Consider the following 260,613-nt stretch of genomic DNA (forward strand, 5'->3'; position numbering starts at 1 on the left):
TATTTCAACGCCACCATCGAAGAACTGATAGAGGCCCACTCAACGCCGCGGAAAGTGATACTCGGAGCAAGCCCTTCGGGCAGGGAAACGCTAAGGAAGCTTGAGTACACGGAAAGCGCAGTGGACATCCACCCGACATAAAGCCTTTAATTTGTGTCCAACCAATACCCCCAATATGTCTTTTCAACATCACGAGAAAAGACGCACAGCAAGGACTATTGCATGACAATAAAAATTAAGGAAGCTTACACTGACGCGTAAGACTCGAAGGTATATGTGCGTAACCTTCACGACCATCACGACGGCTCAAGTCCGCGATTGCAGGCGATTTGCTTCGTCTTCGCTGCGGCCGCAACGACCTTTTCTCTACCATTGTTGCTATAAGTGCGAGGTTCTTTCATTTTTTCGGAAGTGACAATCATTGGACATCACCTCGGAGGGGCGTACGCTGTGGCGTGTCTTTCTTGTTTCGGATCAAGTGTTGCCGCGATTACGGCGAACGCTGGAGGTGTTCTCTTTTTGGCCAATCATGGTCAATCTCCTTACGTAGGCATGCTTGGCTTGACAAGTGTGCCCCAGGGACGCTGGGCGGTCACCGCGAGGCCCGCGCTCACGCGCGCACGCTCGGCAGTTTCTGGGTATTTTTAACTGCGGGTTACGACTTGCTAAACAGCTTTGCTGTTAAAACACTACGGAGGCCTATACAGGCCCGGCGGAATATGCTAAGTATGAGGTAAGATCGGCAGTCGTTACCTCGGGACCCGACCGTACTGCCAGCCTGACGCTTCAGTCATCTAACACTCAGTAGGCTGGAGAGACGGCTGTCGCCCTCGCCCTTTCCCAGATAAAGGCTGAAGTAATCAAGCCGCATGCGGAGCACACCAAACAGGTAGAATTTCAAGGCAAGCGCTTCGTGTTCTACTCCAACGACCCCCACACAACCAAGACAAAATCGTACAGATTTCGGCTCAGTCTGCTCTTCGCGGCAACTAGACGGCACACGCCCTGGCCCAAAAAGTTGCCCGCCGCAAGAAGTGTCTATTTATTCATTTATTTATTTATTTATCACATACCGCGGACCAAGTATGGTCCATGCAGGATAGGGCGATCCAGTTCTAAATTCTTCTGCATAGATGCAGTATGCATACACTGCACTACCAAATTCATATTACACTTGAAACTGGTAAAAAACGAGCGACCATAATGCAGGCAATGAAGTAGACTTAGCGACAAGTAAACGTTATGCAATTTCACCTCGGTATGACGAGCATGTGGGGAATCATGGGGCAGAGCATTCCAATCACAAACTGTTCTCGGGCCCTTTTTCGTGCCATTTATCCGACAGACTATCCAGCCACCTGCCACTACTGCCCAGCGCCCGGTACCCTATACCATCAGGTGTGGGAGTGCCAAAAGACACCGGACCTGCACCCAATCCCCAACCCCTCTATACAACAGTGGACGGCGCGGTTGACCAGCAAGGACCCTACGTTCCAGCTTGACCTGGTGCAAAGGGCCCGCGCAGCCAGCCGCAGCCAGGGGATCCCGGACTAGGGATCCCCTCCACCGGGCGGGTGCCCTAACAACAGCACCTGTTGTTTTTAATAAAGATTTGTTTCATTCATTCATTCTCGGGAAAAACGAACATACTTGTAAATGTTAGTACGTGCAAATATAGAACAAGCCCTGGTTGTTCTATTGGTTATGAATGTTGTTATGCGTCCTTTGTTATGTCGAAGCGGATCTGGCAACCACTCTTCGCATACGCCGACAATGCTCAACACTACTGACTAGCGAGACAACTGCACCCACCAGTCACCGATCAGGCACGAAAGCACAGGAAGTCATCCTGAGACGACTACAAATCAGCACATAACCGAACCCAACACGACCACACACCCTACGATCATCTCTGTATTAATCCCTGCCAAAAGCACTGTACCGTATTATCTCGGAGCTCCAACTAAACCCACATCTTCCGCGATCCCCAACCCTTATGCGAGCAGTGGGAGAGCACGCTGGCCAGCTCTTTGTCCTGAAACGCAGCCCTTGTTGACTTGTTAACAGAAAGGGTGCAGACTGCCGGCTGCCGGCCGCACCACTGGTGTCTCGGACAGGAGACCCTGACCACAAACATGCTCGCTGGTCAACTCTTAATACAGTCTCTCTCTCTCTCTCTCTCTCTCTCTCTCTCTCTCTCTCTCTCTCTCTCTCTCTCTCTCTCGTCCCTTTTCGTACCAACACGCCACAGTTTCTCCTGACGGCCAGAGGCATTTAACAAATGAATTGTAGCGGCATCATCATCATCATCACAGCAGCGCCCCCATCAACATTGCCTACGCCCCATCATCATCACCCTAATCATCTACCGCGGGTGCTTGCGTGAGCGGTCCGACCCGCACGCAGAGAATAAAAAGTCAGGTTCCGGTTGCGGCAAGATGTCCGGTGCAGTCTGTCTCGCCTGATCGGCGCTCTACAGAATAACGGCCGTCCACCGTCAAGGCAGAATGCGATTTGTACCTCCACAGTTTCGACCGCGGCACGGCACATGTTTTGTTGGCGCGCGCCGAAAGGTGTCAGATGAAGTAAATAGGCAAATTCGAGCACAGGTGAATCAAGCAGGTCTATCACGCGGTTTAATGCTCGTCGAAACCTGGACAACTGGAACCATGCGCATCGTACTCGCCGTTCGCGTTGAAAGACATGTGCAGTCTTCCAAAATTTTGTAGGCCATGGCGAAACTGCGTATGCCGCAAAAAATTCTAAGTACAAGGTTACCTCTCGAGCGAGGCTAAGAGGTTTTATACCGGAAAGCCAGACCTTTCTTTCTCACTGCTACAAAACATTTGGTCACAGTTAAACGTTCGGCTTAATATTTGAATTCTCTGTGGCACAGAAACCCTAAGATGGCGTACAAAATTTTGACATAGACGGCTGGTTCCTCTGCTGCCGGCTACATTACGAAGGTCGTTTTGCCCCGCCCACCACCACGTGAGCCCCGCGGCTTCTGTTTTTTAAGACAGGGCGATATGCAGATACAGAGCAGCTTATCTGGCACTACCGCGGGCTTAAAACCGTACTAATAAGCACATCAGCGCCTACAAGTCCAGTCCACGGCACCACGCCCTACCCACTAGTTGCCAGTCCAATTGTTCACTACCCATGACTCCTGCGATTAGAAGCGACTGCAGCCCCATTTGTGAGTAAAATTGGGAAACTCTATACGGCCCAGCATTTCAGTGCATGATCACAGTTACATTCACCAGGATTGAACCGAGTTGTTTTTGTGTAGCCAATGGCAAATAAGCGCGAATTCCATTTTCGGGACCGACTCCCAGAGGAGCGCAGTAAATTAACCTAAGCCTTGACCTGGCCAAAACTTCCTCTTCCTCTGGGGCATAATCACCATCACAATTCCAGTATCAGTCGCGCGCTCGCTGCACTCAGGAAGAAAGAACAAGGATGTGGCCCGTAGTCGCCGTTCTCTTCGTTTTGTCGTCGATTGCAGGCAAGTTGACAAGATTTTTCTTTCGAGCGAACCTGAGGCGCGGAACAAAACGCGCTCGCACGGCGTATCGGCGCATGAACGAAACAGATGTCACGTCTTTGTGGAGCAGAGGTGTCCCCTCGCACGCGACACGCTTTTGACGCGCTTTTGACTTCCTTTGGGTAGCTCAGACCCCGTCACCCAACTCGCTCTGGTAACGCGGGCTGCGAAGGTCGCGGGAAAACTCCGGACCTCCAACCCTGTTTCTTGGCTAGCTTTACGCTCTTGTGCACCATAAAGCGTTTCCCTTCTTTTTCCCACTCTAAAAGCGTCCGCAAAACAATGCGCTCTACCCCGTGCTTCGTCGCCGAGACAGAAAAAATGAGCAGTGGGTAAGCTCGGCTGTGCCAGGATATACGTAGCCTGAGCTAATGTTCAGCTGGTTATTCTTAGCCTCCCTGGTTATCTAGGATTAGCTGATTATCATGCTTACTGCTGCTAAAACGATGTCCAATCGAATCCAATCCAGTCCAGTCCAGTACAATCCAGTTCAGTCCGGTCCAGTCCAGTCCGCTGCTTGCGCAGCGTGGACCCTGAAGGGCCGTGCTGCAGATTGGATTGGATTGGATTAAATTGGATTGTGTTGCAATCCAATCCAATTGGAGTACGGCTGTGTAGAGAATTGGGGCTGCACATTCGCCGGTCTGCGCATTCCAGAGGAGTGACGTCATAGCCGCGGCAGACGCACTGGCGCCGGTGCGTGGCCAGCTGTGCGCCTCCTTTGCGCAGTAGTCAAGTCTGAGGCTGCGCCAGAGCCGCTTGATAGCCGTTTCGCGTGGCTCCTGGAGAGGCGTGGCTCCTGGAGAGGCGTGCGGCGCATGCGCGAGGAGCAGTGACTGCACTAGACTGGACTGGACTGGACTGGACTGGACTGGATTGAATTGGATTGGATTGCTGAACCTTAGCTCACGCTACGTATATCCTGGCATAGCCGAGCTAAGCCACTGCTAATTTTGTTTTGCCAAACTGAATACAACTACAGGAATACAACAGGTTACAGAATCTGCGTAATTTATACCTTTCTATTGATGCAATATATACAATATAAGGGTATATACGTCAAAAGACTCCCCTCTATTGCTGGCTTCAGCAAGAGCAGCTGTCTTGTCACACCAAAGATTGGTGTGTAATAATACTCACGTATAACGTGCGATGTGCGAGAAAAAGAGTGCTGAAATGGAATCCATGAAACCGCCTTGATTTTGTTTCGGCTGAATCAAGCTATTGGTAGCGCAGTCAAGGGGCTGCAAAGGACCCCGAAGCACGATTGCTTCGTCGAACCGACGCAGAATCTGCATTTCCCCATTTAAATCTGCGTTAGAGGAACACGCATTGTGCGTCAGAAGTTCAGTAATTGCTCTCGCAGAAATAACTCTTTGGAATTTGTATTACTTTCCAAAGCTGTTTTTGAATTACAGGCAGGAGTGTAACTCATTCATCACTTAAAAATCATTTTCTGTCGGCTATTACGAAGACAGCTGTGACTTTTTCTTGCAAGCGAGGAGAAGATACACTTGATTCTATGTACAAAATGAACATGTCCGTAACCTATGGAATTGACACATTGCGGACATGTTTCGCCAGCCTTATTTGTGCGTCTTTCATGTCACGGTAGCTGCAATTTTTCATTGTTTTGAGAGCTGTGTGACAAACCCGCGCTTCGGCGTCTATTGGCGCCCGAGAAAGGAGACGCAAGCCCAGATATCCATTTCAGCGAGCCTCGTGTTCTCTTATACTGACAAAGCAAAACATTCTGCAGAAATTCAGAAAATTATCCACTAATGCGTAGCATCCTTTTGCCGCTTGTCGCGAGTGGAGTTTCTTGCAGCCACATTTCTTGGTTTTTTCTAAATCCGGTCTCTATTATCTCCATTTACGCCATTAGAACGATTAAACGTGGAACTTTCACGAAATCTGCAGTATTGTGGAAATGCATGGCGTTACACCGTTCGCCGTTTTCCGTAATCTTTTTATAATTATCTTTTTTTGTTGTTGTTTTTCAAGACATCGATCGTCAAACCAATTGTTTTCATGTACGCTTTTACAAGGATAACAAGTGAATATCATTCCCGAAATCGGCATTATTGTGGAAATGCAGGGCGGTATACTGTTTCGCACTTCCATAATTTTTCTTATTTTCTAGTTTTTCAAAATTTCTTTCAACCAATTACCTTGGTTTAACCAATTATCTTCGTTTTAACGATCACATTTGGAACGTTCACGAAATCTGTATTATTGTGGAAATGCAGGCGTTACACGGTTCCTCTTTTTAGTAATTATTTCATATTTTTCTTATTTTCTTTGTTTTTCGAAATTTTGTTCCACCAATTACTGCCGTTTACGCTATTATAATGATTACCGGTGAAACTTTCGCGAAATCTGAATTATTGTGGAAATGCAGGGCGTTACACGTTTCGCCATTTTTCGTATTTTTAATATGTTTTTATTTGTCTTGCAAAATTTCGTGCAGTCAGTTATTTCCATTTACGTTATTATAGCGATCACAGGTGGTACTTCAGCGATATCTGCATTTTAGTGGAAATGCGGGGCGTTACACAGTCCTGGCTGCCGGGGTACTCGGCAAAGAATGCTACAAATTAAAAGGCACAGCACGCCTTGCGTGCTGCGCGTACATACCTCCACGCGACAGTTCCGGAGCGCTTCAAATACAATGTACAACCAAACAAGCTGTATTAACCTTAGAGCTTGAGAAGGCACATGATATACGCATTAGATAAAAAATGCATGGCATATTGTCGGGACACTGGCATATTATTTTCCGCGTCTCAGTTCCCGAGTTACTTGCTAAGAGAATTTCCTTCTCTACTGCACTCTCATTATGATTAATTATTTCGTCAGTGCTTATGAGCTCCCAACTGTGTGTTTTCGAGAATAGTGCTATGTGCAGCACGTGGTCCTATACTGCGTATGTGACTCCACATTATCTGTGGCTTGTGTGAGCCCTACCACTCCTGTCACAGCCGTCGTCAGTAGATCGTAGCTTGAAACCGCTGCCCCCGGTCGGGGTAAGTTCCTGCAAGCGTTCGTGTTGTCTCGTTCTGTGTGCTAGAAAACGTACTAATAACGAGTGCAAATCGTCTACCTAGCACTTTGCTGTAACAATGTCGGTAACATGTTACCGAAGAGGACCTGCAAGTGGTAATGTTTGTAATCGTTGAAGTATCTGTTGGTCGCAATCTTTTGACGTAAAGTGTACATACATCCCCCCCCTCCCATATATACTGCAAAGAATACAACCCCATTTATAAGCCCTTGGTATTACTATGAGTAAGTCAAATTGCTGCTACATCCCTTTACGGCCCAGCCCACACAAACGTGTGGGTCAACAAATTCATTTACTTGGTGGCGCCTGTTTCGGTTTCGGTTTCACAGCCCTGTGTATCCGCTGCGAACGCTTCCGAGACTTTATTGGTTTCGGTAGTTAACTCATTTCTCCACCAGGGAGCGAGAAATCGCACATTAAAACGGCGGTCAGCAGGCGTGACCACGCTAGCCACCTTCAAGATAAAAACTGATATTAAGTGCGAAGCACTTCTTAGTCGGACCTACTCCTTCCACCGCCGTCCGTCGCCCGCAGGTGTTATCGCGCCCTCCTCTCCTTAGCAACGGCGCGGTAGCGGAGGGAAGGCGTCCATAGCAACGGCGCAGTGACGTCACTACACCATGTGATGGCGCGCGCTCTCGCCGTGACGTCACGCGCTCGCGCCTCCTCTCCCCTCGCTCGGCTGCCGCTGCGCCGTTGCGCGCGTTCGCTGCCCTCTCCCCTTCGCTCGCCGCGCTCGCCCCGCGCCTACTCTCTCTCAGTCGCCTGGCTCGGCGCGGCACACTCCCCTAAATTGGCCGCGAGGTCCACCACTGGAGAGGCTGGCGCTGCGATCGTTTTGACGTCACTTGTAGGATCACCGTTCCTACCTTGCTGCACAGTTGGCTTGCAGCGCGTGACACTTCGCTTAAAGGGACACTGAAGTGATATGTAAACATTGCGGGATTACTAGCGCAAATTGTAGTCCGGAGTCCCCAGGCCATGTTTCGACCACTCTAGACGCGTTTACGCGATTTTATTTAGTAGAAAAACTAATTCGAAAATGCTGTCCTCCTCTCTTTACGCTCGCCCATTTTCTGTGGCGTTTTCGTGTGACGTCAGGAGGGGATGAGCTGGCAATTGGCTGCGGCGCTACTGCACGGTTCCCCGGCTCCCCGGCCAACAGAGTCAGTCGGCCCAGCGTTTCGTCCGCCGGCCGCCGGCGGGTCGTCGCAGTCCAGGAGGTTAAAAAAATTGCTTGGTCGCAATTCGTTCGCTTAGTTGAAACGAAACCAGGACACGTTTGTGAATGGAAGAATGTGCCTTTCTTTACTTGGTTTGTTTGTACACTGTATCTAGCTCCAAGTCAAGGTCGCTTCACACAAGCGCTGCACAAGCGCACATGCGACGCTTCGCTGACTGGTACGCCAGTAGGAAAATATAAGGCCTCTTGAAGGCGGGAGAAGAGTCAGCGAAGTCAATATAGGTACTAAGGAAATAAAATCAACTGATATTTTTACCGTACAGCGTAAAACTAGGGCGCGGGAAGCACTTGTTTGCGCTGGGCGAACAAGCACAGCGGTCAGCAGCACGACTACGCATTTGCGAACGCTTTTCCGCCTACGAAATGCAATTGGTAGACGTGAGCTACTGTGGAAACTCGGGCGACGCTTACTGCACGAGCGCAGTACAACAAATAGTCACCTAAGCTGCTTGAAATGCCAAAACTAAATAAAAGTGTACACCGGTTCTACAATATATACCCTATATTAGCCATGCCTTCGCATCCCGCTCCGTGGCTCAGTTGTCTGAGGCGGTAGGTATGTCACCGCACGTGTTTTGCAAGTCACGAGTTCAAATCCCCGCGGGTACGTGCTTTTTTTTTTGTAAGTTAACTTTTATGTTTTCCGCCGATGTTTTCTATATTGAGTTCACTTTTTTTTGGGCCGCAACGTTCATGGCTACAATAACTAGTTCACAAAACGCGCGCAGGCTGGCACTGGCGCGCTAGCGAGTTCTCGTTGGCGTGCTGTTGCCATAAGTACCGACTGCTTGCAGGCAGTGGGCACATGCCAGAATGAACAGACCCTTGGCCTGGTGCGAACACGCTTTTTACGATACAGGCATGAGGGAGGCAAGCTCCAAATATGGGGGAAAAGCGCACGACATTTGGGCGTCTGCGGGTACGCGGAGGGCGTTCATGCACTGCGTAGGTCTCGGCTAGTGAATGCTACGACCAGTGTTGTACGGAACGGCGTTACAAGGAACGGCGTTCCTGGAACTAGTTCCTTTTTGGAGGAACGGAGGAACGCCACCGTTCCATTAAGGGTCGGTGGAACTGTAACGGTAACTCGTTACGTTTTTGAAGGAACGGCAGGAACGGCGTTCCTGCCGTTACATCGCTAGGATTTGGCTGTTTTTGATGCCAAGGCTCGAGTACAAAAATCCACAAAGCGCTACTGCGTTTCTCTTCCCATAAGATGGTCAGTTTGCCCGCCCTTCAGCCGTACGTGCTTCCTCGAAGGTGAAAGGCAGAAGAATAACCACGCAGCAGGCCGCAGCTTGTGCTTGCTTTCATGGTGGTTGCTTACGCGGCGTTCGACGGGTGAATAGCGCAGCCGCGAGAATGCTTTTCATCCTTCATCGTTTGTCTGGGGAGGCCAGAATGCGGGTCTGGCCGATAGAATTGTTCCCTGGCGGGGAAAGAACAGAGAGTTTTAGCAGTCCGTCCGTACTGTCGTATGCGTTGTTACTGGGTTGACCGGGACCCGGCTGGGCACTTGGGCATTCGTCGCGGTAGGGGAATTAGTTCCGCGGGCCTGCCTTCGCCTTGTCCGTGCCTCCGCACCCTTCCTACTCGCCCTTCCGCGCGCTCAGGAGCAGACCGGTCCCAGCCAACTCGGTAACAACGCAGCCAACGAAACGGACGGACTGCTAAACGGGATCCGGACATTTCGGTGTCGGACATTTCGGTCCCGCACGTTTCGGTGTGGACATTTCTGTGCACGGACATTTTGGTGCACGACGTCTTGACCCAGACATTTTGAGTGAGAGGATGTCCCAGGCATTCTTTGAACATTTTAGCTTTAATATTGTAATTTCGTGACTTGATATGATTTTACGTTCGAGACTTGTGCTTGCGCCGCCGTTTAAACCCTGGAGGAGCATTGCCACGTGAAACCCAATTTCTGTAGCAGATGGTAAAAATTAACGTTGTTATTTTGGATCCGTTCAACCATTTTTCTGTTATTTTAACATTCATGTGAACAACCCTAATACTTTAAGTGTTACCAAAGCGCTTTCCTTTCACATCACCCAACGGTGCATGACGCTGCTGCTTTTAGTCTATTCCTCCCCTCTCCACCCCCCCCCCCCCGAAAAAAACTTCCGCAAAAAAACAACAGAAAAACGAGTTCGATTAGGCGCGTGTGCATTTCGGTTTAATTAATCTCTCAATCAATACCCCCTTCGTTGCATTCGGTGTCAGTTCTACTTAAAACTAACAAACCAACCATCGCACTTGCGGTGGCGTTACTAAGGGGAGGGGAAAGCTGAGCCCCGCCGGCAATCATCCCCCTAAGTAGAGAGAGAGGGGTGTCCCTTGTGCTTCACCATTGCGTCGACTGGACTTCGAAAACTTGAAGGCGAGTGTTGCCGCTCTCGTCACACTAGCCTATTCATTTTTTTGTCTGCTCCTTATAGTGGGAGGAAGCGATGTATGCCTGGGGTGTCCATGATATGCGCGACTTGATGAGTTAATTCATAAGGGGGCGACTGAAGGCGCAGAAAGAGCGATTCCTGGAGTGGGTGCGCCGTCGATATGACCGCGACGCGCGGAAGGGCGTAGCCAGCAAACGAAAGTGTCCATTGTGTTTTTAGCGGTTTTTTGGGTGGCTTTTTGTGTCACATTATTTATTTATTTTATTTATTTCACTTACTCTCAATCGCCGAAGCATTGTAGAGAGGAGTGGTTTACAGAGTACACACAAAAAAAGACAGATGCGGCCAATTACACAAAATCTCTTAAATTGGCCAACTATACGTGGTCGTGACATAAATACCATAATCAAGAACAATTAGTTCACATCAATATATCACATCACAACATATATTCACAACAAAAAGGCATAAATCAAAATATATGCACATCGCAAAGGAAGAAAAAGAAAATAGGAACGGAAGGTGGCAATGTTTCATGTCAAAGACACAAGCATTAACACCGAGTGGTATATGCTGAACAAAGCATACAAAATAAAAGATAATTGCAGATACAAGGGCAACTGTGCGCCAGCACTATAAGAAACAAATTATGATTGGTCATCTGGAACCAAATAGGCATATAACGAGCTTCGAAAAAGTGTGTGATCTGTTATGGATGCTATATCTGCAGGAAGGCGGTTCCAATCATTTGATGTGCAGGGTAGGAATGAGTGAAAAAATGTGTTGGTTTGACAATGAGTGATTCCAACTTTGTGCATGTGATCAATACGGGACGAACGATAGAATGGTGGCGGTATAAGCAAGCTGCGCAGCAAGTTATGATTGTATACTTTGTGGAACAGGCAAAGACGAAAATATCTTCTGCGCAGGGTCAGGAGAGGCAAAGATAAACTGGACTTCATTGATGTAACACTGGCTGCTCGTTGATAGTTCGACAATATAAAACGCACTGCGTTGTTTTGCACTAGCTCTAGAGACTGAATTAAGTTAGCTTGGCTCGGATCCCAAATAGATGCAGCGTATTCTAATTTCGAGCGTATTAAAGTTCGGTAAAGTGTTAACTTTAGGGAGACAGGAGCTTGGCTGAAATTTCGTCGTAAATAGCCCAGCATGCGATTAGCGTTTGATGTGATGGAGTCAATGTGCAATTTCCAGGTTAGGTCTGATGATAAGGTGACGCCGAGATAACGATAGGATGATACGTTTTCTAGTGGCACATCAGTAAGTGTGTAAAAAGGTGAACATACGTCACGCCGAGAAATACGCATAACCTTGCATTTTAGGGGGTTAAGCACCATTTTCCATGTTTCGCACCATGTCACAATTTTGTTCAAGTCAGACTGCAGTTCGTAATTGTCGTCGTCACACCTGATTTGACGATAAATGACGCAATCGTCTGCGTATAGATGCATTGAAGAAGACACATGGTTAGATAGATCATTAATATATATTAAAAATAGTAAGGGACCTAGAACTGAACCTTGAGGCACACCAGATGTTACCTCATTAAGTTGGGAGTCGAAACCATTTAGCGTGACATATTGAGAACGGTTGTTAAGAAAATGTTCTAACCATAGCAGTAACTGGGGATCGAGGTTGAGGGCGGCAAGTTTAGTCATTAGTAAAACGTGGTTCACCTTATCAAAGGCCTTGGCAAAATCCAGGAAAATACAGTCAACCAAAGAATTGCTATCAAGATAGGTATGGAGCGAGTGAGTAAAGTGAAGTAACTGTGTTTCGCATGAGAAAGAACGCCTAAATCCATGTTGTGCGGAATTGAAAAAACAATTAAACTCAAGAAAATTACAAATGTGCGAATATAGGACGTGCTCCATAATTTTGCAGGGAATGCTTGTCAATGAAATTGGCCTGTAGTTTAGAGGTGAATGTCTGTTTCCTGATTTATGCAGCGGGACGACCTTGCCAATCTTCCAGTCTCGTGGTAAAATTCCGCTATTTAGGGACTGCTGGAAAATCTTTGCCAGAAAAATGGATGAGTAGTTTTTAGTTTGCTTCAGAAACTTTGCGTTAATTCCGTCTATTCCGCATGAAGATGTCAATTTCAATGAATCAATGATCTTTACAATTCCAACAGACTCAAACACAACAGGAGACATGGCACAAAAGCTACTCGGAACAAGATCTGGTATAGAGCTTAGAACGGCTGAACAAAAAAGATGAACAAAAACGTTGTTTAACACGGAAACACACTTCGCGGGAGGTACAGGCTCGCCTGTATCATCGAAAAGTACAATATCATGGTTTTCTTTAGTATTAACGATGCTCCAAAACTTTTTCGGGTTCGTACGAAGAATATCCGGCAAGGTGTTGTTCAAAAAGTGCCGTTTGGCGTGTTGTACTGAGCTAGTGTATTCTGTTTGAGCAGAAAAATATGACGCCCAGCGATCACTAGTGTTGTGAAATTTCGCTTTGCGGAATAGCCGCTTCTTTTTGTTTAACAAACGAGTAAGTGTCCTATTGTACCACGGGGATCTTCCATCAGAGCGAATACGCCTCAGGGGAACATGCGCATTGGTAAGCTCGGTTATTTTTCCAAGGAATAAGTTCCAGTTTTCTTGCACGCTACGGTCATCAAACCGTTCTAGATACGTGTCCAGATAGGAGCCGAGATTCAGATTAATGACGTCGAAGTCAGCCTTACTATAATCACGAATCAGTTTAAGCTTTTGTTGAAGGCGTTTGAAGGAGAATTGAAGATTGAAATGCAATACTGAGTGATCACTAATACCTGGAAGATAACTAATGCTCGATACGAAGTCAGGATGAGTCGACAAGATTAAATCAAGAGTGTTTGCGGTATTGCCACTAAGTCTAGTCGGCTCTTTAACAAGTTGAGTAAAATTAAAGCAGGCACAGAGGTCTAAGAAACTCTGAGATTGGGAAGAAAATGGTTTAAGGGTAGGGAAAGAATTTGACCAGTCAATGTTCGGAAAGTTAAAATCTCCTAGCAAAATTATAGGTAACGAAGGGTATCGGCAAACGATAGCATTTAGTACGTCGTGCAATTCCTCCACGAAAGTAGAGGGAGCGGAGGGGGGTCGATAGCAGGCTATCACAACTATTCTTGTATTGCCGAACGTGGTGCATACGCAGACAATCTCGAGATCGGTAACAAGGGGTATGGGAAAAGAAGGAATATTTTGCGATACTGCTATCAAGGTTCCACCTCCATGCCGGCCATCTCGGTCGCAGCGGTAAAGATTGTATCGTTTATCCACTTGAAAAATTTCTGCATTTCTTATCTTTGCGTTAAGCCATGTCTCGGTTAGTATAATTAAATCAGCATCACTAGAGGATATTAGGGCATTCAGCTGATCCCGTTTATTCATGACGCTTCTTACGTTACAAAAAATCACTGGAAGGTAATTGGAAGTTTCACGTTGACCACATCCTCTCGCTAATTGTTATGTGTTTGGTGGATGGGTGTTTTCAGGCAATGCCAGCTCATTTGCGCCTGCACGTGAGGTAGAGGTTTGGACATCGGAAGTACTGGTATTTCGGTTGTTCGATGAACCACTTTGCCGAGAAGGACTGCTACGTGCAATATGCTGCACTTCGTCAGTTAGGGCATCGTAAATGTAAGTGGCATTATTCACGTGCAGCTTATCATATCGTAGTTTGAAAGCGGGGGAGTGCGGTAGGGACTTCGCGAATTCAGTTAACTTTTTTCGAGCGTGTCTTGTCGTTAAGCAAAAATCTTCAGCGATTGAGATGCCGGTGCCTTTTAGTTTCGCGCGTTGCACCAGTATCGCTTGTTTCGTCTTAAAGCTTCTAAATTGAGCGATTACAGGTCTACAACGACCATCCTGATAAGTACCTGACAAGCGATGAGCGCGCTCAATTTCATCGGTTGTTAAGCTAGGATCAATGTACTGCGCAACAGCAGCCATAACTTTGGCTTCTGTCTCGTTCCATTTTTCATTGCTATCAGTTAAGCCATGAAATACCAGATTATTACGGCGACTCCTATCTTCCATGTCGTCCAGACGTGACCGCAGCGTTTCGTTAGCAGTAGTAATGCCACTGATCGATTCTCGCGTAGCTTGTAAAGCATGTTCAATTGTGCCAATAGATTCCGTTCTGGCCTCAAGTGCGGTGAGTCTTTCAGTGATTGCTACCAGTTTTGATTCCACAGACTCTTGGGCAGCTTTGACTTCGTTTACGGCTTTCAGCAAGTCAGCTTGCCCACCAGTAAGAACGCCTGACTGGAGTTTTAAATCGCGTAAATGCTGCAAGATTTCCTTTTGCCATTCGGAATCGCTGGCGAGAGGGATCGTGGGTTCTTTAGAGGGTGCTTCAACGGTTTCGTCAGTGCGTTCTTTAGACTTCTTAAGAGGGCCGGGGTTACGCTCCACATCCCCGCAACACAAAAGCAACATGCCAAAAACATCAATGCAATCATCAAACAAGTTGCAAACAACGTGTGGGCATGGAAACAGCAATAAGTTGCGGTTACTTGTACGCTTAGCGTACAGCGAGTAACTATTACACACCTGAACAAATTGCAGGAACGGAGCGTTAGCCATCGGATGCGCAGCGCCGCTTCCATGCCCACTGAAGTAGCGCCGGTCGTCGATGCTTCTTATATTCGGCACGGCTCGTGATGCTGCCGGCGATGTGACTGTGCGCCAGTTGAAACAGAGTCCAACGGTATCGCTGCAATCTTCGTAGGGGGAGCGCATCCGAAGCCGAAGTGAATCCTTTGGTAAGGGCACGGGACAGCATGGTTCCGCGCCGTGATGGTCGTAGATGCAGAGCACAGCAGCAACCTGAACAAATTGCAGGAACGGAGCGTTAGCCATCGGATGCGCAGCGCCGCTTCCATGCCCACTCCATAGAGGTTCCATAGAGGTTCCATAGAGCTTCCATAGAGGTTCCGTGCGCCCATGGTGAATGTAAAGCTTTTTCTATGTTCTAAACGCGAAGTGTGCTATGTAATTGTTCTGAATGTATCACCCAATTCCTGCAAAAGCCTCCACTAAGAGGCTAGCAGTATGTTCTAAATAAAAAATAAAAAATCACTGCGGTGACGCTTCGGAGACAAAGAACTCCACCACGCATGTAGGATTTTCAGGGGAAACCGAAAATAATATGGCTGAAAAAGAAATCTGGTCGAGATTCGAGCGTACAGGCGGAAGGTGGGGGGGGGGGGGGGGCGCTAGAACAAAGAATTAAAATGTGGTAAATGTAGGTTTGTAAACATTAAACGAAGGTTGGTTGTCCCGAGCACAATGGCTGGATTTTGTATGCACAACCGGTACGCGCTTAATGAGCAGTTAGGACATTAGAACCTGCGGCTGTTTTCCAAAAAGCCCGTTTTTCCTCCCAGACAATATCCTAGACCAGTGTTCGCGAATTCATTTTAGCAAGGCAGCCCAGCCTACGTAATACTCTTCATAATGTTTTCTTCATTCTGATGGGCTAGCTAATGTTTGTTACTTTTTGGATATTGAGAGTGTGCATGTAATTTTTGTAATTTGAGGGTGTGATTTAAAAAAATACAAAAGAGGCGGTAGACCATGGTAAACACGGGTAATTGCCTTAGCTAAAAAGAGCGAATATAAATTAACAACCTCTCATAAATGAAAAAAAAAACGTGTGCTAAAGAATTCAATCGGCTGCATAACAGGTGTTCCAGGAAGAGGTATTAAACAAAAATATAGAAATGTAGAATTTCTAAAAATACCTGGCAAAGATCGAACATGGCATCAATAAAAAAAATAAATTCACTGCTCCAGATTGTTGTCCATAACCCACGTTAAGCGGAAATAAAAATATAACGGCTGTCGCAAACAGGCAAGCACCGGAAAATTTGGTCGCCGAAATTTGGACACCGAAATTTCCGCACCGAAATATCCTGCACCGAAATGTCCCCAAGCCGCTGGAGTTTCTCCAGTGCTCCCTGAAAAAATTCGCCTAGGAGCGTTTCTTTTGATTATCTTTATCTCCACATAATCTGCTGCCGGTGGTGTGAATATTCTTAAAATATACGTAGCTCGATGTGAGTTTTAAATGTCTCACTTAATTTCTACCCAGGATTATCGAACACTATATTTTAATTTAAAAACCTAATTGTAACGTTAATGTAACGACACGTTCCAACTTACGAAGTGGAACTGGAACGCGTTCCTTTCGCAATAAAGGAACTTGTAACGGGAACTCCTTTCAAAATTGGCAAGGAACGAGGAACGAGCTTTCGTTCCTATTTTGGAGGAACGTGTACAACACTGGCTACGACTACAAGCCGTCCTGGTAGGCTTATCTTGTGCAATTTACAGCCGACAACATGGCAGAAGCGCGGTACGATGATTACTGAGATATTGAGAATGCCCATCCAACAACGCCATTGGTTGTGTTTTACAGAACCGAAACCGAAACCGAAACTTGTTTGATTGCTAACCTTGGGCATTGTCCAATCACGGTGCGGCTCCTCCTAACGTCACAGCTTTAGTTGGTGCGGCCGCCGCAAACCGCGCATGGTAGTTTTTCTTCTTTCGCGCTTTGTAAAATAATTACCGATTTGTCAACCGGATAAACGATGAAAAGTGTGCTAATTTGAGCCAGTCTACGCAGTGCAAGCAAAAACGGGAGCTTGACAAATTCACTTCAGTGTCCCTTTAAGACGCGCATTCTAAAAGTATTTTCGTGTTAATTTCCGTCGTTTGAAGTTAACTCTCATTGCGTCAAGCGCAGTTTGACGTCATGGGGATTTTATAACCGTATCAACTGTAGTACGTTCTCTGCAAACAACTTGATCGTGGTGGCGTACGTATGCGACCGAAGCGTAAGCTGCGGCTCGTTTCCCCGATCAACAATGTAGACTACGATGATTGCCAAGCTAAGTTTCTATATTTCCCTTGTTTGCAACAAATGTATAAGGCAAGAAATCATGAAGCGTTTACTGCTCGCAGAAACGCTCCGCGCACACACCGCCGTGCCTGCCCGCACGGCCGACGGAGCAGCTCGAACCGACGCAGGTCGCGGCAGCAACAACTCCTCGCCGCTTTTTAAAATCACGCTAGTTGTGGAAACGTAATTCGACAGCGGTGAATGTGGATGTTAGAGTGGTGAAAAATTGTGCTAGGTAGTGTCATCAGCTGTGGTTTCCAAAGCGACGCTCAAATATCTGCCGCCATTTACGCCGACCGGCCGCGGAGGTCGGTCCCGGCACCGCCGGCCCGTTCAAGCGGCATTCACACGACGGAGAAACCCTCTCACGGAGGCGGACGGATATGTGACGTCAACAGCACGTGACCGGATTATCCGGCCTGGCGGCGCATCCACACGTGCGGAGCTACGCGGAGTGACTAGCGACGACAGCGCCGAGGAACAGGTTCCATTCCCCACCGAGGGCCACCGCCGTTGAGCGAAAACATGCGGAGGCATTTCCTTTCGCGGAGCGACCGCGGGCTATCCCCACCGAAGGGCGGAGCCTAAAAGCGGTCACGTGAGCGGGTCCCGCAGGCCAAAAAGAGAGGGTTTCTCCGTCGTGTGAATCCCGCTTTCACGCGCGGTGCGGCGAGGGGCCGAAGGAATATGTGCCTGTGCGCAAGCATCGGCCGAGGCCGTGGCAGGTATCTTGATCATCGATCGCTTAAACAGACGCGGATACAAAGTTACACATACACGAAAGAGGGTGACAGTGAAGTGAAAAGTTGTATTGGGGACTCTCATTCACAACTGTAACGATAGCGGCGAAGAAATATCTGCCGCGACGTTAAGCCTAAAGTTCCCAGCATTCGAATACGTGCATCCGAAGCCGGCGGCGAGCGGCTCAAGAAGACCCTTTCGTCGCGCGCGCGTGTGTTGCGTTTGGGTTCCCCTATCACTTTGAGGGGCCCCCAACGCTCGGTTCTCCTATTTTAAAACTCCCAATTACCCTAATTCATTAACGACGTGTTTCGCCTCGTACACAGCCTCGCCTTCTGTGAGCAATCGTGAGTTTCATTGATGCTAGAGGAAGGCAGGCTCACTGTAAACAGAAAAGAGCCCACGTTACAATTATACAGTCCCACGCCGAAGTCATAATGAAAACTAAATATAGCCATGTCCACACCCGCTCGAAGGCGTTGAAAATTCGCGTTCATGCCATTCATACATTGCGGACGAGTTGTCGCGAAAAGTAAACATATCAGTCGTGCAGAGTACAGGCTACGGCAGTGATCGTTAATCAAATCCGGGAATAACTATGAAAAACATTTTAGGGGTAATAGGCACTGCTTAAGCCAAACTGCGCATCATAACAGCACTTCTCATCATGCTCGGCGAAGCAATCCGATCACCGTTCTGACGTAGTCATTCATTTACCAGGCAAGGCGAGCAGTACGCGCGGTGAGATCACAAGTGAGCGACGCGCTTCCGTCGCTGTTACAAGGTGTTTCCTTGCACACACAGTCTCGTACATGTCACGTCACAAGTATTTCATAATGAATTTAAAGTGTACTTTTCTCGGCATCAGTTGCATTGTCCTTGGCGTTAGCTGACTGCGTACGAGCTGTGGGGCGCGGCGGGGTCGCCGGGAAAAAGCGAGTCGCTGATTGCTCGCCCGGATTATTCGGGTTGCAGACAACTTTTTTGGGTAATTTGCATCAAATCCACAAGGAGCGCGGGGGGGGGGGGTGGCCACAGACAGACAGACAGACAGACAGACAGACACACACACACGCACACACATACACACACACAAAAACACGCGGCCGCACACGCAAAAGAAATTGGTTGTAGCAGACGACAACCCGACCCGGCGTCCTACAAGTGACGTCATTCGTAGGTGGCGCCACGGTATGTCCTCGGGGCCAATATGCAGCAATAAACGGCCAGACCTCCGTGGGTCGGCGCGCGCGTGCTCTCTCGCTCGGCTCCTGTAGTCGCGCGCGCGTCTTCGTCGTGCGTGTGTGTGTGCGTGATTACATTCCCTCTCGAACATCTCTCGAACATACACGTTAATTCACCAAGATTTCCGCAGAGGGACAAACGAGGCATGTTAAGCCGAACGTGATCACGAGGGGGTGTTAATGTAACTAACGGGCAAAATGCCACCAAACTTCAACAAACTCCCCCTCATAGCATCACCCCGTGCTTCGCACTTCCTCATACTCCCCTTCGGGGAAATGCGGGGGAATTTTTTTCTTCTTGCTATTCTGGTATTTTCTGAATAACAAGCGTAAGACACAAATTGCAGGACTTGGAAAAACACGATCGGCTAAAGAATACACCCGTTCCCTTCGTGTGCGTTCCGTCATCACGCTTGAAAAATGCAGCCACACATATGTGTGGGCTGGGCTTTTGTCGTTACGAAAATTTTGCTGGGCGGGCTCGTGCACTGCAGCGCTAGCGATAAATAATTTTTTCTTGCTTTCTTGGTGTCTCATTTATTCGCGGTTTTGTGCTGGCTCGTTGGTAATGTTTTCTTGCGCCTTAACCTTGAACTAGTTCCGTAATTACTTGTGATAATAATATTAATTATATTTATTAAGTACTATATTAATAAAACTTCATTATTTATTTTCACAAAATCCTATTTATAATATAAATACTCCTGGAAAAAATATAAAAGTTTAAAATAATACGTAAAATGCAGTTTTATGCGCCTGATGCCGTTTTTATGGTATTCTTACTATTCGCAGATCATACGAATAGAAGCCCAGCTCACACATATGTGTGGGTTTGTTTTTTGTGTGAAATACTCTGAGCTTTACATTTTCACTTGTCGAAGCATCATTAGGAAAAGGTAAATACACAACATTTAATTACTTGTGGCCATTTTTTTCTGAAATATTTTTGTTTGGAAGGAAAGGGATATAACAAAGGGGAGCGCTCCTGGTCATGCGCGCCAGGCGTGGGCTTCATTCACTCCGCTCACTCTTTGCGTATTTGTATTCTTCTTTTGAGCGAAGCTTATGGGGCTAGGTCTCCGTGTATTTTTACTGCCTGCGGAAGAAAAAAAATCATTTCTTTCATTGATGCTACTCAGCTGTGAGTGCGAGACAGACGTAGGAGGCTTCCGTTCATTCTTGCTCTGCGTGTGCGAAAAGCGCCTTGCGGCGAAGCCAACTGTATCGCGAAGACTCAGCTGAAAAGGGCTCTAACTGTACCTGCCGCCCTAGGAATGACCGCCATCAACGCTATAAAAAAAAAAAAAACCTAAAATATGCGTTGCCCCTAAAAGCTTGCCTCATCGTCCCCCTTCACCGAATGAACAGCTCGTGCTTTTTGTTTCTTTGTTTCACGACGCGCAAACGACATCTAAATACCGGCGTTGTACTATAATTTCAACCGCATTTAACAAGAACCTGAGCTTTCGTATTGCACTGTCTTTCAGGCTCCTCCGCACGACTGCAGACTCCTACGCAAGAAATACCTGCCTACGACGAAGAGTGGATCCGCAGTTTTATTTTTGGAGTGAGCTCGATTCCCACCAATGCTATCAGGGTAAGGATGCTTGGTTTTCAGAAGCTAGCGGCAGAGAAAACCGATCACTGATGACTTTCGCCTACGTAGCGAAGAATCGCAAGGGGTTTCCGAAAGCATTCCCGGGGGGTCTGAACAGCCAGAAGGGAGCGAGTACCACTCGCCCTATTTTTAATTACTAAGCATTCCTTTCTTCGTCGAGTACTGAGCCGTGCAAACCGTGTAACGCCATGCATTTTAAGTGCAGAGCACTTTATAGCGGCTCGCCTTGTCGTCTTAGCTCGCTCGATGGGCCCAGACCTACCACGTTCCGTCGTAGCGGCTGTCGTCGCGGCTGCCGTGGCGGCTGTCGTGGCGGCGTCCCGCAGAGGCCTCGAGAAGCAAGCGGTTTATATAGTCATAAGCGTTACAAACTCGTGAACCGGACCCGCCGCGGTGGCTCAGTGGCTAAGGCGTTGCGCTGCTGAGCACGAGGTCCGGGTTCGATTCCCGGCCGCGGCGGCCGCTTTTCTGATGGAGGCGATAAGCAAAAACGCCCGTGTGCACGAGATTTCGGCGCACGATAAAGATCCCAAGGTGGTCAAAATTAATCCGGAGCCCTCCACTACGGCGCGCCTCATCGCCTGCGTTGCGTCGGCGCGTTAAACCCAACAATCAATCAATCTCGTGAACCGGTGGCGCTTGTCTTTTAACTCTTTTGTTTAGCGCAAAAAAAAATTACACGTACATTTGTGGCAAAATATATGCTATTAACCGGCAGCACCCGCGTTCATTTAGTTAGGAACGCTCGTTGGGTTGGTGTTTACGACAGTAGGCGAAAAAAAGAGTCAGTGCAACGCCGGCACGTGCGGGAGGAAAAGCAAGCACAAAAAAATTAGCACTGGCTTAGCTGGTCTATGCCAGGATATATAGCGTGAGCTGATTCAGCTCGTTATTCTTGGGTTTCCTGGTTGTATAGGATTAGCTGATTATCATGCTTACTGCTGCTAAAACGATTTCCAATTCAATCCAATCCAATCCAACCCAGTTAAGTCCAGTCCAATCCAGTCCAATCCAATCTAGTCCAGTCCAGTCCAGTCGCAGCGGCGGCGGCTCCGGCGCGCCAGCTGTGCGCCGTGAGACGTTACTGCTCCTCGCGCATGCGCAGCACGGCTCTCCGGGAACCACGTGAAACTGCTCAACCTCGGCCAGTGTAGCTCACACAACAAAACAACAGAACTCCCGTTGGCGCAGTTTCAGGCAGGGGGTGCGCGAGCACTGCGAGGGCGGGAAATTTGAAATGCGTGGGACAAAGTTGAATTCATCAGTTGAATTCATCAGGCGAGGCATGAGACAGGGTGGCGAAGAGCGTGATTGGTGGTAAGAGAGGGCGGATAACGGCGCCAGAGCCCATTATGGCGAATCACTGCTCTGCACTTCAGACAACTTTCACATTGAGTAGAACGGCTTAATTTTTCACAAGAACCCATAATTGGCGAAATATAATGCGAATTGGGATAATTGCTCGGATGAAATTAAAAACGAAAGAATACAGAAACTAAAAATAAAAGTAAAAACAAACAGACCATATCTGAAATTTTTGTTGTATACACCACCCTCACACGACAACGATAAAATAATCAAGCCACGAAAAAGGAGCAAACCGAAGCGCAAATAATAAAGAAAGAAGCCCAACCGTGCAACGTGCAGATTGCACAATTGACGAAGTTAAAATGTTTATTAGTTATAGAGTGTGAATATACACTGTTTGTCGGACGCAAAAACATCTAAAATGAAGAAGGGCGGCGTAGGAATGCTGGTGCATCAATCGACAGCTCTCTGAATTTGTGGACATTTTGTTGTCAAACTTGGCGGGCGTCGTAGAAAAAAATGTCGTCCCTGCACGCTATTGCCTTAGCTATTTGGCACGGCATATTCCTGAGTTTGCTCTATTCCTTAGATAGATTGTAGGGCTTAACGCGCCGACGCAACGCAGGCGATGAGGCGTGCCGTAGTGGATGGCTCCGTATCATTTTTGACCACCTGGGGATCTTTAACGTGCGCCGAAATCTTGCACACACGGGCGTTTTTGCTTTCCGCCTCCATCAGAAAAGCGGCCGCCGTGGCCGGGAATCGAACCCGCGACCTCGTGCTCAGCAGCACAACCCCTTAGCCACTGAGCCACCGCGCCGGGTCGCTCTATCCCTTACACTAAAGGTCTAGGCGAACGCTAGCAACATAGGTCGCCTTACGGGCGACCGTACTAATAACGCCGGAATTATTCAAGCGTCGGCATGCCTTCCCCAGGCGGCCGTCGCCCCTTTTACACGCCTACAACGAGCGCTTTTGTCCTTCAAACAAACGCATCCCTGCACAACACGAGAGGCCTTGCGAAGAGGGTGCCGGGCCATTTAAGGGGTCATGTCGAACAATCAGCGCCAACGAGACGGGACAGAAGCAGGATGAACGACGACACAGCGCTTAACTCTCAACAGAATTTTATTAGAAAAACACACACATACATACTCCCCCCCTGAAGAGCCAGGTGTTTTCATATCTTGTCATTCACGATTACGTAGGGCCACTATGAACCCGCTAGCCCAACTTGCCATAATGTTCGATATTCCAACTGGCAATACCTGACATTGCCCAACTGGCCATAGCCCACCTTGCCATACCATACTCGGTTACAAATTAAGAACGGCAACGGAAGTTGCCCTTACGCCTCATCACCGCAACCGGCTGTTGTTCCTCCGCTTGGCGCAAAGAGTGCGTTATTGGAAATATTTTTGGAAGCACAAAATAAAAGAACCCCCAAAACTAAAACAAGCAAACCTAATGTTCTTGCGATTTTAAAATTTTAATGTGAGATACATTAGCACAACTAGCGTGTATCAAAACGCAAAAATATCATACAAAATCGCCATTCACAGTCAAAAGCTGGTGCAAAAATGACAAAACAGAACCTTAATAAGAAAAATTAACAAACTTCAGTTTACTTTTTATGGCTTACGTGTTGTATTTACACACGTATGAATTATTCACTAGCTTTAAAATTACGAAGTATTAGCGTGTAGTGGCCTTTTTGCTTCACGCATTGTATTTTTGTCCTCACATTTTCCCCCATCTCATTCTCCAACATGGACGTCTCGTACGAGGTCGATTTTTTGGCGGAGCGTGACTACGCAGTTCTACCTGCAGCCGCATTTGTCACTGTTTCTTCGACTCCAGATTCTTCATCGCGTTTGCGGTCCGGGGCGAGTTCATCTCAGAGAGCCAATCAACGCCCAAGCATCTGTACAGGAAGAACTGCAGCGGCATTGTTCTTTGTCGCCACGTTTAGCGTACAGTTTTGAACGTCTACATGAAGCTGCGAGAGATGCACCCGCACGTTGGCGCGACAGAAACTTGCCGCACGACAAGTGCACCGGTACACCGATTTTGGACATCGAATCCCAAGCGAAGGCGTCGGGCGGGAAGCTGACACCTCAGCGGAAAAGACCCGGAAGCGAGACCGCAGATGCCGCACTGCGGTTTATGACGGCTTCACTTTGTGCGCCCTGAGAAACATTGTGCGCGACCTCTTCCGGCGCAACGAGCCTCCTACTGCACAGAAGATTGCGGAAGAATTTCTGAGGAGTGAGCCTCTCCCCAACCTTCGAACGTGGACCATCCGCCGCCTCCTGAGCGACATCGGCTTCGTCTTCGAGAAACGCGAACGAAACTCGATGATGATCGAGGGCCAGGACCTGCTGATTTGGCGGCAGAGGTACCTTCGTCAGATCACTGAGTACAGGCAGCAGCACCGCAAGGTGTTCTACACAGACGAAACTTGGGTAAACGCTGGCCACACCGTGACGAAGGCTTGGAGGGACGAGACAGTGAAAACGCCCGAGGACGCTTTCCAGCGTGGTTTGACGACTGGGCTCAAACAGCCATCCGGAAGAGGAGCGCGGCTGATAGTCACCCACATCGGCAACGAGGACGGCTTTGTTGACGGCTGTTTGTCCGTCTTCAAAGGAACGAAGTCGCGAGAGTATCGCGAGGAAATGGACGGCGAGCATTTCGGGGCTTGGTTTGACTCTGTTCTTACTAAGCTGTCTCGGGATAGTGTTGTCGTCATGGACAACGCGTCCTACCACTCCAGGCGCCTGGAGACTGTCCCGACCATGTCCTCACGCAAGCCTGACATACTAGCCTGGCTGACATCAGAAGGTATCCCGGGTGATGCAACGATGACAAATAAGCAGCTTCTTGAACTGGTGGTACCGGTGAAAGACCAGTTCGTGAAGTTCAGAATTGATGTCGCGGCAGAAAAGGCTGGGTGCGTCGTTCTGAGGTTGCCACCATACCACTGCGAGTTTAACCCCATCGAGCTGATCTGGGCGCAGATGGAAGGTGAAGTTGCAAGGCTGAACACTGACTTCAAGATTGACAGTGTGCGGAAGCTCCTCATCGTCGTCATCATCATGGTTTGGTGAATCCCATTCTGTAAACTTGGCTTTCCTGCAGTGCGCTTTACTCTGACGAGTTTGGCATAGAAAGCTTCGCTTGTAAAAGAGCTGCAGAAACTCAGAGAATTGTCTAAAAATGCGTAGCATTCTTATGCCGCTTGTCTAGAGTACAGCCAAGTATGGCTACGAGTAGCGAAAGACGTAGGATTTTTATTCTTTCTAAGTTTTCTTTTGTTTCTTCTCGCCAATTATGTAAATTTATACCATATTATAGTGATGGAGTGACTTTACTTTGCTTACTATATTTTTTTTTTCGAAGATGCAACGCGTACTGCAGAGTCGATCTGTTTACGCTATTTTCATGCGTATTTTCAACGTTCTTTCGCGAACTTCTTTTGTTGAGTCTTCGGTTTCTTGGGAGATGTATGAGATGCTTTTTTGCTACTTTGTTAGATGATTTTTGTGAATTTCTTTTTCTATTTTTTAATTTTTTAGTTTTTGGAAATTCTGTCCACAGATCATCTCCATTTACGGTATTATAACACTTGAAGGAGTTACTGCCGCCAAATCTGCATTTTTGCGGAAATGCGTGGCGTTACACGGTCCTGGCTTCGGGGGCACCCGGCAAGGAATGAATGGTACGCATTCAAACAAATCACGGCACTGAGTAAGAGGAACGGGAGACGACGCTCCCATTTTGTCTTGTTTGCACGCACGCAGAAAGACGACGACAGCCCACAAAGATGGTAATTTCATTCTGGCAATTGGTGGTTGGCTTCCTGCAGGTCTTGCGGAGGCGTGCGTGTTTGAAATGTATCCGTTTTTTACGACTCTTTTGCTGCAGATCGGTACGTCCCAGAACGGCGGAGACACTTTGATGTGCCTCGTGGCCCTGGAGATGGCCAGGGACGACAGCAGGCACACGAAACACATCACCCACATGCCAGGATGGCTGGATCCATCCGGTGACCAGCTATGCAACGCAGTCTACTTGGGTCCCACGACCCAGGGCATGGATAACATGCAAGACGTCACAAGCGGTGCCTTTCGCGTAAGAGAGCTGCGTCCCACGTACCACCGCAATTTTCTGTTGCTGTTGCCACATTCCGGACATGAACACATGCTGCTCGCAGGCCTTATGAGACGCGTACACCGCATTACCAGCCTACCTAGAGTTCAGGAACACTAATTAACGGCAGAGCTGTTTAAGCCGAGCGTTGTGCCTCCATCGCACCGAAAAACCTCGCGTAGCGATGACGTCACATCGTGTTGACTAGCGACCCCTGGCGCACCTGGGCATAGCCTCGCACTCGTTTCGCTAGCCTAGGCACCGCTCCGCTGAGCCTCAGCGGCGCCCGTCAAGCCGTGACGTCACCGCGCAACACCGGGTGTAAAGGCTCGTGCACAGCGACGTCATCCAGAGAGGATCCGCGAGCTCTGCTGTTTCTCCAGATTTGAACCACTCGTGCAAGCTGCGCCATTTTCTTAGCAACAACTAATGCGGCGGTGAAGAGCGAGGAGCGTGCGAATGTTAACTTAACCTGTCTAAGCTCAAGCCAAACAGACTATGCGCAGGCGGGTCAATGCAGGAAAGAGAGAGAGAAGCGCAGGTCATCTTATGTAATACAGAAGCGCTCAAAAAACAAGTACGAAGGAAGAAGTAGACAGCCCGGCGCTTTGCTGAAGCGCCGTGCTGTCTACTTCTTCCTTCGTACTTGTTTTTTGAGCGCTTCTGTATTCCACCAAAATGAACACATACCAACTAGCCCAACTTTCCGTTCTTCTGCATCTTATGTAAGAGAGATTGGCCGCTTATCTTCTCGCTTCGCTGCAAATGCCGTCGACAGACGATCGTCTGCTGCCGCCCCTGCCACGTAACTCTCTCTTACTCTTTCCTCTCACCCTCGCCCCTTCCCGCTTCGCTCCTCCCACGATATATAGGATCGTGGAGGTGGGCTCAAGTCAAATCAATTTTGCCGCGCTCCACTACTCGCACCATCTACTAAGAACTTCGGTTACTTTTGAACTCGGAACACCGCGCCGAGGAGGACCCCGAGCGGTTTTTGTATTTTGAGGTCAAAACATTTTTTTTTTCAGAGCGTATGTCTATAATTTAAATCGCAAAAATCAAGCAGTCGCATTTTTACTTAAGAAAGAATCCAACTATTACTTTGTTTTCTTTGTGCTCATCATGTTGACAAGTATAAGCATACCTGCCACCAGGTTCAGTAGTCGAGAAACGTTTTGCCTATGTAAACTTCTCGTTCGACAATTCTTTCAACTTTTGGCCGGACGGTTGAATCGAGGGACAGACAGACAAACATACAGGCCGAAATTTTCGCGTTTAGGTACCTCAAGAAAAAATATCGTAATTAAAAAGAAAGATACGGGGTTTCAGGCGGAAGAAACAAACGTCTTTTGCGCAGAACGTGTCGTTTAGTGTTTTCGCATTGAAGTTATAGTGATCTTTCATCCTTTGGTGAAGTTGTAGTGATCTTTCATCCTTTCATCCTTTGCCGGTGTTGTTCAGCTCACGTACGGCTCGCGCTCCCGTGCGCCCACGGCCAGTGGTGTGCACGCTTTCGGCAGCTGCCTGTGCACGTGTCCAGGGCGTGTACCATATGCTCGTGCGTGTTTCCCCGGAAGAAGGGGGGGGAGGGGCGTAGCTGCACCTTGTGCTTTGGTTATGACGCGTGACCGCTTTGGCCATGAGCAGCTTCACCACTCCCGTGTATCTACTCGGATTATTATTATTATTTATTCGGAAGGGTGGACTCAAGGCCTAGTCAGGGAAGGCAGTAAAAGAGGTGAGGGCGTCTACATCCTCTTGTCTATCCCCGTGGTACTTGCGCAAGTCCACAGGGACATAACAGTTTCTTTTGGGTGAGTCCGGCCCAGAGGAGGCGATGCCCACTCCTGGTGGGTCTTGATGTACGGCGGAAGATGGGCTCTTCTCTCCGCCGCGAGCACCGAGCACTCCCACAGCATGTGCCGCATTGTGGGCCTTGTTGGCGCGTGACACGGGGAGCAGGTCACGATGGTCGTCTCCCTTGAGTTCTCGAGGGGTTCTCTCCGGTGTCTTGAGCGTCGGGGAACGTATGCCCGTCACTTTTCGAGCACGTCCTCTGTAAGAGCAGCCCCTGCTCTTATTTTGTGTACCAGGACGTGGGCCCCCCTGGGAAGTCTTCCTGGCAGTGGCCGTGGGTCATGGGGTGTAGCGGCACAGAGCTTCGCCCTGCTCTCTTGCTTGGCAGCGGCTGTGTCGCCTGCAGGGTCTGGGTCGTGCCTTGCTGGGGGAACAGGATGTAATGGGTCGGAGCGGATACTTGCTTCGTGCTCGCCCACGCGTGGGCGGGCTAGTAACCGACGCCACCCGCGTGTCCCGGCACCCAGTCCACCCGCACGGTAATGGATTTCGTTGTGCGAAGACTCTTCGCAACCGTCTTGTTGAGGTGGTTTGTGGATCCGACGACTGGGGTGCCGCCGAGCCTTGCCACCGCCTCTCTACTATCGGTATATATGGTACTCGGATCCGCACTCCTCCTCCAGGTTCTTCGGCCCTTCGCTTCCCTCCTCAGCTCGGATGCACTAACATGTCACGCCAGGCTGCATGTTTTTATTGAGTCGAAGAAAGATGGCGGTGTGCTTGACAAGGTCAAATACGCCTTTTAGGTTCAGTGCCAAAATGGCAGTACTGCCAAATGGAAGCAATGTTACTGAACATTGCTCCTAGAAGATGTTAAGATACACTCTAATCCTTGTAACCGATAATGTAACTTCTAAACGGAAGTAACTATAAAATAAAGGTTACAATGGATTCATTTTGATGTTTTCTTTATCCCAGTCCGTTCCCAGTCCCAGTCCCAGCGTGAGGTTAAAAGCGATTTATAGGTTACGATAATGATTTATAGGTTACATCAACAAAATCTGACATGTAACCTCTACGTTGTAACCTACAAAACGCCCTGTAACCTCTAAGAGATGCTCGTCGCGCCTTCTCTCCCGGCGGCCGTTGATTTCTCCGTTGCATGACGGGATATAGAGAAATGGCGGCGCCGGCAGGCCCGGTGGCCGCGTTTTCGCGCCACTCGAGCCTTTTAACCGCTGTGATACCCCATACGATGAAGAGAGGATTGCTGTCACAAGACTCATTTGTCGGCGTGAGTCGCGGAGGCTGCGGCGAGCCCATTTGTGACTGGCAGCGCTTCACGGCCCGCTCTTCTACGACCAGCATCAAGTTCGCATGTTGGACCAATGCCCCGGCGCCAGTGAAAGCGAACTCAGTGAGTATATTCCCTTAACGGTTTCCGTGCTTTCATTGGATGTATACCTTTTCGCAGGGGACTTTTCAATTTGAAATTGCAGCATTCGAGAGGGATTTTCGTTACCTGACTGGTTGCTTCGCTGGACGTTTTCTGTTGTCCGCGACGGCAATTTAATGAACTCACGGGCTTGCGTTCGTTGCGTCAGACTAGAGCGGACGATCGGGAAAGCACAGATAACGGCGCCCGTGACCTGCTTTCTGCTCTGTTTGCGCGCCTTCGTCATGTGTTGAGCGTTTTGTTTACGCTGTCCGCTGCATCGGGCGCACTTGACGAGTTATTGGCCCATGTAATTGTCAGGTAGCTCTGTTTGAATAATTGAATTTTTTCCCATTAAAGTCTTATATTATCGCGCTATTCTCTGGGTATTATCATTTAGTTTCAGCCGTCGGGAAATGTTCATTTTTCTCGCTGCATATATTCGGAATGGTGTCTAGTTTATTGGACTTGTAGTAATATATCCGGATAAACACAAGGTGTGTGCTACAGAAAAGTAGTCCACTTAATGCTGCCCGAAATTTCTAAACTCACTTTTGTCCAGCACAAGCCTCTTTTTTGTGAAAGTTTGCCTTAGGGCACAATAAAACGTTTTCGTATGTACAACACTCCTCATTTTTTTCATTCTTTTCCTTGAGTGGGTAAATTTGGTGTTAGACATTTTGAGACAGCGGGCCATTTTCACCATGTTAAGTGGTTTATTATTCTCATTCGCACAAATCAGTCGTTTATTTATTCGCGTGGTATTGCAGGGCAAATGATTGTCTCGCGTGATCCTAGTGTAGTGCAGTAAAGCGACTTTACAGAATGGTGGTATGTATGAGCCAGCATGCAGGCTGCTTGATTGTTTTTTGATGATACAGAAATTGTGACGAATTACACAGAGACAGGTGCAGGTGTGAAAATGGGTTCTGCACCCCCATCGGATCCTGGCTGTTCAAAAAGTGTGGTTGCATCTGGCTACCTATGCTATGACTTATCAGCACTACTGTTTTTTCTTGCAGGCAGTGTTCCTTGAGCTGCCAACAGGACTCCCCTGCGTATGACACAAGTTGAAATGAAGTCTGATTTAAGCGGAAACAACGGTATGAAAATGCAATAACTAAAACACATTCATTCAAATATTCTTTGTAAAGATGCACCCCGGCCTGCAAAGACAAAAGTATGATTCACTTGTAAAAATGCGAGGCCTTTCTTCAAGTGTTATGATGTTTTATTTCGTATCTTATTTTGCCTCATGTTTAGTGACTCTTTCTATCAGTTCGTTACTACATGAACGTTATGAATTCACATAACAATTTCCTCAGCATGGAGCTTTGTAGTTTTTCAGCAACTCTAGCTATTCTATAAGATGCGTGGTTTTGCAGAGCCAACAAGAAGAACTCTTTTTCTAAAATAGCTCTGTAAGAAATCTCCAGTTGTTCTGAGTGCTTGTGTTGTGTTCTTTTTTTTCGTCTTGTCAAGTTTGAAGTGTTCTTTCATTATGAATGTATACCAACTGCCCAGCTCTAAAGCCTATTACATTTTAACCCAAATAACCCTTCGAGTCATTACAGGTACAGACCTCCTGGGAATGCCACTTGAAGATCGGTGCAAGTTCTAGATGTATCCTCTCCCACAACACATCTGGACGAAGAAAAATGTAAGTTGGCGATTCCTTTTTACTGATAGCCGAGGAAGAAACCACCGATAAGAACACTTTACTTAAATGAAAAACGTTTCGGCTTCCACGCGGGATCCTTGTTCAAAATGAAACTGCCGTCCAAGGGGGGGGGGGGGGGGGGATGTTTAAGTACAGCCAAAAATGTGACGCAGGTGGCGTCAGCATCGTGAAAGCACGTTTCCTTGGTTTAGTGCGACGTTCGCTCTGTTGCGTGCACTAGTGATTCCACATGAAGGCGCGGAAACGTTTTTGTTTTCTCTTTTGCAAATGTATGTCAGTTTATCTCGTAGCCCAAAGTTTCTGCCTGTTCTGGGTGAGCATGCAGAAACATTTCGGGAGATAAACTGGAACACGGCACGATTAAAATTCGGGAAGGTTGGCCGGTATGACTATAGTGGCTTCGCGTTGTTCTGAACAATGCGGCCAAATTGCTCTGTGTAACGATTACTGAAATGATGTGAAATTATTAGGAAAGGCCGTAAATCACTCCTCTGGTGTGGCCTTTCATTTCATTCTCTGGTCTCCGTCTTCATTTTCGTGCAATATATTTTTCGTACTTCACATGCCTGTGGTTTGGTGTGAGGGGCTTATGGTTGCACTGGATTTTGTTCTTTTTCTGAAATTTTCTGTAGATGGCTCTTCAAGGTGGGGAAATCCAAGTGACGGCCCCTCACATATATACCCCCATCTGCGGCAGCAGGGAACAAGATGACCGCGGGAAATCTTCAGCGTGCCCTGATTTTGTGCCTGCTTGTGTACTATGTAAATTGCGAAGCTTATCTCTGAATTTTTCCAAGCGCCTTGTTTTCATACAGGAAATTATACATACCATTTAAAGTTTGTCCAAAAGACAGATTGCAATCGGCCTAGAAACTTGCTAGTGCTGCATAAAAAACGATAACTTGGCGTGGGAATCACAACTCGGGTGGAACTGTAAAGAGGAACCTAAGAGGGAAGTGTAAAGATGGATTCGTAAAGGCGAGTGAATTCCAAGTGTAATATTAGACTGAGTGAAACGGAGAATGTAGGGAACATAGCCATAAACACTGCTTTGTATGAAAAAGTGAATTTGTAATAAATGTTCTTTCTACTTTCCCACATTCTGCGTTTTTTCTGTGGGGAACCATGACAACAACACTGTACTGGGAAAGTGCACCTCTGAGAACCATCTTATAAATGTAGCTCAAACTCGAATTCATCTGAAATTGTTCAATGGCAGTATCCAAACAATTTGGAATGCTTTGCATACATCCGTGCAAATATTGAGGTAAAGAATTTGTATATTTGGCCATGTTTGTGAAGCTGTTCACGCAACATTAATAAATAGGTTTAATAAGGATATATGAATAAACCGAATTTTACCTGGAAGTCTAAAGCAATATAGGAAACACCAATTCGCCCAGGAATCTGCACTCGTCCAATACTCATTAAGGAACGATAATAACGTTGGGGTGGTTCGCAGCTTTGCTTTTTAATAAATAGCCCACATGTGTTTCATAATATTAATGTGAATGTTCAAAACTACCGATGCGAAACTCCTGGAAATGTGCTCCTGTTAAATGCGCAAATATGTGTCCATGTACTCCAATTCTATTTTGATAATCATGGCCTAGGATCTCAGACAAGAATTTTTGGCTTAAGGCTATGTTATCATAACTTTGGCGTCCTTTTGAAGTATGCTATCAAGTGCATCTTTCCACTCAAGCTTGGTTTCACTAAAGCCTAATGTTGTTTAACTAAAGCTCAATTTAGCAAAAGACCTATCATGCATGTTTGATACCGGTTTCTTAAACGGCACAAAGCTGATGCAAACATCAAATTTAGTTATGCCTGTTTATAGCACTTAAGCGGTGCCAATACTCACGAAGATTTTTGTGTGACAACCTGGGTAACGATTATCGAACAGGTAATGCAATGCATATATATTAAGAGAACATTTTCAAGCTTTTTGGCACTACTGTTTTAGGAATTATAAAAGTAATTTCTCTTTTAGCCCCAGCCGTGTGGCCGGCAGTTTATTCAAGGGACGAAGAAAAGACACCCGACGCAAAAGTTTAGACGGCGCAATGGACAGCATGGTCGCACATATCTTCCACTAACGCAATGTTTGTTTACCACGCGGGAAAGGCGCCTTGGGGGTGTCGCCACAGCGGCGCGGGCGAAAGCGCGCCTGGCGCGCAACATCACACCTTCCAATTTGTGTGGCCTTGGACGGCGGTAGATGTAACTTATATAAAGGTATACATGCTGAAAGCTGCAAAGTAACCCATAACTGCGTAACCCTTACGTGTATACGTATATAAAGGTTACGAAGATATAGGTTACATTTGTACCTTATAAATTATAGGTTACAAAAATTCGAAAATGTATACCTCTATTAAGGGTTACCCAGCTTAGAGTGTAGGACCAATACGTCACAGGTTACACGAATACAAGCCGCGTGCTGCACCGTGCCACCAGTGTTCCGGCTTATTTGTTCTCGAGGACAACGTTGCGAATGCTGTGGTAGAGCGCAAGACTGCGAGGACATGCCACAAAAATCTGCGCTGCCATAATTGCAGGATGGCTCGCTATACCAAACATCTCCGCTGCTTTGACGAATTGAACGTGTCGCTGCACAGCCCCGAATGCGCTGCGCGCCCATGCAGGCGAAACGCTCCCCCCGCTCCCGCGCCAAGCACGCCGCCCACACCCCCTTGGAATTGTTCCTGGAAGAGATGACAGTGAATTGCCAATCACCACACACGTGAATAAAGATAGACTCGCATGACGTCATAAAAGTTAGAAACCAAAACAGAGGAAGGGACAAACTACCAACGGCAACCATACCTAAATATGGCATGTGTGTGCCATCGCATTGTGTGAATCAGGGGATATTATTCAGGCAAAGCGGTACCGTGTCGAAGATTCAGGTTACAAGTGTTCAGGCTGAATGTCACAAAAATACGTTTGACTTAGAATGTGTGGTATTGGTTTTTTACAACTTTTATTTGCATGGTACGCCACGGAGTAAGTGAATAGTACCCGTGCCGCGCGTACATGAAAATGAATGCCTTAAGTTCTAATGCCATTAATTCGCTGCTACACGCAAAAATGTAATGCCATTCACTCTAATGTCATTTTTGGTTTAGTAGGTTCCGCACAACTCATTCACCTTCACGGATACTTTAAATCTGCGTACTCCCGAACACGATAAGCGCCAAATGAAACCAATGAAACTCTCACCACCAGAGAGTTGACGCAGAAACGTTGCTGAGCTTCAAAATAAAACGATTTTTCGTGCACTCTTGGTGGCGAAGCCCTGAAGAAGACGAAGTTCACTAAAAGATCGGCAAAAGGCAAAAAAACATCGTGTTACTCGTCGTTTTGAATTTTTCGGATTTGATTTGATTGATTGATTGTAGGGTTTAACGCGCCGACGCAACGCAGGCGATGAGGCGCGCCGTAGTGGAGCGCTCCGGATTAATTTTGACCACCTGGGCGAAATCTCGCACACACGGGCGTTTTTGCTTTTCGCCTCCATCACAAAAGCGGCCGCCGCGGCCGGGAATCGGATTTGGCTGCCGCTGGCAGGCGACGGCAGCTGCTGACGCCACTTCCAGAAACGGTTAACGCCATTTAAAAAAAAAAACTATTTCTCATAAAGTTTTCTTCTAGAAAAAATATTTTGAACCCTTGTTGACGTTAAACGTTTAAATTTTCAACGTTAAAAATTTCTAAAATGTGAGTGCGTTTCTTCTTTTGGTAATTACCACCATCATGCCTATAACACGTGCCTTTGCGTTTTCGTGGGTACCACGGCCCGCCCAAATAATGTCATTCGGCATCCTATATAAGGCCTAAAACGCCATTGTCGTTTTTCGTTCTCCCTCTGTCTGCAAGTTTGTGAACGCGCCCCCCGTAATCATTATTATCATTACACACTCCGAAGAGTGCGACGTTTAGAATGACGCTTAGGCTACCACTTCTTAGAATATTGCAGGAACCAGTGCAAAAAGTAAGCAGCAGATCTTCCCTACCTCAAGGTAGGAGTGATGTGCCGCGGTATGGCGAATGTTGACGCGTATACGTGCCGTAACTTCAGTTGCTGGGCAGAACGTATACAGACCCTTTTTCCCCGCAGCTCCTGCTCAACACCGCTACCCACGAGGTGGAGTTCGTGCCACACGCCCAGCTGGGCCAAAAACAACCGTACACCTTCGCCGTCTACGAAGGCCAGAACCCCCAGCTGGTGCAAGCCGCCCGCTTCCAGTACCAAGGCGTAGACGTGCTGGGCGTCAGAATGCCCAATTCACCACCTAACACGTTTTACACGGTCTTCAACAGACAAGTGCTCACCGAGACGCCGCAAGACTATGACTACGTGGTGAAGAAGTGATGAGTGGCTCTGTACGCCTTCTTGCTATTTTTGTGCGTGGCTTTGACCACGTGCTTCGTCGCACCGCCACAGCATCGCAGCACGGCGTTTAAGTGCACGGACACATTTATTCTTTGTTGCCTGCAGAAAGAATAAAAGAAGGTTCCACTAAATGCAAGTCGCGCAGCAATTTCTCTGTCCATTACGCAGCTTAGTCGTTAGTAATGCGCAAGCATTGTGTGCCTCGAGAGGCGAAAAACCCTGTGGTACCCGCCACGGCCGTGGCTCGACCGCTAAGACATTGTGCTGCTGAGCCCATGGGCGCGGGTTCGATTCCCGGCCGCTGTGGCTGCTTTTCAGATGGAGGCGAAAACGCCCGTGTGTCGGTGCAAGTCAAAGATCCGTCCACAGCAGGTGCTGAAGATTCACCCGGACGCCTAATTGTAGCCCAGGTGTACCTTCGGCGCGTCAAATCCCACAATCAATCAATCAATCAAAGACCACGTGTTGTGAGCAGCGGATGGCGGCAAAATTCCCCGTGACGTGTGCGGTAACACGGCAAGAAAGGACAACCGAGAGATAGAAGTCATTCCACTCTGTGAAGGTGGAGCGCATTTATTTTTCTAATCAGTGCTGATGTTACTGACTGTGGCTTTGTGAGACTGCCTGGTAGCAAACATAGAGCGGTCGGTGTCCCTCCCATATCAGCCTATGCCGTAGTGGAGGGCTCCGGATTAATTTTGACCACCCGGGGATCTTTATCGTGCGCCGAAATCTCGTACACACGGGCGTTTTTGCTTTTCGCCTCCATCGGAAAAGCGGCCGCCGCGGCCGGGAATCGAACTCGCGACCTCGTGCTCAGCAGCGCAACGCCTTAGCCACTGAGCCACCGCGGCGGGTAGCCTGATTTTGAAAACGTTGTAACTGTGCTAGATGACAATCATAAGGGTTACCCCATGCAGCAATATCATATGTGATACGACCACGTACGAAAGCAAAACAGAGAGAGAGAGAAGGGCTTGGCGTGAAAAGAATTGGCGGTATTTTATGAGTGCTCTAATGCCAAAAGCCATCTTATTTCTAAGCGGATCAATGCGTTTATGAAATTTCAGATGTGAGTCGATGAACACTCCAAGAAAAAGTACACTGTCAAATGGGCTTATGGCGTTCGAACAAAGTGAAACGGTGGGAACGGTGGGATACGCCCTTCTGGGGTGGTCTGCAAATCATGAATTTAGTTCTTGACAGATTGATGAGGCACCGTTTAGTTACTTTAGTCAAAACACTATTTAGGTTAAACGTAAGAATGACCCGCCGCGGTGGCTGAGTGGGTAGGGCGCTGCGCTGCTGAGCACGAGGTCGCGGGTTCGATTCCCGGCCGCGGCGGCCGCTTTTCTGATGGAGGCGAGAAGCAAAAACGCCCGTGTGTACGAGATTTCAGCGCACGTTAAAGATCCCCAGGTGGTCAAAATTAATCCGGAGCCCTCCACTACGGCGCGGCTCATCGCCTGCGTTGCGTTGGCGCGTTAACCCTTCAATAAATCAATCAATCAAACGTAAGAATGGACAAAGATTTATCAGTTGATGATACTGCGGTGTCGTCAGCATATAGAACCTACTGTGAGGCTTAATAGAGTCAGAGAGGCCATTATTATAGACTAATAAACTGTGAAGAACCTAAAATGGAACCTTGCGGCTTGCCACTTCCTTCCGTGTTTATAAGAAAATTACTTAGGAAAGTTAAAGCTGGTATTGTTAAACCATAGGATTCCAGTTTATGGAACATAATATCGTAATTAGTAGGGTCAAAAGCTTTAGAAAAATCTAAAAAAACGAATCCCGCAAACATACCTAAGTAGTTAGGTAAATCAGTTAAAGGCAAAAGTACAAGATTAGTGGAACTACCAGAACTAAAACCAAATCGACAGGACTTAAAGATGTTTAATTTAGTTAGATAGGTATTTAGTCGATCAGAAAATAATTTTCGATTACTTTACTAAGAGATGAAAGGATAGAAATAGGCCTTAGCTAGGTATTAAGTACTTGTCTGCTTTCTTAAAAAGAGGAATAATTTTAGCACGCTTAAGAAAGCTGGGGAAAATGCCAAGTGCGAAACTCTTATTGATAATGTTGGAAAGCGGAACAGAAATAACAACCTTTTCATGTGCAGAGACGTTATCTAAACCAGCGGAAATATTCTTAAAGCGGTACTGACCCAAAACTTTGGAGGCAGATAACTTCGCAGACAGATTGGTGTGAATTAACACACATACATCACCTGCAACATATCAGCGGCAAATACAGCGTACACTTTAAATCAATTTCAAAGTTTGCGAAACGCAACCGAGCAGCCAGCGGAGGACCTCGCGCAATCGACGTGCCGTGGATGTGGCTGGTGTAAATAAACATCCAAAGATGTCCCGAGTCCGTGCTGGCCGCTTCCGCACTGCCGCCGGCCCGCCGCTCCGATCGGACACGGCGGTGCTTTTGCTCTCGAGCAACGAACGATCCGATCGTTGGCGGCAGATGCGCCGCGGTTTCGTTGGCTGATCTGGCAGCTGGCCGCGACCTATGTACAGAGATTCCGGGCACTCTGTTTCTATTGCTTTTAACTCGAAAGTATCCTATTCCGGGGTACAACAAGGCCACACGGACGTCATATGCGTCACGGAAATGACATCGCCAGAAAAAGTTCCATTAACGCGGCGGCGCTGGGTTTCGAGCCCACGATCACTCTGGCCGGAACGGGAGGTGTGAGACGCTCTTCCAACTGGGCTATGACTCATTCTTTTTCCAATGAAAACAGGTTTATTTACATAACAAATCTGCACAGGGAAAGACGCATTACTATGCATGCTGCTTCATTTTGCTACATTGTTGACGACACAATCCAGACTGGCGCGTTACCCGGCCTGCTTAAGGGAAATAACAATCATACAATATGGCGAGCACATTTACGGGAAAAAAGGGGGGTTGTGTTCCGTTGCAACCTGGTCGGTTGCTGGCTTCATAGCCACTTAAAGCGTTAGCTCCTTTGTTTTAAAGGCTACCGTCGCACGGCCGCAGCTCGCAGCCCAGTTCGGTGTCCGAGTCGGGTGTCCCGAGCGCATCTTGTGGACGAAATGCCTTCACGCTGGCTTCGGCGTGGGAGCACACTCCACCGCATCCACTCGCGCACGCCGTAGCGAGTGTAGGCCCAGTGTAATGACGCATTCGCAAAGCCCTGAGCGCTATGTCGGAACGCCCAGGTCAATGTCCCAGTGGACGCCCAAAAAACACTGCCCGTCATCCCAGAAATAACGCGCGGTGTTGCATTTTAGGAACACGTGCTACGCCGTCTCCAGCCTCCCGCACAAGAAGCAGCCCGCACCGCGCGGCAGAAAGAAGCCACGTTGTTCCTGCCGCGATCCACCGGTAGCACCCGAAAGTGGAACCGGAAGAAAAAGTGTTGGGACCCAGTCGGAATCGGCAGGCACATGACCCGCGCACGCCCCGCTTAGCCGCCTCGACTGGTGGTTGTCGGTAGAGGGGTTGGGGGAGGAGCTTCGCGTGAAGGTCGCGGTATAGGCGACGGCGCTTAACCATTAGAAGATAGTCCCACGAGAACTGCTGTTCCAGTAGGGAGAAATGGCACCAGCGATTTCTCTATAGAAAGGGGCGGCTCGCGCACCATGGTGCAGTTGGACAGTTGCGACCAGCCACTTTGCTAAGTGGGCAGAGCCGATGGGCTGGAGTGCTCCACAGAGAAAAGGGCCGGACTGTTCTCGGAAATATATAAAGTGCTGGACTGTGAGCTTAATCTCCACGTGGACCAGACCCGGGCCGCCGGCATCCTAGACACCGAAAAAGATTTGTGCGCCTCATAGGCTCGTACGAGGAGCGCCAGACGAAGACCGCCCACTGTCGCGTATACCGTGCAGCTTGTTCACCGATCTCGTGTCGATGGGGGTGACTCGCGCCGAGTATAGGGTAGCCGGGCACACTACGACGTTGCAGACGTGAGCTCTGGCGACCAAGGCGACGTGACGCGTTCTCCAGCTAGGGTTGCAACTTGGCCTCCGCGGCCGCTAGCCTAGGTCGCCATCTGGTTGCGTTGGCTTCCCCTAGGGCCACGTTCACGCCCAGGTAGCGGTGTATTGCATCCTTCCACCGAGCACGCGGAGTTCTTCATTCCCGAGAACCAGTCCCCTCATCGAGTTGGAAGTGGCGATCATTCGACAGAGCGGTTCCAGATAGAGCGCGAACAAGACAGGAGACACTGGACATCCCTGGCGGACCGGCCTGCTAACCTCTATGGATGGTCCGAGTGCTCCCTCCAACATCACACTTGTGATGTCGGCGTAACAAGTTTTATAGCCATTCCGTCATTGTTCCCCTATCCCGCAGTGCCGAAGTACGGTGAAGAGAAATGTGCGATCGATTTGATAGAAAGCTTTTACAAGGTCTAGTTGGAGTACCGCAGCCTCAGAGGCGGTCCTCATTCGATGTAAATTAGTGCTGACCTTTGAACCCGCAGGTTCGATGATCAACAACCGCCCCTCGGAGGGCCACTTCAAGGCGCCGAGCTAGGATCCTTGCGTCGATAGGAGTGCGATTGTGCGGAAGTGGGTTACTGCCGGCAAAGCTTTGGAACTTGGAGATCAGAACGAGGTGACATTCCCGCATGGAGGGAAGGAGCCGCCCTTCTTGCCTGCATTTTTCAAAAAACGGTCGCCGGAATGGGGCCCAACTCTTTCCGAAACGCCTGATAGAATTCGGCGATGATGGCGCATCCGGGCCCGGGGACTTGTTCTTAGGGAGTTTTTTTTTTTTTTTTTTTTTTTTTTGTATTTCGCGGTCTACCTCCCACGCGGTTACAGGCGAGTTAATTAGGTCTTTTGTGTCGTCGGGCACTGAGGGCACGCAATCTGGCGTCCGTCTAGAACGGAAAAATGCCTTGAAGAAGTCGCGAGAGGCTTCCGCCGCCACTTCCTCCCGCCCCTGCGCGACGCTGCCCCTGTGGCTGACCTTGCTGATGTTTTTGCGGGCGATGCGCTCGCGCTCAAAGGCCTGGAAGATCTTGGACGGCTGCGCCTCGTACTCGACCCTCTGCTCGCGGCTGCAGACTAGGCGCCCCAGTATCACCGCTCCAGCTCACTCGGGAGATCTTCATTGGTTAGGTGGATGTGTTCTCGTAATTCTCCCGGCCGTTTCTCGTCCGCCTCGATGAGGCCACGGAGGGTCTCCATAAGGCCCGCTCGTTAGTTCTCTGTTCGGCCGCCTATCGCCTACCTACCTCCGAGGCCACTTCCGTAACCATGGTTTTGAAACTTTCCCACGCGACCTCGTTGACCCTGTCGTCTTCAAAGGTTCTTCAAGGCTTTCCTTACACTTACACTCTTAAAAAAAGGTCGGCGCACTTACTAACACTAACCAGTTACTTGTCCCAGTATTGACTAGGTACGTAGTTGCTTTTACTTACTAGTCATGCATGACCTAGTAAAAAGATACGCGTAACAATGTGGATCTGCTAAGTGCGCAGCGCGACATAGACACATTCATCACGCACATATCACACGTGGACAATCGACAAATGAATTGAGCAAGAAAGCGAGCGAGTATTACTTAGTTACCTTAGAACTACATCTGTTCTTCTTGCTTTTATTGCCAGCAGTGGAAAGTCCCCTGAGAGAGTCGGTGGGCCTCTCGTCAAAATCAATTATGCATTGTAATGTGATTTTAATGCATTTTAACAAGACAGCATGTGGATTTGCAAAAACTTTTTAATCGTGATTTAGTGTGGAAAAAGAGCTGTAGTTATCATGTTCAATAATTCATAGAATTTGTTACTTCAGTGAATGTTAGTATCAAACCAGCAGCAGTTACTAAGTGCACGGTCTCGGTTCCACACTTAGTGGTAGGACCTACCTACCGTTCTGGGGGGTAGTAAACTCCGTAAGGAGTTAGTAAATACAGCCGTTACTACCCTTTTACGAGCTTTTTTCGTTAAGAGTGTACGGTGAAATGAGGGTGTTGGATGCACTTCGCGCTCATTATCCAGCGACTGCTGATCTTCGTTTGCGAGTGTGCTTGACCCATTAAAATCGAGCAGGACACCAGCCCGTGGCGACCGGCATGATAGCGAACTACCCGCTGTAGCAAGTCGCCGCTAACGTAAAGCGATCCAGCCGAGCCTGGTACGCGCCACGCCACCGCGTGTAGCGGGGCGCGCCCCCGTCGCGATCCTGTGTCACGTCAGCTAGGTCGCTTCCTCCAAGTACAGATTGTGACAGAGTGCGAGCCGATGCGTCGGCGTTGCCACGGCGTTGCCACAGGCACTTTGCACGCAGTTAAAACCTCCCCCCTAAAGGACATTTCCCGCTACGTTTAATAGGACAGGGCGAAGGGAAGAAAAAAAGCCCTGCTGCAGAGCGATTTAGCATCATTGGGGGCATACACGCGCACACAACGGGTGAGCTCAACCTGACGTTCAGGAACGGTGGACGAGCCTTACTGCGCATGCGCCAGCTAGACATCAAAAAACAAACAAAGCGACTTTTTTTTTTGCCGGATGTGACGTCATGCTTAAAGAAAAATGGCAGCTGTTGCGCGGTTATCTCGCTGCGCTCTTCTCGTCGTGATTTTTGCCTGCCGTTGCAGCGGTGCATAGGTGTTTGGATTACGATTGTGATGAAGGCGCTCTTGAACTTCTGGAGAGCACTTACGGTGGTGTGCAGCGTGTGACCTGGACGCTGAGTGTGTTCGCGTAGCGTAGTACGTTGCGACGGTGACCACGGGCGCCCTGCACCAGTTCTGCCGCCTTGATTTACGACAGTGATGAGTGCGTTCCCGACGAACTTCTGCGGTGTGTTTTATTAGAGCGCCGTGTTGAGGCCGCTGGGCGTTTCGCCGCCGCCGTGTTGTGGCGAGAGGCAGCAACGCCGGTCAGACGAGGGCACTGGGACGGCGCATGACCACTCCAGCATCGTAACCAAGCTAGCCACTCCAAACGTAGACCGCAGGGCTGTGTTTTTGTCCCAGTATAACGGAGTTAACCTGTGCGAAGGTATAATGTTCGGAGTCGTGAGGCAGGCAGGTAATGTTCACCATTGCGAAGGTGTAGTAACTACCATGCTGAATTATCTGTCTGCTAATCACTTCGTTGGTCTGAAACCTTAAGCCAGCTGATAATAGGACATGCAGCCCGGTGGGAGGTAGGGCTGCGCACAGGACAAAGGTTTTTTTGTTGTTGTTACCAGTTGTAGGAACCAAGCCTTAATAATACACATCCAGGCCTCAAGTAGTGAATGAGAAAATATTAACTAGCTGCACTTAGCCCTGGTGCCAAGCATTTTTTTTTTTTTCGTGGGCCCTCTCAAGTTGCCGTTTTTAAAATTATCCCTTCTGGGGCACGTTCAAGCTGGTATAATGCCATGCATTCAACACACGCTGAACAGTTCACTACCCAATATGTCCTTGATGTGTGCTGTCACATGCCGAAGAACAATATTGTATTTAAGTTGGTGCTTTTAGGAACAGATCTTATGATGTGCAATGCTTTCAACTTCATTTCTTCTGTGTTTAGCGTGACTGAGCTGTGTCTGCAGCAATCTTACCGCAAATAAGTTCATCATCATCATCATCATCACCAGCCTATCTACGCCCACTGCAGGGCAAAGGCCTCTCCCATTATTCTCCAGTTACCTCGGTCCTGTGCCAACTGTGACCAATTTATCCCCGCAAACTTCTTGATCTCATCTGCCCATCTAACTTTCTGCCGCCCCCTGCAACGCTTGCCTTCTCTAGGGATCCACTCTGTTACCCTTAATGACCAGCGGTTATCTTGCCTTCGCATTACATGCCCTGCCCACGTCCATTTCTTCTTCTTAATTTCTACTAATATGTCTTTAACACCAGTTTGCTCTCTGACCCACGCGCTCTCTTCTCCGCAAATAAGTTATTGCTTGTCAAACAGCACAGAAGTACCACTACAACTTAAAACTGAAATTAGTCAGGGATAAGGTTTTGCTTGTGAGATTTCTCTCTCCAGCAGTGATGACAATGGCAGCAAAGCAGTGGCATTGCTGGGTATAAACTTGCACCCGGGGCCCAGAAAATTTGTCACCCCCTCACATATACAAAACAATTAATAATAAAACTAGTGTTATTGTTATTATTGGTAATATTAATTTCTTCTATTGTGACCATATGAAGGCTGGTTCACACTTGCGACTGTAGCTATCAAAAGCGATTTCTGTCACTCTTGTCACTCGGCATTGCTCTCATCGCGCAACAAGAGCGATTGGTCTCGACAAATTTTGTGTCTTTCATTTGGATACCAATGTAAAAAAAACTTTTTACAGATACTGAATGCGTGGGCTTCGAAACGTCAATGCAAGCATGCATAATATGCGATATGCGATGCGAAATGAAGCCACAGGATAATTGATGTGTAGTTATTTATAAAGAACTGGCAATATATCAGAAAAGTAAGCAGAAAGATAAGAAGCCGTGTGGTATTAGGCAATAATAGCTACACGAGCTTGGGTTAGAGAACCCCAAACGACGACTCTGGTGCAGATGTTGATACACAACACCGACCTTTTCAGTGAATTAGGCATCGATAAAAATCCTAACAGTAAGAAGCATCATGGTGTGTCACTCGTGAGCACGAAAACACCGTTAGCAGCCGAGAAAGGAGTGGCCAAGAGCTACTTGCGGCAGCACAGGGTGCAATGTGCCAAACCAAAGTGGGGTAGGGGAAAAGTGAAAGCTGATACGCGGCAGTGTTAGAGTACCACATCTTACAGTCGATACCAAGCAAATGGATGCCTGCAAGAGCAATAGAGGTGTGAGAGAGTCTCGGGCCTCGTCAGAAAACGACACTATAAGGTGGTCGCCAGAGGCGTTCGGAAAGCTTCACAGCCCACTGTGCCGACTAAATCATGCAGACGTCATGCGGGCCTGGAGGAGGGTGGCCAGCAATGATAGGGCTGTTTAAAGGCAACACATGCAAGGCAAATAGTCGCTTCATTCTCATCAATTTTCCTGTGTCTAGGAACACACCTTGAACAAATTACGCTTGAAGGATCACAGGCGGAGCCTGGTGAAAGACGGTTGGGGGAGAAATAGACGTTGTCGCAGCAAATAAACAACAGCTGGACTTAAAAAAAAGCTATTTCCAAGTATTGTGCAGGAAAAGTATACTGTGTGAAAGAAACGGCCGCCCCATAAATTAGGAAAAACTGCCTGCGCCTGCCCGTTTGTCACTAAAGGCAGCCTCTGTGGCAGCATGCAACGGCTGGAAATTTCTCCAAGTGAGAATTTCAGTACGTTTGAAATAGATACATTGTCGGGTCTCTTTATTTCTATGGTTACGTGATTACTGAGAATGGAAGCAGATAGAAAGGGAACATTTAGCGGGGAAAGAGACGACTGGCCGTACATGAGTCGTCTAAGCGGCCAGTGCACGGCTAGTCGTGTGGATGTTTGTCTGCGACGATGTTGTTTCCTTTCGTACGTTGTAAAAAGATTCCACCACACATTTGCAAATAAGTTAATTGACATTGGTGTCTTGGGAAAATGAACACAGTATAAAGTATAAAATGTGAGGTTCGGGCTTACCAGTGAAGCAGCCAATGGAGGAAATCTGAATCGAAGGAGGTTACGAAGCGATAAAGAAAGAACTCTTGAGTAAAATATCAGATTTGTACAGGCCCGAGTGTATCGACGCCACACACTGGCTCACAACCGTTCGGTCATGCCCATCCCGATATGTTGGTGACAACGATTTCATTGACGTCGTCGTACAGTCGACTAGGTCAAGGCAGATCCTAGATGAAACAACCTTTTCCCAGTAGCTGAGGAAATAATATCGCCCTCTCCAACCAAAAGTAATAACCAAGAACAAGACGTTTGGGACCCATCTCGATTCCCTCTTCCTTCAGGGGTGACTGGGGTCGCGTTGTAGCGCCGGTCACTCACAAAGCGCCTCACTGTGGAGCGCGGTGCCCGCGTGTACACAAGTGGTGAGGATTCGGAGGGAAGGATTTATGTTATTTGCATCTTTTCCTCCAGTAGGTCACGCTCCTGGAGCGTTTCACCGAAGTCTCTTTTGCGTTCTGATGTTTTGCAGTACTGGGCGACGGTTTTGCAGCCGGACGTCGTCGTTGTGCTGCCCGAGTCGTTCCAGTAGATTTTTCCTCTCCCCAATGCATGGCGAGGGGCACTCAGCTCAAAAATCTTGTATACAGCACCGGGCGTTCTGTCCTTTGTCGCACAGTCTTCAACATTTTTTTTTCTAGTAATGTTCACAAAGCACTCAGCAGAACGCTTTCACTAACACAGAAACTGCCCCTCACTCCCACCTCAATTATCGTGGGGTCTCCCGACCATATACCGGGATGGGAGCACTCAGCGGATCGAATGCCTAATGATAGAAAGTGGGCGACGTACCTGGTGTTTATCTTTTTGTTATGCACTTAATTTTGTTGTCCTGTTTTTTTTTTTCACCCTCCACCTCGAAAGATGAACCTACCAAAGCAAAATATTTAGGTCATCAGCTTCAAGTATTTCTTCACTTAGAACTCCTTGGGACAGCCACACGAAAACCATTATAAAATGGAAAGAAGAGGAACACAAGGCTATCCGCTTTATTTATATGCGCAATGCAGGTACTCATTTGTATTGCTCTTAACTTACAGGAGAATAAAATAAAAAAACAGATTTACCTCATTAAAAGTTAGGTAAATAAAAAAAATGCCTACATAACTGTTCTATTTTTTGCATAATTTGTTCGACAAGCTACTCGTCTGTTGTTGTTCTAGTTTAATTACACGGGCCACATGGGATATGCCCCTTCCATATAATGCCATCTTCGTACAATCGCCACGTGCTGGCTGCGTCGCTGGGCACGATGAAGGAAAGTCAACGACATAAAAAATATGAGCTTCAACGCCCGATATCAGATCCTTCGCGATTGCTTGGATTGCAAATTGGTTGGTTAGTGCAAGCACTGAAGGAATCTGGTGCAACCAAGGGGAAATCGCGACAACCCATTTGTCTCGCCTAATGTTGGACACCTGAGCTCCCACCCCTCCTCCCAACACAGGCTTAATTTGTACAGTTAGCTCCTCTGCACCAACCTTTATTGCATGCTTTCATTTCGTTTTAATTCTCAGTCCCCAATTCCTCAAGATTCCCCATATTTTTTTTTTTTCCAGGTCATTTTCACCTTGGTTTCCTTCTGAAAATATGACAACCGGACCGGGGTACGCGGTCTCCGGCGCGTCACCGCGAATACTCCAGAAAATGCTAAGCATTCACCACGAGCCCGTACACAATATCCCATGTGCGTAAAAAAAAGCCACATAGAAGACCGCCGAGGACACATGACCAAAGTCTCGTAGGCTTGGATGCCTCCCCCTTCACTCCCCCCCCCACCTACTGATCTCGTCCGTCACCCCAAAAGTGGTCCTGGACGTGATGAAAGGGCTTTGTTAGCCCCCTGTCATCCCATTGAAAAGCAAGCTCACTCGCTACACCCCTCCGAGCATTGCAGTCGTATACCGACACACCCCCTCTCCAGGAATCATTCCTTGTTTGCCTCCGCTCACCCTGCAGCCAATTAACTCCGCAAGCTGCACCCATCCTCGACTACCGCGACATTCCTGGATGCCAAAATTCTCCTCACTTTCTTCATTGTACCAGGAAACAAATTTGAATAGACTGGTGGGGACGTAAATTGAACAGGCCAAAGCTGTGGTCTCGTTACAGTTGTATTCCAGTTTTCGACTTCAGCATTACACATTGTAGGTGCACAAGTGGCACCCCCCTCTTTACCGAGGGGCTGGTACCCGGGTCCCAGGGACCCCCGGCACCCCCTTAGCGACGCCACTGCAGCTGAGCGTTTTCTGTCGCTACAAACGACAACTTACCTTTTGTATATATATTTAGAGGTGTGTGATTATCAGCTTTGCATCTGTGAATTGAATACAAGAAGTTAACTTGGCTGTGAATTGAATAAAATATTTTTGGATACGAATAGTAAAAGCTGGCTGTGAATTGAATATTTTCAAACCACACTATCTTTGTTTTGGTGTTTCTAGAGTGTATAGAGCATAGCTACACCAAAAAAGGCAGCTTGGGCAGTCAGAACTAGACACATCTCTGTTCAGGTACTTGTGTTTGACATACAAAAAATTTAATGTAACAGAAAATAAAACATAGACATGCAAACCAGTGCAAGAAGAATATTGCATACATTGCCATGGAGAAATATGGGTTCCTCAAAATACTGTGAACACACTAAGCATATTAAGTATATTTAATATGATAGGCAGCAGTCCCCCCCCACCCTCCTCAATGACTGAAAGGAGGCTGGGCATGCTAGTTACCGGTGGGACCTTACCAACAAGCCAGCAATAATGTTTTATTTCTCACTCCTACTATTATATTTATAGGAAACCTATTTTAGATTATAAATTTTGCTCTCATAGTGTTGCACTTGACCTAACATACACCACAGTTAGCAAACACTTGTTGGGTGCAAGGCATCTACATTGGGCTTTTGGCACGGCTTCGGTGTCATGCAGAGAAACCAACCCGCAAGGTCGTACCACGTAGTGAAGCTTGAAAGTTTGCACGTCTTCAGATAGAGCAAACATTCGTTCCTCTACTATTTGTAAATTTCAAATATTTGAAACAGCTGCAAATCGAATATCAAAAAGTACTCACACAGTATTCTAAGTTGCGAATGTTCACACACCTTCAAATATACTGCCTGGTCACTTCAGTATAAGTGTATAACAAGTTTATACAAATAATTCCATGAATGAAAGTTAAAAATGCTGTAAGGTGTTCCGCATGCAAGTTTGACGCATTTATTTGAAATCACTGATAAGCATTTGGTGCAGTTGATTGGATGGTCAACCTCTCTGTCTTCCCTGTACTATCTCCTACATCCCCTCAAACTCAACGGGCACGGCTTCATTTCTCCTACTCCCTTCTTTAGACACTGCTATGCTTTCCTTTCTGTCTCCACCGGATTCGACCTCCCTCAAAGAATATGCCATTGCCCTTGCAATAGAGCACGCTACTCTTAATGTTATTTATATATTTTCTCCGACTGTCAGTCAGCCCTTCGTAATTTCGCTGACCATGAGACCCACCCACACACCACTGATTTCGTCACTCCGATACTTGCATCGAATTCTCGGCCACGCTTCACACTGGTTTGGGTTCCCGGCCACGCTGGCATGTGCGGAAACGCCTTAGCAGACGCGCTCACCCGAGTACCTTTCCAAGGTCCGCCCATGTCCTGGCCAACCTTGTACCACCCACCGACGGTTCGTACTCAACACCGCGCTTCCCGCCATTACCAATTACACGCCCAACGCCTATCACGCACCCTGTACCCACCCCCCAGTTCCCGTCTAACTTGTGAGGCTGCGTGCCTCATTCGACAGGCTCAAACCTCTTCACTCCCCTCCCATCACATTCTTCACCGCATCTATCGGCGCCCTGGCCATCCTTCCTTCCCCAGGTGTTCTTCCTACCCATCCAACGCTCATTCTTATGGGGAATACACCCCACCATCTCTTACCCAATCCCTCGCTTTCATCACCTCCTGGGAGCTCTGGCTGTCTCCCCCGCCGACAGTGAACATCCAGGCTGCCCAGGAAGCTCTCTACAAACACGTGCACAGGATCCGCACAGGCATTCAGGAGTACTACGTGGATCCGGTGAATTGAACTTTCAAATTAGTAGCTGAGAAATAAAAGTGTTCTCTCTCTCCTTCCTTCCTTCCTTTACAGGGTGGGCATTCATAGGGGCATGTGTTGGGTAATATGTTGTGTTGTAGTATGTGTGGGTTTGTAGGCATCTCTACAACGGCTTTGGACTTCGAGGTGGATGAGGGAATCTGGCGGGTCTTTTCTGCTTTCTATGAATCCGTGGCTAGTAAATTTGAGGGCAGCAGTGCGTGCCGCCTCATTCCCTTGTAGTTTAATAAGGCGTGATGTCCTGATGAGGTAGATGATCACTAGCTTTTGTATGCGTCGTAGTGTATTTGAGGTGTGATGCATCCTCCTTGATAAAGGGACATGATACTGGGAAGCACGGTGGAATCTGTCATGGCTGTGCTTGCATCTGTTTTTTGCAAAGTTGTGGAAGTGGTGAGTTTGGCGGGCATCAGGGGTTTCTTATGAGTGATTAATGGCAGACGTCCCAGGGTTTGGTGCTTAAATATGCATCAGAACAGTGAACTGAATGAAGGTGGCTACGCAGGCTAGTTGAGACTTCATGGAAATTTTGGTCAAATGTCAGGTATGACTCAAGGAAAGGATAGAGACAGGAATGAGCTTCATCAACGAAGCTTCATTTCCCTCTGAGAGTGATTACAAAGTAAACAAAACCCTCATGTGACACTGCTTTAACACCACATGTAAAAAGCAATCACAGCTGCTGCACACTTCACACTAATTATTCAGTAATCTATAGTGCATCTGTCTCCCATCTTTATCACATAGGCCTCAAAGATTTCCCATTCCTGTTTTGTGCCATACAACTTCAGCACTCTCGTCGTATCAAATTCTGGCATGCAGCCACCTGGCGTGCATTGTCCTGGAGTAGAGCACAAAATCGGTTCCTGTTCCAGTCGTCAGCAATGCGGCATGCTCCCACCACCACCTGTTAGGGCAGTGCTTTGTCTGCCCTTTGTACCATCAAGATACATTGAAATACGAACAACAAAGCACGTGACTTGCAGTACATGCTGTGCATCATGGTGAAAGGGCTGTGTAGTCACAGTCGGAACAAGTTACAAGAATTGGTGTCCAACGTTTCTGTGTAAATAGCATTTGAGAATGTTAATTTGGCCCACTGCCGCATGTCGTGCGGGGCCCGCTACGGTTATCAAACTTTGTGACTGTGTAGGATCAAGCAGAACACGACGAAGGCTGACAGCAGAAGCACAAACGGGCACCAAATATGGTGGGGGCGAAATAAATATTTTCACAGACCGAACGGTGCCTTCTCGACACCCACGTGCAAGTTGGTCGAACTGGAAGTACATAATACCTTAAACTGCACAAAGCTTACCATCACTCCCAAACCTCCCGCCTCAACCACCTACCAGACGAGACACCCTTGAACTCCTCGTATATCCAGCGCCCTAAGAACAGTTACAAAGTGTGCCCCTCCACATCCGTCAACGCATTTGTACAGCTCCCATACCGCGACATACGCATCAATACGCTCCTCAGGAAAGCAACCCTCTAGAGACCAACGAAACTAACGTGGATAATTACAAACTTTTCATTTCTGCGCGCCAAGAGTCCTCTGCAATGTTTTAGCGAGAATATGCAGCAGCACCATGACCACCTGAATGTAATGTCCCGGAGGTTATGACAGCATGCAGCAATTACAAGACACGGGGTTCGACGAACCAAAGCGACGCGTAGGAATCACCTTTGTAGGTCGCAACAGTCTTGATATTTCTTAGACAATGACCGTGTGGTGAGCGACAAGAGTTTCGTGCGAACGATCGTTCGCGGCTGGCCATGATAGCACCGCCGTTTGAAGTTGAAGGCATACGCGCACTCGCACGTCGGAGACGAGACGCCCAGCGGCCTCAACACGGTGATCTAATGAAATGCAGCGCAGAAGCTTGTCGCGAGCGCACTCATCACTCTCGCAAATCGAGGCGGCAGAACTGATGCAGGGCGCCCGTGGTCACCGTCGCAACGTTCTACGCGAAAATTAGGCAGTCGCACACACTCAGCGTCCCGATCACACGCTGCACACCACCGTGAGTGCTGTCCAGAAGTTCTTAAAGAGTGCCTTCGCACAATTGTAAGCCTGTGCACCGCTGCAACGGCAGACAAAAATCACGGCGAGAAGATCGCAGCGAGGTAACCGTACAACAGCTGCCATTTTTTAAAACCATGACGTCACGTCCGACAAAAAAAAAAAGTCGCTTTCTTTGTTTTTTGATGTCTAGTTGGCGCATGCGCGGTAGAGCTCGTCCACCGTTCCTGAACGTCAGGTGTGAGCTCACCGCACAAGGTGGCCTGACTAACGCCTGTACAGCTTTACCAACGCGCCTGATCCTTCCCTACAAGCAGATAGTGCTGTCGTCTAGGCGAGGTGAAACGAAGTAGTGTGTTGTGACGCTAATGAGCGCAGATAGTTGGCGCTTAATTCTGCTGCGGGCTGCGAACTCAGCTAGCCTCTCACGTTCCACAAGCTGAGCTCTTCGCAAATCAACCGTCCGTCGTACACGCCGCAGAGCACGAACGAAGTGGTCGCACCTTTGCCGAAGCGACCCGCCAGCAGAACTTCCGTCTTCAAGCGCACCCACAATAGAGCTGCCGACCCGCAAATCATGCTGCTTTCGCTGCAGCGCACCCTGACATCACCAAATGATTCGCTGACTAGTTCGCCTGTGGTTTCAGACGGATTTGCGCAATGCTCCGGCGCGTGTAATAGACCCTATGCGAAATCGCTTGGTGATCTAGCAACACTGATGTAAACGAGACCGTCGGCCATATTGGTACGGGCGCCGATCGGGAAGTCTCGTATTGTTTACTTTGGAAGAGTAGGTGACGGTAACGCGGTATGGCTCAAACTGGGCGGTGTTTTCCGGCTCTCGACCGCGGATTGTGGACGAAGGACTTGCCTGCGCTGCCGACTGTGTCTGAAGACTCATACCACTCGGGGTGCCGCGCCAAAGACCCATCCGAGCGGAAGCGGAGCAGGGCATGCCGCCTAGCCACTGAGGCGCATTGCTCGCCTTCATCGGTGCGGTCAAACACGTGCGACTCGCAGTAAGTAAATCCTTCTTTGTTTTTACTTGACGCGAGTTAACCGGTATGAGCATTTGTAGAGCACTTTGTTCATCGTTGTTTACCACGCAAATGCGTAGCGGCGACCCTGTTGCAGTAACCCTGAAAGAGGAGAGCGACAATCGCCAGACCGTACCGCTAGTGGGTGAATTAGGTATTTTCGAATGCTGTACATGGAATTTACGGGATGATTTTTGGCGAAGATGTTTACGGAAAGGTTGCGGCCGTTTTCCGTGACGGTCGTCCGCCCGCGCGTTGGCCGCAAAGCAATCGTGCTTTGCGGCGAAGTCAACTACAAAAGCGCACATACGCCTTGAATTTTCTTTTTTTGTGTGTGTTCATTATTTATTGCGCATGCTCTGCGCAAAAATCTGTTTGTGTGTCTTTGTTCTCCTTTTTTGGTGGTGGGGTGGTTGTGTTTGTTTCTAAAGCGCATGTTTTTGGTGTGCACGAATAGATATTACAGTAAAACCTCGTTAGCTCGAACTCACTGAACTAGAAGATTTCTTTAATTCGATGGGTCATCGGTATAGCCCGAACGTTTACCTGTTTATCTCGAAAGATTCTGGAAGTGAGTTCCAGATAATCATATTATGGCTTGCTTAAGTTATGACGAACACGATTATGCGGGTACTGGTATACATCATTACCCACGCTGAGGTTTTTAAATGTTAAACTTCCTTCTCTTGAAAAATGCATTAACAAAGCATGCAGAGATACTTGCACGCTCGAACTTGACAAACAATTTTGACATCATTGCTGTTTGAGGTGTAGATTATTGCCCTTGCAACAGTGTTAAGCAAGACACAAAATCTGGTCATTTTGAGTCTGTTCCTTGCGGCCACTTCTTTCTGCTCTGTCCCTTTACCATAAACTGTAGCGGACTAGTCCTGTTCTTCCCTGAGTGTTATTTACTGATACTCTCTCTGTTCTTGAAGGTTGGGCCTCATCCATGTGCTCTGCAGCTGCTTTCGCTCCCAGAAGAAAAGTGGCCGGCCCTATGTTGTGTGCCTCACCTTTGAGACGGACAGTGGGGCGATTGGGGAGGCATCGTGCGAGTGCCCGGCGGGTTGCAGTGGAGCATGGAGTCACATCCTGGCTGCTTTGCACCTACTCGCCCTCTTGCAAGCCGAAGGTTTTAAGAGGCGCCACCGGAGCTTGCGTGCACTGAGCTGCCACAACAGTGGGGACGTCCGAGACAGCAGGGCATCAAGCCAGCGAGTGTCCAAAACATTGACTGGAGAAGCCCGCGATAAAATGGCCCCTCCCTTCCCTTGCCAATGCGTCTGTTCGATGCACGTCGAGTACAGGAGCAATGCGAGCAGCAACAAAGTGCCGTGCAGGCGCTTGGGAGAAAACTTGGTAGCCTTGGGAATGAGTTTTTTGCCCCAGTTGTGCTGCCCTCCCGCTCCTCCTCCCCCCCCTCCCCCCAATGACAAAAACAAGGACTGGCATGGCACCTGAAGGGTCACCTATGAGCTACCAGCAAGCATTCATGCCACATTTCGCCGTGGTCATCTCGCAAGCAGGCAGAGGCTGGACAACGTCGTGTTTACTAGACCGCGACATGCAGGGGTGCGCGAATGCTTCTTTTTGTTCCATTTATATCCACATTTATATCCACAAAAACGCAAAAGCACTCAAGCTGGTGCGCGGCGGCCTGATGCAACTGTGGCCGTTTTCTTTTTTCTTTTTGAATAAAACTTGAAAATTGTCTCAGCTACCTACATCAATGGCCACTATCATTACGTCGGAGGCATGCATGCAGCATGTGACAAACTAGAGGAGTGAGTGTATTTTGTCGCAAAATATTCGACAGTAAATACATCGTTGCTGGAATGACAATGGGCACAAAGTTAACTTGACGTAACAACAAATCTTTCAGCCCGGCAAATCGGGAACCAAGTGCAAAAGCTCGAATTTCCCACCGTTAGATCAACAGTGTTCGCCACTTCTGCAACGACACGCGGCTAAATCCAACGTAAAGAAACCAACAACACACTCCCATACCGTGCGCGCCCGCCACAGAGGAAATTTTCAACCGCGCCGTGACGGCGTAGTGCGGCAAGAAAAGTTTGTTTACAGCCCTAGGTAAGATAAAAGCTCGTGTAGGGGCTAAGCGTTACCATTTAACAATGAAAAGAAGCGGGCGCAGAGCCACAGGGACGAGTAAAGAAACAGCCTAATTTTGGCAACGTGTGGTACTGTTTTCCCGGTCGAGCGCCGCTGTCAGTCGCGTGAATAGGCGGCGCACGCTCAGGCTTCATTTAGAATACAAAGGCTGGACAACAGAACTCCAACACAGCTGTATTTTTCATACGGACAGCGACTACGGAACCCCGCGCTTAGCGAACCAACGACACATATTCGCTCCAAGCGCACCGCGCCCAGCGTGTCACAAAGGTTGCTCGCGCCGGCACAGTTCGCGTCACAAAGTTCGTTCAAAAGCGTGGAACTTCACGTACCTTTTCTCCATTTGGACCGGTATTTCCGCATTGCGTGCTCTGCGGCACAAAGCAATGCTCCGGCATTGTAGTCCATCACCAAGAGCGGTCAATGCCCGCCTTCTATGTTTTGCTAATTGGTTTCGGTTTCAAACGACCGTACCAAAATGGCGGGCCTAGTTACCGGAGTCGACGCGAGATGGCGGGGCGCATTTTGCATAGGGTCTATCCAGTGTCCAATGTTGATGCGTCTAACGGTGCCATGCCGATGAAATAGAAATAACGACGTGCAAGTTCACACCAATGCACAACAAACATACTGAACTGCTCCTGTGAAGGCACATTTCACTTTCGTGTTGTACCGATTCCTGTGAAAGAGGGATGAACCACATTTCTATAACACTGGACGCGAAAACGCGCCGGGGACACGAAAAGCGCACTGATCAGCTGCACGGTTGCTGCGCAGGCGGCGGCCACGGCCACAAAGTGGCACAGGCCGGTGCAGGTAGCTCGAGTGATAGCTTGTTATCGCTGCACGAAATGTGACTCAAGTACCAAACAAGGAAGCACACACGAGAGAGGAGTTAATGATGCGATGGCGGATTGCATTAAAAAACGTCATCTGCACTGCTTACGAGAGCGGCAATCGAATATCCACCGCAGTGTCAAGCCCGGCCGGCTGCTCCGAGCACGCGTCTCCCCACCCAGTGCTTCCAGCGTCGCGCGTTGTTCTCTAGCAGCGGCAGCAATTTGCACTCGCAGCGCCGGCGTCACGTCCACGGTTGCTTTGTAATTAAGCGGCTGACGAGATCAGTAAGTAGGGCATTCGCAGAAAGTGCCGGCGACGCGGATTTGACAGGGCAGCTATGCTCTGTGATGTCCGTCCGACGGTCACGTGGTCAGCTTTGTTTATACAAAATCCCACATTTCGCGGCACCCGCTGAAACCTCAACTGCAACTGGCCGCATTAAAATCGTCTCCAATTAAACAACCGTCACAAGCTGAAGGAAATGAGGTTTCCACCCGTGATAAGTGTTGTGGTGCCGCCCGTGACAATGGACACAGGGGGGCGTGCTTGAATAAAGTACTTCTTGTTGTGACGCCGACGGCTGCGGTGGTGTCTGCTCTGGCCCTGACGAAAGCAGCGTCGGGGTCAACATAAAACACAACATGGTGTCAGAAGTGGTCGAATAGACGCCTTCACTTATCCTTACTGTGGCAGAAGAAGAAATTATGGCCGACGAGCAACAGATTCCTGAATGCAAGTGGCTCGGGATTTCGCTTCGGCAACCCGACGCGTTCGACTTCAACAACGCTGCGTCTTGGCCAACGTGGAAAACACGTTACGAGGACTACGCAGCGGTCTCCGGAGTATGCCACGCCTCTGCTGAAGTGCGAGTACGCTCACTTTTGTACTGTATGGGCCCTGAAAGTCGACCCCTGCTCGACACTTTCTCGCTTTCCGCGGACGAGCTGCTCTCCTACGAGACCGTCGTCAAGCGCTTTACCGAACACTTCGTGCACCCGGCTAACGAGCTCTATGAGTCCTCTCGCTTTCATAAGCGCACTCAGGAACCTGGCGAAAGTGTCGACGCTTATTACGCAGAATTGTGCAGACTTGTGAAGCGCTGCAACTACCCGTCTGTTCAAGTCGAAGAGCGCCTCGTGCGGGATAGGTTCGTGGTCGGCCTCAGATGCTCGCCTCTCGGAGCAGTTGTGCCGTAATTCCAAGTTGTCGCTAAAGGAAGCTTGGACTCAGGCGCGGCAGTGGGAAGACGCCGAGAAAGAAAAATTTTCGGGTTTAAGAATTAAAAATTGGCCGCGTATCTGCTCCTTTAGTTGCAAATGACGTCAAAAGACGATAGTCTTTATCGGCTTTTGCGAAGTAAATGCCTCCCTTCGCTATAACTGCTCACCTCTCATGTTGTTCCTCTTGCGTCGCGCTCCTCCCAAGGTAAAGACGCCAAATGTTTGCTTAAATCATTTTAAATTTCCCGCGTTCCACTGCTCCAAACCGGGTGTCTCGATGCGAACGCTGCCGTACGACGAAGACGCGCGTTAATCGAGGCACCCTACTTCAACGTTTATAGAACCGCGTTTCCCTACTCCACGTGCGTTGCAAGCAGAACGTGGAAACTATCTAGTGGAACCTTGCGTAACTGTTGCCGGTTGGTTTCTTAAAATGGCGCCAGAAGCTATAGTGGCGCGGGCGACAGCAGGCGACGGCGGAGTGAATTCTTTTTCTGCAGTTGATGAAGTATTTAATTTCGCAAAAGTCAAGCATGTTTGAATTTTTATAAAGGAACACTGCAAATATCACTTCTGTATTGATTTGTTGTCTCATATTTGCGTAATGTCTTGTTCTTTTTCAACAATGTTGACAAGTATGAACATTACACCAGACCAAGACGGGTAGATTTAGCTGTGACTATATAACACTATTGCGCAGGCATTGTTTTGCTTTGGCCGGGTGGCTGAATCGAGTCACAGACAGACAGACGGACAGACATACAGACAGACCAAAATATCTGGGTTTAAGTAGCCCAAGAAAGACTGTCGTCTTTAAAAACGGCAAAAGGAACCGTTGGAGGATCTTCACCAGTCGAACTAGACGCAGCCAAAGCTCACAAAGCGCCGCGACGTCCGGAGGTCAGGCAGCGGTATGCGCCGCTCAAGACAGAACTCTCCGGCGCCGCTACTTGTTCTTTCTGCGGACGTTTGCCGCATCCTCGCTCAGAATTCCCAGCCCGTGCGTCCCTCTGCAATCATTGCCGAAAGAAAGGACATTTTGCTGAGGTATGTCGTTCCCGCAAAGCAAAAGCGACCAAGCTCGCCACTATCCACTTGCATACGGTCGTCGCACCCGAGCACGCCAAGTACGTGGATGTCACGGTAGACAATTACACGGCCTCTTTCAAGGTGGACTCCGGTGCGGAAGTTTCGGCAGTGCCAGCTGATTTCCCTGCAGTACCCCTTCAGCTCGACAAAGTGGACAACTTGTTGACTGGTCCAGGAGGGCAACCGCTTCATGTACTGGGATCGTACGTCGCCCAGCTCTTGTGGCAAGGGAAAGGATGTGAACAGCGACTCTATGTGGTGCAGTCACTCACAACTCCACTACTGGGTTTCCCCGCGCTGCAGGCACTGGAGGTCGTTAAATTTCTTGGAGACGTAGCGACTCCCCCTTCGAAGCATTATGCGGAACTGTTTAAGGGCCTCGGCACGCTGAAAGAAGAGTACCAAATCAGACTGAAACCTGACGCCGTACCATTTTCACTCAGTGCACCTAGACGTGTCCCCATCCCACTGCAAGGGGTGGTTCGACAAGAACTCGACAGAATGGAGGCCGACGGGGTCATTCGTCGGATAGATAAGCCAACATCTTGGTGTGCGGGACTCGTGGCAGTTCCAAAAGCCTCGGGTGGTTACCGACTTTGTGTTGACCTGACTCGTCTGATATGAGTTCGTGCTTCGAGAACGCCACATATTGCCAACCGTCGAGCAAGTTCTTGGTCTGATAGGAGACGCAAAAGTTTTTTCTAAGCTGGACGCTACAGCAGGGTTTCACCAGGTCAAGCTTGCTCCAGAGTCTCAGAGTTGACAACATTTGTAACGCCTTTTGGTCGATACTGTTTTTGTCGCTTGCCGTTCGGTATCACATCGGCTCCTGAATATTTTCAGAAGCAGGTGGCAAGGATCCTCGAAGGTCAAGAAGGTGTTGCAAATATGATTGACGACATCCTAGTCTTCGGTCGCGACAAGGAAGAGCACGATGCCCGTTTGCAGCAAGTCCTCTGTCGTCTCTCCAAAGCCGGAATAACTCTAAATCGAGACAAGTGCTGCTTTGGTGTGTCCGAAGTGCCTTTCCTAGGTGTGGTTGTCTCAGCCGATGGCATCAGACCCAATCCAGAAAAGTTGGAGGCTATCAAGACCCTTGAAGCGCCCAAGGACATCGCCGAACTTCGCCGACTTCGCGGGATGGTGAACCACCTAGCTAGGTTCCTCCCTAACATCTCCGAGATTACAGCACCCCTGCGTGCGCTTCTGAGCAAGAAAACGGCCTGGTCCTGGCACCACGAACAAGAGTCAGCCTTCAGCAAGATCAAGCAACTGCTGGTATCAGATAGGTGCATGGCTAAATATCACCCCTCCTACGCCACCACGATTTCGGCAGATGCCAGTTCTTTCGGACTTGGAGCAGTCTTACTTCAAACGCAGCCTTCAGGAGAACGTCGACCAGTGGCTTTTGCTTCTCGCTCCATGACGGTCACGGAACAGAGGTATAGTCAGACAGAGAAGGAAGCTCTGGCGGCGACATGGGCAATGCGCAGGTTCAATGAGTTCGTACGGGGCATAAACTTTGCCGTGGAAACGGATCATCAACCACTAGTCACTCTGTTTAGCAAAATGGAACTGGATATGCTCCCTCCTCGGGTTCAAAGACTGCGCCTCAAGCTCATGCACTACCAGTTCACCATGCAGTATGTCCCAAGCAAACTACTAGCAACTGCTGATGCTCTCTCAAGGATCCAGGCAAACTACTAGCAACTGCTGATGCTCTCTCAAGGATACCACCGAAGGTTTCTTCTCCCCTTGACTCGGTGGAGTTGTTCGCAACAGAAGTTGTTAGCAACGCGTCCTCAACTTTGCCATTGAATCCGGATGACGTCAAAAGAGCCCAAAGCACGGATGGCGAGTGCACATCCCTTATTTCTTTTGCCCAACGTGACTGGCCTCATAAGAAGCTGCCATTACATTTGACGAAGTATGCTGCGGTAGCTAATGAGATCACAGTCTGTGATGGGCTTCTGCTCAAAGGTCCCTGCATTGTAGTTCCTACTTCCTTGAGACCAGCAGTCCTGCATCTGTTGCATGAAGGACATCAAGGTATAAACCGGTGCAAAGCGAAAGCCAGAGACTCGGTGTGGTGGCCGGGGATTGCTAAAGACATCGAGTCCATGGTAGCCCGATGCGAACAGTGTGCACGCACTCGGATTAATCCAGCGGAGCCACTTATTTCCACACCCTTAGAGCCGCCCATGGGAGGTTCTGGGCATGGATCTCTTCCACAGCAAAGGACAAACGTTTTTGCTCCTCGTGGATTATTACTCCCGCTACCCTGAGGTTATTACCTTACGGTCGTCCACAGCTTCTGCAGTCGTCGAGGTGCTCAAGAGCATATTTGCTCGACATGGTATCCCAGAAGTTGTGAGATCGGATAACGGGCCACCCTTTTCTTCCCATGAGCTCAAGAGGTTTGCCGACTCCTATGGGTTCACCGTTGTGACCAGCAGCCCGCATTTTCCTCAGTCAAACGGAGAGGCTGAAAGGATGGTCCGCACAGTGAAAGAACTGCTTGTCAAATCGAGTGACCCACATCTAGCTTTACTCAGCTACAGAGATACCCCGGGCGTGAATGGCTTCAGCCCAGCTCAACTCCTAATGGGAAGGCAACTCAGAACTCGCTTACCGAAGATGAAACAGTTGCTGCAACCGTCCTGGCCTGCTAGAGACACAGTGGCCACAAGTGATGCACCTTACATGATCAAACGTGAGTGCAACTTCAACCAGCACCATCAAGCTAGGCCACTGCCTCTGCTGGAGGCGGGAGCACGAGTGTGGGTTCGACCTGAAGGAGTTCGAGCTACGGTGTTAAGTGAGGGCCAACGACCTCGCTGTTATATTGTAGAGACTGATCAAGGTGCAGTCCTGCAGCGTAATCGGCGACACCTGTCGGGGTTCTCACAGCCGAATCAAACAGACTCTGGAATTCCTATGGACACAACGCCGGGTGCTTCTCCTGCAAATCCAACGGTAGAGATACCGAACGCTGCACCGAACGTAGCAACAGACGTCGGCAGTGACCATCGAGACGATGGTGTTGTGAGAACGCGTAGTGGTCGCCGTGTAGTTCCACCAGCCCGTCTGAACTTGTAAAGCTGCACAAGTTCTTGAAGGAAGGAGGTGTTGTGGTGTCACCTGGTTTCAGCCAGCTGTCTAGTGGCGACGCCCGTGACAAGGGACACAGGGGGGCGTGCTTGAATAAAGTACTTCTTGTGACGCCGACGGCTGCGGTGGTGTCTGCTCTGGCCCCGACGAAAGGCGTCGGGGTCAACATAAAACACAACAATAAGCAGGTCATCAGCTACTTATCGCAACAAAAATAACAATGAGCTAAATTTTTGTGTCAGTGCCTCTTTATGGATTTCAAAGTTTTTTTGTTTGTGTCAGAAGAAGTCCAAAAATAGTAAGCACATTCGCTCACGCTAACAAAAGTTATTACCCCGACGAGACAGAACTATTTGTTGGCTCGGCGGCTTGCGATGACGTAGAAGTCCGACCTCGTCCAAGGCGAAGCGAAGCCTTCATTTCATGGTTGGCCGCCGGAATTTTCTTCTGTGTCCGCGATTGTTGACGGCGGCGGTTCTAGCCACGTTTTTTTACAGCGTCCACGTTACCACTGTTAATTCAGCGTGTGGGTCGCACATGAGACGACGACGCCCTCCTTTTTTTTAATCTACCTTTTCAGTCCTTACGGACTTTGAGCAGGAGGTACTGCTGATTGCGGAAGTCGACTTTGCATGTGCGAGAGTTTCCGTGAATGAGTTTCCGTGAACTTACTTTTACCGTCGCTACATAGCGATACAGTGGCTAGAATTTCTAGCGACTGTAGTAGCGAGCTTGCGCTGATCCACGGCCGCTCGATGACCTAGTTCCCATCGAGAGGCCGTGGCCTATCTGGCGTGTGTTCCACTGGCTCCAGATTTTCGCCCAGTAATGTGGTAATTTCGCTTCGTTCTGCCTTGCATCCAAGACTACCGGTCTCATCAACTGAGTTATAAATCAGCGCGGGAAACAGGACTATAGAAAGGGCACACGGACAGGGCTGTGTGCCCTTCTATAGTCGTTTCCCGCGCTGATTTATAACTCAGTTGTACCAACTGGCCCGCCTTCAATCTGTGTTGCGGACTCATAAAGTTCTTGTGATCATCTGGACACCCGCCTTGGCCACGTGGGTTGAATATTTCCTGATTTATCTGTTCACGATTCCCGAGCCATGCCTACCGCCATTCGGTAGGCGCAGCCAAGGAGTTCATCATGCAAGACGCCTCTAGCGCCGCGTTTGTGCCTTCAGACAACACTTCCTCGGAATTAGATGTGGATTTCAATAACACAGGTCGCTCAGTCGGTAATCAAGAACCTCAGCCTTCAACCAACACAGCCTCGGACACTGAGATGGATCCCGGTATTACAAAAGATCACTCAATTGAATGAAATCATCACGAGCATGACTTCATCGAGTTGAGTTACAAACAGCGCAGGAACGAGACGATAGGAAGATCACACAAACTGTGGGCCTACTGGGTCTCGCTAGGGGATAACAAACGACCCCGGCTAGCTTCGTTAGAGACGTTGAGCGAGGATGTCAGCTCGACGCCCGGAAATGACCCATCCAAAATGCCCCAGAGAGGTACGCGGCGTCCACAAGGGAGACGCCGCGACGGGTTCGACTCACCGACACAGGCGACGACAGGCTCCAAAGGGCCAGGACGAACCATGGGGTTTATTGGCCGAGTCGTACAGTGCATAATAACGCCAAGACCGGGTTAAGAACTACACTGTACCGACACGCGTCCTACGGCGTCGCCCAAACAGGCGACCATGGCCGAGGTTGCACGCGGGCCGCTCGCAAGGTGACCAGAGGCCTACCCTGCGCGTCCGATCAGGGCCAAACAGCGCCCGACCGGCCGGCGCGGCGGGGAGGAGACGAGCCAGCCGGGGACAAGGAGCGCCCCGGTATCCGACTCCCATCTCCTCCATTCCCCCATCTCCCCTATCCATCGGGCTAGAGCCGGAGGAAGAGCCAAGAGCAAGAGAGAGCGCGAAGCGCGCGCGTCGAGCTTATAAGGGGCGGGGGAGAGGAGGCAGGTTCCCGGGCGAGGAGCGACAGCGGCGGCAGGGCAGTCGGTGCCCGCCGGCGCGTCGGCCCGCGAGGTGACGTCACGTGCGCGGGAAAGCGCGCTCGTTCGAACATCGCGCTCGCGGGAGGGGGAAAGGGGATCAAGCGGATCCCCACATCCCCCCCTCCTCAAAACCGAGCCCGGTCTGAAGGACCGGCTCGACAACTGCAGGCACAGCACATACCCTACGAGATTACAACGGGTCCCCAGCCCAAGAAGTCCGCGAATGTCCGCACGTTGGAGTACACGCCGACACACACGCCCACACTTCGAAGACACGCCGTTCCAAAGTTCGACACGACGCCAGAGTGGTCGGCACGAGCAGGGGCCGTCTAGATGACTCGCCAGGGCACCAGGGAGCCAGGCCCAAGACCGCCAGGCCGCGGGGCAGGTTCACGCCGGACGCTCGAGCAACAGGCTCGAGGGTTGAAGCTGCCAGGCGTAGCTCGACCAGCTGCAGCAGGAGAGGGCCACCGGAGGTGGAAGGTAGCCGCAGCTGCAGGGTGCCGTACCGGCAGAAGGTCCCGAAGAAGCACCCAGGGCGCGCTCGTCGAAGGCGCCAAGGAGAGGAAGCCGCGGCGAGCGACGCCGCATGAGGCATCGTGAGGGAGTGCCCCGAGAAAGCGCCGGAGCGCCCGAGCTGCAGAGGTGAGCCATGGCCACAGCGAGTGGCGACGTTGAAGCCGCCGGCCGATGCAGGATGGCGTGTGGCAAGGGCCGTGTGTGGTGCGGCAACTGAAGACTGAAGAAAACCGGGCTGGGGACCGCGCCGAGGAACAGTGCTGCAAAAGGGAGACGAAAGGCGAAACCCAAAACTACCTGCCGGGAACAGCGATAGGGGCGCGCAAAGGCTCGGGCCGAAAAAGTGGCCGTAACGCCGGTGCCGCGAGAAACTGGGGAGAGCTAACGGCTGCGTAGTGCGTAACAGCGGTCGCACGGAAGGTAGCCGGCATTCCCCGTTCCGCTTCGTCGGCGGCCATCCTCCCCCCCTTCCAAAGCGTCGCTATCGGCGACGAAGGCATAGAGGGAATAATACTGGAACGAAGGGCGTGAGGCCCGCGTCGTTCCCTAGGCCGCCGATTGAGTGGCGTGCCCTTCTCCCGCGGTGTCTCTCCTTACATCCGCCAAGAGAGAGGGTCTACCTGGCGTGTCACGTGGGCTCATTGGGCCAATTCGTGGGCCCGTCGCCTGACGTGACGCGCTTCCGCCCGCCACGGAGAAGAGGGGGCAAACTCGCTGCCCAGCCGGGCGTCGTGAAGAAACTAGAGATGGGCAAAACGGCTCACTTCAGTGAGCGGCTCAGAACGGCTCAGTTCACTGAAGTGAACCGGTTCATTTGAACGGTTCAGCGGTTCATTTAGGTTTTTAACCTCTGTTAAGCATCCATAATCTAAATTATTACTCAATTGTTATTGAGTCATTTATTTTGTAACAACATCCGCTGTATTTGTGCTGAAAAGAATTGGCCTCACCATCATTACAAAAGTTTTTATGTGTCAGTGGTATTTCAGAATCACTCTCGGTCGATATATAAAGAAGAAAATGCAACTTTTTGTCAACTTTATAATCTCACAAATATGATCTCTACTAGTGAGCTGTGACGCCAGAAAAAATGCTTCTGGAAAACATAATACAAGAAACTAATTTTAATATTGTGGTGGTGAACAACACTTTGTTCAGTTTATTCGAAGCGAAGTCGACGGGTCCGCTTTTTGGCAGCGATAATAGATGACGCGAAAGTTGCACACAAGACCCAGCTGGGTTGGCCGATACGCCTCTAATAAGTCTACAGGAACGTGCCGACACGACTCCTCGAGAGCCATGCTCAGCACGATTCTCTAATCGAGCGAGCAGCCGCTGAACATCGGTTCTTAGGAGAGCCGTTCTGCCAAAGAACCGCCGGGAGCCGATAATCGCCGCGGAACTGAGCGGTTGAGAAGATGCGGCTCGTTCCTGACTCGGACAACAGCTACACGCACAAATGTAACTGTAGTGATTCTAGTGAATTCTATGGTCACAGGAGTTTATTTTCATATTACTTTGAAAATACAGACGCAGTTCGTTCACTGCTGCCATTGCGGCCTCCCGATCTGTCATTCACCGCCGCTGCCATCGCGGTTCCCAAATGGCGCCTCAGAAGATCCGCTTCGCGAAGAGCGGCTCTCGAAAAGAGCGAGAGCCGTTCTTCGGTTCTTCGGTTCAGTAACTGAGCGGAAAGAGCCGGAAGAGCCGAAGAACGGGTCAAAATTGCATCCGGTTCTTCTGACTCGAATTGTCTGCTCCCACGACAGGGGGCGCGCTGGAGGAATTTGAAAAATTAGCCCCCAGCTGGCCTGGCAGTACAGTTGCTTTCCCGCGCCGATAATAGATGGCGCAGAGAGACGGCTCATTTGACCCGGGTCTTCGGTTCTTTCGCTCAGTAACTGAGCGGATTCCGCTCATCGGAAGAGCCGATGAACGGGTCAAAACTGCATCCGGTTCTCCTGGCTCGAATTATCTGCTCCCACGACAGGGGGCGCTGGAGAAATTTGGAAAATTAGACCCAGCTGGCCCGGCAGTGGAGTTGCTTTCTCGCGCCGGCAATAGCTGGCGCAGAGAGCGTTGACCCGGCTTTTAGGCTCCGTTGGCTCTTTCTCCATAGTTTGCAGTGCTGTGGCTCGCCCCGTTCAACACGGATCACTGAGGGGGCGAGAAGGGTCTCCCTCTCTCCAAAAGAACCACCACTCATTTTTACTGAGCCACGGCCCACTCGTTCTTCAAAAAGAGCGGCTCAAAAGAACCGGATCACTCCTGAGCGACGCATCTCTAGAAGAAACCTCTCCGTGGCTGCGGCGTTGGTGCTCGCTGGCGCTCGGTAGGGTTGGTCATGGGGCGGAAACGTCGCCCCGCGCCAACGCTCCGCTCGGACGTGAGGACGCATGATCAGACCCGCGGAAAAAGCCAAACGGGTGAATATCGCTGTCCTTCGTCCTCATCGCGCATGCCTAGTGCTTCCGCAGGGCGAAAATGTCGCCCATCAGCGAAGCCAACAGCGGCAGCCCGACAGGAACCGACGACTACGGCCACCGGGATGGAGTCCCAACGTGTACGCCGTATTTTGCCGTGGTTTGCGCCTCTCAATGGCTGCATGAAGTCGGATAGATTGAGGGATCCGCACTTCGCGCTGTGGCACGCGCTGCACGAGCGAGAAGCAAAAAGGCTCCTCGCTGTGCGCTCGGCCCGATGTTAAAAGCAGAGTGACACAACTTAATAAAAGTCTTACGGTCGCTCGCTTATCCGGCCCTTCGCGAGTCGGGGAAGCTCAACGCGGCTTCCCTAGACTGCGGTAAATCGCCACCCTTGCTGAGCCTCGTGGGGCCTTATCGGGTGAGATTTTATCGGCAGAACTCCCATCCGCTCCTCGCAGGCACGGGTCCGTGGCAAAAATAAAAACGCGCTTGCAGCAGCCTGGCTGCATAGCGCACGAGACCCACCGCAGTACCAGCGGTTATAGGCCTCCAACGAAAGCGTCGCCCGCTCCATCTCGGAGCGCGACTCACACAGAGCCAAAACGACCTACTATTTACATATTTACAAATCGGACCTTCGTGCTGCGTTCGGAGGAGGTTTGTTCTGCATAAGGCGATGCCGGCGGACAACATATGGTCCCCGGGTGCGCCTCTCGTCTAGGGATTGCCAAATTCGTGGCAGTGCTCCTTTCGACGATCGCACCGACGAACACGTGCGAGCACGTGGGGATAGGTTCGGTCAGGTGCGGCGCGCGTCAGGGTTAGCGACTGGGGCTGATATTTGCCGCCACGTTCGCGTTTCCCTTCCTTCAGCGCAACGGCAAGAGCGAGGATAGTGGAGATCAGCTCGCTACATGCCTGGCCAGGTAGCGGAGCGGCACAACTTCGGGAAGTCTTGCGGCCACTCGCCCAGCCGCCCGCGAGTCACGGAAGTGTCGTATACCTTCCTCAAACTGCGGGTGCTCACCACCGTGAAACTCTCAAGGGGAATTTCCTTCGGTGGGGTAACTTCAGCGAGAGACATTGAGCGTGTAGCATATACGAATCCGAGAAATAAAAAAAAAAACGCGCCTGCAGCAGTACGAGCTGCAAAGCGCTCGAGGCTGACCACAATACCAGCGGTTAGTAGCCTCCGGCGACCGCGTCGCCCGCTCACACAGAGCACGACTCACACAGAGCCAGTTAAAATCATATTTACAACACGGATCGTTCTGATCACCGGGCACCTGCTCGTCTCTGCTGGATGCAATACCGGCTGACAATGGGTCTGCTCGGTATGCGATATCGCCCGGGAATTGCAACGTTTGCACGCTTAATGCATTCCCTTCGGGGCTCGCACCAACTGGCCGACGTTCAGCACGTGGCTACGGGGCCAGTCGGGTGCTAGGCGCGTTAGGAACATTCAAGCGGCCACGGGGGCTCACGTAATGTGTCCGCCACCACGTGGTGCTACCGCTCCCATTGCGCGCGGTGACGTTTTCACGGGCGCAGCTTATATGGCCAGCACGCGTGGTTCGCGTATCCGCTTAAGCCAGCTGAATGCCACGTGGTCCGTCTCCACTACGAACGAACTTTGATCGACGGAACGGTCGAACTCGTTCAGTACGTGTGGCCCGACCTCTAAGTCGTCCGTAGCACTACGCGGCGAGCGGGCCGCCGTGCTTTGGAAACACGAGATCGTAAGGCGAGCTATGCCTGGGAAACAGAGTGCTCCCCAGTGGGCCTAGCTGCGGACTCAGCGCACTGCATCTCACGCGCGCCGGGCAAGATCGACAACAAAGGGTCGTACAATGCCCGCGCCGGGATGTGCTACGCTGTCCCGGCCGTGTCGTGGGAGCGAAAGGTGCTCTTTTGCGACAGGGCCCTGGCGTCCACGCGTGCTATGCGCGATAGGCGCTCGCACGTGGTAGGACGAATGCGCATTATCGTCATCAGAGCGGGAGGCTCCTTCTCGACGAGGCGCAGGGGGCTCCTTAGCGAGACGCAAACTGGGCCACCAGGGCCGTTTGGCGTCTGCACGTGGAGATACGTTGGACGCAGGCTGACGCCGTCCGAGCAAAAGATGTTCTCGTTTCCGACGTAGCGAGCGTATGGCTCTGCTCCAGGTTCAAATCGTACGTCAATTTCGCAGGCTCGGGATCGCCGCTACGTTGAGTAGTACAGAACACAGGAGATGCTGGCGCGGGTCGGGCGATAAGTGCCTCGGTTCGCGGGCAGCGGTGAGCGGCGGGAGCGCGTTACGCCGAAGCGTCGTGCTCCCAAAAGCCGATTGCTGGCGCGGGTTGGGCGATAAGTGCCTCGGTCCGCGGGCAGCGGCGGATGGCCCGAGCACGTTGCTAAAAACAGCGTGGTGCTCAAAAGCCTAACCGCTCACCTCACAGTAAATCGCACAGGGACTAAGGCCAGGGGCCTGTTCCGTCGCGCAGTGTCGATACCGTGTTGGGCGCCAATGTGGGCATACTGGGTCTCGCTGCGGGGTAGCAAACGACCCCGGCTAGCTTCGTTAGAGACGTCGAGCGCCAAAGTGGGCTCGTTGGTCCCTTGCGGGCTAAGTGGGGTTCAGGGTGTTCCCCCTTCGCCCGGAAATGACCCATCCAAAATGCCCCAGAGAGGTACGCGGCGTCCACAAGGGAGACGCCGCGACGGGTTCGACTCACCGACACAGGCGACGACAGGCTCCAAGGGGCCGGGACGAACCATGGGGTTTATTGGCCGAGTCGTACAGTGCATAATAACGCCAAGACCGGGTTAAGAACTACACTGTACCGACACGCGTCCTACGGCGTCGCCCAAACAGGCGACCATGGCCGAGGTTGCACGCGGGCCGCTCGCAAGGTGACCAGAGGCCTACCCTGCGCGTCCGATCAGGGCCAAACAGCGCCCGACCGGCCGGCGCGGCGGGGAGGAGACGAGCCAGCCGGGGACAAGGAGCGCCCCGGTATCCGACTCCCATCTCCTCCATTCCCCCATCTCCCCTATCCATCGGGCTAGAGCCGGAGGAAGAGCCAAGAGCAAGAGAGAGCGCGAAGCGCGCGCGTCGAGCTTATAAGGGGCGGGGGAGAGGAGGCAGGTTCCCGGGCGAGGAGCGACAGCGGCGGCAGGGCAGTCGGTGCCCGCCGGCGCGTCGGCCCGCGAGGTGACGTCACGTGCGCGGGAAAGCGCGCTCGTTCGAACATCGCGCTCGCGGGAGGGGGAAAGGGGATCAAGCGGATCCCCACAAAACACAGCGCTGACTAACAACTGAAGTTTATTGTCGCGTACAGGCAATAAATAGGAAAAGACAGAAAACACGTGATATACAAATCTAGGAATGACAAATACAAAAAACAAAAAAAAAAGATACAAAAATATACAGGCTCCTAGCTTCCAAGAAATTCGTTTTCTTTCCCAGTAAGGGCGACGGAGGGTGTGCTGATGCAATCCTGCTTACGGTTGTATATTTTCCATGCTTCTCTGATCTCCCACCGAAGCCTGTCCTGATACCCGGCCACCACGTGGCACTGCTCAAACGAAGGCGACCAACCTGAGCCGTTTACAATGTGCGCAGCGAGCGTGCTCCCTGTTGCATCTTTTGCTTTTTTTACATCGCACGCGTGCTCTCGAAGCCGATCATTTAGGCAGCGCCCCGTTTGTCCCACGTACGACCTTTTACCTGACAATGGTATCTCATAGATAACTTCTTGCCGGCACTGAACGAAGAGCTTTGCATGTTTCTTCGTGCACCTGTTCACCGCTGGGCAATCGCTATTTACTTTGCGACAAAGGCTGCTCAATTTGTCGGGAGCAGAGATCTACACCCGACCGCCCTACTATTTTCTTGAGCTTGTGGCTCACACCATGGATAGCAGTAGTACGGATCACTGCACCATAGCAGATATTGTAGTCTAGTATATTTTTTGTATCTTTAGTTTTTTTTTTGTTTTTTGTATTTGTCATTCCTAGATTTGTATATCAGTGTTTTCTGTCTTTTCCTATTTATTGCCTGTACGCGACAATAAACTTCAGTTGTTAGTCAGCGCCGTGTTTGGGTGATCTTCTTATCGTCTCGTTCCTGTGCTGTTTGTGACTCAATTATGTACCAACTGGCCCGCCTACAATCTGTGTTGCAGTCACAGTCAATTTCATCGAGATGGTCTCCCGAGCTCAACGTCGCCAGCAGTGCAGTGTCGCCGCAGGAAACCCTGCCGCAGCCATGTCACCACCACAGATCAAGCAAGCCTCGGCATCCACAAGTAAGCCTTTCATCAGGTCTAAACCATTGCCCAGAAACGATTTCAAACTAGTATTGCGTCCCCAGGGCGGACTCCCGCTTGGCAAGAATCAATACGCTGAGCTCTCCCTGACACTATTGAACGTCATCAAGGTCACGTGGCGTCAAGCAAATCTGCGCCTCTGAGTGGACGTAACTCAAAACACTGCCACGATCAGTACTCCGTCCTCTGACGTGGCACGAGCTCTCAGTCGAGTCAAACATCTAACCCTGGATAACAAGCAGTACCCCGTCCAACTTTACGGCCTGGCCCCCGACGACTCCGTCAAAGGCGTCATCAGTGGGTCCGACTCACTGAAGCAGACATTCTCGACAAGATTGATCAGTCCTTGGATGAAGTCTACACAGTTCGAAGACTTGGCACCTCATCTACAGTGGTTCTGACCTTCGCAGGGCCCAGGCTCCCTTACACATTCAGGCTGTACGGCACCGAATACCCATGCTCCATCTACAGGAAAACTATCCCAGTCTGCTCTACATGTCATACCGTCGGCCACAGAGCCACGGCTTGTCCTCGCCCAACCACTCCCGTCTGCCATCAATGCGGGATCAGGGACCCTCAACCAAACCACCCATGCTCGCCTACCTGCGCCCTTTGTGCTGGCGCCCACCTGTCCGGGGCACCTGGCTGCCCTAAGCGTTATGCCGAACCATTTGTTCTTCGGCAATGACGACTCAGACAAGCCCATGCCAGCACATCTGGTACTTCTCGAGCCTCCTCCCCATTTCGTGGCCGCCATCGAGACCGTTCGACAACTCCTTCACCACAGAGACGCAGCCGTTCTCGAAGCAAACAAGTCGCCCAGTCCCGGGATTCAAAGCCTTCACATGAGACCGAGTCCAACCAGCCAAAACAAGTAAGCTGGGCCCAACGGGTCTCTCCCACACCTTAACCCCAGTACCTATCCACACCCTCTCAACAACAATCCGAGAACCCTGGGATTGTTCAACCCGAGGAGCCTGGGTTGAATGTAAGCGCCTTACTCAAATTTTGGAACAGAAAAACACTTTAATAGCCTCGCTCCAAGCTCGCCTAGATGCCCTCGAGAAAGCTGAATCCACTGCTAGCGTAAAGCGCAAGAAACCTGATCCTCCTACTCCAATGCCAGAACCGTGTATCTCACACCCCACAAAACAGACCCAACAGCCACAGCCACCACTGCAAATCCAAGACATGTTCGCTACACTCGCTGGCCACCATAAACCAAGACCTTCAGAATATTCGGGAAGAAAATCAAAAATTACAGCAAGAAATTGCATCACTTCGCACGGAATATAATACATTCAGGAAAGACGTCACCTCAATCAGCACTCCATCCAGTTCACTCGAGCACAACTGTGAGCTCAGCCCCATCTGGCAGGACAGGACTACAAAAGGTTCTTTAAAGGAGCCATGAAGACAAAATACAAGTTGGGTTTATTAGACAGACTGCGTAGTCCCGATAACAATGATACCAATATCATCGCAATCTTCGAACAAATAACGGAGATGAAGGAAAACGTGTGAAGCAGTCGCGACCACCTAGCCAATTTCCTGCAAGTTTTCTATGACGTCACGGAACCTTGTTTGTGTGATTGGCGGCCGCCTAACTGACCTGTCGCGACGACACATGACTGGACGTCTGTAACGGGGCCTCTGGTTCCATTTGACCGCATCACTTTCATGCTAACGGGCAGTTAGCGCACTGAAAATTATGTTTTATTGTTGGCCCGTATGACGTCATTCTTGCTCATAACACGTCACTGTGGCGCAAAATTTGAAAGTTTTAAAATACTTCTTGCTTTTCTTTCGTTAAAAAACATCTTTTGTGGCTGTAATGGAGCTGAGTGAGATACTGAATCCTAGTTCTTTCAAATTAAACGAAGTTGTATTTTCTCTTTATGGCTCCTTTAAGGACCCACACCCGTGCCGTCCCATACACCCCAAACGCCGACAATGCCATCCGAGCCTCCTTATGGGGCGGAGACAGCATAACCCACCTTCAACGACACTCCTACAATGGAATTGTAGAGGCTTCAAACAAAAAGCTGCGGCCCTTACTCAATAAATCACCACCCTTAATTCTAAACCAGCGGTCATGTCCTCCAGGAGGCGAATTCTCACATCAAGCTCTCTGGGTATATCCCCTACTGCCCGCCAAATAATTGATCCACCCTCACACTTATTCGTAACACCATATCTGCAGTTGCACACGTCACCCTACAACGGGGATGTAATCGTGTTCACTGAGCTCCTACCTCCATTGACCAAACGCAAATCAAGCCTCTACGTTCTGAACATTTATTGCCGCCCAACTCAAAATGCCCCCGATATTTCATCCACAATACGCGATGCCATCTCTATCACTTAAACCGTACCCTCCTTATTTTCGGCGATTTCAATGCTGCCCATCCCCAATGGGGCTACACGTACAAAACAAAAAGGGGCGTCCTCCTGGCGCAAGCAGTTGATGATTTTCAACTCCTGCTGCTTAATCAGCCCAACTTACCAACAAGAACAGGAACCAGCACAGCGAGAGACACTTCTCCAGACCTCTCTTTCCTCAAGGGCACCTTCGATGTACTATGGTCATGAACTCCCGAGAACCTTGGGTCTGACCATGACATTATCCAACTCAACATTCGCAATAATAATTACAACGTCAAGACGGGGGTCATCCGCCTTACCAACTTGGATGCTTTTCGCAAGGCCAATTCGTTGCGCCCCATAGACCCGGACCAACCTTTGGCCGAATGGATTGATCAAACAGTCCGAATGAACACAAAAACCATAGCCACTTCTTTCCAGACCCCTAGCGTGGATGCTAAACTTCTACATCTCTGGGAGGCCCGTCAAAGCTTAACAAAACGATGCGATGAAAACGGCAAAGACATAACCGCAAACTCCACCTCAGAAGTGCAGCACTTAAAGGAGCCATGAAGACAAAATGCAAGTTTGTGTTATTCGAAAGATTTCGTGTTTTATAGTGCCCCCAGCGCTTGTCCGAATGCAAACGATGCTTTATTCACTGAGAAATTAATCAATTTAGGTAAACATTTTTATTTTCCCGCTCAATCGTGCGTTTTCGTGGTCCCAAATGACATCACAGGAACCGACCGCTCTGCAGCCTAGGGTCCCTTGATTCACGCATCCGCCGTACAGGGTGGCGACACGTATGCGCTGGCGCCGCCATTTTGGTCCACTCGCTCGCTGCCGAAACAAGTCATTGTATCAAAACCGCGCTAAAATTATCGCCGCAACGGGGTTAACTGGCAAAGTTTGAATCACCTTATCTGTTTAGCGTTGCTGGGTCTCGTGGGAAACGAGAACAACGCGTTGTGCACGTTGACCCAACTGCAGCGGCACGGGACCGTTCAAAGGGTGTCTCCACTCTGTACGTTGGCGCTGGCACTGGCACTGAGGTATTCGCGCGTTTGTTTACGTTATTGAACCTAGATGGCGCCACCATACCGTGGCGTGTCGTTTTCTGCCTTTTCTTCGTTCTGTGAGAAAATGGTTTCGTGAAACATAGTGCTCGCTCGACAAATATGTTCACGTAAGACACCGTCGCGTCAATCAATCGGCCAGTGTCGTCTGAGACAACCCCAAAGCCCCGCAGTTCTGTGCGGCTAAACAAGCATAGTGCGCGCAGTACCAACAACAGCAGTACGAAGCGGTACTTCTATGTTTACATGTGCTTTCGTAACTTACACTTACCACCATTCTTACGGCTTTAAAAAGAATGTGCCCTAAATTTAAGCGCAAATAGCTCGTTCGGCAAGCTTGTAAGCTCTGCCTAATTTGCGTTTACTTTCGCCGGCCTCCGCCAATCGCAGAACTAGCTCGAATGACATCATAGGTTCTGTTGCGGGAAATGAGCTAGTGGGTCGCATGGCCATTCCATTTTTTCGTAATTATGAAGCTTATTTGAGCGAAGTTTACGTTAAAAGTGGTGTCAGCATGATTCTAACGAGGCAATCTTTTGAATGAACCAAACTTGTGTTTTCTCTTCATGGCTCCTTTAACAAAGAAGCCACTGAATACGCCAAACACCTCTCCAAAGAGAACTGGCTCCAGTTATGCGACAGCCTCCAAGGTACCCTCACCACTCACCGAACATTGTATTTGCTAAGGTATCTTATGGACCCGCTTTATAGCAAGAATGAAACGCAACGCCCTATTACCCGCACCCTACGTTCATTCAACGGATCGGCCCACGACCTCATACAAGCGCTCACGGCTAAATACCTCAACACCTACAACCACTTCACCCCACCCCCCTACACGGGGTTGACAAACAATGACCTGGATAAGGACTTCCAACTGCACGAAACAGCTCTTTCCGAGCGCAACAAAAATAGCGCTCCCGGTCCAGACCAATCCACTTACTGGCTTCTTGCCAGTCTGTATGGCGACTCTCTCGATCATCTGCTCCACCACATCAATTTATGCTGGGGCTCAGGCCAACTCCCTCCCCAGTGGAAGACAGCTGAGATCCGGTTCATACCCAAACCTAATAAGCCCCCTCACCTTGTTAACCTTCGGCCCATTTCTCTCACCTCCTGTGTGGGTAAATTGGTTGAACGATTATTACTGAAGCGCCTTCAAACCTTCCTTGAAAACAGGGGTCTCATTCTCAACACCATGTAGGGGTTCAAAAAGCATCTGAGTACCCATAATATTCTCCTTTGAATTAAAGAAGAGGTCCTTGCTTTGGCTACCCGTCACTCCCTGCGAGTCGTTCTTGCCTTAGATTTGAAAGGCGCATTCGACAATGTCTCGCATTCATCCATACTATCCCGTCTAAATCAAACAGGCTGCGGCCACCGCACGTACTCATACATTGCTGACTTCCTAACTCAATGCCACGCTATTACCTAGGTAAGACGTTCAATCCCAGCCTATTGCACTGGGTGATAGGGGCACGCCTCAAGGTTCCGTCCTCTCTCCACTATACTTTTCAATCTGGCCCTCCTGGACTTACCCCATCAACTCGACGCCATCCCGCACGTTCATCACGCGCTTTACATCAATGACATCACAATGTAGACAGACTCTGACTCCACAGGAAAAATACAAGACTCACTTCAGCAGGCCACGGATGTCGTTAACAAATATGCCTCATCAGTCGGGCTTCAGTGCTCACCTCAAAAAACGTCATTTGTATCCACCTCGACGGCCATACCATACGACCCAGCTCCTCACTTCGAATTTTAGGCCTTATCATCCAGGCCAACACGCGTAATGATCAAACTTTATTGAAGCTCTCCAAGGCATTTCACCAAGTCTCCAACATGCTTCGACGCATTTCGAACCGCTGCCGGGGCATGAAGGAGAAAAATCTCATTCGACTGGTTCAAGCTCTCCTGATTTCACGAGTAACCTATGTAACACCTTACCAAAAGTGACACAGAAAGCATTGATCGGTTAATCCGCAAAGCTTTTAATCAAGTAATAAATCTACCTATGAACACTTCAACGGCCCGTCTCCTACAACTTGGCCTCCACAATACGGTATCCGAGCTTATTGAAGGCCACCTATCAAGCCAACGGCTCCCTTTAACACAAACACCCACAGGGCTAGCCCCCCTAAACAGCCTCCATATCACATGCCCGCAATCTACTGTCTGTCAGCCCCTCCCTGACCATTGGAGAAGTAACATCCAGGTTCGCCCTTTACCCAAAAATATGCACCCTGACCGCCATCCCGGCCGCCGACAAGCCCGAAGCCAAGCACATGAGAATATTTATGGAAAAAGAACAGATGTCGCTTATACGGATGCTAGAACACAAAGTAGCCGCAGTCACCACCAAGAGCGCCCTCATTACCTGTGCATCAATCAAGACATCATCAACCTGGGTTGCCAAGGAGCTAGCTATCGCCGTAGCCCTCATACACACAAAGTACCCAATCATTATCACGGATTCCCAAGCTGCCTGCCGAAGCTTCTTAGCCGCCTTCTACTTTAAAGCTACTATTACCACATCAACCGCGGCGGAAAGTTATCATCATCTGGACTCCTGGACATTCCTCCCTGACGGGCAACAACTTTGCTCATCAGCAAGCCTGCGCCCTCTCTCTCCAGGCTTCCGAGGAGACCACATCGTCAATCCCGCTCGTAACATATCAAGACATCACGCAATATTACCGGTCCGACAGACAACACTTTCCTCCCCCTCACCCTGCACTATCCAAGGAAGAAGAATTGCTGCTCTGCAGACTACAAAACAATACCTTTCTTCACCCAGTTCACCTGCATCGTATGTTTCCAACTCAATACTCTGCTGTATGCCAGTTTTGTTCACAACCCGGAACTCTACCTCATATTATAATAGTGCGGTTGAATCCCAAACTGCTACTTCTTCGATCCCCTCTTCCCACCCCTGAGCTGTGGGAGAACCTGGTGACCAGCGACCATCTGGACGTACAGCAGCTCCTGGCATCTAGAGCGAAGACTCTCCTCACCTCATGGGTTCCCGAACTAGGGAACCACTCCCACTTTAGAAAGCTCGAATAAACGTCTCTCTCTCTCTCTTCCTCTATCTCTAGCAAGCTCCCTGCGCCGGCGAAATGTACGCTCGCGTCTTGATTAGATTACCGTAACGTTCCCAGAGAACGCCCTCCACCGAAACATCGCCCACCTCATTTTACGGGTGAAACATTCAATTTACTGAAAGACGTGCCCACCCCATAAAATCGATGGCTTTAGCGCCAATGAGTGAACAAAATAAACCCGAATCATCTCTTCATGTGTAGATGCGGTCACTCATTCGTCCCTTCCGCGCTTGACCCGAAAGTTCACCCGTCTCTAATTTTTTCTTGATATCTTGGGTGGGCGTTCTTTCGGAACTTCATTGTACGGCAAATGCACTGCGCTCGGCGCTTCATACAAATAATCTTAGTTGATGTTGTTTATCACATTCTTGCTAAATGATGATCAGGAGTACGATAAATGACAATTTTTTTTCGAAGAGCGAGCAAAATGTCCGCCCCTACTCCAGCCTCCCACGCTTCCAATGGTTCAGATGCGTTTATGAACTAGCATAGCTCTTTTATGCATTTAAAATCGTGTTGGGCAAGGTAATATAGGTAACTGTGGAACCATTACAATATATCTTACTCATTTCATATCGAAATATTTAGCGAAGGCGTAAATTCCGGTTAATGCTTTACTTCAACCAGGTGAGTAAGTGTTAAGTAAGTTCGTGGTCCCGATCCCTTTTGACTCGGGGCAGGCTCATCAAGCGCCACAGGAAGTTCGAACATATGTTTGCACATATGGAGAAATTGCACTTAATAGATTGTTGCCACCCTTGGTGTGGTGTTTGGGATCCAGTATTTGCACCAGCACCACCAGAACTTTTCCTGGCACCACGGGTGTCAAAGAGTACACAGTACACACAGCATACACGTACACACCGAGCACGCGCGCGTGGAAACCCGGTCCCACCACGGCCGGTCTGGTTGTGGCAGAACAGTGATGCTGTCGGGAAGGTCCGGCGGGTCGGTCCACTTAGCTCCCCACTTGCTCTATGCAGGAAATACGCCGAGTGGGGACCTTTTCTAGACTTAGGGAGTACTGCTCCCAATGACGCAGTCGTCGTTTGGTGTACGAAGCTTGCTGCTCTTTTGATTTTTCTCAGGCGCCCGTGAATGCCATGCTGTCGGCTAATGTCGCCGCTTCCTGATGTTCGTCATTTAGCTTTGGACATTCATGGATCACATGTTGTATCGTCTCGCTCTGCGCTCCGCACAGCCGACACGTTGGGTCCGCACTGAATAGCTCGTGTCGTATTTGCTGCATGAGCGAGGATCCGGTGAGTGCCTGAAACAGCAGGGCGCTGTCTCTGTCGCCAAGGTAATATGGCATCGCCGCTGGCTCTTCCTTATGTTTGTGGTACTCGGCGAGGCTTTGCTTTCTGGAGACCGCTATGCGCCGGGCTCATTCGCTCGCGCTTGCTAGCTCTCTGTTCACGATCTGTTGCCACTTTTGTTAGCTCCATGTTTTGTCGAATATTGGCTTCATTTCGAGGCTGGTGAGCCTTTTTATCCAGTCAGTTTATCTAGCTTCCACCCGTCGCGAACAACGCGACGGGTGGAAGCGAGCCATTCCACGACAGGAGACGGACGCTTTCAGCTTCAAGTCGAAGGCCGTTAGCGTGTGCGAGAAACATTTCGACCCTACGGACATTATTAGAGCCGATGAGTTCAAAATAAGTGGGCAATCTGTGCTTCTGCAGCGCGAGAAGCTCAAGCTCCGAGTCGATGCCATACCCCGGATATTTGAAAACCTCCCGGCATATTTTACGAAGCCCAAGCCACGGTCGCGCTCACAACGAGAAAATCCGTCTGCAAAATGTCGTTGCGTTAAGCGCTGAACAACGATGGGACTGCAGCTACAGTCTAATCCCGCTACAACGAAGTCCGCTTCAACAAAATTTCCGCTTCAGCGAAATATTTCCAATTCCCCGTCAGCTAGCCATAGAAGTCAATGCAACAAAGTCCTCGCCACAACGAACCATTTGTCTGGCTTACTTTCGCTTCAACGAAATTTTCGATGACTTGGGTTGGGTTTGAACAATTATTTTACAATAAAATAAGCATAGCGCCAGCTATCTGTAACTTTTTAAACATTCGGGACGCTTAGTTTCACCGAAAACATGCGCGGTACGCCCACACCGCCACCCAAAACAACAAAAAAACTCATAGGCGGACGCCATTGTTTGATGGTGATAACGATGTGGCTGGCCGTCTTTACATGAGGTACAGGCCCGGTTCGCCAAGCCGGAACAGTATTTCTCTATGCTACAGCCAATCCGTATCCAATTGAAATCGCTCGAATGTGTTCCGCTGCTGGCGTGGCGCCGTCATGTATGCGTTGTGACTCGTGAGCAGCTATCCTTGCCGTTTTCCTTCTACCATTCTTCATAGCCAAGAGCAAAAATCACGTTTGCGTGTTTGGTCTTGAAGCCAAGTCATCCTATCTTAGTCAGTAGCTGCCGCGCCCTGTCAGAGGATAAGATAACGGCACTGCTCCTGCCACAAGCGAGAGGGGGGCTTCCGATGGCCTAGCAGCTATCTGCAAGTAATCAGCTCGGTGGGCACGTCTTGTTGTGCAGCAATACGTTTTGCGCCTGCATTTCTTCACCCCCCTCCGTAACGCGTTCTTTGCGTGCAGTGAACACAGATAACCATTGGTATGTTTGTTTTCCGAATAAACATGACGTTATTGCGCGTCACTCCTTTTTTAAACATTGTTTTTTTGCTGCCAATGATGCGGAAACATACGGGGCTATTTTTCGGGCCTTTCCGTAGTGTGTTGGGGCGGATTTCACCTCAACGAATTTTCGCTTCAACGAAATTTTTCGCGCGTCCCGTCAATTTCGTTGTAGCGGGATTCGACTGTACTGTGATTTTAGTTATCCAATCAGACATTATGCATTTGGAAAGCGGAGCATGGCTATCTTTGCCTGCATATTTTTTTTTTTTGAACTTGACCGCTGCGCTTGCCCAGGGGCTAAGGCGTTGTGCTGATAAGCCCAAGGACACGGGTTCCCAGCCGCTTTTCTGATGGAGGCGAAAAGAGAAAATGCTTGTGTGTTCGAGATTTCGGCGCAAGTTTAAGATACTTGAGTGGTTAAAATTAATCTGGAGTGCTGCACTACGGCGCACGCCCCATTGCCGGTGTAGCATCGGTACGTTAAACCTCATAATCAATCAATCAATGTTTTTTAACTTGCCGTTTGGGCGGGAGGGGTGTGATAGGCACTGAGCGGGCGAGTTTTTATCTGTCGACACCCTATGCCTATGAGGACAGCGGAGAAAGTTGCTCAAGGCTGTGGCATTTACTCCTACCCTGGCCCCGCCGTGCGCCCATTATGCTGCTTCCATTTTGTGAGCGTTTTTTTCCCTGCTGTCCACGCTCACTTTCCGAATCTCGAATATTATTTACATAACATAAAATAAATACATAAACATAAAATAGCACAAACACAGCGCTAACCCCATGTGCTGTATGTTTGCACAGCTATTTGCTCAGCGCAGCATGTCGCCCAGGGCTGAATACACATTTAATTCAGGCGCTAGTTAACTCAAATCATTCAAGCGGGTGCAAAGGCTAGTCAAAATTGAAAACGCCAGATGTCCGCCTTCTCAAAGCGAGAACGTAGCGGTGCCTGCCGCAACGAACGAACACTGCAACATATACGCCTCAGTAACACCCGTGGTCTGGCCTCAATTTCACAGCTGAGCTACGCGACAACTGACTCAAAAACATGCACACTTCGCTCGTGGTTTTACAGGTGGAAATGAAGAGCAGATTAAGTAGGCGCGTTGGAGACTGAGAAACAGCCGGCCCACAAGCGTTGTCAGCCGCCGGCGAAGCCTTCACGTTAACAGGGGCGATCCTAGCGGCAGCTGTTGCCCCTGAATGAAACTTCGGCCAGAGTTTCGTGACCAGAAAAACATTGAAGGACTCTGGCCCCGCTTTCAGTTGTTCTGCTCAGGTTGCGTCGGCAGCCATACCAGGAGCGGCTGCTCAGCTGACCGGCAGCCGACGAAACCCACAGCCTCCCACGCTCGGGGTATGCGACTCATCTTGCGCCGCGTTTGCCGAGAATGAAAGCGAGGCCGGGCCTCCTCCTGCGAGCGTTGCACGGGACCGAATGGCTTGGAGCCATGGTCGGCAATACAGCTACATCAAAGCCTTCGCTGCACCAAGCGAAACCAAGACTCAACCAGACTAGGCCACGCTATCGCTTTGCATATCCAAGGTTAGCCGAGCTAAGCCGCAGCCATTTTCTGCTTTGTCTGGGTAGCAATGTTGCTGCGATGATTTTACGAACATGTACTGCCTACTTTGATTTTAGATGCGACTGCATCTCATTCACTCGCCTTGTCCCTCCATACGGCGTTGTTGTCCGTCCACACCCCTCCCCCTACACTATAAAAAAAAATAATAGTTAGCGGCGCCCGGTTTCGATCCCACGACCCTGTGGGCGGAACACGAGGTACACGGTGCTCTCCCCAGTGCGCCACAAAACCGAGACAGAATCAAATGCTACGAACGCTCCTTATATCCTTGACTCATTCAAACTATGTCAAGGAGCTACTGATACAATGCATGATGGGGCAATGATTAAACCTTGCAATAAAAGAAAAGAAGCTCCCACTTACAGCAACAATGATGGAGTAAAGGTCATTGCCACAGCGAAGCCCCAAGCATACCACTTAGAGAGATTGACCAAGATTGGCCAATAAAACAATAATAATTATACAACATAATAATCATACGCGTTCCCGACACGTTTCACGCGATTTCAGAATCAATCTAACGGAAACACCAAGTGAACCCCACGATGCGTCGCATCTACACAGGGTTCCCCTCGCGGGGAGGTGGGCGCAATTTTGTTAATGCAATTAGCCACTTGCATTTCAGTGCAGCACCTGAGGGTGTGTAAACATAAATAAACACGTAAATAACGCACTTTTATCGCACAAATGTATTTTATTTACTAAGAGCACACTTGACATGTGCATTACTTACGCATGACAGTCAATGCCACTAACAAACACCCTAGTGTGCCCTGATAAAAGATAAAAAAAGTTGGCCCCAAAATGCTGAACCACAAACCGCAGTACCACGGCTGAAAAAGGCAAAACAACTGGTGAATGATGGACAACAGGGCCTGATGAAGAGGTGCTTTAACTGCGCACAAATGGAAATTATTGGGGACTTTTGTAGAAAGATGTGCATCGCTTGAGCACAACAGGCGGAACAATAAATAAACAATCTCGGACAACACCTGTAACAATAAATAAAAAACCAACAATAGAATTCAATGAATCGATAAATAAACAAAGGAAGTGCCTGACTAGTGCATGAAAGGCAGCAGTTACAAACATTAAAGTAAAACATTAGGTATGTTCATTACCTAAACATTCCCGAACTCGCTTTTTGAATGTGTAGCTCTAAAGCTACACATTCAAACAGCAAATTCCCAAAAGGTGCTCTAGTACGCCGAGAACTGTTATTTTAACCCAGTTGCGCACACAGCTTTCCGACCAAATGTGAGTATTGGGATCAATCATGAAAGGCCTCTCCCAAGGTATAAACCAAAAACGCGCACATAACCTCCACACGAGAGGCCATTACCACGAAGTCAATAATTCACACAGTCAGCTGAATGGGAATGTCTACAAAACGAGCCAGCGGTGCCCCTTTTGGGGTCTATCAAAAAGGGGCGTAACTGCAAAGACCGCAAAAACCAAAACTAGATACGAATGGATGCACGCATCTCAAAACGAAGGGGGGAAGAAGGTGCAGACAATCTCAGTTGCGTTCAAAGATGTTGTTGGGGTCCCTCGTGTCCCCATCGAGCTCCTCGTCCTCGATCTCCTCCTGCCTCACTTCATGCGCCACTAGGTCGTAGGGCAGAATCTGCGTTCCCTCCACAAAACCTGGAAGAACACAAGAACAAAACAACAGGCTTGCCGCCTAACCTTGCGGGGACCGAACGCAGCAAATCTGCTTCCAATAACGACTGTCCAGTCATGGCCTCCGAGATCACCCTGCGCGCATTTCGCTCCGGCCATCCAATCGGCCAGAGAGAGTGCAAGTTGAAAAGGGGCGTGGCTGCGTCTTTCGCTGCACCGCGTATTCCGTGGCAGCGTCGCCCAAGCCATGAAACGCGCATTTTCCCAGCTTGCAGTCAAACTAACTTTATTACGGTTAACTTTCAATAATGTGAGGCGCGCTAGTACAAAAATTAAGCAGCAATCACCCGAACGAAGCACAGTCCGTTCTGACACCCTCTGCTGCAGTTTCGCGTCCTTGTTTTTGAGATTTGTCGATACAAGCAGAGCTCCTGAAAAACCCCTCACGTCCTCACCCCACATTATCTACAGCAGTGGCGCCTTGCACAAGCATCTGTTGCATAAATACAATAGTATTAAGATTGTTTCTGATTTGTATGCATGTCATGACAGATTTCTTGCCATGGCCTTTTAAGGCAGGCTTAGAAAATCGTCAGCATGCAAGTCTGACACACACCAACCGTGGCACATTCAGACACCACCATCCATTGCAATGCAGTGCCAATGAGTATTTGAGAGGTTTTAGTAAGCACTTTGTGAACTAATACAGCACATATGCTAATTGTGGTCTGTAACATAATACATCATAGCATATAAAGCTGCATAATTATCGCGTGATGTGCGACATATTTGCCTGTGTTTGCAATTGAGAATGCTTTTTCTTGTATATATGTGCACAATGAAGGCTCAGCTAGGTTAGTGGTGTCATAAAAATTGAAGGATTAAATGTGCTAACTCTGCCATTCTTTTTCATTTCGTAAGTTCACTTTTAAAGTTTGCCATTTTTTATTTTTGTTGTCCTTTCTGTTTTTAAGTGATGTTCAATTAATTCGATCCATTTATGCTATTTCAAAAATATTAAACATCTTATCGTGCCAATTATGCACTTCTATGCAAAAGGGGGGTTTCACAGTTGGTGTTTTCAGAATATTTTTATAAGTGTTTCCGTAATTCTTTTCAGTGCTTGTTTTGTTGGAGGAGGTACATAATAAATGCACTTTTTCTTTTGTAATCTAGCTTTTATAATTTATTTTGTTTTAAGATTCTGTACGACCAATTATCTCCTCCGTACATGCTATTGTAAAAACAATTAAATGTGTTAACTCTGCCAATTATACATTTTCTGCGCACACTTAGGTCAGTTTTCATGATTTTTTTTTATTCAAGTTTCCATCCTTAACTTTTGTTAGGGCTTATTACTCTTTGCTAGAGATTTATAGAACATATTTTTTAATTCGTAAGTTCACTTTTGTCATTTTTTTCTAGGTTTTGCACTTTTTTGTTTTTGAGATTCCGTTAGGTCAATTACCTCTATTTGCGCTATTATAACAATTAAATCTGTTAACTCCAACAATTATGCATTTGTGTGCAAGTGCACGACATTACAAGGTTTGTGTGTTTGTGCAGTTTTTTTTATTCCCATTTTTGTCATTATTATCGCTGCTCCTTTATTTTTGTCGTTATTTTGTAGAAGAGCTGTATAAGATATATTTGATTATGATAATATCATTTCTATATTTCTTATTTTCCTACTTTCTGTATTTTTGTTTTTTCTAAATTACGCAATTATCTCCACTTTGTAGCCATCCATTTTATTAACTCCACCAGCTCGCATTCCGGTGGAAATCCAGGGCTGCACATTTGGTACCCTTTGCGGGGTACTCGGCAGAATGCGATTGGATGTCATGGCATAATGCGTGGCATAATACGTACAGCACAGTTACGTCTCGGCTCCCATTTCGCGGCAGAACGCAAGCTAGCGATGGCGGTGTCCGTATATGCACCGTTGAAGATTTGGAGGTCGAACTGCCAGGGCCGAGGCCTGCGCCTCGAAGGTGCCGAGTTCTCGCCTGTTCCAGTGAAGGACCCAGCCATTGCAGGGGTTCTGCGTCAGCATCTTCGGCAGGAGCTCAGCAGATAGTGGCAAATAAACTCGCAAATACACTCGTGCCAAGATCAGAAAAACTAGAGTTGATATGCCGCCAAATGCCGCATAAACAGCGGCCTAACGTGCTGAACGATGCTTTTGATGCGTAGGTGCGCGCTGCCGCCTGACCAAGCCTGGAGGAACCAACACGTTTACAACATTTGGATGGGACGCACGGTGATCTCGGAAGCCATGGTCTGGTAAAGAGGAAAAAGTCAAGGGAGGCTGCCATGCTCACATGGGCCACTGCGACACCAAGGCGTGATTTTATTCCCCCACCCCCCCTTTTAGTGGCACACAAAAATGATGGTGAAGAACTTGCCACATTCCACTGTGACCTTGTAGGTGCTGGCTTTCACATCTCAAATTCAACCTCACGTAAAAGAAAAGCGTGCTTCATACCCTCATCCCCAACCTCAGCATGTTTTATTTAGCCCAACACACGTTAACTGCAGGTTATGTTCAATATCTCCGCAACTGCTGCCTCCGGAAAAGGACCACCAATGCGACAACTGCTTGTAGCCTTTTTCGACGAACTGTGAAACCCCGTCACCTGAGAGCAAAGTAAAGGAGGACACTTGTTAGGTGTGGACACAGCGGCTCACAAGGCTGTTGCATACCTGCCAACTCTTCCGTATTTTCCGTAAAATGTACGAATTTTGACCAGTCTTACGATCTTACGAATCTCGCCCGAAATTTTACGGAAAATATTTCGACTTTTTAAAAAAAAAGGAATATCCATTAAAACAACACTGTGCCACCTTGCACCGCCACGAAAGGGCAATACGCAATCTTGTTATCATCATCAGCAGAAGCTGCGACTTTGTCACCTTCTCGGGGTGGGCTTCGCATTCATGTCCGGAATTCGCTTCCACCTCGACCAGCCTGTTTAGAGCGCGTCGTTCGGGGGCCGGTTAGGACCTCCGTGTTCGCGTCGCTCTTCGTACGACTGCCGCGACCAATGCACTACGACCTGTAGCATGACCACGGTAGGTGCTTCACAGTGCAATGACGCGAAGCCGCGACAATACTGTACCGAGTGTTTGTAAAATCGTACACGACAGAATTTGCTCCTCCTGCCTTGTTGCTCATTACTGTTCAAGACTTGCGAATTTCACTTATGGTTGCGAAAATGTGAGAACGCTTGGCACAGAACGGTAATCCTTTTAAACTTGTAAAACATTACTGCGCTGCCCCTCCCCTCGGACCGCTGGTTTTACGAATTTCCAAGTCACCAGGTTGGCAGGTATGCTGTTCGATAAGTTGAGGTGCCATGCATGGAGCTTTGACCGAAACGCCGTCTGGTGCCGGCATTTGTGACTCCGCAGCGCCCCACACTGCTTGCACGGCTTTTCCAGACGGCTGAGCCAGCTCGGTGGTTTGCAGGCACCAGTGTGCGAAGCAGTGTTGTGCCGGCTATTTCCCAGATTGATGAGTGAGCTCGCCCGCATTTTTGAAACGGCCGCAAGAGTGCACCAGTCAGCAAAGGTCAGCCCACGCCCGTGCCAAAGCTGCTCTGACCAGCGGGCACCACCGGAGATTTTGACAGCGTCGCTTGGTTCCTGCGGGTTCATGTTGCGACGCACCTGTTTTGCGCAACACCATCGAAGACAAAGAGACCTTTGCCCTTCCAGCTCAAACTGCCTTCTTTCCTTGGGATGCTAGCGCACGTACCAGCCGCAGCGGCTGCTCCAAACAGCTCATCTCACTTGCCTGCAGTGCGACACACACACCTCCCTTAAAGTGTTCCGCCTGTGTGTAAGCAAGAGAGGCTTGTGCATTCAGGCTGGGCTGACCCCTACTAGTGGCACTCGTTGGGGCTCGTGCCAGAGGTAGAAAACCTCTCGTGCCCCCCCCCCCCCCCTACTCCCCACTGCAGCCTGCACATCCCTGTCCTCCAGGAAAAAGGAATCCAATGCTGGTGCCAAAGTCAACTTAAGCAAATCTGTGACAGCTGCAACACGCCTCCTCAGCACCCCGTTATAACCAGCAGCCCCCACCACGGCACGTCCCACAAGAGAGCATCTGAAGAGCCTGATATCCAGCAAGCTGAACACAATGTGCTCTACCAGTGAGAATTCTGGCCGTTTAGTGCCATGCTTCGATAACTCAAACACTACTAGCGGCCTCAAAAACAGTCTCCAAGAAAGTACCGTATTTACACGATTGTGTAGGTCGACCCCTTTTTTCCAAGTTTGACAATCCAATGTTGGGGGGTCGACTCAGAATCGAAATCGAACTTTGCGCCGCTTGCAACGGCAAGAGAAACGAGAAATCAGGGGTGCTACGAGCTGGGGAAAGCGTAAAACTATGGTTACGGTCGAAGCATAGCGTTTGCCATTGCATACATTCTGGCGTCAATAAAGCTGATGCCGACTTTGAAAGTTGGCATTCCCAATCTGTGCACTTAGTCCACTGTACCTAGAGCGGCTAACCTTCCACCAGCGCATTCGAAGTGTGCTGAACATGATAGCATTGTGCATATGTCAGCGCCGTGCATTAATTCGAGGGATTTGGTAATACTCGTTTTGTTTATTAGAGACGAACACCACGCTTCTTGAATGCGAGTAACGTACCCACAATCAAAGGAAATCGTGTGCGGCCGCTAGTGTCCGCCGCCATTGTTGTTTGTTTTGATATCGCGCGGCAGTGGCCGCTGCCGCTAGCTTCGATGGTTGTCATCTCGCAGCAAATGTGTTCTCATGATTGGGAATGAAGTTTCCCGCTCAATCCACAGTGCATGGTTATTCTGCGTGCTTATACAAAAGCTTTTCTTTTTTTAACATCCACTGCGCGCACCACGAGCATACGGCTCTTGAGGGAGCACCGAGCATTGATGGAAGAGCCGCTGTATGGGGGGTTCGTTGACAGAAGAGCTTCTCCTTGCGATACGATTTTCGAGGCGGCCACGTTGCCGCGTGTTTATGTTGCGCTGAATCTCCTCTTCTGTCATGAGTGCCCTGGGCCGTCACCCCCAGAAAACATTTTCGGGGGTTGACGCCAGGGCCCAAAGAAGAACACTCTCGGCACTCGTACACAGCATCGTTCAAACGAGCTGCTTCCTGTGCTCGCTTCTTTTTTTTTAGCGGGGGGGATCGAACTACAGTTAAATCTCGTTATAACGAGACGGGCTATAACGAAATAATGGATATAGTGAACAAATGGTAATTCCCCTTGAAAGTCCCCATAGAAACTAATGTATTTAAAACCTCGTTTTAACGAGGTAAAATTTCCTCGTTACGGGATATAACGAACAAATTTCGTTGAGAAATCAAATTTTGAGCTAATTTTACAACAGGGCGCAACGCGGATTTGAGACGGTGCGCGACGCGGCAGCTGTATGAGCAGTTCAAAACGCCCGCCACGCGCGCGATGCGGACGCTGCGCCCGTGAAGCCCCCACCCTCCTCTCGCTGCGCACGGCATGCAGACAATGGGACAAAATCCTCCCTGTTCTGTGATGGGGCCCTTCGATTTACAGTCTCGGACTCGCCGCGGGCTTCCCGAGAAGCAGTTCGACGTTCGATTTTTCCATGTATCCCTATGTCTTCGGGGAATCCTCGGACTACCCGCGGTCTATCCGCAATGAGTCTGAGAAAAGCCCCAATGCACACGGCGCGCACAGTTGCGTCGCCTTCCTCCCCCCCTCCCTCCTCCCCTGTTCGTATCGCCGACGTCGCTGCGTAGTTGTGTGTACGTGAGTTTTGGCAGTCTTCAGCCTTATCTTTTATCGTACTGCCCGCGTGATTCCAACAACGCGAGTACTAGCGACAGGCGGGAAGCGAAAGCGAAAGACTATCACGCTTGAACAGAAGACGGCTATGATAAAAGCCGTCGCATCGGGCGCGAAGGAAGGAAAGGTGCGCTCTGTGGTAAGGTGGCAAGACTGATGTGTGGACGAGTACGCTGTCCACCATCATGAGCAACTGAGAGTCCATCGTCAGCGCTGTTGCACGTGGCATGAAAGGAAGCGCTAAGGACGGCGTCAGAGGTCCTAGATGCGGTGGACGTGCTGCGCCGCTACTTCGGCGCGCACGAGGGCGGCGAAGATGGCGTGAACATAGTGGCCGCAGTTGAGGGAGCCATCGCTCGCATCAGGAAGGTGCATCAAAGGACTTCTTCGTAGCCAAGTCTGTTTAAAATACGAGTTTTGAACTGCAATAAAGTAGGTTCGTGACTTTTCCTTTTTACCTCCGGAATGTGTTTATTTTACTGACTACCGCCGTGCGGCAAGATTCTATTTCGCCTGCTTTTTGTTTTAGGTAACTGCAATGCATATTATTTGCAGTAAATATCGGCTACGGCTATAACGAAATATTGGCTATAACGAGCAAATCGCGGCGCCCCTTCAATTTCGTTATAACGAGGTTTAACTGTACATTCGAGTCGACTTACAATCGTGTGAATACGGTACCACCCCTCCACTCGGCCCCAAGGAATGTGCAACAATGCCGGGAAGTCTTACAAAAGCTGGACCGCATGCGGAAATGCTTCCAAGAAGTACGAAACTTCAAAGCCCTCGGCCACACACACAGCGTGTTCTCCACTGACCGGGCAAGTCGCGGTCAGTGCTTAAGGTGAGAGCGGCGGTGCTTGGTCCTTGGTCCTCCTCGCTGGAGCCCTCGTCGAGAGTGACGAAGGAGCTGGTCCCCTCCTCCTCATCATCACTGACCACGACGTGGTCCAGATCGTAGCGAATAGAGGAAAGCTGCAACAGAACCCAGCCAACACAGCATTGACATGCCAGCACCGGTTGTTCAAACAATTGGTTATTGCCATCCAATTTAGCTCAACAGTGTAGCTTCTATTCCAACTGATTGAACCAATCTGAAATCACCGGTAACATGGTGGTTTGATTCGATCCCTGCCTCGAGTCCGAGTTTTGTGTCGAATGAGTCTGTAAAATTACAATAATAGATCATACCATGCTTTCCGAGTTAAAACTGTTAATGTAACTTGAACATTCATTATTTTCTTTTGATAAATGTAATTATTTATCAAATATATATTTTGGAATTTAAAGAAGGAATTCAAAATAAATCAATTTTTTCAATTGCACGCTACCAAGCTAAAACAAAGCACTTTCACAAAAGAAATTCCACCATGTCCAATCCAATCCAAAGACCAAGAGCAGCTCAACGTGGTGTTATGCAACCTTTCTTGCGACTTGTAGCTAGCGCTGCTTTTATAGGACTAGTCCTCGAATGTACCGCACTTGAAACGTAACGTTGTATGCAAAAGCATGAGGGGTGGCAACAAAGACGTCATGGACCCATAACCCTGCGCATAAACCTCAAGATTCATCTTTCAATTGCAGCACACGGCTGAGCTTTTCATCATCCCAAGCAGGCCTCGCTGTCACGAGTACCTTGGCTCAGACAGCACTGCCTGGCCCTTCGAAACCCGAAAGCATCAGCAGTATTCACAGGAAGGAATTTTTCTGTCTGCATGCATCTCAGGACTACACACACTGCAACTGAAAAGGGGCCCAGGACGTCACCGCAGAGTGGACCGCCCGACACTTCGTTTCTTTTTTTGCTCCAAGGCGTACAACTATGCTTTGCTGCAAAATTACTGCCACTTTTTGCAACTCTCACTGTGCACGGGCCTCAACCGGGGACAGTGGGCTATTGCACAAGCAATGACCTGTTACAAAGTGCGAAAACGGCAAACTCTCCGCTTTGCACACAAACGGAGCGGTAACAGACTTCCCCTACTTCTGAGACGGTTGACGGGAAGAACCTGTTGCTGCGTCAACCGAGCCAAAGAAAGTTGCGTGGCACACCCACCCCTGCACTCTACTCTCTGGAATTGAAATGGGAGCGAAAACGGGGTACCTTTTTCCGCTGCAGCGTCAAGAATTCCCAGGTGAGGGAGGGGCACTCTTTCTCCAGGGTCAACTTGATGCCTCCAGGTTTTTCCACCAGCTCGGTTTTCTTGGGCTTGACCCGAGCAAAGAGCCGCTCGCACACCACATGCTCCCGGCCTCCCCTCGCCCGGACCCTGCAGGACGCACCACAACACCAGGAGGAGTCATGAAACGACAATGCACATGTCAACAACGGAGGAAACTGAAAGCCGTCAATCACACAGCCAAGACGTGTGTGGCTATTTACACTTGCTTTCTCAGCCAGGTTGTGCGTGGCAGTCCTGTTAGAAGAGGCCATAAAAAAATACAAGTTTGGTTTATTAGAGACACTGCTTTGCCCCAACAACAGTGACACCAGTTTCATCACAAACTTCAAACAAGCGATCTAGATGTTAAAGGAGCACTGACACGAAAGTTTTATGTTACACTTTTATTGCTTTTATCGATGCTTAATGGTCTGGCCAACCTGAAACAGCACTTCAAATACTTCAGCGCACGATCGTTAATTACATTGAATGGCCCGAAAATCGTTTGTTTCAAATTTCCGCACTTTCATCCCGAACGGCGCATATGACAGACTCCCTTCCTGACCTCACCACTTTGTGCGGACGACACCGGCGCCCGCTTGAGAGGGTGTTGCGCCCGCTCGCCGCTCGTGGGGCCGCGAGCGTGAAGTGACGTCAGGAGTTTTTGACGAGCACTGTCATGTCACTTCTTTTTCCTCTCCGGGAGTGATGTCACGCTGATGTCCATTTGCCGAGTGCCGCTCCGCGCACTGCTCCGTCGGCGCGATAAATGAGATCCAATTGAACTATGTTCTTCGCGTCGCAGGCCGCTCATATTTCAGCCAGAGTATTCTGTTGAGTGAAGGAAGTGAACTGTGCAATAATATTAGTGCCGAAAATTGGTGTCAGTGCTTCTTTAAGAAAAACAGCAGAAACAGCGGCTACTCCCCAGCTGCTTTCCTGCATCTTCTGCATGGTGTTACAAAATCGCGTTTGTGCGATTGGCAGTCGCCGACCAAATCCACTGCCGAGAAACATGACTGCGCAATCGTACTGGGGCCTCCAGTTCTGTTTGATCACGTCACCTAATTGAATGCTAATGTGCAGCTAAAACGCTGATAGCAACATTTTTAGAGCTGGCCTGTATTGCATCCCTGTAGCAAAAATGTGGAAGTCGGTCAGTAGTATTTATTACCCATTTTTCTGCACAAAAAAAATGCCTTTCGCAGCTGGAATGGAGCTGAGTGAGCTACCAAAGGCTGGTTCCTTCTCAGTGAACAAAGTCGCTGCATTTCGTCTTCTTGGCCGCTTGAAAACTTGCAAGAAGTGCGTGAATTCACAGCTCCCAGCGACAACGCTCGATTATTAGAGTGCATTCCCGGCCACATTGCCAAATTTGGAAAAGGGTCGCGGTTCAGTGATACAAACACACATCAAGAATAGGCACGCCTTCTAATTTGCACAAAATCCACCAGGCACATCAGCTTCTACTCTGTTTCCTCCCTTTGCTGTCCACGCCACTTTTAAGGCTCGAGTGCCACTGATAATGCCGTGATAATGACTACGTGCAATGACCAAGTTGTGCAGAAAAAGGTCACTTTACATGCACTTGATGGCTTTTACCCAGAATTTAAGCAAACGGGAACATCAACTGCGCCGTAAACAGCACCGGCAACTAATACTGCACTCGCCAGTTGACTTGGCAAAATAGAAGAGCAAGCTTCCCCGTAAACGACTGTCAAATTCACATTACTGAAGCATCGTTTTTTGTTGCTTTCAGTTGCAAACCGGCTCACTGCTGCAACTTCATTTATACACATCAACAGGTGACCCACCGGAGGAAGATGACTGAGGCAGTCACTTTCAGTTTGCAGGAGACCGCGTCCGGAACGAGGACCGTCACGTGCACACGCTTCTTGTCTTGCCACCACAACACAGGCGGTCGGCGGCTGCAGAAAACAAAGGTTAAGCAACAAGGGTTACAGCCCTCACGGCAGAAGCAATCCAATGCGTGCTTGTCTTGCACCATGGGAATCCTCGAATTCTCTGTACCCGTGACTTACCCAGAATCAATGCGCTGGCTTTGGACACTTTAGCTGGCTTCACAGAGCTAGTACACCACCTTACATTTACATGTCCAACGAACATGCAAACAGCTGCCACGTATCAAAAACTCATGCGTTAAAGGGACAGACAACCGATTTTTGTTGAGTATCTATTCTCTATCCCGAATGAAAGAGCATCACTTAAAGCACTTTGACGAGAAGCGGTTTTGCTGATAACGCCCTAGAACTTTTTAAATGGAAATTTTTAGATCTACGAGCCGTATGTGTCCCTCCCAAAAATAATGCTGGGAACCACAACATAGAGTAGCTCGGAAACATACTTCTGTGAGTATGCGAAATGAAAAACGATATTTAAAAACTTGTCCCCAGCTAAAAAAAATTTGAATCACAGGCTTTCCTGTTCCTTTATGTGTTTTTTTAATGCAACGGTCTATTCTGCACGAATGCGCTATCTGTTGGAATAGACAATAGGTAGAGTCTGGCTTCACGTTGTGGTGGTGGGAAGTTCGATTCTCCCCGGGCGCGACGTTGTTTTTCTTTTTTAAGCTGTAGTTGGTGTATTTGGAAACTGAAATCAAATATTTTGGCAGAGCAAACGCCCCTGACTCAGGCAGAATCGTCAAAGCTCCTTCACGGGGTCTGTTTACTGAACGCTGCCGTTGATTCTGGGCATGGAGGCTCAGTTAGCCACACTGAGAGCAACCAAGCGGCGGCGGGTGGCGTGTCTTTAGAATTTTCAAAATAATGTTTAGAAATACATACAGAATTTAACCTTGTATAAATACTTGTGTTGAAAGGTTTTCAATACGTAAATAAACGTTTCAGCAGTTACAGTAGCTGCTAGGTTTGCAGGTCATGTGACAGGGACGCATATTGTAGTGTCAAGAAGTTTCAACACTACGAACCGCCACCCTTTCGATTTCAGGAAGTTTGCTGCCAAATTAAAATGATTTCCCCCAATTTGTTTAGAAATTGCTCGTGATTACCGGGCTAAATAAAACGCCGGCTTTCATATGAGCTAGAGAACGTATACACGACAAAAATCGGCTGTCTGTCTTAAGGAGCCATGAAGAGAAAACAAAAGTTTCTTTTATTCGAAAGATTAGGTGTTTCATAGTACCCCAAGCGCTTTCCCGGAAGCAAATGATGCTTTATTCACTGAGAAATAAGGCAATTTAAGCCAAAATTTTAAATCTCCCGCTAAAATTGCACATTTCGTCACGTGAACAATGGCGTCATACGAGCCGGTCCATGAAATAGATACTTAGTATGTCGACTCCATATAGCACCCACACGCAGGAGTCGACCGAGACGGCGGCCATTTTAAAAATACTAGTAAAACCTAGTGCACCCGCAGCCCTAGTCATGGAATCGCCTGATCCGGAGAACAAAACTCTCGCCAAGGAGCTCGGGCTTGCATTTAACCACCTCACACCACTTGAACGCTCAATGCTTCTAAGTGCACGAGCGGCAGAAGTTGTGGGATACGCGGATGGACCGGAAAGCGACCATTCCGCGATAGCCACAACAGACGAACGCCCAGCCGTCGGCACCGCTGCCTCGTCAGCCCCGTCGCGACGGACGAATACAGACTGGTACGTATGTGCCGTATTTTCAATTTCAGTAGCAGTATCGCTTATGCCAGTTGGCCGGTATCGTGTATGGAAAGCCGTTCGCTCGAGCTCTCTGCTCCGACCAGAAAGATTCGAGCGTCAATGCACGGTGTGTACGGCAATTTTTTTCCCCAAGGTCAGAGCGCTTTTGACGAAGTCGGCGACGAGCGCCAGCATGTCCGGGTCCCTGCCGTAATCACTTCCTCGGAAATGAAGCGAGCACACTCGTACTTCTTTTAGCTCTCTTTCTCCTCTGTTTGCAAAGTTCACAAAACGTAGCCACTTGCTTCACCGAGGTTCGTCGTTGGGCAGCACTTGAAAGGAGATCTCCTCACCGGCGGGGATGTCGCACTCCCTCGACGATTTGCCCGTACTACATGGGCATTTAAAAAACACAGCAACAAAATTTCATTGTAAAGTACTCGAACAAACTGAAGTTTTCAGTGGTTGTAAACTGGAAACGAGCTCGTAACGACAGCAGCAAGCCAACACCATTCGAAACTTACGCGACGACTGGCACTATCTCGTCGCTTCTTGCTGTTCCTTACTCCCCTCGTTTCTATTTTTACCTTTGCTGGTTGGCGATATGACGGCCAACCTCCTGTGAAGGGATTACGATACCAAGCAAGGTCGCGGGCTGTGCGTGCTGGGACGGTTCGTTGGCCCCGAAGAGCCTTGTACCCGAAAATTCGTCTGCGCGACGGTGGCGACGGCGAGATGTCGAGTTCGGCTAGCGGTAGTTTCGTACGCATTGGCATACACGCTTGCGTGTTCGTTCGGAACTTCAACCGTTTACTCCACCGTTCTTCGTCATAAAAAGAATGTGCAGTATGTTTCACGGGCATTTAGCTCGCTATGCAAGCTGTAAGCCCTGCCTAACATGCGTTTGCTTTTGCGGCCTCCGCCAATCGCAGAGCATTCTCAAGTGACATCATAGGTTCTGTTGCGGAAAATGAGCTGGTGGGTCGCATGGTCATTTCCTTTTTTCCTAATTATGTAGCTTATTTGAGCGAAGTTTGCATTATAAGTGGTGTCGTTAAGGTTCTAACGAGGCAATCTTTCGAATGAACCAAACTTGTGTTTTCTCTTCATGGCTCCTTTAAGGCGTGCACTGCAGGTGACGAAACCGCACTGAGATTGCATCACTTGTGGTGGCAGCCACATGCCCCAGATCCTCACTGGGATGGAGCGATTCCAGCGGAAGAACATTACCAAGCAAGCCAAACACGGAAGAGAACCCCACCCCAGGACAGAGCCGGCAGAGGGAAGGAACACTCATGTTGTGAAGGAAGGTGCCACCACTAACACTAACTGCATGCGTGCCTGTTATGCGGTTTATGCGACAATAAAAGGAGTGTGGTCGTTGTTCCATTACCTGGAATGACGAGGGCAAGGGATAGAGGGTGGCGCCATTCGTAATGGAAGCCCACTGAAGGTTGCGCGTCCGTGGGAACTTCAAATCTTTTTTTGTTCGCTGAGATGCAGTGTCTATTGTCGTACACGGGTGCTTGCATACGCAAGCCATTCCGTCAGCCCCTCCGAGCAGGCCCGTGCCGATTGCGTCGGCTCTGTGTGAATGTGCATCCCTACCATTCGAACCGTAGACCAAGTTGCTGGTTGTTGTTTTTCCGTGCCTGTCACCAACACACCTTTGTGTAACTGTAGGAAAAGGAGACAAAGCCAAAGCGACAGTGCCGATAGAGTGCGTGCTTTGAGCCGCCGTGCAAAAGTGGTTGCTGCCCGAAGGAGGAGCGCGTTACCATGTCTGCTGCACCATCCCCTGATACACGGCCTGCAGAATGGGAGCGGGGCATCAAAGGAACATACCGCAAGCTGGCACCAGCTGCAAGGGTTAGCGAAAAGTATTTTGAGAGCAGCTGTATCAAGCACATGCTGTTCATGCATGTTCACCATCACTGGCTGCTAAACGGTGCATGTTACAACAAACATCCCTGCGCAACGTGCCACACCCACAATATTCCAATGTTGTACCGAACACAACATGCCTCCTCAAGTGTCAGCAAGGCGGAAAAAGGGAAACCTTTATGAGCGAGAACCTCCAGCAAAGCGTCGCAGGCGTGCTGCATTTGCCATTAGGAGCGCCAAATCGGCGAGCCCGGAAGGATACCTGGTGCCAACGCAACTTCCGAAGGAGCAAGTGCTGGTGGATCGCAAAGCAGTGCTGCACGACGACTGCCAACAGCCAGTCAGAGTCTCCGCCCATTCTTCAACATCAGTCCGGCCTATTCCAGCAACACGGATATGAAAACACCACCTGTGCCAGTGCATTTATTAGGCTATGCCTCCAGTGAAACTGAAGATGATAACTTTGCCAACCTTTTCGTTGAGGAGATGGCAATATTTGGAAAGCCTTTGCTTGGTGTGAAATCAGCCGTAACCACGGTGTACCTGACTTCGGGAAAAGGCTAATTGTGTTCTCTCGAAACGAGGCTGAATCCTGAATCAAACGATTCCTTCGACAAAGCTCTGTGGTGAATGCGGGAAAGCCTGCTTCAGGAAAGTACACTCTTTACAAAGGCGCCATTTTTCCATGAAGTGCTTCCTCTATGTACGAAGACTGATGGGGAGTAGGCTTCCGATTTTATTCTATTTATTTTATTTTATTTTATTTTTATTTTTTTTGCAAGCACCACACCTTGGCCCTCTACATGCTTGAGTTCACAGGTGGATAAAAGTAAATGACGCAAACCACCCACTTCGCTACAAAAAAAGTTAGCTGAAAAAACCTATCGTACTTACCCGACTCTAACGTGCACTTTTTCCCCGGAAAAATAGGCCGCAAAATCGCATGCACGTTAGAATGGGATACGAAACCGAAACTGCCAAAACAGCTGAAATTTCGTCCCACCCATCGCCATCGCCATCTCAAGATGGCGCCAAAGCTTTTAGCAACAATTTTTCGGACCTAGGCGCCCTAGGCTTTTCTATCGGCGTTCACACAAATCGTCAAATTGTTCCACTTTCGCGCTTGATAACAGCAATGGCAGCAGCGGCAACGAAGGTGTGCCGCTTCCACGGCTTACGAGCGGCTCCTACGCGTTCACAACAAGCGGTTGACTGAAGCGTGTGCCTCTGGAGAAGCTCACGGGATGGGCGTGCGAGGCGTCGGCCACGATCCCATCGACCATGGTTGAACGTTCGTTCAGAAGTGTGGCATCGCGAACGCGCTTGACGGCACCGATGACGAGATGTTGCGGTCAGCGGAAGGTGACAAGGAGCTCTTGGAGAGCGATGAGGAGCGAGATGAGTGAGATTACTTCGGAAAATAGATCGCCCGTTTCTCTCACATTCGTTTTTCTTGCTCACAAAGTTCCATGCGCGTTACACTCGGAGGTGCAAGGTTTTTCATTCTTTTGCCAGGAAAATCGAATGCACATTAGATTCGGGGGCACGTTAGAATCGGGAAAGTGCGCTACACTGCTAAGAACACACCTTCGAGAGCATGCAATATTCGAAATTCAAAGTTTTACTGAACTTCACAGAAGCTTTGGCGCAAGCGACAATCTCTAAACATGCTCCTCTTAGTCGAAGACTCAAAATAAACCCGAAACGCTGCAGTCAGCTGGCTTCAAAACAGATGTGCTGTGCTGAACAAAGGGAAAAATTTCACAATCCGTTTGCCGACGTTGCGAAAGCGGCATGGCACAATTGCTTCTGAAAAAGGAATATAGGTACTCCAGAAAAACTATTAACAAGTGTTTAGCTCTCTCTTAAGGTCTCAATTGGAAGAAAACCACCTCCATAAAAAAAAAAACGTATGTTTCGACACAAACAGCATTTGAAAAAACAAGAAAAGAAATGAACAGAACCTTTTTAGATCATAACTTGTATCAGTGATTTTGTTGCTTAATGAATAAGTCTTGAAATTGTGGCCTCCAAGAGCTTTTAATTAAAAACGTCATCGTTAAAAGTGCACATTAGCCTTTTAAAACTAATGCCCAAAATTTCAAAACTGTCACCTTTTCATCTTTTTTTTTTTCCAACAAAAACCAGTCTCCAGGGAAGTTGAGATATATATAAGGCCGTGAAATTGAATAGAGTCTAAAACCTTTGACAAAAAAAAAAAAAGCTAATTTATTTGCGCAAATGTCTAGATACAAGAGACAAGAGGAAATTTACCCCGAGATCTAGAACCAAAAATACAACATGCAGCTCAAGTATTGATTTTCATGCAGTTGGACGCTGATGATTACAGCAGTCCATGTCCACTACATGGGCATTTTTGCGTGTTGTATCCGATACAAGCAAAAAAAACTGAGTATGCTCCCTTTGACTTCCCGTGCACATCTACACTAAGCAGAGCAAGCTCAGAGAAGCAGCAACTTCACAGCACAACCCCATTTGTGCCCACAAGCTATCATATCGAGAAGTTTTCAAACACGTCATGCAACGAAAATGTTTATCTGGCGTTAACAGCAAACCCAAAGGGCTAGCGGGTGGCTAGGCCTAGTTGATCAGTTAGTGCACCACACTAAGCACTCTCGATGCTGTTCATTACTTGAAGCTGTAATCCACAGAGCTGTCGTTGACACTGGCACCCCCGACTTTATACTTCCTTCCTTGAGCTCTGTGATGACGGTGCCAAGTTGACGGTTTCTGCAGCACTGCCACCCAGATTTCACTGTGTTGTCACGTGTGTAGAACAGCCAATTGCATTCAGTGTTTCATCATTTCAGCTTTACAAGTAACAAATGAACAAAATGACAAAGTTGTGCTGGCAAATTTAAGACCAGGCCCTTTCCCATAAGACGAAACGGCCATAACTGTGACCCTTGAATGAGAGCTACACGTTGCTGGAAAAACAACGTTCCAGCTTCCACACGCTTCAGGTGGTTTTGGTTTCAGAAAGCGTGTAAATCGATAGTACGGCTGTAATGCGCACTCGTTGGTTCCAGAATTGGGTAGACTGGAAGAAGTGCGGCTCAATATTCCCAGAAATGAAAATTCCTGGACACCGATAGTTCAAAAATGTTTTGGCCCCAATGCTGCACGGTCGACCTCCAAGGTCGCGCGGCATCCGCAGCTACATCACGGCAAGGCGCGTGAAAGGGGAGCGCGAGGAGTTTTCCAGAACCAATCTTGGAATAAACCTGTGCTGACGCGGAGCTTCTGGGTGGTCTGCCTCCTGCGTGCGGCGTACGCCTACACCGTCCTTAAAACACCAACGACCCCTGGTCTCTTGAAGAGGAGTGCCCCCAATCATGGCCGCTCGATGGAAACTAGGTCTGGCCTACCCATTCACGTGCCGCCAATGGGCAGGCGCGTGACAGCGGAGTTGTCAGTTGCCGCCGCTACTTTCGGCGGGGGTGCCACACATCGGTGACGGCTCCCGCGGCCCTCGCTTCAGGGCGCCTACGGAATATCCGCGATCATCGCTCCTTTAAACGTCGTTCACTCGCGTTATAACACGCGTATCTGTAAAATAATAACACCACAATTTACGGCAAAGATATGTCTTCAATGTCTAAGAATTTCATCGGTTTGATGGCGGTAATCCTTGTTCACGGTTTAAAAAGACGAGTGCGATGCGGCCGCTCTTGCAACCCAGTTCTCGCGATGTTCGGGAATATGACTGCACAACATGTTACAATGCTAATTCGGTTTAAACACTGCAGCCCGTTTGTGCTGGAAAATAAAACTCCATTACTGCTGCCATTCACCGTTCTAATTGAAGGTCAATTTTAAAACGGCCGTGTTTTAACCTTGCCAAACACAGGCTCAGCAGCCCCAGGGCTGTCTCATGTTTGAATTCAGGCACGGTAATTTTACTCCGAACCAAATGTCCCCAAATGCCAAGAAATTGTAGAAGGTCACATTTATTAGTAAACCGGATATTTACTCGTTAAACAGGGACGTAAAATGCTTAGATGTGCTGCGTACCTGATTCCTTTGCGTGAGAGGCACACCTAGCTGTGTACTATCGGTAATGTGTTTCTGATTTGCTTTCTTCTTTCCGTACCGTATTTACTCGCATACTCCTCGCACTTTTTTTTTCGGAAAAGTAAATGCAAAATTAGGGGTGCGAGAATTATGCGGGGGGAAAAAAATCCCGTGCACAGTGTTGCCAATTGGCCTTATGCCAATCCAGCTAAATGTAGCGGTCGTTTTTTGTATATGTAAGCTCAGTGTTGCCAACAGCAGATATTTCTTTTTATTTTATTATTTACAACACAAAACAGTCTCCCGTCGATCAGCGATCATGAAATTGCCGCCTTTGCTTTCTGGCGCGCGCCCTATCTCGTCGTCGTGCATGCCCTACCTACTCCAGTAACGCCGAAGTGCCTGCCTGCGGCATGGTTGCCGTGTTCGATCGCGTACTCTTTCGCTTTCAATTTGAAAGCGGCAGTGTAACTGGCGTTCTTCCCCATGGCGAAGCGGCACCAAGCACAAAACAAAGAGATCAAAAAGTTCTCAAAATGGCAGCGAGCTATCTACCACTGACGCGAGTGACTCACTGACTGCTGCCGCTCAACGACGGGACCACGACGATGACACGACGACACGACAGCGGGTTGTGCGAACACCGTCTAGTTGCGCGCACGCGAAACATGCGCGAAACCAGCTCAAGGACAGTGTGAGTAGCGTGTTAGGGCGCCTGTTAGGAAGTAGCCATGCAGGTTGTTAGGGCGCCTGGATGGCCTTGGATACACAGCGCTCTCCACCGAACGGAGAGGCGGCGGGGGAGGGCGCGCGTTGGAGAGCGCGTGCACCATGCGGGTTTCGTGAGCACAAACTTTCGCCGCTGCAAAGTTGGGGGTGCGAGGATTATGCGAGGAACCAAAAAATCAAAGTTTTGGTGGCTCACATTAGGGGTGCGAGGATTACGCGAGTGCGAGGATTACGCGAGTAAATACGGTATATCGTTTCAACCGTGGTTTCATTTCGCATGTGCGGTCGAGTTTCCCGTATGTGTGAAATCTGATGTGTGAAGTCTGATAGGCTGCTTGGGTGGATATTCGTAGATTTAATAAAAACTGCTTGGCAGTGAAAACTTTTGTATTTCTGCGTGATTCTATGTTGTAGAGCATTTACGCTGCTTGTTGTTTTCCATTACGAACAGCACAGAATTAGCTCAGCCTTTTAATAATCTGTACATGTTAACTTCAGCAGGGTGGAGTCGGAATTAACGCGGGCAAGCACCACGGTTGGAAGGATTAATGCGGCTTGCAGCATCACGTGTCAGCGACGGGCGATGGCATGGACGCGAAGTTTACGGTTGCCGCTTGTACTCGCGGTGGGGTGCCACGTATCGGCGCACACTCCGGTTTGGGCGCGAAAAGCAGCAGCGGCGGAAATGTTGAAGCTCGCGTGAGCACTGTGAACTTTTCGTTCCGCAGAATTCCTCGCGCTGCGCGTGTAATATAGCGTACTACCGTAAAATCCCGAGCAAGCGCCCCCCCTCCATTCTCGAGTGATTTGAAATTTGCGCCAAATCCCGAGCAAGCGCCCCCTGCCTTTTTTTAAGGCGGCGGGCATTTCTCTTGGTGTTATCGAAAAAGCCTGTCAGATCGAACCAAGTCTGGCATTCCCGAGTCGCAAAATTACGTTGGCCGCATGATTGCATGTCCGTGAGAGCGTACAGGATTGGGTCTGCCTCTGTCGGTGAGTGCGGTTGACCTCTTTCTTCATTACCAGTTAGGCCCAGAATTGAACGTTTATTTGTTTCATTTTAATCGACGCACACGCCTCGGGCAGCGGCCGAACAAGCGCCCTCCTCCTTTTTGGGCTTCCCGGCTGCGTGTACATTGAGTACGACGGAAATCTGGCCGACACGGCTGTTGGCAGCAACAACTTGCGCTTCAATCCCACCGTGTAGTCATCCTCCTTGAAGTGCAGCGAGCAAACGACCAATATGGAGTGTGGCTTCCATTGGCTGCCCTTGTTGATCCCTCGACGGGAGATGGTGCAGCCAGGCGCCTCGGAGTCGCTCTTTGGCAGGGAACTCGTGGTAGCTGACGTCTGGGGTTTTCGAGGAATTCGACTTGCAGCGTGGCACGCAGCAGTTTTGGGCATTTCGTAACCAGGAGCACGCTACCGTAAAATCCCGAGCAAGCGCCCCCCCTGTGGTAACAGATAATTTGAGGAATTTTTGAGGGGGGCCCTTGCTCGGTCATCGACCGAAATTAAAAATGGCGGCGTATTATCCCGAGCTAGCGCCCCCCCCCCCCTCCCTCATTACCTATCCCGCGAAAGTTTTTACGGTAGCGGACCGGAACTCAATATGGACGCAAAACACTCGCTGAGAAAAGAAATAACTTTATTTACATGCGTGCTGTTTTTATTCACCCCTCCCAAATTCAGCAAACGACTGCCGATCAACACTAAGAGACTGGTCGTACAGTTTGCTTGCAGTCTTTTGACCAGTCAAGGGAATTCAAATGACTCATCCGAGTCCGTAAAATCATCTCCATGCACTCGGCCTGGAGGGGTCCGCGATCTTCTGGGTCTACAGCACCAACACTTGAAAGCCGGTCATGTAGGTCGCCGTCACCCGACCCGTCAAGGGCGTTAGAAATACCGCACCCTTTAAAAGACCGGGCAACAGTTTCTTCGGAAACGGCTGCCCATGCCTCCATGTTGGCAATGTTGGCCGGTGTGAAGTCGTGGCGAAGTCGCAGAGCGTTGACAGCTGATCGAAAAGCACTTGCAGCTTCGGCGAGATCATCAGGGGTCTTTTGACTGTCATTTGTCGCTTGGCGCATTGTGACGCCAAACCGCGCTTTCCACCACGATGTATTGCGATGATGCTGCGAAGTTCCCGAGCTTCAGGTTGTCCGCGATTTTTCTGGCCTCTTCAGCCAACAGCCTGTTGCTGACGGCACGACCGGCGCTCCTCTCACTCTCGAAAAATTAAAAAAGAGCGTCGTCTAGTTCTTCACTGAATACAGGCGCACCGTTGCTTAGCTTGCGTTGTGCCTTTCCTTTTCCATAGCTGCGCTGTAGCAGGGTTTCAAAGTTCTTGTCCCATTTGCGCACTTCCTTCCGGTCGATACCGAAATGCCGCGCAGTCGCGTGCACGTTTCTGCCGGTTTGTCGATGCCATTCTACAACCTCAACCTTTTTTTTTTCACTGTGTACGGATGCATCCTTCTCGCTTACGTCCCGCACACGTGGGACGGTCCACACGTTTTTCGATAATGGCAAATGGCGACTGACAGCAGCTATGCTGGCTCCGGCTGGCTCACGTTTCGGCCAGCTTCTGCTTCGGCCGTGTGCTGGCTACGCATGGGGAAGGGATACTGCACGTGACATACGTAAGCCCAAACAGTTTATTTTTCCAAAAAATTGCATCATTCTATGATTTAACATGCAAATATTTAGCAAAAAAAGAAAAGAAAATACTAAACAACTAGGTAAGAGGTTTTGTGAAAATGGATGAAGCGCCGGACAAGGTTAAAATAAAAGCAAACAGACTAAACGAAAAACTACAAAAACTGCAAAAACGTTGCGACGAACTTCGCGAACGAGTGAAGAAGTTCGAGGAGGATCGCGCTGTACAGGCAGTTCGGCACCGCGGACAAATTTGTAAGCTCCTTTCACACACCGTCTTCCCACACCTCGCAGACTGTCCGCTGATGCGGCGCGCCAGCAAGAGGGACCCGTACCACTGTCATGAGCTGCGCGAAATGTTCTTGAAAAAGCTATTGAGGCCGCTTCTTGCCAACTGGGCTGGCAACGTTAATAGCTCTTTGGAGAATCTACTGAAGCTTTCGCAAAAACATTTTTCGCCGAAGGTTTTCCGCTTGTAAAGCTGATTGCCGGTGAACCATATGCAAAGAGGACTTACATATTTGCTGACAAACCCAATAAATCCCTCTTTAAATGTTGTATTAAATTTACATTTTTATGTCCCACCAAATTAATACAGTTTAATTTACCTTCCAACTGTATATTACGTTGTGCAACTAGTGTAAATTAAAGAACGACTGCCGCAGTTTTACAGCATTCCAACTGCATCCTGTACTCATTTCCGTGTTTTGGTTCCCATGTAAATAGTGTTCTTGTTGCAATAAATCAGTTCATAGTTGCGTTCGCTCTGTACACTTCATTCGTGTGTACTCCGTAATTTTGCGTACTCTGTAACCTATCGCGCAGTAGAACAATATTTCCAAAGCAAATGAACCAATGCACCCTAAAAGGTATTAATATTATTCTAGATTTCTTTGAAAACACAGTTAAAGGAAGGTGTGAAAATATCCAGGCACATTTGTCAAACGTGCATTGAGAAATGGGCGTGTACGACACAGCATGAAACGTTTATGCAATGTTTACATACGTGCAAGTTATAAGCTGTTATGTAATAAACAGAAATGCAACCGGGTTGTTCAGACTAGCTTGCCGCGCCAAATATTACTCCTGAAAGCCTTTGGAAAGTCTTCAGAAACAAAACGGCCTATTGCGCTCGAGGTTAGCAATGCGCCACCTGCAAACGTCGCATGCGGCGCGCTAAAGGAAAAGAAATGCAGCGCTGTGCCTACTTCGGAAATACTAGTTAGTCCGTGATACCTACATTGTGAGTTTCCGTCTCACGTATCACCACATATTATTATAAATTATGAAGATGCTGACTTCGGCCGTCGGTGCAGTCATGAACAAGTTACACCGCATTGAAACCGTGACCGCGGCCGGCAGCCGCCGCTCTTCTTTCACCGATGATTAGCGCCACGACTGACGCTGCGGCGGAAAGGGGAGCTAACGCCGTCACCGGCGGAGAGGCGTGTTCGGCAGGCTGGACCTAGTTTCCATCGAGCGGCCGTGCCCCAATGCTCCTTCCGTTGAATCCTGAACTCAAAGGCAGCTCCTTCCGGCAAAAAGGAATGGGGTTCGTGTGCCGGCTGAAATTCCTTGAAAAACTTTTACGAACTGGCCAGCCACAGCCTAACAATTGTCACAGGTAATTTTCTTACCACCTATGAAAAATCGCACCCCCGTAAGCGCAGAAATTCACCTTTTCAAAGCGGGAATGAAGTAAACCCATAGTGCACTCGCAAAGTTTTCAGGTCTTGGTGCCCCCAATAATTCACCACGACCTCCACAATCTCCCCGCAATGTTCCCCACTTACCACAGGCAAACAACTTGCACAATGAACAAGAGCCCCCTGAAAGAAGGCCATAGGTGGGACCTCCAAGGGAAACCCCGATCTGAACGAGCAACGCGATCCCGCACGCAGGCGTACCTGCCTCCAGTGTCGGACACAGGATCCAGTGTTGGCACTTGGTCCCCTGGTGCGACCTGCTGGCTCTCGTGGGCTTCCGATGACCCCTCGCTGGCACAGCCCTTCTCCGGGTCAACCTCAGTGCTGCGCGGCGGCGGCGATGACGGCGTGGCCCCAACCCGCTCCGCTGCTCCGCTCACTTCCTTGGGCAGGCCACACACGCTGGAGAGGACGAATCGGTTGTACTCGCCAAACATGCGGGACATCTGCTCCTCCATCTCCATGCGGCAAGCCAGCTCTTTGGCGTCCTCAGAGTCCGTCTGCCCTTCACTGGCCGCCTCCTCCTCCTGCGTCACGGCAGAGCGACCCAGTCCACAGTCGGCCCCCTGCACAACCTGCCATCTGTTAGCAGAAGCTGGAAGTAGTACTCACGTGCTTCTGGCTGCTGCCGTGAGTCACAAAAGGAAAAAATGGCAGAAACATAAGTAAACATTACCCAATGTAGTGCTTCCTACTTTTAAACACAAGCTCTGTTACATCAATTGTATCACAAAACAAATGTTTAGCAAAGTCCAGTTTTTGTCCCCAGGGTGCACGTGCACAGTACACTTTCCCCTCGGCCACAATGAACCAGGGCTGCTTTCATGGCCCGGTTTCTGAAGCAGAGGTTCGGCACTGGTGTGTACCGAAGAAGGCTGGCATCACGATACGTTTAGTGCCAACCCCAAGCAGAGGGCTCTCGAGGGAAGTTACTGAGGCTCATTTGTTCCATTACAAGAAACATGCCAGAGGGACCACCTAGAAGCACATTCCAAAAGGGGCAATAAGTGCACTGAACCAATGAAACAAGATGCGAGACATGTTTGAGTCGAACACTAGCGCAGTGCATTGTAATCACCATTTCTGCACACTCCTCAGACGTAGCCCTTCTTGGCCAATGAGGCGCTTTTCATTAGGCAAGCCATAGGCGTAAAGTTTTCAACTTCCCGGGGGGGGCAAATACAGATGTATATATATATATATATATATATATATATATATATATATATATATATATAGGGATGGGCGAATATTCGGTATTGTCGAATATTCGATCGAATAGCTCTCTATTCGTTATTCGCTTCGATCCGAATGCAGGTATTCGATATTTTCGAATTATTCGATGCTCCCGAATAGGCAGCTAAAAGCCAAGCTTTTCGGTCAAGCTTTCCGAGAGTTACCCCAGGCTTGGCTCAAGACCCACCAACGCGGACATTTCTATTATCAGTGCCGGCACTGCCGAGTTGCTGCCTTGCCTAGAGGTTCGACGAAGCTCTCGGCCGCCAGCACACTTTAGGTTAAAAAAAAAGGCGGCACTGAAACGACACCGCTCCGAACATAGCGGCACCAAGCCAGCAGACTTGTACAGGCCGCCATTTTGAATAGGCATGCCGCCATTTTGAATAGGCTCGCTCAGTGCGGCAGTACGCCTGCACTAAGCGAGCCTATTCAAAATGGCAGCCAGCCACTTGCGCTTTGCTTGGCTACGGCCGAGGATACTAGTGGCTACAATACTTCTTTTTTTAGCGGAGCTCCTAGGCGGCGCTTTAACTTGTGAATGAGTAGAGTTCCTGTATATAGCTCCCGCAGGGAGCTAAGAGTCGCGCGACCCTTTTCCACGCGCCGCCGTGATTGCGACACTCCGGTTATCCATGCCGCGCAGAGAAGCTCCCACTACGGCTGCGCCGCAGCCGCCGACGTGGGCGGCACCACGCCCCGCCCAGGAACAGCAGCAGCAGAAGCGTGAGGCGCCGCCGACCGAAGCGCCCCCACCGCGCATCGGCCGCCGTCGGAAGCGTGGCGGCGAGGCTCCTTCACCCGCGACGGGCGGCTTTCCCGCAGCAATCCGGATAACAAAGATGGCGGTCGGTCGCGCAACTCTTAGCTCCCTGCGGGAGCTAGGAACTCTATGAATGAGCAGCCGGCGGAAACTGCTGCACCTAGAGCATGTGGCGCAACAGGCATTTCTTCATGAAAACTTGTGAATACAGCAAAGGAAAGCTGTGTGTAAGATTTTGCAATAAATGTTCAACTGGTAATAGTTTTGCACAATGCTGTGCCTACGCGAGTTCTAATTATTAGAAAAAATTGTGTACATTAGTCAGGTCACAAGTTGCTCATTTGTCTTTGTGATTTGCAATGTGTACTATTCGAACTATTCGATTCGAAATTATTCGACCAAATCACTATTCGCTTCGAATTCGCTTCGAACCTCAAAATCTATATTCGCCCATCCCTAATATATATATATATATATATATATATATATATATATATATATATATATATATATATTTATTTATTTTAGTTGTTTTATTTTTAACCTTCTAGCTGTCTACATCCCCATTTCCCGCGGGCTTTGCTGATCGCAGCTACTGCTGAATTGGCGTAGCACACACTGCATAGGCGTACAATTTTCCATTCTGTCGTGAGAGTGTGACGAGGGTGGAAGGCATCGGTGCCCCGCGTGAGCTCAGAAAGTTTTACATGTTCGCTGAAACGGTAGGACAAAAAATTGAGAAAACTGGTACATGGTGTCATCATTTATTTTTTTTGTAAACAAGACATTAGGGGCTATAGTGCAATAAACAAAAATGGGATATCTACAAAAGCATTAAAAATGAAATATCTACAAAAACCACACCTAAGCATACATACCCTCCCCCCCCCCACACGCACAAAGTATATGGAGACATGTATAAGTGCAAGCACAACAAATAAAATCACGAATCAGAGTTTTTATACACGTATACATCAACACACAAAAAAACTAAAGGACATACACATACATGATATTTTACAAATGCTTCCATGGAATGGTGTCCTGTACGCAGGTTACTCATTCAAAGACAGAAATGTATTTTTGCGTACAGCCGATCTGCCGATAAATCCGTCAGCAATGAGATATAAGTTTATCTTTCGGCTAAGCTCTTTGTGCCCATGGAGAAGAGCAACATGATTCAGCTTTGTCTGTCCCATCGTCGACCCCAAATATGTTTTGACTCGGCGGAGGCATGAGAATGATCGCTCTGATGTGCACGACGTGACTGGCACAGTCAGTGCAATTTTGACTAGCATGGCTATTTCAGGAAGCAACCCTCTCAGGTGCTCTCCTTTCTCCCCCCTGAACATCTGAACAACGTCTTCAAGTGTTCTGACCGGCGGTTCATTGCGCTGCGTTGCAATGTCAAGCAGCATGTCTCGGGGCAGCTTTAGGCGCTCAGTTTGGAAATCTGAGCCGTAAAACTGGGAAACGTATGTGGCGTCGGCCTTTCCAGCGAGGAACTGCTCAATATTGATGATGTGCTGCCACGTATCGGCGGGATAACGGTCGTCTAAGGAAGAAAGCACCGTGTCCACTACGTTGTAGTACAACTGGCGGTACAGGTCTTCAGTAGAGTGGAACACATGACCCCCAGTTCCATCGTCGTAGCGGCGTGGAGTTTTTTTTGAAGCTGGGATCGATGGCTCTTCAATCTCGAGTTCACTAGCTTCGGCCAGGCTCTCAGCCCAAAAGCGGGGAAAGCTGTGACGGAGTTCATTAATGCTCTCCCTAGCAGCCTTAATCATCCTTTTAGCTTCGTCAAGCATTTAAGACCGTTTCTGTAGAGCGGAGCTCACCGTTTCTAAGCGTGAGAGTACTAGTTTCATTAACTTGAGCATGAAGTAAGTCTGAAACTTTGAAAGCGCCTTCGCGAGCCCAGAAGCCTTTGCGCTGCTCTCACTGCGTTCCGAGGCTACTTCTTGCAAAAATAAGATAAGCGGCCTGTAGTTTTTCAAAACAGAACGTAGGGAAGATGCTTTAAGAGTCCACCTGGTGGGGCAAAACTTAACCAAACTGACGCTTTCTTCCTCTTCCTGAAATGTTTTGAACCAATGAAGGCGCTTTGGGGAGCCTGTGACAAAACTTATCAGCTGCGTTATCACACTCAGAATGTCACGGCATCTGTCAACTGTTTGCATCACGTCGTTCAAAACAAGGTTTAAAAACATGGGCGAGACAGTGCACGTATATAGCTCTAGGCTCCTCCTCTCGTATGAGAGCTTGCAGCCCACTGTGCTGCCCTCTCATGTTTGCCGCGCCGTCATAGCACTGTCCGAGACACTTTTCAATGGGTATGTTAAACCTATGGATAATGTAAAGGTAAAATGAATGAATTTAAACACGCCTCTGCTTAGAACACAAACGACTACACTAAATAAATTTGTTAAGTGTCCCGACTTGACAAACAATTCTCCACCGACTGCCGGTAGCGAGTAATTCTAGACTATGGTCTGAACGAACAGCTGAATACATAGAACTGATGCCACACATACCTTTGCCTTGTTTCTTTGCATGGGTGTCCAGTCCACTCGATCGCGCAGCCCAGCACAACCACTTTCACACGGCACGCTTCCCGCCAAACAAAACGGTTAGACGGATGGTTCTATACTCTTGCCAATCACGTGTAGCGACTGCTTCTGTCCGGCCCGCTACGTTGTTCGGTCGACCGGCCCTCATCTCCAACTTCAAATTTTTACTTTCCTTGCTCCCAAAACACCAAACACTTCAGTTTTATGGCACAGAAACCACGCCTCCAAATGCGTGTCACAACAGTAACGAAGGCCAACTAACACACACCGGGCCGCTGACTGGCCGGATTGCTTGCACTGGTTTTTTTTTTTTTTTTTTTTTTCGTAAAGGCTCGGACTGAGTGTCAACTAGCCGGCCTAGAGGCGCCAAGGGACGCGACGCGTCACAAATGGAAGTACTTTCTTCGAGTGCATTTGTTGTGTTTCTCCAGGGGCGGCGGACACCGCCTAGTGCTTCGGCGGCAACTGGGAATCGGGGAAGCATGCAAGGGGGGCGGGGGCCATGTGGTTTCGAACCGGGCGCGTTGAGTGTTCAGGCTTCGGCGCGGGAACAATAGCGGCAGCGCAGCGGCCGGGTCATAAATCGCTGGGTGGACTCGTCCCGAACGCGCGAAATGTCAAGGCGGCGGCCGCGGCGTCGACGGCTTTCTTTGAGACTGTAACACGCTCTGGTTCGTTTTGAAGTGAGTAATTCGGGGATGACCGGAAACGGAGCGACAACTGGACATAAATTCTCAGAACCGTTGCCCCCCTCTCCAAAGAGCTCCTCAGCTTCTTATTTCTTGTTTTTTTAAGCTTCGCACTTATGCGAGGTCGAAAACGTGTTGCGACCGTCAGAAATACGGGCACGAGTCATTGCACCGCCTAAGGGGCGCTAAAAACCACTGTGTCGCCAAGTGATTTGTGGGCAAGCGGGTTACACCGCATACGCGCACACGCCGGCATGGTTATCGCCTCCTCCGCAGAAGTAGCGCAAGGAGGGGAGCGGTTCTTTATCCAGGCTGCAACCGTGGCCGCCGAACCCGTGCACTTGTTTCGAAGAAGTCGCTTCCTTTACTAGTTGCCGACGGCTGGGGCATCCGCAGAACAGCCGGCCGGCCCCATTTTCCGCCTTTGCCGATGCCTTGGAGGCTGGAGCGTTGGGTTACTGCGGCTTCCCTGTGTCCCACTGGATTGAAGGCCGCACGCTTCCCCACCGGCCGCCTCCTTTCCAGCTTCCTCACCGTTTCTACGAACCGTGTGTGTGCGTGCGCGCACGGCTCAGGACGCATTCCTAGAACAGTGCGCCGGCAGCTTCCGAGGCATCACGGGTGCGTGTTCTTTTGCCATTTGGGTATCGGAGGGTCCTGTCAGCATGCGGCCTTTCGGGACGCATGCGGCATTTCGGGACGTTCCGCGTGCGTCACGACGAACGGTTTTAGGCCATCGACTGATTTGTAGTGGCGGTGCGACCTTTGACGTGACGTTTATGCGCGGAGCGCAGGCTTGGGAACAAGTCAAAGATCCTCAGAGGTGCAATAAAGCCTCTTCGCCCCTAACTGATTTCGGAAAAGGGGACCGCTACACCTGCATGCTGCGGAGCATCGAATAATAACGACGAGTGCCCTCTTATTTCTTCTTTACTGTTTTTACTGTGTTTTTTTTACTGTTTTTCGGTATCGAAATTCGCACCCCCCCCCCCCAAAAAAAAAGTGAAAAAAAAAAAAAAAGTCTCTGGGACCGCTACTGCACCCAGCCAGGGTTCTGTGGAAGACGTTCAAGCTTTCATTGTTTTTCTGGGAAAACCAAGATGTCGCGAATTTAATTAAGCGCACAACGGGCGGAGAGCCGCACCTTTGCGGTCTTGCCAGCAGAATGGCCGATAATTTGTATGGGAGTATTGAAAGACTCGTTTTTCTGTGCGACTGCGTAGAAGGGGCCTGAGAGACGTCGATGTTTCTCTTGTAACGCCGGCGAAATGTCAGTTGTCACGGGTTGTTACCGCTTTAGAGCGTGCAAAGAGCGGGTGCGTACTGGTCGGTATAGTTACACTAGCTGCGAGGTCATTACAGGTTTCACCAACTATCAATATTATGGCCCCGGCTGGCCAGACGGAGAGAGTTCTACACGAACTTCCCCGGTGGGGGTGACGCCCCCACCGGGGAAACTCGGTGGGGGCCCGCGCCCCGTTGCGCCCACGTAGTTGACGCCTATGAGGCAAGCCGTTTCATTCCATATTGCCTGTTGATGTCCCAACAGTAGGCTTTGAGTTTTTCTCAATGCGTAGTAAAGCGGGGTGATGTACAGTCGAACCCCGCAATAATGAAACCGCCGGGGAAAGCAAGAAAATTCGCTTTTGCAGGAATTTCGTTGTCGCGAGAATGAAACATAAACGACCGGAAAATTGACCACAAACCAAAAATTTATTTCCTAAAGTCGGTTATATTACTTCGTGGGCCTTACCTTGCAGCCAACGTCACAGTTCAGCTATCACTGTACAAGTGGTTCATTGCTAGTCGTCGTGCGCGCCCAAGAACGAGATCGTATCAAACGCATCCAAAACATTCCGTGGGTTCACCTTCTCTGCACGTTTTCCGCCCTGGCCCTCGGCACCAAGTACGTCCGATCATGCAAGTGGAGCCCAGTTTCTTCTGTTTACGAACTTTGCCAGACAGAGTGGCACCTTGTTTCACCAATACTGTTTACAAAGCTTAGTGAGCACCGCTTTCTAGACGTCCAGAAAAGTCACAGCTGTCACTGTTTTGTTTTGCGCACGTGCGCCATTTAAAACTGGTGGGATCCTTGCTTTTCAAAATGGTTGAGCTAGTTGCAGGCGTTTCCAAACTCGTCGGCGCTATTATCCCTTGGGCCACTGACTTGGGCGATGATGGCTGCCTTACCTCGTAACGATAAAAACCTCCACTTTTGGGTTGGCGAAGGCATCTTACTGAGAGCAAAAATGCCAATCGCCACACACAAACAACAAACGCACGCGCTCTGTTCAGCCGCGGTAGTGGGCTAGCGTAGCCCAAGCCAAAGCCGCGACTTGAGTCACCATGTGTCACCCTCTGGTGGTGCCGCTGCGAGGCTGCCTCCACGGCCGCTGGCTGCGCGGTCTTTTGTAAACAAATATGGCGGCGGCCATGCAAACGTGCTGTGGCTGAAGTTTACGCACTTTGAGTCCAAAAAAAATGCACTTGAGCACTTTTTGGATACAGTTACCCTCCAATGGGTAGGTAAAATGCCGACCAAACTTGCACCGAATTTCGTTAACGCGGGATCAGTTTCCAAAAACGTTTCATTGCCGCGAGATATAAAATACATGGGCGTCTATGGACGTTCGCCGGGGATGCGAAAATATTTCGTTGCCGTGGGAATTTCGTACCAGCGGGATTTCGTTATCGCGGGTTTTGACTGTATGACCCAAGTTTCAAGTTGTGCTCCTAAAGTCATTAAGCTTCCACCCCGTATCTATAGGACAGGAGGATTCAATTGCTTGTTTGATGTCATTGGCTGCAAAGACAGCAGCAGGCATGCACTGCCAAGATTCCCTGGTGGCTACCAATCCGAATCAGAGTGCACCCTCTTCTCCAGGGGCCCTCGTGCTTCTGGCCTCTCGAGCACAACTAGAATCCAATGTTGGTGCAGGGAACAGTGCCTGGGAACCAGAAAAGTTCCCCTCGCCAACCGTGTTCCCTCCACGAGCACAGCTCCCTTCAACCGCCAAATGTGCACTCTCTGCTCCTGCTCACATGACACGAACTAAAGGTGGACGCTCGCCTATCACGCGCTACAATTTTCATGCGCAAATTGGCCTCATGAGACATAGTGAAGGCAGGATAATTTAGGCACGTGTACGGGTAATTCGGGACCGTGTTCCTCCCTTTCCAAACCTCATAACCTCTCCCAAAAAAAATTTCTCGCTACAGCCCTGCTAACTGCCACCATAATTATCACCAGGAATCGCGGCGTGGCTGTATACAGTGTGTGAAACCAATAGAGGCCCTCTTCTTCCATGGGTACATGTACTGTCTGCATTTGCACTGTTTGCACACATTAGTGGCTCAGCATTCATTGGATACAACAAACTGGACATACAATGCAGATTCTGCACACAGCCACATTTGCTTGCAATGATCCCCAGTTGGAACATGCACCCATGTCCCCTGCTGCAGGCAATTTCAAAAGAAGGCAAAATAAAACTTTGATTACTCAAAAGGCCTGCCTTTTCCCCAACTACAATGATGCAGATTTCATCACAAATATTGTAGGTGCCATTCGGCAAAACATGTGATGCAGTGTTGCCTCCCCGGCCATCTTCCAGCAATTTCCCTAGGACGTCACAGAATCTTGTTTCTGCCATTGGCAGCCAAGAAACGTCGCTGGGCAACTGTGTTTGTTCATTAATCACACCACTTGAATGCTAACGTACAGCTGATGCACTCACAGCTACGTCGTTAGTGCGGGCCCATACTACGTCACTGTAGCACTGCATTAAGGGGGGACGAGGGTCTTAAAACTAACTTTTTTATTTATGGGTAGAAACTTATGGAAATTTGCACACGGATGTGCTTTTCTCTGTAGATTTCAAATATGCAATTATATTTGAGCTGGTGCTGTTAGTTCAAAAGTTATCATACAAAGTCTAGACCGCAATTACCGTATAATGCGGAATATAGGTCGAGGCGGAATATAGGTCGACCCCCTTACCTTGTAGCCGAAAAATTTAAAAAAAAATAAGTGGGTACCAACCATTGTTTTATTGAGACTATAACTTGTTTCGTCTCAGATTACTCATTTAAAACTCCTGAAGTATCGTCGGACGACTGCTTCTGGTTCGCAGTCGCCCACACAGCAGGTCGTCCTCGGTGCAGTCCAGGGAATTGCTTATGCAGCACTTCTTAAACACTCGCAAAACCATGTCATCGTGAAGCGAGCGCAAAGCATGGGACACTCGTGTGCAGACCGTAGCGACAGCCAGTCTGTGCAGGCGGTCAGCAAACATCTTGGGGTGGGGTATCCATTCGTAGAGACATCGCATGACGCTAGCGGACAAAATTTGCCCCTTTGTACAGCACCACAAGTGCACAGAGCAGCGCTCATGAAGCGAGGTCTTCTGAGTGTTGCATACCGAGAGCTGCCCCTTCAGCTGACGCCGCTAGCAACACTTCTTTTGGTGATACCGAACTGGCGCAAGGCGGACACGTCATTGGCCTTGGAAAACCCCCACCTTTTCTTTTAAATGCTGCTGTGAACTGGCACCAAGTGCCTAAACTCATTTTGAGCAAGAAGAAAATAGCACGCACACATTCGCCGACAGCGAGAGAAGCAACAAAACAAAGATGGCGTCGCGTCCGATTGATGGTGGTGGCGATGGCGATGGTGCCTTTGGGGTTTGCATGGGCTCGATGGGCTGCCTGTTCGCCAGATGACAACTGCCAAATGACTGCAATATAGGTCGAGGGGTGACTTTTCGGCAAATTTTTCTGTAAAAAATCTCGACCTATATTCCGCATTATACGGTAGGTAATTTCTTACGCAGCTTTAATGAACTTTCGCATTGCATTTTGTCGCTTTTAATTACATGAATGGATAGCCAGAAAGTTCCCATACCCGATGACATTCTTCGTTTTTCTCTAAAGTCACGGCATCCTAAAAAAATATGTCAAGTACAAAAAATGGCTGTATTGGATATTTTGGCTCATCAAAGTAACTGCAAGTCATTATTTATGCGTAGCCTAAACAGAAAAACTAAGAATGTCATCAGCTGCCTCAGGCTGTACTGAAAAAAATGGTACCAAGATTGACCTTATGAAGCAAAAAGAAGTTTCCAAAAAGCTGCGTAAGGCCAAGGAAAGTGACCAAAAATATGAAACTGAGAAAACTGCATTTGAAGTTTGGCCATGTGTTATGAGATGAACCGTCAGTAGTGTAGCTTCAAAATTTCCCAGTAACAAAGACATGTTCTTCCCATTTTCAAATCTGTCTTTGGATTCCAAAAATGTCAACTAGAACTGGAGATACAAAAGGCCAAGTAACGGCCCCCATCAGGAATTTAGCAAAATTTATCGACTTCGAATCAGTTGGCATTTTGTTAGCGTTGTGAAATCTGGTGGTGTCTTGCTGGCGTCGTGAAAACTGCAACGGTCCTTTGTGAAGTGCCATCATCTATTACAGTGCACTGTGGTACCCAGAATATCGTGTACGGCAAAAGTGTGAGGGTGAAACTTGCTTTAGGTGCCCCCCTTTTTTTGTTCTTTGGTGAGGCTATTTCATTCGCGGTTTTTATGCTGGAAGTTTGAGAGGATACAGGGGTGGGACACTGCGCAGTGCGTTTTCCGCAAATGCATTATGTTGTTGGCCCTCAAAAGAGTCTTTTGGGGAAAATAAATGTAGCCGAAAGGCAAACTTTCTTGGCCTATGGGGATAAACCCATAGACGCCTTTTTCCTTCAAGCCGTGCATGGTGCGGCTATCTCCATCGGACATCACGGTTGTGTACTGCAGCCCATTCTTGGAGAGCGAGCGCTTGAACATTATCAGGGCTGTCTCTACCGCCATGCGTCCTGCACCACAGTCAATGTTTCGCTGACACTCATGGTCTGCCAGCCAATCTTCGTAGCCCTCATCTGAAGCTTTGGGTCCGATGGCGCAACATAAGCAAAAGTTAGAGAGGACTACATGATCAATCACCAAGCCGGTGTACACTTCAATGATGCAGCCCACTCCAATGTGTGACAACCGACCCCTTGTCATCGACGTGCCATCAAACATCACATCTATGTTGTTTGGCGGCTGACCAAGGTCCGAGTACAAGTCCTTGATGGCACGCACACTATCAGCTTCAGAGGCTGCTGCAGTGTCCTCGCAAACCTGAACCACTTTCCTCAAGTGCGCTTGGAATGTCTTGTGGTGCAGGCCTCTGTGGGACAAGTTCATACCAGCACAAAAATCTGACAGAGCAGTCACCTCCTTCCCGATGCTTTGAATACTTTTCAAAGCCCTCATATTCACTTCAAAAAGAGTGATATTGCCAGATCCTTCGGTCCTTGGCGAGGAAAAACGTTCCACACGGTGTTCACAAACCGAGCACGTCACCTCGAGCTTCACGGCGAGGCCGTACTGCCGGTCAGGCTTCCTCAAATCCGGCGCCGCCAGCCCGCACTTGCCGCACCTGACGTGTGCAAAAAGGTCCTTCAGCATTGCAAAATCCACTAAGACAAAATCTGTGCCGGATTCTTCCTCTGAGTGCGCCAAATCCACTTCAAGGAGGTCGAATTTCTGCTGCGTTGCTGACTTGGTCTCCATTCCGCGCTTGACCTCGTCCGCGTGTTCCGTACGCGTGGCGATCTCCTCCGCCGTGTAATACCTCGTGTCAAGCCGGCAGGACGTGCTTGGACCAGGTATGGATTCTGGAGGTGGTTGGTCAGGCGATGGGGCAGGCGAGGCAATACGAGGCGGCGAACGATTCTCATCCGGCGGAGTCGAGCGGCCCGAAGTCGCACCACGCGACCTTGGGATAGGCGGACGACGCTTTCGCTTCCCGTGCGCATGACGGGTCATATTCTTCAAACGTACGTCTCCTGGCATCATTCACGAAAGTACGCGATGGAAGAATTAGAAGAAACTGTAAAAAAAAACTGCTCTAAGCGAGCGCTGCGCCAGAAGAGCGGACTCCGTCAGACGCGCGTAGCAGACGCCATGATGGCGACCGCCATGACAGCAGTCGCGCCGACCAATGGGAGGGGTCGTATGGCGAACTCAAACCGCGCGCGCCCGCTCTAGCCAATCGGCGGCCGAGAAGGTGCCTTCGGAAAACTGGCAAGGGCGGTCGTTCTACTCAAGCGACGCCATTTTGAGATATCGCAAAATGCGCACAAAGAAACAAGCTTCAAAACAAGACCAAGATGGCGGCGATCGGTCGGCTGCTTCGCCCGCGGGGCGCGCGGGAATTTGAAGCAACTTTTGCCCAATTCGGGGCATTTCGTGGCCCTCGAGGCGTTTCAAAACATGATTTTAGAGTATTTCCCGATGGAATTTCGCGTTGATATTTTGAAGGCAGGTGCTTGAAGGTACAATAATTCCAAAAATTGGATTTTCTCAAAATCGATATTTTGGCCATTTTTTACCATTCTAAGACCCGCGTCCCCCCTTAATACAATTCTAACGTGCAACTTTTTTTGGCTACGAGTAACCTTCAGATCTGTGTGCACATCACAATCGGGCTCACAGCCAAAATCGGCTTCAAAGTGGCCGGCAGCATTTCCACGTACACAAACGCCTCCAAGAATGCAATTCAATCCTATCAAAATAAACTTTTTTTTAATGTAAGTAAACTTTCCTGACCATTAACTGAGCATTAACTATCTAACATTCGTAAGGCCGAAGCTGAAATATGCATCGGCCATCTGGCATCCATCACAATCATACCTAACTGTACAGCTCGAATCCATTCAAAACCGCGCTGCACGCTTTATCACCTCGCAATATTCAAGTCATGTCAGCGTCACTGCCCTTAAACTGTCTCTCTCCTTTCCGACCCTTGAGTCACGTAGCGTTATTGCTCGCCTATGCCTCCTCCATAATTTATTTTATCGACCCGAATCAAGACACACGCTACTAATGCCGCCTCACAGAATATCACCCCGCTTAAATCACACTTGCCCATTAGCTCCAATAGCCGGCGGAACATCAGCATTTGCTTCGTCATTTTTTCCTAACGCTATTACTCTATGGAACGCTTTACCCGCCGACATCGTCACATGCACCAATAACAAGCAATTTAGAGATAAGCTTGAAAAGACGTTCGCATAATGCATTAACAATGTAATTCTACTGTTCTGTCTTGATGGTCCTATTGATGCTTCAACTGCTTTTTTTCTTTTTGAATTCTGTTTGCTGACTTCACTGTTACCTTTGTACATTTTTTGTAATTTTACTTAAGGTATTCTTTGTTTGTATTTTCCTGCCTTCTTGTTCACCTTCTTGTTTTTTTTTTTTTTTGTTCAATTGTACTCCTGCAAACCCTGTTATCCCCCCCCCTTATGTAATGCCTCCGGGCCCTTAAGGGTATAATAAATGAAATGAAATGAAATGAAATTATAGTCGAGAGCATACAAGAACTGTGCGAATACGATAATATTTCTTGCATTTTTCGAGCTAACAAAACGTCTTTTGTGGCTGGATTAAAGCTGAGGGAGACACAAAAGTCCACAGCTCTTTCAAATTAAACAAAGCTGCATTCCACCTCAAATGCCCCTTTAAAATTTATAGCCCAACACTTGCAACGTGAGCAGCCAGCCTACCTTGAGCAAGGAGGCGTGGGGGACCGTCCAGTCGAAGTCGAGCGGCGGCAGCTCCGTCGCAACGGCCATGCCCTTCTGAATGAGCCAGTCGGCCGCACTGGCCCTGCCTGCCTCGCAAGAGTCGAAGAGCAGCACCTCGTAGCTGCTGCCTCCACCCTGGCCGTCCCGCCTCCGCCTGGCAACCTGCGACCAATGGCAAGACGGCATCGTCGAAGATGCATCACGTGTGCGCCAAAGACGAGGACGAAGCGACGAGAGGACACGACATCACACACGTGCATTGCCACATGAGTGAACACATGTTCCTGAATTACCAGTATGACAGCAAAACCTTGATGGAACTCCAGAAGAAGGAATCGCTGATAACAGCGGCCAATACTAACCAACCATCCCCAATTTCATAGCTGCTCAGAACTCGTGGTCACAAAGTAATACGGGCAGGTTTTTCCTTCTCCCTTCAAGGACACAATAAACTCAATAAAACGACTACCTTATACAACAAAGGCAATTATGAAGCCATGAACAGCGGGCTGAGTTAAACACTTCTATACTCGATCCGTGCACGATAACAGCGTAAGCTTTAAGGGGAAACGCTCCTCGAAACAACCTTCATTTTAAGGTTGTTTTACTATTTGCACTACAGGTAAAAAAATTCATACATTCAAAAATCTTGCCATGCAAATTTCAAATATGCCTTTAGTTTTTGTGTGGCAGTAATAGCTCTTGAGTTATGCCGTATGCAAGGCAAAACTGTAATGATTTTCGTGGGACCTTTCTATGCAGTGAGTGTTCATGAAAAGCATCTTGCTGTACTACAATTTAGCCTTTTGAATACTGCAAGTACAAATATATATAGGCAAGAACTGTCTACAAGTGCTGAAAGTCCACAAAAAAAAAAAAAAAACTTAAGTGATTTTTTTCTTTACAATGCTTTAAAGGGACACTGAAGTGATATGTAAACATTGCGGGATTACTAGCGCAAATTGTAGTCCGGAGTTCCCAGGCCATGTTTCGACCACTCTGGGCGCGTTTACGCGATTTTATTTAGTAGAAAAATAAATTCGAAAATGCTGTCCTCCTCTCTTTAAGCTCGCCCATTTTCTGCGGCGTTTTCATGTGACGTCGGGAGGAGCCGAGCTCACAATTGGCTGCGCTACTGCACGGCTCCCCAGCCTTCAGACAGAGTCAGTCGGCCCAGCGTTTCGTCCGCCGGCCGCCGACGGGTCGCCGCAATTCGTTCCCTCAGTTGAAACGAAGCCAGGACACGTTTGTGAATGGAAGACAGTGCCTTTCTTTACTTGGTTAGTTTGTACACTGTATCTAGCTCCAAGTCAAGGTCGCTTCACACAAGCGCACATGCGACGGTTCGCTGACTGGTACGCCAGTGGGAAAATATAAGGCCTCTTGAAGGCGGGAGAAGAGTCAGCGAAGTCAATATAGGTACTAAGGAAATAAAATCAACTGATATTTCTAACGTACAGCGTAAAACTAGGGTGCAGGAAGCACTTTTTGCTAGCACAGCGGCCAGCGGCACGGCTACGCATCTGCGAACGCTTATCCGTCTAAGAAATGAAATTGCTAGACGTGAGATATTGTGGAAACTTGGGGGGTACTTACTGCACGACCGCAAAACAACAAATAGTCACCTAAGCTGCTTGGAATGCTAAAACTAAATAAAAGTGTAAACTGGTTATACCGTATTTACTCGCATAATCCTCGCACTTTTTTTCCGGAAAAGTCAATGCAAAGTTAGGGGTGCGAGAATTATGCGGAAAAAAAAAATCCGGTGCACAGTGTTGCCAATTTGCCTTATGCCAATCCCGCTAAATGTAGCGGTCGTTTTTTGTATAGGTAAGCTCAGTGTTGCCAACAGCAGCTATTTCTTTTTATTTTATTATTTACAACGTAAACATCCTCCCGTCGATCAGCGATCATGAAATTGCCGCCTTCGCTTTCTGGCGCGCGCCTTACCTCGTCGTCGTATGTGCGTGCCCTACTCCAGTAACGCACGTTGAAGTCGGTGACGCCGAAGTGCCTGCCTGCGTCACGTTTGCCGTGTTCGATCGCGTACTCTTTCGCTTTCAATTTGAAAGCGGCAGTGTAGCTGGCGTTCCTCCCCATGGCGAAGCGGCACCAAGCACAAAACAATTAGATCAAAAAGTTCTCAAAACGGCAGCGAGCTATCCACCACTGACGCGAGTGACTCACTGATTGCTGCCGCTCAACGGCGGGACCACGACGGCGACACAACGACACGACAGCGGGCTGCGCGAACACCGACTAGTTGCGCGCACGCGAAACATGCGCGAAACCGGCTAAAGGACAGTGTGAGTAGCGTGTTAGGGCGCCTGTTAGGGAGTAGCCATGCAGGTTGTTAGGGCGCCTGGATGGCCTTGGATACACAGCGCTCTCCGCCGAACGGAGAGGCGGCGGGGGAGGGCGCGCGTTGGAGAGCGCGTGCACCATGCGGGTTTCGCGAGCAGGCAACTTTCGCCGCTGCAAAGTTGGGGTACGAGGATTATGCGAGGAACCAAAAAATTCAAGTTTTGGTGGCTCACATTAGGGGTGCGAGGATTACGCGAGTGCGAGGATTACGCGAGTAAATACGGTACATTATATACCTTATATTTCCTGGGTCGGTCGCGCTCGCCCGTGGCCAAGTGGTTTGGAGCGTTAGGTATGTCAGCGCAAGTGTTTTGCAAGTCACAAGTTCGAATCCCCGCGGGTACGTGCTTCTTTTTTTTTTATAAGTTAAGTTTTTCGTTTTCCGCAGATGTTTTCTATACTGAGTTCACCTTTTTTGGGCTGCAAAGCTAATTTCTCCACAAACTAGTTCACTGAACGCGCGCAGGCTGGCACTGGCGTGCTAGCGAGTTCTCATTGGCGTGCTGTTGCCATAAGCACCGACTGCTTGCGGGCAGTGGGCACAGAACAGAATCAACAGACCCTTGGCCTGGTGCGAACGCGCTTTTTACGATACAGGCATGAGTGAGGCAAGCTCCAATTATATGGGAAAAGCGCATGGCATTTGAGCGTCTGCGGGGACGCGGAGGGCGTTCATGCACTGCATAGGCCTCGGCTAGTGAACGCTACGATTCCAAGCCATCCTGGGAGGCTTACCTTTTGCATTTTACAGCCGACAACATGGCAGAAGCGCGGTACGATGATTACTGAGATTTTGACAATGACCATCCAACAACGCCATTGGTTGTGTTTTACACAACCGAAACCAAAACTTGTTTGATTGCTAACCTTGGGCATCGTCCAATCACGGTGCCCTCTCCTCCCAACGTCACAGCCTTAGTTGGTGCGGCCGCCGCAAACTGCGCATGGTAGTTTTTCTTCTTTCGCGCTTTGTAAAATAATTACCGATTTGTCAACCGGATAAACGATGCAAAGTGTCCTGATTTGAGCCAGTCTACGCAGTGCAAGCAAAAACTGGAGCTTGACAAATTCACTTCAGTGTCCCTTTAAACATAACCTTGTACTTGCATAACCCCTTGTACTAGGCATACAGTGTAGACCGCTTATAAAATCCGCACTATAAGCGATACCGCACTATAACCAAAACACGCGCGAATTCAACCACATCACCACCTATCTCTCAAGTCAACCTATATTTATCATCACTCAAACGCACAGCACTTAAAAACGAAGGTACGGTCTATATTTCGCATTATTTTTAACATTAGCCGCTGCTGCAGGGCAGAAGCGCAGTCTCACAAACGGCGAGCGCGGCTTTAACTTCCGTAGTGTTTGTTTTGAAAGGCCACGGCTGCGTTTTTAGCGTCTATGAACAGATGCTGCAAGACGCAATAAAAACGCCAGCGGGTTTTTTTTTTTTTTTTAACCCCACCTTGTGTTCACGATGCCGAAGGCGGCTGCTTATCAGCGCAACGTACTGGTGGTGGAAATCTTCGGCTTCGCGCGGCTTGAATGTTCGGAAAGGGAAAGAGCGGTGGCTTATCTGCAACAACGTTCTAAAGCGTGAACCGCGTGGTAGGTTTGGTATCGCGAAAACGTCCAGTGCACGCCAGCGCGGATACAACTGGCGTGGTGTGGGCGGCGCCAACGTTACTAGATTATTTTCAGTTGTAAAACTGGGCGGCGCTGCCCGGAACCACCACCGATCCTTCTCTCTGTGGCGCTGCAGTCGCAACCGGCTCGGTAGACGGGGCGCTCACAGGCGGTTTCGCTTATGCCTCTCCCTTCGCGTTCCTAATTCAGCGCTCGGCGCATACTTCTCTCGTGCGTGCGTGGGCGCGTGGGTGGGCGCACACATTTGGTAATTATTTACATTGTCGGAAGCACATAGCTACAATATACAGCAGACACAATGACATTTTTTTCGCCCCTTGTGTGGTTCTTCCAGGTCCTATTTTTGCCGAAGAGCAGTACTCGCAGTAGCCGACGCATTCAGTGCCCCGGTCTCCGGCGTTTCTTGTTCGCGTGGTCATTCTCCGTAGTGTTGAATGCGCGATGCCGTTCGAGTGGCACGTTTAGTGATTTGCCAGCAACTGTATTCCATTGATGTGGGCCTCTGCATGTGAGGCTGAGGCAGACAATGCCGACCTGCTTCGTTCCCGGGTGTACCAGCAGCAACAATTAAGAGCAACACGGACAGGCACTTCTTCTCGGCTCCCAAAGATGCGACGCTTCGCTCGCTATGGCATAAGGCCATCCCGCGTTCGGATAAGGAGCTTTCGACAAAGTCCAAAGTGTGCGACTGCCATTTTCACGTACAGGACATCGACAAATGGTACGTACACAAAATGACGTTCACTCTGAGGAAATCTCTGCGCGCGTCATCAAATCGTATTTGGTGACGCGCATGCATTTCTATTCCAGATTCCTTCAGTGAGAACGTCCCTTGAATGTGCAGGTTAAGTCGGCGCACAACGCGCTAAGCTACTGTAAGCACGCTGGCAAAGTTGGAGTTTGTTGTAAATGAAAAAAAAAAAAACCTTGCATACATGTATCTATTCATTACTTTTTTCTGTTAACATGCTTTGGTATTTTGTAGCCATATTCACCATAAGCAAAAAAGATGTGGAGTTGATTTCTAAATAAAAATGCTTGCATGTTTCTATTCATTACTTACTTTGTTTCTCTTAACGTGCTTTGGTGTATTGTAGCCATGTTCACCTTAAAGGAGCCATGAAGAGAAAATGCAAGTTGGTTTTATTCGAAAGATTTCGTGTTTTATAGTGCCCCCAGCGCTTGTCCGGATACAAACGGTGCTTTATTCACTGAGAAATTAAACAATTTAGGTTAAAATGTTGATTTTCCCGCTCAATCGTGCGTTTTCGTGGTCCCAAGTGGCATCACGGGAACCGACCGCTCTGCAGCCTAGAGTACCTTCATTCACGCATCCGCCGTACAGGGTAGAGACACGTAACGCTGGCGCCGCCATGTTCGGTTGCTCGCTCGCCGCCGAAGCAAGTCATTGTGTCAAAACCGCGCTAAAATTATCGCCGCAACGCGGTTTACTGAAGAAGTTTGAATCATATTGTCTGTTTCGCGTTGCTAGGTCTCGTGGGAAACGAAAAGAATAACGCGTTGAGCCCGTTGGCCCAATTGCGGCGGCACGGGACCGTTCAAAGGTTGTCTCCACCCTGTACAGCGGTGTTGGTTTGTTCCCGCGTTTCTTTACGTTCCGTAACCTAGATGGCGCCACCATACCGTGGCAAGCGTTTGGTTTGTTTTTGCCCGCATTTAAACCTGGCTTGTTTTTGTTCTGGGAGAAAATATTCGTTCCCTGAAACAGTGCTCGCTCGACAAATGGGGTCACGTAAGACACCGTTGCTTGCGTCAATCGGCCAGTGTCGTCTGAGACAACCCCAAGCCCCGTAGTGCTGTGCAGCTAAACCAAAGCATGCTGTGCGCAGTACGAACAGCAGAACGCATCAGTACTTCTATGTTTACATGTGCTTTCGTAACTTCCACTGTTTGTCCCATCATTCTTATTGCTTTGTAAAGAATGTGCCCTAAATTTAAGCGCAAATCGCTCGTTCGTCTAGTTTGTAAGCTCTACCTAATTTGCGTCTGCTTCTGCCAGCCTCCGCCAATCGCAGAGCTTAGCCCATGTGACATCACAGGTTCTGTTGCGGGAAATTAGGTGGTGGGTCGCATGACCATTCCCGTTTTTCCTAATTATGCAGCTTATTTGAGCGAAGTTTACGTTAAAAGTGGTGTCAGTATGATTCTAACGACACAATCTTTTGAATGAACCAAACTTGTGTTTTCTCTTCATGACTCCTTTAAGCAAAAAAGATGTGGAGTTGATTGTAAATAAAAAAAAACGTTGGATATATTTTTCTACTTCGTGTCTGCCGTAAAGTGTGTTCTGTGAAAACCAATGAATTGCCGAAAAGAACTTTATGCTTATTGACATGTAAGCTTTACTTCGTCAGTTAATTGAATTCAGTTAGAGATATTTCGCCTTTTGCAGAAATGTCGCTTCTTAGTGACGTTTGGTAAAGCTAACTGTTGTCAGGGCAAAACATGGAAAAGGTACTATTTTAAAAAGGACGTCGAGAAAATTAGGAAGTTTCGTCTTTGAGCGGCCTGAATTACTAGAGATTTGATTGATGGTAGGGTTTAACGCGCCGACGCAACGCAGGCGATGAGGCGCGCCGTAGTGGAGGGCTCCGGATTAATTTTGACCACCTGGGGATCTTTATCGTGCGCCGAAATCTCGTGCACACGGGCGTTTTTGCTTTTCGCCTCCATCAGAAAAGCGGCCGCCGCGGCCGGGAATCGAACCCGCGACCTCGTGCTCAGCAGCGCAATGCCTTAGCCACTGAGCCACCGCGGCGGGTCGAATTACTAGAGCCACTAAGTGACGTAGCTCCAATGCTGACCTTGCTTCTTTGGCTGGAAATAAAATAAGCGGTTTCATGATTTTTTTTATAAAATTCGGAAGAGTCAATCAAACTAAGCTTTAACGGAGGCTTATTCTATGCTAACAGCTCGCTGCAGACCGTTCACGCTCGTGGTTGACTACCAGCACTACCAGCGAGCAGCCGACGCAAGCGTGCGCAAACTACGATGCGCTTCGGCTGACCTGTTGAAGAAAGCAAAGCAATGAGCTGTAACGAACGGCTTTTACGCCCCACATTAGCGATCCTGAGCAACTACTGGAAAGTACTCTGGCCTAGATGTAGTCTGGACGCGGACAACTTGGCGGGTAGCAGGTAGTCTTTAATATTATCGCGCGCTAACGTCATGAGAACGCCGAAGAGGCGTTGGGAGAGGCGCCGTTGCACGCGACGAGCAGCGGCCGGGTAGAGCAAAATGCGGCGGTCCCGCCCTCTCGCGGCACGCCGGGAAACGGAGACGCCGGCGATGCGCGGCGCATGGGGAGAGTTTTACAACTGAACCTATCTAGTAACGTTGGGCGGCGCGGTAAGAGGTGGCAACATGGCGTCGGCACTGGCCGTGAAGCGGTGCAGGCAGTTCCAGTAAGTTCCAGCGACCGCTTCTAACCGCTCGCTGAAATGCCGCACGGGACGCAAGCGAAGATGCTCATGCAAGAAAAGAGCTAATAATGTGGGCGAAAAGTGGAATATAAACTGCCATCCACGCTGCTTGTGAAAGTGCCCATCAAAAAATACCGCGGTGGTAAGCCTAAACATCGCTGGCGCCTCTGGCGCGGCTAGCCGGCTCGGAGGTCGGAGCGCTTCGAATCTCCCGCCACTAGGTACGCGTCTCCCCATTGGTGCAAGTCGTCAGGCTCCTCCCACTGCCACTCGAAGAAGCCACCGCGAGCGCGGAATCGTCACAACGAGCACAAAAAAAAAAAAAAAAAAAAAAAAAACCTCACGCGCAACACCGATGTGCACGATTCGTGCGCAAAAACGGGCCATGCGGTTCACGATTAATAAAATCAAGTTGCCACGCGCGGATGGGGAGTCTGTCGCTATCTTCCGAGTTGCATCAAGCAAGGTCAGTTGTGGTTGTCAGGTACGCACAAACTAAAGGGTGCCTATTTTTTTTTCTTTGGGTGTCTACGTTGGAGGAGGGCAAGGACCAGTGCACATTTCATCCTTTCTTTTTTATTTTGCTACCCTAAAACAATACCTCAGCTGCGCCGGTCGATCAGCAGACCCGCCGAAAAACCGCACTATAAACGGTATTGTGCTTCGGCCAACTGCATCTTAAGCGGTATGCTTATGCATTGAGTTGTATGGGAGGCAAACCGGGGGTCGCAAAAACCCGCGTTATATCCGGTCCCGCACTATAAGCGGTTACGTTATAAATGGTCTACACTGTACTTCTTCAGAAAAATGTATGTTAAATTTCGTTTTAATCGCTCAATTGTAAGTTTGCGAGAGACTTTCCACAAAACATTGGAGGTTACCAGACAATCGAAAAGGAGAAAATCAATATGGAAAGTTCGAGGCATTTGTATTTGCAGCAATACAACTGTCACGACTTTTCAACTCGCACCTCCCCTTGAGCATGGAATGAATGAACTACTAACTAGAAAATTTATTTCCAAAGTATGATGATGATGATGATAGTTGGATGTTTATGGCGCAAGGCCAACTGGGGCAAAGAGCACCAAAACAATAGTCATATATGAGGGTGAAACCTTAACCACTAAGTAAAGTCAGCAAAAACAAAAGTAAAATCACAAAACGACAATGGGCATGGCTGGTGTATAGGGCCAGATTTCATTATGCATTATAGGAAATGAGGTTTAAAAACTTGACTTCTGACAAATACTCAAACACACGTTTCACTGAAACAAATGACTTCCAAAGTATGATTTCGCACTAAACCACACCACAGAAACCCTGGTCAACTAACAAACCGAAGAGACTGGCAATTACGAAAAAGTATCTTTTCCTTGGAGCAAAAGTGAAACAATCAGCTCACACTTAGGCGAAATGCCACACAGCAGATGAAGAGTGGCCTAAAAAGAGTACCCTACCACAGTGCCCCAGGCAAAATGCGCACTTATGAACCAATTCGCCCATCACACAGCTTTTGTGAGCCAGTTCCTTCTCAAATCGTTACGGCGCTGTGTGCAGTTAAAAACAACAAGAAGCAAAGCAAACGATAGTTCAGATAGTGCGAAGCAAGGTACTGATGAGGAAGCAGACTCCTGACAATGTAGACAATGTGAGAAGAAATGTTTGGAGAAGCCACTATGCGAGCGGCACAGCATCAGCCAGCAGTCACTACGCAGTCCTTTGTGCAACGGGGGTGGTTTGATCAATCCCTTATCACAATCGGGTCGTGTAAAAACAGCGAACATGCCTCAACCATGCTGCTGACGCCATTCTGGAAGCCCGCGAATGAAACAGAATGGTGGCAGTCAGCCAAACAGAGGGGGAAGATCAGAAGTCCAACACTTTTCTTTATCAGGGCACCAGTTGTAAGCATCAGGACATGGGAACGAACATGCCTGCAGCTGAGCACGCTTTCTCGTTTTCAACAGTTCGGTCTTCTCAAGAAAGTTCCCCCCTCCCACAGTTGTGGACAGAAACGAGAGAACGCACCCGCAGACACAGCGGTCGGCTGTTGTCGGCCCCATCGTAGCCAAAGTCCTCCAGTGTGGACCCCGCCGTCGGTGCCCAACCGTCTTCCACCTCCGGCCGCACTCCAGCCAGGGAGCACGGGACCGCCTGGTACGGCAGCAACATCATCCACGGGAGCACCGCGAGCAGCTGGTTCGTAGGAAAGCGGCCTGTGTCTCCATAGTCCGCAAAGAACACCACGGCCTCTTGGCCCTCGTTTAAGACTTCCCGGACTTGCGCACGGTACCACCTGCAGGACGTGGCAGGACGCACAAACATGGGGGGGATTTCCATTTTGGAGGAACCGGCAACGTGATCGTCACCACTAAGTGGGCATGCGTTTTTGTTGTGGCGCTTCTTACCTTCCATTCCAAAGAGGCCATCAAGGCGGAACCACCTTCAAGCAGCCTTGGTTGATGCTAACAATTCCAAATAACCCCAAAAGTGGTTGTGCACCCACTCTGGTGTGCTGATGAGCTTCACTGCTTTGCACTGCTGTCACTGTGCACATCTATTTATGGTTTTTGTGCAGGTTGAAGTGACTGGGTGTTGCATTGCTCGTTATCAAAAGTTGTTCCCCTTTCTGTTTCCCTTGTATAATATGTAGATAAGCCGGCTCTTTTTTGCATACATTTCGTCTCTAAAAATAGCATTAAACACTCTTCTTTGCTAAAAATGTAGGCTGTACACTTCCCCTCTTCAATGTACTTTCGGCCATGAGGGCAATTAAACAGAATGCAACGCTGGGAGAGCTCACTGGAGCACATGCATCTTTTCAATCCGCTACCTCCTCAACAGGGGTGCCGTGGCCTCACACCAGCATCTGCCACTGCACCCCGATATTTGGGGGGGGGGGGGAGGCTAGCATACTGTATAGTGGTGCCCCACCCTGTGCTTCTGGAGAACTTCCCGCATTTTGGTACCTCCACGCGAAGTGGCGCAGGCCGGTGCAGGTAGCTTGAGTGATAGCTTGTTGCCGCTGCACGAAATTGGACCCAGGTCCCAACCATGGCAGCTTAGCGTAATTACCCGATTCTAACGCGCATTTTTTTCCCGGAAAAATAGGCCGAAAAATCGCATGCGCGTTAGAATTGGATACGAAACCGAAACTGCCGAAACAGCGGAAATTTTGTCCCACCCATCGCCATCTCAAGATGGCGCCAAAGCTTCTAGAAACAATTTTTCGGACACAGGAAACACAGGCGCCTAGGCTTTTCTCTCGGCGTTCACACAAATCGTCAAATCGTTCCACTTGCGCGCATGATAACAGCAATGGTAGCAGCGGCTCTCACGCGTTCAAAACGAGCGGTCGGCTGAAGCGTGCGCCTCTGGAGAAGCTCGCGGGATGGGCGTGCGAGGCGTGGGCCACGATCTCATTGACCATGGTTGAACGTTCATTCAAAAGTGTGGCATCACGAACGCGCTTGACGGCACCAAGGACGAGATGTTGTGATCAGCGGAGAGCGACGAGGAGTGAGATGAGCGAGATTACTTCGAGAAATAAATCACCCGTTTCTCTCGCATTCATTTTTATTGCTCAATTTCCGTGCGCGTTACGATCAGAGGGGCAAGTTTTTTCGTTTTTTTTTGGCAGGAAAATTGGGTGCGCGTTAGAATCGGGTAAGTACGGTATATGAGAAAGGAGTTAATGATGTGATGGCGGGTTGCATTAAAAATTGCCATTTGCACCGCTTATGAGAGCAGCAATCGAATATCCGCTGCAGTGCTAAGCCGAACACATCTGTAGGTGGAACTGTAGGCAGACTGGCCGGCTGCTCCAAGCGCGTGTCTTGCTTCGAGCGTCACGCGTCGTTCTTTAGCCGCGGTAGCATTTGCACTCGCAGCGCCTGCGTCACGTCCACGGTCGCTTTTTAATTGAGCAGCTCACGAGATCAGTATGTGGGGGCATTCGGAGAAACTGCCGGCGATGCGGATTCGACAGTGCTATGGCAACTCTGCTCTGTGATATCCCTCCGATGGTCACGTGGTCAGCTTTGTTCACACAAAATACATCGTTTCGCTGCACCCACTGAAACCGAAACTGCGACTGGCCGCATTGAAGATGCCTCTAATTAAACAACCGTCGCAAGCTGAAGCAAATGAGGTTTATACAGGTGATAAAAAAAAAAGATGCAAAATTTTGTGTCAGTGCCCCCTTAATTAACCGAAGAGAAGGGACACTCGCCTGCCGATGCCTTCGAAGCGGGCCAGGCAGGCCCTCCCTTGCCACACCGACTGCAGCAGTGGCCTGGCCTGTCCCGTCTCCACCGCTCGCTGGATGTCGTCCTCCAGGGCCTCCAGGCTGGAAAGGAAGGAGCGGGCCCCTCAAGCACCGCAACGCTATTCCGGGCAAGTCAGAGTGGCGCAACAAACTGGAGGAAACACGACGCTGCTCCAGGGGTGAAGCAGCGTCAACGCACCGACTGCCCTTGACCATGCACTGGCACGTCTCGAGGGCAAGCCACTTGGAGTGATGAGCTTTGGGAGTAGGCCTGTGCGTGCCATCACACACGGAGTGCCACTGCCAGCACCGAGTGCAATGCTTGTGCCTCGATGCCCAATTAGGAAACTGCCGTGATTGCACTATCCAGCGTGTGCCCGTTTGTCAGTGCTCGTAGATGCCCCCTACACAGTGGGTGAATAGCAGGGCCGCACTCTGCTCTGCGCTCCCAGGAAACAAGGACATGTCAGTGAGCACTCCTCGTGGAGAAGGCCCTCCAAGGTAAGCGAGGACAAGCCACAGAAGAGGGACTTTGCTTTCAGCCCTCCCGAGGGGCTACCTGGGGTCTGGTGCAGGCATGTTGGCTAAGAGGGCCGCGAATCAGGGCCAACTTTTCGTGACCAAGTGCTACAACCCTACTCTCGCGAGAAATTCCTGAAGCCTGTTTTGTGAAGCTCTATAAACGGCATCTTTTGTGGCAGCCCCTGTATTTTCCAGTTTATAACAAACTTGCACTGAAGTTGGTGCAACGCAGCAGAGAGAGGACACCCACATGATGCCCTCGAAACAGCGAGGCATTGACCCTCAGGCCATTTATCACGCCCAAAACGCACAAGACTGAGGGCCCTTTCGGGGCATTAGTCCGTGAACATGGGGCTAGGCAGTGCTGTTTAGGAGTGCACGTTGGTGCTCAAGGTCAAAGATCCTTGTCCCGTTCGGAGGCCTGTTGAGGTGTGCGAGTCAGCGCCCATCCTTGCCAGTTTCTACTTCCGTCCTGTTCCTTGCGCAGTTTTATTCGCGGATCCTTGCCAACTCGCCCAGCTTTGCACTCTCACCTGTCCATCTTTCATTACGTCTCTTTTCAATAAACTTCAACTTCATCAATTAAACAAAACGGTGGCGTCCATATATACCACCACAACCACAAGCTGGAGAAGCCAGAAACCTCCAATCAAAATTACTGCCAATGACTCCTAATTGACCTTCAAATTTGGCAGAAAGAAAAAGTTCTTGGACCTTAACATATTGATATGACTCTTTATATTACCCCCAAAAAGATGCCTTCGCTGCAACGCACGTGTATGATGCGGTACAGCCGACATTACAGGGGCTCAATGCAAAGCTTGGTGTCTCCAAGCTGGCTTCCCCACGTAGGCTTGCAGTGAAGCCAACTCGCACTAAGAAGCACAGGTGTGGGTTTGGTGACACGGTACAGTAACTCCACAGCAAAACATTCAGCAGCATACTTTTGCAGCATAACTTGACCACAAGTGATGCTACGCAATATGTCACATTATAGAAAAGAACTTGGGAGCCCCCATAAACGTTTTACTTACTCACATGCACAGTGGCAATGAGAGATGCAGTAGACTCGGAGTAAGAGGAACTTGTTAAGACGAACAAGCCTCCTCCTCTCTTGTGACGGACGTGCACAATGCGACAAACATTCCTGCTAATACGAACAAATTTTCACAGTTCCTCCAAATTTCTTTCAACTCTATGTTTTAAGAACTGCTCTATGTTTTAAGAACTGCAAGACGGAAGTATACAAGACTGGTCACTGCTCGAGAAAGAAGAAAAAAGAAACAAAGTGAGCTGTAGAAAATCAGTGGGCAGTATATGTTTTATCAGGGGAAGCATGACAGCACTGGGCTGCTCTGAAGCCGCACTACCAGGCCTAGCTGCTACAAAGAAACCAGCTCCCTTCATTGCTGTGCCTGTTGCCGCTGCAACTGCGGCAACCGTGGCTGGTCACGAGAGAAGCGGTTTCCCGAAAAATGCCCGTGAACCTTGTGCAAGCAGCGTGCCCCATCTTGCCCGTTTCTGTACGCATCATGGTCTTCTGCTGCAAGCTTTGCCGACAGCTGTGGAGCTCGCACCAGGGGTGCTCAGTGCACTGCGTTTTGGGAGAGGTCGTTTCTGTCCCCTTCCAGGACCACGAGACTTACTCGGGAACACGGAGAATCTGGAGACGGTGCAGTGAGGTCAGGCTGCCACCAGCCAGGATACCACGACCAAAGTTCCAGAACACACAGACAAGGTCCTCGGGCACTCAAGCGTAAAGCCCATGCTTATCAAAGACTTCTTCACTGCTGCCACCACCTGGTGGCGCTAAACAGATGAACTTCAGTACAATGTACAGTTGGGTGAGTTGGCACTGGAACATCAATAAAAAAGGCACGAAAGAAGACAGAGACACAGATGAAGAGCATGTCTTTTCTTCCTGCCCTCTTCGTAATGGATTAACTTCCACGTACACGCACGAGAGGCCGTGACGACAGTGTCAATACAAGGTCGAGCACATGACCTGTAGGGTTGGTGTGCGTACAGCCCTGACAATGGCTGCTGCGTCCTCCTTGCTGCGCACTACGTTCGTGGGACCGGTCACCACAGTCGTGTGTGTGCATCCTTCTTGGCTTTCATTTCTCCGTCTTTTGACATGGATTACTCCGACGGTCAGAATGCAGCCACACTTCACATTGCAGCTTTCCGACGGTGCTTTTTTCTTTTTCTTTTTTTTTAATTCGAAAGTTTGCCCTGTGGCATAGATGAGTGCACTTACAGAAACAAAAACAAGTTAGTTTCGTGCATGAAATTTGGGAGTTCTCGGTACACGGGGTACATTCTCGGCATACGAACCCGATTCATGCCCTCTTTTCCTCTTTGCAGTGCCATTTCCGTTGGCGCCGACAACGGCGATGACAACTATCTGTACAATCCGTTTTCGCATTTCGTGCGACACCTAAGGATTTCTCTTTAAAACAAAAGCGCTCCCCTCTCTTCTCTTACCATGAGTCGAACTTGCGATTCCGTACATAGAAATGGGAGGGGGACTCCACGGTGCAGAGAAACACGTCCGTGTAGCCGGTCGTCTCCAGGAACGCACGGCTGGGCTGGGCAAGGCTGCTCTCCTTGCCTCTCGCCGACACTGAAAATCAGAGGGGCATGTGTCAGCGCCAAAGCCACCACATTTGCGCGAACACAACTCCTGTGCTCATTACGAGTGAAAAATCTGAAGCATAAAGCTCGGGTAATGAGCACCCGACAACAGGTGCCATGCCCGGGCAACCATTCACAACCAGCAATCACCCCAACAGCACAACACGGCTTCAGCAAAAGCACAAACAAAAACTGAACGCAACACTTTCTCGTTAGAAACGCCTACAGTGCCAAACGTGGCATAACCGCCGAGGTATACGCTGACAGATTTTCTGCGTTCTCTCTTCCGCGTAACCGAGCAAACGAAGCAGCCAAGGCAGAAAGAAAGCCGAGAAGAGCATCTGCGAAACTTTGAACGGGAGGGCAGCACGCACAGCTGCGGCGTAACCTCTCTCACTCCTTCCCCCTTGCACTTTCCCCAGGCGCTGCTCCGTTGGCAACTCATCTGAACCACGTGACATTTGCGTGGGACGTTCAAACACGATTCGCCACAATGCGCTGGCTGGTGGCAGCAATGCACCGCGAGATAACAGCAGAGTAGTAGCACATGCCGCCGTGCATTCACTGATCATACAATCACTTCCTGAGACGCAGCAGCTACGTGCCATGACCGAGAAGACTGGAGTGCACACTGCGCACAAATTTCGCATTAGGCAGTCTAGTCATCGTCAGTGTTTTTTTTTTTTTTTTTTTTTTTTTTTGCCACCTTGATCAACGCTTGCTGGTTTACGACTCATGAAACAGCTGACCACAATAAGTCTGCTCGCACAGCGTACGCGAAAAATGGCCCACCCCATTTCCCGCTGCTTTGGGCACTAACAGCACTCCTCGTGGCTTCCATTACATCCCACTACAGTGCTTTGCGGCCCCCAGGAAGGGGCATAACTATAAAAGCCCCTGTTCCAACGCACTCGCAGCAGCCTGCCAGCTGGTTTACATCAAAGCGTACCCTGTCGTAGCAGATATGATTGGTGCAATCCCCAAGGAAAAGTTTGGCAGGGCAGTACAGAAATGTTTGTTTGAGAAAACACACGGAGGTAATGATTCACACAATCATGGCAACAATACACGTACAGACAGCGACGTTTCACACTAAGAATGGAAACGACGAGCACTTCATTATTAGACAGTGTTGCAATCAAGCACTGCCCTAGGAAAAAAGAAATCTTGAAACAGTTTGCCTTTGTTTGGAAAGGGGTTGCTATAGTAGCATACCCAAGAAAAAAAAAACTATAGCCAAAAGATTTACGCTGTAACACCCACTAACTAAGTAAAAAAACTACAGCCCTGACACTCCGTTTCTTGCCGATAATGAGGGCAAATGTGCTCTGGATAAGAGAATACGGAACCATAACTGAAGCTGAAGTGCTACAAAAGCTACTATAAATGAATCGAGGAGCCCTTCTCTGCATGCTTTCAATACGCTGATGACATTTTGATGGTTTCCTCCGGTTCACACGTTCATCGGCCACTGCATCGTTGCAGACTGCAGTAACTCGTGCAATGGACTGGTTTGCTGCTAATTTAATTACGCTTAGTATTGTTAAAACGCAACTTCAGTGCTTCCACAATCCGTTAAAAAATGTAGTGCTTAATTACCCGTTAATTCTGCACACGTCTTCATGTTCTTATTGTACGTGCAAACTGGTAAAGTATGTTTCGTCTGTAAAATATATTGGACTAATTTTTGACAATGACCTGACATGAAATTCTCATTTAGCATACATCTGTAAAAAGCTGTGCGCGCTTTCGTGCATTTTGCACAACTTGCGTTACTTTATGCCTTTATCAGTGCAGAAGATTGTTTTGCATGCGTTGGCCTAGTGTTCTTTGTTACAGCCTTACAGTGTATGGTCACTGCGCAGCTCGATGGCAGCAGAGGCTGAACTCCATTCTAAGCTTTCTGCTAAAAAATGTAGCCTACAATGAAAGCCTCCCCTGAAGTGCAAATATTTTCACACCGTTACAATTGCCCAATTTTACTATGCTGTTAATGAATAAGTGTTAAAGCATTTTTGGACGAGTGACTACACAGAAAAATACATTCCTACGCATAGCCTTAGACCAAGAGATCTGTATCGGGTACCACGGTGTCTTACAAGGTATGGTAAAAGAATGCGGTGCTACTATGTTCCATCATCCTTCAATAAACTGCCACCCAGTGTATCTGAAGTGAACAGTCATTGTAATCTGAAAAATCGCCTCCGTGCATTTTGCTGTGAAGTTGCCTAACTCTGCTTGCCGCTGATGCCCACCTCTGTTGGCTTGTTTTCTCAGATTCCCGTCACTCTGTGGAAGAGTGTAGCCTGTAATGGTTTTACAGTTCACCATGTTTTGTATTCGAACTCGGGGTGATACTGTACCATCTTGAATAGCCGATTCTGTTACTTTTTTATGTTCGGCTATGGGCACGGGTTTCCGCTGCCTGCCAGGCGCTGCCCTTCAAGCCTACTGTGGCTTTGGCAGGCCTGTGACTTTGTAGTTTTCTGTTCCGAGTAATAAAAGTATTATTATTACTACTATTTTATTTCTATTTGGCGTTAATGAATTGTGATTCTCGTTCATTACGTTGTGGGCTTACCGGGTCTAGCTACGGGATAACAAACGACCCCGGCTAGCCTCGTTAGAGACGTTGAGCGACGATGTCAGCTCGACGCCCGGAAATGACCCATCCAAAATGCCCCAGAGAGGTACGCGGCGTCCACAAGGGAGACGCCGCGACGGGTTCGACTCACCGACACAGGCGACGACAGGCTCCAAGGGGCCGGGACGAACCAAGGGGGTTTATTGGCCCAGTGGTACAGTGCATAATAACGCCAAGGCCGGGTTAAGAACTACACTGTACCGACGCGCGTCCGATCGGGGCCAAACAGCGCCCGACCGGCCGGCGCGGCGGGGAGGAGACGAGCCGGCCGGGGGCATGGAGCGCCCCGGTATCCGACTCCCTTCTCCTGGACGTGGGCGGCGAGGGTGCGATACGAGCCGCGACCCCTCGCGTTCCCTATACCCTATCCTCCATCTCCTCTCTGAGTCCCTGGAGCCAGAGAGGCATCCAGAGAGCTCGCGAGAGAGCCCACCGAGACCCGAGAGCAGAGAGAGAGAGCTCCGAAACGGGCGCGTCCGGTTTTAAGGCGCTGAGGAGAGGAGGCAGGTTCCCGGGCGAGGAGGAGCGACAGCGGCGGCGGGACAGTCGGTGCCCGCCGGCGCGTCGGCCCGCGAGGTTGACGTCACGTGCGCGGGAAAGCGCGCTCGTTCGAACATCGCGCTCGCGGGAGGAGGAAAGGGGATCAAGCGGATCCCCACATCCCCCCCTCCTCAAGACCGAGCCCGGTCTGAAGGACCGGCTCGACAACAGCAGGCACCGCACATACCCTACGAGCTTACAACGGGTCCCCAGCCCAAGAAGTCCGCAAATGTCCGCACGTTGGAGTCCACGCCGACACACACACGCCCACACTTCGAAGACACGCCGTTCCAAAGTTCGACACGACGCCAGAGTGGTCGGCACGAGCAGGGGCCGTCTAGATGACTCGTCAGGACACCGGAGAGCCAGGCCCAAGACCGCCAGACCGCGGGGCAGGTTCACGCCGGACGCTCGAGCAACAGGCTCGAGGGTTGAAGCCGCCAGGCGTAGCTCGACCAGCTGCAGCAGGAGAGGGCCACCGGAGGTGGAAGGTAGCCGCAGCTGCAGGGTGGCGTACCGGCTGAAGGTCCCGAAGAAGCACCCAGGCCGCGCTCGTCGAAGGCGCCAAGGAGGGGAGCCGCGGCGAGCGACGCCGCACGAGGCATCGTGAGGGAGTGCCCCGAGAAAGCGCCGGAGCGCCCGAGCTGCAGAGGCGTGCCATGGCCATGGCGAGTGGCGACGTTGAAGCCGCCGGTCGGTGCAGGAGGCGTGTGGCAAGGGCGGTGTGTGGTGCGGCAACTGAAGACTGAAGAACACCGGGCTGGGGACCGAGCCAAGGAACAGTGCTGCAAAAAGGGAGACGGAAGGCGAAACCCAAAACTACCTGCCGGGAACAGCGATAGGGGCGTGCAAAGGCTCGGGCCGAAAAAAGCGGCCGTAACGCCGGTGCCGCGAGAAACTGGGGAGAGCTAACGGCTGCGTAGTGCGTAACAGCGGTCGCACGGAAGGTAGCCGGCATTCCCCGTTTCGCTTCGTCGGCGGCCATCCTCCCCCCCTTCCAAAGCGTCGCTATCGGCGACGAAGGCATGGAGGGAAGAATACTGGAACGAAGGGCGTGAGGCCCGCGTCGTTCCCTAGGCCGCCGATTGAGTGGCGTGCCCTTCTCCCGCGGTGTCTCTCCGACATCCGCCATGAGAGAGGGTTCACCTGCCGTGTCACGTGGGCTATTGGGCCAATTGGTGTGCCCGTCGCCTGACGTGACGCGCTTTCGCCCGCCACGGAGAAGAGGGGGAAAACTCGCTGCCCAGTCGGGCGTCGCGAAGCAACGTCTCCGTGGCTGCGGCGTTGGCGCTCGCTGGCGCTCGGTAGGGTTGGACATGGGGCGGAAACGTCGCCCCGCGCCAACGCTGCGCTCGGACGTGAGGACGCATGATCAGGCCCGCGGAAAAAGCCAAACGGGTGAATATCGCGGTCCTTCGTCCTCATCGCGCATGCCTAGTGCTTCCGCAGGGCGAAAATGTCGCCGATCCGCGAAGCAAACAGCGGCAGCCCGAAAGGAACCGACGACTACGGCTACCGGGGTGGAGTCCCCAAGTGTACGCCGCATTTTGCCGTGGTTGCGCCTCTCGATTGGGTGCATGAAGTGGGATAACTTGCGTGATCCGGACTTCGCGCTGTGGCATGCGCGGCACGAGCGAGAAGAAAAAAGCCTCCTCGCTGTGTGCGCGGCCGGACTATTTCGCAGAGTGACTCAACTTCGTAAAAGTCTTACGGTCGCTCGCTTATCCGGCCTGTCGCGAGTCGGGGAAGCCCAACGCGGCCTCCCTAGACTGCGGCAAATCGTCACCCTAGATGCGCCTCTCGGGGCATTGTCGGGTGAGATTTTATCGGCAGAACTCCCATCCGTTCCTTGCAAGCACGGGTCCGAGACAAAAAATAAAAAACGCGCTTGCAGCAGCCTGGCTGCATAGCGCACGGGACCTACCGCAACACGAGCGGTCATCAGCCTCCGGCGACAGCGTCGCCCGCTCCATCTCGGAGCGCGACTCACACAGAGCCAAACGACGTACTATTTACATATTTACAAACGGACCTTACTGCTGCGTTCGGAGGAGGTTTGTTCTGCCAAAGGCGATGCCGGCGGACCGCATGTGGGGTACCGCGGGTACGCTTTTCGTCTAGGGATTGCCAAATCGTGGCTGTGCTCCTTTCGACGATCGCACCGACGAACACATTCGAGCACGTGGTCGCATGTTCCGTCAGGTGCGGCGCGCGTCAGGAACTCCGGGTTAGCGACGGGGGCTAATATCCGCCGCCACGTTCGCGTTTCCCTTCCTTTCGCGCAACGGCAAGAGCGAGGATAGTGGAGATCAACTCGCTACATGCTTGGCCAGGTCGTGGAGCGGCACAACTTCGTAAAGTCTTGCGGCCACTCGCCCAGCCGCCCGCGAGTCACGGAAGTATCGTATACCTTCCTCAAACTGCGGGTGCTCACCACCGTGAAACTCTCAGGGGGAATTTCCTTCGGTGGGATAAACTTCAGCGAGAGACATTGAGCATGTAGCAGATACGAATCCGAGAAATAAAAAAAAACACGCCTGCAGCAGTACGAGCTGCAAAGCGCTCGAGGCTGACCACAATACCAGCGGTTAGTAGCCTCCGGCGACCGCGTCGCCCGCTCACACAGAGCACGACTCACACAGAGCCAGTTAGAATCATATTTACAACACGGATCGTTCTGATCACCGGGCACCTGCTCGTCTCTGCTGGATGCAATACCGGCTGACAATGGGTCTGCTCGGTATGCGATATCGCCCGGGAATTGCAACGTTTGCACGCTTAATGCATTCCCTTCGGGGCTCGCACCAACTGGCCGGCGTTCAGCACGTGGCTACGGGGCCGGTCGGGTGCTAGGCGCGTTAGGAACATTCAAGCGGCCACGGGGGCTCACGTAATGTGTCCGCCACCACGTGGTGCTACCGCTCCCATTGCGCGCGGTGACGTTTTCACGGGCGCAGCTTATATGGCCAGCACGCGTGGTTCGCGTATCCGCTTAAGCCAGCTGAATGCCACGTGGTCCGTCTCCACTACGAACGAACTTTCGTCGACGAAACGGTCAAACTCGTTCAGAACGTGTGGCCCGATCTCTAAGTAGTCCGTAGCACTACGCGGCGAGCGGGCCGCCGTGCTTTGGAAACACGAGATCGTAAGGCAAGCTATGCCTGGGAAACAGAGTGCTCCCCAGTGGGCCTAGCTGCGGACTCAGCGCACTGCATCTCACGCGCGCCGGGCAAGATCGACAACAAAGCGTCGTACAATGCCTGCGCGGGGATGTGCTATGCGGTCCCGGCCGTGTCGTGGAGGCAAAACGCGCTCTTTTGCGACAGGGCCTTGGCGTCCGCGCGTGCGATGATGCACTCGGTAGGACGAATGCGCGTTATCGTCGTCGGAGCAGGATGCTCCCCGACGAGGCGCAAGGGGCTCCTTGGCGAAACGCAAACTTGGCCACAAAAGCCGTTTGTCGTCTGCACGTGGAGATACATTGGCCGCAGGCTAACGTCGTCCGAGCAAGAGGTGTTCTCGTTTCCGACGTAGCGAGCGTATGGCTCTGCTCCAGGTTCATATCGTACGTCAAGTTAGCAGGCTCGGGATCGCCACTACGTTGAGTCGTACAGAACACAGGAGGTGCTGGCGCGGGTCGGACGATAACTGCCTCGATCCGCGGACAGCGGTGAGCGGCGGGAGCACGTTACGCCGAAGCGTCGTGCTCGGAAGCTGAACCGCTCACCTCACAGTAAATCGCACAGGGACTAAGGCCAAGGGCCTGCTCCGTCGCGCAGTGTCGATACCGTGTTGGGCGCCAATGTGGGCTTACCGGGTCTAGCTACGGGATAACAAACGACCCCGGCTAGCCTCGTTAGAGACGTTGAGCGACGATGTCAGCTCGACGCCCGGAAATGACCCATCCAAAATGCCCCAGAGAGGTACGCGGCGTCCACAAGGGAGACGCCGCGACGGGTTCGACTCACCGACACAGGCGACGACAAGCTCCAAGGGGCCGGGACGAACCAAGGGGGTTTATTGGCCCAGTGGTACAGTGCATAATAACGCCAAGGCCGGGTTAAGAACTACACTGTACCGACACGCGTCCGATCGGGGCCAAACAGCGCCCGACCGGCCGGTGCGGCGGGGAGGAGACGAGCCGGCCGGGGGCATGGAGCGCCCCGGTATCCGACTCCCTTCTCCTGGACGTGGGGCGGCGAGGGTGCGATACGATCCGCGGCCCCTCGCGTTCCCTATCCTCCATCCTCCATCTCCTTCCCGAGTCCCTGGAGTCAGGGAGACATCCAGAGAGCTCGCGAGAGAGCCGACCGAGCCCAGAGAGCAGAGAGTCCTGAGAGAGAGAGCTCCGAAACGGGCGCGTCCGGTTTTAAGGCGCTGAGGAGAGGAGGCAGGTTCCCGGGCGAGAAGGAGCGACAGCGGCGGCGGGACAGTCGGTGCCCGCCGGCGCGTCGGCCCGCGAGGTTGACGTCACGTGCGCGGGAAAGCGCGCTCGTTCGAACATCGCGCTCGCGGGAGGAGGAAAGGGGATCAAGCGGATCCCCACAACGTGCTCCTTTCCCCACACGCAGAGCTCTGTTCTCACCACAAGTACCGTTCATCCATCAGCCCTCTGGCGCAGCTGTGGGTATGCGCCACTGCACTGACGATGGGCATAGAGTTTCCTACTAATATCATCATCACCATCATCATAAGCCCGGTTACGTCCACTGCAGGACGAAAGCCTCTCCCCCAAGCATCTCCAGCCACACCCATTGAGCGCTAGCCGAGTCCACCCTTGTCCACCCAAATCCCCGTGGCTCATCTCTCCATCGAGTTCTCGGCCGACTTATATTGTGCCTGCAGTCTACTGGCAGCCACTCCCTCAAACGGATGGTCTACCTGTTGCCCCTCCTACAGGGAAATCTGCCGCTGGTCTTGCGTGCCGTTGTGGGCGCCACCCAGCGGCGTCCGTCTCCCACTTGGCTCATCTAGCCACGTGGCTTCTTTTTCTTCCTCTGAAGCCACAATTCACAAACAATGGTCACATTTTCCCTCTCTGTTCATCTTGCATGAAGCTTCTGTGCAATTCCCGACAAATAAGTTTTGCTGTGCCCCATTTTTCCAGTCAGTAACCAAATTTAGACATCCGTTCCCATCTGCCGCAATATTGCGGTGTCCCCAATTGCTGCCACAGGCAACTGCTGAGCCTGCTCACAATCTGGGTAAGCACAGACGGAACGTCCATCCACGGTGCACGAAGGCCTGGTCGCTGAAGCAGGGCTCCACACACACTGGTGCCTAAACTTCCCCCGTGTATATACAGTGGAATCTCGGTGATACTAATTCGGTCGATAAGAATTTCATTGTGATACGAATTCTGCAAATTCCCCAACCAAAATGCATTGTCTATAACATCAAAAAAATTCGGATGATCTGTACACATTTACCACTCCAGTGCAGGTGGTACGAACACGCGAGCCTCGAGTCTTGGTGCGGCTTTGGTTGTGTGCGGGCACAAAAGAATTGGTGCTCCCCTGCCGGCGGTATTCCTCCTCGTGGGGTGCTAACAGCAGCAGCAGGAGAGGCACTACTCCAAACTAACACGCATTTCACCCCCAGTACGCCCGTTCTTTCTCCCCGTCTCCTTCATCTCCTGCCACATACTTTTCTCGCCACTGCTTTCATTTCCACCGGGTGTTGCTCAGGTGCCTCTAGCTTCCTTTTTGTACATACTTCTTGAATAAACCACAGCCGGGGCGACAATCGGGCATTCCCTCTCATTTCTGACGGTGAGCACTCTCACCATTTCGCCTCCTCCGCATTCCTCGCTTCCCTCTATGCCCCCCACGCTCTAGCTGCCCCGTCGTCGCCTTGCTGTGTTGTCAGTACCACTTGTGCGTCGATGTAGCCCTTTGCATTTGGATGTAGCTGTTAGAAAAATTTGTAACTGCCTGTGTATGCTTTTGGTAACCAAAATTTTGCTTAAAAACCATAAACAACTCAATCTCATAAGTATCGAATACATTAGGTGGTGTCCAAATCGTAAACACGCTATCGCAGGGGTGAGACAGGTGAATCACATTTGGGAGCAGTTTTTGGAGCAGCGAAATTTCGATTTTAGAGCAGAAGAACCTTGCTTTGGAGCAGAACGACATTTATTAAATAGTCACCTTAGGAGTCCAAAAAAATCAAATTTTTGGCAATGCATGGGGGAAAGTGCACTTTTTAATGGTTTCGACCGTACATAACACTGAAACAGCCTTTCAATGAAGTCTTTTCTACCATAGTATCACAAGGTACGAATGGCACTACCTTTTTACAAACCATTTTTTTTTTATGCATAGCTAATAGATAGCGTGCAGCGCCATTGAGAATATTGAATTGAAAAGCTATGCAATTCTAAGGCATTTTTATTATCATGTGAATGCCGAAATTATTATTTCTGTAAACCCAGACTGGGCTTTACGCACAAGTGTAGAGCCACGGCAAAAGTTGTGCAGAGAAAGGTGACAGTCGTCGCACCCCACCAGCCCTCCCATTTCAATCCCCAAGGTGCACATGCACTACGATCGTAATTTGAGTAACATTGGTATGTTTAGCCACCTCCCTCTTGGCATTAAATTTCACTTCAGATAGATAAACCATTAGTACTAGCATGCAATAATAGCCTGTCCCGCTATCGGACACTGCTTGAACATTTTGCGGCGATGTAGCCTGTGCCACCACTTCGGCAGTGTCGATCGCTCCATTCCCGCGGCTCGCGAGCTCGCTGTCAAAAGCAGGAATAACTCCGCGTTTTATAACACCGGAATAAGCCTGAAATTGCACTTCAATTCAAGCATGCACCGCACATTCAAGTCCGAAACATAGTGAATTTGCGAACATCACGTTGTTTTTGATGAACTCCCGTCTTTCGAGCTGCGCAACTTCCTGCAACAGATCAAATGACTACATGTAAACCCAGCCACCTCCATAACCCGAACCATGGTAGAAATTGGCGAAGAGCACTCTGTCTGAACCACAAGCACCTGCTTCACCCGGAAGCCATGTTTTCCAATCTTCACCACACCAAGATGGCAGTGCCCAGTGACATCATTCCAGAGATACGGCGCTTCAAAACTTTTCGTTCTTTTTCATTAACTTGCACTAGTTTGTCAGATCAATGCACATGAGTATTTTTTCTACAGGACTCTGCAATGGTTTTAGATGGGAAACTTTAAAAACTCGCAGAATATAACATGTGCAACCCGATATTGTGACTTTCGGAAGAACTATCTCGGGGACAATTTTATGCGGGTTTTTTATTGAATCATCTATCAATTAAACCTTTACAAGCAGCATCACCTTAGGGGTGCTGAAAAATTATGCCGTCAGTAAGCATTTTCCCCTACTGAAACTGACGGGAGCATTAATATCCTTGGCTCTCAGGCTGTTTTGGAGCAGTTTGGCGCAATTTTTGCAATTTTCAAGCTTTTGGAGGAGCCTGGTGCAGGAAAACAAATTTGTATCAAAACTGCGCAATATGCGCAGCTGTCTCACCCTTGCTATCGTAAACGTGACTACCGTTCCCTAACCATTGCTACGATAGAAAACGCATACATATTATTGTGCTCTGTAGCCCTTATATATTAAGGTAACAGCTTCAGTTTTGCTTTAATAAACGTTTTTAACTAGACAGAAAGAGTAACACCATGAACACATACTTGACACGCCGGAGAACGCTGAGGCGTTCATCTTGCTCGCTTGTTTTGGCAAAGCATTGGTGGATAGTAAAGCAGCGGCACTCATGAGATGGCAGCCCTGTTCCGTAGAGCGGGAAATGCGAATGCTGGCTGAGCGGTTCGTGTGGGGCTGACAACGATTCTAATTTCCAAAAATGCTCGTAAAAGTCACGCGCACAATTGTACAAGCTGTGTCGCACGGGGGTAAGGTGTACATTCTTGTGCGCGCATCGCGCTGGCCATGGACGTGCATTCTTTTGGCACATGTGGTGACGGTTTGGCCCAGCACTCCGGCAGCAGTTCCGTTCGGTTGAGAACCGGTGCATGGCAACGGTGCCGAGAAATTTCCGTGGTGTCAGTGCAGTGCACACGCGCAGAGCCATGCACCACGGCTGCTGCACCCTCAGCCGCACCCCTGCATGTTTACAATCTAGTGAGGTGCATGCATAGTCGCCCGCTAATCATCCTCGCCTGTCGTCCCATACAACTTGAACTTTACGGCCGTCTCGGTTGCGCCAAACGCATCGTCCCAGGTATTTTAGAGCTTGGCGTGCATTTCCGCGTAGTCGCCACAACTGCCAGTAAAAAGATGACAACACTTACAAAGGATAGAAAACAATCTACAGTCATAGATGCGTACCACCCCACACGGCCAAGCTACGTCCCGCGCATGCGCCCTTGCAAGAAGCTTAGCTCTTTTGCCGTAAGCATGATGGAAGGCACGCTGATAGAGTAATGTGCCTTCCTGTGAATATGGAAGGCCTCACAAAACTCTCGTTTCACTTGGTCACGCCCACTGCCTAAGACACACGTGGCATCAAATGCTGGGACACAACCAGGACACCGCTTGCAACGGTCGGCCAAGTGGCCCCTTCCCCCCCCCCTCGGCAAGCGATGACACTGCATTTCGGTGCTCCCTCAGACGGTCATTTATGCAGCACCCCTTCTGTCTAACATTGCACTTGCCGCAGGACAAGGGAATGCTGTGAGCAACGCCAATTTTACAGGTGGCAAACCTGGTGGCTTGTTCTTTTGTGCAGCCTTGCCTCTTATTCTCATTGATGGCTGGGCACATACGCATCAGCTTCCCAAGAGCAGTTGCCAGTACATCGACACCGCAACTGGCAATTGTCCCGTCTACTTCTTTCCAGGTCCCTGTCCATTTTTCACTGGTAAAATGGTTCTAAGGCGGATATTTGGCGTGGATGACGTTTTATAGTGCAGCTTTTCCCCAAATTATCAGCTCCTCTCCTGCATGAGCTATTTGTTTACTCCTCGAGCTGTGTTCTAATTAAAGGCGAGCAGAAGTGGTCGCAGCAGACACAAGAGGAGCCAACGCCATGTTGCTGCTGCCTGTTGCGTGTGTACCGAGTTTCCAAACAAATAACTCATGTTTTCTAGTTTTAGATTTGGTGATACAAATTTTCGGATGAAGTAAAAACGAGGTCACCGACCGAAAGAAAGTTTTAAAAAAACTTTAAAAACTCCAAAAGCAGCAAGCAAGACATTTCAGCTTCACTACAGAAGCCTCGTTCACCAATTTTGGGGTAACACAAATATTCTTGCCGCCCCTTGAGATTCGTATCACTGAGGTTCCACTGCAATAGCATGAAACCCAGCCCTGCCTGTCCCTCCTGCCGCCACGACAGAGGAGGCCACTTGCCCGGGGAGCGCAGGGGGGGCAGGGGCAGGCCCGCCTGCTGGGCGGCCCGGCGGACGTCCTCCACGTGCTGCGCGTTGTCCAGGGCCAGGCCGTGCTGGAGCAGGGCCAGCCGGACGTGCTGGCCGACCGTCTGCGCCAGGCCCAGGTGGGGCAGCTGCTGGGGCAGCACCAGGGGGTCCAGCCACAGCACGGGCCCCACACGCAGCACCACCTGCACGCCCACACCCTCAGTGAATGTGCCTCCAGAGTTGCTCAGTACACACCCGTTGCGAACCTCCCCATGGGTCCCCCCTCGCACCAGAAACTGATCTGCAGTTGGCCACCCTGTGCTGGGGACAAACAGGGGCAAGCTGAAGAGCCCGCGCCACCTCTTGGCAAAACGTTGAAAGTAGCCCTCAAGGAACTTGCAGTTGCTGCCGTAAGACAGGGAAAAAAAAACGTGCAAACATAAGTAAATGCCACCTAATTTAACATTTCCATGATTTCAAAAGCAAGCTCCATTTTATTGTGTTTTCGTGTTAAAAATAAATGTATCTCGCAAAGTCCAGTTTTTGCCCATTCAAAGATGCATGGGTGTTCCCGCCACCCCAATTCTCTGAAAATGTCCAAGCTGATCTATTTTCCCATTCTCCTCTAAATCTGACTTGACTGCTTGTCAAAAAGAATACTCCGGTGCTGCTCAAAGAACACATTCCAAGCACGCACCAAAGGTACCTGAGCACCATGTGCAGCACCAGTCACAGGGTGCCTTCTTTTGCAAAGGAACCTAGCAACTCTCATTTTCTACAAGAACACTTCTTACCCCAACTCGGGGGTGCATTCCCATTCTTTTCCCGGCAATTCACCCCTTGTGCCAGGACACAGTGTTGTAGCTTGTTTTAGAAGCTGTGGCTGGAGATGCTACAACCAGCACTCCGCTACAAATTCATACTCACACAGAGTGACCGTGTCAGAGCCAAGAACTTGCATTGGAGCCTCGTTCCGCCAAGGTACTAAGTGCTGGGGTTTCTGACAAAAGAAGTTCCCTAGCTTCGGCGACCACGCTATCACCATTGGAAGTTCACATAAGCAACCTGGAGTGCTACTCTCAGAGAGGGGAGATGGCCCTGGGAAAGTACGGTTACCAAGCCTCGTTCAAAGGTGGAAGAAACACCCTGAAAACATGTTGTCATAGAAGATAACGGATGCGGTGTTCTCGCCAAGGGTGTACACACCAATCAACAAGCAGATGCCCAAAAATAACAAGTTTTGGAGCTTTAGAAAAGGTATCGACAACATTTTGTAAGAGCAGGCTCTAAAGAAAATTCTCTCACTGAAAATGGAAGGCATTCCCTATATGAAGGGAAAAAAATCTAAATTCTCATGGCCGACATGCGGGATGTGTTCAAATACAAGTGCATTTCTTATGCGCATAAGCCTGCAAGAAGACTGCTTTTGCTCCCAGACAGCGCTCTTAGTTGGGCAGAATCCAAGTTAGTTCGTTCATAGTAACTCATCTACGTTCAAAAGGACATTGGTGATGTTTCATATTCAACTATGAAACTTGTACTACTTCATATTGAAATAGTACGAGGCGCATGCCAGGCATGAAGGTATTTGAAGAAAAAAAGGCGAGAAAAATGCTTCCACTTCTTTGAGCCTGAATATTACGCGAGGTGCGTTTTGGAGGCACAAATTGTGGGAAAATAATTTGCGTTATATTCGTGCAAGTACAGCATGTAGACTCTCACACATCCAGGTTATTCATTGAAGTCCGCTATTAAATCGCGGTCACTGCTATCGGGACAGAGCAGTGTCTTTAGTCAACTGGTGGCCCTAATGTCACTAGATAAGAGAACAAAGTATCATCACTTTTTCCTCCTATTATTTCCCGCCGCTGCTGTAACAATTGGTCAGTTCGCATCACACGACATTTGCTTCCACTGCAATGGCTCATGGCCACCAGTGTTTTGTTTATGCGTTTTGTGTCGGTCAACTCTGGTAGTGTCAGCTTGTCCTCCCTGTTCTGTGGCTGCGTGCCACTAGCATCACTAAATAAGCTACGCCTTTATTTAGTGTAGCTATGCGCGACTGGAGTCATTCCAAACGCGAATCGAAGATAACGCACTTCGCAGCATTTCAGCTGCAGAGGTGTGTCGGAAGATGCCGTGTTGCTGCGTCTTCGGCAGAGTTGCTTACGAGTGACCTCGTCCGAGTTACCGGTGAGGCCGCAGAAGCAGCAATCTGTCAATACTGATGAACACCAAAATGTCTGCCGTACGTTGCTCGCTTGCGTGCCCCAGTGACGGTGCGCTGCATCTCACCCAGCGACACAGGTGGCCCCCGTTCCTTCCCGGCCCCCCTCCCCCCCCGCTCACCCTGCCGACGAGCTCCTTGCGGGAGAAGAGGCGGTGGGCCGTGGCGCTGGCCTGCGGCGGCCACTCCTGGTCGCCGTCCCAGGGCTGCAGCCGGCAGCAGTACACCTCCACCGCAAAGGGGGCCAGCCCCTGGAGAGGCTCCGGCAGGTACAGCAGGCGCGACGCCGCCACGCACGACTGCCCGCCATAATCCATGTGCGCCACCGTCACCACCGGCTCCGCCCCGGTCCCCTCCACTGAACGAACCTGGCAACAGGGGCCGCCACGCTTCAAGGGACAGCCAGCAGGCCAGTGCTCACGTGGAAGGTGGCATTTTATACACGGGGATAGGTAACCACGGAGAATTTCTAAATGAATTGGTGGCAGCAGCGATTTTAACTTGGCACTAAACTAAACTTTCCAAGTCCAAAAGGTGGCGCCACATGGTGCCTAAACGTGGCACCACCGTTTGTATGCAAACAGCTTCATTCTATTTTCAATGCTGTTTTCAAAACTGGGGACAAATTTTAAAAACCCCTCTTTTAAATTCCCACACGCAGTTAAAAGTGTGGTGCCACAAGGATCCCCCTCATGGTTGTCAGCGTTCATTTTGGTAGTGCTCTTAAGGCTGGTACTCAGAAATTCCACTCTCAAATGTTCCATGCCCTATCAGCAAAACAATTTGGGTTCAAGGTATCTCCAGTGATGCCGTTTTATTTGGGGTAGAATGCATGTACGCCACAAAAATCAGTTGTCTGTCCCTTTAAATGACCGAAATTTGCTCGACTCTATGAAACTAGCACTGTTGACAAGCGCAGGTGTTCTTCCTTTGTTTGGAGAATACACATCAATTACCAAAGACTCAAAACTGCCAATATTTTGACACCAAAACAATGCTTCTCTGCAACTTCCAACACCCATTGTACAAACATGCCAGTTGCTGCCATTTTCTTTTCAACACAATGAGCGCCTTTTTTTGCAGACATTCCTCCTCCTCTTTTGGTCCTGCATGAAACAGGCATAAAAAAAAAATAATGCATGGCCATTTTGTGGCCGGCTGACTAGCTTCACACTGCACATGCTTCTAAAGTGCCACCAACGAAACAATCAGGCTCCCCTCCAATTATTTAACTGACCTGAATCTACATGCAACAACAAAGCAGGACTTGTATTAAAAATGAAGTGTGTACAGCACGAATGTTGCCGCAGAATGTACCTGCGGCTGGTTACGTGCAATCGGGTTCGCATGTGCCCTTGACAAACGCTGCCAATACTATCTCAAGCAAGTTATATTTGTAAGTCTTTGCTTTGCAGCACTTTCTGATGACTCTATCGCGTCTTTCAATCATTGTCTACGGGGCAGCCTGCATACAAAACTTCACCATAACAGTCATAAACATGTCTTAAAATTTTGTCCTCATCTTTTTTTTTCCATTTTCAAAACAACATTTTCTGTACTGGGGCCCCTCTGAATGGGAGATACCTCTGGTATCACACATGCTATTCCCATCTGTGAGGATTGCCCACAAAAGTGAGAAAATGGACCATGCGCTGCCGCATGAAGGCGTGAAGGAAGAGGAAGAAAGGCTGGAGGTTTAGAACACGGTTCCGGTGGCAGCGGAGACTCGGAGCTGACGAGTGGACGAGGACCTGGGGTGGACCCGCAGTTCCTGTGGTCCAGTTTGAGTTCGAGTTCGAGTGGTTCGAGGCGTGCGAGTCGGGGCCCGCCAAAGCGTGCGAGACCCGCAGACAACTGGGGCGTGATCGTGCGACTGGCCGAGGCTCGTGATCACGGCTCAGGGCAGAACCACCGCTGCACTCGCCACGTAGAACGTGCTGCCAGTTCTGCTGTCTCGCTCGGGCAGAGCTGGCAACTGACGGCCAACACTCGACCACGACCGGGTCGTCAACTTTGCAGAACATCGACCGTCGTGGCGACTGTTTTTTTCCCCTCGAACTCCAGTTAAGAGATATTGGGCTCGTGTTTTCTTTTTTTTACCACTTTTCCGCTGTCTCGCTTTCTGGTAGCACTGGTAATATACTTTCTTCCCTCTTGCGCTCTCAAGTCCCGTTCGTACGCGTCGTACACCTACAAGGCCAAACGAGTCCATCACACTATCATTATTTCTTGTTAAAAACATGAACCCTTGGAAATGTAATGTGACTAAGCTAGATTCAAACTACTATTAGTGCGCCATTGCCAAATGACATCGATCGTCTCAGGCATGAAAATGAATTCTGACACACAAACGCTTGACACACACCACGCTCCATGTTAAGATTACACGTCTCCCAGTTACGTGGCAATCTGTCTCCTACAACAGGTCACTGTAGTCCAGGCAAACCGCCAGTAAAAGCAATGCATTAAATGACCCAACTGCACCGCTCAAGAGTACACACACACCACTTCATACAACCACACCGACGCAAAACTAGCAGGGTCCACAGCAGCTGTGCAGCACAGGTGTCCTTCCCTACTACCTATCCGCTTGCTTTCCCTCGGCCTCCCATTCCAGCTTTCTCTTTCGCCATCGCAGCCTTCTGTCCATCCACTGCCCATCCGCCTGCCCTTTGCTTCCCTCCTGCCTCCAGCAACTGGTCTGCCATTAGTGCACGACATTGTCTCCCACCCCCCCCCCTTCCTTCTCCTAGCACTGTCATTCGTTTCCCTTCCGCTGCCAGCCAGTCCACCTTCATTGCCCTCTCCTCCAACTTGCCAAGGCAAAAGCCTCACATGGCCCAATGAGCAAAATAAAGTGCTGAAAAAAAATTATTTTCGTTGGCCTCCCTCACATAAGCTATAACCATATGAAGCACTCACCTTTCCTCCAAAAAATGCACATTAACATTACTAAAACTCCTTGCTGTACCAGGAAACATTTCCATTCAATGCATTTAAGTATCACATCAGTTTGAAATAAATAAGAAGTGTTTAAAAAGGTGAGCTCCACCCCTGTTAAGGGGGACTCGCATGATCACATTCCTGTGGCAGTCACTAATTCGTGACCCATGAACTTAAAAAGCATTGCGTACCAATAGGAAAACTCTTACAATTCCATAGAAATGTTCCCAACCGCTATAGTTTGCTTTTTTAGAAATATCGCACTCCTTTACTGACATAAAAATTAACAACTCTAGGTCTTCGGCAGTAAAGTGCCTCAGATAAGCCTACCAGCACGGCTTGGAATTGTAGCAATCCCTAGTCGAGGCGTACGCAGTGGCTGCATGCCCTCCGCCCTCCCCATCACCAAAGACGCTCAAATGCGATGCGCTTTTCCCCCACCTCTGGGGCTTGCCTGGCTCGTGCCTGTATCGTAAGAGGCGTGTTCACACCAGGCCAAGGGTCGGCCAATTCGGGACTGTTCCCACAAGCAGTCAGTCAGTGCTAATAGCAACACCACACCAACAAGGACCTGCCAGTGCGTCAGTGTCAGCCTGCACGCGTTCTGTGAACTCACTCGTGGAGCAACGAACGTTACAGCGCAAGAATGGTGAATTCCAAATAGAAAACATTAAAAACCAAATAAATCATCTTAAAAAAAAAAACATGCACTATCGGGGATTTGAACTTACGAATTGCAAAACAATATACAGTGGAACCCCGCTGATACGTCCCCCGGATTTACGACGACCCGCTTCTTACGACGGATCAGAGCAGTCCCGGCGAACTCCTCATAGAAACAATGCATTAAAAACCCCGATGATGTGACGCTCGGGTGCACGTCGTCCGCTGCATACGACAGAACCAGGCGTGGAGAAACCGGCGCTTTTCCCATATTTTACACCGCTTCGCCGCCTCATCCTGATCTTCTGTATTCTTAACCCCCGTTTGACGATGCTCCATGTGCAAAGGTCCGCAGGTGGGCCAGGCCAGTTACTGAACAAATGCAAACAAGCAGGCGGGTTCTCGTGAGCGGGAGTCAACCTGCGTCGGCCCCACGCGCCCGCAGTACGTCCACACGCCGACCACGAGAAGTCGAGGTTCAGGTGGCCCGTGAATTTAATTAAAGCTCCCGTCAAGCCGACGACAAACGCGAAAACACATTCGACGCAACCCCACGGCGATGACCGAACAGCTGCTTTCCCCGCACGCTCGATCCAAGCTTCTTCCTCTCACAACGCTCTTTCTCCCTGTATATCTCTGCTCTCTGCTGATCAGTGTCTTTCAAAGCCCCGTTGTCACTTCGCTCTTTTGTTTGCTAGAGTGCCTCAATTCACGCGCGTCCGCCACCAGGGTGGAGCAAAACACAGGAGGCGATGGGTGGAGACACGTACCCGTTGGCCCCGCCATTTTGAGTCATTCGCTGGCCGCCGCAGCAAGTCACTATAGCAAGACTGTGCTATAATTTTCCCCGCAATGCGGTTTACTCACGAAGGTTCAAGTATGTTATCTATTTCGCAGTGCTGCATCTTGTGGGAAAAGCAAACAGCTATGTTCTGAGCACTATGATGCAATAGCGACGACACGGGACCGTCTCCAAAGGGGGTCGCCACAATGTACGTCAATGCCGTTTTTTGTTCACCTCCGCCTTGTACTTATCTTGGCAGCTACACACTCACCTTTTCCCCTCTCAATTTGCTCGACCACGTCGGCCTTATATCGCGTAGCATGTGGCTAGCTGGACGCCATAAAGCGGAGAGGGGCATAACATAGGCGTTCTTTTCTTTAACTTGAGATTTCAGCTAAGGGTCTGCAAATCACAAGCGAACGTGCTAAATATAGCTGTTTAAATAAGTTCCTTGCCCACCTCTCGTGTGAGACCATCTACTAGCCCGGCATTTACACGCACCCCGGTCGTACGACACCCCGATTCTAGGACATTTCCTTGCAGTCCCTTGAATGTCGTATTATTGGGGCTCCACGGAACCTAGTACTCCAGACCACTCGGCCATAAGCCAGCACTGCCGGGGGCAGAAATATGAAGTATTTAATGTATAGCCAGTTTACATTGTTATTTAGTTTTAGCGTTTCAAGCAGCTTAGGTGACTACTTCTTGAATAACGCTTGCACAGTAAGCAGCCCTCAAATATCTCATCTCTATCGACTGCCTTCCTTTTAATTAAGCAAGAAAAGCGATTGCAAATGTGATTGCTGCCGACTGCCGCGCTAGTTCACCCAGCACAAAATGTGCTTCCCGCACCTTGGTTTTACGCTTGACAATAAACGTTTTGGTTGATTCTAAGCCCCTAATTCCTTTGCTGACTGTTCTCCCACCTTCATTTGGCCTTCAATTTTCTACCAACGTACGAGGCAGCGAAGCGTGGCATGTGTGCTTGTGTGAAGCTACTTTGACTTCGTAGACTTTAATAAGCTTCATTCAGTCTACAAACCAGCAAACTAAAGGCACATTCTTCCAGGCACAAATAGTGTCGTGGCTTAGTTTTAACCGAGCAAACGAATTGCGACGACCTGTTGGCGGACTGCCGACTGACTTTGTTGGACGGTCGTCGAGCCTAGCAGCCGCGGAGTCAAACCAAGCCATCTCGATTGAGCGTCATACGAAACGTGATAGGAAATCAGCAAGGAGGACAGCACTTTCGAATTCATTTTTCTGCTACATAAAGTTATGTAAACGCTCCAAGAGTGGCCAAAACATGGCCTAGAGACTGCAGACTACAATTCCCGCAATGTTCACAAATCACTTCAGTGTCCCTGTAAGGGGCCCATAGAAACAAAACCCAACTTGGATCAACGTGAAAGAACTAGCCTTTGGCAATTTACTTGACTTCAATCCAGCCCCAAAAAACAGTTTTTTTCAACTGAAAAAATACTGGAGAACCTTCAAACTTGGTGCTACACTGATGTAATCGGCAGGAGTGATGCAATACAGGCGAGCACTAAAAACGTGGTTACGAGTGTGTCGACTTCACATAAGCGTTAATACAACCAAACAGAACCAGAGGCCCCACTACAGTCGTCAAGTGATGTTTCTTGGCATTGGCTGAGGTCAGTGGCCGCCAAGCACACAAACAAGATTCTGTGGCCTCACAGAGATGTCACCAGAAAGTGGCTCGGGAGTCGGCACTGCCGAATATGTTTTTCTATTATCTTCATTATTTGTTAGAAGTTTGCGATAAAATTGGTACCACTGCTATCGGGTTTTTAACCGAACCAAAACTTTTATTTTATCCTTGTGGCCCATTTCACGTAAGCAATGGTTTGAAGAATTACAGTTGTACGATTTGACCGAGACTTGCTCAAAACGGCCAGGCCCACGAGGAAAAAGAAGAAGGAGCGGAACTCTCTTTCCAGCATGCCCCTCACCAGGACTCTCTGGAAGCGACCAGTGCTGACTTCCAGCCCGTACACCTGGCCAACCTCCGGCCGGGCGCCTTCGGCCAGCATCCGGTAGTTGCCCTTGTTGCCAAAGTACTCGTTCATCAGCTTCAGGGCCTCCTGGAGCTCTTGGTTCTTCCTCACGGCTGTTCGGTCACCTGGGACAGGAAAGAGCACCAAGGAGGCTGCCTCTGTTTCTGAAATGACTAGCCAGGGTGACTTCGGATGACGTTGGCCAAGCATCTTGCGTAGCCTCGACAGAACACAAGTGAAATCATGAACTGAAAAAGCGTACGTGCGGGCCCGTTGGTACATACTGAAGTTAAAAAAACAGCGCCGGAATAGGACAAGAAAGTGACACAAGACTTGCGCGCTGACTAGCAACAGCGACTTTACTTCACCGTGGTGGAATATATACACTCGAACAAAAGATAGAATGGCGACACGCAAAACACAGTCATATCTACACAGAGGGTCATGCCCTAAGATGGCGTTCATCGATAGAGATATTCGCGTTCTTTCCGTAGCAAGTCGTGGCACTAGCCGTCTAGCAATCGAGAGTTTGATTTACTTCTGAACTGAGCAAACCACGCCACTGGGAACATTTTCGTTAAACTAAAACTTTTCGTACTGTAGCAGGATGGTTTTTACGCCTACGGGCCATGAATTGCTATCAGTCCCCAGGGAGAATGATCGGGTAGGTCCCCCTTGAAGATCCACAGAAGAGCTGTTTATTCTGCTCCGCCTGATGGGCAAGGCTTTCAGTGTCACCGACACTCACTGCGGCCAGTCAGGGCGGTCGCCCGCTCCTGCAGGACCCAGGCGAAGAAGTGCGAGGCGTCGATGACCTTGGTGACCAGGATGCGCACCTCGCCCGCCGACGGCAGGTGCGACCAGCTCGGGGGGTGGTCCACTTCGGGCACGATGCGGTGCCGATGCGAGCACTGCCCTGGTCTCTGGCAGCGGCCAAACGCCTTCAGCCGTGGGCACAGAGACCGCTCCCCACTGCCCTGTCGCCGCTGGCCATGGAGACCGATCGACGTGCATCACAGGCAACAGAAACACCGCTGCTCAAACAAGAAGCGCCGCGGGTTACGCTAAGCACCTTGAAAAAGAAGATGACAGGGTGATGTTGCGCTGTCATCTTCTCTTTCTCATGTATTCATCCACTATGCCCGCAAAAAGCAAAAGCCTCCAATGTGGTGTGCCTCAAGGGCCAGGTGTAGCTTCTACGCTGTTCCTGCCCTTCAAGGTGTTGATTCGAGCCACTTCAGTTGCCATGTTATATTCACACACAATGGACTGTAAGAGAAGCTCTTTGCATAAAACTTAGTTCAAAATTAACCCTAGCGTGTTTGAAGAGGCTCATTTATTGCCGCAACACCCAGTGCGTCAACCTCCACTTCCAAAGGTTTCCTTGAGGATGTACCTAGGGCTTCCCTGGCTGCACTGCGTCAGAGAACAGGCACCAGTAATGAACCTGGAGGAGTTAACACTTTCGTGACCACCCCTATTGCCAGCAATGGTATGCTATCGATGAATACAAATTCAAATTTTGGTGCTCTTCGAGCGCTTCTGGAGCACTAACGCCATCCAAGTGGTAAAGGAGAAAGTATTTAATCAGTTTCGCTTTTTTAGAGTTTTGTTTTTCTGCCACGGGGGGGATTTTTAAACGCCCTTCGTCAGCGGAGACACGAGCTCACGTGGTTTCGGTTATGGCGTGGCCACCGCTCGCCGATGCTTCGCGCGAACGGCAAATTTTGCTGAATTTCTGTGTATGTGAGCTTGGATCTTTGCATGATGGTAGCAGCACAGACACGGAAGACAACTTCAATTCATCAGACTTCAGTACGGACAGCGAAAGTGCATCAAGTCACCCCGGACCATCACCAGGTCAGTGAGTTTCGCTTTCTTCTCCGGTCGCTGTATCGCAGGCGAACGTTGTTGTAAACAGATCTGGCCCTGTTCTAAAAGCCATAGCTCTCACCTGCAAGGTGTCGACTTTGTCCAGGCCAGACCATTCGGTGCTGATTGCACAGAGAGTCGAGTTTTCTCCCCAAAGACGGCATGGAGTTGACTTTGACGTAGCACTCCGGAGCAATGCATGGCTGTGGCACTGATGTTTTCATCATTCTTTTTCTTTATGTATTTTTTTTGCTTTGATCATTTTTTAACAAAATTTATAATAAATGTGTAGTTTGAAATTATTCCTGTTAGAAAGCCCTATTCTTTCCCTATCATTTCGTATCTCACACTTCGGCATAAATCATTTTCTGTGGCAAGAAAAAAATATTTCCTAAAACACCCAAAAACAACCGATTTTTCCGCGGTCACGAAAGTGTTAAGGCACAGCGGCCAGAAGAGGACCAGCTACTGCGTGGCACAAACTACGCCGGCCAATGAGGGAGGCCTCTCCTCACCTGCTCCTCCTGTTGGGCCAACTGCCCCCAGCCGTCAGGGACAGGGCTGGCCAGCCTCTCCAGCAGTGCTGCCAGCTCGGGAGCAGAGGAGGCATTGCTGTCCTCGCACAGGAGCAGGTGGACCACCGGTCGCACTGCAGATGCTGCCTCAGCTCCCACCTTTCGAGAAAACACAGGGTGTGGGAGAAAGGCTGATGTACGCCCAGGTCAGGGCAAGGGACAGACCCTTTGCAAGTGCTGTGAACGCACAACCTTCGGGTTGGCCCGACTTTTCACGCTATCGGAAACGAGCAAGGCTTTCGCAAACAAACAGCACAAGGCTAGCCGAGGGGCAAGGAAAGCACCCTGCGGTGCATCCACCCTCCACCGTGCTCTGCCCGAGGCGCTGAGTCGCTCCTCCCCTGGTGCTGACAAGACACTGTTAGCACGGCCGAGGGATGGTGGCTGGGGTGGTGGTGAGGGTTGGAGGTAACCAAGTCAACTCCAGGGGCAGCCCCTGTTTGGCAACAATGTGCTTACAACTTTCAAGCTATGCACCGCTCTGCTCTGCTAGGCCATTTCTTCTTAATTACCTTTGTAGCCCTTCTTGTTGCGATGACTGCGGGTGGTTTGGCAGGCCGGACCTTCTCGGTGGGTGTGTGCAGCACCACTTGAGCGAGTACGTCTTCTTATGGGCACCAGTTCGAAAAGACTGTCTTGCAAGGCAACAACTGTCAGCCCCCTCACGTATAATTAGAAGCCTCAACTGGAAAGCCAGTGCTTCGTGCCCTTGTGACTGAAAGTGACCCGCCGCGGTGGCTCAGTGGCTAAGGCTTTGTGCTGCTGAGCACGAGGTTGCGGATTCGATTCCCGGCCGCGGCGGCCGCTTTTCTAATGGAGGCGGAAAGCAAAAACGCTCGTGTGTGCGAGATTTCGGCGCACGTTAAAGATCCCCAGGTGGTCAAAATTAATCCAGAGCCCTCCGCTAAGGCGCACCTCATCGCCTGCGTTGCGTCGGATCAGCGACTGAAAGTGATGGCTTGTGCACCGATAATATCCACTCCAGGTAAGGCTGCCCCCTTGACATAACCTCCGCTTGTAGCATCGCATATGCTTGCTTCTCTACCCCCTTTCCCCATGGTGTCAGCAGCAGTGTTTGGTGGAAAGTCTCACAAGTGAACATACACTGAAACAAGCAGTGGCCGGCCAATGTCACATCCACGCTGCTTATGGTGCTAAGCAAATGCTGCATGCAGCGAATCCCTGGTAAATCATCTCTTTGCAAAGTTTTTTTAATTGCTTTTCATTTCATATTACAGTTGAAGCTCCATAGGACCCAACTGGTATGACTTGTTCCATTTGCTTTGAGTCATGGCACTGAAACTAAATGGTTACATTTCAATAGGCCCAGCTGGTTCTTCCCAAACGGGCCCACCTTATTTCTTTTACCCAACTACATAGGCCCACCTACGTACTACCGCAGTTGGGAACTGCAACTTGAATTTCCTCAATCGCTTGCAATCACTTTTTCTCACTGGGATATGTCCCCAGCGTACTCCAGTGCCGGACCAAAAGCGACCCGTGCCCGGGAACTTGCCTTCGTGTGGAACACGGGCATGCCTTCCGCAATGCAGGAGTAGCGGAAGCCGAACGCGGGCGACGACACTTCGGGGACGTCATAGTGTATCAGCACTGCCGCATCCCGGATTCCGGACCAGGGAAGGACGCTGTCCTGGACCACAAGGACACCACCGGAGGAGGCCCCCCACCTGGTCGCCAGCTCTGCAAAACATGGTCGGGATTCAAGCTGAGGATGGGCACCCTCGAACCTGCCCGGGTGCTAATTGCATCCTGTTTTCAGTGCTTGTTTCTTGGGGCTTCCCCTCTACGCCTGTGGGCAACACTTTTGGTCGTAACACAAAGGCAGAAAATCTGGAGGCAGTGTTCCCTGTTCGACCAGCTACATTTCATGTTTAGAAGTAATGTACGGAGCGGGAAATTATCTCTGCCATTTGTTCATACATCTCAATTAAAGGGTGCATGATCATAAAGTGTTGGCATGCATAGTCGTAACGTCCTGCACAGGCGACGAAGCCCTCCGGATTAATTTTGACCACCTGGGGACCTTTCGTGCGCGCCGAAATCTCAAACACCGGTGTTCCTGCTTCTGTAGAGAAGTGGCCCCTGCGGCCGAGAAAAGAACTTGCGTCCGTTGGGCTCAGCAGCACAATGCCTTCGCCACTGAGCCACCGCAGCAGGTTCCATTTTAACTTTCTCTTACAACTTCCCAGTGCACTAAAACAAAATCCTCACTCGTATACTTTGACCAGTTGGCATGGCTACGTGCCGTTTCCAAGTCACTACAGGCCGCACACTTCCCGTTACACCCAGCTTCATCTAGCCATTAGCAAATTTGAACCCTGCCACAATCTCCTTGATCAACTGCTAAAACGAGCTGGCTGTTTATTTAGCCCCTGTGGCCTAGCGGGAGGTGTCATGGCTTCTACCGCCTAAATCCTGGGTTCCTGGATCCAGCAACTATACCATATTTTTTCATTTCTGGAATTTCTGGAATGAGGGTGGTTCAGTACCTTTTAGGTCGGTTTAGGTGCAGAGAGGAGCCTATCACCACGTTTAATTTAATTGATGTTGTGCATTGCCTCCACTGACTTGGAATGCCACGTTGGCATGGCTGTTTTTCAGTTAGAGGGACACTGAAGTGATTTGTAAACACCGAGATTTTTTGTCCAGAATGAGGTCTGCACTTCCTATAGGCTATGTTTCAACCACTCTGAGTGTGTTCACATCAATGTATTTAGTAGATTCAGTTTGAAAAGTTCGAAGATCGCTACGAAAGTTCTGTTCCCCTTTTTGCATCCTCCCTGCCGATTCCCCGCATTTTCTGTAATGCGCATAATTATGAACAGGCATGGCTGCGTGTCTCGCTGAACTTCGGAGGGGTCATCACAAGATTTGCGCTCTGAAAAATGTGCAGCCATGTTGTTTGTTCGTGAGCATAGCCCCCTAACGTGGTGGGGTGGCCTGTTTTTGATGAATTTGGATCCACTTAGGTGCAGCAGTAATGCTTTTTGTATCTCTGTAGCCAGAGCAATGGGTATTTTGTTAGTTTTGTGGTGCGTGCAGCATGACCACAATGCGAAGGGCACAGAATGCGGCAGCTTCGCGAGGAGCCGAAAGAACGAGCGGCCGTCAAGCTGCCATCTTCTTTATTGAAACGTAATACGCGCGAGCGCGCGGCGCGCGGGAGTAAGACAATACGCCCGTACAAACGAAAAAAAACAAAAGCCACAAAAGCGCAGGACGGTGCGCGCACTCTGTGGTGAGTCACGGGGTCTCTTGAGCAGGCATGCGCGCTGCAGTACACGTGGCACCATCCGGTGGCCGTTTATTACACAACTAACATATTTTACATGCCACGCTCACTGCAATTAAAGGGGCCATGCAGACAAAACACAAGTTTGGTTCATTCGAAACATTCCCTCTTGAGAATCATACTGACACCACTTTTAAAGCACACGTTGCTCAAATAAGCTATACAATTAGGGAGAAAGGAGATGGTCATGCGACCCACTCGCTCATTTCCCGCAACAGAACCCATGATGTCATGTGTGCCCAGCTCTGCGACTGGCGTATATTCGGCAGGGCTTACAAGGTTGCCGAAGGAGGTATTTGCGCTTAAATGCAATGCATATTCATTTTACAGCAGTAAGAATGGTGAGGTGAACAGTGAAAGTTACAAAGAAGTACCGGTGCGCCCTGCTGTTGGTACTGGGCGCACTATAATGCTTGTTTTAGCTGCACAGCAGTCCGCCGCTTTGGAGTTGTCTTACACGACACTGGCCGATTGGCGTAAGTGACGTTGTCTGACGTGACCCTGTTTGTCGAGGATACCCCATGTTTCACAAAACGATTACTTTCTACTGTAACAGAAACAAGCCAGGTGCAAATACAGTCCAAAACAAAGCAACAGCGGACAGCAGTCCGTGGCTGATTATGCTGGCGCCATCTGGGAGGACTGCCGGCAAGCAAGGCTGCAGAGCCCAATGACACAGTGGAAGTTCGTTTGAATACCCGCTCTTTTGACTTCATGGTAGACGTCATGAAAACGCATGATTTAGTGGGAGAATCAAAATTTCGAGCTAAATTGATTAATTTATCAGTGAATACAGCATCGTTTGCTGCAGGGCAAGCACTGGTGGCACTACGAAACACGCAACCTCTCGAATAAAACAAACCTGTACTTTGTCTGCATGGCCCCTAAGCACCTCTGTTTTGCCTCAAATTTCTTTTCGGTTCAGAAAGAATGCTGGCATGTTACGTCTCCAATGCTAGCAGTAGGACAATCAGAAACACCCACTCTACTGTATGCCCTGCTGGTGGTGGTGAGGCGTTTCCACGACTACTATGCGAGTCCCATTCAGTGAAACGGATGTAGAAGAAGATGTAGAGAGATGTAGAAGAACGGAGCTGCCTACCAGACACTTCCCGCAGTGAGAGGCCCTGGTGCAGCACCAGGGCACGCACGTCGGACAGGAGCAGGAGTTTGTGCACTGCGACGGCACTCTCCTTCTCGGCAGTGCACACCACCGTCTTGCGGCCAGGGTTGCCCTGCACAACTCCTGCGTGCACCGTCCAAAGGCCAGCCATCACTCCCTCGATGAAACCAGATCCTCAGTGCGCAATGGCGTTTTTGTGCAACGAGACTCCAAGTTACAGTTGGGGGTCTGTGAATACCCAAATGTCAAGCTGAACAACAACTGGTGGAGCACTTACATTTCCGGTTCACATAGTAACCAGTACTGCGACCCCCAAATACTTCACAGCTTCCGACATCCAGTTTTTGTTGCGTATGTCTGAAGATGGTGCACTTCTCTGAGCCCTCACCACAAACTCACACGCATAAACTGCCCGGCGGTGACCACCTTATTCGCGAGTGCTGGCAATATCTGAGCAACGCCCAGTCACACGGGTCACGGGTCACTGAGCAGTGGATATTCACCCGCAAGCAAAGGCCCTACCCCGTTTTAAGCCTCGCAGTCACAAACAAAGCCAGGGCCAGCCACAGCCTGCAGTGCCTCCAGTTTGAAGATTCACCACACACAACTTGGCACCCGACCTCTGCATCAAACACCACTCACAACTGCACTTGTGCAGATAGCGAACGATGAGCTAGCTGCCTCGGTGCAGTGGAAAATGCTCTACCTTGATTCGTTAAAAGGAATTTTTTTCCATACATTCTTTTTAGAGTAACAGCAAAGCTGTTTGAGGCTATGATGTGGGATTTCATGGCTCCTGTGCGGAAAAACGCAATCTGTAAACGCCTGCTAACAAAGACTAAGTGTATACCAGGGACGTACTAATCTTTCATGTCTTGATACCAGACGGCTTTTACTTCCCTGAAAAAAATGTCTCCCCAGCAATGCATTTGTGTTTAGAAGCAAAGCAGACTTTGCGGAGATTGGTGTATACCTGGTCTTCGTAAGCTGGCTTCCCCACATGGTGTTTCGCACAGTGAAGCCCAACGGGCCCAAATACAGCGACGCAATTGTCGCTGTAATCATCGACGACATGCTGATACTAAAGCAGAAGCCACGTGCATGCCCGCAGGACCGATTGTAAGTCAGAGGGGCCACAAAGCCCTTTTGGTGCCGAGGCAGCAACTGGCCACATGTCGCTCATATCAACGCTTGGTGTCAGCCATTTCTTGGCTTTGTTGATTCAGGTGACTGGCAGCCTCAGTTTCCAAGAAAACTGACACACATCCACAGGCAACAAAGTGTGGCCCTGGAAAAGTGTTGGGATCTTCCCGACAACATACGTCCATTGGCCGTCATGTACACAAGCACCTGCCAAGCTGTTCCATGCAACACCCCAGCAGCAACCTGTAAGCTTCAACTTACAGTACACTTACCTTGAGGGCATTTACATGGCCACAGAATCACTGGAAAGCTTTTCTGCTGCTGCAACCACGAAAACTGGGCCACATCCACCTCCACGTTTTTCATTATTATTATTTTTAAGCCCATGCCACAATCTATGCAAGCACAGAGCCTCCTTTTGGTTCGCCCTCACTCTGCTTCCTTAACAAGCACCCACCAAAGAGGCTCACTGTTCGACAAAGGTCAGCAGAACACGTTGTTCGGCAAGTTGCTGCATGCCTGTTCTAAAAGTTAGAGTGCGATAAACCTGACGCAGAAGCAAGATGGGACAAGTGCTTCTCCTGCGTGGTGTTTATAGTGCTCCAATTTTTAAAATTCAAGTTCAGCAAAACTTCGCTCCACTTTGTGGGACAGTGCACAAAGTAAACTTGACGGAGAAGCCACGCTATTCTTGATTCAAACAGCTTTTCCTTTGCAATGTTGCACCGAGGAGAAATTAACCACTCGCCAATGTGCCCTTATTAACAAAACTGTTTCCGTGAAAACCGCCGAGATCATGGAAAGGCAGGGAAGCAAATAAAGTGGTAAAAGGTACCACACGGAGTTGAGTACTAGATCTTGTGTTGCTGGTAGACTACCGTAGAATCACCATCGAATGTGCCCGTGCTACGTCCTCTTTTCTGTCGCCCTTCCGACCGCTGGGTCGCTCTCTCCCTTGTCTGAAGGCCTCTCTCGTCCCCAGTAGTTAGAGAATCCCACAGCCACCACAGCCAGGACCTCCTAGCCACTGGCATTGTTACAAAGCGGGAATGTGTTGCACATTAAAGGCCTGCTGGTCTGAATGAAAAGACATATAGGCCTGGACCAATACACCTACAGGAATAGACCAGTAAATAGGGGTGTGCGAATATAGAATTTTTCGAATACGAATCGAATACGAATATCTAGCTTCGAATATCGAATCGAATATCGAATAGTTAAGGGGGGACGTGGCCTTCGGTAACAACTTCTTGATTTCTTTGCGGATTTTTATAAAAATTAGCCCGGCAACTGGAAATGCTTCTGTGATAACACCATAAAAATTCCAAAGTACTATTTTGACACCTTTGCTATTTATAAAATTTTCTTTCTGTTCACCTTGTACGGAGCTTGAGCGGCCTATAAAACATGATATAAAACTTGTTCAAAGTGCTTTGAATTCCCAAATGAATGGACAAGGTCGTGACAGTCTTACATATTTTTATTAGAAGACTTTTTTTTTTAGTTTTCAGTTTTTCAGAGGTGAATGTACAACTGGCATATAGACCATAAACGACTATTTGAATAAAAAATTCAAAAAAGTAAACCTCAAAAGCCAAGAGTGTGACGACCTGAACTGTTCATCAAGGCGTGTAACGCAAAGAACGGAAATAAAAAATAGCGCTAGCGGTGACGAAAAATCACTGGAACAGTAGACGCAGGTGGAAAAGAAAAAAAAACTGTTTTGAGGAAACTGTTTGCGCGTCTTTCTTTTTCTGCCGTTCATGCGTTTGTGAATGCATAAACATAAAAGAGACGGCCAGAAACGAAAAGAGGATCGCTCAGCCGATCCAATGGTACAAAATGGCCACGCTCGGTGGCACCGTTGCTGAGATACAGCGCTTCGAAAAGTGCCGTTTTGTCGCCATTTTAAGCTGACATTTTGTTACCGTAGCTGGAAAAAGTATTTTTTATGCCACTCTGGGACGTTTTTCGGCGGAAAAACTTGCAAACGCTCAGGATAGAAAACATAGAAGCCCAATATGTGGCTTTCAAAAAAACGACGTTTTGGTCATTTTTTCGATGTTGAAAGCCGCGTCCTCCCCTTAACAATCCAAATATTCTGTAATAGCAGATTATTCGAACCCTTTCAGATATTCGAAACGTTTCGAATACATATTTCTCGAAGCGAATACGAATATAACATATTTAAGGGGGGACGTGGCTTTCAAAATCAACTTTTTTATTTCTGAGTGGATTTTGATGAAAATTGGCACAGCAACTGGAAATGATTCTGTGATAACACCATAAAAATTTGAAGATAATATTTTGATAACTTTTTTATTTATTAAATTTTCTTTCTGTTCTGCTTGTACCGAGCTTGAGCGACTTATAAAACACGATAGAAAACTTGTTCGAAGTGCTTTGCATTCCCAAATGAATGGGCGAGGTCGTGACAGTTTTAGAATTTTTTTTTTACAAAACAATATTTTTTAGTTTTCATTTTTTTAGAGGTTAATGTACAACAGGCATGTCGACTGTGAACGACTATTTGAATAAAAAAGTCACAAAAAACAAATCTGGAAATCCAAAAGTGTCACGACCTGAACTGTTCATCAAGGAATGTAATGCAAGAAACGGAATCAAAATAGACCCAGTGGTCACGAAGGAATCCCTGGTACAAGCGACATAGGTGGCAAAAAAAACTGTTTTGAGAAAATGGCTTCCGAAGTTGCAAGATAGGTTTCACTTATCAAAAGTCGCCACGGTTGCAGCCTTTCATGTCCTTTTGAACATGGGGCTTCTGGAAGGCCTTGCCTTGAAATTGGAGTGCCTTTTACAGCCTTTCTCTTTCCAGAAAACATCATTTTCAGCTCCTCCGTGAAGAGTACATACCCCCTTTGCAAACCAAACGGAGGGGAAGATGGGTTTCAATGGGCTTTCAATGCAAAGTAGGTTAGCTGGTTGGCTGTATCGCAGTGGACAACCTCCTTTTGCAGTGTTGTCACCATGGCAACAAGTTAAGCATGTTTTTTTACATAAATTTGAACATTTTTGGCTTTTTTTATGTTTTATCTTGCCTGGCACAGCAACTTAGTACTCATACGTGCAGGTGTTCATTGCCAAAGGTTTGCATACCACAAGGATGAAAATGAGCTACTTTGAAGCTTGGTAGAGTATTCTCCATGACTCCCAACTTCAATGCAAGAGCATATTTTTTTACTACTTTTGACATTCAAGGCATCCAATATTTCTCGCAGCACAGCCAGTATGCCCTAAGCAATGGTATCAATCATTTCCCTAAAAAAATCACTGTTAAATGCTGCCACAGTAACGTACATTTTTAACGCAGAGAGCATATTTTTATTCCTATATTACTAATTCAAACCTGTTTGCATGAAAATTACAAGTGCACAGGAAAAAAAACGTAGCGCAAGAAAGGCGATATGGCTCGCGCGCATCGCAGCGCACGCTTACCGCGACATATCGTACTTTGATTATCCCTGATATGGCTTGTCAGGTCGCTTTTAAGATTAAATCTAACGTCGCAGGCATTAATTACAACTACTGGCATTCAATCGTAACCGGTTGCTCAGTCATGTGATGCTCCAATGCGCGTCGGCTATGCCGTGCGCGCCGCAGCGTTTGACGCGTCGACCGTTTCTTTCTTAAGGCTAGCGAGCCCACAGTCAAAACACAGCAATAACTAAGCGTGTAAACATCGCAAATCCGACTAAAAGTTCACTTCACGAACCGCTATCGCAAGCGTGCACACCGCGTCACCCTCCAAGGTCTGGCGACGGTAGAGTCACGCGCACCACGAAGCGTTCGATGACCTCCGCCTTTCGAGCCACACAACTTCCCGTAATCTGGCTCGTTATCTCTGGCATTCCCATCGCGATAACGTGCGTGTTAATACACAGATTGAACAGAAACTCGGCCGAGCGAAGCGGCGAAAATTAACTCCATCCGCTCGCTACGCAGCTCAGGCGGCCGCCATCTTGCGTTGCGCCCGCGACATCCAATCAGGAGGGTCGCTGTTCGGCGCCCCGACCGGAGGACGAATAACGCTTCAGCATCTTTTTCTAGTTTTGTTTGTGCGTCGTTTCTTTTCTGCCGTTTGTGCGTTTGTGAATGAACGAAGATAAAAGAGACGAGCGGAACCGGAAAGACGGTCGCTCGGCCGATCTAACCATATCAAAATGGCCGCGCCCGGTGGCACCGTTGCGGAGATAGAGCGCTCCGAAAATTGCCGTTTTTTCGCCCTTTTGCGCTGATAGTTTGTCACCGCGCCTGACAAAAGTATTTTTTTATGCCACTTTGCGACGCTTTTCAGCGTAAAAACTTTGCAGGCGCACAGAATAGGAAACATAGAAGCCGAATATGTGAGTTTCAAAAAAACGATGTTTTGGTCATTTTTCCGAAGTTGAAAGCCGCGTCCCCCCTTAATATTCGAGTAATATTCGAAATTTTCGAATATTCGCACACCTCTACCAGTAAACCAATACACCTACAGACTGACACCCAAACAGTCATTGGTGTCAATCACACAATAGCCTACTGGTTCTGTCCACTGGTAATTTCTGACAGGGTATGCAGGCTGGGGCCAGTGGGCGTGCCTATACCGACGTTCCAGGCTGCTGCTCAAGGCGTCACCCCTCACCGAGCAAGGCTGAGCCCCGTGCAGCCGCCTCCTCGACGAAGTGCGCCACTGTGGTTACCCCGGTGTAGGCCGAGGCCTCGAGGAAGGGTCCCACCACCACCAGGGGGCTGTCGCCCAGGTGGGCCGTGCGGTGGAACTCGCCCAAGGCCTCGGTCCACTGCTCAGCGCACACCACCACCTGGGTCAGCACGCCCTCTGCCCAGCGCTTCTCCAAGCACTGCCAGTACTCGCTCAGTGTCTTCTCCACCTGCACACACAATCCCAGGGTGAAACTCTCTCTTCCGAAAAAGTACTTGCTGTCTTGACTGCCGTCCAACGATATTCAAACATTTATGACTGGGACACAAAGTCTGCCGTTTGGGAGGAGAGATTACAGTCAAACATGGACATATCGAACTCCAAGATCCTTTCCAAGGGGATCACTAAATAGTTTGAAATATAAAATATGCACATCTGAAGCTTATATGAAAACTCCGCACAACACTGAGAGCTTTTCTATGTCGCGACAAGCGGTAGCTTGCCGATTGGTTCTTCCGAGCACAGAAAATTTGAACCGCAGCGCAACAACCACCACATTTCATTCAACACGAAAAAAGTTTGACATTCAATTGCATTTCTTTCTCCGTCATTAGATTCACCAGACTGTCTTCAAGCTTACTAACGCCGTACAAATGAGAAAATCTGCCGTTGTACACTGTGCCATAACAGTGGCGAATCTGAACACTGAATCACTGATGCAAGCTCGGCTACAGTAGACGGTTGGGAACGTTGTCAGGGCCACTAGTAGGGTTTGCTTCCGCACCGGTGACGTCCGCAACAGCCGGCACAGTGTCGTCAGCACTTACTACCTCGTGCGCCATTGTATCATTCAGAATGGCGCCTGGCAATGCTGACATTAAATTCCCTCTCAAGGCACTCAGCGCCGTCGTCCTCGCAGAACACCTCTCGTCTGGAGCCGCGCCACAAAGCACACGACACGCACCGGAACAGCCAGGCCGTGGCCGCACTGCCTTCTCGTTAACGTCCGGTTTGATGCGCAGTATCGCGCTCAAATATGCTGCGAGAAATGCAGCCGACATAGCCTCACTGGTTTGTACCCGTAGAATAATCCCTGCTTTCGTCGCGAAATTCCAATTCTTCTGTTTTTTCGTCACCATGGCTCCAAAACACGTGCCAGGGACAAAACAAACACGCACTATGCCAGTTAGGTCCCCCTGCGCAAGCCACCACTGACAACCTCCGAAGGACCCAAGCACGGCCAAAAAATGGCAGAAACCGACCGCTTAATTCCTTTATTGCCTTACGCACCCACTCACTGCCCGCATTCTCCTGCCATGCGGCTGCCCCCCATGCTAGCATGCAAGCATGCGTTGAATGCCACCGAAGCGATGCGACGCCAGCTCCTTCTCTCTGAGCACGGCAGCGGCTGCAAGAAGTCATCATCATCATCATCATCGCATCCACCCCATCAGCGGCTCATTGTTTGATATACTGAAAATGCCCGTAATCGGCAGTTCGATACATGCGTACAGCAGCACTTTGCTTTTGCATGGGATTTCCACGGGGTTTTCGGACTGTTCAATATAGACAATATTTCAATATATACGTGTTCGATATAACTGTGTTCGACTCCATGTTTTGGCCTATATAATACCAAGGATGGCGGTTCAATTCCAGCTCTCACCTCCTTTACACGCTGTTTATTTATTTTTATTTTCATCTACAGTTTAGATAATAATTTTCGAGGCTTAGGTTAGTCTTTGGTGCTTTAAATGATTGCTTTCTATTCCTTAGTTTCCATGTTACATAACGTTGTGTTGATTGTGCCAGATGCAGCATTTTTTTACAAAATGCCACTAGATGTTGCTTTAGTTGGGTGCTTACTCTACCATCCGACAGCACTTGGGAGAATCATGGAGACCTGCCACCTGCAACCCTGAGCGGTGCGCGCTTCGGGGAGAGAAGCGACGCTCAGAAAACTGGTCGGGCATGTCGCTGGTTCAACAGTGCCTCGAGAGATGGCAGCCCCGTTTCAAGTGCTGGCCGTGCAAACGTTTTCGGGCGGAAGAAAGAGATCGGAGGGGCGATCTGGGCGACAGCAGCAGAACAGTGCGGCTGTCAGGGACCGTGAACCTCAGGTGGCAACTGTTGTTGTCGCACGCCATGAGTGCCTGCCTCCCGGATGGCGTGATTCGTGAACACTGTCGAGCTCTGTGCTCACACGCTTTGGGAGTTCCTAAATGCTTCGGCACTAGTATGTTGTGTTCTCGTATTGCCGAAGATTGCTGGGCTGCTGTAGGTGTTCGGTTGACACGTCAGGAGCTGGTGAGGTGGCGTCTGCCGGAGAACTGGCTAGGTCGCCCCAAGAACCCCACATATGCCACACACTTTAGACCCAGCTTTTTCAAAAGCCACTGCTCAAACACCACCATCGCAACCACACAGTTTTTCAGCATATATGCCAGTTAAGAAATTCAAAATCCGGGCCGTGCAAGCAGCCCAGCTTTGTTTAAGCCGAGGGGCCAGTGCACTGGCATGGCACTTGGCGGACAAAAGCTGAAATTCGCTTAACATTTACTTTATAGCATGACCTAATGAAACAAAACTTGCTTCTCAAACTAGGAAACTTTGAATTAGGTGGTGCTCACTTAGATTTTCACCGATTTTCTTTTGTTGCTCGAGGCAGCAACCACAAGCGTTTGAGTGCTACTTCAACTTTTGGCAGCAAATGGCGAGCTAGTCAACTAGCCACAAGCTTGCCAGTTTGTTTCCAGTGCAAGGGGGCCTGTTTGCTTTCCGTACATGGGGGAGCCTATGGGGGTTTCTGAACTGGTGATATTTGAGTAACTCCAATTTAACCAAGGCCTAAAAAAACTCCATGCAAAGTACTTAGCCATGCTGCTGTTGAGATGAGCAGGCATAGCCAATAACGTCCTATCGCAGGGCCATGGGTGTCTGCCAGCATTGTACGTGTTCATCTTTTCTTTTTCCTTCAGTTTTTACGGAACATGTTGCCCGGCTTCTTCTGCACTAACAGTAGCAAAAAAATGTGGTTGATCCTTCTTTCATAGGAATTGGTAAAACACAAAAGTGAATGCGCCTTGACAGGAGAATGTGAATATTTATTGTGCATTGATATGAACTTGCACATCGCTATTTATATTTCGTCGGCATGGTACCGTTAGACACATCAACATTAGACACTGGATCGCACGCGCCGGAGCATTGTGTCAATCCAATTGAAACCCCAGGCGCTCGCAAACCATGCGAAAGAAACCGAACGGGTTGTCAGTGAATCGTCTGGTGAAGTCACGGTCCACTACAGCGAAAGGAGCATGATTTGCGGGTGTGCTTGGCGAGCGACATCCTGCTGGCCGGTCACTTCGGCAAAGGTGTGACCACATAGGTCCTGCTCCGTGGTGTGTACGCCACACAGCTGCGCTGCAACAAGCTCAGCTTGTGGGACGCAGCGGCGCCGTTCCACAAGCTGAGCGGCATTCCATAAACACACCAGCTTCCGCTGCTATACGCTGCCCTATCGAGGTGCCAACAATCGGCGCTCATTAGCGCCATGATGCACTACTTCGCTTCCCCTCTCCTAGACGGCAGCACCACCTGGAGGGGAAGTTAGAGGGAAGGACATGTGGTGCGTTCGTACAGCTGTCCAGGCATGACTTCATGGCTCAATTGGCAGAGCATTACACACCTCCTGTTGCAGGCGGGCTGATCGTGGGCTCGAATCCTAGCGCCTCCGCGCCAATGATACTTTTTCTGGTGATGTATTTCCGTGACTGATATGACGGCGGGGAGATTTTTGTACCCCCGCATAAAACACTTTCGTGTTAGAATTCTAATTTCATTGTGAAAAACAGTGATCCTAAAAAAAGACTCAAGCAGCCCTCTATGTGTCAAAGAGGACTAAGGATGTTGTCCACTTGTCAGTGGACAGTCACAGCCGTTGGATCTAGTAGCCTGCAGCTTACACACCCAACTTATGCATGTGTATTGTACATGTGTGTGTGCACGCATGTGTTGTGTTCCAAATGGTACTGTCTCACATCCAGCTAGGTCATACACATTAGAATTGACACAAAGTTATTTTTCCCTTTTCTGGCCATTTCACATTGCTGCATGCTACAATCAGTGTGTGCATTAAAATTGCGCAAATGTGGCACTCGTGCCCAATGCTGCTGTCGAATTTTAACCCTTTGAGATTCACGGTTGTACATGTACGGCATCGGGAAACACTTTCAAAACGGTCAATGACGTACATGTACGGCATCGCTTTATCTTATGCTTGGCATGTGCTGCCACACTTCGGAAATACGTCAAATTTTTTTCTTGCGCCGATGGCTCTACTTTTTATTTTTTTGTTTATTTACTTCAGCGGCGTGCCGGCTATCGCTGGCGCATCCGCTAACGAGGGGGCGTGCTGGGTATCGCCCACCGGGCACCCGGGTGCCTCTCGCTTCTGTCGCCTGCCACAGACCAAGGTCGCCTGTTAAACTGATGAGGCTCTTTTCTCGTGTTTTTTTTGTATTTTATGAGCAGTGCGCCGCCTATCGCTCCCACATCCGGCCGCGCACGCACGCAGCGGATGGTTTTGATATCATCCTCCAGGCGCTTCCCGCTTTTTGCGCCCGCGAAACTGTTGTCTATCCGATTTTGATTCCCTCAAAAGGTGCCGGCTTGTTACAATCTCATTTTTATTTTAAAATTTTCTTGTGTTACTCATGAATAAACCACATATATGTAACAACACAAACTATTTTTTTGTCACTTTATGGTCACCCTAAAAAAATTACACGATAATTTTTTCTCGAAATAGATTCATCTGAAGAACTTAAATCAGCAATAAAAAAAATCGACCCTAGGAGGTCGCATTTGGTGAAAAAATTCGACCGTCAAAGGGTTAATGTGCCACTCTCCGAACGTTAGTGCATAGGCGCAAGTTGTGATTTCAGACTTTCTTTTGGTCAGCTCTGGATCAGCCGAGTGCGTCAGATCGACCGTAAAAACCCGTGTATAATACGGACTCGCGTATAACACGAGGTGTAATTCGGGGACATCAAAATCAGAAAAAACAATTTTCATCCGCAATGCGAGGTAAAGAGCACAAAAAACATTTATTTGCACTGCAGTTACTGTTCAGTCATTGTCAGTTTTCACTGGCACTGTCTCCCGACGTCCGTCCAGTCATCGTCAGGTTCGCTGCCGCTGTCTTTTGAAGTCGCCTTGTCGGAAATGTCTTCCCACAGAAAGTGGTCCTCAGTGCCATCAAGGGCGTTCGAGATGCCGCATTTCTTAAAAGAGCAACTGACGAGCTCCTCTGGGATGCTGGCCCACGCATCCGCGATCCAGCCACAAAGCACTGCTGGAGAAGCCCGCGTCAGCCATCTGGTAGCTGTCACTTATGGGCCTCCTGACCTCATCCACTCTTGGTAGCAGGACCTGATGCAGTCTTTGAAAGGTTTGTTGATGCAAACGTCTAGCGGTTGCAGCTGGGATGTCATTCCTCCTGGAATGACAATGAGTTCGGAGCGGGGTTCGCGCAACAACTTCTTCGCGAGGTGGCAGCGAAAAGCGTCCAACACGAGCACTGACGGGAACCCCCAACAGTGCTCCAGGCCGCCGACGCCACACAGATTTTATCCAGTCAAGCACCAGCTGCTTTCTCCACCCGCGAGCTGCCTTCGGTGACGCCGAACTGCCGTCCTGCGGCGCGATACCTGATGGTCTCGGCACATAAAATAACTTTTCTTTTAATTTCAGCCGAATACTGCCTTCGTGCACCCGAGATCGTGATAGACTTGCGGTGAACGTGCCGATCCTTCGCGTGGTCAAAACAATCAAAATGGCGCCGGCTGAGAAAAGCAGCAGCCAGCTAACGCCACCGCAAGATGGCCCACCCTCCGCTGAAACCGAAACCGAAAGTGCAAATTTTCGGCCAAAAACTTTGGGATCCACATATACAGTCTACGCCCGTTACAACGGACCCTCTGAATCCGGAAAAAAATGTCCGCTGTAGCCGAAGTATGCATTATCCGACGGGGGGGGGGGGGCTATGAGCTCTACAGTGAGTACTTTGACCGATATTGCATGCATAGTATATACACTTTGTTCTTTCTACACGCCTGCAGCACCTCTGCACAGTGTTCGCGCGAGGGCAAAGAATCGCGTAAACACCGTTTCCAAAACTTAGCACCGGCACTTCGAAAAGGCCTCGCGCATGTGGTCAAGCGTGTAAAGACGCAAGATAAGCTGAGCAAATAACGCAAGAATATAACTAGGCGCAATTATAAACCAGCTATAAAACATCAGTCGTGCCCCTCAGCATTAGCTAGGCTCTTTTAAATCCCATCACGACGAGGCAGGTTTTCCCGAAACCGTTCGTCAAACAAATCGGATCGCTGCCTGACGTTCCCTCAAGGCATATTCCACATTTTTAGCGATTTTATTCTGGTCATTGAAACAGATGTAATGAAATAATCTGATGACGGTCAGCTGTAAAATCGAAAGTTAGACCAGTTGGACTGCGCACGGTTACCGGCAGATTGCACACAATGGATGGGGAACAACCCCTACTTGAGGCATTTCTTACTTTTTCACGGAACGGAACGGGAACGATGCATGCGTGGGAATAATAAAAGCCGAACTTCACTGAACCCGAGTTTTTTATTACATAAAAAAACTGACGAGGGCAGACTCGCATCCGAGTGCACCACTTCGAGTATTCGATTGCCCTGTTTTCAATCTCACCGGAGTCGCGTTTATCGGCAGCGGCCTTGTTCTTGATGGTACAGCGGACACTGTGCTTAGAAAGGCCTGTACTTCTGGCGATGTCAGCCTGTTTTTCCTCGTGTTCAACAGCGTTAATTACTAGGGGTGTGCGAATATTCGAAACTTCGAATATTCGATTCGAATTTTTTGATATTCGATTCGATTCGAACGACACTTTTATTGTTCGAAATATTCGAACCACCCAAAACTAAAAAAAAAAAAAAAAAAAAAAAAAAAAAAAAAAAAAAAAAAAAAATCAGAGCGTGTCTGTATTGGTGTTATTTACAGTGGACTCTCGTTGTTACGATTCTGGGGGTGCGAATTTCGGGATGATACGAATTTCCGCAAAGTCCCGGCGAAATTGCATCATTTGCAATGGGAAAAATTTCGGCTGTTACGAACGAACCTGCGCGGCCCGGCGGAAGGTACGAACGAGCCGGCGAGGCACCCTACTGCTGAACGAGCAAGTGACGGCTCTCGCTCCCCTGTTTGTCACTCTTTCTCCAGAAACGGCCGGGCTGTTGTTTTCTGCTCGCGAAAACGCTCTGCGCACGCCCAACGCGCTGACACCGCCGCGAAACCACCCCCACGCTGCACGCGGCGCGGCCGGCGACGTCAACATGGCGTCGGCTCCAGCCGCGATTTGGCGCGGGCGCTCGAGCGACCGCTTCTAACCGCTCTTTAAAATGCGGCTCAAGGGAGACACGAAGTTGCTTGTGCGGTAAAGGAGCTGATAATGCATGCGAAAACGGTACTATAAAACATCATCCGCGCCGCTAGTGAAAGTGCCCATAAAATATTTGCCGGGGTACTAAGCCTAACCATCTCCGGCGGAGCCAAGCCGGCTGTCTCGATCTCATCGCAAGTAGTCAGGCTCCTCCATTCTGCCGCGCGCGTACTGCGTCATTTTCTGACCGAGGTAGGCGCTACCGCGGGCGCGAAATCGTCGATGTGGGCGTGAAAATACAGCGCTCGCAGAGCCGAGGCGAGCGAATCGCGTGCAAAACCGCACCATGCGGTTCACGCTTGGCTGTTACGGCGTGTAGCGAGCTTGGGCACACCGAGTGAGGAGACGAGCGCGAAGCTTTACGTGCTCCAGAAAGGACTGCTTTGCGACACGGGGGTTAAAAAAAGCAGAAAAATCACGAATTTCTTCACGCATAAGTAGGAAAAGAAATAAACGAAAACTTTTTTCAGCGCTAAATTTTTTGGTCTGTGTTGGTTCATACGAATTTCGGATGATACGAATATTTTTCGCAGTCCCGCGAGATTAGTATAATCAAGATTTTACTGTATCAGCGCGCGGCAATGTGCACGGGCTCGGGCATGCCAGCTACTAGTGTCTCAAGTGAGCGGCTGTTTTCGATATCTGGTAAAGTGGTGACGAGCAGGAGGTTGTCACTGCTCCCCGAACATGTCGAGCAGTTAACCTTTCTCCATGTTAACATTTAAGTGAGTGCAGACCTTGATCTGTTGAGTGCAATGGTATTGTGTAATCCCTAATTTTACTTTGTGCAATTTGTTGTGCAATAAAGTTGCAGTTTTTGTGTCTCTAGATGGTGAAAACATTAATTTTACAAACAACCATAAGTATTCGTATTCGAAAAATATTCGAAAAATATTCGATTCGATTCGAACCTTGTTTTTATTATTCGAATTCGCTTCGAAATTAAAAAATTGATATTCGCACACCCCTATTAATTACGCTTAATTTATCCGACAGTGAAATCAGCTACCCTGCCGCTCATGCCGCTGGTCGCACAAATAAAAAAGCCACTGGCTTGGCTTGGCCGGCTGCCAGCAATGTTGCCAGACATAATAGTTTTCTTGCCAAAATAAACGAAAAAGCACACCGGGCGCCGGCCCCGCGGAAGTCCGCTATAAACGTTCAGTCGAAACAATTTTCGCCTAAAATTTAGTCTGTTGTAGCCGATAGTCTGCTCTAGCCGGGTCCGTTGTGAGCGGAGTGGACTCCATTTAAAATGCATGGGTACCAGACAAACCTACAGAAATGGTCTGTTGTAACCGAAAGTCCGTTGTTGCCGGATCCGCTGTAACGAGCGTAGACTGTAATACCAGGCACAAATTTTACATAGTAAAATTTGGAAAAAAACCTCGTATTATACCCAGGTTTTTACGGTAGTTCTCCCCAGAGGAACACTGCCGCAAAGTAAAAGCGCACTCATTGGACGCCGGCAATGGCACCAGGCAACGCAGACCCTCTGCCATGTTGAGAGGTGCACCACTTCGTTTCGACCCTCTGCAGTGGCTGCAGCCGCCAGCAGTGGTACAGGCTGCAGTCTCGATCACATGCCTCTGCTGCCTCCTTTTCCTCCCCAACACCTGAACATATGACCAATTTGTCCATCTGAACAGCACTTTGCGACTGACCTGAAAAAACCTACGGCCACAAAGAAAAAATTTAGCACCCTTCCACTACTGTGCAGATGAAGACCAGCGAAGCTGTGTGGCTGGATCACTATATTGAGTTACGTATGGTGACTCACTATACCGACTGAATAAGGACACATGCACATAACTTCCCTAGAGTTAATTTGAAATTGGCTCTTATAAATTTTTTGCAGGAGAGTTTCGATGAACAGGAGTTGCATCTGTTTCCTGCAACCATGCTTCCCCCGTAAATGGCCACGTATTGACGGTAGACAGAAATTCCATAAACGCATAAAATTTTAGTAAAATCGACAGTTGGGCTAGTTGGTGGTGTTGATTTAAGTAGCTCGGCATTGTGCGACCCACACAGACAAGAACCAAGTGCAATGTTGTCCACTGTTTGAAAACACCGGCGTGTTGTGGCGGCACAATCACTAATTGCCACGAAAGATAATTTAAGCTTTCTATATAAGAAAGAATGATGAAAAGTGTGTCAGCCACGCGTCGGTGGCATTGCATGAAAAAGAATTCCTTTTCTTATCGACTGCATTAACTTAGGCATTTTGTGGGTTAGTTATTGTATGTGAACATTGCAATCTTGTGTTTTTCGAAGCATAATCTTGTAACCATCATAATCTTGTGTTTATCAAACCGCACTTCGAGGGGTTGACCTGGGCACGTGCTCATTCTGGGTATGCATTTGTGTTTATGCATAATAAAATCAGTTGCGAGTTAGTGCCGTCGTGTGTGTCTCCTTGCTTTCGTCCGGTTTCAAGCGCTACTTAACGATACATGCAATCACACTGTGAACTAACTAATGATGATAAAACTCAGCAGAATGGTACAGCCATCTTACACCCATTCTCTGTGGTGCAAATGTGCCCGCGAATTTGCAGCTGCGCCGCCGCTCATGTGGCAGAAACATCTATTTCCGTTGCTGCTGCTGCTGAAGCTACGAAAATAGGCTGTTTCCTTGCATGCACAGTGCCACAACAGCGAATTTGCAGGCAAATTCTTACCACGAGCTATAGCAGCCAATTTCAGTACGATTTTTTCCCAAGGTACCCACATTAGATTGCGAGCTACAGGGTAGTTCACACTTGCTCTGCAGCTAGCGCGTTCGATTTTTTGTCGACACAAACCAACAGACACACGCAATGTTGGTCAGAACCTCAGGCGAGACAGAATTTGCCGTAAAGATGCACCCGCACTTCCTGGCCGGAAGTTGCTGCCGAGAGGCAATGTTCCCACGCACCAAGGGGCGAGCCGTATCCAGCAGCCGGTCTGCATCGTCCAGCACCAGGTGGCAGCAGCGTTCGAGGTTGAGGATGAAGCGGTCGCACTTGTCCACCTGGCGCCACAGGCTGGCGGGGGTGGCCACCACGATTTCCGGCCCGTTCACCAGCTCCAACTGGGACATCAATTGAGAGCAGGGCAAGTTCTCCTTGCTGGCGAGAACTCACAAGGAGCTACAATGAAGTGAACGTTTCTCACATCTGCAAATTCGAAAAACTCAAGCACCACAGCAAAGAATACGAAAATCAATCATGTCCGAGTTGCATAACAAACAGCCAGTATTTTGCCCAGATCTTTCCAGGTTCAGAAATGCAGCCACGGAGGTGTACTTATGGAGCAAGACGATCAGCAGCAGAGGCAGGTAGTGTGACCTTGTAATGCTCACCTGACCAGGCCACAGAAACTCGTGTAGGCAAGTGTGCGTTGCATCATCTGCAAGCATACCTCGGCAAAGTTGGCGCGGCTCACTCACAATTTTTTTTTTCGAATCACCACTCACTCAAACTCAGACTCAATGCTGAGCAGCACATCTGCGCTCACTCAAACTCAAACTCACATTGAGCGCAAAACTCAGAACTCACTCGGACTCAAAACTCAAAATGTACTCAGAACTCAAAATGTACTCAAACTCAAAATGTAATCAAAACTCAAAATGTACTCAAACTCAAAATGTACTCAAACTCAATTTGGACTCAAAACTCAAAATGTACTCAAAACTCCAAATGTACTCAAACTCAAAGTGTACTCAAACTCAAAATGGACTCAAAACTCAAAATGTACTCAAACTCAAAATGAACTCAAAACTCAAAATGGACTCAAAACTCAAAATGTACTCAAAACTCAAAATGAACTCAGCACTCAAAATGGGCTGAGAACTCAAAATGAATTCAGAACTCAAATGGCCTCACAGAGATTGAGACAGTTAGAGAGTGAGAGTGTGAGTGTGAGTGTGAGAGTGAGTGTGAGAGTGAGAGTGTGAGTGTGAGTGACAGTGTGAAGTGACAGTGTGAGTGACAGTGTGAGTGACAGTGTGAGTGAGAGTGAGAGTGTGAGTGAGAGTGTGAGTGTGAGTGAGAGTGAGTGTGAGTGAGAGTAAGGGTAAGAGTAAGAGTAAGAGTAAGAGGGAGAGTGAGGGTGTGAGTGTAAGTGAGAGTGTGAGTGAGAGTATGAGTGAGAGTATGAGTGTGAGTGAGAGTGTGAGTGAGAGTGAGAGTGTGAGTGAGAGTGTGAGTGAGAGTGTGAGAGAGTAAGAGTAAGAGTGCGAGTGTGAGTGCAAGAGAGAGAGTGAGTGAGTGAGAGTGTGAGTGTGAGTGAGAGTGTGTGTGAGTGAGAGTGTGAGTGTGTGAGAGTGTGAGTGTGAGTGAGAGTATGAGTATGAGTGTGAGTGAGAGTGAGTGAGAGTTAGAGTAATGGCGAATTCCATTGAGAGTGTGAGTGAGAGTGAGAGAGAGTAAGAGTAAGAGTGCGAGTGTGAGTGTAAGAGAGAGAGTGAGTGAGTGAGAGTGTGAGTGAGAGTGTGTGTGAGTGAGAGTGTGAGTGTGTGAGAGTGTGAGTGTGAGTGAGAGTATGAGTATGAGTGTGAGTGAGAGTGAGTGAGAGTTAGAGTAATGGCGAATTCCATTGGGAGAACAGGAGCAAGTGGAGCGAGCAGCCAGAGCAGCATACGGGAGTAACGGGGACGTGTGCTTTCGTTCCGCGAATGAAACATTCGCGCTGCTCCGGGAGCAGTGAAAAGAGGGGGAGGGCGTGACGTCAAGAGTCATGTGACCAAACTTTTCCCGCTCTCGCTTCCCGGAGCATTTCGCGCGTTCGTGTTGTCCGCACGCTGTTCCTCGCCAGTTTTGCCAGATACGTGCCGGTGGTTTTGTGTCTGCCTTCCGCATGGCGACGAATGAAGAAGCCGAGCGGATGTTCATGTCCATGATAGGGTCACCATCGTATCTCCCTAAAATTAGCTGCGAACGATAACAGCATCCGCAGTCTTTTCCAGATACGACTCTACCTTCGGTCGCTGCTCCGGCGGGGTGAACAGGTGCTCGAACATAAACTCATGCAATGTCAAATAGACTTGAAAGTGAACATTTCGACAGACTTCTGTCTGGTTGGGAAGTTACTGAGTATGAGTGTGTCGAAACGTCGGGTTTTTTGCCTTTTTGCATTGTATTGGTTGGAGCCTAATTAAATCTCAGTTCAATGTCAAATAGTCGTCGTCGTCGCTGCTGCTGTCCGATGATGAGTTTGCGCTTGAATCTGTGGTGCTTTGCGCTGCTGAGCACGAGGTCGCGGGTTCGATTCCCGGCCGCGGCGGCCGCTTTTCTGATGGAGGCGAAAAGCAAAAACGCCCGTGTGTACGAGATTTCGGCGCACGATAAAGATCCCCAGGTGGTCAAAATTAATCCGGAGCCCTCCACTACGGCGCGCCTCATCGCCTGCATTGCGTCGGCGCGTTAAACCCCACAATCAATGGAATCTGTGGTGCTTTCATCATCTAGAAGTAGCAGCATCGTCCAGACGGCCGTGCTTAGCTGCTGCCGTACGCACTGAGCAACTATCGCGGCTATTCCGCCACTTTTCCTCCGCCACCCGGGGATAAAACCAGAAATGACGTAAAAGAGGTCATGTGACTTCCTCGGCGTTCCCTGTTACTCCGCCGCTGGCGACGGAGCACCGAGAACTGCTCTCGGCTGCTCTCGGCGCCAAAAAAGTGTTCCTCCTCGACCAATGAAACACAACGCCCCTGCTCCTGCCCGACCACTGGAAGAAGCCAGAACTCGCGAGAGCACTTTGGGTGCAGTTAGAAGTGCTCCTGTTCACCCAATGGAAAGCGCTATAAGAGTGAGAGTGTGAGTGTAAGAGAGAGTGAGTGAGAGTGTGAGCGTGAGTGAGAGTGTGAGTGAGAGTGTGTGTGAGTGTGAGTGACAGTGTGAGTGAGAGTGATAGTGAGAGTGTGAGTGAGAGTGAGAGTATGAGTGTGAGTATGAGTATGAGTGAGAGTGTGAGTGAGAGTGTGAGTGAGAGTAAGGGTAAGAGTAAGAGTAAGAGTGAGTGTGAGAGTGAGGGTGTAAGTGAGAGTGTGAGCGTGAGTGAGTGTGAGTGAGAGTGAGAGTGTGTGTGTGACTGCGAGTGAGAGTGAGTGTGAGTGGAGTGAGAGTATGAGTGTGCCTGTGAGTGAGAGTGAGAGTGTGAGTAAGAGTAAGAGTAGGAGTGAAAGTGAGTGTGTGTCAGAGTGAGAGTGAGAGCGTTAGCGTTAGTGAGAGTGAGTGTGAGTGTGAGTGAGAGTATGAGTGTGCCTGTGAGTGAGAGTGAGAATGAGAGTGAGTGTGAGTGTGCGTGAGAGTAAGAGTAAGAGTGAGAGTGAGAGCGTAAGTGAGAGTGTGAGTGATAGTGTGAGTGAGAGTGTGAGTGTGACTGAGAGTGTGAGTGAGAGTGTGAGAGCGAGAGTGTGAGTGAGAGGTGAGAATGAGAGTGTGAGTGAGAGTATGAGTGAGTATGAGTGAGAGTGAGAGTGTGAGAGTGTAAGTGAGAGTGAGAGTGTGAGTGAGAGTGAGAGTGTGGGTGTGAGTGAGAGTGTGAGAGTGAAAGTGTGATTGAGAGTGAGAGTGTAAAGTGAGAGCGTGAGTGAGTGTGAGTGCGAGTGAGAGTGCGAGTGAGAGTGTCAGTGTGAGTTTGAGTGAGAGTTTGAGTGAGAGTGTGAGTTGAGTGTGAGTGAGAGTGTGAGTGAGTGAGTGTGAGAGTATGAGTATGAGTATGAGTGAGAGTGTGAGTGAGAGTAAGAGTAAGAGGGAGAGTGTGAGTGTGAGAGTGTGAGTGTAAGTGAGAGTGTGAGTGTAAGTGAGAGTGTGAGTGAGAGTGGGAGTGAGAGTGAGAGTGAGTGTGTGAGTGTGAGTGTGAGTGAGAGAGTGAGATTGAGAGTGTGAGTGTGAGTTGAGTGTAAGTTAGAGTGAGAGTGAGGGTGTGAGTGTGAGTGGAGTGAGAGTGTGAGTGTGTGAGAGTGTGTGAGTGGGAGTGCGAGTGTGAGTGAGTGAGTGAGTGTGAGTGAGTGAGTGAGTGAGCGTGGGAGTGTGAGTGTGTACCTTTTGCTATATACCTTTTGCTATATCCTCATAATTATAACCCGAAAGCATTTTTATATTTGTCCCACGTGATCCCCCTCGACGAGACCTTTAATTTGATACCCCACACACCCTAGCAGGGTCATATGGAATTCATACCAGTCAAAATAACCGTGACTCTCATGACTGTAACCAGGATGCATTATTTAGGTGTCCGACGTGATTCCCCTGACTGGAACCTTCAATTTGACGCCCCACATGCTGCAGTGGCCTCACCTTGAATTTAACCCAATCTATGACTCATAATGACTATCTCATGATTCGAACTACGAAGCCTTTTTTTATTTGTACCACGTGATTCCCCTCGTCAAGACCGTAAATTTGATACCCTACAAGCCCTTGCGGGGTCACTTCGACTTTTACCCCAAATAAGACTCGCCATGACAATCTCATGGTTATAACATGGAAGCATTTTTGTATTTCTCCCACGTGATTCCGCTCATCAAGGCCATTAATTTGATACCCATCACATCCTAGCAGAATCAATTTGAATGTTAAACCAATCAATGACTAACCATGACTATCTCATGATATAGCCCTACCACATTTTTGTCCCACGTGATTTCCCTTATCGGAACCTTTAATTTGATGCCCCGGACACCCAGTGGCACCATTGTGAATTTTAACCTAATTTATGACCCATTTTGACTATGTCATGATAATAATCAGGAAGCACGTGATTACCCTTATCGAGACCTTTAATTTGATACGCCACATGCCCTAGCGTCATGAACTTGAATTTTAACCGATTCTATGACTTACCATGACTACGTCATGATATATGCATAACTCATTTTCGTCCCGAATGATTCCCCACATCGAGACCTTGAATTTGATTCCCCACATGCTCTCGCAGCGTCATTTTGAATTTTAACCCAATTTATGACTCATTATGACTGCCTGATGACTACAATCAGGAAGCATTTTTTTTTATTTACCCCGCTTGATTCCGTTAATCCGGACCTTTCATTTGATACCTTACACGCCTTAGCCTCATCAGTTTCACTTTTCACCCAATCTAATGTGGTCATTATTCTGTCTTAAGAGGCGCTGCCCAGTCAATTCAGCTAATTCATTTGAAACAGCAGAAAGGACAGCCCCCGCCCCCATTTCCCCCCAGATCTCACCTCTTCCTTTGTGACCCCTAGTATATCAAGCCGTTAACAGTAGCAGGCGAACAACCAGCACGCCAGCGCCGCCGTGTGCTTTCCCACCACCCTTTCCCACGCTCTTAGTGGATCCGTCAGGAGGAAAAGTTAAGACAACCCTTTTTTATGACCTCACCAGTCAATTATCACTCACGCGCCCAGCCGCGAAAATTAGGTATACAGCAAGTGCTTATTATGGCCATGAAAATTCAACAAGAAACTGGAAAAAATCAGACACCCCCTCCCTCCCAACCGATCATGCAGATGGCGATTGGTGCCGTACCCGCAGGTAACTTGAATTCCGAGCCCACAGTGACGCATGAAACTTAGCAGCCAACCATAGCTGCCTGCTAGGCTACTCATATGTACTCAAACTCCAAATGGACTCAAAACTCCTATATACTCAGAACTCAAAATGCACTCAAAACTCAATATGTAATCAAACTCAAAATGTACTCAGAACTCAAAATGGACTCAAACTCAAATTGTACTCAGAACTCAAAATGGACTCAGAACTCAAAATGTACTCAAACTCAAAATGGACTCAGAACTCAAAATGGACTCAGAACTCAAAATGGACTCAGAACTCAAAATGGACTCAGAACTCAAAATGGACTCAGAACTCAAAATGGACTCAGAACTCAAAATGGACTCAGAACTCAAAATGGACTCAGAACTCAAAATGGACTCAGGCGTACTCAAACTCAATCGGACTCAAACTCAGTCGGATCACTCGGCTCAAACTCACCATGCCACACTAGCCTCGCGCTCACTCAAACTCAAACTCACGCGTGAGTTTGAGTCCAAATGAGTCTGAGTGAGTGGACTCATGATTGAGTTGGCCGACCTCTGTCTGCAAGCGCAAATGTGCCTCGGAAGCACCCCAGCCCCGCCCAGCCAATGTACCCGCCCTTTGCGTGCAAGAAGGCTCCACCACAACAAGGCCTGGGTGAGCAAGACAATGGGAGCCACACCAAATATATCGTACAGACACGGTCGTCGGACATGCCAGCAAACATGGCAAAAGTTGTTTTTTTTTTTCCCTCAATTTCCCAGTGTGGACCCTTTCCCTTCGGAAAGAAGAGAACCCCACCTTCGGTTCCCAAAAGAGAGACAGAGAGAGAGAGCGCACCTCCTTGCCGTCCTCCCCGCCCCCGCCGTAGAGGAGGCAGCACCGGGGGTCCCGGTACTCCACCTGCACGCTGGTGGCGTTCCAGGGCTGCAGCAGCCGCGACTGCTGCAGGGCTGCCACCTGGTCGTGGATGCGCTGGGCCCCCTCCCAGCTGGATGACAGCACCAGCACCAGGGGCTGCACGGGACCGACCGAGTTGTGACACGCATGCCCGACTCTTCTCGATGGCTCAGACAGGCAGCAGTCGTTAACAGGTCACACGAACACCGCACCCTTCGTTATTAAGCGATCATTTTGTCATACCGAGGGTTTGTGCAGTCTGCATAAGTATACACATTTGTTGTATGAATACATTAGGGTGCACGGACCCCGTCAAGCCGCCTCTGTTGGCTTTTTGCCCGCGCTCCTGACATTTGTATTATGGTCCCTAGTAATTTCTGTATTTCGATGTCAAATAAACTTGACTTGACTTGACTTGACTTCTCTCTTTATGACCCTCCTGGTCTTACCCCTCTTCCCTCCAAACTGTTTTCGGTCCGTAGCCAGGCTCACAATATAACCGATAACCGCTGTTCTTGAACTACGTGGTTGGCATATATGCGCTTTCGAATGTATTTTCTGGTGAAGTTTTTCTTTTATTTCTCTTTTTCCTGTTTGTTCTCTTCCTTCGTTGACATCTTTGACAGACATTTTTCTATTTACTCTGTATTTGTGAATTGCTACGCCCTACAATGTGTACCCAACTGCGGGCACAGTCCCCCAAGCCTCCTTCCGGCTTGGGCTGGCCCACGCATGTGGTACTGTTAGGATAATAAACGTTATCATTAAAGCGAAGCTTTAGTCTTCTCACTGACGGCGTCCATAACGCAAAAACACACTGCAGGAAGGCCAACTTTCTTTGATGAGGATGATGAATGATCGCGGGTGAATTGTGAAAGAAAAAAAAAACGCTTCAGTGGCCAGAATCAAAGCTGGGTCTGTCGTGTTTAACGCTGGCGTCTATCTGATTGCTTCTTTTTGACACGGTCCAAACTCGGACAACAACCAAAGAATCCATCCCGAGAAAGCTTTGCGTTCAACCACTGCCATTGCTAGACAGAAGGGTGCATGATTATTATTATTATATTATTGTTATCATCAATAACCAAGCACTGTTGGTGTTTGAACAAAAGTAAAGGCAGTCATGTCCCTCCATTGCAGCAGCCATGAAGCCAAAATACAAGATTGGTTTGTTAAAAAAGCATCTTTGCCTTGACTGCTGCACCAAGTTTATCGCGAAATTCCAACAATTGATCTAGCTTAAAAACTGACAGAGCAGTGGCAGATATACAGCCATTTTCCAGTGACATCTCAAATCACGCCACGGAATCTTGTTAGCACTACTGGCGGCCACCAAGCAAGGCCACCACCAAGAAGCATCACTGGGCGGCTGTTGTAAGGCCTCTAGCTCCATTTGATCATATTGCTTGAATGCTAACCTGCAGTTACAACACTGATACCTGTACTGGCCAATACTGCATCACTCCTGCCTGTATTAAATCAATGTCATCGGAAATTTTTAAGTTCCTTTATATTTCTTGCGTTTTTTCATTGTTGCTGCTGAAAAACACGTCTGTCATGGCTGGAATACAGTCAAATCCCACAATAACAAAATCCCGCAGGTACGAAATTCCCGCGGCAATGAAATATTTTCGCATCCTCGGCGAACGCCCATAGACGCACATATATTTTATATCTCGCAGCAACGAAACATTTTTGGAAACTGATCCCGCGTTAACGAAATTCGCTGCAAGTTTGGTCGGCATTTTACATACCCACTGGTCCAAACAGTGCTCAAATGCATTTTTTTTGGACTCAAAGTGCATAAACTTCTGCCACAGCACACTCGCATGGCCGCCGCCATATTTGTTTATAAAAGATCGCGCAGTCGGCGGCTGTGGATATAGTGCTGTGAAGGCAGCCTCGCAGAGGCACCACCAGGGGGCGACACATGGTGACTCAAGTCGCGGCTTTGGCTTGGGCTACGCTAGCCCGCTACCGCTGAACAGCGCGTGTGCATTTGTTGTTTGTGTGTGGCAGTAGGCATGTTTACTCTTGGTAAGGTCGGCATGTTTGCTCTTGGTAAGATGCCTTCGTCAGCCCGAAGTGGAGGCTTTTATCGCTACGCGATAAGGCACCCATCCTTGCCCAAGTCAGTGGCCCAAGTGGAGGAAGGGAGTATAAAAGGAGGATAGCACCAACGAAATTAGAAACACCAGCAGCTCGCTCAACCATTTTGTAAAGCAAGGATCCCACCAGTTCTCAATGGCGCACGTGCACAAAACAAAACAGTGACGGCTGCGGGCTTTCTGGGCATCAACAAAGTTGTGCTCACTTGGTTTTCTAAACAGTATTGGTGCAACAAGGTGCCACTCTGTCTGGCATTATTCGTAAACAGAAGAAGCTGGGCTTTGCTTGCATGATTGGACATACTCTGTGCCGAGAGCCAGGGCGAAAAATGTGCAGAGAAGGTGAACCTGCGGAAGTTTTCGATGCGATTGACACGATCTTGTCGCTCTTAGGCGCGCACGACGACTAGCAATGAAACACTTGTACAGTGAGAGAGCTGAACTCTGACGTTGGCTGCAAGGTAAGGCTCACGAAGTAATACAGCCAACTTAATGAAATAAATTTTTGGTTTGTGGCCAATTTTCCGGTCGTTTATGTTTCATTCTCGCGGCAACGAAACTCCCGCAAAAGCGAATTTTCTGGCTTTCCCCGGCGGTTTCGTTATTGCGGGGTTCGACTGTGGAGCCCAAAGAGTTGGCCAAGGCCAGTGCTTTCAAACTGAACAGTATCCTGCCTTCTCGTCCCCTTCAGAACAGGAGTCCCCACTCACCCCTGCACCAGGGCTGGGCAGAGCCTGGTACTCCTTCTCCTCCATGAGCAGCCTGGACACGATCGGCACCAGGTAGGCCAGTGTCCGGCCAGAGTGCGGTGGGGCCACGGCCAGCACGTTGCGGTTGTTCAGCACCACGGGCCACAGTACGCTCTGGGTGCGCGACGGCCGCCTGAAGCCCAGGGACCGCAGTTGCTGCAACCAAAGGAGCGAGCGTCTGATGGCCGACTGATTGTTGATTGATTGTGGCGCTGAAGCCACACGCGGGCAATTAGGGGAGTCGTAGTGGAGAGCTCCGCAATACTTGTGACCCCCTGAAGATCTTTATTGAGCATCGAAACCTTGATGCACGGGCATTTTTGCCTTTCACCTCCCCCTAAGGAACAGCCACCATGGCTGGGATCGGCCCTGCGCCCTTGGGCTCAACAGCACAACGCGTTACGCTGAATTCCCATGGCAGACCCAGAGCGGTGGCCGAGCTCTGCCGCAAACCACGCTGCTCCTTCCACGCTGCAGGTGCTCCAAAGCTGCCTTTGGAACGCACCCGCCCACACCGGAGCAAATGCCGAAGTGTGACGGGAACAGTGAGGAATTTCCCGGCAGCCTCTACGTCGGGCTCCTCCAAAAGTCTGCTTTCCTACAAACGTTTTCATTGTCTCAACCTAGAAACTCTGTTCTCAGCAGCGTCCAACTCTACACATTATGAAAGTTTCATCAGCCTTATCGGAGGCAGGGGGAAAAAAAAATGCTGAAGGCACGTTTTAATGCCACGTTCATCCAGTTGTCTTTTGAGTTCGGCTCCTCGCCACCCGATTCCGAGTTTTGACTGTTCGAGTCACACTCGCCTTCATAAAGAAGCAAGCATGAATGCAACACTGTGGGCAGTATCTATTTGACCCCTTGTGTCTGTGGCCATTTTCGCATATGCTGGAACGAATGCCATGGTGGTACGAAAAGGACAGTCGAAAGGAAGAAGAAAGTGACACTGTCACAAGAGAAGAGAAGGCATCCCGCGTCTTCTGGCAGACTCCGCTGATTTCGGGGGAGCACCTTTCTTGTCCCATGTAGTTAACTAGGCTGCAACAGCGCCTTCGAGCTGCCACTGGGGCAGGACTCGCTTGCTCCCGATCTGCCATTGGAACGTGTCCACTCCAGACAAACCAAGAAAGTTGCTCTGAAAGTGCTACGGATCTGCCACTGGAACTCAACTTCAGCCACAGAGCCACTGCGACATGCCCACCACAGGTGGCACCGTGACATCAATTACTGCAGCGCAGAGCGCAATAAACATGCATAATCCTTGGCCTAAGGCAGCGCCTGTGCACCTGAACTTGTTTCCACTGCCCAGTGGCTATGGCCACCCCACTGGCAACCAGGGACGTCCCAGATGATACCCCGGCACCACTGGTGGCACTTGTTGCACAAACTTTCTGCCTGAGGCTGGCACTGACTGGTGGTCAGTCAGCCTTGGCTGTGAGCTTCTGCTTCACTGCCTAGCTGGGTGCGAGAGTCCATTGCGGGCATGAGACCGAAAGCTTGCCCCTGATCGAGCCACTAGGCTGCACAGCAGGGGTGCCGTGAACATTACTCGCTCACAAAGAACACGGCTGCATTGCAGGGCACTTCAGTATGATGGCCTTGGTGCACCAGCTCTGGGGACACGGAGGAACAAGTTCGCCAACTCGCGCTCAAAAAACGTGCAAAAATATAACTGAGACATTGCAACAACGCTCCAGACCCAGTGCCAGAAGTTCCGTTGGAGTGTCCTTGCTCTTTACGAGACGTGGGAACAGCACACATTTTAAACAAAGGACGCAGACAGATGCGCGCAACACAAGTGCTGATTTCCAACTGATCATTTCAATGGAAGTTGCGATAAGAAATACTTACATGGGAAGCCATGTAAGTGTGGTATTTTGTGCGGTAAGTGCACAAAAAAAGAAAGAGGTGAAGACTGGCCTTCCTGCAAGCCCACTGCCCCACATCTGTCCAAGAACATGACTTACTTCTGTGTAATCATTATTGAAGGCCCGCTAGTGCAATTATCAGCCACTTTGTCTATCTCTGCAGCTTCAACAAATGCCCTCGTGCTTTGGTTTCAGCTCCTGTTTTATCAAACTCCGGAATACGGCTGCCACCTCAGAGCAAACAGTAGTCCTCCCACTGGAACAAGCGGTTAGGTTTCAAAGAGCAAAGAAAGTGCCAATAAACGCTACGGGCAAGACTGCTGCCTCCCCACCGCAAAGCAGTACACAGCAGCTTTCAAGGCCCGTGCACTCACCTCAGTGACAAAGCTGTCAAAAGACATCTCGTCGATGCTGGCTGCGGGCATGGGGGGAATCGGACCGTGGCACAGGAAGCCCATCCGCAGCCACTCCCGCTGGACTGGCCTCTGAAATGTGCCACCAGAGGGGGTGACGGCTGCAATACTGGCACCCCCACTCTGGCCACTCGACCGGCTCCCAATACCAGAGGACAGTTAAACACTTTCAGCTCCACAGCCACTTGCACAAGCTGCAGTCACAACAGGCACAGCTGTGGGTGCGTGCTATTCCAAGCATGGATTGAACACCGTTAAGACGGGACAAAACGAAGAGCAACAGCAGACACGGGACGGGACACTGGTCCCGTCTTAGCGATGTTCAAGTTGTGCAATGAACCAACTAGCCAAGCTACAAACTCTCCTGCTTTTCTTGGCACTGCAGGCAAGCCAACCCAAGAGAAATATTTGGACTTATTTTCCCAGCTGTGCCACGGCTGGTTTCCGCTGGTCCCAGCTTGGCCGCTGCTGGTCCCAACAGGGCTTTAGTTGGGACCAGCAAGGCTGCAGTTGGGACCAACAGTGCATGCTCCCAGGACTTGTTGGTACCCAGATGGTCTCTGCTCCTACTGGAACCAGCAAATCATTAGCAGAAACTGGCTAGGACAACTACAGCTCAACTTTCTGCACCTAACACAAATAAATATAAGCCTTGTCCCGAAACAACAAAAGCGCACTGCAGTGTATGTGCCCACTTCCTTTCTTGAGTCCTGGTTTTTTTTTAGCTATTTCTAGGCATAATATACTCACCGAATATTCCACTCTAACGCAAGAGAAAGAGAAAGGGGTCCATTTTGATTAGCAAAAACGGACCCCTTAGTCAGCCATATATTTCACCAACACTGCAAGAATCGGCCAAGCCCTAACCCACACTTTTGCCCTTCATAAAGCAGCCAAGTCAGAGTGCACCTAAAACCTGTCGATTGTACAAGGAACCTGGATTTGCAGTTTCAAGCTATAAATGTATTTTTGCCGCCGATTGTATACATTACTACTTTTCGTTAACGTACCGGCAACGTTTTTTTAACAAGCCGGCCGCGAAGTCAACTGAAGCTGTGCCAAGCTAGTTGTTTCCTAGCCAACATGGCGACGATTACAAATTGCGGTGTGCGGTGGTGTGATCGTGTGTTTGCGCGAGACGAATGCGGCGCCAACTGAGCGTCTTGCAGCGTAATTTGACATCAGAACAGTCGCCGTCATGTCATCGAGTGTTGCCGAAGACGTTTCTTTGCCCGCCGAACTTTTGTGAACGTCAACTCGGCCGCATTTCGCAGCGTCATGGTGTGGTGCGTAGGACTCGCCGCTTCGTACATCTTTGTTACAGTTCGTGTGTCCTGCGTACTAAATTCCTGATGACGAAAAGGCGTTACCTGCATCGCTTGCTGTGCAAAGGTGAATGCCGTTCTGATATAAATTCATAATGAGAATGCTATTCAATGGCCATTGTATAAGTTGTCCTGAGGACTCCAAGACGCCAGGTAATTAAGTCGCTGTAAAAATGACAAGGGAAGTGTGCACGGCAGTTGCAACATTTGCTGGTAAATAAAATGCTGCATCATGTGGGATGTGTGCGTCATGCTGTTCTGGCTGGAGGCACATGCCACTGGCGATATATATTTTACCCACCAAGTGACAATTCTAGCTGGGAGCAGCAAGCCTGTGGGTCCCAGCTGGGAATTTGGCCATAATAAACCAGCTCAACTGGGACCAGCAGAAAGCAGCACAATATTTTCTCTTGGGCAGATGCACGCTACTTCTCTGACCAGATCCCCTGCAGGGCTTCCCTTGCTGCCTTGATGTGCTTCACACACACGACGAAGGAACACACAGGCACTGGTTAAAAGCATCACTTACCAACCGCTCTCCCAACATCATGGGGCGCAAAAGATAAAACTGCTTTCCCAAGGCCAAGTCAAAAAAGAAAATTATATTTTGGAAGCGCTCCTACTCCCTTGCTTGCAATGAAAGAGTTCACTGTCCACGAGAGAGCCGTAGCAGCACGCCCACAATTCCGTCAGTGACCTGTGTTTCGTCTTTTGCATTACGCAACCTGAACTGACAGTACCCCGTCCCACTATCAACTTAAATATAAAGGATGGTTGGGATACTTGGCCTTTGCCACAATAACGTAGGCCCGTGGCATAACACGTGACCAGTGGTTTCCTGGTCACATTGACTGGCACTGCCCAAAACTAGACCTTCTTATGGCACAGCAACAATGACTCACCAGGCAGGGGCAGTTCACAATTCCAGCTTTCTCTTTTCGCAATACGCCGAATCCGTCTACCATTGGCCTGTGCCCGCTTGAAAAGTACCAAGTTTTCAGTCGTTGGGCACCTACGCAAGGCACCCCATGCCTTATTCTGTTCCTTACGGGCCTGCCTGCAATCATCATTCCACCAAGGTTTTGGCTTAGCAACCCTACTAGAAGAAGTCTGGGGGATGGACTTCAGCACAGCTTCAATTATATGGGTGGTCATAGTCTCAGCAGCTTCATCAATACCAAGGTTGTCTATAAGTGTATAGTGACACTCAGAGAGCTCTTTGAATTTTTTCCAGTCTGCGGCCTCTTCCTTGAACTTTTGTGGGCATGGAGTGTCGCCTTGTTTATTGTCTAAAAGCTTGAGGCTTACTGGAAAGTGGTCACTTCCGTACAGGTTATTAATGACCTTCCACTGGAGTGCTGGAAACAGAACTGGAGAGGCTATGGCGAGATCTATGCAAGAGTACGTGGCATGTGTTGTGTTATAATATGTTGGGTCTTTCTTGTTAACTCTTTCGCTACCGCGCCTATCAAAATCGATCAATTTGATCGATACTTTTGGGAGCGCCTTTTCATAGCGTTCCAGGCGTTTTTCGAACAAGTAAAGCTGTTCAGAGTTAGATCAGAAAATGGCCTTTCAAAATCAGTTTTGTTTTCATTTTTGCAACGGAAACGTGATTTTTGACACGCTTTTGAATCACCTGGGTGTGGAAAAGGGGCGTGGTCATCGCGCGTCACGGCTACCAACGAAGAATGTGTGCAACTCGTAATTACTCTGCACCAGCGCTTGTTTTTTACTATCAGGGCGTGAATGGGGAACTAGCAAACGATTTTCAATCGTCAGGTTCGCGCTCTGACAGTAATAATCCCAGAAATCGGCTGAAAATGTCGAGCAGTGCCTGGTTGCAAAGCTACTTTATGATTTTAGGCAGTTTTATTGCCTTTGTGCACGTTGTTCTAAGTACTGTGGTAGTTCTACTTACCCCAGGACCATTCGCAAACAGTTTACAACAGTTTCGGTTTCGTTTCTGCATCGCGAAATTCATATTTAGCGCTACTATGCAGTTACCCAACTTCAAGGCTACCTGCCATGGCGCCTGAAGCGTCCGCGACTGATCCTCGAACAAAGCACGCCGCTCCTGACCCACCCTAACCCGATTTCTGCGATAAGAACTTCAGATGCAAGTCAAAAGGTCACACCCAGTCGCCAGATATCTGTTCCGCCGAGGACAGCGCTTCAAACCGGCCTTACACTGCCAGCTGTTCACCTTCCAGCTTCGTTACCATGCGCGGGTATATCCGGGTGTCTAATGTTGCTGCGTAGTTGAACTGTCTATTCGGACGGAGTCTCTGATAAGTTTTTGTACTGTTTCATTTGAAAAATGTTAAGTGGCGCTGCAATAAAGGAGGCTCATTGTGCTGATCTTTTTCAGCGCGCAACTGCTACTCGGCCAAAGATCGCAGTGCACGATTCTAGCTCATCGTACCTCATTTTTGCGAGCAAGGCTACAATTGCGAGTAAGAAGATGATAATAAAGCTCAGTTTTACGTTTTGAGAGATAACTGACCGTGAACGACAACAAGCATCAGCCACGGCGTTCCGTTTTCAACTTCATGCATGTTTTTTTCCGCATCGCGTGCTTGTCCCAAATATTGTGCTCACTGTAAATGCAAAGGCAGCCATTTACAAGATGTTTTTACGTTATGTGGGGGCAAATTGGTGCCTCTGATAATGACAAACCGCCAGATTTATTTCAGGAAACCACCCGAAATTGCCCATTTTGAATTGGAGGTTGGGCTTCACCGCATGACACGAGCACCGTGCATGCTAACATTTTTTTTTTTATATCTGACAAAATGTTCTGCGCAAGTCAACATTTTTTCTAGAGCGTGTTTTTGAAATGTTTTCCTACAAAATGTATATTCTAATTTTTTTCTACTACCGGTGGTTTGATATACACAACTCCTTTTTTATCATTTTTTCGACAACTTGACAAAAATTTCGGATTTGATATTTTTTTTACAACTATGATATATAAAAACCTTTAAAAAACTGGTATTATTGGAAATGCCGTTAAATAATCTGCATTTTGTGCTCCTGCAATTAGTGTCTAACCAATTTTTTAGCAGGAAAAAAAATGTTTTCTTGGACCCCTAAAATTAGTCAATTTTCCGGGGGTAGCGAAAGAGTTAAGTATGCACGCTCCAGATGATAGCAGAAACTTTTCAACGAGGCGTCCTCTAACATCCGTGCGTGCAGAACCCCAGAGTGGGTGGTGAGCATTACAATCCCCAACTAGCAGATACGGCTCTGGCAGCTGATCAACTAATGTTTCAAACTCCATACTGGAGAGCCCGTCGTCTGGAGGTATGTACAGTGAGCATACTGTTACCAGTTTATTAAAGATAATGGCTCGTATGGCTACAGCCTCTAAACTGGTCTGTAGCGGTAAGAACTGGCATGCCACTGATTTTTGCACGATAATCGCAACTCCTCCAGAGGGATGCATGCAGCCATCCCTGTCTTTCCTAAATACAGAGTAGTCCTTTAAGAAGTTTGTTTGGTTCGTCCTCAAGTGTGTCTCCTGGAGACACATAATACTTATTTGGTGTTGTGACAGCAATTCATAGATATCGTCCAAGTTTTTCAGGAGGCCTCTGCAGTTCCATTGGACTACATTATCAGCTACCATCAGCTTATGCTGAACAAGGATTAAGGTAGTGCCATGCTGTCACCCTCCCAGGCTCAAGACACCTTCCCAGGGGTCGTGACCCTAGGTGGCTTTTGCTTTGAACGGTCAAGCGACTTGCCACCATGACCAACTTTACATCGGACCTGCCCAGCCAGCGGCGCTCTATGGTAGCGCTTGCGCCGAGTCTCCTTTCGCGCCCGGCCACTAGGGGCGCTTTTACGCACTGTTGCGGCGAGCGGCGGCTACGCTGGGGGGGCGTGCTCGAGCGCTAGTAGCAGCCGTCTGGCGCCGGAATTCGCGTTTAATCACACTACAGTTAATTGATTTCGGTAAATCGGAATGAAAAAGTAGCAGTTTTACGGGGACCAACTCTGAATGAATGCTTTTTTTTTCTGATTAAGCGTGTTAAAGCGGAGCGGGGCCTCCTGATTGGCTTACCCGTTTTGAGATGCGTTGCGGTGCACGCGGCGCATTTAGTTTCGTGGTCTCATATGAAGTGATGACGAAAAGAAATAACATTATCTCACGTACTGACAACGGAACTGGCTAGCCAACCAAAGTGTACAGGTTCATAATCGCAGGGGGAGGTTATTCCCGAATAGGATGTACATTGGGAAGTTCATAGCATAAACCAAACTTAGGTCATAAAAGCTTCCCAAGAACTGTTTTTGTCATAGTAAATACAACAAAATTGAAGATTTCTGTTGAAATTCCTCATGAAGTGTAGGAGTAGCAGTTCTTTCTTGAGGAATTTCATATGCTCAGAAAACAAGATTCATATACAAGCTCCGAAGATGCCAGTTGCGGTCTTTCACGCACTAATAAGCGACGATGGTTTGGCCCCTTCTTTACGAATACGAGTGCATGTGAAGTGCTACAATGACCTGCTACACTACTAATTCAATAACGATGTCATTTTAAGCTTATTTACAGGCTGATGTTTTACATACACAATGCCACGGTTTAGGCACACAATGCCACACTGTAGTCAGGTTTTCAGAACAATAATGGACGCTGCTGTTGCACAATTTTTTCACTTTGGCATTCTTTTCAAGGGTTAATTTTCGTTTATAACCCTACACTTCACTTCAACAGTGAAGCACAGTAGTCACACTTTCAGCTCTTTTCTGAAGTCTGGTTTTTTCGCAATCCTTTTTCCTTTGAACTCTTGGCTGTTTTCTCCGCAGCAAAATTTGTGAACAAAGGTCGGCTAAACTTCTCCAGCATGAGCTCAACCACTGCCCTCGTATGACTATACGATAAGTCGTCGTGGCTGAAAAGCTTGTTTTCCAGTGCAGCTTGTAGCATCATCTTAACGAACAGCGCCATCGGTTTTTTGTAGGATATCGCAAGTTCTGAGAATGCTTGGGCCGCTCTTTCCAGTGCACAGACGAATTCCAGGAACTCAAATCTCGGATAACATAGCCCACCCAAGTCGAAATTGAAGATCACCGCATTGGCAGGTCCAGATGAGCGAGGCGCCTTAAGCCGCTCCACGCCGAGTGAGCACTTAATGCGTTCCTCGACGGTTCTCACAAGGAAGCCTGCAATGAGGCCCAGTGTGCTGGCCTTGATAACTGGAACTGGATGGCCTAAAAAAGCACCAATAAATTCTGTGTAAACATGACAGGTAGGCTCATGACAGGTAGCTTAGAACAGCGCACCGCTGCTCATTTCTATTTCACACCAATCGACCATATTAAAATACGATAACTGCGCAGCGAAGCATGCTAGCTTCAATCTGTCACGATCGGTCGAGCGATTAAAGCACATAATTACGTAAATCAAACACAATTGTGAAGGAAAAAAATAAAAGTAAAACCAATAGTTTTCTCAGCTTTCCTTGAGATTGTCTTTATCCATTTGTACCGAACTTCAGTGACGGGGAACTCGTGAAAGGAAACATTTGTCACCTTACCTTCTTCAGATCTACAATAGTACGAAACTGTATACCATCGTGCTCCTTCAAAAGAAATAGTCGGTTCAGGGGATTGAATAAGCTGTATTTTTCATGCCTGAAATTTCGTTCTTTACATACAGCAGACGCAACTTACGTTCCACGCCGCGTCTGCAATTGCGCGTTCTGCATGGCTGCGCCCGCGCGTGCGGCGGCCGCGGCCGAGGAGCACAGGCGGCGACGAACGACAGGGCATAAGTAGCGCCACACCACTTGCAGTGGTAAAATTTTTCCCTGCGACGGCGGTGCTGGCGCTGCGCTCGCTGGGCAGGTCCGAAGTATAGTTGGTCGTGCTTGCCACGCCCTATCGGCATACTGTGCAACGGAGAGCTTGGCGTTGTGTCCATGGCTTCTTGCGAAGCCTCGACAGCAGGGCTAGGCTGGCTGGTTGCGGCAGCCTGCCGAGAGAGGGACCGGCACTGCAGTGCCAGCAAGGGGCCTAGCGTTGGCATCAAGGGGTGCTGGGGCAGCCCTTGACGCTTCTTTTGTGGCATGTGCAGTGGCCTTAGCCACCCGCACTGAGGGGGCTTGGGGTGTCCCTTGGGGCCTCGCTGGGAGGGTTCCAAGGGGAACTCGAACCGAGTGTAGCGCCGCCCCCCGTCGCGCTACATCGGCAAAGCTAGTGTGTGTCAGGAACAGTCTCTGTCGTGCTTCCCTAAAGGTAATGTTTTCCTTATACTTCAGAGCAATTATTTCTTTTTCTTTCTTCCATTGCGGGCACAAGCGCGAGTACGCGGCGTGCTCTCCCATGACACAGTGGAGTGGAGCTTCACAGGTGTCAGACGAGTGGTCGGGGAGGCTACACTTTGGACATGCTGCCTTGCCTCGGCAGCTCAATGAACCATGGCCAAATCTTTGGCATTTATAGCAGCGTCGGGGGTTTGGAATATACAAACGCACAGGGATTTTAACGTAGCCTGCCTCGACAGACTCGGGCAGTACACTGGTCGAGAATGTGAGGATTACATGCTTGGTCGAAATTTCCTTCCCATCTCTACGTATTTTGATTCGTTGAACATTCACAACATTCTGGCCCTCGAACCCTTCCAGGAGTTCTTGCTCAGACAAGTTCAGAAAGTCTTCATCAGAGATAACACCTCTGGTAGTGTTCATGGATCGGTGGGGACTGATGCTCACAGGATTGTCGCCAACAGTGGTTATTTTCGTCAACTTGGCACACTGAGCTGCATCTTGTACTTCTAGGAGAAGGTCACCGCTTCCCAACTTGCTTACTTTATAACCGCCGCCTAGCTCATTCGTTAGAACTTTGGCTACCAAGAATGGTGACAGACGTCTCATTGACAAGCCTTCTTTTTCACAGTGCATGACGTGGAACTTTAGGAAATTTTCTGATTTTTTAGGAGTGAAAAACTGCTGGACTGCTTCGTTGCGTCCCCGTTTTGGAGGACGATCATGGGATGCAGAAAATCTTGTTGCCATAACAAGTGAAATCAATTCAGCAGCTATGCTGGCCGCCCACCACCGAGCCCAAACTGGGAACGCGCTAGATGCGCGTTAGCCATACATAGCTGCTATAACCCTGTTTAAGTGCTCAAGGTTCATTCCTTACCCAGGGTTAACCCTCGCCACCTGGAAATGTCTGGAAATGAAGAAAAGAAGAGATGACAGGATAGGGGTAGAAAAGAAGACAGGAAGGTGAAAGAGCTGAGAGGGAGGCAGGAAAAGGCGACTGGCTGGTTCCCCCCGGGTGGGTCAGACCGGGAGCACCGTCTGCGAGAAGCAGGGGCCAAAGTGGCGTGTTGCCTCTACCGGGGGGCCGTGAAGGTCCAAAACAACCCCGGCTTTGGCTCAGCCACCAGGATTCCCTTTTCCCCGGACACGGCTCAGCCACGCACAGCCGGGGCGTGGGTGGGTCCAACCCACATGTGCTCGGGTCCGTGGTGTTGCAAGTCACCAAGTGCCTACGGCAGTAGGCACCCCTGCGGAGCTCGGGACCGTGGTGGCGCTACTCACCAAAACACCTTGAGTACACAAGGTGCCCCCTGCGGGGGTAGGATATGACTGTATGTAACTTGTTCCACCTCCAACTCTCTCCACACCATGTACTTTTAACCCTGAATGTAACAAAGTACCGTTTCAACGCAAATTTTGTGACAACCAGGCTTCACACTTGCTATTGCACTCGAGGATGTGCTTGTGATCAATGCTGAACTGCCCCACGGTCTTGAGCACTTTTCATCCAGCTTGGCAGTGCCACTGGGCCACCTAAACCTACCTTGCAACCATGTAGAGCAACACATTTGGTGGCAAACTGACCCCGTTGAAGCACGATGAACAACCGGTGACTTGCTTGACAATCACACCCACCAGGCATAACGGCTACGGCTAACAAAACGGCTAGAGTTGAGGAGGGGGCACTGCCTCGCAAAGGGGTGGCAATTTTAAGTTGCCCAAACTAGGGGGGAGCGAGGCTTTTGGTCTCTGTTATTTGTTCCAAATTTGCGAATAAATTGGGGTCACTGTTATTGGGACACAGTAGTATTTTTATTACACTAAACTTGAATTTTGTCTCCATGGCCCCTTTAAACCACAACAGCTTCCAGCAAAGCATCGTAAAACAAAACTCACGTAGTCAGTGCCGAAGGACACGGCCTCCTGGAATTGCACGCAAGGCTGTTCCCAGTCTGGCGGAACCTCTGCGAAGCTCATGCAGTTGCTGCCACTGCAAGACATCACAGTTTCCAAACAAGGGGATCACCAACAGGACGATGCCAAAAGGAAGAACCACTCTGCCCATTGCCCCAAAACCGCAACTGATGAAACAGAATTGGCAACCAGCACACACTTGATAGTAACAAACAGCAGGGTAAAGGATGTTGCAATACATTTTTATTTTGAAAACCACTAAAAAAAAACAGCTGGCTTCACTTTTTTTTTTTACTTGTCCAATTCGATTTTGTCATATTTAAGTTGTATTGATAGAAAACCATTTCCTACCAATGCTATTCTTCCTTTCAGTTGCCCCAAACAATCAGAAATTGTATTTCCAAATTGCCCGCAACTGGAAATAGACTTTGCAATTGTAAGCACAGCTGGAAGTTTTCGCTGAAATCGAAAGCTTGTTTAGACATTGCATTTCATATTGTATAGGCCCTTCAAGAAGCCTTTTAACTCCACTTGTGAATTGTGCAAATCAGAAAAGCAACGGACTTAAAAATCGATTTGGTTTTTGCCTTGAGCCTTTTACAAATGCTATGCGCGATGTTGACATTCAAAGACATCTGACAATTCACGAGACCGACTATTTGGCATTTAGATAGTCGGAGAAATTTTGGAAACAATATGCTGGTGCTGGTACGATGCACTGAATGAAAAATCACTGCAACCATCTCAACAACTGGTCACACGGCACTCAGACTGAATGAGCACACAAAGTGATCGCTTTCCCTCAGTTCCTCGACACACTTGAACTGAGACAATGGACCTTTTTCCAACACCGGCCCTCCTCAGGGTGTCTAGCAAATTTCGTAATTCAATTTCCCTGACTTTTCCAGGTTTTCCATGACCATTTTAGTTGAAATTCCCTGACCAATACAACACGCGCCATTTTGTGGAAACGGTCCGTGAAGCATATAAAAAGCGTAGAGAAAAGACATTCGATCATATGGAAAAACACATTTGTTGCAAGTGCCCTAATTCTCAAAATGCACTTTGATTAATTTCAGTTTGCTCATTGAGGTTTGCTTGCCTTCAGTTACGGCTTCAGAGTTTATTTCATCTTGCGGGATAGAAACTTCAAGTTGCGCTTCAGCAAGCACCTTTTGCTTTTTTTCTTGATTGTCTTGGCTTGACATGCAACGTGAACGGCATGGTGCGTTGCGCGTGCGCGTTGCGCGTGCGATTTTTTGACGCCCGCGTCGACGATTCGCGCACGCGGAAGCTTCTGCCTCACTCAGAAAATGACGCGCGTCGCGCGCGGCAGTGGGAGGACCCTGACGACTTGCGCCAATGGGGAGCCGCGCGCCTCATGGCGGCAGTTTCGAAGCTCTCGAGGCAGCCTGCTGGCTCCGGCAGACATGTTTGTTAAGGCTTACCTCCCCGGCAGGTATTGCATGGGCCCTTTCAGTAGCGGCGCGAATGACGTTTTATTGTACCGTTTTCGCCCACATTATAAGCTCCTTTACCTCACGAGCAACTTCGTGCGTGCCTTGTGCGGCATTTTAGAGAGCGCTTAGAAGCGGTCGCTCGAGCTCCCGTCACCACTTCGCGGTCGAAGCCGCCGCCATGTTGCCGCCGCCGGCAGCACCACGCGCAGCGTGCGGGTAGTTCCACGGCAGCGTCAGCGCGCTTGTGATGTGCGCGGCGCGTTTTCGCGAGCAGAAAACACCCCATGCGGTTCACTGGGTTCGCGCTAAACCATGTTTCTTTTTGATTATGTAATTCTGGCTCCTGATGCCATAAGGAAGTTCTTTCAAAATTAGCCCCCCAAAAACGCTGCCTTTTAAAATTCGCTGGAGAAAAGGCCCCATTTTGCATGCGATTTGGGCACCACCTAGACGTCCCTCTGCCGCAAATACACCCAGCAACCTAAGCCAGGTCCGTGGACCGCACGGCGAGTTTCTGCACGTGATTCGTGCGCGGTATTTTCACGGCCGCGTCGACGATTTCGTGGCTGCGGTGGCTCCTTTCCTGCACAAGCGAGTGCGTTTGTGCCTTGAGTAGCATTTTAAAGTGGTCCGAAGCGGCCGTTGGAGCTACCGCACTACTAGAGTGAACTAAAATTAGTTCACTCTAGCACTACTCCGCGGCCGGTGCTGCCGCCATGTTGCCACCGCCTGCCGCTCGGCACGCACCGTGCGGGAGGTTTCCGCGGCGGCGTCAGCGCGCCTCGGGCGTACGCGCCGCGTTTTCCCTTGCAGAAAAACCAGAAAACGTTTCATGCGGTTCACGCTTTCGTCGCGCGCGAACGTGTTACGTTCGGTTTGCGTTCGCGTTGCGTTCGACTGGTTTCCCCTATTCTAAAACTGTGTGGACAGGCCCCAAAGTGGTTTTCCCTGACTGGTACTACTTGATTCAAAAATTCCCTGACAATTTCCTGACTTTTCCCGGTGGCTAAAAATTCCCCGACTTTTCCCGGTCGCTAGACACCCTGCTCCTAGTGGCCTCCAAGGCGAACTAAGCAGTCAGGGCAGGAAAGACGTTGTTTTAATTAAAACCCCGGAAAGCCCGCCCACAGAACCAGTTTGAAAAAAAATCAGATATTTCATTTACAGTCTAACCTCGATATAACGAACCTCGATATAACGAAGTTCGCGATGCAACAAACTTTTTACGTTTCAGTTTCTTGTTGCTATTAAGGTGCATGTGTTTTTACCCTCGATTGAACGAAGTAGTTTTAAGGCACAGTTTCGATGCAACGAAGTTTCTGCGAGCACAGAAATCAAATTTCGGCAGATCCCTATTTGTAAATAACGCTCGAAATAATTCACGCCCAAACTCATTGCGACCGGTCCCATGCAAGTGCGGACACACGATGCACGACTGGCCTCCCCACTGCTTCCAATCCTATTTGGTTTTGCAGGTGCCGTGTTTGGCATTGCTTCACTACCGACGAGTGTTTCACGAGATTCCAAAAGCTGCAGTGAGACTTCGTTACCTTTTAATAAACAATGGGGGAAAATTTGTAGTTCAGCACAGTTCCTTGAAGTACAGTTGATAAGTTGAGCTTTTAACGATTGCACCAGTAACGATCAGCCTTTCAACAAGAGCTCGCAGAAACTTACCAGATATTTCGACCAGGTTGCTCCTGGAACACAGCTTTTTTTTATTTCGAGAATTAACAACTCCAAGGCTTCTCTTACACCGCGACAGCACTTGGCAGTGTAAGCGTCGGCACTGCTTCAGGCGTAACTTTTAGTGAAGTGTCAGACATCACGCAATAATAATAAGCACTGCACTCGTACTACAGAGCTAGAGCAGTGCACTAAGCGACCCAGCGGTAATCAGGTAGTCGACGGCCTGTCCCAATTTGTGCGCGACGGCCTGTCCCGAGCGCGCACACTCGGGCGGTAAATCGGTACCGGACAAAGCTTCAGCACTGACAAACTGAGTTCCGCCATTTTGTGGGCACCCCCGCGTCCCATTCCCATCAGCCCGCAATAGCACGTGACCGGTCCCAGTGTTGCTCGACGCATTAAAGGACTGCCGCTGAGTTTCACCGAGTTTCGTTTTCGTATTTGGTGAATCAGAATGCGCCCGCCCCGGGGTAGTCGCTCTAGCATGGTGCACGTTTCGCGGCATCTTTTACCTCGAACCATCAGTCAAGATTTCCAAATAACTTCACTATACAACACTCGCTGGTCGGTTTGTCAGGGTTTCGTCTAAAATAATTTTTAAAATCAATATCTTCATGAGGACATCATTTGTGTCAGTGAAAGGCAAAAATCTCGATGCAACGAAGTTCGCGATAAAACGAAGTTGTTTCTGGAAAGTACTGCTTCGTTATATCGAGGTTCGACTGTATTGGCACTTTGGATACAAACAAACATGTTGACACATCATTAGTGCAAAAATACATAATCCATGTAAGAATTACAAATTGTATCATATTTGATACAGTGGGCTTTGACTGTATGTCTTGGGAGAAACATCAAGGTCACCGTTTAGAGCCCGTAGTAGTCGCAAAGCAACCAGACACGATACAGCGTGTCTGGTGCTCTAGAGCAAACAGCGAAATGCATCCGCCCAAGAAATTGCAATGCCTCGACGCCCCCTTGCCCTGCGCCCTAGAGCAAGCGCCGTCCAAGTAAAGCCCACTGTATCAATTATGATACGGCGAAAATTACCACGCTGTCACGCAGCCCAGATGCGCTACCCATCACTGAAAATTACGCGTTGGGATCAAAAAACATTCGAGGAACAACATCTGTACAAAAATTCAGGAATGATATTCCATATTTACTTTTGGCAGAGTAAAAAGATCCAGGCGGAATTGCATCATGCGGGCTGCTGGAAGCTGCCATCTTCGAAACTCGGGTAGCACACACCTCTGGTGGCAGGAATGCGAAGCTTCAAGAAGCAAATACCCTCTTTGATGTTTTGAGAGCGCCACCAACCGATTCCTGAGCTTTCAGTGTCGGTTTTCAGTCCAGGGTGCAGTTTCAATTTTGGCGTATCAAATACGACACGTTGGGCGATGTAGGGCTAAAAAAAACTTGCACGCAAAACACCCCGATCACTCGATCCCTCAACTGCCCACCCATCGCCCGTTCCTTGCACACGAAAAACACAGAAGCAGGTGCACGCTGCCATGACTAACATCTGGAGTGGGCAAAGTGCCATTTTCGCAACTTTTTCCCCTTCTTTGCGACTCCCTCACTAGTAACCATGTGCTCGCAGCGCGGGCAGACTTCCTTTCCTTTGTAAGCTTTGCCCCTTTCCTTTGCGAACTTTTTGTGTGCGTGCGGGAGTGAACTTACTGCGGTCCATTGAAAATGCAGAGATAAAGAAGTGCAACACCACTGGGAAGTAGTAGCTGCTTTGCAAGCAGAAAGGTGGAAAGGCTGCTTATACAGTTGAGCCCAGATATATCGAACCTGGATATATCGACTTACTGTCTCTACTGAACAGTCTGGACATCCCCTTAAAAATCCCATGCAAAAGTATAGCGCTGTTGTATGCATGAATCTAACTCCCGATCACGGCACATTCGATATATTGAACGCCATGCCGCCAGTACCCCTGCAAGCGCCAGCACCCCTGCAATGGGGTCGACACGATAACGCTGATGACGTCTCACAGGCACTGCCGTGCTCGGCGAGGAGGAGGCCATGTCGCATTGCTTCGGTGGCCTCCGACACCTGCTCGCACGCTACCATGGGGGGCAGCCGCATGGCAGGAGAACACCGGCAGTGATTGAGTGGGAAAAGCAATAAAGGAGGAAGAGAAACCGGCCGGAAGCTCTCAGTTTCTGGAATTTTTCCTGTGCACTTGAGTAGTTACCGGTGGTGGCATGCGCAGGGGGATCAACACGGCGTGGCGCGTTTGTCTTGCTTGCGGAACGCGTTTCGTAGTCATTGTAGCAGAAAAACGGAAAAATTTGGTCGCAGCGACGAAGCCGGACATCTTTTGACAGGTGCAGGCCGGTAAGAATATGTCGCTTGCAGAGGTATTCAAAATTTCTCGCAGCATTTTTGAGCATGATACTGTGCATCAAACCTAATGTGAAGGCAAAGGCAGCCCGGCCATGGCGCGGCCATTCTGGAGCACGTAGTGTGCAAAGAGCCTTCGTTGTGCGGCTCCAGACGAGAGGTATTCAGACACTGAAGACGACGGCACTGAGTGCCTCGAGAGTGAATTTAAAGAGCTGTCAACATTCTTATGTGCCACTTCGAATGCTACAACGGCACACGAGCTCGTAAGCGCTCATGACATTGTGCAGGCTGTGGCGGACATCACCGGTGCCAAAGGAGAGGTCCCTACCAGCAGACCTGACAACGTTCCCAACAGACTACTGCTACTGAGCTCGCATCAGTGCTCAGAATCGCCACTGTTGTGGCACAGTGGACAACACAAGATTTTCTCATTCATACGGCATTAGTAAGCTTGAAGACAATCTGGTGAACATTATGACGCAGAAGAAGCAGCAAGCAAATCTCACAGGTTTTTTTGTTTTAAAAAAGCGCGGTGGTCATCGTGCGGTGGTTCCAATTTTTCCATGCTTTGAAAAACAAATTGGTAAGCTACCGCTGGTCACAACTAGGGATGGGCGAATATAGATTTTGAGGTTCGAAGCGAATTCGAAGCGAACAGTGATTTGGTCGAATAATTTCGAATCGAATGGTTCGAATAGTGCACATTGCAAATCACAAAGACAAATGAGCAACTTGTGACCTGACTAATGTACACAATTTTTTCTAATAATTAGAACTCACGTAGGCAGAGCATTTGTAAAACTGTTAACAGTTGAACATTTATTGCAAAATCTTACACACAGCTTTCCTTTGCTGTATTCACAAGTTTTCATGAAGAAATGCCTGTTGCGCCACATGCTCTAGGTGCAGCAGTTTCCGCCGGCTGCTCATTCACAAGTTTAAGCGCCGCCTAGAAGCTCCGCTAAAAAAAGAAGTATTGTAGCCACTAGTATCCTCGGCCGTAGCCAAGAAAGCACAAGTGGCTGGCCGCCATTTTGAATAGGCTCGCTTAGTGCGCCGTACTGCCGCACTGAGCGAGCCTATTCAAAATGGCGGCATGCCTATTCAAAATGGCGGCCTGTACAAGTCTGCTGGCTTGGTGCCGCTATGTTCGGAGCGGTGTCGTTTCAGTGCCGCCTTTTTTTTTACCTAAAGTGTACTGGCGGCCGAGAGCTTCGTCGAACCTCTAGGCAAGGCAGCAACTCGGCAGTGCCGGCACTGATAATAGAAATGTCCGCGTTGGTGGGTCTTGAGCCAAGCCTGGGGTAACTCTCGGAAAGCTTGATCGGAAAGCTTGGCTTTTAGCTGACTATTCGGGAGCATCGAATAATTCGAAAATATCGAATACCTGCATTCGGATCGAAGCGAATAACGAATAGAGAGCTATTCGATCGAATATTCGACAATACCGAATATTCGCCCATCCCTAGTCACAACCCCAGAAAGCTTTCAGTGATATGCGGAGTTATCAGATAATCTCTAGACAGCCATATTTCATATTTCGAATTATCGATACAACCCCTTGAAGTTCGACATATCCTGGTTCGACTGTATTTCCCATGGTGCCCCTCGACAGAACAGCAGACCAGTGGCTCATGCATGCCCAGATCGCCGCTGGGAAAAAAGTCCACTTGAGAAGACGCAGGTCACCCACCGGTTATCCTGGAAGTCGCGGATGTCGTCTGCGAGGCCCTCGTCCCCTCCTCCTCCTCCTCCACCAGAGGAGCCGGACTGGGGGGCCACGCCCCCGTCCGCGTCATCCGAGTCCGAGTCTGCTTCCTCCTCACCCAGCAGATACAGCGCCAAGAAGTCGTCGTAGTCCAAGGCCGGCTTGAGGTTGGATGCCTGCAACAGAACGAAAAGTTGTGCCACTTGGTATCGAGTCACCTAGATGAAAAAAGCACTCAAAAACACAAAAAAAAAGAAAGAGGCAGACAACGCAGCGCTGAATAACTTGCAACTTCTAGTTTATTAGAAAAACACACATACGCAGTTTTTAAAGGAGCCATGAAGACAAAATACAAGTTCGGTTTATTAGAAAGACTACTTAGTCCCGATAACAGTGATACCAATATCATCGCAATCTTCGAACAAATAACGGAGATATTAAAGAAAACGTTTGAAGCAGTCGCGACCCCCTAGCCAATTTCCCGCAACTTTTCTATGACGTCACGGAACCTTGTTTGTGTGATCGGCGGCCGCCTAACTGACCTGTAGCACCGACACATGACTGGACGTCTGTAATGGGGCCTCTAGTTCCATTTGACCGCATCACTTCAATGCTAACGTGCAGTTAACGCACTGAAAATTATGTTTTATTGTTGGCCCGTATGACGTCATTCTTGCTCATAACACAGCACTGTGGCGCAAAATTTGAAAGTTTTTAAATAATTCTTGCTTTTTTTTCGTTAAAAAAACATCTTTTGTGGCTGTAATGGAGCTGAGTGAGATACTGAATCCTAGTTCTTTCAAATTAAACGGAGTTGTATTTTCTCTTCATGGCTCCTTTAATAGTTTTCTAATATATACAGTCCTCCATAAACACTTTGTGATATTTTGGACACTATATATTTGTGTGCTTTCCCAATAAACTAGTAGAGTTGACTAGTGCTGTGTCGTCTGCCCCTTTCCTTCTTCATCTGTGTTTCTGAAGCACTTTTTTCATCAAGACAGCAGATGAAGCACTTTTTTCATCAAGACAGCAGATGCCTGCAATGGCCTCAACTCTGCACTGTCACATTCATCCATGGTGAGGAGGGCTGCCCTATCACGGGAAAGGCACTCTTAATGTGTACGACCAAGCAAACAAACGGTAAACAAAATTGCTTCCAAGCAATTTTGTTTACCGTTTGTTGCACTTACCAATACTGGTGGTTAACAAGGAAACGAGGACAAAAAAAAGGCACAAGCACAGCAGCATGGTGCCCAACTTTTAAGTATTCCTTCCTGAAAAAAAAAAACGCCACGGCTCATAAACATGGCCACCCAAAGCCATGCGACGTCACACCACTCTGCGCCAAAAACATAGCAAGGCTACTTCCTTTTCGCCATTCATCTGACAACAGTGCGCTGGTGCATATCTGCCACCTGCCTGAACGATACAAGTTCACCTCCACAATTTCACGTTGAAGAGGCTTTTTGCAGCACTTTGCGAGATAAACCGGGGTGTGTGGTTGTGTGCCCACCGGCACTGTATTTCGCAGCCAAGTTGCACTCCCTTGTCCTTTCACACAAACGCCTGCCCACTGCCCCATATACCGTATTTACTCGCGTAATGAACGCACTTTTTTTCTAGAAAATTCGGCATGAATTTGGGGGCAGGGTCCATTATGCGGGAAAAAATTGCAAGAGATTTTTAAAAGTTGAAATTTCAAGTTGCTATGAGAAGCACTGTTAGAGCCTTACCATTTTCGTAAAAACACGTAGGTAACTATGTAATCAAAGTTCTTTTTAATCCCCAACACGCTAGTCATATGATGCTGTCCTCCTCACTGAAGTCGCTTGCGGCTTCACATTTGTTGTGGGCCCACAGCGCACCCTCTTCCGTGCCGTCAAGGCATTCCAAAATATCTTTTCCGACACCGGGAAACTTCCCCTCTTCGGGCCCCCGAAACACACGGCGATCCCTGTTCACCGCCCAAAAACTTCTCGTTTTCACCCGTAGCATACATGCACTGGGTCAACACTGAAGTGCCGGCCGCCCAGCCGCGCGGTTTCATGTGCATCGACGCATGCTCCACCACCATCAGTTTAAAACCCATCTACTGGACCATCGTACGGAGCACATCAGGAGCGCAAAAAAGGCAGCAACACAGTTGAACAACAAAACCACGGAGCATAATGGCGATGTCGCGGAACAGCAAGAGCAGAGGAGTGCGGAGTACGTTTAGTGTTTTGTTCGCACGCCGCCAAGACCAGCCGGAACAGCAAAGAGCGGAGAAAGAGTGCGGAGTACTTGCTGCAATTTGTTCGCACATCGCAACGTTTCTATGGCGCAAGAAGGTTTGTTTTGCGCTCAGCACGTGGCATTCCGCAAGTGCACAATTTTTAAATTGTGAGCCACGGCAATCTTGCTCATGTCTTCGGTTACGGTTGAGATTTCTTTTTTTTGGAATGTGTTTTTAGCATTTTTGCCAGTACTGCAGCATGATATCAAGTTAATGCGATTGTCTACAGCAGCGGTTCTCAAGCATGTTGGTCCCAGGGAACCCTGCTAAGTTCCGTTAAGTGCCAAGGAACCCCCCCCCCCCCCCCCTTCCCCTCCCGCCATTTTTCATTCCGTTCATGCTACATTAACGTGCAATAAATTCAAAAGCAAGCAAGGGTATCGTTTTTTTCCCCCGTCGACTTTACGCAAATGCGTACGCTAGCGGCACCTATCTCCAAACAGGAGAAATGCGCATGGGGGTAATATAAGGCCGAGAATCAAGTGCAATAGTTTAACCACGTGGCCCGTTTTCGGAGTCTGGCTGGCTACAAGCTGCTGGCGAGATTTATTGTGCAGCTCGCGCATTTCTGTTATGCGCCGAGATGTGCTTACTGACACTCGGGCGTGAGTAATGGAGGTTCCTTAGATCGATCGCACCTTAAGTTCACCATATAATACTTTGCGACTGCGGAACCAGGGAAAATTTATCAGTGGCTCGCGGAACCCTGAGGAGGGGCCTGCGGAACCCCTAGGTTCCACGGAACCCACTTTGAAAAACCATGGTCTACAGCATCAGCAACCATGACGAGATAAAAACATATTCCCGCTGCATTTTTTTATTCAATGTGACAAAAAAGTAAATTCTAAAGAAGAAAAGTGGGGGGAGGGTTGATTGCGCGAGTAAATGCGGTACCCTTTGCTCTGTACAACCAAAGGTACTTTCATATTTGGCCGCTATAAAACACTCAGTGTATCAAAGAGTTCCTTTTATCACAAGGGTATGGCTTTTTCATTTGTATCAACTTGCAGAGGACGCTCAATACTGCATTGACGCTGTTGCTTGAACGCATTCAAGCAACGTTCCTATCGTCGTTCTTAACGTTTGGCGAAACTTTGAGCAAATGAGGCCTGAAGTGTGCCTTCCATTGTCGGCTGGCCTCTCCTTCAATGGGCATCCTCGATTTACAAGTCCCAGACAATCCACAAGCAGTCTGAGGACTAAGTTCGGACCGAAAGCCCCATAGGAATACATGGGAAAATGGAGCGCCGGATCGCATCTCGGGCAGTCCGCGGACGATCCGGGGCTGATAATCGAGGAGGCCCAACATCGTCCCTCGAAAAAGACCCTCGTACTCTTCGCACTCACCCCCCCTCGGCAACCTCAAACTGCACCCGCGCACATCCTCCTTTCCGACACACCAAGGTTGTCAAACACCCGCCTACCTCTTTGTTCTTCGGCTCGAGGAACTGCATGATCCGCTGCCCTGCAGATCCGCCCAGGCCACTCAGCGCATCCAGACTCGTACCTGCCAGGTTTGCCGGGATGGCATTAGGGAGATCTGACCGGGGGGGAGGGGGTGGTAGCAGCAACAGAATGGGTAACTTTACGACACACATTTTTTTATTTACTTACAACAATAGCAAGAAATGAACTGCTTCTTCGTCCAAACTTCCGACAAGCTACACCACTTGAACGTTCGACGTTGCTAACGCCACCCTTTTCCAAAAGTCCTGGAAATAGTACTGCATGCAAGTAAAATACAAAACAGCAGGAACTGAACTGTTCTGTTGTTTTGTTTAAAGTAACAAGCTACACCACTGCAGACCAGCCAAATCTTCAGAACGGCCGTCCAGAACGGCCGTGCTCGTGCGTAAATGAAAGCGGCGGAGGCGCTGCGCTTCTATAAACAGTAAACTAACAATGGGACGAACAGGTTCACCGTCTGCACATGGCCGACTACGCTTTTTAAGCACTTCACTGATAACGATGCCAATTGGTGTCGGTTTGGATTGCACATAGTTTCTCACTAACTGGGATTGTCAGGTATACCTCCGGCGCACTGTGGCCAGACTGGGAAAAATATTAGGCCGAAGACGGGTGCGTTTTCGGGAGATTTTTGTTTCGGTCGTACAATCGTACAAAACCATGAAAATTCGGGAAACCTGGCAGGTCCCGCACTGGGCCCGGCGTCCCTCAGGGACAGCTTCCTGTTCCACACCAGCTCCCGCAGCCTCCTGGCCTTGCTCACCACTGCCAGCATCTGGCTGCTGCTGCTGCCCTCCGGCCCAACAGGCGGCGCCGTCGACCTACCTTCCAATCCTCCAACAGGCTGCACGTGCCCGCAGGGAGGAGCTGGCTGCCACACATCCCCCCCGGAACTCGCAGCGCTGGGCGTCGACCCCCCAGTTGCCAGGGTCACTGCATCGCGGAGGCCGCCACCCCTCGACAGTGCCTCAGGCCTGCCCTCGGGACTGGGGGCGCCAGACTCGACCAGCACGCCTGGGACTTCCTCCTCCGACCTCCTGCCACCGCTGTCTGATCCGTTTGCAGGCAGTGCTGGGGTGGCAAAGAAATGAGGGCACTAACGGAATTCCACTACCATTGTAGCAATGCATGCCAACAGACATTTCTCACCTTCATTTAGAACTACGAGGATTTCAACATTACAAAAAAATATATATAATGATGTTTTTTTACGAGTTTATTGTATCAATGTTTAACTGTGCCTAAAATTTGGCGCAAAAAAGAGACATTACTGTGTCTGTGCCTCAATGACTTAAAAAATCACAGCATTCATGAGCCCAATCAATAGTTACGCATCGGACATGAAATTGTTTTCATTTTTCACCCTCACATAATAAATATAATAATGCCTACATTCGGTTAAAAATCCAGACAAAAAGTGGTGGCCCCAAAGTGCCAACCTGCGATTACATTGGGCATGTCGCCATGTCGACCCCGCTTTCCCGTTGAGGCACAGTGCCCTGTCCCATGACTACCTTCCACACCAGGGCCCGCTTGCACGAACACACGTTCTTATTGGCAGTCTTATTCACGGACTTCAATAAGACCGCGAATAAGATTCGGACTAGTGCGCTTGCTCGAAAGCACTCGGGCCAGTCTACAGAGCGGTCTTATTGAAGACTATAGGGACAGCGGGTACCTAGATGAGCACGAGAGGCCCCTAGGGAAAAGCGGGGAATACGCCGCAAAACTGCTTGTTGCCGGTGTTGGGCAAGCATTTATTTTCAACCATGATTGGATAAATTCAAGAAATGCTGACCACCAGACGGCGGATTTTGGCCTTGTCACAAATACGTTACAATGGGCCTCTTCGATTTACAGTCTCGGGCTCACCGCGGACTACCCGAGAAGCAGTCCAACATTCGATTTTCCCGTGTATCCCTATGGCTTCGGGGAATCCTCGGACTACCCGCGGGCAGCCCGCGGGGAGCCAGAAGTGGAAAATCGAAGAGGCCCAATGATCCGCCATCCTTGGTAGGCCACTCACGCGGCCGGGCCTCAGTCGCCCGGTCGCGTAAACGAAGTCATAATCAAAGATCGTCTGCTCGAAGTGTGGGACCGAGAAACCCACTGGGCTGATGCAAAAAGCAGCGAAGTTGACGAGTCGTGCGTTTCATCTCACAGTAAATTAGAAAGTTGCGAATTGGCTTCGGGTTCGTCGTCGTAGACTCCGATGCAACGAGCACTCCAGCGGCTCACGCCGCCTGGAACGCATAGCAAAATTTGAAAACAGTGGTTGGCTGCAGCCATCGGTGCCACATCAAAGTAGGTAGGCCTTGCGGCTTCCAGCGCCGGCGATTTCTGTCCCTTTCCACTCTCTCTGCCGACGGAGTTTCCAACAGCGTCGATCTCCTCGGAACAGGCATTTATTTGTTCCAAGCAGACAGTCGAACGGCCGCCGCTCAGTATCGTTCGCCACTTGTACGGCTACTGCAGTCGTTTTTCACTGTATGGAGGTCGATCTTTATGATGAAATGACCGACCACGTCAGCATAAGACTGTGAATAAGACTGCTCGGAGCAGGCTTATTCACAGTCTTATTGCGTTCTTATTTAGAGTCTCATTCGCTGTCTTATAAGTTTCCAGAAAGCGCCTTATAGCCTAGGGAACATATGACCCCGAATAAGACTGCCAATAAGATTCGACTGCAAATAAGACTGTCTTAATTGGCTTCGAGCAAGCGGGCCCAGGTGTTCGCACTCTGAACAGAAATAGCACACCTTGTACAGGCAGGTCAAGGATAGATAACCTAGTGTACACAAAATCCACGCCTGCGGTTCAGTGTAGCTCGGCATAACTTGCACTGTAACGAATTTTCCCCTTGGCACATCTCGTCTTCTGGAACTAAGAATTTGTAGGTAGTGAAATCTGTGAAGCTTCATTTTTTGGCACAGTGATACGTCACAAGCTGGTGTGCAAGACGGCACAATATTGAAATGGCAGTCGAAAGAGACTGACCACATCTGGGGATGAAAAAAAGCACATTGACCGTGTGAGAAAAACACAGCAGTCCATGATTGCACCCAGTAATGAAGAAGAAGCGGCGTGCCCCTCACCCCCCAGGTCCCAGGTGGCGTAGCCGCGCTTCACCAGCTCTTCGGCCAACGACACCGGCCGGCCGTCGCGCTCGATGTACAGCTGCCCACAGAGCTCACCAGAGTCCGCCACCCCCGTGGCTCGGACCTGCACCACGCTGGAGCAACCTGCATTCACCAGGGGGACCCCACACTGCAGTCGCTTCCTGCCCTTGGCCAGATCTGGTAAACAGTGCCCGGTCTACATAGCAAAGTGAGGAACACCACGAAGTCAAGCATCCTTCCCCAGAATAAAAGTGTGTGCCCATAACATGACTCAACCTTGTATACCCCATACGAGGTTCTGTGATTGTAGATATATTGATTGAACAGCTCTGAGGCCTTCACATTTTGACATGAGGCTGCTCAGGTTGTCTTCCAGCAATGCATTTGTGAGTAGTAATGAAGCAGGCTTTAAAAAGGTGAGTGCAATTTTATGGAGGTACCGTGATTACCCGATTCTAACTCGCCCCCGATTCTAACGCGCACCCGATTTTCCTGGAAAAAAAAAAAACTAAAAAACTTGCACCTCCGATTGTAACGCGCACGGAACTTTGTGAGCAAGAAAAACGAATGCGAGAGAAACGGGCGATTTATTTCCCGAAGCAATCTCACTCATCTCACTCCTCGTCGCTCTCCGCTGACCACAACATCTTGTCCTCGGTGCCGTCAAGCACGTTCACGACTTCTGAACGGACGTTCAACCATGGTCGATGGGACTGTGGCCCACGCCTCGCACGCCCATCCCGCGAGCTTCTCCAGAGGCGCACGCTTCAGCTGACCGCTCGTTTCGAATGCGTGAGAGCCGCTTCTGCCATTGCTGTTATCAAGCGCGCAAGTGGAACGATTTGACGATTTGTGTGAACGCCGATAGAAAAGCTTAGGCGCCTATGCTTCCTGCGTCCGAAAAATCGTTGCTAAAATCTTTGGCGCCATCTTGATATAGCGATGGCGATGGGTGGGACAAAATTTCCGCTGTTTCGGCAGTTTCGGTTTCGTATCCGATTCTAACGCGCATGTGATTTTTCGACCTATTGTTCCGGAAAAAAAGTGCGCGTTAGAATCAGGTAATTACGGTATTCGACACAATGCACTGCAGCCTTCATATTCTCAGACGACTGCTTATATTGCCGCTGAAATATTGCTTGCCCAGTAATACGTTTGAGTCAAGCTGTGAAGCCTACTTTGGAGGAGCCCCCTCTACGGTGACTTGGTCTGTAAGTAAAGTTGGCTTTCACACATTACGGCTAGTTTTGCAGTGAAGTCTCGCAACAGAAAATACATCCTCTAAGGAAGCCCAGGAAGACTCTCTAGAGCAAGAGCAGAGAACGGAGTCAGAACGCTTCTGTGCCATGGAGAAATTCCTCGTGAGAGCCTCAGGATTTTTCATTCACAAGCTTGTGCACACCAATGACTTAGTGCAGCACTTCAAGCAGTAATAAAGGCAAGCTGAGTTTCTCCTTTAAACAAAGATTGGCCCTCGCATACCTTTCTCGGTGTTTGTTCCCTAAAACCTTCTTTCAAATAGGGCAGTGGAGCAAATGACTTTCAGTCACGTTTTTCTCAGTTTGGTGTTTTCTTCCATACTGTGAGAATGCTTTGTACTTACAATGAGACAACTGCAATTCACAATTTCTCAAACACGTTTCTGGGATTACCTCTTGGAAAAATAAATGGCTACTGGAAAACAGTTTGCAAAATCTTTGCATGGCATTAAACAAAGTAGGGGTGAGCAAATACTCGAACATTCAAATACGAATCACGAATTCAATTCGCAAATCGAACATCTAGGTACTATTCGATTTTTCAAATAGTCGAGTGGATTTTCCGAACGTGGCCAGCTCTGCAAAAGTGAAATGCTGGCACTCGTTAACGCACTGCTGCTACACCGTCTGATTGGCAAGTTTCATCCAAATTGTGCTTTCGACGAGTGCGCCTTGCGGAGGCCGTAAATTTTATGCCACTGCGCGGAGCAATTTGCTTTTCTTCGTGCCATCGCTACCATCGACGTCGACTCTGGCGCCCATTTTGAATCCTGCGACTGGATGTTTACATTTCAGGGCATCTTCCGGTAAAACAATCGCCACCGCTATGATTGTTTTGACAGCGCCTCTGTTAATTTAAAATGAATGACGGTTCTGGCTGTTCTTAATGCAGTTTGAGTATGTTTACTGGGTGTTTTTTTGTTTTTTTAGACCATAGTGGATAGCACAGGTTTATGCACGGCGGCTGTAATGACTGTAGTGCGAGCGTTCCTTCCACAATGTATTGTTTACGCTCCTGCCCCCCATGCGCTTCCAAATAAGTGCCTCATCGTTGTCCACGATTGTGGATGGGCCGTGTTTTCACATCATATTGCTCATGCCTGCAAAGTGCTCGCTTCTGATGAGTTACGAGGCGCTGTAAAATCGTTGCCTGTGATTGCAGTACAGCTACTCCAGTGCAAGTCTTTTTTTTTCCAAATGCATTTTGCGCCCATTTCATATTCCTGAAAAACCGCCTCCGTAGTTCGGCAACTGGACTGCTGCGAACGAAAGTTGAAAAGAGCGTTCTTTGTCAGATAACTTCCAAACATGCGAAGCGACCTCTGTTTTCACACAGAAACCTAAAAAATCGAGGCCTGTAAAAAGAATTGATATTCGATATTCGATTCAATATTCGCCTTTTTTTTTTTCAAATTCGATTCGATATTCGATTTGAAAGTTACTATTCAGTATTTGCACACCCCTAAAACAAAGGCATCCTGCTGTATTTAGTTTTACTCATGGGCAAGCTCAATGATGGGTGTATGAAATGACTTTCGTCTCATGTGGTGACCCCAACAGCAAGAGCGATTGGTGTGATTTGGGTACAGCTAAACATGACAAGCATAGAAATAACACAATATTTTTTATAAACGGCCGGTCTGTGAACTTTTATGTCAGCTCTAGGAGAAAAAACTTGGTGCGTTCGAAATGCAAGGCGTCAAAAAATTGGCTTCATTATTAAGTTGTCTGAGGTGCTACCTTTTTGCTCATGGATTCCTTTCCCTGCAGTAACAATGCACGAAACAGCTGCGCACCACATTCCACGAAAATCTTAAACACAGGTTCTGCGAAGGGCATCTCATGCCTAACATAAACGTTTAAAAAGTGCCGAGACCAAAATTGGTGCAGGTGGGTGCTTACAAACATGCACTGTTGGCAAACGTGCTCTGCCAGTGAGCACTGTCAATGCCTTTCCGTTAACCATTCCTTGCCGGACCACAAAGCAAGCAAGTTTACCCTCATTCTGGTTTAAAAAAAGGAATGCTACAGGTAACAAAAAGAGATACACGTTGTGCATCTGTTGAGTAGAAAACCGGAGAGGCGTTGTTAGCAAGCAGCTAGGCAGCTTGAACAGGACAGTGTCATCAGGATGCGAAAAGAGAAGCACACGAGCGGTGCTGGCCCTGTCAAGAAGAGATCAACTCCCCAAAAGAACCTCTTTCTTGCCGTTCGGCCGCTTGTCACTGGCACACGGTGGGGAAGAAGCCCCTCGCCACTAGCGAAGACAGTCTGTGCCTGTTTGCAGTGGTGGATGTCAAAATAGTTTAATAGAAGATCACCCCTTCGTAACTCACTCAGCTCCATTTCAGCCACGGAAGAGGTCCACAAAATTGCAAAAAGTGTTGAAATGCTTTAAATATTTGCACTTCAGTACTCATTTATAATGTACCAGTTTGCCTGTTTTCATACTGATGTTGTGTTCACCCGTTTGGTACTAGTCTCAACCACTGAACCCTCTATCGCACTGTTACGCCAACTATTAGACATACGAGGTCCCCTCGGCAGTCGCTGACTTTGGGACCTCCTCCTGGTGCTTTTATTGCGTATTTTTTCTTTATGCTGGAACAAATTCAATTCAATTCAATAGTAAAGAAACTCCGCCATCACAGTGCAAACTGCATGGTAGCATCCACGCTATACAATCAAACAAAGATGGCGGCCCAACAACAATCACCCACTCAGGTTTCTGGGTGACAGCTTAGGTTGAAAGCTGCCAATCGCACAAAAAAGATTCTGTGATGTCAGAGAGATGCTGCCAGAAAGTGGCCCAGGAGTCGCCACTGCTCCAACTGTTTTGCTTAATACCAAACAATTGGTTGAAGTGTGCGATAAAATTGGTGACATTTCTGTCGCGAGCAACAAAGCAGCCTTTTAAATGAATGAAACTCACATTCTGTCATCACCATGGCTCCTTTACATAAGCACTTAAAATGCTTAATTTAAGGAGAACTTGCTCCAACTAATAGCAAAGACTATACTTTGGATACGATTCATTCAAAGGGGCATTTCTCATTTTCAAGAAGGCATATATACTTTTATGCATCAGAGTTTACTGAAACTGCCGACTTGCATTTTCAAACTTCGAAATATTTTGACAACATTCACAGCTTTCAATTTCTATTTGATTAGCAGCCAAATCAAATATCGCATTTTTGCTTCGGTACTCAGAAGCTTGGAATGTTTTCCCACTCCAGTAATGACACTAAGAATGGCCATCTCCGAGCGGCCAGCAGAAATTGTGACAAACACGACCAACACATTTCTATTTCCTGCACAAGGCCATGGCGTGTGCCAGAGATGAGGCTTGGTTATCTACGCTGCTCTGTTGCTGTCCAGAGTCACTGCTTGGGCATGCATGGTACAAAGGACACTGAGGCGGTCTTTGTTTTTTTCTTTCACATTGAGCCAGATCCAGAAACGAAAACTTAGTCGGGTAAAGCTGCAGTGACCAGAAAAACTCAGCAACTTTTCCCTAAAAAAAGAGGTATTGAGCCAGATCCAGAAACGAAAACTTAGTCGGGTAAAGCTGCAGCGACCAGAAAAACTCAGCCAACTTTTCCCTAAAAAAAGAGGTAGCAAGAAAATATTTGAGATAACGCCCTGAAAACATGTACGAAGATCGTAGGGTGTATCGAAAATGAGCCGGATCCTGCTGTTTCACGGATCAAGATGGGGCAAACCCAATTTCCCAATATGAGTTTGCTTTTTGCCTCACTGTTCAGACTATTTCATGGGTGTTTTCTGGAGTTTTTTTTTTTTATGCTGTTCGGAGCTGGCTTATTATGAATTCAGAACGCAATAAGGAGATCGGCGAAAGATCTGTCCTCGCATGTCAACGAAGAAGCGAACTGATGAAAAGAAACTGAAAGATGTGAAACAGATTTCATTTTGTCCCACCCGTCCCTGTGAAGAAATAACTCTGGTTATATTTCTTTCTTTTTTTTTTACTACCATATTTAAGATTTCCCTACCTCACTAAATACCCAGCACTTTCAAGCCCCTTGCCCCACCCCCTCCGAGAGTACGAACCACTTCATTAAGGTGAAGGAAAAAGATACAGTCGAACACGGATATATCGAACACGGGTATATCGAATTATTGTCTATATCGAACTCCTAAACTATCCCCTTGAAAATTCTGTGTAAAAGTATAGGAATTCGTACGTTTATATCAAACCGTATTTTTCCCCGACATTGGGTATATCGAACGCCGCGCGAGCAGGAAGGTGCTCTTCGGCGGTCGCTGCACCCCCGATTGAGGTTGAGAAGGATGTGGAGGAATGCGTGGGCATGGTGAAGACTGGCTCGCGGAACTAATCCTTCCTACCTGAACGAATTTGCGCTTGCCCAGTCGGGCCCCACTACCGGCCGCCGTAGTGTTAGCGGACGGAGCCCGGTATGCTAAATCTCTACGCACACAAGCCCGAACGCTCGGAAAATGTCCTTTTTTTTGTTTGTTTGCGGCTGCGTACGTTCCACGGCTTGCCGAAAAAAATAGTTTTTTTTTCTCTTTCTGGGTCTCTCTTCCCCTGATGTCGTCTCGGGAAACGGAAGAGGGTACGAAGGAGCTGGCGGCCTCCTCCTTCTTTTGCATTTTGCTGCGATTGCTGCTGTTTGGCGAGTTGTCCCGCACCTTTCGGAGATCACTGTTTCTCTCGGAGATGACCATCGCGAGCGCTTTGTTGGAGTCCGTTCAGAGAGCCTTGGAATTGTTACCTTCAAAGTTCTTGTAGTACGTGCGCACTGTTCTTCTTTTGCGTGCGTGTTGTGCGTGGTGTGCGAAGGCGCAGCGTACTGCTGGAATTTTCTAGTTGTGCAGCCTCGAGAAGATCGAGACCAGTGTCTTTAATTTCACTTCCAGGACGAAGAAACAGGCCAGGATCAGCGATTTTTTTCACAGAAATAAAGCGTCCTGTTGCGTAGTGATTGCGGAATTAGTTGTCATTCTTGAATGCGACGATCGGTAAGTGATCGTCCGCCATAGGTGAGGTCTCAGAGCCCATATTTTTCATATCGAATTTTTCATATATCGAACTGTTTCGCGATCCCCTTGGAGTTCGATATATCCGTGTTCGACTGTATGAGCATCGTCATTGTGAAGCGTTTTGGAAATTCACGGCAAAGCAATAAAAAGCTTGCGTACTTGGTGAGCGCCTTCAGACGTGCGGAAGAAAACTATCCTAGGGAAGAATTCGGAAAGAGCTGCTAATAGTGCAGAGAGGATGCACCCGCTGTCCGCGTATAGTTCTGTTTTTGAAGCCCTGTTGCATATTTTTAATGCCTTTTCCACCAAAACGTCCCTTAACTGACACGTAAAATATATCATATAAAATATATGCTATAAAAAAATGCTTTGCCAGCGTTGCATTTAGGCCCGGTAACAAACTTTCGCTTGTTTCTCAAATTCGCATTAGGTGGATCTTGCTCATTAAAAAAAAAAAAAGTGCCTCATTTGTTCCCAAAGACATCACTGGGGTGCATGAAACTGGCCCTGTTGGAAGCAAAGCTCACCTGCCAGAGCATCCTCCACAAACTCCTTGGCAGCGGCATCCCACACACTGCCTGCTGGCACACTGTGGAAAGGCATAACGGAGGAAAACGCGTCACTGCATCAACCCTGTGAAGAGTGCTGTCATACATTCAGCGAGTTCAGAAACTGTCCGACATTATATGCATTATAAACTCAACGTTATATTTTAACTCGCAACCCGCTCGTGCTCGGAGGGATACATGTGCGGTGGGGTTATTTTTTTTAATTTTGGGGGGCCTAGAACTTTCAAGGCTCGCAATTTTATTGTGCACACATTTTTCAACATGCTGTGAAGCTGGTTGAAAAGCCCCCCCCCCCCCCCCCCCCCCCCCCCAAAAGGAGAATCCTTGACATCCAATTCCAGACTAAAAGCAGAGGCAAAACTTTCTGCACAACTGGCCTCTGTCAAGGACAAAAGAAAAAGGTCACACCACTATCTAGCCTGGCTAGTGATAGAGAGGAAATGGAGCCACACAAGAAGAACTGCGGCTGTGATAATAAAAGATAAGACATATGCCTCAAAAAGGTTTCCCTTCCTGACGTGGTTACTCATGCAATTCTACCTGGTGCTTGATTCCATCCCAGTTATGAGAACAGAACACAGCCTGATTCGATTGAGCTTACATTTATGAATAAAGACCCAGAGTGTAAAAAAGATGCACGGCCTATACACCGCATGGGGAACCCATCCCTGGTATGCATCATTTTAAAGGTGGAAAAGCACCTCCACAAAGCGGATTAAGTTGCAATGTTTGGAGACTGAACTGACTTGCCCGAGTAGTGACACCTGCATAAGAAAAACTAGCAACAGTTGTTAGCCCTTTTTACCACTGAGTTTTTTTTTTTTTTTTATGGCTGGTCCTCGTTTCCTATTGCGTAGTTTTTTTAAGTGTGTTTGGTGGAAATTTTTAAAAATGAACCATAATGAACCAGGACGTGTAAACGCTTTATTCACGACTACCTTGTCCAATCAAGATAGTGGTATGGAATTCAAACAGATTCACACTTAACTAATTCAAAAAATAGTCACGGTGTTTGAAAACTTATTAGTATGATACTACTCCAAACACACACCCCACAAGGTGGCAGCCGGCAGCCAACACGTGGGCAGAGGCTCCCTTCGCTGCTTCGGTAGCACCCGACTTGCCACAGCCAGCACGGCTGTGCTGCCGAGGCGGATGAAGAAAAACACCCTCAGCCGGTTGCCTAAAACTTACTTGACAAGTTCAACATGTTTATGTGACCTCTGAACCCATGGTGTGACACTCCCACAATTATATTCCTCTACACGAGTGGTATCAAGAGTGGCAGGGAAATAGGCAAAGAGGAAATAATGCAAGTATGCTCGGGCTTGGTATGAGGTGCGCATGCGTGGTTCTCCAAGCTACCTTTGGAATGGCACTGACAGGGTTTAAGTGCCACTGCTATTGATCTCAGAGAACCTGTGAGGAGCGGCCAAACTAATAGGCTGGCATATGTCTTAAGGTTTGCCGTGCTGTGCTGGTTTGTATGGCCCATCGGCAAGTACGGCCGTCATGCGCCGAACACGAGGTGGTGTGACCTCCCTCAACACGAGCAAACGTCAGCGTGCAGTGCCATGCAATCAGCAAGGTGAAGACCACGGAGCTGTTGTCCCCCATGAAGGCCACAGTGAGAGGTGGCACAGAAGCGCAACAGTTCTCTTGGACAAGCACTGCATAGACACTGTGCAGATTGATAAATGGGTCATCCACGTCCCGTGAATGGCTTGTGAAACGTGCCAGCACCAGTGCAAAGACAGCTTGGTGGCCCCATCTGCCACCCACTCAAACACCCACAACAATGGTGGCACCAGTAGCAGGAGCCCCTCACCCGCTGTCCCCCGCAGCCTCCTCGCCGCCCGCCGACCGCGCACCCCTCAGCCCATGCAGGGAGAACCTGACACACTGGAAGGGCACCTGCAGAAACTCCTCGCTCGGCAGCTTGCACAGCCTGGGAGGGACAGAGAGAGACCCTTCACCCAGGTTGCACGCAAGCACCCACTTACACTGCCTTATTCCAAAGGTGGCCCCCACAACCTCCCTCGAGAAAGCTGGTGAAACCCGAGAGTTCGGACAAGCATACCTTGCCACCAATGCATTTGTCACTTGTCCAGAACTTCGCCACAGGCTGCACAATGACTGGGGAACGTGGGCTCTGTCCAGACTGAACCAGCAAACCAATGCAGCATGTGCTTTTTGTTTGTGTTTTTAATGAGCGAACCAACGCAAGCTTGTCACACAAAGAACCTGCTGTAGATCACAGTGATCTACCGCAGCCCTAGACAGCTGGGCAGGTGCACTCACGACAACTCCAGGCAGGTTACTAACCATTGTCACCAACATGAGAAACACGCAACATCATTGGGCATCAATTTAACTTTTTGTAAGGAACAAGGTGGCACAAGGTCAGTGATGTTAAAAGTAAATGCAAAAATATCACCCCCGAAGCCTCCTGCTAGAGAGAGCAAGGCCGAGTTCAAAAAATTCCTCAGCAAGCTTAGTACATGCCTTAAAGGGAACTGCCTGGTGATAATTGTAAGCAACCTTCCTTTCTTGGTCCTTTGGCACCAATTACTTTGACCAGCTTCTTTTCTCATGCACTGTGTGTTTCTTTGCTTTTCTTTCTTTGCTCACTTTGCGAATTACACAAGCAAGCAGACTGGCACCCGCCATGGCCTCTCTACAATCGGGGTTCTGCACGGCTGGTGTGCAACACCTGCTCTACTCATGTGCCATCAGGTTCCGGTTTTTTGTGCCACCAGGTTCCAATTCACAGTTTTGACAATTCTGCGAAGCCCATCAAAGCTCTCAATTTCTGGCCCATCATCTCCCAAGTGGCTATGTGCAACGAAGAAACAACAGTCCCAACTTTTGTTCTACCTCTGGGAACGTTCGAGATAGCACAGAAGTCCATTTTTCGTGAGCAGACCATGTTGGTGCGGAGCATTTATGGAACCCAAAGTGGCCCCACAGAATGGCTGCATCTGTTGGACGCGTGTGTCCGAGTTTTGACGGCAGACGAACTATTTTAGCTGCAGTGATGCACATCTTCTTGGATGACTGATAACTTTTGTAGTTTGTAGTAAGTGCAGTTTTCCATGCACTAAAAAAAAAAAAAAGAATAGCGCAGTGGTAGCACTTCAAGTGCAGCTTAGGAGACCCAGGTTCAAATCCCATCGGATGACAAGTGTTTCTTATTTATTCACTCTCAGGAGAACCCAACCTTAAAATATCTCGGATGTGTATGTATCAGTAATGATATACTATTCAAATGGGCAATTAGTCCTTTCCATGATTTAAAAGCACATAAGTTTGTGTTACTTTCTCAAAGCCTTATTTGTCCCCTTTAACTTATTTGTTTCGGAACAAAGTAGTGCTAACAGCACAAGCCTTAACTATAACAATGGGTATCTTTTTTTTTTCGGGGCCAACCCAACGCAACGCTTTTCCAGAGAACATGAAAATTTCGAAGTTGTGGTAGTGCACAAGGGTGGTTAATTCTCTTGCTAATATAAATACCATAACCAATATCTGTACTTCCTTTATTTTCTAATCCCCTGAAGTTTGTCATAAAAAACACAATGTAATAAGTTTCTGCAGAAGCGACAATTACTTCCAAAAAAGCTGTTTAAATTTCAGAAAGAAACGATTGAAAAGGCACTATTGCAAATGAGAGACATGTTCAAATACTGAGATCAAGAAGTACACTCTAATCCTTGTTTTAGATTTTAAGAACACATTCGATTTCATTAAAAATGATATGTTTTTTCACAAACTTTCTTTCTACAGCACGGGAATAAACTTGATATGAAGCTACCTACTGGCAGATATTGTTCAGGGGCACAGTGGTAATGCTACTGTGGGCAATACTGTCGTGGGTGCAAGTCCCAGATGCGACGAATAACACATGAGGTAACATCTTAGAATCACTGCTTACTCTTTATGTAATCTTGTTTGCATACCTCAAACTGTCATAACCAGCCTATTTATTTCTGGTGTCCATCTCGGCAACATCGAATGAATGTGGTCAGATTTAAATGAGCTACAGTTAAAAGTAAGCAAAATCAAATATGTTATTTGCAAAAGATATAAAACCACGCTGTTGAATCTCCCGATGGGTACGTATCAGTAATGATCAGCATCATCATGTAGTTTGCCCGTGTCAGTAAAGTGATCATCCCCGCTAAGGGCAGCCATGGCCCAGGTCTCGCTTCTCTCGTTCTTCCGTTAACATTTCTGGTGCCGTTAAACCCGGGAGGATGACCGCACGCGACGACGAAGGAGACCACCTACGTCCCCTCCGACTTGAGGTTCGTGGAACCCCGTGATTTCGACTGTTCTTCCGCTGATAAGCCCCGCCCTCAGCCGAAGGTCAGCATGGCTGGCCCTAACCACGTAGTGACGACCGACCGAATGCGTGCGATCGATAAGCTGCGCCGGCATCAACGTATCCTTCGCGACACAAGTACCCGACTGCTAAAGGCAGCAAACGATCTTCTTGAAGCCGTCTCAGCGACTCCTCACGACCTTCAAGAGGCCATTGACCTTCTGGAAAGTAAGGACACCGCACTTTATGAAGTTGAAGTGAAAATTGTAGAGCTTCTGGACGATGATACGGTTGAGCGATATAACTTTGACGCATTGGCTTACCGAGAAACCATAGATCGTGCCATCAACCGTCTGCGCTCTGCTTTGAACTCTCGCAAGGCGCCCGGCGTGACAGCCACTACCAATGGAACATCAGGCACGCCAATTTGCCCTCGCCCATTGACATCTGGGCTCAATGGCGTTCGGCGCGAGCACAGTGACTTGTCCGAAATGGTGCTGCCAGATACGGGGTCGTCCACGTCTGTCACGCCGGGAAAACGAAGGGAGAGTGCACACCGCGTTGTGCACATGACGACGTACAGAACATCGACTGGGGATAGCGTAACGCCGGCAGGTCCGGCGGAGTACAAATGCTCTATAACGGCATTGCAAGAACCCGTTCCGTACAACGCTGAGAAGAGCTGTCTACCTCAAACCGGCTGCCTAGCTCAAACAGAACAAGATCAGGCGGTCGAGAACAATTTTTCTGACAACGTCCCGCGAGTCCTCGTGCAGGAACAAGCCATCGTTGCGATGCATGATTCAAGGTTCCAACATGCCAAAGATGATCCTCAGCGGAAAGACATGCCCGTGGGAGCCAGCACGGAGTTAGCTTCGAGTGTCCCGGAGAAAACTAAACGTGACGAACGCGAGGCCACGCGGGCCGCAGACAAGGACGACTTAGTGGATCCCGTTCAAGTAGACGACGAAACACTTGATTTTAAGGACGTGAACAGAAGGATAGAGCTGCCACGGTTTGATTTTGAGTTCGAGTACGTCTTTGCACCCGACTTCATAAAGAGTGAATCGTTACTGGTCCTTCGGAAAGGCCGACTAGCACCAATCTCACTACACCGGGAGTTTTCACCCGAACACAGATATGAGTTCCGTATTCCTGGAGATAGAAAATCTGCACCACTTGTGTTTTCTTCTCTGAACTGCGAGGAGACCCAGTGGACTGGTCGAGAACGAGAACCATGCAGAGTGCCAACAACGAGCACGAAAATGAGCTCGTCAAGAGAAGAAACTTCTGAAAGATTCACCCGAAGAAGTTACAGGATTTTTCTAAGAACAGTTCTCGGCTGTCTTCGCACGAGCCACCGCACCAACAAGACACTGACAGTTGCGCGAAGATGCCTTTCGCGAAATGGCTGCAATACTATGGAATATCTAACCATTCAAAAGACTGGGCACAGAGTTTTGTGTACATCCACTTCGCTTTGGCGACGCCAGGCTGTGCTCAAGGCTGCACGATGGCGCATGCACCGCTGGAGACAAAAGAGGACAGCTTCTCCCGACAGCTCTTTCAGGATAGACCTTATGGAACGGAAGCCAACCTTTTAGGATTGTGGCCTTATTCATCCTCGCAGCGATTTTCTCGTGGGCAGGAGAGAGATGCGACCAGCCCTTGAAAACGACGCCTGAGCGGAGGCCACGGGTCGCCAAGAAAAGCAGCGCTGTCACGAGGCTCACGAAGAACTGCCCGCGTGGTTCCAACCGAAGAGTAAGTATTCTGCGTTCAAGGCTGGACCACAAATCAGCGTAGGCGAGTTCGAAACGAACCAGGAGCGGCGCATCAGCTCGCGACGGAACGAGGCGTTCAAGGTGCCACTCAACGGGGCTCCTTCCGCAAACATCGTCCATAAGGAACGTGTTACAGGACGCAGGGAAGGATCGGTTTGCGCTGCAACGCTTGTGCGAGAACATTGAAGGACGCTGCTTGTGCCCTTAACAGCAGACGTGAACGTTGCGCGCGCGGGAGGATGTTGAATCTCCCGATGGGTACGCATCAGTAATGATCAGCATCATCATGTAGTTGCCCGTGTCAGTAAAGTGATCATCCCCGCTAAGGGCAGCCATGGCCCAGGTCTCGCTTCTCTCGTTCTTCCGTTAACACACGCAATTATGATGCTAAGATGAAACTCCAGAACCACGCGATTGAGTCAGTGTGTACAAATAGGTTTCAGGGTGTTTTCTTCAACAAAAGCTCAAGCTGGACACCACATGCGAACAAGACTCCTGCAAGCCTATCAATATGAAGGGAGATTCCTATACAAGACAATGCGATTGGAGTGAAACTGGTTGAAGCTACGATTGCACTAGGCCTTAGTTCATTCTGGTCACCGCTTTATTGAATCGGGGTACTAAGGAAAAGTGAATTCAAAAAGATTATCAGGGTTACAAAAACGAGCTGTACACTAGACAGAAAACATTCAATGAATGGATCACGCAGCAATATTCTTTTTCCCAATATAACCTACCAAGATTTAACCAGTTTCCTTTCTTAAACTTTCCAAGCATATTTGAAAAGCAGCTGTTTAGTCAAGTCACATATTTCGAATCAATTATTGGGAATAACCCCAACTATGATTTAGGAAGGAGGCATATCAGAACCCCAGCTATTGGACAAGCTATTGGACAAGCCCAGGCACTCCCATACAAAACACCTCATTTGTAAATACACATTGTGCCACACATCTATTTTAAACACTGCCACTTCAATTACGAAGTAGTGCCGAAATGTACCCGTTATCACTTTCACAATCCTAAATAAGTAAAACACACATGGTCAGCACAGTTAATACACAATTCCCGTATTTACTGTATTTTTTCTATCATTTTCAAACACATGTATTTGTGTGTCGCACAATATGAATGTCATAATGGTGTCCTAAACTTTACCACCAAAACTAGCCACCTGCTGCTGTCATTTTGGCGCCTGCTTATTTAAAGTATAATCGACTGTTGCTGTTATGCTTTGCAGCTCCTACGACAAAGTATAATTGCTTTGTTGCTGTTACATTTGAATAGGTGCGCCTCAATTGCTCTTTTTCTTACGAGTGCAACGCTGCATTCATTCATTTCTGCTCGTAACTGCGCAATGTCTTGTTCCGGGCAGTTTCTTTGCCCTGAGCCCTCTTGTCCCAGACAATGTCTGTTAATTTAAAAAATGTCCCAACCACAATCTTTCGAACACAACCCAGCAATTACTAAGCAGCTGCCCCCTCCAATTAGGGTGCTTGCTGGTTTGTGAAAAGCAAACAAAAAGTGCAAGGGGCTGGTCACATACGCGCTGAACGGAGCGATGATCTTCTCCCCAAAGTCCACCAGGCTGACCCTGAAAACAAACATGGAAGGCGAAACGTCACTAACTCAAGCAAATCCTTGACATGCATCAGCTTAGTTCACGCACTGGGGACAGGTTAACATTAGGGACAGCTTAATTAACTTGGCCATCGAGCACCCCTTTGGGGCGACCCACAATTTGCCCCTTTTTCCCCCCATCCAGTTGCTGCTGCCATGTGACGGTAATAACAACACCCACTGCACGTGTTCCTCTTCCCTAGTGGGTGGCCAAGCTGAGTGACTCTGGCGAGAGACAGCCCATTTGCTCACACATGGGAATGCACTTGGTAGGTTTCAAAAAGCAGGCCAGCCTGCCCTGCAATGTATATAACTGCTGTTCCGACACTGCCACCTCGGCAGAGGGCACCAAAGTGAGCCTTGGCCTTTTTTAAAGGGCCACCCAAGGTAAAATATGCCTGGTTCGTCATTTAGCAGACAACATGGCTTTCGTTTCATTACAAACCACGTTTTTGTTTTTCATAGCTAAAGCTAACATTTCTCTTCTGTACTTCTTCTCATGACGCATAAAAGTTGACTCCCAGCTGCCCTATCTGATGCGGCAAGCAGCAAGAGCAACCTGCATCGACTCGCAAATCATGCACCACACTCAAGACAGACCGCTTGCTTCATAATATTTTCAAGGTGCCTTCTAAACAACGAAAGAGGACAACATTCTGCCTCGGAAAATACCCTGAACCAAGCACTTTTTAGCTTTTACACTCTGCAACATCACAGGTGGGATGCTAATTCCTGCGTTCCCTTTTTAGGCCTCAGGGCGAGTTAAAGCCCCGCCCCTTCCGAACAGCACAGGAGGTTCTTGCCAGTGACGGCCTCCCCTTACTGTGCGTAGTAACCGTCGCTTGACTCGAAGACCCTGTTGATGCGGGCACGATGCCACTGGCCGTCTTCCGGTTTCTTCCCCAAGACAACCTGGGAAACAGAGAAGAGCTTATTCACAGCTGTACCCAAAATGTATTTGCGCTTGCTGTGCACGAAATGCAAGGCACGAAAGCTGTAATCAGTGGTCCTTCAGTGTGTAGAGTTGAAGGCAAAACTTTTAATAAAGCGAAGCTTTCAGCCTCTCTCTGATGTCACAGTCCCCCCAAAGCACGCTGCAGGAATGCCAACTTTATTCAATTATGGGAAAAGTGGAGAAAAACAAGAACTCTTGCTGCAGTCAGAACCGAGCCTCGGCCCTTCGCGTTACAAAGCTGACGTCTATCCGATTGCGGCATTCAAACCCACTAGGAGCAGTTTGGATTTGGAGAGGGACGCACGGGCACACGAAATAAGCAGAAAAATCGACGATGAACGCAAAGCTTTCTTCGTGTGAAATCAAATAGTGAAGGGTCAACCTCAAGGCTGATGCAATCAAAAGACCAAACTGCGTGTGAGGCAAAGTCAATGCTTAACGAGTCCATGATTAAAACCACCTGCGAGTCCAAATCCCAACTCGGACAACCAAGGAATCCCTCAAGAGAAAGATTCGCACTCAATTATTGTCGTGGTTACACGGAGGGGTGCAAGATATTTTGCCTAAACTTTGCGAAGGGAACCTGAAACGTGAATGTCAAGGGCCCCGAATATAAAACACAAAAGGTGGCCACAACAACAGGTGAAGGTGACAGTGACGGATGCATGAAAGCCTGTACAGGCTCCTGGTTCACGTGAGGAACCAAAGGTCGTGCTGTGTGCTACAAGCTTCTCGTTCATCATCACCACTGTCGGCCTCTTGATGCGCACGGCAAGAATAGCTCCCAGCCTCTGCAATTACGCACTTCCCGCCACGTCCACTCCTGCACCATGCATCCTTTCCCCACCACTACCTCGTCCTTCCACTAGGTTCTCCGCCTCCTCGTTCCCGTAAATGGCGAAAAAGAAAAACCGCTGGGATGAAACCCACCTGAGCAGCGCAGGTAAAACTGACCAGAAATGGGAAATGAGCAAAGGCAATCTTTATTGTCAGCCCCTTTGGTGTTTAAAAAAATCCCTTACCCCACCACACTGTAATAGCTCGCAGAGCTCAACCCTCGCGCACATAAAAGCCTCAGGGCTCTCTTCCTGTCTGCTCACAAAGGCCGCCACCCAGCCCTAGGGGTGTGCAAATACTGAATAGTAACTTTGAAATTGAATGCAAAATCAAATTTGGGAAAAAAAAAAATGTCGACTATCGAAGGTAAAATATTTTTGTACAGGCCTCGATATTTCCCCAGTTTTTGTCCAGAAATAGAAGCTGCTTCACAAGTTTTGAAGCCAGCTTCTCTGGTCCCGCTGAGCCAAAACTGCCTGCCATTAGGAACAGATCTCTTTTCCCTGAGAGCTAGAGTTGCAGGAATGGGCAAGTTCCGTACTACCTCGCACAGCCCCGGGACACACTTTCTTGGAATCTTTGTAGTTTCATCTGTTGAGCAAAGTCGGGACGGCTCACTGCCAAGTGCCGTTTTATTAGATGCCAGTGAGGCACTTACTAATCTTCATGACTTCCCCATCTCTGCCAAGAAGCTTTCCAAGGCAATGTCTGTTTTTCAGACGGTTTGGCAACGAAATTGTGGCGGAAGACAGCATCTGCAGCCTAGTACTACAGTCTTATCATGTTGCTGGCAAAATTTTGATTAATCAGATACTTGCAAATAGCCCTTTTCTGATGAGCTGTCATGGCATTCTTTTCCCAATCCACACAATGCACTTTTCAACTGTCACGTGCAATGGTCCATGGAATGTTGCCAAATGCCAGCTCGCATCAGTGGTTGAGTCGTGGTGAGACGGTACTTCAGGAATCTGATGCGGGCGTGATATGGGCACTGGTGCTAGAATTGCTGTCCTGCAATCACAGGCAATGACTAGACGACAAGGTCTCGCAACAATCAAATGCCTGCTTCGCGAACATTAACAATATGACAAGAAAACACAGTGGCTGTAATTGGCTCCAATAGTTCCAAAAGCCATTCCGAAGCATTTTTTTTTTTTTTCAATTTCGTACTAAAACACAACCGGAAATTTTAACTGTTTCTAGTTGGAAAATTTCCTATTGTACTCAATTTATTTATTTTTTTACTGGGTATGACCGGGCATTCTAACTTGTGCGAGTACGTGTGAGGACCATTTTAGCTACTGCTCTTTGAAATAAAATGCACTCGTCAGTGCTGGAAATCCCTCCAAAGGCCCACAGCTCCAAAGCAGGCGACATAGTCACTTGGCAATGACAGTACTATGGTATGACCGCCGTACTTGCGCGACGAGGGCATTCTCACCTGTGTGAGTACGTGTGAGGACCTTTTTAGCTGTTGGTCTCAGCAACAAAATGCACTAGTCATAGCTGGGAATTCATCCATACTCACATAGTACAGGGGGCTCGGGAGCCTGAGCCACCCCGGTGTTTTCTTGGAAGGCAGAGACCCCTCGGCAAAGCTGGCCCTGCCCCCATCCTACTTCCCAAAGTTTCATTACCAGTGCTACTCCCAGTTCAGGTTTCTTTTGATTGCCAATGCTTTTCTGACTTAAAATCTTCTTAGGCTACTACATCAGTGCTGGCACAGACATGGACAACTTACTTTCATACTTTCCATTTATTCCTTCAAATCCGTACCATACGAGGACAAGCGTAATAGAACACCAGCAGCAGTTGCATCGTACATATTGTGAACGTTTATGGGTGTGTTGGTCATATCAGAGGGCCCATGGACTGAATTGTTATTCGCTAGTGAGACCAATCTCTCACCTGTACATACCCATTATAGTCATTACTTGTGCACTACCATCATCCTCGGGGACTCATTCTGCAGACTCACTGAGTTCCCTGCGAGCCCAGTAAAGAGGCGTGCCTCAGAACTACCGTTTGCTTGTGCCAGTCTGCTTTCGCCTTACAGTATTTTTTTTTTGTCTTTTGACTGTGAACGTCATGTACAAAAAAATTGCACTTAATATACACACAGGAATACATGATATTTCTTGAAGAGAGGAGCACGGAACCTCCTAACCATCACTGTCAAATGTTAGGGACAGCCTATGCTCAGGGAATGAATATGTTGCTGTATCTTCACCTCGCTCTAAATTGCTTTGCGTGCTTTCTTGAGCCTGAACAAAGGCTGCAGTCTTAGTGACCCCTTTGGCAGTTTTTTATCAGCGGCATGTCAAATGCATGTGAGTGTTCTGTGCCTCAGTATTGCTACTCTTTCCATAAGGCCATCCTGACAACTCTTGTAGAAAGAAGCTGTACTAAAAATTTACATTTTTTAGGGATGAAGACATCGTTGCTTGCATGCTGAGGTCATAAATATATATAATTCATTCAGTACTAAAAATGACACCAAGCCGCATTCACTTAAAAAGCGAATCACGTTCAGATTATGTGGTTTAACGCGCCGAGATCTACACCCGGGCTTGATGGAGGCTGTGGTCGAGGGATCCAGATTAATCTTGGCCACAAGGGGATAGTTAACGTACGCCGACATGTCGACATACCATATATATATATACACATATATATATATATATACTCATGCACGCTTTGTTGCCGAGGTGGCATCCCCATGTCGGTGGCGCTGGGCAGTTAGCCCTGCTGGCACAGCGCGGCCAGAGTGCAGGACATGCGCGCGGAGAGCATTCTCACTTGTGTGAGTACATATGTGCGAGGACCATTTTAGCTGCTGATCTAATCAATAAAATGCACTAGTCAATGCTGGGAATACCACCAAGGCCCACCACTCCCAAAGCAAGCGACCTAGTCAGTTGGCAATAACAGAAGTATAGTATGACCGTCACACTTGTGTGGGGAGGGCATCTGAAGTTTTGTATGTGTTAGGATCATTTTATCTGCCCACTTTAGCATGAAATGCGCTAGTACGTGCTCGGAATCATGCCCGAAGCTCACGGCTCCCAAAGTGGGAGACAGTGTCACATGGCAATGACAGTACTACGGTATGACCGCAGGATTTGTGGGGCGGGGCATTCTAACTTGTGTGAGTACGTGCGAGGACCACTTTAGCTGCTGTTCAGAGAAACAAAATGCACTAGTATGCGCTCGGAATCCAAGCAAAGGCTCACAGCTCCCAAAGCGGGAGACATAGTCATGTGGCAATGACAATGCTACGGTATGACCGCGGGACTTGTGTGGTCCAACTTGTGTGAGTGTGTGTGCGAGGACCATTTTAGCTGCCGATCGTAGCAATAAAATGCAGTAATCAGTGCTGGGAATCCCACCAAGGTTCCCCACTCCCAAAGCGAGAGATAGTTAATTGGCAACGACACAGCTATGGTATAACCGCAGGAATTGTTGCGGAGGGCATTGTGGCTTGTGTGAGTACGTGCGACGACCATTTTACCTGCTGACCTTAGCAAGAAAATGCCCTGGTCAGTGCATTTCATATGTGACACAATATTGGAGGTCAATTTGGTCAGATAAAATGTCATGGTGGGGCACAGAAGTGGAGCCAATGGTCCCAATTGGATGTCCTCTTATGATGCAGCAATAAAGTTAATTGGTCCGATTCAAGGTCAAACAGGAACCAAGTGACTCCCAAATGGGCATCAAATGAACTTCGAACAGGCAATGCAGTGATTGTGTGGCACTGACTTGTAACTGGAACTGTGTTCATCTGGTAATATGCAAGATCAAGAAAGTGCTGCGAGCCCACCGAACGTGAAGTTGTTATTTCATCGAAAATTTCACGATTTGAAAGCTCACGACCGTTTGAGAATTTCTTGTGCATTTGTTGGTAACAACAAAAAACAAAACCTAGCAGTGTTTATTGCCGAAAACTTAGAACCTGCATCTGTACTTACACAACAAAATCAGCAGCAGGTCTGGTGCCAGGCAAAGTACATGTCTGGCATTTTATCTGCAAGGCTTTGGACAGCTCATGGATACATCTCATCTTTTCTTTACTCTGTGGGCAACTAACTCTGCACACACCCCTGCTACACTGGCATCTTGAATGCCTTCAAATCAAATGCGATTCGATTCAAATGCGAATGCTATGCTGTTCCACAAGGTTTCTCATCAGATTTTGGCCGAATGTGCTCTGAGCTCTTTCCAGCCGAGTGCTCTCCAGCATCATTTGAGGCCTCAAATTTCTTCAATATGCAAATGTATGTTCTCTCGTTCTGGTTTCTTCGTGCAACTTTTGGAAAGTTAACATTGAAAACAGAATAATGAGAAAACAGGCGATTTTCTATCTAGTGCATTGTGCAATGAATTTTTCCTTCACTACTGTTCCAATCTTTACAAATACACTCACTATCCCAGCTAATGGAGAGAAAATGCCTCGGGTGTGATTTAGAATTTTAGATGCAACGCATCTAACTCGCCTTGTCGTGGCGTAGTCCGCATCCCTCCCCCATTCTCCTCGCCGCGGCAGCTGCGCGCTCCGCCGCTCTCACCACAGCGCCATCTGTGCGTCAGCACGCAGCTTGCACTCGGCTGCGCTCGCTCCCGTCGCCTGCCAGCTGTGCGTTACCGCGCAGCGTGCGCTCGGTTAAAAATTTACACCATCTTCCCGCGAGGGGAACCATGGGGTAGATGCGACGCATCGGGGGTGAACATGCTGCGAAAATAGGATACACAACAACAGCAATCCACACGCTGACATCGCTAACATAACGGAAACGCAACGGCAACCCCTGATGCATCGCATCTACCCCATGGTTCCACTCGCGGGAAGATGGTGTAAACTTAAAAAAAACTGTCAAATTGCATTTAAAACTAATTTTAACTACAGATAGTGATGCTTGTATTGCAAGAAATTAGCTACGATTTCGAATGCAGCTCCACTCTGCATGAAACAGAATTCAATGGCAGCAGCACCATTGCCATCGAATTCTGCCAGTCACCAGCAGCGAGTAAATGTCAAGGCTTTCAACTGCCTTCAAAATTGTAGTGGAGGCTGGTGGATTTCGAACAGCATTCGAAACCCCTCATTCGGGCCAAGTCGCATTCGGTTCCTTACATTGTTCCGGTAAGGACTCCCCTTTCATGAGAAAGGCGTTGCGCTGCTGAGCACGAGGTCGCGGGTTCGTTTCCCGGCCGCGGCGGCCGCTTTTCTGATGGAGGCGAAAAGCAAAAACGCCCGTGTGTACGAGATTTCGGCGCACGTTAAAGATCCCCAGGTGGTCGAAATTAATCCGGAGCCCTCCACTACGGCGCGCCTCATCGCCTGCGCTGCGTCGGCGCGTTACACCCTACAATCAATCAATCAATCAATCAATCAATCCTTTCATGAGAAATACTCAAGAGAGCTCCCACTCACTCTATTTATGGAGAATGGCAGGGTCCCCAAGGTGCAGCTCTCACAACTATAAATCTGTCTACTTTCTACACCAGCTAATGGCCACTTTTGTGGGTCAAAGAAGATGGTGCTGTGGTGGGACTTGCTATTTCGGGATTAGGCTATATTGGCGATTTGTAAAGTTGAAAACAGAGACGCGATCTCTACATTCCACACTAAGGACACAACCAGTTGGTGGGCGGAGACAGTAAAGTGTCTCCCGTAAAATTCCGAGCAAGTGCCCCCCTGGAGTCAAGTTGAGATCACCAGCAAAGTGGAGAAAGGCGCTATCCCAGAATCACACCAAAATTTAAAATGGCGGGGACGATCCCCTAACAGAAAAAAACGCGGAACGCACATGCACCTAACATTTTGCCAAAGAATGCTAGTCATCGCACTAAAAACCATTAAAAGACTCTTCCGAGTCACTCCCAAAGAAAAGTTTGCAGCATTTTTCTTGAAGTCCGCCCCAGTGTCCTGGTGCCCTGGCTCCAACATCTGCCGCCAGTCCACAATGCAGGTTGCCTTCCTCCGAATGAAACAGTGTGTTGCTTATGCCACAGTCCCTGAAGAACCATGCCACACTGTCCTCCAATACAGCGGCCTGCGCCTCAGCAACAAAATGGAGCACATGCTGCCACCGCCAAAAGAAAGATCGGGCTATTGGGCTGCTAACCACGATTGGATTGGATTAACTGGCCGTGGCACGCCAGTATTGCCTGGGTGCTGTGGATTTCGGGGTGCGGACACTGTGGAGCGAGGGGAGGGGCGATTTCCTGGAATGGCGCAGAAATTTGAAATCAGCACTGCATTTGGGGGGGAAGGGGGGGGGGGTGCTTCAACAGAGGTTTACAGCTTGCTTATGCACTACATTGTCATAGTTTCGCTTTCAAAAATGCCTAAATGCAGTTAGCCGTTTTCAAAGCCTGTGCGAAATCCCATCCGCACAAGGTTCCAGCCAGCAAAAGGGAAGAGGACTCGGCAACGCAATGACCTCCCATGCGGCCCACAAGTGCCGAGAAAGATTGCAGGACCGCCAGGCCACTCACCGATCCGACCGGGAGCGGATGGGGACCGACGGGCTCGGCTGCCCCCTCCTTGAAGAGCTGGCGCATGCGTGCCGAGAGGAAGAGGTACGCACGCCCACTCTGAGACATTTCAGGGCCGGGCGTTTCCTTTATCAGAAACGAGACCGGCGTCAGGACCTGCAATGCGCAAGCCTTCGCTCAGCCCAGCACGGTCATGAATCACCGGTGAAGAGATCCCGCAATTAACCCTTTCGGCCCCAGCAGTGTCACTTGATGCCACCACATAAAACTTCCTACAGGGTATAGGGAACGAAACCAAAACTCCTAATTTTCTGCGGAATTGTTTTTCAAGGATGCTCATTGTGATAGACATCACCGTTGTAGCATTTTAGCGTGAGCTGGACATACAAAACACAAAGTTACGACATTCATGCTAAAAAATACCAAGGTCCTAGTTTTATTGCTAAACTTGTAAATCCATAAATACATGCACCATGAAGCTCATTTTTTGTTCATAGGCTCATGTGGTCACAAAATTTTAAGAACCATGCAAATAGATTGTTTCTGCTAAGCATAAAACTTTTAATTGTCAGATTTCCTAATTAATTGCCTCATTAATAAATAAGTTAATACTCGCACTACCGGCTCTATTTTTTCTTTGGGCTTGTGGGGACATCCAATTTAGGAAAACACATGGAAAACATTGTTTTGCTTGAAATTAAAAAAAACAGGGCTGAAAGGGTTTCAGGAAGGAGAAAATCAGAAAAGACAGGTCCCTCAAATTTCTGTTGCACTGTGCCCTTTTTTACGTAGTAGCCAGTCTGATCAATCTAAAATCTTGCACACGACGTTGTACATACATCTTGTAAACGACGTTGCCTTTACTCGATCTGCACGAGTTCGCAGAACGCATGCAGACCAGCACTGACCCGCTGGCGAGTTCTCGTTGGAGTGGTGTTGCCATAAGCACCGACTGCTTTCAAGCACAGTCCCGAATAAGCCAACCTCTGAGCTGGTGCGAACATGTCTCCTACAATACAGGCACGAGCCAGGCAAGCTCTAGAGGTGGGGGAAAAGCGCATTGCACTTGAGCATCTGCGGTGACGCGGAGGAAGTCCATCCACTGCGTATGCCTCGGCTAGTAATTGTTACGATTCCAAGCCATGCTGGTAGGCTTATCCGAAGCATTTTACAGCCGACTATATGGCAGAAGCGCAATACGTATCCAGAATGCCCATCCAACGATAACGTCGGATGCCAAGCATGTTTCACAGAACCTAAACCTCCATGCAGCGAAATGTAGGCGAAAAGGCGGCGAACGTCGCCCGGCGGCGGCCGTTCTGCCGCCGGCGTCGAAAATACGGCTGTTCGCCGGCGATCTACGCGAGCTAGATGTCGAACGCGCGGCGGCGAACGCGACCGGAAGCGGCAAACTGCATTTCGAGGCCGCAGCCAATCACAGCCTTGTACTTCCTGTCCTGTCTTCCATCGGCGGCGTTCGCCGCATCACGTTGCATGGAGGTTGGGGTGGACGAAAACTGAGCGGCGCGTCAAACCCCGGCGTCCGCCGCGCCAAGTTCGCCGAGTGAGTGAGTGAGTGTAGACTTTATTAAAATCGCCTGCAGGCGGCCTCCGAGAAACTTCGCTGCATGGAGGTCGGCCTCCGCGAACGGCAGTTCTTCTTTCACGCTTTAAAAAATAAATACAGCCTTATCGCTCTGATAAACGATGAAAATGGTTTATTTGATGCAGTCTACGCAGTGCAAGCAAAAACAGGAGCTTGACAAATTCAGTGTCCATTTAAAAGAGCGCTGCCGCCGAGCGTCTGCGTTTCTTTTCACTCGTATTTACACAGTTGTGCATGGCCAAGGCAAAACACTACAACGACATGCAGCTAGAAAAACGAAAAACAAACACGCAGTTAGGAAAAAAACGTGAAGCTTCATCAAAAACAGTAGCGCTCAGGATACGACACGCATACATCAGCACGCGACGCGTGGTGTCGTCGACGAGACGCTTTCAAACGCGTGCGAGAAAACCACGCGCCGAGCAACGCCAACCGATTGAACGCCCGAGAGGACTTCCGTAATAAAAATGCCTACCAACCTGCAATACTGTCACACTGGCATCTTCGAATGCCATCGTCGTTTTTTGCGGCTCCAAGCAGCCGCGTTCAAAATCCGGCATTATGGAAGACCAAGCTGGCGATGTTCGCAGACCAATCAAAAATAACTTACTAGCGAGACGCCGTTAAGTGGTTCGCTCTTTTACGCGTGGGAATTGCACGTGGTAGCGCTGTAGTAATAGAACGGACACGTGCTCGCGTTTTTATCACCACTCACTCGGTCAAACCAGGCGCTGTTGAGGAATAACGCACATAGGAAAAAATACGCAGCGGCAACGGCTGGCTCATGGCTTGGCTATAGTCACTATAGCTTGGCTATGGGCTGTACAGCCACTACAGTGAACTAGAATGTCTTGATCCAGTGGCGCGAACGGAAGCGCTCTGCCGCGTTCGGCTGAAGCAAAGCGCGTCTACCGCCGCCAGGGGCGCCACTGCGCCTTCTCCGAAAACGGTACCGCGGTTGAACGGGCCGTTGCTTGGGGCGCTCGCCAGCTATTGCCGCTGCCGTTTTTTAGTGTGGTACAGTAATTAACCTTTACGGAAGAAAGATGCTCACTTTTGTTGTCCCTGTACCTTTCTAGGAACGTTTTGTTGCTTATCAGACCCGTTTGAGCCATCGGGCAACGGCTACAAACAAAGTAGCGCTGTGTCGTCTGCTAGCGGCGCAGACGACACGAGGGGATGTGCGATGCGTTGGCGGCGCTCGGTCGGGCAGACTCTCCGTCTGTTTATGGTCGAGGCCGGCCTTTCATTTTCTGCGTGTTTTACGTTTCCGTGATGTTCCCCTACAGAAGAAAGGGGTATCTAATCGTCAGAAAAATAGTTATTGCGAGTGCTGTCGAATAGAGGTTGGACAGGCGCCGGGTAGCCGCGATGTCAAAACGAAGGACGGACACCTATTCCTTTGCTCCGAGTTGTCACAGTGGTTACCCAGGTGCTCCCAAGGCGTCTTTGTTCGCCGCTCCAATGGACGATGAACTGCGCAAAAAGTGGGAACAAAATTGGGGAAGACTGGACAAACTCTTGACCATATCTTTAGCCGTCGGTGAGCGCCACTTTGGGCCCGAGTGCATATATATTGCGGGATTAAATCCACGTAATAAACGGCTGTGAAGTGCGACTTGCACGCGGGAAGCTGTCACTGGCTCCAGGTGCTGTACCTACCATCCTGCCTACTGTGCGTCGAATTCTGTACGGAGCATGCAGGCGGAAGCCGCAAAGAAAAAGGCGGGCAAAAAAAAAAAAAAAGAGTTCCAGTTTCGGCAGTCAGCAAGAAGCGACAAAGCTGAAGAGCCGAAAAAGATGAGGTGCGCCAGCCACCGAGACTTCTCTCTCTCCGCAGGGCTCATCGAATGAAGGCGCAAGTTCTGTGGAATGGGATGCTTTCACAATTAGCCATCTTCAAGAAGTCAAGCTTCCTTCAAAGCTCTGGTGCCGGCTAAATTTTGCCGGCGATCAAAACATTCTTGGTGAAATATATTCCCCACCCTAGTAGCACAAATTGTTGCCGCAACGTTTCTGCCGTGTTGCCAATGTTGTGTAACGTTAGGCAACGTTACACAACGTGGTGACAATGTTGCCAAATATGGGCCAACGTTGGACACATTCAGCAACATTGACGCAACGTTTACAAACAACGTATAGGCAACGTTGCCAGTATGCACGTCTTTTCACGTTGCAGCAATGTTGCCAAATGTGGGCCAACGTTGGACACATTCAACAACATTCACGCAACGTTTACAAACAACGGATGGGCAACGTTGCCCATATGCCCATTTTTGCACGTCGCAGCGATGTTGGCAAATGTGGGCCAACGTTGGACGCATTCAACAACATTCATGCAATGTTTACAAACAACGGATGGGCAGTGTTGCCCGTATGCATGTTTTTTCACGTTGCAGCAATGTTGACAAATGTGGGCCAAACGACATTCAACAACATTCACGCAAAGTTTACAAACAACGCATAGGCAACGTTTTCCACAGGCACGCTTTCTTGCATTGCAGCAATGTTTCCGAATGTTGGCCAACATTGGATACATTCATGCAACGTTTCAACGTTGCCCTTTACACGCTTTTTTCGTGTTGCAGCAATGTTGCCAAATGTTGGAAAATGTCATATTTATGATGTTAAACGATTGTATGGGGAGTTACATAAGCTGCCTAAAAATTCAAATGATCCCGTACAGCAGACTTTAATGTTTGCGATGTAGTACATGTAACATCGGGAGTGTGGTTAAATGTGATGCACAGTTTCTACAATGCCCACGAAAAATCCAGAAACAACATTGCCTGTGTGCATGTTTATCTAGGTTTCCGCAATATTGAGGAATGTTGAATGTATAGCAGCTGTCCATTTATTTATTTGTGAACACCACACTAACCCATGTTTTGGAGGGATTACGTCGCCTATAAAATTTCAAATGGTTATGCACAACGGACGCCTTAGCCGCAGTTCACTAGCTGTACCATCGCCTCCTGTACTTTACTGTACTTTAGCTGCGTAGAATACGGCATTTACACGCACACGCAAGCACGACGCACGTACATAAATGAAATCCCCATCGTCAGCCTGTCCACCGCAGGACGAGGGCCTCTCCCAGTACGGGAAGTTTTCGCCGAATGCTACACCAAAGGGGCCAATCTTGTTCTCGTGAATGGATGCCGTTTTCTTAGGCATCGCCTATCTGGTGTAGCCTCTCTGATATCCGCTGATGATATACCACAGGACCTGGTAGCACCCCAGACCGGGAAATATAACGGAACAAAGGGCGGCACCTGTACTGGATTTGAAGTTATTCAGAGGCTGACAGCAGGGCACCCTACATCGATGTGTGATCATTTAGAGACACAGCTCTCGAAAAACTGCAGAAATGCATGTGGAGGAGTGTCACGCTGAGCGTGTAGATCCCCCATGAAATCTAAAAGGAACCGTGAGCGTTTGAACGTTTCTCAAAACGAAAGAAACGCGTGGTGCCGGTTCGATGGATGGCGCAACCAAACTCGGCGACAGATCTGTTTATTTTAGTCCCTCATTTGTTGGATTATCACACAATATTTCTACATGTAGAGTGGATACAGCCTAGAATAAAATAATACCGCCATTCCGCGCATCGTGCGTTTCATTAAAGCCAGGTGCTGCACCGTTCTAAGACGGTCATTTTTTTTTTCAAAATGGCCGCCAGCTGCCACATAAATGAAATTCGTTTTTATTTCATTTTTTTTTAGTAAGCGGGCAAATCTCATCGCCGTTCTTGGTGTTAATCAAAATATACCACAAATATGGGACCTTCGATTGAAGATTGACCGCGAACAAAAGATTGTTTTGTTAGGAAAAACTTGCAAAAACGCTTTTATTGCTCTATCATTCTGTATAATTAAAATACACAAACAGGCTTCGTTTACGTTGGAGAACAGAATTTTAACAGGTCAGGCAGGCAGATTCCTGATCATAGCCAATACTCTTTCTAGCCTCACTAAGTTATTGGTGTCGTGCATGAGCTCGCGTCATCCGCAATGATCGTGTTGGCGGTGGCATGTGGCATTCCTTTGTGTCGGGCGCATGGGCCCGCGGCGATTTCGTCCACGTGGAAGAAATCGAACCTCTGTTGTTCATGCAGGCGTAATTATAATCATAATTACGTCCTACAAATATAAATGTCCGTATTCTACCTGTTTCCTCCTAGTTTTACGAAATAGCAAGCTCAGTTTAAGCCAATCTTTGCAGCGCGTTATTTGTTTTCACCAATAAACAATAATGAAAAGTTTGCATTCCCCCTCGTCTCCGACTTGTCGCTTACCCCTACTTCATTTATATGTCCCATTTGCACTTCAGCCTTCGTAATATCGCTCAAAAACAGTCACTTTCAAAGGCAATCATGAATTCTGTACTCGTGCTGTAGTCGCACTTTTCTTATAGAGTTCCTAAACAAGTGTGTGCTTTTTCTACGGTGAGGTGTCCACAATAATTTGAAGATGTGACTCAACAACGAGGCACCTTATTTCTATACCCGGTTTTCTTTTTGTCATTCACTTTTTCTAAAGGTATATACGCGTACGACGTATACGCGCAAAAATTTCTTGGCGGCGGGCATCTGGCACATGAATTTCTTGAGGACAGATTGGACTTACAATAACTGTAAGTGGTCGCTTTTGTTAGCTATGGACGCATTTCCGTGAAGTCCAGTCCTCGTGAAATTTATGAACGTGTGCGATGAAGCATCGCTATGCCACACCTAGATGAAAGCCAATCAAGTTATATAGGTGCGACAGTCATGCTCTGCAAAATCACTACCTCCAGTGTAAATCAACTTATATTCGTGTAAATGTCACCCAAATAATAGAATTTCACTGATGTACGACACCAAATTTGCCATTCTGCGAATGCTCTCTTGGAACATCCGTGCGGTGTACCAGTCAGGGCTCAACGGTTCGCACCAGCCGCAGGCCGTGTCGCTCATGCAATTGGTATACCGATTGTCTCATCTTAGTGCGATTTAGTTACTTTAGGAACCCACCACGGTGGCTGGTGTGCTGCTGAGCCCAAGGATAGAGCCCAATGACGCGGGTTCGATTCCAGGCCGCGGCAGCCGCTTTTTTTGCGGGTGTGGAGGCGAGAAGCGAAAATGCCTGTGTTCGAGCGTCGGCGCGTGAAACCTCATAATAAGCCAAATCAGATATTTTAGGGCGATTTTAACACATCATTAAACTTAAAGAGGAAAACACAGCTGCTGCGCATCGATAAAGCCGCGCGCAGCTTTCACCCTCGACTGTGCGCGCTGTCATCGCATGGCCAGCTATCGGGCTGTTTTCGTGAGTATTTTACAAATGCCAGTCGGGTGCATTTTTGTCCACGTGCATGCCGCATATATCCAGGGAACTGACCGAATACAGCGCCTGCTAATTAACCCAACGCGCGCATCATACCCAGCTTTCTCGCTTAAAATTCCAACCTCTCAGGAACCTAGCAAAACCACTTTAGGAAAGTGATATTTGGCATAAAGCCAGAAGTCCACGTGAAGATGAAAACACTGAAAGTACTTTCCAGGTTTCTGAATATGTTTTGTGTAATTCGCTGTCAAATCTTACTTCCCATGCATTTCTATGGGATAGTTTCCATGGCTCAGGAACCTAGTCGCGCAACGTGCGCGACTTGAAACTGTGCACCAAGCAAGCATTCACCCCAAATATTACCTGTGCAAAAGAACTTTTCATTTCGCTAAAAAATTGCAGATTATTCACTGTTGAAAGGACTGCCATGAGCGGGAAAGCTGCACATGAAACGGACGGCGCAGCATTCCGACGTCAGTGCATACGAATGAGAACTTGGGTTTCATTGCCGTGTGTTGTTTCGCACTCATTATTTGCTGAATAAATAAATAAACTGGAATTACAACAAGAAAATAACTTTTTATTCCGTCATCAAATAGTATCGAGATCTGCTCCGACTTAGCTTCCTCTACGTTCCTATATCCGCTCACTTCACCATGTACATCCCAAATTTAACGCGGCCTCTTTACCACGCATGTTCTTTTGGGGAACGTGTACCATATGGAAAGACAAACTGACCGGGTATACTCCGTGTTTTTCATTCGACGTGTTGGCCGTATCTTTAAGAAGTCCGCGCAGATGCACCTTAATACAGCTTTTTTTCATACCTGCCTGAAAACAGCACCCACAAATGGCTTCCCAACTTTCCTTTCCTATTGTTGAAACATTGCACGCCTTCCTTAGGTAGTAGATTACGTCTGTATTATAAAAACGTAATCGTGAATCGACAAGGGAGACTTTCAGTTCCATTTTGCTAAGTTTTCACAAGCATCTCGCACTGTTAACTTTCTGCCTTAAAGGAGTAATGACACCAAATTTTTACTTCATGTTTTTATTGAAATGGCGACCTTCGGAAGCCTATTTAGGGCCCCTTTAAATCATGCGTGGCCGGGTTGTTTTTATGTTCCGCCTGCATATCCTGAGACAAAAATAATCTAGATAGAAGGCTCAAACATTTCCTTGTTGCTGGATCCTCATAATTGCTCGAAAAAATTAATTTACTGGAGAAAATTTACATGAAAGCTTCTGTGCATCTGTGACGTGGGAGTGCGAGCCATACATGTCACCAGCTAATTACAATCGTATGTGTTTTCCCTTCATGTTGCCGCAGTAATTACAGTTGATTCATGAAATGGGTTCAAACCCAAAGTTCATGTTCTTTAAATTGCCCCCCTTCATGTGAAATTTAGTCATTTTATAGCCCCTCTGATCAGCGAACGTTCCAACTAGTCCACACCTTGCACCCTTGTTTGAAATAAACAACATGAAGTGGGATGTTTTATATTTCAACTTCCCCATAGACATTTCACCTACCTCGAGCGCCAAAGTCAGAGCACCATCATATTGTAACATATATGAAACAATAAAACAAAACAAAACCTAACCCTGGTGTGATACCCATTTTCCAGCCGATACTGCCTGTACGAAAGCTCATTGTCCTATTTCAAGGATCTTTTGTCATTATACAAACGGACCTTCCAAGTAACCTGAAAACTAACTTCCCCATTTTCGCTTTTGTTCCCTTCCATTAGCATTGCACATATAACTTCATATTTTTCCTGGTGTAATTTTTATTCGTAAGAGGCTCCAATGCATCGAACACTTGTTGTCGCGTTCTGCTTGGCGCGAAACGAAATACAGAGCGCCAGACGTTCTCAGAATGCGGGGTGCAGGGAGGCATGCCGTCTCGCGCGTTCCTTTCTTCCTACATGCCTTATTTTTTGTTTTCGTCGTCGCCCCGTCCCTTCTAGAGTGTGTCGTAGTTTTAGCAGCGGAGCGCGAAGTTGGGGATGGCCGAAAAAAAAAAAAACGAAAAGAAACGGCTTTTGTCCATGGCCAACGTCCTACCCTCCTCTCACACGCGCACACGTGTGCGCCGCTCGCAGAGCGGTCCCCTCCTGCTCCTCTGCGCTTGGCAGCCGTGGCTGCCGTGCGTTGGGTTGGGGAGAGTGAACGAAAAGCGCGCGCTTTTGCAGAAACGAGCAGCCATGTTGACAATCAAGCGGAATGGAGAAGGGGCCAATACGAAATTTTGTTGTGTGGCCGCATGTTACGGCGAATATTTGTGGGCTGGAAAGTTCATAGCAACCGACCAGTGAAGGTAAGCGCTCGTTTTTCTGAGCTCGCCTCGTTCTTTCGAACGCAGTTTACTTCGTAAAAGAGCGGGAACAAGACTGCCCTCCCGTTTCTAGCTTCTAAGCATATCCTTCTTGCTTTTGTGAATGCGTACGGTTGTAAAAGGTGGAACATGTATTCAGCGCTTAAATTTTATGGAAAGAATAATGCGAAATGAGGTGGGCGCTCAGAAGTAGATTTTTTGTTATGATGCTGAAATCGAGTGTAGGTTCTGCAAGAACCTTGATACGTACGATTGGCTTTTAATTTACTTCTCGCCACAGCTGCTCACGCGCGCGTGAAATAAAACTAATAAGTTTAACTTCGTTGTCATGTTTAATTTCACGCGAGTTTCAGCGGCATGCTGTTCCAGAACACTATTTAGCGTTGCAGTTAGGCCATGTTATATGCTAACCATCTTACGATGTAAAACAATGCCTTACGTCTTTGTAGTATTCACAAACTTTCCATGTGAAAAGCTGGTGTTCGTCGGATGCTTATAATTATAAAGAAAATGGCATACGCAAAAAAAATAAAACAGCTCAATGCCAGTTTTAAGCACATTTTTCGAGAGCAAACGGTAAATTTAAATTAGGCAACCAAGGAAATACATGGTTATAATTTGTGTAATGTTTCTATTCTTGACAATTGCCCGTTTTCTCATTTTTGTTCGTTGTGTTTTTATGTTTATGGGCACTGAGGCCATTATCGTCTTCTTTCAATTAATATTGCCGACGTGCCACGTCGTCATCAGTTGGTCGGCTTCTCTTGTTAATTGAAAATTCTCTGGTACGCTGTCTGAAGGCTTTTCGCTTAATTACTCAATGGCCTGTAAAGAAAGCTGTGAGGTATTTTATTTTATATAATTAAGTACCTTTGTCCTTTTTGTTTTCCAGGAATGCTTGAGAAACCCACTCATGCGATGTGTGTGTCATAAATTTAGTTGACACAGGCATTAGAAAAAGTTAAACAAGCAAGACAAAGTGTGAAGTGGAGAAGCCTGTTTTGCTATATTCCTTCCTGAAGGTAAGATTTTCCCACTTAGCTAAAATTCGCTTCACTTCAGTTTTCTGCACCACTTCTATATACTCTGTTTTGTTTTCAGAATGGCTTCAGATTTACCAGCACCACAAAACTGACACACGAATAAGCTCATCTGGAAGAAAACGTCATCCAAAGTGAGCTTTTGAGCACGCCATGTGTTACAGCAATGCCGTTTTTCAGGAATGGCTGTAAACTCTCATCTGAACTACAAGTACAAGAAAATCGATGCGGCCATATTGTATACCAGAAGTCCTGGTGTTCTGAGAGGTGAGATATTGTCTATGCTGTAACGACTTTGTAACTCCTCCTAAACTACAGCTTTCGTTCATTTCGCAGAAGCGCTGCAGTAACAACCCTATGTTACTGGGTTCATGGCCGTCAAGTATGTCATCAAACAGACTTGTCAAGACAAAAGAACAAGCAAGCCCAGGAGGAGAAAAACGAAGGCATCGTCTGAAACAGCGTACTTGCGAAATTCAAGGCTTTAACAGTATACGTATTCGGCTCGATTATTAATGGTAAAATAAAAAGCACATGCCCTTTCATCTTAAACAGTGTCAGTGTTGTTATTTACGCTAGCTGCCTGCATGTTCCTTGCTTTAAAATTCCGCCATTTCTTAGTTCGTTACTTTGCCAGACTGCCTTAATTGTGTGTGTTGATCAGTGTAGAGATCAAATGTATGAATATACAGGTCTAAAATGCCGGTTTATACCTTTCAGACGAGGTTTGAACTGCTCGCTTATCATGCCGTCAACAATCGTCTCTCTAGGAAAAAGTTAACTTATATTATTTTCATCTAGTTATTGTTGCATGTATATCTGTAACTGTAAGTTACCTGTACATTGCTGCAATATTATTGCTTCGTAACAGAAACATTGCTTGAACGTCATATCAACAGTGCGCGTATGTGGCCCTCGTGAAAAAACGTATCTATGAAGTCACGTTGTAGGAAGCATCGCTTGGACATTAAAGCGGCGTTTTCTAAATGTTACCCGCACGTTGGAAAAATGTAGTTGGAAAGTTACCGCAAAATTGTAGCAATGTTATTGCAACTTCATAAAAACATTGCTTGAACGTTGAAGCAACGTTGTATGCTAAGTGCATGTTAAAAGCGTAGATCTAAAGTTGCTGCAAGATTGTAGCGATGTTATCACAACGTATGAATGGTACAGGGATATGCTTAAATGTGGTATGCACGTTGCAAAAATTTAGGTGAAAAGTTGCTGCAACGTCATCAAAAAACGTCTCATAAACGTTGTTCAAATGTGTCCCGCAAGTGGCTGGAAGGTCGCTCCAATAGTGGAGCAACGTTGGCGAACGTCAGAAACAACGTTATCCAAACATTAGAACAACACCCTTCAAACGTTGCCCCCATGTTGGAGCAATGCTAATATCATGTTGACGCAATGTTTCTGAGTAACATTGCACTAACGTTAAAAAAAGCGGACATTAGCCACGTTTTGGCAACGTTAAGGGGAAACGTTGCAAAAATGTTCGGGCAACATTCTGTGCTACCAGGGCAGCTGTTGCAAACAGTGTGCTGCAAGAAGCTGACAGCAGTTCGGCCTGCAAAGGGGCCATGACGGCTACGGCGTTTAGTGATGTATTGCACGTGCTAACGCCGCATTCAGCCCTAAGTGCCTGGGGAAAGCTTCCTCTAAAGGTAATTTGTTCATTGCAAACTTTGCTGCTGAAAAAATCAGCCGGGTGCTACTGGACGCGTGAATACTGGGTATAATTTGCTTCTGTAGAGGCAAATTCACGAGTAGGTTCATGCCGGGACTTTATTACAGTAAATACAAAAAAAGTAAATCCATTCGTAAAGAATTAAACATACCAGTTGTCCGCCGGCAGCACATCGAACGCGTACGCTCGTATCGATCATCTGCGCAGGTAGCAGACGACACCAAACAACACGATTTATAGCCGTTTCCCTACCGCTCAAACGGGCAGATTTGCAATAAAACGTTCCTAGGAAGGTACGGGGATTCCAGACGCGAGTAGCTTTTTTTTGTAAAGGTTAATTACTATCCAACATCGGAACAACGACAGCCACAACAACTGCAGATCGCCTGAAGTACAGCGACTGCCGCGGCGGCGCCTTTCGAAGAGAGCGCAGCAGCGCCACCTGGTGTTTTCTACACAGAAGAGCACACCCCTTCCTCGCCGTTCGCGCCACTAGATCATTCTAGTTCACTATAACAGCCACCCTAAGCTTGGCCGCAGCATCGTAGCCGTAGCGGAAAGGGGAGAGCGAGGAAAAAAACGTCTGCTCATAGCGTTCTTTTGTTTGTTCCGTTTGTACCAGGACAACCGAAGGCCTCCCGCCGGCCGTCCTCGAGGAGTCCGACCTCATCAAATGACAGTAGCAGCTGTAGCCCTACGCCTGCTTACGCACTCCTTATCTCTTTTTGTCTCTCCCTCTTTCTCTCTTCATTTTATTCTCACCTCCTTTCATCCCTTTCCCCCGGACTGGGAATTGTATCCTGGTGAACTCCCAAATGAGTTCAAAATAGCCCCAGTTCACTTCTTTTCCATTTTCTATTTCATTAAGCAAATCTGTTGGGCAAGAATTGGTGCATTACGATTAAAAAAAAAATAGAGCGCGACTTGGGCAATGACAGTAAGAAGGACGACGGGACAAGCGCTCACTTGCAACTGACATTTATTGAGGCATCGTCTCATTTATACATGAATCATCAGGGGCATGCGCACGCGCACTTCGGTACATGGAACGCATCAACCAGATAACAAGATCAAAGTGACGTTTTCAAAAATTCAAACTCGCTGGCACGCAAAAGCACATATCGCTGACGCACCTGTCCCCTTTCTGCTTAATATAAAACGCTTCCAAGAGCTCCCTCGCCACTGTACCACTGTATCACTCCTGCCGAGAATTCTAATCTGCTCAAAGAAAGGTCTGCATTTAAATTTCCAAAGGACTGACAGGCCTGCAATCTTAATCGCAATGCTCGGGTCATGGAAATGCGCGCGCGTATGCTCGCGTGCCCGGTCAATGGTCATTCACAAATCTGCCCGTCTGGCCGATGTAGGCCTCCCCGCATGAAAGCGGTATCTCGTAGACTACCCCGACGTCACAAAGCACAAAGTGCTTGGCACAGGGACGTATACGTCCCTGTGCCAAGCACTTTGTGCTTGGCTCTCCGAGGAGCTCGGGCTTGCATTTAACAACCTCACACCACTTGAACGCTCAATGCTTCTAAGTGCACGAGCGGCAAGAGTTGTGGGATACGCGGTGGACGCGAAAGCGACCATTCCGCGATAGCCACAACAGACGAACGCCCAGCCATCGGCACCGCTGCTGCCGCTGCCTCGTCAGCCCCGTCGCGACGGACGAATACAGACTGGTACGTATGTGCCGTATTTTATATTTCAGTAGCAGTATCGCTTATGCCAGTTGGCCGGTGTCGTGTATGGAAAGCCGTTCGCTCGAGCTCTCTGCTCCGACCAGAAAGATTCGAGCGTCAATGCGCGGTGTGTACGGCAATTTTTTTCCCCAAAGTCAGAGCGCTTAATTTGATTGCGGTTTGACGAAGTCGGCGACGAGCGCCAGCATGTCCGGGTCCCTGCCTAATGAAGCGAGCACACGCTTCCTTTAGCTCTCTTTCTCCTCCGTTTGCAAAGTTCACAAAACGTAGCCACTTGCTTCGCCGAGGTTCGTCGTTGGGCAGCAAGTGAAAGGAGATCTCACCGGCGGGGATGTCGCACTGCGACGATTTGCCCGTACTACATGGGCATTTCAAAACACAGCAAAGAAATTTCATTGTAAAGTACTCGAACAAACTGAAGTTTTCAGTGGTTGTAAACTGTAAACGAGCTCGTAACGACAGCAGCAAGCCAACACGACTTCCATACCGAAACCTGAGCGACGAGTGGCACTATCTCGTTGCTGCTCTGTGTTCCTTACTCCCCTTGTTTCTATTTTTACCTTTGTTGGTTGGCGATATGACGGCCAACCTCTTGTGAAGGGATTACGATACCAAGCAAGGTCGCGCTGTGCGTGCTGGGACGGTTCGTTGGCCCCGAAGAGCCTTGAACACGAAAATTCGTCTGCGCGACGGTGGCGACGGCGAAATGTCGAGTTCGGCTGGCGGTAGTTTCGTACGCATTGGCATACACGCTTTCGTGTTCGTTCGGAACTTCAACCGTTTGCCTAACATGCGTTTGCTTTTGCCGGCCTCCGCCAATCGCAGAGAATTCTCGAGTGACATCATAGGTTCTGTTGCGGAAAATGAGCTGGTGGGTCGCATGGTCATTTCCTTTTTTCCTAATTATGTAGCTTATTTGAGCTAAGTTTGCGTTATAAGTGGTGTCGTTATGGTTCTAACGAGGCAATCTTTCGAATGAACCAAACTTGTGTTTTCTCTTCATGGCTCCTTGAAAGGTCTTGCCTGTATAATTAAGATACCTGTAGAAAATTGCTAAAGTTTGTACGTAAGTTCTCACGTAACGACATGTTAATTTCTTAACAAACCTTGTCTATCTTGCATTTATTATCTTCTTGTTTTATTGTAATTTAATTGCGTCAGGCAGACATAACTTTGCGCTTTTATAAATCAGTATTACCATATTTCAGGTATTGTTTCTCCTGCCTGTTTCACAATATGCGACGCTTGAGTGACTTTCGCATCTGAACATGTATGTAAGCAATGCGCTTGTGAAATTAAGCCAATTGATCGCCATTAGCCCAGAGGTATTACGGGGCAATTCCATGTCTAAGGTCAATGTATAGAACTTGTTATGAGAGGAAAATAAAGAATTGAATTGAACTGTTACTGCCACTATAGGCCTCATAGCAATGACATTTTTGAATTTCCTGTCGTGCTTACAGTTCGCTCGCGTCTTCACTTGAAATTATTAGCATTTATCTAAAAATTTATTGCGCCTATTTTATTCTTTTTAGTGCCTAAAACGTGCTTTTTTAGTGCTTATAAAAATCCGGCCTCTACTAATTACCTATGGGCAGTTTCGTAAGGTATAAATAGAGGATAAAGAATAAGCGATATATCTGTCAGTCCGGGCACATCAGTCAGTCACTGCAGTCTGGGCTACATCCGCTGTTCGTCTCCAGGTCATGGAGCAGAGAACCTATCTAGTAACGTTGGAGCAGATGGACGAAGACTTCCCGTTGGGTTGCCGAAGGCCTCTTCGGGAGCCGAAGGTCCTCCATGCCGGCACTGGGAAGGCCCTGCCGCTGGAGCGCTCGGTGGAGCTCTGCTCTCGGCGCCGATTGGTGGGGGCACAAGCAGAGTAGGTGCCCCAGAGGCAGAGTCTGCGGAGTGGAGGCTCAAGAGCACCTCCTCCTCCATTGTGCGGCTCTCCAGCCCACTCCGGTGGACAGCACCACGCTCCAGGAGGGTACGCTCGAAGGGGTGGTCGTCACAACCTTCGCCATTTTATTTCTGAGCAGTACACACCGGTTACAGAGTATGTGATGCTCCTTGGCCACGACGACTTGAATTTTGCTATCAAAGTATAGTAATGTAATATAACGATCTTTGTCACCATCAATTATTTCGAATGCCTTCACCTTAAACAGTCTTCCGAAGCCTCTGACTGCCTATCAACTTATGTGTGCCCGCCGAAAAGCGTGCAACTTTATCGAGTGGCAGGTGTCGTCAGAAACGTTGACTGGTTCCAGAGGCAGCAGCCCTCGCCGCGTACATGGTGCAGCCGTCGAACACGATGCAAGCCTTTTCCGCCGCAAGGCCACCCTGGCTGTACCTTCACGTGACGGACATAAGCCTCTGACAAGGCTACACGTCCGTACCTCGGGCCTTCACCAGCCTCCAGATGCCGTCCTTCATGTCCTTGACTGGGCACCTGAGACGCAACCGCTGGTTGTCCAGAATTTTGGCCTTGACGTGTCCCTATATTACCCCCTAAATAAAAGCTGCGCGTACGAGACACTCCGTGCACTCCTGCTAGCAGAACTTCATGCCATTCGGGATGGACTGCAGTCGCTTGCATCGACCCGACTACGTTGGGAACAAGCTAGAATTTTGCACTGACTCAACGGAAGCGATTCGGGATTTGCGTCGCGTTGCACAAGCCTAGCCGCATGGATTCGCCGGGACATGCTTCCTGCCCACATAGTGGTGGATCGCGCCTGACACAGGGACCTCCCACGGCCGCTACCCTTCTTCCAGTATCTACCATAGAAGAACCGCTGGTGGAAAATGACACCCTCCGTCGTGCCACGCGTGCTTTACTTCCACCGCGTGGAACTGACCTCCCCAGTGAGCTCGCTCGTTGGGAATAGGTCGTGCTGCGGAGGCTTCGGGTTGGGATAGTTTATCCCGCACGCAGGGAGGACCGCTAGGGGGCCACGCGATGCGAACCCATTTCTCGTCGGCTCCTCTTTTGGACCCCTGTCTTGCCATTTAATTAATTTCTACGTTGCCAATTTGTGCACCGCGAGAACCGGCAAGCCACACCAATAGTGAGGCCGAGGACCAACCCAACGGTCAGTTACAGCCTTTTGGAAATCTCCCACGCTACCAGCTCTGCTAGGCCTAACAGCCTAGGGAGTCGCCGTCGCCGCCGGCTCAACATCTGCAAGCGGCGGCGCGAGCTCCGGCGCATCGCTGCTCAGCGCAAGACCCAACATGGAAAGCATCGTGGAAGGGGAGGACATCGAACCCGAGGAGCTACAGCAGCCCGGGTGGGCTACGATTCGCCACCGGCAAAACGCCTTGCGCGACCAAGCACGTGCGTCTACTGCATCTACGAACGCCTCGGGCGCCGCACGTACGAGCACCCAGGAAAGAGAAAAAGCGTTCCCCGCGTCGCCCGCCGCCGGCTTCGCCTTTCCCATCTTCTGATGTGAAAATTGCCCTGCGCCCCCGAGGAGGACTGGCGCTCTCATCTATAGCGCAAGCCACATTAGCAGATGCAATCCTGGCCCAAGCGGGAGTGCCACCCAGCCGTGAGGATCAAATTCGAGTGCGCCATGTGGCTAATTATCTCCTCATCAGCACACCTTCAGAAGACCGTGCCACCGAATATGTCGGCATTAAAAGTCTCGTGCTTCGCGGTCAGCAATTCGAAATAGCCGCTCACGTGTCCGCGCCAGCTAATACGACCATGGGAATCATCTTCAATATTCCAGAAGACGACACCCCCGAACAAGTGCAGGACAGCATTTTAAACTATAACCAGGACTTACCAATTCTGGACGCCAAACGCTTGAACAATTCCAACATGGTGTAAATTCTGTTCGACGGCCACCGAGTTCCCTTCTGGGTACGATTCAGAGCAACGACGTACCGGTGCAAACCCTTTCGCCGCAAGACGGAGGCTTGCGCCGCGTGCTGGCAAGCCGGGCACCGACAAGACGTATGCCAGATCCACCCGCGCTGCTCCCGCTGCGGCACGACGAATCCCTTCGATGACCACCCGTGCACCCCCCGGTGCATAGTGCGCGAGGGCCCTCGCTCCACGGGCTCCGCGGACTGCCCAAGACGCTTTCAACCCCGCAAGCCACCCTCCTCGTATGCTCAGGTGGTCTCTGAACAAGGACACCTGCTCCAAGGTCCGGACGGCCGGGACGTAGATTTTCCTGGACTCCATCACGGAACACGGACTGCCCTCCTAGAGCACCAGGCCCGGAGCTCCAAGGACCGAGACAAGCTTCCTGAGGGCAACGATGATCACAAGACGGGGCAGCACCCACCCCGAAACCAGCACGGGGCAGGACCCAAAGGCACCTACAAGGCCGCCCTCCAACAAGGTGGAAGACCTCCACGGCAACAGGTGAGCGGCCCCAGCGCCTCTACTCCCCTGGTCAGAAACCCAACCTGCATGCCAGCATTTCCCCTCTCATCATCCAGCCCCATCCAACCCACCCCTTCCCTGTCATCTGAAATAGAACGCGAATTACAAGCCATGTGCCTGGAAATGGCCGCGCTGCGAGCTGAGAATGCCGTCCTCAAAAAAGAGATCAATCTATTACGAACTCCGAAGCGAGAGGAGCCCCCGCCAAAACGGAAAGCACCCAACCCACCCGAAGGGGAAATGCCTCCCTCGCCTGAGCCCCCCTCGGAGGAGCGACTAGACCGTCTAGAAAGGTCGCTAGCGGAGCACAAGCATGAATACACTCAAGCGGTACAAACCATACTCACCGCCCAGGCCGAAATGCAGGCTCGATTTGAAAATATGCACCAGGAGATGTTGTCGAGTGTCAGAGACCTGGCTGCACGGATAAACTCCCAAAATGCCCCAATGTATGGCCTCACTGATGAAGGCCTCTAAAAAGGGAGTCGTGCTCTGGCAGTGGAATTGTCGGGGCTTTGCTCGGAAACGGGCGGAACATCAGCTACTGCTAAAATAAGTAGATAATCCCCCTGACATAATTACGCTACAGGAACCTGGAAAACGGGTCAAATGTCTAGGATACCAGTCCTTGCAAACACAACACGACACTGCAGTACTAGTACAACGAAACATATCTGCCCAACACACGCACTTTGACAGCTGTTTGATCCCTCACGACTTTGTAACAGTCTACCCGAAGCGTAGGACACAACAGGTCATTCACATACTAAACGTTTACAGTAGCCCCAAGCAACACGCACATAATTTTCGATCACTGATCCTGGCCGCCAAAAAAGCCGCTTCGGGCTCACCCCGTATAGTCACTGGAGACTAGTGCTCCACACACGGCATGGGGTTATCCTAGGGATAGCAAAAAGGACAGGCAACTCTGGGATGTAATTCAGTCTCAGCAGCTGACGCTAGAAACTCCACCGGACCTACCAACCAGGGAGGGAACAAGTGTACAACGAGACACCACCCCCAAACTCACCCTAACCTACAGAGTGGGCCATACAGAATGGAGAAGGATATAGATGACACACTAGGCAGTGATAATCACATAATACAGCTACACACGACACTAAAACACCCCACACCACCACAGCGCATGCAGACTGTCATCACAGACTGGCACGCTTTCCGGGAGGCACGACGAGCTGAGGACCTGCCCTACTCCGCGACGCTTGACCTAGCTCAATGGACGGATCAGCTCCTGGGGGACGTAAGAAATCATCAACAAGAACTAGATCCGGAAATACCGACGCCACACGTCGACTCTAAATTGCAGCATATGTGGGAAGCTTTTAAAAGCCTCAAAAGGCGATGGCGCACTCAAAAGCACAACAAGCGCATAAGGAAACGGATAGCCACTCTAACCAAGGAAATCGAATGTTACTCTGCCAAACTAGTCAGTCAGGAGAGGAACAGCAATGCGATCGGCTACAGGGCTCTATGAGCATCAAGAGGACTTGGTCCCTTCTGAGGCACCTACTTGATCCAAGCCGCTCTAAAACGGAGCAGGCCAACAAAATTACCCAGCTCACCAGGCATCTTGAGACTGATCCGAACCAGGCAATTCGAGACCTCATCGGAAGATACGTACCAGACGGCGAACAGGAAAATCACCCGGACTAGTACTCCGGGCCACCTAACCCCTCCTTGGACGAGGAAATCACAGAGGCTGAAGTCAGAGGAGCGCTACAGGACGTGCGAACGTCTTCCGCTCCAGGGCAAGACCGCGTAACAAATAAAATGCTGAGAAATCTTGACGACGGCTCGATCGCCTACCTCACTAATCTGTTTAATAAGCATTGGATGGAGGGCACTCTTCCTCGAGAATTCCGTCATGCTAACATAACCCTAATCCCCAAGCCGGGCAAGCAGCTTTCGATAGAAAATCTTGGGCCAATATCGCTCACCTCATGTATAGGAAAAATATTTGAGCGCATCATTCTAACTCGAATAAACAGGCTATATTACGATCTGCTAAAGGACCCTCCCTCGCGAGACTCAGCAGCAATCCTGGCCTTGGATCTAACAAAGGCATTTGATAAAGCGTCTCACAAAGCCATCTTGGCAGGGCTGGAGCGTATAGGACCGGGCGTACGGACATACAACTATGTTCGCGCATTTCTATCTCACAGAACAGCCACGCTAAGGCTGGGAGACTTGGAATCACCAGAACTCCGGCTTCCATCTTTTGGCACGCCACAGGGGTCGGTTTCTATCTCCCCTATTATTCAATTTAGCAGTATCACACATGGCCTAGCTCCGCTCTGGACCGAGTGCCCTGTTAGTTTTTGTGGTGTGTGCAGCATGACCATAATGCGAAGGGCACAGAATGCGACAGCTTCGCGAGGAGCCAAAAGAAACGACGAGCGGCCGTCAAGCTGCCATCTTCTTTATTGTTGTTGTTGTTGATCCTTTCTGATTGTGGCGCGTACCCACTTGGGGGATTGGCCAGGATCGGGAGATATATTGGGGCTAATGTGCCCAATTTAGTAGACTAAATTTTGGAGAAAAAAAAAATAAATAAAAAATAAATAAAAAATTGTTGATCAGAATAATTGCACAACAAATAAAGGAATTTGTAGAATGCAGGAATTTGCAAGAGAAGACTATGCGGGATTTTGCAATAGGGATTTTGCAATAGGCTCTTATTTCGTCTGAGTACAAGAAGAGCGGCTAACAGGGTAGGCGCCTAGTCTCTGAGACGTAGGTGTGGACGGCCGTAACCAAATTCCTGTGGGGAGACCCAAGCGAAATGGCACCGAACGACAGTAAGACCGGCATTGAAAGGGTAAGTCCAAGGTGGTGAATTGGCTCCACCAGGTATTTTCTTCTCATTGAAGATTGAAACGTAACACGCGCGAGCGCGCGGCGCGCGGGAGTAAGACAATAGACCCTTTGCAAAATGGCCAAATCGTTGGCGGAAAAGCAGCAAGCCACTCTGGCAACACTGTGCACCCGCTGCGCCGCCATTAGAAAGGAAGCGAAAAGGCTGCGAGCACAGAGTTTCTATGGAGTAGCTACCGTCCACCGTCCACGTAATTGCATACGCGTCGTGGGGCAACAGACTCGTGAAGCCGTGGGCGAAAACATGCAATCGCAACGGCGTTGCTACGACCTGCTTCCTTTCTAATGGCGTCGTCGCGTTCACCACCAGTGTTACCACCGCTGAATTCTCAGTGTTGCCCGCCTTTTTGCAAAGGGTCTATACGGCCGTACAAACGAAAAAAACTCCCACCTCCCCTCGCGGGAGGTGGGAGTGCGAGTCGCATCTACCCCTGTGTAGATGCGACGCATAGGCGGAGCGGCGAAGGGACCGCGTTTTATAGCGCGCATAACGTTGAGGGGACTGCGTAAGCCGGTCCCAGTCGATGACAACGTTGGCGTACTTGTAAAGCGGCGTGGACTCTAGGTGTTTGAGCCAAGCGTGGATGTTGCTTCGCCGGAGAACGGCACACTGGTTATATGCGCAGCGCGCCCGAAGGAGAGGAAACCGCGGAAGAGAGAGTACTGCACATGCGTCGGCCCCAGCGCGTCTGCCGCGGCTATGACGCAACGTGCCGCGGCTATGACGCAACACAATCCTTTTTAATCCAATCCGAATTCAATCCAAGCCAAACCAATCGAATCCAATCCAATGCCCCTCGCGAGAGAGTGTTCGCTATCGGAGAGGAGAGGGGGTGAGCGGCGGAGAGCGCAGCTGGCGCGGCGAGGAAAATGGGGGAGGGGTGGACAACGCCGACGACGACGACGACGCCGGAGGGACAAGGCGAGATTGTTGAAGCTGCAAGGGCAGCACGAATCAGTATCTACTTTCATATTATACATATTTAAAAAATTCTGTTGGGTATTTTCTTTTCTAAATTTTGGGATCTAAAATAATATAGGTCACATCCTCATTAGGCACAAAACTTCTTGGCCAATCCCCCGCGTGGGTATGTGCCATGGTGGGAGGCAACCAACCAACCAACCAGTCTTATTGTCTCCTGGAATCCGAATTGGTGCCCCTCACGCGACCTGGAGGTGATTGTAACGAGCCTTCGATGTCGTGTGCCCCAGTTGAACAGATACCTCCACAGGTCTCGTCTGGCGCAGACTGCCATGTGCAGTTATTGTAATGAAGAGTCTGTCGACCATTTCCTTTTGTCATGTCGACGATTTTCAAGCCTCAGATGTCAGCTCCTTGAAGTGCCGCTTCATCGCCTGGGGTTGGTATTATCAGTGCCGACTCTTATCATTTGGGGCTTCGGAAACGGGATATTGCCGCCGGGATGTTTGTTCTGCTCTTCTGCGCTTCATAGAAAATTCCAAAAGATTTACAACCTAATTCGTATCTTGTTCTGGTTCCTCACCTGAGCCCTCCAAAAGCATCCATTTCTGAATATTTTTTAATTATTCTCCTCCTCCTTCTTCTTCCTCTGCTTCTTTTTCTTTATTTAATTAATTATTTATTTATTTCCTTTTTTGTTTCAATATTGACCAAATTCCAAACTCAATTCCTCCAACACAAGAAAAAAAAAGCTTCCAAATTTTTCTAATTTTCTTTGAATCATTCTAATTTTCTAATTCTCTTTGAATCCATCCGAATTAACGACTGATGTTTGGCCGATCCCCTGATTGGGTATGCGCCAATAGTATCAAGGAACAGCAACAACGACAAGGCGAGTGAATCAGATGCTCTGCATCTAAAAAAAACCAAAAGCCACAAAAGCGCAGGACGGTGCGCGCACTCTGCGGTGAGTCACGGGGTCTCTTGAGCAGGCATGCGCGCTGCAGTACACGTGGCACCATCCGGTGGCCGTTTATTACACAACTAACTTGCCCGGCCTCCAGTACAGTATGTACGCAGATGACATTACCCTATGGGTCACTCGGGGAAGTGATGCCTCCATCGAAGAAACCCTTCAAGCTGGCGCTAGAGCCGTCGTACAAGGAGCCCGAGTAGCGGGCCTGTAGTGCTCCCTAACAAAGTCAGAACTTTTAGTTCTGCCCGCTAAAAGATCAGGACCTTCCCGAGAAGCTTCCATCCACGTTTCAGTGGACGGAAAGCCTGTACCTCGAGTCACTAGCCTCACAATCCTAGGACTCACACTGCAGAGTAATCGGCGCAACACGGAGGTGCTCAAAAAGCTTTCGGCGCATGTCACCCAGGTAATCGGCCTGCTCCGAAGTATCGTTGCTCGACAGCACGGCCTCAAAGAGCAAGAGCGCCTGAGACTTATACAAGCGTTCCTAATCAGCAGGATTACATACGCTCTTCCCTATCTATATCCCTTACCGACAGCGAGATAAGGAAAGTAGATGGCCTAATTCGCAAAGCATTCCGAGCTGCTCTGCAGTTACCGCCGAACGCTTCCACTGCCAGACTGGGGGAAACAGGGACATACAACACGACAGCAGAACTTATAGAAGGCCACCGCACTGGCCAAGTGAACCGCCTGGCGCGCTCCTCCGCGGGCAGATTCCTCTTAGAGAGACTTGGGATCGGCCCAGCTCAAGGGCATGCGCTAGTGTGCAGTATTAAATCATCAATCAGGAATCGTATCCTCATTCGACCCATCCCAAAAAATATGCACCCAATATTCCACACCGAAAGGCGGACGCATCGAGCCATATGTCATAGCTCGAAAATTTCCCCCTTCCAGAGCTACCCTTTATGTGGACGCTGCAGAATATCGCCATAAAGAGGCGTTCGCTATCGCCGTTATCCTCGTCATCTCCTCCTCTTGCTACCCTCACCCTTCGTACCCGACACCCGCATGTAGCAGAAGAGGCGGCAATCGCGCTGGCATTAACACAAAGGCCCACCCCAGAAATTATATTCTCCGATTCGAAAACGGCCGTCCAAAACTACGCCAAAGGTCTCATTTCGGCCCAGGCACACAAAATTCTCTAAATTCGCCATCCCACACGGTCGCACTCCAATGGTTCCCGGCTCACACGGGCATTGGAGGGATAGAGACGGCCCACACGGCAGCCCGAGCACTTAATTATTGTCACACGGGCATACGATGTGGACTCTACCCCCCATGGAGCCAGATCAGCCAGGGATAGTCTCCTGACCTTCAGAGAGGTCACGCAGCATTACCGCCTCTCCCGCCGCAAGCTTCCCCCCGCCCACTCATCCCTCACTCTAGAGGAAGAACGCCTCTGGCGTCAACTGCAAACGGAGTCCCTGCCCTGCAGAGCCATCCTGCATCACATCCACCCCTCCCTGTACCCATCCCCCC

The 260,613-nt window shown here is 49.0% G+C and overlaps 3 protein-coding genes, 1 long non-coding RNA gene and 1 pseudogene across 5 annotated transcripts; 3 read left to right on the top strand and 2 right to left on the bottom strand.

The window, feature by feature from the left end:
• Positions 1-20,657: 20,657 nt before the first annotated feature.
• Positions 20,658-35,580, top strand: LOC144165029 (uncharacterized). Its single transcript, XM_077695191.1, has 3 exons — positions 20,658-20,762; positions 26,019-26,225; positions 35,280-35,580. Exons 2-3 carry the CDS (start codon positions 26,052-26,054, stop codon positions 35,532-35,534), a joined length of 429 nt encoding a protein of 142 aa, XP_077551317.1. The 5' UTR covers positions 20,658-20,762; positions 26,019-26,051; the 3' UTR covers positions 35,535-35,580.
• On the top strand, positions 30,520-32,430 carry LOC144165028 (uncharacterized). Its single transcript, XR_013321316.1, has 3 exons — positions 30,520-30,578; positions 31,050-31,135; positions 31,789-32,430. It is a non-coding gene; the product is annotated as an uncharacterized LOC144165028 (long non-coding RNA).
• Positions 35,581-55,888: 20,308 nt separating the features above from the next.
• Positions 55,889-59,656, top strand: LOC144164832 (uncharacterized; annotated as a pseudogene).
• Positions 59,657-81,486: 21,830 nt separating this feature from the next.
• Positions 81,487-227,977, bottom strand: LOC144165230 (putative ATP-dependent RNA helicase TDRD12). Of its 2 annotated transcripts, none has more exons than XM_077695349.1 (29): positions 227,860-227,977; positions 222,034-222,153; positions 220,164-220,225; positions 213,329-213,475; positions 211,059-211,304; positions 210,191-210,273; positions 206,474-206,664; positions 199,256-199,349; positions 189,715-189,825; positions 187,434-187,628; positions 184,556-184,732; positions 178,123-178,278; positions 167,697-167,943; positions 161,891-162,034; positions 158,992-159,176; positions 157,416-157,574; positions 155,777-156,014; positions 154,984-155,153; positions 148,740-148,985; positions 146,383-146,593; positions 133,683-133,821; positions 130,638-130,754; positions 128,435-128,702; positions 118,926-119,108; positions 105,272-105,597; positions 92,230-92,343; positions 90,358-90,523; positions 89,072-89,228; positions 81,487-82,459 (listed from the first exon to the last, which is right to left on the bottom strand). In XM_077695349.1, exons 1-29 carry the CDS (start codon positions 227,919-227,921, stop codon positions 82,332-82,334), a joined length of 4,842 nt encoding a protein of 1,613 aa, XP_077551475.1. In that variant the 5' UTR covers positions 227,922-227,977; the 3' UTR covers positions 81,487-82,331. The 2 variants fall into 2 exon arrangements, with proteins under 2 accessions (XP_077551475.1, XP_077551474.1); XM_077695348.1 differs by having other exon boundaries at positions 210,191-210,306.
• A 775-nt stretch (positions 227,978-228,752) lies between these two features.
• On the bottom strand, positions 228,753-238,621 carry LOC144165231 (uncharacterized). The gene is made up of 3 exons (XM_077695351.1): positions 238,312-238,621; positions 236,227-236,382; positions 228,753-228,845 (listed from the first exon to the last, which is right to left on the bottom strand). The coding sequence occupies exons 1-3, from the start codon at positions 238,390-238,392 to the stop codon at positions 228,753-228,755; spliced, it is 330 nt and encodes a 109-aa protein (XP_077551477.1). The 5' UTR covers positions 238,393-238,621.
• Positions 238,622-260,613: the final 21,992 nt, after the last annotated feature.

Source organism: Haemaphysalis longicornis, unplaced genomic scaffold (assembly GCF_048455015.1).
Source record: "Haemaphysalis longicornis isolate Haplotype H1 unplaced genomic scaffold, Haemaphysalis longicornis Haplotype H1 scaffold_14, whole genome shotgun sequence".
Taxonomy (NCBI): domain Eukaryota; kingdom Metazoa; phylum Arthropoda; class Arachnida; order Ixodida; family Ixodidae; genus Haemaphysalis; species Haemaphysalis longicornis.

Bases quoted from the DNA above. Each gene is read 5' to 3' on its own strand.
- LOC144165029 (XM_077695191.1), top strand. From the start codon at position 26,052: ATGTGCCTCGTGGCCCTGGAGATGGCCAGGGACGACAGCAGGCACACG. The intron at 26,226-35,279 runs GTAAGAGAGCTG...TTTTCCCCGCAG, and splicing joins TCACAAGCGGTGCCTTTCGC to CTCCTGCTCAACACCGCTAC.
- LOC144165230 (XM_077695348.1), bottom strand. From the start codon at position 227,921: ATGTTTGTTTTCAGGGTCAGCCTGGTGGACTTTGGGGAGAAGATCATC. The intron at 159,177-161,890 runs GTAGGCAGCTCC...CATGTTTTGCAG, and splicing joins CTCACTGCGGGAAGTGTCTG to AGCTGGCGACCAGGTGGGGG. The intron at 146,594-148,739 runs GTGAGCGGGGGG...GTGGGCGTGCAG, and splicing joins GCAAGGAGCTCGTCGGCAGG to GTGGTGCTGCGTGTGGGGCC.
- LOC144165231 (XM_077695351.1), bottom strand. From the start codon at position 238,392: ATGCCGGATTTTGAACGCGGCTGCTTGGAGCCGCAAAAAACGACGATG. The intron at 236,383-238,311 runs GTTGGTAGGCAT...TGCGCATTGCAG, and splicing joins CCAGTGTGACAGTATTGCAG to GTCCTGACGCCGGTCTCGTT. The intron at 228,846-236,226 runs GTGAGTGGCCTG...TCTGTTTCCCAG, and splicing joins ATCCGCTCCCGGTCGGATCG to GTTGTCTTGGGGAAGAAACC.